Here is a 249,839-nt window from a genome sequence, read left to right as displayed (position 1 = left end):
AAACACATTACAATTTCATAAACACTGTTTTTTGCACGTATAAATAGTTAAAACACATTAGCTTAACAAAAAATGTCATCAACAATTAGTTGGCTATACAGAGAAATCACATAAAGGGAGAGACATACAAAGACATTTCTAATTGGTCATTAAATCTTTGCACATCTGAGAACTTTTATATCTTGTCTACAGGGTAGATTTGTTCTCTTGATTGTGCAGAAGTGGCGCCACTTCTGCACAATCAAGAGAACAAATCTACCCTGTAGACAAGATATAAAACGGGTCCAGGTTTAGATTTTGTGACTGTCAAGTTCTCAGATGTGCAAAAATTTTATTTCTGTATAGCCAACTGTTGGTGACATTTTTTTTTAAGCACTGGGTCTACTTTTACCAGTTAGATTTTTGTCAAGTGATGCCTGCATTTTTTTGCCTCTACTTATGGCAGGAATGACCAGAGCTGGAAAGACCAAAGTTTGTATTCCTTTGGAGATTTACTTCACAGAGATAGTCAAAGCATGATTAAGTGAAGAGGACTTCGTCATACTGATGAAAAGCCCAGGCTGTGCCTGAATATCTGAACTTCATCAGTCTGTTCATTCTGAGCTGAGCCATTGGATACTTCAATGGACAACTTTACTCAGAAAGATATGAGGCACAAGTAAGCATACAAAAGGTGTAGGAAGAACAGCAAAACGAATACATGTATTCATCATGAATACCAATGTAAAATGTCATGAAACAGTCAAGCAATCTGAAGGCGGGAAAATAGAATGTACGGCATGCTGGTAAATCGGCCTACTGGTTGTGTACGGATTCATTTCCCCCCGTGTTTCGCAGAGAAGTCTACTTTGTTGTTGTTACCTTGGCTGATATTTGAAATAATTATGAAAGGAAGCAGAAGAGGATCCTCCGACCTTGCTATGAAATACTCAACCTGCTGATAGACTAAGATTTCCAACCACAAAAACATGCCTCGCTAACTCCTTCCTCACTCCCTTCCTCCATCACGCCCAACGGTTGGGCCAATGACACCAGCGTCAACAAGCGCAAAGGGTATTTTCAAGCCCTCTGATGATCCTCGCAGACCAATGACTAGGTCAAATCCAGAATCCCCACCGGCTGCAAGGACCATCCACGTTGTCACTGGCGAACTATTTCTAAATATTCAAGCTTGTATTCTTTTCAGCTGTCAGAATTGTCAGTTTTGTGCCTTTTCTTATGTACCAAAAGACAAATACATTCCGGGTTGTTATTGTTCACTGGGTGTCTCCTTTTGTGAATCAGATTGACTTACAAGCCCTTGCAGTGCTATTCAGAACCACAGGGCGTATTTTAAGGATGTGCTGTTCTGTTTGAATTGATTTTGCAGTGGTCAGTTGAATTACTGCCACAAAACGTTTGAGCAAAACTCCACATCATCCAAAAGTAACGTGGTGCTTAATAACGCCTTGGTGTAAATTGGAACTAATTAGAACCACCCAAGGAGTTTACGTAGCCTGGCCCCTCCGCTCTAGGAAGGAGCAGCCTTTTGTGCACAGACCCCTCAAGAACCAACCCATTATCACCCTTATGGGGAGCTGTGGCAGCAGTGAGTGGCCCTCATCTTAGGTGGCACAGCCCTGGCATCTGATGAGTAGAGTGAACAGTTGATTTAACAGGGAGGAGCTCTGACAGAGATCCAGAAGCGAGAAGTTCTAGAAAGAATAACACAATTCAGCTGGACTTTAGCTGCCACATAGTGTGAAACTCCCCAGATGCAGCGGCTTGTGGACTGCATCTGCGGCCTATGACGAGTAAGAGCAATTCGGCTGCGGGTGGCACAGCATTCTAGGCGTCCACAGGCCACAGGAAGGCCTTGCAGTTTTTCCTGCCGTGGACGTTGCTTAATTCACTTTTTTTTTAAAAAATTGAAGAAATACTTATTCACCTTAAGCAGTGAAGCTTTATGTGTGGAACATAGTGGAGAGCAGTAACAAACAAACAGAACATGCATTGGCAAAACCAAACCGCCTGGCTTTAATGTGCTAGCACATGCAAACGCCATTTGTGAATGTATTTATTTATTTGCAGGTGTATATAGTGCGGACATGGCCCGAAGGTATCGGAGTGCTTTACAACACACGAGACACAGGGTTACAGTGGGTTACAGTAATAGTAGTTCAATGTGGACCTTTACATCAGTGAGTGGTACAAAAGTTACCACAAGAGACAGTTACAAAAGGGGAGCAGAGGACATACACAGTTACACAAAGTTAGATCATGGCGCAGTGGAGAAAGTAATTCATCCTGGTCGAGGGTGAATGAAACAAGATGTCTGTCAAATAGGAGGAGCTTGAGGTCATGTTTGAAGGTTGCTAGGCAGGTGGTTAGACTAGTGAGGGAGGCAGGGAGTTCCAGGAATTAGCACGATAGTCGGTCCTACTTGCAGTATTAGTAGGAGATAAAAATATATTATTTGATTTCCAGTACCCTGGGCCTCCCCCTGAAAACCGGTCGAATGTATTTGCTGATATTGTTGATAGGATGTATGACATCACAACACATGCTTTTACCACACATGCTTTTACAACGCAAGTATTACAACGCAAACCTTTACAACGCATAGAGCTTTGGGGTGCTGGATAGTGAATAGTTTAATTTACTATTCCAACTCCAGTCCCCGTGGACACTAGGGAAGATGTTGGATAGTAAATTAAATCTATTCCCTATCCTAGAGCGCCCCCCAGCGCAATGCGTTGTAATGGTTTGCGTTGTAATAGTTGCGTCGTAAAGGCACTGCCTGGTAAAAGTTGCGTTGTAAAGGATGTTCCCCGCAAATCCACACACCACATATTCATTGTGGCTCTATTTAGCCATTAGATGATATGATGGTACAGTCCTTACTGAAATATGTTTTTCTCGGATCGTAAATGGTTGAGAAGTGTGTAAAAAGCACGTTGGCGGTAGAAAGAATAATGGATTACAATGTTGCTCAAAACAATCAGCCCTAATGGACAACCTCACTACACTATAATGCGAGGTAGTGTTAGTGGCCTGAATATTTAGCAGAAGCCCCCTTTCTTCAACGGACACCACACGCTTACTAACCACAGCTCATTTTACTTTTATTTAGGAGATTTTACTGTTTGGTGGATCCCAGCAACTTTGGGATGACACATGGTGGCCCAACATTCTTGGTGCCCCCCCCCAAACCTACCCAGACAGCAAGGAACTTGGGAATCTACATCGACAATAAATTGTCAATGAATAACCACGTGATAACTATCTGTGGTAAAAGCTTTGCATTACTGAAAATGTTACGAAGAGTGTTCCCATGGATTCCTTTGGAATGTAGAAAGATCCTAGTACAGTCACTATTAATCAGTAGACTTGACTATGGGAATTCCCTTTTCGTTGGCATGGCAGATTACTTATTCTCTAAATTACAGCTTGTTCAGAATGCGGCAGCAAAAGCCGTCTGTAATAAAAGAAAATACGACTCTGCTACAAGCTGTCTGAGAGCATTACACTGGCTGCCAATGAGAGAAAGAGCCACATTTAAAATACTATGCCTCACCCACAAAGCATTGCACAAAACAGGTCCAACCATCCTAAAAAACAGAATCAACTTCTATGTTCCACTTAGAAATCTTCGCTCCCAATACACAGCAAGAGCAACAACCACTAGAATAAGGAAGGCTAGGATGGGAGGCCGCACCTTTTCACACTTGGCAGCTAATCTATGGAATAACTTACCGACAGATTTGAGACTCACAGACGACCATCTTGCCTTTAGGAAAAAACTCAAAACAACACTGTTCCCTAAGACCCAATAAACCACCATATCACCGACAACAACCACCAGTTACACGTACACTGTTAATTTTAGCGCCATGATATCCTTTCAGGATGAATGTCAGCGCTTTATAAGTACTTTTACCATTACCATTACCATTCAAGGAGTTTGAAAACCAATAGGAAACTCGTGATTTGGTGTTTTGCATTGGGAGTCCAAACTATGCTCTTTGCAGGGGATGAATCCAAACTATGCTCTTTGCAGGAAATCAGTCCAAACTATGCTCTTTGCAGGGGATGAGTCCAAACTATGCTCTTTGCAGGAAATGAGTCCAAACAATGCTCTTTGCAGAGAATGAGTTCAAACAATGCTCTTTGCAGGGAATGCGTCCAAACTATGCTCTTTGCAGGGGATGAGTCCAAACTATGCTCTTTGCAGGAAATTGGTCCAACTATGCTCTTTGCAGGGGATGAGTCCAAACTATGCTCTTTGCAGGGGATGAGTCCAAACTATGCTTTTTGCAGGGAATGAGTTCAAACAATGCTCTTTGCAAGGAACGAGTCCAAAATATGCTATTTGCAGGAAATGAGTCCAAACTATGCTCTTTGCATGGAATGAGTACAAACTATGCTCTTTGCAGGGGATGAGTCCAAACTATTCTCTTTGTAGGAAATTAGTCCAAACTATGCTCTTTGCAGGGGATGAGTCCAAACTATGCTCTTTGCAGGAAATGAGTCCAAACAATGCTCTTTGCAGAGAATGAGTTCAAACTATGCTCTTTGCAGGAAATGAGTCCAAACTATGCTATTTGCAGGAAATGAGTCCAAACAATGCTCTTTGCAGAGAATGAGTCCAAACTATGCTGTTTGCAGGAAATGAGTCCAAACTATGCTCTTTGCAGAGAATTAGTCCAAATTATGCTCTTTGCAGGGAATGAGTCCAACCTATGCTCTATGCAGGAAATGAGTCCAACCAATGCTCTTGGCAGAGAATGAGTTCAAACAGTGCTCTTTGCAGAGAATTAGTTCAAACTATGCTCTTTGCAGGGGATGAGTCCAAACTATGCTCTTTGCAGGAAATGAGTCCAAACAAGACTCTTTGCAGGGAATGAGTCCAAACTATGCTCTTTGCAGGAAATGAGTCCAAACTATGCTCTTTGCAGGGGATAAATCCAGATTATGCTCTTTTCAGGAAGTCCTAATCCTAAAAGCAAGGTTACATGGGAAAATAAGTGGAGAACTCGGCAGACTTTAGACTGAAGTTCAAATGGTGAGGTATTCCTGAAGCATGGCATACGCCAACTCTAGATCACAAGTGTTTTGAATACTGTTCCACAAGACAGAAACATGAAGGGAAGGGTGCTCATCCGTGCAAATCTGCAATGACACCTTAGTCGAAGTTTCCTGAACCAGAAGTTGTATTGGAATGTGCTTTGACAGACTCGAGTAGCTGAAAGTTATGAGGTTCAGCTTCTGGGGCAGCTAAGGTTCTATGTGGAAATAAACAACTGCTCCAAAGACAAGAAGAAAGGCCCGCGAGGTTCGGATGTTTCTCAAGGGACCTGTGTGCTGGGGTCAGTGTCAGCCACTCAGGCTATCAGCCTGAAGAATGGTGACCCGGGAGCTACTGAACGAGGCTGCATAGAGCTGCAGAAACCCTTGGTCCATCAGCAATATAGGGAGCTGTACAGGTTTGAAATCAAGAGGGACTTTGAACAGCACCAGGAATCCTGAGTAGTGTAGAGAACTCAGGACGTTTATAATCAATTCAGCCCCATCATGTGAGGGCCCGGGCCGACCACCCTATAGTTCATTGCAATTGGAAATATGGTTGCATGAAACTACTAAAGTACAAACTCAGGAGAACAATTATACTTGTGAAAAAGCATGGTATACAAACGAGGGATATTTCTGGTACGAAATCACGGCAGAGCTTTACAATCAGCAGGACTTGCTAATGGCTTAATTTAATTTCTATACAAATAAGAAAGGTTAAACGAATTCTAAAACAACTTCTAATGATGAACAACATTTTTGAGTTACGTCTAATCGTAGCAAACATCAATAAAACATATAAAATGTCACTTACAATTTTTTCACCTTCTTGGCAAAAGCAAACAGGATGTTGTTAAAGCAGGCTCTTTGCCGCGCTCTCTATGTAGATATAATCTGTTCTTCCGACCATTCGACGTCGGCAGTGTCTAACTGGCTCTGGGAGTTAGTTTGAATAAAGGGTTAGATAAAATAACACGAAGCCGGGTGGAAACCTCTTAATGTGGTGTCGTGGTCTTGGGACGCTGAAGCCGTTCGTCTCAGAATCAGAGAGAAGTCTGCCTGACTCCAATCTGTTTGACATTTGGTGCTCGCGTAGAATCACGTTTCATTTCATGCTCACTGGGTGACTGAGAAGTGGTGCCAGATTCAAGACGTGGATTAGCCTTCACGTCGGGGACCCACGGAGAGAAATTCAAACTAATCCATACTGTGAAGGAAAATTAAGGTTAATAAAATATCTTCATGGGAGATGGGGTCTCCATCCATTAGCAACATTTTTACTTGGGGCCCATTGGGGAAAGAGGGGGGGGGGGAAGAAAGCACCGACCCGAGACTCAAAGTAAGTGTGATAAAGGCCGCTTTATTGGAAGCAGGTGCATCCTACACAATAACATCCTTGGCCTGCGCCGCACAATCTAAACCTCATAAATATGTAATTTCCTGCCTCACCCCCACCCCCTCCCCTAACTGATTCCCACAATCCACAAACAGTAACAATTAGCATAACGTCAATTTGCCTCTCCACCTGGCTAAATACTTTATCGTGCTTGACCTACCCCCCGATCATCCAAACAGTTCTCCTACTCTTACCCCATATATTAGGAAGAACCGCCCCTACATACAGAATGCACCCCACACCTGCTCCAGCGACATGCGAAACCCCCCACCCCCTCCAAAAACCCCCTTTGTGCCCGAATACAAAACATTGTAAACAGCCTCGATAAAGCCCTGGCGCAATTCGCCACCGGGCGACACACGTGTCGGCTGTCTACGCTTTAATCCATACAACTAAAGAGCAAATTTCCACAAAGCCCGCACTCTTCCGATTCTATTCATACCAAAAGGGATTGAGCCTAATGACACCAAGATGTAACGTCTAAAACACTCATCACCCCTATCAAAACCCCTAGTTGCACCAGCCTCCAACAAAAACCCCAGCCCAAAATCTCCATAGCTCCCAAACTCCCCGTAAAGAGCGATGCCTGCCCGTGGGCACCCCCCCAAATCATGGCCCAGGGAGGGAGGGAGAAAAATTTTTTTTTTTATCCAACCACCACCCCCCCGCCCGGGTGCCGAGACACCTCACCTAAAATGGTGTCTCTGCCGCGTGGCCGGGCAGTTACCACAGCCCAACGGAAGCCGAAACCAAGCCCCGCCCCCCAGCCCAAAAGCTACTGAAACAACCCAGCTCTTCCCCGTGCGGCGCCATCTCTACCCCCCCCCCCTTTCCCCGGCCCCAAATTCCCCCGGGCGGGGCAGGCCTCCCTTCGGTCGGCCGCCCCCCCCAGGACCCCATTGTGGTACAGCTCCTGGCCTCGTTTGGCTTCTGTGGACAATTGTTGAGTTTTTGTTTCACCTTTTTACGTCGTAAAGCTGAAATTAATGATTAAGTTGTTGGAACACCATGCCATGAATCCACCATTGTTATGATCATCCAACCCTGATAAATAATCAAAGTTTGTGTGTTTAGGGGGATTGCATGTTTGTTCCAATCCAGAATTATTGTCACTATAAGCCTTGGCCTCCCATTGGAAAAAAAGAGAAAACATGGACATGGTGGTTAATAACAGGGTGTGCAATTTAACATGTCTTACACATATTCTCACCTCCATAGGTTATTTATTTGAACTCTTTTTAGTTATGTAATTAAACAATCAACAGGTATCAAATCTGCATGTGATGCGGCTGAATTTTGGCCATTTGTAAAAAAAAACTTGAGTTTAAACAGTGACATTTTCTTAAAAGGGTTTAGAAAATGTTCATTCTGATTGTATAAGCAAATATGTACAAATATTTACGTATCTGATAACAAGCTTCAAATGGATAAAGTGGATGGCATACAGCACTGTAGAAGATTTTGTACCTGGCCAGTTCCAGGCTGGTGACTCAACTAACAAGCTCAAGAGTCCTCCCCTGCAACGGCCATGCTGACCTGAGCCTGCCTGAGCTGGAGTGAGTCCCTGGTCCCCAAGAGGTGCCTCCCCCATTACTGAACACTTGTCTGGTACCAAAGTGTACGCCTCTGCAGGAAAAGGTGAAAATCCGGAAGATGCCGCCTATGATGAACGCCAGTGTTAAGGTACAGTGAGGCCGGTTCTTCACGCTACTGCGATTTCCAACGATGACCGGCAACACGAGAGCCACACTTCGTGTCACAGCAATGATAGCCTGTGGTGACCGCCAACGCAAAGCTACAACAGAAAACATCCGTGACGCCCGACCATCTCTTTGCACTTGAGCGACGACAGCCCACGATACCTGGCCTGCTCTTCACGCTACAAGAACAACGATCAGCAATGCTTTCCCTGCTCCACGTGGCCGCCTCCACCATGAACAGAACTCTTCGCGCTAGACTCAGAAGGTACCTCTTCAGCGGGACTAACCTAGTCCCTCTATCCAACCCATGCTCCAACATGGTAGACCTGAACATGTGACCTTCCACCGGTCTAGCATGACTAAATGACTTCAATTAGTGAATTGTGCTTTTAGGAGCTATTTTCTCAAATACATTTTAAAATTAAATATCTCCAGTTCTACTGATTTGATTTTTTATGTTCTGGTATCATTTTATTAATTACAATTCACTCCATTCTTCAAAAATGTTTGGGATTTTCCTTGTGTTGTGTTTTCTTCTTATTACTGTTTGTGTGCTGTATAAATACTCAGGGCCGGCGCTAGGCATGGGCAGCGTGGGCAGCTGCCCAGGGCCACACACTGGTGATGTTTCCTGTCGGTTCCCTGGCGATCCATTTCAAAGAAAGGTGTCACCTTTCTTTGAAATGGAGGGGCCCCCCTCCCTTGGCCTCTCAGGGATGGTATCTGGATACATAAGGGAGGGAGACGCTCCCTTCAATTGAAAGGAGACCCATTCACAGACACTGTGGGAGGCCCATTGTCCAGCATTTTGGTGCCCCCACAGTTTTAACTTTTAGCCCCCAAGCAATTCTCACACCTATCCGACTGAAGGTGTGAGAAATTCTTGTGGGCTTAAAGTTAAAACTGTGGGGGGCGACAAAATGCTGGACAATAGGCCTCCCACAGTGTCTGTGAATGGTCTCCTTGCAAGGGGCCACTTATCTACATTAGAGGGGCCTCGCACATTCCCTTTTAGCCCAGGGCCTCGCAAATCCTAGAACCGGCCCTGTAAATACTTAACATATTAACTAAGTTAAGTTTGACTGCTTTTGTGCCAAGCTACTAGAGTGTTAGGCACAGGTTAATTTAGTGACTTTTGTGGATCACTCTGACAAGGATTGTGATTGTTAAATCATTGGGCTACAACCCCCTAAAACTATAACCCAATCTCTTCCAATATAATTTCCTTTCTTTTAAAAATGACTTAGTTTATTAGACACTAGCACAGAAGAACGCAGAGTAGGGTTAAGGATTGTCTAATATTGCTGGCTTTGCTGAAAACAAATCATTTAAAGAAACTGTTGGAAAAAACCCTTGGATCTTGAATTCTAACTGCACTGCATACCTTTAATCTGCTTCCAAAGAGAACATGTTGCCTTAGAAATAAGTGCATCTATAGTTGTCAGAGATCTCTTTCTTCGGAGATCGAAACTCCGCAGAATTCAGTTGAAGCAACAACTGGACCACCTCCTGACATCCCCAACTCTGAATATAGCCAAAGAGTGTTAGGGTAATCAGGCGAGGGAAGGAGAGAAAGGGAACAGCGGGGAAAAGGATCCTGTAAAACAAATGACAACTACCATGATATAACAAATACCGGTATTCTACTCTCATATGATCTCGCTAATCGCTCCTCGGTACCTTGGTATCTAACAGAAATCCCATTTCTTCGTCATACACAGGGGAATCTCTCTCTCCATAAAAGGTATCTACAAGGCATAAAGTAACACATTAAAACACCTCTATAGACAACAGCTCTCTAGTTATATCACAACAGGCAGACCACATACATACCATTTCCGATAGAAAAACAATATACATCCAAATGAGAAAAAAAGAAGAAAACTAAAATGGCTGGGTATTATTCAGTGACTTAATCCCCAGAGCTGAAGAGGGTTCTTGTCAATTCTCAATAGTCACACTTTCAAAAGAACTGAGAGCTGTTGGACAATGGAAGGGGACTCCCTTCCTGAGCAATCTGGAGATTGGAATTGTGACTTGGGAAAAATGCATAATGAATCTGCAATAATAATTCACGAATCCCAGGAAACATTGTACATCCCTCATATTTTTAGGAGTTGGACATTCCTGCACCGCTTGTACTTTACGCTCAGCCATGTGTAGCCCTTAGGGACAGAGCATGACCCCTCGGAAATCCACTTCACGCACACCAAACTTGCATTTGCTCGGTTTACAGAATAAACAATGCTCCCTTAGTTTCTGCAGAACTAAGCTGACCTGTTCTAATGGTGGAAAGAATGAGAATGCCGTCTATGTAGACCAGCCCAAAGTGGTCCACGTATTTCTTAAGGGCATCGTTTAAGAAATACTGAAATGCCGCTAGGTCATTACAAAGCCCAAACCACATCACAGTATACTCTTATAACCCAAAACTTGTCTTAAAGGCCGTCTTCTACTCATCCCCTCACGAATGCACACCAAGTGAAAGGCCCCTCTCAAATCCAATCTGGTGTAAATCTTTGCCTCTCGTACCTGATCCAGCAGTACCGAGATGAGTGCCAAAGGGTATCTGCTGGTTATGGTGTTTTTATTCAGCATGCGATAATCTATACAAGCTCCCAGGTCACCATTCGCGTTAGCTATAAAGAAAAGCGGAGAAGCGGCTGGAAAACAGGAAGGCCTAATAAACCCTATTTCTAGGTAGTGATCAATATAGTCCCTCAAATGTCTGGTCTCTGGCTCCCACAATGCATACACTCTTCATGCAGGGATTGTTGCACCTTCTACCATATCTAATCGGCAATCATATTGCCGGTGTGGAGGCAGTTGTTCGGCTTGTGCTTCACTAAAGACGTCAGTAAACTGCTCATACTCTAAAGGTAACACAGTCTCCTTCTCAACAGCTGTAGCCACAAAAAACGGGTAAGTCAGCGCTGCTGCCTGCAAGAACGTGGTAGGAGCAAAATGATTCTGACACTCCTCCGATAGAAAACTAACTGATTTAGTCCTCCAGTCTATAGTGGGATTATGATGACATAACCAAGGCATCCCAAGTATTACCTCATACTGTGGTGCCTCGATGATTTCTGTGACAGGCCCTCTATATGCTGCCTGCTAGCATCTGTAACTGAAAGCCGTAGGGACTCGGTCTGATCCGTAATGAGACCCGACTTCACTGGAATGCCTTCTACTGCCAATACCACTTCCGGCGCCTCCCGAGGAACTCGATTCAAAGCAAGACTGGGTACCAACCCTCTATCAATAAAATTACCGGTGGCCACAGAATCCAACATTATCAATACCTGATGGATTTGCTGATTCCACATGAGACTCATAGGAGGCTCAATGTGGGAGTACTTGTCTTTTAAATTAGTGGTTGACCATTAAGGGAGTTTCAAGCCTTTGTCCGTATCTCCTTCTGCTCGTGTCTTGGATGGGGGACCTACCGCTGGGTGTGTGACTGAGACAGCCACTTTCTTAGGTCTATACCAAGCACCGGATGATTTGGGTTTGGATGGGTAATCCCTTACATAATGCCCCTTTTTTCAGCAGTACATGCAGAGGCCCTGTGTTCTTTGACTTTCCCTTTCTTCTCTCGCTACCGGGCCCTTATTTCCCCTATTTTTATGGGTTCTGCCCTGGCCTCATTACTCAACATATTCCTACCGGGGGTTTTATCGGACCTGACGTATACCCTGTCCATTTGTCTTTCTATGTCCCCCTCTTTCTGACTGTCTCGGGTCCCTCGGAAGCCTCTCAGGATCGGTTTGTTGCTCAAATGGGTCCACCTATTGACATCCTCGATTCCGACTTGCAATAATAGCACAGACGATTAAGGAGACCAGTCAGGGGAAGGAAAGGATGGGAACAGCAGGGAGGGAGACCTGTGGAGAAAAATGCTAGTTATAGAAACACTGCACTAAACATTTCTGGTACATTAACATAAGAAACGTACTAAGGTTGCTCTACCTGTGTGTACATGTAAAAGAAAATAACCAGCATCTGCAATAGATCTTTAGAAGGACGATCGGATAATTATCAAAGACCTTCCATTGGCTACAACATCTTCTATTGCTCAGGAGTGGCTTATACTCATAGCTTAGTCATAGAACTGCGGAATAGAAACATACTATTATACAACGTCTCAACCAATACCTCTAACCCAGAGACGCTCGTGTCTTTCAAGTCCTGTTACCCACCAATAATGATGCGTGCTTGAGCTTTGTAAGGGAGGAAGGGTAGATTAAAGTCAGGAACCTCTCACTGTCCCCCTGCTCGAAGACGAACAAAAGAACACACAACAGTCAACATACATATGACTGCGAGCAGTTTTAACCAAAGTAGTTTTCCCTTTGCAATGTTAGTATGCACACACCGTAACAACTGGTGTAGTAAGTACAATTCAAATAAATTGAGGTTTTATAATGGAGGATTATATACCACCTGGTATATCTGAAAAGCAAAATGCCTTGTGTATCTCATTTCTCCATGGCTCTTAGTTCTGAGCGTTAGACGAGCCTGAATCCAGAATCGGTTTCAACACCATTAATCACCACTAAGTCATTGAACAGAAAGTCTCCGAAAGCAGCAATTAGCCACCAAATGTTTTGGCTAAAACAAAATCGGAACAGTGGTGTCAACGTCACCCTTACCCCACTGGGTACTGCAAACTTCTGGATTCCTTCGTCCTGGCACTGCCAAAGTCTCACAGGATATTCTGCGGCGTTTCCTCCTTCCTCTCTGGCTTACTTAGCCTGCTGCAAGGTTTACCTGCGTCATTTTCTGTGCGTGCACACCGGGCCACACAGGCTCTTGGGAAGTGTAGGCGGTTTGCTCTAAGATGCACAGAAGTGACTGGGATTTCCTTTTCACCAGTCCTCCCGCAGTCTCTGAAATACCTTGACGACCCGCCTCCAGAACACCCCTCGTTGCAGCGTCTCTGAGGAGTGGACAGCGGTTGGTATTACCCGGTACGTGACATTGACATTCTGCTATCCAGCCTCAATCAAATCTGTGCATTTGCCAGGCTTAGGATCAATTTGTGCCAATACGTCTTTCATGTTGTCCCGCAACCCACGATAAAAAAGAGGCATCCTCTTTTCTTCTGGCAATGCGGCTTCAGCCACCAGCCAGTTTAAGGACGTGAGGTAGGTGATCAGATAGCTTGTCCTTTGTTTGAGGTCTAACAACTCACGATGTGCGCTGAAACTGGTGACTCGTCTGTTGAATACTCTATCAAATTAGGTTTGAAAGGCCGACCAATCCGAAAACACTGGGTTGTTATTCCTAACCAGAGGGACAGGCCATTCGTCTGCGTCACCCACCAAATATGATATAGCAAATGCTACTCTAGAGTGGTTATTTGGGAAGGATGCCGGCTTGCATGAAAAGTGCAGCATGATCTGAGTCAGGAACACCTGTATCTTCTGAGGATCACCAGCATTCTGTTCTGGACTAGCCAAAGGAATGGGAGGTGGAACTGTGATCTATATCTGGGAGGTAGAAGCTGAAACGTCAAATGGATTTCTAATTAACTTGTCTACCTTTTCTCTTAGAGCTGCGGTTTCTGCTTTGGAAGAGGCAAGCTCCTGTTGCAACAGCACCAGGGCCTGGAGAACGTCGTCCATGGACGCCATTGTTGATACAATTGGATCGGGAGGAGTTATATTTTCGTGGGTATCTAATTCTGTCAGAGATCTCTTTCTTCACAGATCGAAACTCCGCAGAATCCAGTTGAAGCAACAAAGGGTCCACCTCCTGACATCCCCAACTCTGAATATAGCCACAGAGTGTTAGGGCTATCAGGCGAGGGAAGAAGAATAAGGGAACAGCGGGGAAAGGGATCCTGTAAAACAAATGACAATCACCATGAAATAACAAACACCAGCATTTTACTCTCATATGACTTGGCTAATCACTCCTACGTACCTTGGTATCTGACAGAAATCCAATTTCTTCGTCATACACAGGAGAATCTCTCTCTCCATTAAAGGTATCTACAAGGCATAAAGTAACACATTAAAATACCTCTAAAGACAACATTTTCTAGTTATATCATGACAGGCAGACCACATACATACCATTTTCGATAGTGCATATAAAAGCAATATGCGTCCAAATGAGAAAAAATGAAGGAAACTAAAATGCCTGGGTATTATTCAGAGACTTAATCCCCAGAGCTGAAAATAGTTCTTGTCAATTCTCAATAGTCACACTTTCAAAAGAACTGAGAGCCGTTGGCTTCTTCTGCTTCAATCCCTTGCAGAAAAGTATTCCAGTATGCCTATTCCCCTATGTGCTACTGAGCATGACGTCCTGACATAATGAGCCCCACTGTTCCAGGGATGTAAAGGAAAATAAAATAAATGGAAACACACTGTAAGCACCCCAGTGTTCAGCAGCAAGATACGGTAAAGCGTGGTTACTCCTTCACCACTGCTTTTCGCTTTGAAGGGATGAAATAGAAACGGCAATGTGTGGTTAACCATTCACCACAGCATTCCGCTCTATACCAGAATAATGTTACCCCGCGTCCCTAGAGTAAAACAAAAAATGCCACAAAGGAAGAAGTAGAAACGGTAATGCGTGGTTAGCCTTTACCACTGCATGCGCTCTATAAGGGATTTGCCTAAACAACAAGGAAATGTGCAGGCGGGGAACGCCTGCCCGCCGCACCATTGAATAACCAGCAAAGCAAGAACTGAATCGGACTTACCAATTCAACTCACCCGGTCTGTGGGATGACGCCAACTGCATCAGGGGGAAACAAGAGCAGGAAACGCGCTTTCTACAGCGAGTATCTGGAAATAGGACAGAGCGGTACCCGGCAGCCATTAATCTCATGCGGCTGCGAGAGATGCTGAACCACAAAGGAATTAAGCGCACATGCGTGTTTGTTGACGTTCGTTATAAGGCCCCTCCTTCCGTAGGCTTTATGGGAGTTGTAGTCCGCTTCCAGATTGGTAGGCGCCACCCGCCTAGAATCCTGATAATATTATGTGTTCAATCTTCGTAATAACAGTATGTATGATTACTATAGTATTAGTAGGATAACACCTGAACAAGACTTTTGGAACATAAACACAATAAAAACATTCTTATATCTGAATGAGGAAGAGCAACTGAAAGCCTCTTTTGTCACCTATAGTAAGGAGAATTATTCAACCAATGTTTATTATAGGTTAGTACAGGAATACACACATGCCATGGGACTGTTATATATGTGCTCATTTACAGTTGTCTGCATCAGAAGAAGTCCCCTATTACCACATGCTATTTTCTTATGGAATGTAATGGAGTGTATTACTTATGCTTGTATATAGAAGAGAAAACTTAGAACATATTTATTCTAACTATGAATTAACACCTATTAGAGTACCGTTGATAGAAAGCATGAACTTACACTCACAAAGACAAGAAATGGACACAGCTGGCATTATTTCATGCTACATAGATATATAGATAGTGTTAAAGCTTATCAGAATTATTTAACCTAGTTTATGCGCCCGTTAGAGTAAATTATTAATATGGGATTAGAAGAAAGAAACACTAACGTGACACATAGTAAAGACAAACATGATGATGTTTAGAAAATTTTTAGAAGAAGGAAGAAGATGAATTTAGAAAGAAATTGAAATGGTTTATCCAAAATTAAGATTAGATAGCCAACATGAAGGGAAAGTTTGCGTTTACTGAAGAAGGACACCAAAAGTAACCAGACATTTGTGGATTAGTAGTTGTGAATACACATTTGAATTAATGGGAGTGACAAAGCAAATTTTTCAAACAAAAAAGAATCTCAGTTCCAGGAGTTTATTTTGTTTGTGGACAGAATGCTTATTTTTTCTTACTTACTGATTGGCAGGGTATTTGGTATTTAGGGTGATATTGCCTAAAAGGTACCATGTTACAAGTATAGTTGCATTAACAATAACTCCGGCACACAGTGGTGCGGAGAAGGGAGCTCAATTGGTAGGAGATATTTTTGGAGCAAATTTTGACCTGTAGGAGTCATTTTAAAGGACAAAAAGGTTAGAAAACTGTCAACTGCTGTCGACAAACTGGCAACAAGCGCTTCTGGAGCTTTGCTAGTAGTACACACTAAGCTGATTGCCAAATGTTCAATGATTTTGCAAGATCGTTTCGCATTAGAAATGTTACTTGCAGAAAAAGGCGGAGTTTGCAAGATGTTTATATTACCCCATTGCTGCTCCTATTGTAAAGGGCGAAGAGTGTTCTTTTTCCTCGACTTGCACAGAAACAGATGGTTGCTCTTTTCCCAACTCCTCCTCCAGGATACTCAGAGTCAGTTATACTAAAACTTGACCCTCAAGGACCCCAAAGGGGGAAAGGGGAAGGGATAAAATAATAAACAAAGAAGAGACTACTCTGGATCTGTTCTTTTCTGCTTCTTCTAACTCACCAGTAGCTCTGACGAGTCTTAGAAGTCCTAATGCACACAGTAAGAGATAGATTAGCTCCCTCCCTAAACCTCCTACACCTAATTTTTGTTAATAAACCCTTACCAAACAATCCAAAGACTATTGCTACTCTTCCTTCTTTTCTTCTCTTGTGTTTTCCTACTCTTGAACTCCTGAAGTTTAACCTGTAAGCATATTTAATAATTAAATTTTGTTTATTTGTATTATTTATTTTCTAATTATTATTTCACCTTTAACTATTCTTACTTCCTCATGTGAGCTCTCTGTTCTAGTGATGAGATAATCGTCTTTTGATTTAATTCCTTAGTTTGATGCTGTCTCTTGTTAAGTTAGGTTAATTATTTTCTTTATGTCTTTCAGGTTTTTTCCAGAACTTCTATTTACTAGTATCAGGGTAAGTATCTTTATCTCTATTTCTTCTTACTCCAAATTCTCTCAACTGCACAATTAATTCCCTCTATGTATTCTTCAAAAACCTCTCAATCATGCCTTCTTGTTTACTCATGCCCTGCTATCATTTATCTGCATCTCTCTCTCTCTATCTCTCGTAGGTAGATAGCTTTCACTTATCTGTATTTCTCTTTCTCTCTCTCTTTTCGTAGGTTTGTGCTGACAATTCGTCGTTCGAAAACTTCAACAGCTGCCGAGGTCCGGAGTCGGTAAGTCGACTTTCCGTTGCTCTTCTGTAACTCTAGGTTTCCAATAAATACTGCGGTAGGTATTTATTTTAGTAAATGACCGACTAGGATTCGACTTGATTTCTCTAAGAAAAAATGTTAGGCAAGCCTCAAAAATATCGAAGAGTGTCTCTCTCAGGTGAAGTGCGCATTAGCATTGGCACGCGCGCTTCCCCTAACGCTCAGCACCTGAAAGGAACACAACCACTAGATCGCCGACTTGTTTTCAGAGTCGGCGGCCATCTTAAGATTCTGCTTGTGTACCGCTGAACTCCTACAGCGGTTCCGAATTCCATTTTCTTGAGTGGCCAGTCAACTCCGTTTCTTATGGCACAAATGGACATGTCTTGCTTGGTCTTGAGAGGTCTGACACCTATAGACATGACAAAAGTAAGAAATTAGAGGAATTGTCAAAGAACATTTCAGATTTAAAGCCTGAACTAGAGGAGTTGGAAACTCATACAATTGGAAATTGGATTGAAACTGCAGGCGGAGATATCGTAAATGCTAAACATATACCAGTACTAGCTGTAGGGCTTTGCTTGATTTGGCTGTTTGCTTTAGTCAGAGGCTGTAGATATTACTTACACAAGAAGAGAGAAGGAGAAATGAATAAAGATTTGAAACGTTTGACATTCAATCACATCATGAACAATGATAGAGAAAGTCACTGAAATTTCAAAGTGTAAAAAAAAGAGAAACGATTCGACAGATGATGAGAGTGCCTTTTGTACAGACCATCACATTAATTAATTAATTAATTGTGGGTTTATATAGCGCTAGGATAGACTCCCGGAGGAGTATCTCCGCGCTTCGACCGCTGCGAAACCCTTCCTGGCTTCCCTGAGAGATGGTCCCTTAATGGGTATCTCCAGGGTGAGACCAGGCATCCCCGGCGGTCTGGTGGGGCCGTTAGTGCAGATGAGGCAAGCTTATGCCCAGAGTTGCCGAGTGTGATCGCTGATCAGAGTGGGCACCGAGGCGAGAGAATTATCGAGTCCGCTGACCCTGGTCCAGAAACCTGCCGCGTCGGGAATCGAACCCTGGTCCCGGGCCGTCCTCTGCTCTCGGGTCTGCCGCCTCTAACCGGTGAGCCACACTACTGCACATGTGAAACCAAGCTAGTGTGACGGTTCATAAACCATCAGATGGAGGACTAAAAGAGTCAATTACTTAGGATGAAAAATAAATTAACATAGTAAGCTAAATGTGCCATGCAGAGTAAAATTACGCTAAATTGACAGAGATTTCAAATAGCTAACTTGCACCAGGCAATCATTATTAATCATGTAACCCATAGTAAGGCAATGAAACAGTTTTTTGTTAACTAGAAAGGAACTTGCTATTGCTGAAATGTGCACAACGTGATTTAGAAGCTTGACCCTACAATGACATGTTTAGAGATGATTTCATAACTGCAGAACATTTCAGTTCAACAAAATGTATTAATTTATTAAGCAATATTTTATTCTTGAATGTCATGAACTTCCTACTTTCTTAGGTTTCATTCAAAGATTACATTTAATAATTTATGCATTTAAACAATAAAGATTGATTCATAGTGTAAAATAATGCATTACCTAACAATGATTTTGTCTTATAATTAGTAGGTCATTGTTCTCACAGTACAACAAATGTATATGTGGAAGGTCGATCTGTGTTTAAAGCCTATGGGAACTATGTCTTATGTTGTCAGAATCTCTTTGGGCAAGACTGTCTGCAGCTAACCATAAGATAGAAAGTTTACTCCGCATGTATTTCCGTGGGAACAGAGAAGCAGAACCTGCTTACCGAGGAATTCTATTACAGGACCGGAAGCTTTGGATTATGCTATTTCTTTCTTTACTGTATAAATCCAAGCAGACAACAAACATACAATTAGTATAAAAAATTACATTGTCCATGATGCTTTGCATCAGCCACGCCTCCGTAGCCCTCATTAGAGCCCTGGGAACAGTCTCGTCTTCCTCTTTCTTTGCTACTCACAGCAAGAGATAAGTACCCTGCACAATATTAATTAATTACCTGATTTGGTTATGACAGAACATTATGAGCGTCCTGTGCTTCATGTTTAATATCTAAATGCAAATGTCTTTGATTTTGGCTATGACAGCTTGTTTTTTTTTCCTTATTGAAAGTTTTGCCGATTTTGACTTGTAATACTGACATGTATGAGCGCGCTGCGCTTAGGAATTCATATTTAAATGTATACTGACATGTTACCAAATTTGTGATCCTTATTGTTCTCCGTGCAGACTGGTTTTGAATTTGAGGGAATTCAATCATTTCCTAGTCCACAATCACTTCAAAATGGAGGGAATCCACCTTTTGGCGGACTTATTACAGCAAGGGGATTGGCTAGTCAGACTAGATCTCAAAGATGCTTATCTGTCCATTCCCATTTTTCCTTCGCATCACCGTTTCCTTCAATTTCAATGGAACGGTCGGTGGTTCGAGTATTTGGCCCTTCCTTTCGTGCTTTCCTCGGCTCCCTGGTGCTTCACCAAGGTGATGAAGCCGGTGGCCGCGCACCTACGAAAACAGGGAGTGCGCTTGATAATTTACCTAGACGACATACTGATCATGGCTCACAGCCCAGAGTTAGTGTCTCAGCACCTACAGATGGCCATTTCACTGTTACAGAACCTAGGATTTGTAATCAACCATTCTAAACTGTCTCTCGTCCAGCCACAGTCAACGGAATTTCTGGGATTTGTAATAGATTCCCAGAAGGCTCAGTTGAGTCTTCCGAAATCAAAACTCAGGGACCTGAAGAAATACATTGTTTCACTTCTCAGCAAACAGGTGGTTTCGCTCCGGACGATCGCCAGAGTAGTGGGCTTATTGGCATTGTCCATTCAAGCGATCTTTCCAGGACCACTGCACTACAGGGCATTACAGAAGATACAACATCTTCAGAAGGGTCTGGCTTATAAGGACCTAGTTCCCCTTTCACAGGAGGTGAGGGACGAGATGCGATGGTGGCTGGACCACGTAGAAGCATGGAACGGAAGGGCCATTTTCGGCTCGCACCCCGCGGGGGTTATCGAATCCGACGCCAGCCGTTGGGGTTGGGGAGCGCGCTGCGCAGATGTTTCCACAGGCGGAAGGTGGTCTCCCCAGGAGCTAGTACTGCACATAAATTGTCTAGAACTACTTGCAGGGTTGTTCGCAATACGGACCCTGTCTCCCAAGCAGACCTCGTGTTGCATCCTACTTCGGATGGACAACGTGTCTGCGGTGCGGTACATAAACAAATTAGGAGGAACGAGATTGTCTCTGCTAGTGGAGATTGCCAAAGACTTCTGGCATTACTGCCTCAGTCGCCAGATTACAGTAATAGCGGAATACATACCGGGACAATCCAATGTCATAGCGGATTGGAACTCGAGACATCTCAAGGACTACAGCGATTGGAAATTACTGCCGAGTGCATTCCAATGGTTGTTGGACCTATGGGGTCCGTGTCAGATAGATTTGTTTGCATCCAGGCTGAACCGGCAACTTCCCAGCTTCTTCAATTGGAGGCCGGACCCAGCAGCAAAAGCGACGGATGCATTTCTCCAGGATTGGTCGGAAACAGTGAACTATAAATTCCCACCTTTCCTTCTCATTCCAAGAGTGGCTTCTCACATTCTCAAACAGGGGGCAGAAGTGATATTGGTGACGCCCCTGTGGAGATCGCAGCCTTGGTTTCCGGTATTGTTGGGGATGTGCTGCGATCTCCCCAGGATGCTCCCTTGGTCAGAATCTCTTCTCATGGGACCTCTCGGGGAGCAACACCCGCTGATTCTGTCGAGGCGGTTGTCGCTGATGGCATGGAGGCTTTCAGGCAACAGTGGGAGTTGCCTGGAGTTTCGGAAACAGCTTCAGACTTCATCAAACAGGCTTGGGCCCCGTCCACTAGAAAGCGGTACTTTTCAGCCTGGAAAGGCTGGATGGGTTGGTGAGTGGAACGGGACTTGGATCCCATGGGGGCAGGACTTTCCAATATCGTGAATTTCCTTTCAGAAAAGACAGCTGGCGGTTTGGCCTATAGATCAGTGAATAATTTCTGATCGGCCAGCTCTGCGGGGCATACCCAGATAGACTGGAAACCGGTTGGTATGCCCCTATGGTATGTAAACTTCTTAAGGGCTTCAGAGTAGCGAATCTTCCCAAACCCAAGTATTCTGGGTTATGGAATGTCTCTTTAGTCATTAGGCTCTTCGATAGTTGGGCTTCAAATGGTCTTCTCTAAAGAAAACAGTTGTTTGCAAAGTTAGCTATGCCTTTATGCTTGTAGACGCTCATCGGATGTGCGCGCGCTGGAGATTACAGGTAGAGTATTTACTCCGGAAGGAGTTTCTTTTACTATACAGGACGTACGAAAACTCTATCCAGGCATGTTGAATATAATGCTTTTCCAAGTAATGATAAACTATGTGTTGTCCTATGCTTAAAAACTTATGAGGAATGTACTCGTTCCTTGAGACCTGTGGGTTCCACCCAACTTTTGATTTCTGTGCAGAAACCGTTTAAACCAGTGTCCGCTGCGACAATTGCCAGATGGCTCAATTTCATCATGAAAGAAGCTGGTGTTGATATTCAAATGTTTGGCGCACACTCTGTCCGTGGTGGCATGGCATCATATCCTAGGAATCCTAGGCATCCTATATGCTAGGAGCTAATATCCAAGACATTATGCGTTGTGCTGATTGGTTGTCTGAGTCGACTTTCAAACAGTTTTATTATAAGCCGGTGGGAGATATCACATCTGTTGTTTTTCATAAAGCGTTAAACTAGCATAATCCGAAGCCTCCGGTCCTGTAATACAATAAAAAATTAGCTAGCATTCACGCCAAGAATTTTCAATTGTATTAAGGACACGGAGGCGAGGATTATCCTACCTGGCTGTGTTTCAATGTATTGCTCATGCCTACCCACCCTTTGTTAGGATACTGGATTCTAGTATTAAGCAGGAATTACGGGTTGTTCAGATTTGTTTTCCCTAGGTGCTGATAAGAAGGCTGAACAACGAGTTTCTTCCATTTGAAGAATTGCGATGGAACTGGGTTTCCGGTTAACTTCCATGTTGGATGATGTTCATCATATTGCTGGTTTAATGGACTTTTTTCTGCAAGTTCGAGCAAAGAAAGAGGAAGATGGGACTGTTCCCAGGGCTCTTATGAGGGCTAAGGAGGCGTGGCTGATGCAAAGGATCATGGACAATGTCGTTTTTTATACTAATTGTATGTTTATTGGCTGCTGTGATTTATACTGTAAAGAAAGAGATAGCATAGTCCTCGCCTCCGTGTCTTCAATAGAATTGAAAATTCTTGGGGCGAATGCTAGCTAATTTTTGATTCTGTCCCAGAATGGTTTTATGGAAGAAGAGGTCTGCTACAATGGTTCCAATAATTTTCTTGACTTTTATATTAGATCATGTTCCTAGGTAGTTTCAGTACTTTTCTTTGGTGGATTGTCCCAGACTCAGACCTTTGACAGTTGTGGCTATTGCTGTTACTGTTTTTCCTCTCTCCCTTACTTTGCTATTTTAAATTGACAGTTTGCTACTGCAACTGAATGCTGGTCTACTTGGATTTAATGAGACTCAGCTGAGTCTAATGATCTACTCTTTATGGTAGGTTCTGCTTCTCTAATTTGGCTCTGAAGCTTCAGGTTGCTTAGATTTTACTATTTTCCATAAAACTTGAAATCTTCATGGGTTCTTTCTTTAAATCTAAAGCTCTGATCTTGATTCTATAGAATAGGGAACGTATTACTTTATGAAACATGCTTAATGCAATTTTATAATAAGGATGTTTGGTCTAACCTTTCTTTTTAAACAGACTGATGGACTACCTAAATAAAGACCAAAAGTAAAGAAAAATACTTCACTAAGCTTTAAAATGACAATATAACTCTCATCATTGACTGGACTTAAACTGTGAATGAAAATAAGTTTGATGGGCGAGGAGCCAAGCCAGCAACCACGATGGCCGCCTGACTCCTCGGCTCCGCTGACCCGCCCGCTTTCTATCCGAAGCGCAGCGGATCCTGTTGTCTATCCTGCACAAAAGTTGGCGCTTCGGAACCGGGCTGGGCTTCCGACTCGGATGATGTGCTCCCCGTCGGTCAGCTCGCTGTGGATCCAGAGATTCGTCCTCGTCTTGCCCCACCGCGGCGTGTGAGGGACCGGGTCTTTGTTCTTCGGAGAGGCTGCCCCTGGATTCGGCAGCAGCGGACGCCTGCAGCGGGAGGGGCCGGCGGCTGGTGTGTTACTGTTGCAACAATTGCTACAGTTTGCCGCCCGGCCCTCCGCGCTTCCACGCTTACCCGAAGACTGTAGCAGGCGCTACATTGTATCCCTCACCCGTCTCAGGATCGGCGCTGGGTGACTTTTCTATCCTTTGGCGCTGCGGTAGACGCCATTTTACCGGGCGCCCTGCACCTCGGCTGGCAGTCCCTGGAGACTCGCATGAGGCACTCTTCACAACGTAAGCTGCTTATGGCAGGATCCGGGCAGCGGGAGATTACTTTGCAACGTAGCTTCGTGGTGACTGAGCCCATTGATCACACTATCGGCTTTGTCTTCGAGATGGGCTCTGGCGGACACTACAGAGGACGACAACATGGCGACGCCCTCCGGGTGCGAGACTCTGCTGCTGAGGAGCCCATTGTCCTTGCTGCTGTTTTAAATGCCCTGCACGACCTGCGATCATCTATGCGGGCGCACGCCCGAGACCTGGAAGACCGACTAGATGCTGTGTTGCCTGGTGAGCCCCCGGACGACTGTATTGCTTGCTGTTCCCTGCCGGACCTACTGCACCCGGTGGCCGGCGGTGGAGACCTGTGTATCCTGCCGTGTGTCGAGGCACGGAACACCCCGGACGACTCGGCTGCTGGGCCCCCCGCTCTGGAGGTGCTGGGAAGTGTGGCACTGGACCCTGCCCATCGGCTGGAGAGTTCTTGCTGGTCGACCTGCTTTGTGCCCACCTTGGGGTCCCCCGGAGGGCCCCCCTGCTCTGCCAGGAGATTGTTGCAATGGCCCTGGCCAGTCGGCCTTCAGGTACTGCTGCTGGGTTTCCACCTTTACTGTGTAGCTACTGACTGTTCGGCACTACGTGGGACAGATCTCTGCGAGGGGCTTTTGGCTTGGTGGTGGTCTCTACATCTGCGCCTCTCGTCCAAGATGGCCGCTGCCCGCCTGGACTTCATTGTTCGGCTGGATCGACGGGGACAAGGCTGACACTATCTTCATGTTTTGAATGTGGTCGGATGCTGACATGGTTGACGGAAAACTAGAACTGTTGGGGTGGTATATGCTAATACGGTGTCGGGTCGGGATCCGAGGAGGGATGGCCAAGGGTGAACCCGTTGATTGTATGTTTCCTTCACCTGGGCCCTCCCCCGGTCTTCTGTGACTTCTTTTCTCTCTTTTCTTCTCTTCTGCATTTCGGGTACTCCTTTTGGGGCGACAGACACTCTGCTAGGGGGGGGGTAGGCCGTAGCCTCTGCATGTGTGTAGGGTGGGGCGGGTATTCTTATGTTGAATTTTTGTTACTATGGGCCTTGGTTTTAATTCTCCTACTTCTACTCTTTCTCTCCTACTTTTTCTCGGGGTCTTTGGGTGGATCGTTATGGTGTGGGCGGTAACTGCCGACCGTAGTAATGCTTGCTTACAATTTCTCCTGTCCGGTCTTCTGCGGTCCATTGCTGAGCGGATATTGTTTGCCTGATATTGATGCTGATACTTGCCCACTTATGTCCTGGATGGTCTATTTTGCCTCAGATCCTTTCTAGCTTCTTTTATGGACATACTAAAAACTTTAAAATTAAACCTCACTTCTCCTGCTTCCCGGTGGCACATATGTCTCCAGTGTAACTCAGTTTTATCCTGCCTTGTGCTCCTATGTTACCAGGTCGCCCTTACAACTTGCTACTGCGCTTCAGATGCTGCCGAGGCCGGCCGGATGGTTGTAGGCCCGTACTTGTATGATTCTATTGTGCAATAAAGGTTTTAAAAAAAAAAATATATATATAAGTTTGATACAACTAACTTGCTCCTTGACTCTTAATACAAGTCTCCAAGGTCCATTAGTGAGAGAAGAAGGATTTATCCTGGAAAATAGTGCTTAAACCTGAGAGACAATACAAATGACAAAGATGTGGGCTCAGTCCGTGCTATCACTAAGAAACCTTATCATTATTAAGCGCATACATCTTACCTCTGGGAGTATTATAACATGTTGTTAAAGAAAACTGGAAAGTGGGCTTGACATTCAAATATTGAATAAGAACTGATTTGAATGTAGTCAAAACTTATTTTTATTAGATTTCATTCTTAAATACATAGAGTCCTGTAAAAAAATGCACATTTTAAAAACACTTTATTGATTTCTATTCTCTCTTGCAAGAGTAAACATCAGTACTCAATTCAAGCCGGTGATTTTCAGTGCTCGGCACCAGCACTTAATTGCAGCACCAGTGACAGTCCACCACATAGTGGCACTGTTTGTTTTACATAAACACAACAACAGTCTTTAAAAAGCCATTATATACAAATAATTAATAACATCTGCCGCTCACACCGTTATTATAGCTTTGGGTGTCCTGGAATAGTCTGATTTGTCACACTTCTTTGAAAACCTTTGTTGAGGATTTAACATATGTTGCAATTACAGTCTGTCAATGAGGCTTAGACAAAATCGCAATTCAGAACCGTTACATACACCTCGGAAGTAAGCATGATGACATCACCAGAGAACGTGATTGAAAGGAGTGGGTAACCCAATAAACCCTTGCGGGATTGGGCAGGCAATATGTTTAAAGAAAAGTTCCAGCAAGGGATTTTTTATAGAATTTTTTTTTTTAAAACAACAATATGGTACAGTCTATATTACTTAAGACTATTGGAACGAAACAATCAGCCACTGTTGTGACAATTAATTTTAATTTAAGACCTTGCAAAAGGCTACCACACTAGCCTAGAAAATTTCACCAAATATAATGGTAGGTCTATTCAACAAATGAAATTAGAAAAAGAAAAGGAAGAAGCAACACAAGGAATTATTTGTAAGAAACTTGTTATTTATCTCTTTAAATCAGATTCAAAATGTAAAAGGGTTCATGTTGAAAAAGAATGCACAAAACTCTTAAGTATAAGGAAACAGTAAAATCGATCCATCAATACATAAGAGAGAGTCTAGTCTGTAAATGGACAAGAAAACAACTTCTTTTAGAAATAAACAGAAAGTTTGATGCAGATGTAGACATAGACTTTGGTGTCGACGTTTCGGTCTCACACGTTTAATCCAAAGACCATCATCAGGACGATAAACTTTTAAATGCAGTATGAATGACCCCTAAAAGGTAATTAAATCATCAAATTAATAACATATACTTATTCAAGTGTTGCTAGTATCCTTTCAATCTATTTACATTACAAAAAGCATATGTAAAACTTGTAGCTTGACAGACTAGTCAGTGTGGTGACAAAGACTGGTGGCTTACATAATACAATTTAAGATAAAATATAAAATTCTATTTGGAAATGAACAATCAAACAACTTACTCATAGTACAAATTGAGAAAGCACAGAGGATATTTTGGAAGTACAGTATCACTTGTACCCTATGGAGAGCAAAAACAGATCTTTCTCATTTGTTCTAATGCATACTGACTGTTTTATTATTAATGCATGTTTGGGGATAGTTTTTACCTTAGGGATTCCACAAATGATCCCTTAGTTTATGATCCACGTATTGATTCAAATATGCAAGTCGATTCTTGGTTAAAGGTCCAACTGTGCTGCAATAGATAATTTATTTTTAGTGACACTTAACCTTTCATGTTGTTGTATGTCATCATTTTTATTTTCTAAAAATTGTTTATTTATTTCATGGCTAGCTCAATTAAATCTTGGATCCTACAGGGTTTTGAATAGCCTCTTGCAGACCTAGCTCCGCATGGAGTCCTGGTCTCTTTCTGAATCCTATTGTCGGTCCGTCTTAGTCTGGCCGGCTAGATGTTCAATGAACCTCTGTAATGATTTAGTCTATACAGATGGTTGAAAGGTTGCTCCTTTGTATTTCTAACTCTCCTGGATCACGTCCTTCACCTTCCGTTCGTGTCAATATCGATATATAAAGAGACCACGACTCCATGCGGAGCTAGGTCTGCAAGAGGCTGTCCCACATATATATACAGTCCTGATGAAGACCCGCCCCTGATGCGTGAAACACCGCATCGCCCCCCAGGGTCGACACGTCGACGCAATCCCCGCTTTTGGCGTGAACAAACTATTCAAAACCCTGTAGGATCCAAGATTGAATTGATGTACCTACAGGATTATTGTATATATATATAGTTGTTGATTCCAAAAAGTATAAAAAGTATATGAAGTAACACATTTTACTTGTTGTTTTTAGTGTGTATTATGCTTTAGCACAAAGTTTTTGTGCCATATATGTTTTAAATATTCGTTTTGGGACAGTGATTGAAGTAATTTGTCTTCACATGTGAAAGTATTTGAGTAAAAATTTGCTTTCATTTTTCTTTGTGGTCAGTGTGTTCGTTTGTGAATGTATTAGTACACCTGTCTTGATATCCTGGTTAGGAACGAGACCTGCAAAAGGAAACATTGAAATACTAAAGCAGTGTGTATTTTTGTCCAACAGAACCATTATTATTTTGTCTGTCTGCGACAGACATGGCACCTCCATTAGGCTCGTCGGGAGTGGGGCGGAAGGGGTGTCTTGACGTTGTAGGTAGATGAGAGGGCCCCAGATATCAGGTGGCTGGCTAGCAGCCGGCATTAGTTCCCAGAATTCCCCCAATAACATCTGACAGTGGGCAGAGTCCTCCAGCCAGTCCCGGATCTTGGGAGGAGGTCTCCGTCCCCAGTGCATGGACACCCTACGCCGGGCTAGAACTAAAAGCATGGCAAAGAGTTTGCGACTATGCACTCCTACTGCTTTCACCGGATATCATCCATCTGCAGACAGCAAGCTGGTGGTGTGGAAGGGGTGCTAATGAGTGACTATGCATTTTAGTGAGGTTACCACACTAAAATGCAGTAGCCCAACCCCTGATGCGTGGTACTTGTGAGGCCAGGTAAGGCTATATGTCCTTTTATTTAATACAGCTGTTATAAGCACGAAGGGCAGGCTCAGCTCCGACCACCAACTAATTTCTACCCGAACCTCGAGCTGGAATGCTAGCATGCCACAAGGAACACACGTTCTATACATTCCATAAAGAAACATGCACAAATATTGAATACCTTATACTAGGCATATAACCGTTGCCATCTGACCAGTTTTCTACCAGCATCACCGGTATTTTAATGTCCTAACAGGTACAAAAATAAGCAATATCCTAAAGCAAGTATTTTTAATCATTATGTGTACATACTTCACGGCAAATATAAATAGAAAGCACTTTTGAATGTGTTCTAGAGATGCGCTAATCCCGGTATTTTTTTTTATCTTGGAAAGGTGCGAAGCCTAGGTATGAGTCCGGTGGGTGGGTGAGTTGAGAGGTATGCACACTGCATTGGTATGCCCAGCCTGGCTCTTCTATTTACACCTTTCATGGTCCTCATTGCGTCCGCACAAGAGGAAGGTCTAGTTCAAATAATTCAAAAAAGCCGTCTTCCGCCTGAATAAATTAAGTTGACATGCGCACTTTACATAACTTTTTTATGTTAATAAAACAGCCGAAACAGTTTCAATCTGGAACGAATCGGTCAGAGGAAGCAGGTTACTCTCGCCCGGTAAGAATCTCAGCCAATCACAATGGAGCCCTTACCTACACACCCAGTCAGTGCAACGGAGATTCCTACGTAATTCTCTATTGCTTTTACTCACACGCATCCAATCGTCTCTTTGAGTTTGGCTTCAGAACTAATCTCCTCTGTTTACTGGCTAGCTGTCAGGCGGCCGGGTAACAGGTTAGGTTGTACTAGATAGCATGCACCGTACAACCAGTGATGTCATTGAGGGGGGTCATTGCTTTCAGCGAATGCAGCACCGTGACAGCAGTAGGCTATTCCTACCTAGGAGAGTTCATGTAAGCGTGATTCTGTTTATATTCTTATTGTCCTAAACATGTTTTTGATGCCCTTTCTGCAGTTATTTTAGCTTCTTAAATGTAAAGGATGTGGGCACAAAGTAATTTAATTTGCAAGATTAATTTAATTTTGCTAGCGCAGCTGCATAAGGCTGATAATTTACGAGCGGCGCCTGGCTTCACATGCAGTATTGAGATTTATATTCCAGGTTTCTGTTTTTTTTGTCTATGCTGTAAATTATACTTTTTTCAATCTTTTAAGGCAGCACATTCTTTTCGTTCGGCAGGCGCAGCTATTAATTTACTGGATGTCATGTGATACATTTAGCCATGTATAGGCGCTTTTTTCCCTTCCTAGTAAAGGCTTTGCATTGTGTAACTTCTAGTTTCGTTTTTCCACTAAGAACTATGGGTTTAGTGTTGGTGACTAAATATCACTGACTAAATCTGTCACATTTTAGCATTTAGGCAATGAACTCTGCCGTTTAGATTCCTTATCCTATATACGTTTTATATTACTACACAATACATAACAAAACATTGCTCATTCTTAGTGTGCCAGGTCAGATCAAACATGCTTTAGAACCATAGAAAAGCGAGGAGGAGCCAGCATACATAATATTACTTTATAATTTGGAATATGGAAATGCAAACCTGGTATTTAGTGCTGTAATTTTGCATTAAACATTTGCACAAAAGAAAGCAAAAAACGGAAGTGCTGAAAACAGATGCTCATGTTCTGGTTGGTCTTTGATCCCACACTAAAAATGTTGGTGGGATGGCCTTATTTTGAGCAAAATGCGAAATTTCTGATATTAACCAGTATTTCACCATTGTAACGGCGATTTCACCCAGGCCTACATTTGTTTCCATATAACGAGACACAACTTTGCCATACCTAGATTTTTTTTCTTCAAATATATATATATTTTTTTGCAGTTTTATATAGCGCAAACTCGACCCAAAGGTATTGGAGCGCTTTACAGAATCACACGATGTTGAACTGACACTGAGACTCAAAACTACTTCCACAGTTCCAAAGTTGGCAGCTCTGGCCGTAATGCAACCTTCTCACCCAATCATTGGCTTTAAGGTTATTGAGAGTCCCATGGGTTTAATTAAACTGAATTGAGTTATGTCATAGTGCACACCATAGATGCTTTACAGCGCCACCACATAAGGACACAAAATTGTGACACACTAGTACTCAAGAGAGACCATATTTTTTACTCCTGAGGTGTGTCCTATTGGTAGACGGACATTTTGTCTATGAGAAATTCTTGCACTAGAGCTGCCTGAGAAGTAGGTCTCACGTGAAAGAGCGCCATGCCTTACAACATAATCTCTTAGTCAAGTTGTTAAAGATTTTTCCCCATTGGTTATATGGACCTTCATTGGTTGAAGTGAAGCATTGAAAGGGAGAAGAAATCAGCAATATATTTCCAACTTGTGAAGCCAATGTGACTCCACAATAAGAATAACCAAATATAGTTAAGGGTTTTATTTTGGGTTGCCAATCGATCCAGTATGTATACAATCCAAAAGTAAGTTCAATAAGTGCAGCAATACAATAGATAAGCTGAAACATCTCAGTAGGTTAACCTCATCTATGCTAATGGTTTTCCCCTCCTGTGCTGAAAAACGCAAATACCAGTGTTACATGACGAGCTGGGCTCGTCATCAGCGTGCGAGGAGGCTACACCATGACGAGCCCAGCTCGTCATCAGCCTGGAAGGGGTTAAGACACAATAGAACGAGATACAGAAATGCGATAGCTACAATAATGCAAAAACAGGTTATCGGAAACGAGTTTTCCATAAACTTCCCTTCTCTCTTCTAAAAATAGAGCAAATATAGAGTCATCTACCAAGGCTCTCTAATTTGGAGCATAAGGTGTCAGCATGATCAGACTTCACTAGAAGTCTTGGGAAAAGGAAATAAATGTTTAGCATGAAGCTTCACACTTGCAAGAATAAGACAAGCAGAGAGGTCTGTACCTCTCGAAGTTTAAAGGGATTCTCAGTGTCGCCCAACTGTGAGAACACCAATATAAAATAACTTCATATTCAGAACCGTCCTTATCTCCTTTTCCACCACGGGAGTCAACCAAATTGTTGCTCGAGTGCATCTTCACCATCCCTACAGTTTCCCATTGCATTAAACTGGGACTGCAGTTCTCAACCTTGAACATCTTTCCATCCTGGTACATGATGAAGAAAAGTTCTCTTTCGACAATTAATTCTTCACATCCATTGCCAAGTTCTTCTTCTCTCCAGGCCTCTCTAACAGCAGTCTAATACAAACAATAAGCCTTTCTCCAGCTAATACATCTGCAAAGAAAGGGAGAATATGCTGGCAAAGCAAAATGTATTTCAATTGAGGCCTATACATTTAATATGCACTTCGAATACATGGTTATGCATGCTCACATGTAACTTAAATAAATTTGAAACGTGAAGAAACAGTACATGTTTACATATGCAAATATACCTTAAAGAATAAGTATAAAAACGTGAATAAAGAATACATACTTACATATTTAAAAGTTTAAACTGAACGCTTGGGCACCCAATTATAGTGCTGTAATCTCTAGAATAATTTCAGTCCATTATTGCAATTAAATTCTTCACACAAGAATTACCAGTAAGGTGTATAATAACAGTGAGAGGAGCACTTAATAAGTAATCAAAGGCACAACCTCATCCTTATTGTATTCAGAGTCCAAAACCTTTCTCATTCAGTCCATTGATTCAAGGGAAACTGGTATATGGTGTGCTCTACTTTTTTCTTGCATCTTCGAAAATGCTTTCTCAGCCAACCAACACGTTTATTCTTTACAACAGGACTCCATCAAGGATCCATATCTTCATGCACGCCTAAAAATATCAACTTCATTGTTTTCAATTATTCAATATTGTGTATTTATCCTCAAGTAGCAGTAAATCTACGCACCCACAAAGGAAACGGCAGGCAACAAAGCTTTGTTGAAATATGGAATAATATACCAATCTTCTTAAATCAATGGACTGAATGTGAAAGGACTAGATTTTGAACTCTGAATACAATAGTAGTGACATGGATTAAGTTGTGCCTTTGATTACCTATTGAGTGCTCCTCTCATTGTTATATGTGACTGTGGAATTGATGGAGGTTCAAAGGCGGTGGCACCTCGGAAGTGAGAGCACCATAGTTACGAATTTTGGAATAACTACCAATCAGCATGGTGGACTATAGCCATTACCATGTTTTTTTTTATAAATAAAAACCTAGGATTGGAGACACAGTGTTTTGTGACATATAGTCCATAGCATAGTAGGCATGCATTATAATTATCTCTGTGTTCCTTGTCCTTGTCATTATTACATGATGTGACTCCCACCTCCAGCGACAGGAAACAAACCCCACTCACCCTCTGCTGGGCAGCATAATAGGGTTTGTATTCATCACCGCTTCCTGTTTTGTTTCTTGGTTCAGAACCAGTATGAGGGAATGCTGAGTTTAGAGGTGGGTTCTAGTCTCCACTGTGTTTGATGGTATTTCTCAGTTGTGGGCTTGAAGTGAAATCTAAAACCCATACATGAGCACGGAGAAGGAGTAGAATTTGGAATTGATTGCCAGCTCTTTATTCTGGTAAGCGCTGAAAATGGTTTGCTTACTAATATATGTGCTTATAAATCCTTGGTATGCATTTGGCTTCCTGATGTAACCCGGCCCCTGTGATCTGGGATGGAAACTACTAGTATTTGGACGTGCACGATGACTGGTGGTTGGTCCTAATGCATGTGCTTTTTTGACCTCATAGAGTTTCTCTCGATGTAAGCACAGTCAGTGTGCAGATCACATGCTCTGATCTTAAATCTTCTGCACATACATGTGGTTTCATTTTCAGAGCTTCTTGTTTGGGTTATACTTTATGCTAATTTTGTGCCTATGGTAAGGTTTTTTCCGGGAGGTGTTGGTTTAGATTGGTAGATTGTGTTCTTCTGGTTTATGTTAAGTAGGACTCAGTTAGGCCTCGATTCCGTCAAGTTCAAAGTGTATGTCTATGTTACGTTTAGTATGTAGAAGGATGGAATGCTGATTAGTAAGATGGGGGATGCTGTGCTGAGAAGGAGAATTTTTTAATTTTGTAAATATTGAAGTTTGGTCAGGATTGGGGTGTGTCCGAATGGAAATCTAAAGAAAATACAGCCTCTGGTCCAACACAAGCCCTCATGACGTCGTGCAGGTGTGCGAAGCAGAAGAAAGTCAATACGGGTGTCTTCTGGTAGGAGGAGTGTTACTACTGGTATCTTCATCTTTGAAGTTTAGGAGTCAGTGGTATGTGCTGCGTAAACTTTTAAAGTTGCTGTTTGTGCATTTGGTGTGGTGCCCAACCCTGTGACTATCTGCGAGACGTGCGAGGAGCAAGGAATATTGGGGGCATTTTTTGAGCCTAACCTGTTAATGGAGGGAACACAGGCAACATTTAAAGTGTGGAATCGCAATCCCCAACCCATGCCCTGATCTGTGACGAAAGGTTGACTTGCAGGAACGTGCTTGTCATTTCTTGTAACCCAGACAACGGATGTGCTACTTGCAGAGCAGTTATGTGTGCAAGTGTACGTCACACGTGGCATTGCTGCCCTTGGCAACAGTAGAGGTGTGCAGCGTTATGTGCCGGCTGAGCTTGCTGAGCGTGGTGAAGTCATTGCGACAGTCAAATTTTTGGGTGCCATTTTGGATGAGGAAGCATTTGTGTATGCATCGGGTGATAGCTATGTTAAAATCGGAAGGGCTTACATGTTAGTGGCACTGGTGCAAACCAGAGATTTTCCTTGTGCATAGTGTCAGCGGGGAGCACCTGTGCAAAGGATTAATCGCGTTTTTGAGTGATACATAACTCAAGGGGTTTTTCAGATTGAATTGCTATGGCATCACAAAATATACCTGCGCCTCTAGCATTTTTAGAAAATCCTGGTCAACCCTTCATTTATTTATTTATTTAGTGTTTTATAGAGCGCACAGCTACCTCCGACGGAGGTGTCCCGGCGCTGAAGACCTTAGCTCAGAGGAGGGAATGGGGAAGGAATGAGAGTTTAGATCTGGGAGAAGAACCAGGTCTTTAATTTTTTTCGGAAAAGGGGTTCTGAGGAGGCGAATCTTAACTCTGTGGGTAACTGATACCCAGAGTTTAGAGGTGACAACGGCGAAGGCCCTTCCACCCGTGCGTGTGAGACGGAAACGGGGGGTTGTGATTAGGCGTAGATTGTTAGATCTGAGGTTACGCTGTGAATCAGAGAGTCTCAGTCTGCGTCGGAGGTATGCAGGACCACGGTCATTGAGGGCTCTGAAGGCCAGGGTCAGGGCTTTGAATTGTATACGCATTTTTATTGGGAGCCAGTGGAGTTTGATAAGGTGGGGGGAGATGGAGTGTCGAAAAGGAATATTGTTGATTAATCTGGCCGCTGCGTTCTGGACTCTCTGTAGCTGGTTGATGAGATAGGCGGGGGCCCCCAAATACAGGCTATTTGCGTAGTCCAGGTGGGAGGTTATCAGGGCATGGACTACTGTTTTCCGGGAGTCAAGTGGTAGGTAGGGAATGAATTTTTTTAACATGCGTAGCTTTCCAAAGCAGGCAGAGCTTACTTTACTGATTTGGGTTTTGCAGGAGAGAGCAGTGTCGAATTGAAATCCTAGGTTTCGGGCCGCTGGGACCGGCACAGGGGGAGGGTTTAGTTCGGATGGCCACCAGATATTGGGGGGTAGAGGAGATTTTTGATTAAAAAATAAGACTTCCGTCTTATCAGTGTTGAGTTTTAAATTGTTCTCGGCCATCCATGAGGCGATCTTTACCATGCAGTTGCGGAAGTTGTCAAATGATTTTTCATCATGGTCTTTAAAGGAGAACACCAGTTGTGTGTCGTCGGCGTAGAAAGTCACCTTGACTCCACATGATTCCACAATTTTTGCTAGAGGTTTAAGGTACACATTGAAGAGGAGAGGGCTCAGGGCAGAGCCCTGTGGGACTCCCCAGGTCAGTGGTTTTTTGTCAGAGAGAAACGATCCTAGCATCACTTGTTGGGTTCTGTTATTTAAAAAAGATTTTATCCACAGGAGGGGAGGGCCGCCAATCCCTGTCTCTTGTAGGCGAGTCATTAGTGTGTCGTGTGAGATGGTGTCGAATGCAGCAGACAGGTCGAGGAGTACCAACATGGCCTCCTCTCCCCTGTCCGTGCATTCTCTAATTGACTCAGAGAGTTCGAGTAGTGCAGACTCGGTACTAAAGTCCGGTCTGAAGCCTGACTGGGTGTCATGAAACAGGGAGTTAGATTCCAGATAGTCTGAAAGTTGGAGCTGGACTGCTTTCTCTAGTACTTTGGCGGGTTTGGGCAAAAGTGAAATCGGACGGTAGTTACTCAGACAAAGAGGGTCCATACCTACTTTCTTTTGGATAGGGATAAGTAGTGCATGTTTCCAGGCAGCAGGGACAACACTGGTGGAAAGGGAGGAATTCCAGATTTCGAGAAGAGAGTCGATAATTAAAGGAGCAATGTCATTCAGGATTGAGGCTGGAGCAGGGTCTAGAGGAGAGCCCGACTTGCAGTCCAGAAATAATTTCGTAGCTTGTTCCTTAGTAAGAGGTTGGAATGCTGTAAAGGCCAGATTATGATTCGTGTCGGGACTTTTAGTGATGACCTTACCATTTTGTTGGATGGTGGTTGCAATGTTGATAATTTTCTCTTCAAAGAAATTTGAGAGACTGTCGCATAGTGTTTGCGACAAGGGAATAGGGGCAGCGAGGGCATTGGGCTGTGTGAAGTCTTTGACTATGTTGAAGAGTGTCCTGGTGGAATTCTTAGCTTTGGCAATGGTATCAGAGAAGTACGTGCTCATGGAGTGGTGTTTGAGTTTGAGAAACTCTTTAAGGCCTTGTTTGTAGAGCGCCTTGGCTGCTGGGTCATAGCTCTGTCTCCAGAGTCGTTCAAGCTTCTTACACTTGCTTCTATGTGTCCTGAGTTCTTGTGTGAACCAAGGGGCAGAGGGTTTTTGCCTGTTGGAGGTGAGAGGACGCAATGGGGCTATTTTTTCTATTGCAGAAGTGAGGTCATTATTTAGTGTGCATACTGCGGTGTCTAGGTCATCCAGAAGAGGGCTGTGAGTCGTAGCATATATTTGTTCTAAGGCTGTAAGAGAGAGTTTGTGCCATTTTCTGCCATGAGTTCTTAAGGCGGAGTTGTGTTTAACAATTTGGGGTAGGGAAATCTGAAAAGGTACTAAGTAGTGGTCAGACCATGTCAGGGGTAAAGGGGGAAAGGTTGTAAGTTTCTCATGATTAGAGAAAATGAGGTCAAGAGTATGCCCAGCGACATGAGTAGGGCCAGATACCCTTTGTGATAGATTAAGATTTTGCATTGAGTCCAGGAGAAGGGCTGCGCGATTGCAGCTGCTGACGTCTACATGATGGTTGAAGTCTCCCAGAGCAATGAAGTCAGAGTGTTTGAGGGATAGATCTGCTGTAGTTGCCAATAGCTCTTGGATAGCAGATTGGGGAGAGTTAGGGGGAACATAGGCCAACATCCCCGAGGAGACGGCAGTGGAGGAGTCTATGATGGAGAAGTATAGAGCTTCTATAGGTTTGGCGTTAGTGATTTTCCTGGTGGTGATTTTTAAGTGATTCCTTAAAATTACTCCTATTCCCCCTCCTGGTTTGGAGCCTACGCGGCTGAATCCAGAGAATCTGTAGCCCGGTGGGATAGCTAGAGCGATGTCAGGGTTGGAACTGTCTTTAATCCAGGTCTCAGTTAGGAAAACTATGTCCCAGGGTGACGAGGATAGTAGCAGCCAGATGTCATTGGCGTGGCCTGGTAGTGAGCGGCAGTTTACTAGTCCCATGGAGTAAGTTTTGGAAGGGAGGGGGTTGGGGATGGTGTCGGCTGGTTTGCGTGGGCAGGTCCAGATGGGGTGGAGTGAGAAAGAGCAGTTAGGGCATTTATGTGAGAAGGGGGTGGGTAGGGGAAAGCAGCAAGGTGAGGGGGAAGAACAAGATGACTTACCAATGTCCATAAGTTGTGATTTGGACCAGGTAAGTGTCTGGGCGGCCGGAGAACTGGCAGCATGGCCGGCCCTAGGCACGGAGCTGGCGCGGACGTGGTGTGGGAAGATTGGAAGGATGCTTTTGAGACCTACTTGGAGGCCATTGGGGGAGACGTATATGTAGCAAAGAGGAAGTTGGCAATATTAAAACACTGCTTCGGGTGGAAGGAAGAAGGTTTTAAAAACTTTGCCCAGGCAGTCAGAAAAGGGTAGAATTGCAGATAGGGGGCCAGCCACCGAAGAAGCGGCTGTATATGCTATGCTTTGAATGTAGAAGAAAATAATGGTAAAAATGTGAGCATAGTGGATGAAAAAGTTATTTTCCCGAGCTCAAGTTCAAGAAGAATCTGTCGATCAATATGTGGCAACATTAAGGAGACTAGTTGACACTTGCAGCTTCAAGATCTCAGAGATGAGATTATAATAGATGAAATGATCAATAGAATATGCAGCACAAAGATTCAGGAAAATTGTTAGGGCTGAAGGACCCCACGCTTGACAAAACTATAGAGGTGGCAAAACATATGGAAAATATCTCTCAGTATGTGAAAGAATTGGGAGGGGTGGGAGCCAAAGGTAATAATAAGGCAGAAAATGTTAATGAGGTTTGTGTTGTGAAAAAGGTCATGCGGAAACCTAAAGTGGAACGCATGAAGAAGGTAAACACACAAGAGGGTGAGAAAGAAAAACGTTTCTTATGTGGTAGCACAAGACACATGGCTAAAGCAAGTAATATTACGGATGCCAATAGTAGATGCTTTAAATGTAAGAAGCCTGAGCATTTTTCGAGAGTTTGTAGAATGGCTGATACACACAGGTACAAGAGATCAGTTAATTGGGTGAACAAAGATGAACATTCACCCCAACGGGAAGAATCAAGTGAAAGTGATGATAATGATGTAGAGGTACGAGTGATATGTGAATCGGAGTCTGGGGAGAAATCTTGTGCCCCCCCCCCTCCCAAAAGTGTGTCATTAACATTAATAGGAAGGAGGTGCAATTGTGGGCAGATTCATGTTTCTTATTCACATTGATTGACAAATCCACATGGGAAGGATTAGATCTTGGGGAGTTATCTCCTGCAGATGTAGAAGCTGAGTGACACTGCAGGAATGAATGACCTGTCATAGGATACTTGGTGAAATAGTTAGGATTCCAAGACAGAGCAGCTCAAGGATAAGTGTATGTGTGGAGAAGGGAAGGTCCTTGTAAGGATGGAAAAAGCAGCGTGCATTGGGGTTGATATTAAATCCTAATAATCCTAAACAGGTGGTGTTGACGGTCCCACAAAGAGAGGATTATTGGGTCAGCATGTTTCCTTTTTTTTCTTTCAGAGAGGTAGTACACAAATATTTAAGACAATTGCTGATTAACTGTACAATATCAATTATTTCCATTAATATCATAATTAATTTCCTACTTTACAATAAAAAATCCAATAATAATAACAAATCAGAAATACAAACAAAATTTCATTATAGCCCAATTTCTAATATACTTGATATATTTACCCTACCCCGACCAACCATTTAGTTATTGGGGACCAGAGTTTCTTCCCCCACGGTTTAGCCTGACGACCCTTAGACTCATAGAGTGCCTGTTCCAGTTTATAAATGGTGAATAAGCGGGCCAGCCGCTCATGGAAAGTAGGGGGCTCCAAGTCCTTCCATCTAGTTGTGATTATAAGCCTGATAATCGTAACTGAAAAAAATACAACACCCATCTGCCCTTGGTCCAGCCCTAATCTGTTGCCATGCCCCTCTTCTACCTAAGGTCTTCTCCCAGAATTTATCCAATTCCCTTTTTAGCAGATCTAACTTAGGGCAACCATAAAACGTGTGTATCGCCTCAGCCTGTCCAACCCCACACCTGGGGCATTTATCATCCTCCTTTTTCCTCAATTAAATAGTTTAGCTGGGGTATAATATAAGTTAAAAATGGTCTTAAAGTGTTGGGCCTTTAAGTTGGCTGATAGAAGCCTTCTTTTGGCTAGCATCAATGACATGTCTATATCTATATCCTTATTCTCTAGTTGGCTGGCCCATTTCATCTCTGTTTTCTCCATGCCATCAGGGGCTTCCTCCCTATTATTACCATAGAAGTGCTTTATTTTTATAACCAGTTCCCCCTAGGATCTCAAATAGTGGGATCTTTGCCATTGAGATCACCTGCCTCAGTTTCCCAACAAAACCCTTAATGTGTTAAATACTGCCTGCCAGTGATTCCATACTCATTCTGTAAGTTGGGGAAGAGTTTTGGATGATTTACTGCCTCAATATCTCCCACTATCCTCAAGCCAAGTTGTTCCCATTGCTTGCCAAAAGCATCATAAAACTCTAGGGGAAAAAAGGACGACCGCCAAATGGGTGTATACCTTGTACATTTTTCAATACTCAAGTGTTTTTGGATTTTTCCCCAAGTTTTCCAGGCATTCTTGATCATTTTGAATCATACCCTTTTGAAGTAGCTGGGTTCGAGCTGGCGAAGCAACAGTGCTCTAGCACCATTCCCCAGTGCCAACTCATAAATTGTTGGTAGACCCTCAGCCCCTACAGCTCTATCTCTGCCATCCTTTTCTAAGAGGAGTATACTCATATATTGCAGTGATCTTTTGTATTTCTGCAGGGAATGAAACCATGCTGCCAGGGGGATACAAGACTGGCTATGACCCTCCGAAGGCGAATTGCAAGGATTGTAGACTAGATTAAGGCATCCGTATTAATTAAAGAGATGGGTCTATATGAAGTGGGAATATCGGGTGGCTTATCTTTCTTTGGGAAGATAACAATATTGGTACCCTTCCAAGACTCCGGCGAGCTTTCAGAGTATTGGACCCCCAAGAATAGATCAAGCAGCAAGGGAGCTAGCTCTATTTGAAAGATTTTAAAACATTCCACAGGTATCTTATCGGGGCCTATTGCCTTTCCCGAAGCCAGCTTCTGTATTGCTATTAGGTCCTCATCCAATAGCATTTCGGCCTCCAATTTGTCCCTCTCGACCCCACCCACTCTCCTACCCTCATCATTCTGAAATCTCGCCAGATGACTTCCCTGGGGGCCCTGGTCTTCCTCAGTGTATAGATCTTGATAGAATTTATGAAACACTGCAATTATATCAGCCAGATCTTTATATGTGACCCACCACTTATTATAGAAGATATCTGGCTCTTCGCTGCTTTTTTTCTTATCTTTGGTGCAAGATGTCTCCCTACTTTCTCTCCAAACTCATAGCTCTCAGGCCTGTGAGTCTGATACTCTGCTGCTGCTTTCTGGGAGTAATACGCGCCTATCACTGCTTTGGTAATATCTAGCTGCATTGTGGCCACGTCCCCCCTTCGCAATATCTTAGCAAGGTATTCTCTTTCCAAATCCTAAAGCCTTGCTCGCAGCTGCTTGCTCTTCAGCTCCTGTGGTTGTTTTTGGTGCGAGACAAAGCTAACCATCTCCCTCGTCAACCCAGCCTTGAACGCATCACAAACCATATTGTGGGAGGTACTATATCTATTTATATTTAGATATTCTATTATACACTTTTTAAAGTGTCCAATGAATTCCAGATCAACCAACAGCTTCCGATCAAATGTCCATTGGCGCTGCTGCGATTGCCTTTGCTGAATCTTTATTTCTAGAATCAAAGGATTATGATCCAACACTATTTTTGACAATATCTCTATCCCTGCCCCACCCAAAATCTGATTTGAGATAAAGAATTAGCCCAACTGAACATATTTTTGATGAGGGCAGGAAAAATAGGCATATCCCGGGTCCTGAGGAAACTGAGTCCCATACATGTATTAATCCATGACTTTTCATAAGTGATGATATGGCTTTATAAACTTTGCGCTTCCGTCCTTGATATCTGTTTACCCCAGGACTCCCAACTCCTAAGTGGATATTAAAAAATTCCCACACATGATCCGGGGGGTGAGCCAAGATGCAAGCTCTAATTCTAACTCCTCTAGTAACCTTGGCTAATCCTGATTTGAACCATAAACCATACCTAATGTTGTACCCAATTCTAGTTCTACCAAGCCCCATCTTCCCCTGGCATCAACCAGTCTTCGTTTAGCTGATCCTATTTTATTTTTGACTAAAATAGCCACCCCTCTAATGTTGGAGCTTCGAGAATAGCAAACCATAAAGAGTAGCCCTTTACCATTATTAAACCCATTTTATCCCATGATATATGCTTCTCTTGGAGACAAACAACATCTGTGGCGATAGATCTTATTATCTCCATGACTCTAGACCGCATGATCCTATCCTCTAGGCCCCCAAGGTTCACGGAACCGATAGTGATCCAGTCCGATACTGCTCTCATACCATCCGCAAAAGATTTTTTTATTGGGGGCGTGAGGGACTGAAAGGGGAACAAAAGCTGGGTGTCGTCAGCTATACTATATCATTATGAAAAGGTGAAGGAAAAAAAAAGATACTAATAAATGGTAGTAAGACACTCCCCCATCGGACAACATATAAAGCTTCCCAGATATCAAGATCCCATCCTGAGCTTTCCTGCTTTCATGCGATCTGATTTTAGCCTAAGCCATTAGGATGTTCTGCCTTCAGCCCTATCAGAAACTCTTTGTTTTTTATCTCTGACGTAAAAAACCTTGTTACGTCTTGCCAAACCACTTTTAATTTTGTCGGATTGTTTAGAAATGCATTGGCACCCTTATCCTGGAAGGGTTTGATTAGCTGTCACCAACTTCTCTCGATGGTGGCGTGACAAAAGTCCGGTCTGACGAAAAAGGAGACCTCCCTTACATTTCTCCTAGCTTCAGGTCTTGCTTTTTCAGTTATCACCTGCCTTTAAAAAAAATTGCCCGAACAAGACTAGGACGACCCTTGGTTTGGCCCCTTCCCTGACAGGATGTCTCAAAGTAAAAGGTGTCCTATGGACTCGCGGGACCTCTAGTTGCCAGCTCCAGACGGAGAGTTCCAGGAACACTTGCCGGAAATGATCTAACATATAGCCCCTAATGTCTGTCCCCTCCTCCCCTTCTGGGATTCCCACATGGTAAGGATTAGGTCTTGGGGAGTTATCTCCTGCAGATGTAGAAGCTGAGTGATACTGCGGGAAAAAATGATCGGCCATAGGATACTTGGTAAAGTAGTTAGGATTCCAAGACAGAACTGCTCAAGGATAAGTGTATGTGATGGAAAAGGGAAGGTCCTTGTTAGGATGAAAAGAGCAGCGTGCATTGGAGATGATATTAAATCCTAATCATCCTAAACAGTAAGGAGTTGGGGTGTTTGAAGAGGTTTGAGCACCGAAAAGGAATGGTCAAGAATATGTGATGATAATGGCAGAGAGGAGCATCAGTGCAAAAGGGAACCGAACTCCATCACAAAAAGGAGACCAAGAGTGATGGAGGATTATATTTGTGCCTAGGTAGGGGAACTAATGTAATATAATGTGCCATTATATTTGTGTTAAGGGAAGGAGATGGGTTATGTTAAGTATTTATGTTACCTGGCAACTTGATGCTGTTCTCTTGTGACATGATGTTTCCACTTCTGGAATCCAGAATCCGGAAAAAGTTTGGGAAGCTGTCAAGCAAACAGTTACTAAGATCAGGAATAGACCAGGGGCCATTTCTAGTAACTCAATAAATAAGACTCTTTGTCAATTTCTACAGCCTCCCGTCATCTTAAAAGGCTCTTGGTGCATATTCCGGTTTCATTATTTCTGCAGCATTCAGTCAAGCAGAGTCTATTGATGTTGTTCTCGCTGTTCTCAAATAAAGCTTTCCAATGCAGACATAGTAATGTTGTGTTTTCAAGGTTCTTCCGCTAGCTCACTCTACTGTGTTCATGCTTAATATTTTTTTGTTGTTCTTATAGCTGGTTTGTCTTTCCATGGGTGGATGACATTAGGTAGAGTGGTTAGAATCACTATTCATAGAGTGGGATAGTGCTTAGAAGGTAAAACTATGTCTGATTCTCAAAAAGTGTAACATTTTTCTCACAACGTGATGATGCTGTAGAAATTAATTATTTCCTATGCAAGAAAACTATATATGCACCCCAGAATTTAGAGATGAGACAGAGCTTTCCGATGCTATTAGGCTGCTGTCCATTTTCCAACTGATTTTGATGCTCACTTGGGACTCAACATTTTTCCTGATTTGCACATGGTTCTGTATTGTCCTATTTACTGAGAGCCTTCATGTTATTGATTCTTTGTGCATTTTCACCTCAAAATTCCTAGACCATACCTTTAAAAAATTTGTAATACATCTTTAACATTTCTTTCCCTGTTTAGGAACTCACTTATTGAGTCTGACCTCTGCTACTTGACTGTAATTTGATGTGCTGTAAGGTGCCTTTTTCCTGGGACACGGTGTCTCATGAAATTGAGGTTTACCACCTTATCCCATTTATCCACCTGTGGATATGCTGTAGTATTCTGGGGTGTACAATTTTAAGGTTTCCCCACACCCACAATACTTTGGCTTCTCTGTAAAAGAATAAGGAGGGCTCTGGGAATAAGGCATGTTTGGGGCATATTCTGCATCAGAATACAGGGACGATTCATTCACTCCTACTGATCAAAAGGGGGTGTATATTTCTAAAGATTTTCTACCAGAACTGTTGGATCATATCAAGTAAATCATGTGTTTCCCAACAGAGGAGTAATTTATTTTTGCTACAAGATTTGGGCCCATATGAATGCACTATTTTGACTGCTTGTAGCTGTTTTTTTTATATTAGTGTTTTGAAGGACATCAGTCAGTTATTGAAAGTTAAGCCATCCCGAAGTGGGTATGTAAATTGGGTGATATAATCAATCTGAATTTACTACTCGATTCCACACTGTGGATGTTTTTTACTTCCTGGTTGCCATTTTTGGTCGCGATTTTTAATGGGGTGCTTTAGTTGTTCATTGCATACAAAAGGCTGAGTATTTAAATTGACCTTCAATACTAATTGGTCTGAATGACTGGATGCATTCAGACATAAAAATTGTTCCTGAAATAGAGACTGATAGCGGGGTTTTCTATTTCCTAATACATTATCGATGATAGTAATGCACTGTTTCAAAACCTTTTAACTATTCGTTTTTTATTAGTTGGTTAAAACATACCCAGCAATTGTTGAAAGCTAAGCCGTCTAGAGGTGGTTAAATGAGTTTGAGACCTAATCAATCTGACTCTACTGGATTGAGTGCTATGTGACCAATTTTATTTACTGGTTGCCCTTTTTTCGGCCTGTGTCTTGATGAGAAGCTCTAGAATGGTTATTTAAATCGACCTCTGGGATGTCCATGCTGTGAGTCTGCTAGCAGTGTGCCATAGGCGTCCTGTCTGTGCCCATCCTTGACCGGGCAGAGACCTGTGGCCAGGAGCACAGTCTGTTGGCGGGGAAGAACATGAGTACATTATTTGCAATATTTTTCATATGAAGGGGTATGCGCATTGGCTAAGGCTAGTAGTGTTCCAGATCAGAATTGTGTTGACAGACTAAAGCAGTTGGAACTGTTAACATCTTATAATCTATCAAGCAAGCTTATATTTATCATTTAGGATGACACATGTAGAGTTAATAGCTGAACGTTCTGGGTGGACACCCAAGGCACACACCTTCAAAAAGATGCAAGGGTGTGTTGATTAATATGTAGTCAGCAGGTAGTGTTTGTAACAGTCAAATATATCTGAGATGATTGTGAAGAATTAACTAGATTTCATCTGCCTAACAGAGGCGTGGTTGAAAGCAGATTGTGTTGTAATATTGAATGATTTCTTTATCAGACAGTCTCTTTCTGCAGTGAGGAGAAACGTGGTGGAGATTTAGTTCTGATTGTGACACAATCTCCTAAATGTGACCAAGTAATGGCGGATATTCATTCAGAGCTAAAATTGGTAGAACTGAGACTGATGGACCCTTTGTGAACTACATGACACATAATTAACCCTTAACAGCTGTCCACAAGCTACCTTTGAACGTCTAGGTACACATTTAAGTTCATTACCATAATTGATTGTAAGATAATAGCAGTACATTTTGATGTTCCCACCAATGCGAACCAGGTAAATGTAGCATTTAGGAGGGCTTGTCCAGGAAAAATTTAGAGAAGTAGTGACTCTGTTCAATTTGAATTTAGTATAATGTATGCAGCAAACCGATGGCTTGATATTGTGTGGTTATAATAAATTATGCGTCATTAGCCAGTTTTTTCCACATTCCTGGACCTTACCATTTTATTATCCCACAGCAGATTCATCTTGGCTAGTTAGAAACTGGCGTGATCTAGAAATATCTGAACTAGCCGGAGAGACTTAATAACTAAAGGTACCGACAGTATTATAAGGAACCCAGACAGTTAATGGAGAAGTACAATGAACAATTGAGGGAGACTGTTAATAGCTTAGCCCCTTGTTAAAATGTCCAGAGCTGCCGAACTTGGAACTGGGAAACCAGGTTCGAGACTCACATCGGCCTAACATCCTGTGATTCTGGCCAAATCACTTAAATTCTCCAGGCTTGCCAAAAAAACACCAAAAAAGCAAACCATGAATGTGCCCCTGTGTGATCTAAATGATGCTAGTGTAGAGCACTCCAATACATTCGAGGCGAGTTAGCACCAAATAAAACTGCAAATATAAAACAATAAAACATATTAAAAAGCTTTAAAAGCTTCTAAAAGTATGTATTATTTAAACAGAATTCTCAGTGCACCAAAATCTACCAAGACAGTGTTCTAACAATTGACTGCTCAGTACGTAAAGGCAATCAATTCAGTGAATTCTTTAGACAAAGAATCTAGGCAATTAAGGAGCACCAGCAGTTGTTCTGGTGAGTTTTAAATTGGAAGTTGGTTTGGACACCAAACAAAAGAGCTTTGAACAATTCTCTGAACTAAAAGAGGAGGACTGACTGGCCCTCGGGTTCTGGGACCAATATACTGCCATCCAAACTGCATAAAAACCTCTTGGCAAAATCATGTTCAGTAGTCCAGACCATTTAAATGGATTTCTAAGTACTGGTATTTTAGCAAATTAATTAAAAAAAAGAACTGCCACTTTCTTCAATTAAAAAATCTTCTCTTGATCCAGGCAGTATAGGTATAAGCAAGTATAAGCCAGTGTCCCACTTTCCTTTTCTTGCTAAGTTCCTGACCATGTAGTATTTAATCATGTGTGCTTTTGTAGAGTTGCAGGTGCTGCTACACCCGATCAATCCGGATTCTGATGAATTTGTTGCACAGGCAATGTTATTATAGCAGTACTCGATGACTTATGCCAGTCTCGCGATTAGAGTAACTCTATGGTGCTGATCTCATTTTATTTGTTAGCTACATTTTATACCATAGACCACCATGTGCAGCTACAACGACTGGCTAGTCTCAGTGTCAGGGGCACTACTATAGACTGGCTTAAAAACGTTCTATCTGACATGACTGTTCAGGCTGAACTTGGCCTACACTTACCTGACACTAAAATCCTGCATTGTAGAGTACTTCGGAAGCAGCTGGTGCTTGTTGATCAGCTAAACTGCTCTTATGTAAGGCAACAATATGTATATTTTATTTGTGGTTTATGAAGATCCTAGCATAAGCACTGCTTCTTTGTGAAAACTCTTGCAGGGGTGTAACACAAGCCCCTGCATCCCAAGCGGTGTGGGTGGGGGCCCCAGCTGCAGGATAAAATCCAGAGCGGGAGCCCCTCCGTGTACATTGCAGGGGGCCCCCTTAAACTTTCAGTACGCCACTCACCGCTTGGCAATCTACAACACTGGGTGTCACACAACTGATTAAATTAAATGGAGAGAAATCAGAAATCGTCCTTCCTCTATGCAGATATTGGTGTGACATCATGCCTTTTTGTCCTCAATCAATGATATGAAAACATACTCACCATGCATAGCATACAGAATCTGGGGATGAAAATTGGCTAAAATTGGCTCAAGTACTTAAAAAGGAGGATCAAATAAATTCTGGTGAAGACTTTCATTTTTTCATTGACTGTACTGAAAAGCAATATCTTTTCAATTTACTGAGAATACAGATGTCAAAATGTCTGTGTCAGTGGGGCTGAACTATTGCAGGGTGATCTCTGTAAGTTTCCCTAAGAAATCTTTGAACAAATTGTAAGCATTCCACAATGCAGATGTACGATTGAGTCAAAGTCAAAGTCAAAAAGGCTTTATTTCGATAAAAAAATTATCATAAAAGAAACACATAAATCACAATACAACAATTTATAAAATCAGAAAAGCATATGTAAAACATTTTTACAAATTTACAAAGCAGTTCATTAAGCAATCAACTTTAAAAAAAAAGAATTAAGCAGTCAATTTTAGCCTTTTGATTCGGATGGACCAAGCCCATGATAAAAATTTGGCTAAGACACAAGCATAAGTGGCACGGCTATCAGACATTAATATCCTGATTGCAGTCACATGACTCTTGGTACCCAACTGCCGGCATAAGTTTTTGAGCCAAACCCTCCTTGGTATTACATACTCTCTGCACTCAAACATAAAATGTGCCAATGACTCTGGTTTAACTAAACACGCTGGGCAAAGCTCTGTGGTTTGTGCACGGGATTTCCAACTCGAAGTGAAGGAATAAAGTGGAAGGGTTCCTGCTCTAAATTTAAAGTATAAAGCCCTATCAAAGGGTTTTTCAATAGTGTCAAGATACACTTCCCATTTAGGTTGATCTTTAAACTTCAAAAAATCCTCCGTAAGTCTGCCCATAGTGGTACTAGTGTTTCTTTGTGTGGAGATCCAGTCCCACTAAAGTTTCTTGAGGGTTAACTTCGGGGGTGAAGTTCTATTTATCCACGCTTCATTTAGGCCCAGATTAACTAGCAGCGACTTCATGTCTCTTAACCATTTAATTTTGTGCCACCCTGGTAGTGACATAATTTCTGCAAGGCCTTGAGCATATTTGCTGAGTTCCTCCACACGCCACAGACGCGCCCATAGCAAAAGTGGACGAAATTTTGCGAGGTCATCAATTGGGCGACAGTCTAAGTCCAACATTAGCGGGACCGTGGGAGTTCCCTGCGGTAGAGACATAATCGCTCTACAAAATTTCATCTCGGATCTTGATAGAGCATCGGAAATGGATGACCCCCAGAGTTCGGCCCCATAGAGAGCAGAGCTGACACCCTTGGCCGAATAGATCTCTAGGACTGTAGCTATTGGTCTTATTATACAGGAGCATTGTTCTTTCAAAAGAGCTCCTGTTATTCTCTTATGGGTTAGGAGCATTTTGTCCAAGTGTGGTGTCCAATCCATTTTATGTGAAAGGCGTATCCCAAGATAGTCAAAAACTTCTACCCTCTCCAGGGGTTCAGCATTCAGGATAGGAGAGCGGACTGGTTTTTTGGGAGGATTCAGTACCAGATATCTTGTTTTACTTGTGTTGATTACCAGGCCTCGGTTAGCGCAGAAGGATTGAAAGTTATTTAGGAGCCTTTGGAGGCCTATTGGGGTTTTAGATATTAAAAGCGTATCATCCGCGAAGAGGAGGGTTGGTATACGTTCGCCAGCCAGAGATTGTTCATCTGAGGGATGTTTCCGAAGATGCTCAACCACCCCATTGATGTAAAGGGAGAAAAGGGTGGGAGCTAACACACATCGCTGGCGGACACCTCTCTCAACCGGGATACTATTAGTTTTTTCCCCCCCTGGGCCTCACCTAATCTGGGCGAAACTATTTTCGTGCAACCTAACAAGTAATACAAGCAAGTAGTGCGGCAACCCCATATCGGCCAATACGCTCCATAAGGTCTCCCTAGGTACAAGGTCAAAGGCACTCTTTAAATCGATAAACGCGAGATAAAGACTGCCCTTGCCTATGACCACAACTTTCCAATAGACCATCATGAGCCTAAAAGCTTGCTCGATTGTCCCAGTTCCCACTCTAAAGCCCGCCTGGTAGTCAGTAAGGATTTTGTTTTCTTCTACCCAATTTAAAATTCTTACCAGTAGAACCTTGCCGACTACTTTTTGGCTAATGTCTAGCAGGCTAATGGGCCTATAATTTGACGGGTCTTCTCTGGGGCCTTTTTTATAAATAGGGACCACCTCCGCCCCTTTCCACGAGGAGGGGACCGGGGCGCCCCTACAGATAGCGACGAGTAGGGAATGGATCAGTTTTCCCCACTTTAAAATATCTGATCTTAAGAGGTCACCAGGGATACCGTCCGGGCCAGCCGCTTTTTGGGGAATAATAGTGCCTATTGCATATTCGACCTCCTTAATGGTAAAGTCGAAATCGCTGGGCTGGATGTTCCAGATTGGAGGGAGCGATGATGGAGCCTCAACCCCCCCTTGAGGGTCGCTCGTCAGCGGTTGGTCAGCTTGGCGGGTGTAGAGCTTTGAGAAATGTTTAACCCACGCCTGGCTTGGGATATTACAAGTTATTAAATCACTATCAGGCCTATTACGAGCTCTAATGGTATCCCAAAAACATTTTGAATCTTTCTTAGAGCTAGCTTCTTTAAGGATAGACCAGTAGGCCTCTTCCCACTCCTTTTTTGCTAGCCCCAGTATTCTCTTATGCTCTTTCCTGGCTAACTGTATTTGGGGTTGAGATTAGCCCTTAACGGCCTCAATTAGCCGAGACTTAGCTTTCCTACAAGCTACTGTATACCAGTCATGCATTCCCTTGGTTTTATTCTGGGACATAATCTTCCCTGCATTACCCTTTACCCAAAAAAACTTCCCCTATAGTCTTGACAGCAGCTTCAAAAATGGGTGTTGCCCTGTCCGCTGCCGTGGCTAAATCAACGGTATCAAATTCTATTTGTGAGGCCACAAGTACCACCTCTATATTAGCAAGTTTGTCAGGGTTACTGGCAACTTTGTTCCACTTTAGGCGCCTTCCACAGGAGGAGACAGTGACCTTGTGCAAGCATTTGGAAGGTGCTGACAATGCTTCATTAGACCAGGGATTCGTGATAGTTAGGGAAAGCGAATTATGGTCGCTCTCAACAGTCGGTATGACTGTCATATCTTCAACCCTGCTCCAAAGCCCCAGGTCCAACAGGATATAGTCAATCCTCGAGGTGTGACCAACCCTGTTGAACGTTGGGGCGCCCATCCGGTCAGAAGGTGTACAGCCATTGGTGGCTCTTAGCCCAAACTCTAAAGTCAGTGCATTTAACTGCACTGCACTGCGGGTCCAGCGCTTAATCGGAGGGATGGAAAGTGAAGGGATGCCCCATCTACTGTCTTCTTCACCCAGGTCAGGGATGCCATCTAGGGGAAGTGGCTCATAGGTGCAATTAAAATCACCTGCTACTAGGGTATAATCAGCTTCTTTACAATCCATAAGTTGCACCTCAAGATCAGATATTACAGGTGAGGTGCACCCATTTTTTGTGCCTCTAGCATAAACATTGTAAAGAGCTAGAGTCGAACCTCTACAGGGATCGCATAGTAAAATGCCTAAAATGCCTGGATTATTTATCTGCTTAGATGTTGTTCGGCAGTTCAGGGAGATGCTTACCCAAGTAATAAGACCCCCCGATGGACGCCCCTTCCCATGTATGGGTCTCTCTGCTGGGACAAAAAAGGTAACAAACCCAACCCGGTGGAGTGGTTCTGTACTCCTGGTCTCTTGAAACATACAGATCTTATGTGCTTCAACCAGATCACTCCACTCAGGCAGACCCAATTTCCTATAAATGCCCTCAAGGTTCCAACTAAGGATTTTTATTTTATCCTTGGTGGTTTCTCCTCTAGTACCATCGATGTCTCTAAGGCTAAGGGATTCTATACATTCCCTCTCTAAAGCAGAAGATGGTGACTTAATCAGGCTAGTGGCTGCCGCTGTTGGAAAATTAGGGCATAACGGGTAAGACGTGACTGGAGAGCCCTCCTCCTCGCCCCTATTGGTGGCAAAATGCATGGGGGAAGCTTCATCAGAATTAAGTCAGTCTACCTCTTCCAACGCACTGAATCTATTCCAGTGGGCAAACTGAGATACAAAGGGGTCAAAAGGAGGAGGTGGACCTTGCCATGGTTGCTGCCACTGATGGGTAGTATGTTGTGGAGCATGTGTGTACCCTCTATTTATTGGGAAGCTGAATCGAGGGGGATATTGTCTTGGGGGCATGGGTAGAAAGTAGGACAAGGGAAGTGGGTGAATTTGAGTAGCCGGCCCACTACTAGGTGTATTACAAATAAAATTCACTACCCCTGTATCCCTAAAGTTGATAGTTATAACATCTCCTGCTATGATCTTAGTATTTCTACCCACCCAATCTCCTCTTCTAACTGCGTGTATTTCGCCACACATGTTAATGGGTAGTGGTTTGTGCAGGTGGAGCCACTGGGCACATTTATTTTTTAGTTCAACAAGGGTTTCTCTTCTACCCTCCTTCAGTGGTGGCACACCCGTCAGTACAACCACAAAGGGTGAGACTTCCGGCGGTAAGTTAATTGACTTAAAACGAGCCGGCCTTGTTTTTGGATCATAAGTCTTGTTTGGGGAAGTACACAAAACAAAGGGTGACAGTTATTTGGAGCGCACAGCGTGTATAAGCAAATTATCCAAAGTGTAACAAAGTGTAACAAGGTGCTCAAAGTGAACAAGAGTCTGTCACCAAGACTCTTAAAAGTGCCAAAAATTGGCTGGTCATAATACAATAATTCACCAAGCACTCAAAGCTGAAAGTCCATTAAAGAGTTCATAAAGTAAGTAAATCTTCTCAATTCTTGTCTTTATTCGGTCATCAAATTCAATGGAATCCTTGAACAGCAATACAGCCAACACGTGTTTCGTCTAGTCTTTGTGAGACAATTAGACTTCTTCAGGGCTGTAATTAATTACAATAGCCTATGTATTAAATTTGTAACATCAGCACTGTTAACATAGCATAAACAACTCAGAAACACATGGCTAAAGATTATAAGTAATTCATAAGGTAACCGAGCCGTGTCACATAGGAAAGACATAAGCAATAAAGGAAGACCCAAATGCCAAGTGTGAAATAATGAATCACCACAGCGTGACAGAATAATACGCCAAGTCGGCAGTCCAAAGTATGAAGCCCACTAAGGTTGAAAATCAATATGAAACGTAATGTAACGTACCAATAAGCGCATGACCAAATAATCAACAAACTTCCACACTGGTTCAGCTTTATCTGTCCAAAAAAAAAACACACATAATGCCCGATTCACAAGCCATTCTCTGGGGATACATGGTGATTGCAAACTAAGCAGTTAATATAGCAACTCACCAATATTGAAAAGTACGTCTCATGTAGCACGTCTTAGTATCATCAAAGTAATCCTTAATTTCAATAATGTAGTAGCCACTGTAAATAAACATAACAAAATATAATACCACCACTATCTATTGACTTGAACTAAGTTACAACATATAGCTTGTGTATTCTCCTTACCTATCAATATGTAGCTTGGCTCTGTCCAGTAATCAATATCCCACAAGGTATCTCCTTTGTTTCTTAGTATTGCCTGCCAAGTATAACCAAGTATACATTTAGACGTCTCAGTAATTATGTTACTTGTAGTAATGAAAAGCCCATTGCTATCATGCATATAAAGTTACCTGCTCGGAGAGTTCTCCAGTTCAGACATTCTTCCGTAATTCCGCGTGCTACGCGGGCGCCATCTTGTAATGGCTATTTATACTCGCCAAACAAGAGCGCCATATTGGAACAGTGTCCACGTATTACAACCAAATAGCGGTCTATAAATTCGTCTTAAAAGTAACTTAAACCTTGTATCTTATATTGGCATATTTAAATGTAAACCCGAAAGCATAAATACATATTTACGGGCCAATACTCGTAATCAACCATAGGAACCCGAAGGATCCACATCGGGTGTAGTAATAACAACACCATCTCGCTCTGCTGAAATAAATAAGTTTCTCTGATAATGATTCCCAAATTGTAACTAAATTCGAGAAAGAACGGAATAACCAAGCGCACAACAACAGTACTCATCTCCAAGCAGGAGTGCAAACGCGAGCGCCATTTTGTAACGGCTAGGGGTAATCCTACTAACCAGAGCTGACAAAGTATCCCAGTTATCATCAAAGTCAAAATTATCTACATAAAGGTAGAGTAACAGTCACAATAATCAAAACAGAGTATAGTGAAACAATCAATCTCATTACAGATGTTTTTAAACAGATTATGTACAACTCCCCAATCAGATCGCATAGACACCATTTACCCCATTGAATGGCTTGCTAAACGGTAACGTCCAATATATGAAACCAAGATCAGGGCAGATAGCCAAGAGGAAACAGTGGAGGGAGAAAAGAGGAATATAAAATTCAGTAAGCAAACTCAGGTACAGTGTAATATTCATAAACAAATCACAGATCATTTACATTAAGCACAGAAACAGCATTCACGGCAAGAAAGGAACTGAACAATTATCTGTCATCTCCTAGGAAGTATTCAAATTCATGATCTACATTCATCCCTAGCTCCACGGCTTTAAGTTTCATCAACCACATAACTTCTCTGCGCCGCAGAGCTAACTGTCTATTTCCACCCCTAGGTTCTCTCTTCACATGATCAATCCCATGGTAGGTGAACTCATGCTTTTCTTTATCTTGGTAGTTTCTGACCATATGTGAGGCTATAGGATAACGTGTATCCCCTGTCTTGAGAGCTCTAAAATGCTCCACTATCCTTTCCCTCAGTTTCCTGATAGTGCTCCCGACATAAATCTGCCCGCATGAGCAGGCAATAATGTAAACAACAAAAGTAGTATCACAATTGATGAAACAGTTGATACTGTACTCACCAGTATCATTGTAGTTGAAACTCTTAACTCTCGGTCTAGCCCATCTGCAAGAGCTACATCTCCCACACTTGTAAAAGCCAATTGATGTAGCAGTTAACCAATCAGGTTCCGTTTTACTCGTAGGGTAGCTTGGGCTAATACAATTAGACAGTGTATGTCCTTTCCTGAATGTCAATTCTGGTTTCTTTCCAATAACTGATGCAATATCTTGATCCATATTCAACAGATGCCAATGTCTATTCATGATACTATACAATTTAGCACTATCAGTACTATAATTGACAATCATTCTGATTCGTGTCTCTTTACTTGCATTATCATCAACTTTCTTACTGAGTGTATTGGCTCTCTTGAGTTTCCTTGCCCTTGATACCGCATCCTCAACAGTTTTTCTCTTGTAACCACGTTTAATGAACCTTGTAGACAGATCTGCGAGATTAGCTTCAAATTCAATATCCCTTGAGCAGTTACGCCTTGCCCTTACCATCTCACCATAGGGGATAGCTTTAATTTGACTGTAAGGATGACAACTAGTAGCATGTAACACTGAGTTACAGCTGGTAGGTTTTCTATACATTTTTGTACAAAGTTTTCCATCCTCAATAAAAAATTCAATATCTAGGAACATAATACTACGGGTATCATAGTGAGTAGTAAATTCCAAGTTAAACAAATTATCATTCAAATAATCAAAGAAGCCCTTCAATTCATCAATTGTGCCTGTCCAGATAAGCAGGCAATCGTCAATGTAACGCCCCCAATAGTGGATGTGTTGCATCCATTTGGTACCTGCTGGGCCCCAGATCCGCTCCGCCTCGAACCATCCCATAAAGAGGTTCGCAAAAGACGGAGCGAACCTGGAACCCATCGCAGTCCCAAGTCGTTGTCTGAACCATGTGTCATCAAATAGAAATACGTTGTTCTCTAGAACCATTTTCGTCATTTTGAGAATCATCTGATTGTGGTCATAAAACTCAGCCGCTCTGTTACTGAGGAAGAAATCCAGTGCATGAATTCCTAACTCGTGGTCTATGTTCGTGTAAAGTGATACGACGTCAAGCGTCACTAGTATCATCCTCTCATCCCATGTCACATCACACATTAAGTTTAGAACATGTTTCGTATCCTCGATAAACGAAGGAAGGTTCCTAACATATGACTGTAAAAAGGTATCGACATATTGTGAGAGGCGCTCGGTAGGCCCTCCGATCCCCGAAATAATGGGTCTATCTGGTGGTTGTGTTCTAGATTTATGAATCTTAGGAAGGGTGTACATACATGGTGCTTTGGGTGCCACAACTTTTAAATAGAGATACTCATCATAGTCCAACAATGTCAATTCGTACCATTCCTTCAGTTGATCATTGATAGTATTAGTAAGGGCCAGAATTGGATTGCCATGTAATTTCTCATAATATTTGGCATTATTGAGTTGAGAGTAAACCTCGTTTTTGTAATCTAGTGTGTTAAGTACCACCACGTTACCACCTTTATCGGCTTTCCGTATTGTAAGTTCTGAATTATTCATAAGCTCCTTAAGGGCCACCCTTTCACCAGGAGTAAGATTATCCCTGTATCTCATGTGCCTAGCAGAGCCTCCTGTATCAATAATTTTGTCAATCTCCACATTAACCGCTTTAAAAAACGCATCAATAGTACTACCGGGTGAAGTTTTAGGTGTCCATTTGGATTTTGCTTTTAAACCACTACCCTCACTGAGAAATCTATCCACTTCAAATTCATCAAGTAACTTATAAACAGTAACCGGGTCATCCTCTTTTTCTGTTAGTGAAAGTAATAGTTGAGTCTCTTTCAGTTCTTGAATGGTAATATTGCTCAATGGTTTAATTCTTGTGGGTTTATCTTTTTCTGGTACATTAGCAAAAAATTTCTTTAGTTTGAGTTTCCGCACAAACCTAAATAAATCGATTTTTGTACCATATCAATCATTCACAGTCATTGGACAAAAACCCATCCCTTTCCCAAGTAGACTTTTCATGTCATCAGACAATTCAAATGATGATAGGTTCACAACTTCAATATCATGTATATCAACATCATCACTTGTCATTAAGGTTTCCAAGATCTTAGTCTCATCCCTGTTCTTCCTCCCTGATCTCCTCCCGCCTCTACCACCTCTCCTGGTTTTAGTGCATTTAATTCCCGATTCCTTTCTATATCTCTGTTCCCACGGCGCAGTCTGCGCACTTCTACTAAAAAATTATCCTCTGATGTAGAAAGGGTTGAGATATCAGGAATATCTTCATTATCACTGCTGGAAATGTTACTAGTGCCAGCATCACTATCACTTGCGGGCGCGGTGTTACTCTTATTCTTATTAGTAGGTGTCTTGGTCATGAGATAGTCAAATTTTCTTGCAAAGGTATAAATACGGCCAGAGCGGTAATCTCGCTCGTCACGCTTAAGTTTTCTAGCTTTCCTTTGCTTGATCTCTGTCTGTAATACATTTAATTTCTCATCCAGTGTCAGGTAGTTTTTAATGGTAGACTCTGGAAGGTTCAACTCCTTAATCTCATCTTCAATCTTCTGTATCTCAACCAATAGCTTAGCTATTTTCCTGTCAGCATTCTCAATTAAAATATTGATAAGATTCCTACAACTATTGTTGAGTTCTTTTTCCCAGGTTGCATAAAGATCCGGTTCAAGGTCTTCATACGTAGGTATAATCTGGGATCTTAATCCACGGGGAATTCTATTAAGTTTAAGATACTGTCTAAGAGTTGCCGCATCCCACCACTTATTCAATTCTGTACGTTTAAGCAATTCAAGTTTCACAAATTTGGCTCTCAGGCCTTCCTTTTTAGTCTCCTTAACTGGTCCCATGGCAGCACCTATAGATCCGCCTGCCACTAAATTTTCAAATAACTGCTCTGCTTCTTTATCACGGTTCATTCTAGCTTAAGCGGCTGCTCCCAAACTAACAAAGCTACACAAAACAAAGGGTGACAGTTATTTGGAGCGCACAGCGTGTATAAGCAAATTATCCAAAGTGTAACAAAGTGTAACAAGGTGCTCAAAGTGAACAAGAGTCTGTCACCAAGACTCTTAAAAGTGCCAAAAATTGGCTGGTCATAATACAATAATTCACCAAGCACTCAAAGCTGAAAGTCCATTAAAGAGTTCATAAAGTAAGTAAATCTTCTCAATTCTTGTCTTTATTCGGTCATCAAATTCAATGGAATCCTTGAACAGCAATACAGCCAACACGTGTTTCGTCTAGTCTTTGTGAGACAATTAGACTTCTTCAGGGCTGTAATTAATTACAATAGCCTATGTATTAAATTTGTAACATCAGCACTGTTAACATAGCATAAACAACTCAGAAACACATGGCTAAAGATTATAAGTAATTGATAAGGTAACCGAGCCGTGTCACATAGGAAAGACATAAGCAATAAAGGAAGACCCAAATGCCAAGTGTGAAATAATGAATCACCACAGCGTGACAGAATAATACGCCAAGTCGGCAGTCCAAAGTATGAAGCCCACTAAGGTTGAAAATCAATATGAAACGTAATGTAACGTACCAATAAGCGCATGACCAAATAATCAACAAACTTCCACACTGGTTCAGCTTTATCTGTCCAAAAAAAACACACATAATGCCCGATTCACAAGCCATTCTCTGGGGATACATGGTGATTGCAAACTAAGCAGTTAATATAGCAACTCACCAATATTGAAAAGTACGTCTCATGTAGCACGTCTTAGTATCATCAAAGTAATCCTTAATTTCAATAATGTAGTAGCCACTGTAAATAAACATAACAAAATATAATACCACCACTATCTATTGACTTGAACTAAGTTACAACATATAGCTTGTGTATTCTCCTTACCTATCAATATGTAGCTTGGCTCTGTCCAGTAATCAATATCCCACAAGGTATCTCCTTTGTTTCTTAGTATTGCCTGCCAAGTATAACCAAGTATACATTTAGACGTCTCAGTAATTATGTTACTTGTAGTAATGAAAAGCCCATTGCTATCATGCATATAAAGTTACCTGCTCGGAGAGTTCTCCAGTTCAGACATTCTTCCGTAATTCCGCGTGCTACGCGGGCGCCATCTTGTAATGGCTATTTATACTCGCCAAACAAGAGCGCCATATTGGAACAGTGTCCACGTATTACAACCAAATAGCGGTCTATAAATTCGTCTTAAAAGTAACTTAAACCTTGTATCTTATATTGGCATATTTAAATGTAAACCCGAAAGCATAAATACATATTTACGGGCCAATACTCGTAATCAACCATAGGAACCCGAAGGATCCACATCGGGTGTAGTAATAACAACACCATCTCGCTCTGCTGAAATAAATAAGTTTCTCTGATAATGATTCCCAAATTGTAACTAAATTCGAGAAAGAACGGAATAACCAAGCGCACAACAACAGTACTCATCTCCAAGCAGGAGTGCAAACGCGAGCGCCATTTTGTAACGGCTAAGGGTAATCCTACTAACCCGAGCTGACAAAGTATCCCAGTTATCATCAAAGTCAAAATTATCTACATAAAGGTAGAGTAACAGTCACAATAATCAAAACAGAGTATAGTGAAACAATCAATCTCATTACAGATGTTTTTAAACAGATTATGTACAACTCCCCAATCAGATCGCATAGACACCATTTACCCCATTGAATGGCTTGCTAAACGGTAACGTCCAATATATGAAACCAAGATCAGGGCAGATAGCCAAGAGGAAACAGTGGAGGGAGAAAAGAGGAATATAAAATTCAGTAAGCAAACTCAGGTACAGTGTAATATTCATAAACAAATCACAGATCATTTACATTAAGCACAGAAACAGCATTCACGGCAAGAAAGGAACTGAACAATTATCTGTCATCTCCTAGGAAGTATTCAAATTCATGATCTACATTCATCCCTAGCTTCACGGCTTTAAGTTTCATCAACCACATAACTTCTCTGCGCCGCAGAGCTAACTGTCTATTTCCACCCCTAGGTTCTCTCTTCACATGATCAATCCCATGGTAGGTGAACTCATGCTTTTCTTTATCTTGGTAGTTTCTGACCATATGTGAGGCTATAGGATAACGTGTATCCCCTGTCTTGAGAGCTCTAAAATGCTCCACTATCCTTTCCCTCAGTTTCCTGATAGTGCTCCCGACATAAATCTGCCCGCATGAGCAGGCAATAATGTAAACAACAAAAGTAGTATCACAATTGATGAAACAGTTGATATTGTACTCACCAGTATCATTTTAGTTGAAACTCTTAACTCTCGGTCTAGCCCATCTGCAAGAGCTACATCTCCCACACTTGTAAAAGCCAATTGATGTAGCAGTTAACCAATCAGGTTCCGTTTTACTCGTAGGGTAGCTTGGGCTAATACAATTAGACAGTGTACGTCCTTTCCTGAATGTCAATTCTGGTTTCTTTCCAATAACTGATGCAATATCTTGATCCATATTCAACAGATGCCAATGTCTATTCATGATACTATACAATTTAGCACTATCAGTACTATAATTGACAATCATTCTGATTCGTGTCTCTTTACTTGCATTATCATCAACTTTCTTACTGAGTGTATTGGCTCTCTTGAGTTTCCTTGCCCTTGATACCGCATCCTCAACAGTTTTTCTCTTGTAACCACGTTTAATGAACCTTGTAGACAGATCTGCGAGATTAGCTTCAAATTCAATATCCCTTGAGCAGTTACGCCTTGCCCTTACCATCTCACCATAGGGGATAGCTTTAATTTGACTGTAAGGATGACAACTAGTAGCATGTAACACTGAGTTACAGCTGGTAGGTTTTCTATACATTTTTGTACAAAGTTTTCCATCCTCAATAAAAAATTCAATATCTAGGAACATAATACTACGGGTATCATAGTGAGTAGTAAATTCCAAGTTAAACAAATTATCATTCAAATAATCAAAGAAGCCCTTCAATTCATCAATTGTGCCTGTCCAGATAAGCAGGCAATCGTCAATGTAACGCCCCCAATAGTGGATGTGTTGCATCCATTTGGTACCTGCTGGGCCCCAGATCCGCTCCGCCTCGAACCATCCCATAAAGAGGTTCGCAAAAGACTTCTTGTTTGGGGAAGTAGTTGCTGTCAAATTGGTGGCTGAACTTTTAGAACCCTTAGCAGATTGATTAGGCACTTTTTTAGAACCGGAAGATGTTTGGGGCTTTGTAATAGGGTCTACACAGCTAGGAGTTGGTAAGGACGCAGCAGCTTTTCCCCCCTTTGAGACAAGTGGTGCGTTGCTGCTCCTGGTTTGTCGGGTAAAGTTTTAGCCTTTGCGGTGGGATCTTTTGGTAGGTTGCTATTGATGTTATTCACCAGGGGCGCTTCTTTTGTTTTCCCTTGTATCTGTGTGGACACATTTCCACTTGCCTTATTAGTCCATTTAGTGTTGATTAAATATGTTAGTCTATCAATTTTGGACATTAAGGGCTTGATTTGAGCCGTTATTGTAGCTTCAAGATATGATTTTAGATCTGCTACCATATTTTCAACCCAACAAGGTATGCCTGATGCTGAATTTGGGGCTGGTGACACAAGATTATGATTCCTGGTGTTAGTTTTAGGTTTTTTCTTGGTCTTAGGTATATTCCTTGGTTCTGGCAATACAGGAATGCCTCCTTCCCCTGATCCTTGAGGACATTTATCTATGGTAGACTCTGGCCTTTCGAGTGTTAGGCAAGCTTCAAGGTCTGGAGTGGCCTCTAGGTCAACAAATGATGAATCAGACTCTAATTGAGACACTGATAAGTCTACTGAGTTTGGTACTGTGAGTGTACCAGCAACAGAGTGAGGTAAAGGAAGGGAACGATTAGTTAAAATTTGCTGGGCAGGTGAGCTTGCAGTTGTTAAAGGGCCCAAGGACGAGCGTTTAGCGTTCATAAGGTCCAAAGATACTCTTCGTTCCAGTAAAGAAATACTATGATCAATTGTCTCGTTAACCCGGGAGATAAATTGATCTATAGGCCCAGTGATTTGGGCTACGGCCATCGCTGATTTAGTTTTACTTCTGGTTCTTCCAGGCATGACAGACATATATGGAGTCTTATGAGGTGACTATATAGACAATAAGAAGAACCAAGAGAGGTAGCCCGGTCCGGTCTGTACCGGGCACTAACGGGCAACAACGGGCCCGCCCTTGGCCCGGGCTTCGCCCCGGGCTGCGACCCGCGCGCGTCCCGCGTTGCGCGGTAATGCACTCACTTAAATTCCTGTTAGATGAGAGGGGGCGTGGCACTGGGAGGGGGCGCGGCTTGCGCGGGAAGAGGACACAGCTGTTGGTGTTGCTTGCTGGTCCTCGCAGTCCCGGGGCCGCGCCTCTCACCTCCTCTGCGGCCTTGATGAAAGACTCCTCCTCACGCTGGGCACTGGATAAGCAGAAAAGGGCTGGAGAACAAATAAGCTACTCCTGTAGCTCCGGTCAGAGTTCGAAATGGCAAAACCTCTGTGCGAGCGGCACCCGCGAAGCGGGGGCCGCGAGAGGTAAAGCGCGCTGTTTGAGGGGGCGTGGCACTGGGAGGGGGCGCGGCTCTCGCGGGAAGAGGACACAGCTGTTGGTGTTGCTTGCTGGTCCTCGCAGTCCCGGGGCCGCGCCTCTCACCTCCTCTGCGGCCTCTATGAAAGACTCCTCCTCACGCTGGCCACTGGATAAGCAGAAAAGGGCTGGAGAACAAATAGGCTACTCCTGTAGCTCCGGTCAGAGTTCGAAATGGCAAAACCTCTGTGCGAGCGGCTCCCGCGAAGCGGGGGCGCGAGAGGTAAAGAGCGCTGTTTGAGGGGGCATGGCACTGGCAGGGGGCGCGGCTCGCGCGGGAAGAGGACACAGCTGTTGGTGTTGCTTGCTGGTCCTCGCAGTCCCGGGGCCGCGCCTCTCACCTCCTCTGCGGCCTCGACGAAAGACTCCTCCTCACGCTGGGCACTGGATAAGCAGAAAAGGGCTGGAGAACAAATAGGCTACTCCTGTAGCTCCGGTCAGAGTTCGAAATGGCAAAACCTCTGTGCGAGCGGCACCCGCGATACGGGGGCCGCGAGAGGTAAAGAGCGCTGTTTGAGGGGGCGTGGCACTGGGAGGGGGCGCGGCTCGCGCGGGAAGAGGACACAGCTGTTGGTGTTGCTTGCTGGCCCTCGCAGTCCCGGGGCCGCGCCTCTCACCTCCTCTGCGGCCTCGATGAAAGACTCCTCCTCACCCTGGGCACTGGATAAGCAGAAAAGGGCTGGAGAACAAATAGGCTACTCCTGTAGCTCCGGTCAGAGTTCGAAATGGCAAAACCTCTGTGCGAGCGGCACCAGATGTGCGATTGATACTAAAGAACAAGAAATAATAATCCATCTCTCATGTGATATAGAAATTGTGTTTGGTGCCAGCCAAGAAAAGGGTAAGATTTACACCTCTTTCCTTGGTACATAAAGCTCTTTATGATGGAAGACTAAGAAATGTTCTTTTGATACATCGTACATTACTAAATCACCTTCACAAATATTCGATTCCAGCAGCAGCTCAATCTCTGGATATTTTTAGAGCAGCGATGAAATGCAGTGGTGGTTGGTTCTGGAGGACCTGAACCTCAGGGGTATAATACATCCTGATCCTCAAAAGTCTTGACTGCAGGCGCCAGTAATCTGGGTTGGAGAGCGACTCCGGGACACTTTCATTGCTAGGGAGGTGGTTCCCAGCTAGTCTTTCAGGTCATTGAACTGGAGAGCGCTTCCTGCAGTTCACCTTGATGTTCTCCACTTCGATCAACAGCGAAACATATTTTTAAAGTTCCGAGAACATGGTGACTATGTCTCACATAAACAAGCAAGGCAGAACTCATTTTAAATCAATCCTTGAATGAGGAAGTCTTGTTGGATGTTTGGGCAAAGAAATATCTTCTGTCGATTTCAGCAGTTGATATTAAGGGTTTGGGCATTTCAATGGTGGGTCAACTGAATAGAGTCTTCACAACATCCCAGGATCGTTTTCCAAAATTATTTGTTTGTTGGTTTGCAAGAAATCTGATACACAATTCTTGGATCTATTGGTTTCCAAGAGCCCCACTCTTCTGAGACTCTGCTGTCACTTCCTAGAACGTAAAACAAGTGAAGTACATGCACTTTTATTGAAATGGCTGAGGAACTCGTATATGCATTTCCACTGTTCCATTTGATTCTAAAGTAACTTCTAAAGATTCAGTAGGAGAGAGTGAAGTGATGGTGTTGGTTCCTGCAATGTGGTTCATGGTTCCCACTTAGGTCCATAACAGTTCTACCCCCATCTCTTCTGAACCCTTGCAGTCTTTCTGTCAGACTCACTGATGTTAAAGTTTAAATGTACAGATGAAGGGGATTCCATCCATTTGGGTGAATCAAGTCATGGTTCTAGTCTACCTTTGACTTGAAGGTCACATTTCACACTTTGGGCTAGCTTTCACTAGTGTTGTTTGACACATGCATTTCCATGTCTCTTGCACTTTGTGATATTCTGCCGTTCTTATTGGATGGGTTTCACAAAAATCTGTCTCCTTCTCCTCCCAAATCACAATGGTTCATAATCGAGGCATTTCTTGAATTTGACAGTTCCTTTCAGGAAGGTTATGTTTTAGCGGCAAACTTGTATAGATTATTTTTATTTCTAAACCTTTATCTTGCCCTTTGGGTGCTCCTTAAGATCTGCTTCTTCACTCTTTTTCTTTTCAACCTTTATTTTCAGCTGAATTAAAATGTGTGTCCTGTATGTTGGTGTGTTTGCTGGTTATTACCTCAGCAGCAGTGCAGGTTGAATGATGTTTCTGTAGTTCTCCATTTCTAAGGCTATTGAATAAGGGAGGGATTTTGTAACCTTATTTTCTCTTCTTGCCTAAAGTCAATTCTTATTTTCGTGTTTCTAAAGTAACCATTCTCCTTTTTTTTCCTTTCCTTTACCTGCTTCTGATGAAGAAAGATTGTTACATTCTCTAGAAGTTAAACACGCATTGTCTATTTATCTTTGCAGATCCAGCAAATACAGAAAATCGGACTATAATTTGTGGGCTAGCTGATCAAGGTAAAAATGCATCAAAAATGACTATAGGCAGATGGATAAGATGAGAGTGGGTAGAGTTATGCCAACATGCCTGCATTAGGTCAAGAATGGGCAGGCATCATTCCAGTGACATACTTTGTCACAATTGACACAGTATGTGTAGGATGAGCCACCATTATACAACGGATAGTAAGAATGTTGTTAATGGTATGGACAAAAAGTCAAAGAAGTGGCTGGAATAGCAAGACATATTTAGATACTGCCCACAATATGGCAAGAATGTAAATTACTAACCCAGTGCTACCAGTATGCTGTGCATCGACTCCCATATGTCAAATGTTCCCACGATATGTCAAGCGTGGCACCAATAAGCCAGATCCTCCATTATGCCAGGAAAAGCCTCATTATTCCTTTAATGTGCCCTGTAGGTCATGAATGCGAGGCATTAGGCAGGTGATGCCCACAAATAAGTCAACTGCACCCAAAATATTGCTGCATGACACTGGTGTTCCAGGGCCAGCATTAGAGGGTAAGGTAATAGACTAAGGCTTATGCCAGGGTCACTATTTAGCTAAGGCATGCCTCCCGCCGACACAAAAAATATTTTACTCACTGACGTGTGTGTGCTCACACACATGGGCATGTATTCATATAAACCCATGTACACATGATGACACAAAGGCTCATCACTCCCTCTGCCACCCTGTTTTAACCTCTCATTGGTCTGTGGTAGCACAGCCCCTTTGTTCTACACCTGGTTTTGTTTACCTCCCAAGGCCTGGAAAGCTCAGCAACGGGAACAAGCATAAACTATCACGATTAACAGCTTCAACTTGCCCAGCCCAGGTCTGTGTCTTTATTGCTCACGACTGAGACTGGCAGCAAGGCTCAGCCAATCAACAATAGGGGGAATAGCTTTACCTGTGTGAGGATTAATGCTTAGACCATCCCACGCTTAGATCAATTATTTGAACATGCATACTGCATGTGGAAGGATTAGTGCTCAGCTACCCTCCAGCTATATGCAGTGGTGCATTTCAGAGGCAGACATTAACTAACCTGAGGACTTCACTTCAGACGCTCAGCTCATTTACTATTCAGCAAGAGTGGTAGCTGGAAATAAGGGAACACTAACACCACTCCCTACGGAGCTACTCTCCATCAATACAGACACTGAAAAAATAACAACTTACAGCATCATTCTTGGTCCCTTTAGCCACAATAAAAGGCCTCGTAAACGTGCCTATGTCAGAGGAGCAAATGAAAAATCATGTAACTTCTATGTGAAGATCCACAGAAGAATAGTTACTATTTTAGCTCAACTAGAGGCAAACTCTTGTATGGGCATTTATCTAGTATATTAGTGCAAACCTCAAGATGATTTTGACTATGGTGATACAGAAGAATAGAAAAGAAGTTCTAATAAAGCTCAGCTCCAGTAGTGGCTCATAATGGTGTGAATGTTGATGAAGTGATAGAACATTGGTTCCTACAATAATCATGATAAATTAAGGGATCAAAAGTGAAAGAGTCATATAAACCCGACCCCGCTAGAATCACATAACGGTGAGACACTGAAGCCTGCACTCTGATTGCGGCCATACACCTTTTTTTGTATTAATTTAATACCTGTCTGGGGCCTGTTAGCAATGCAGCCGGACAAGACATTCGCTACATCACCAAACCTTGGTACTCTGCCTATGAGTCATGAAACTGCTTTCATATTGCCATCTGTGCATCTGCATATTACTCTGATGAGTTCAAGTCACAATAAGTTACGTTTGCCCTTGAGAAACTACTAAGAACATTGATGAGATGAATGATGCTAATGTGCCATTACAGGGACGATAATCCAATGGGCTACACACTTGTATGAAGATTGATGAAGCGAATGTGTGAAAAGTACTTGACTATGATATTCATCATGTATTTGCAAATGGGAAGAAACTGGATGCTAAAGTTAAGACCTTTCGAAGGCTCACAACCGTGTGAAATTTAAACATGCTTTCTGGGTGTGACCACATACAGTATTCTTTCTGCATCCAGTGGGTGCACTGCAATTTCTTTAATGTTTGGTGACTCCCTGGAAGACATGTTTCACTGCACAAATGGTCAAACAATCCATTATTTGCAGGGTATTGGGTCATTAAGTCTACGGTTGAGACTGTCACGCTATTTCGAAATCCTGCCTGTCTGATGGGGCTCCTTCTTCACGACACTGCAGATATGCCGACAGGCACCATGTTTAAAGCACCCTCTCAGCAAAGTTTTGGTTTAGGAAAAACAAACTGGGGAATTTGTTTTCTCACATCACAAAGCAAATGGCTCTGATGACCAGAGAATTTATTTCCTCAGTGTGGTAGCCATTCGGCATTTTCACTGTCTGTTTCTGTCCAGCCTGGTATGATCCACATGGGCAGGCAAAATTGTTGATGGCCACTGTGACCTGTGAGACTGCTGATGGACCTCCCTCCAGGTGAGAGGTTTATATTGGCCGAGCAGGCAAAGCTTCCACTGTGTAAACCTGGTGTTTCCAGTTCTGGGTCAGCAGAATGCAGGCTCAGTAGTAGTCGAGTATACAAAAATTAATGGCGCATTGTTGTAAAATGACATTTCATCATTTCATTTCATTTCGTGACATTGCATGTATACTTTACATTGCATGTACACTTTTGAATACTGTGTACTTACATTGTGTTCTTTCTTGTTCTGGAATGGAATGGCTGGATGTCTAGGGGTCTCGGAGTTACAGGTTTGGGTGTTGCTGCCTCCATCTTGGTTGTGCAGGACGTGTTTTCGGTCGTGGGCCCTTTTGTATGTCATTAAATACAAATTTGAAATTCCATCTCGAACCTGATTACTACATGCATCATAACAGAGGTTTTACTGCTTGTTTTTGTGTCAGTCCAATGTGTAATATTAATTAAGTCATTAAATAGAACTACAAATATAATGCATGGAATTTCGATAACTTATGGTCTTTGATCCTTAGTATGGAATGATTACCCTTTTGGAGCCATCCAAGTTAGGTCTTTTTTTAATCCTCCGCTCTCTGAATGTGCCATGTGTTTCCACTGGTTGCTATGGCAGCCCAGCTCGTAACTGGCATGTATTAGATGAAGCATCTGTGGAATATGTGAGACCGAGTGACTCACCGCTACAGCCATGTATACTGCATTTAAAGGAACCAATTCAAAGCTGAGTTTAGCTCTGAGTATTGGGTCAGGAATAAGAACCCTGTGGCAATGTTTTCGTGTAAACGTTTATTATTGTTTGGGTTGGAATAGCTGTAGAACATTGTACTCAGCGGTGGCTCACTCTGCATGAATTTTAGTAACATGAGTTCTGGAAATTCTGATTCAGAAATTATGAAACTTTTTAGAACTGGGGAAAAAAGCTGAATATAAAGTATACAGGAAAACGCCCTAGCAAAAAATATCTGTAGCTAGTAAAGAGTTGTCTTAAGACTCCGTGGCATCAAGGACATTTCTATCCAAGTCGTTTTTAGCGACCAACGCATCTCATGCTAGGAGCAGTACTTTTGATTTTCCAGTTATAAACATGGGCTTATAAGTCCCAGAATACAAATACATAACGCCTGGACTGAATAATGGAGCTGACTGAGTGCCTGTACGTGTAGGCATCTTTCATAGGTGCTTTCAAGTTATCTGCGTTGATTTGCAAGTGAAACATTACCACCCCAAGTTCTGTGTGTTCATGTAGGCGCAAGGGCTTGGGAGGGTAAGGGGGGGGCAAGCCACGCCGACACTGGCACTTTGCCTTACAAAACTAAAACCTCTCTATACATCAAAGTACTTGACCCCCTTTGTCTCCCTCCACCCCTCGATCCCCACATCATAAACTCCCACCCTGCAACAATAAAAAACCTTACTTTCAATCACAATAATATTATACAATCTTGCAATATAGCGTTTATAAATCCTAACCTCCCATGACCTAAAATCCTACCTGCCTTTATGCAACTGTAACTAACGAACCTTTAATGTAAACTTCCTGCCTATTTAACCTTTCCCTGCTCCTGTTCACAAACTCTCCAAACTTAACAATAAACTACAAAACTCCAGCCAAACTTGGCCAACTTTCAAATAACCCCGCAGGCACCTGTTCCAAGCGACTGATCTACAATATCTCAAACCCCTATGAACCTGTTCCAATAAAACGCACAACCGAAAAAACCCTGCCCTAACTGCCTCTCACAAATTCTCCCAAGAACAGGGAGGGAGGGCGGGGACAACAATTCCTCAACTACCGTTCTCCCAGCCACCAGGTCACCAAACCTAAAATGGTGGTTGGGAAAGAGCGGGGGACCCCTAAGTAGCTTGGGCTACTAATACAAAATTGGGATACTTTTGGGCTAGTCTCAAAGCAGCCCAAACGGCCTCAATATGGCCGCACCCTGCTGGCCCAACCCCCTCCCAATCTGCCCGGGGGGCAGACCTCACAGGCTCGGCTGCCCCCAAACCCCCATTGGGAAGCAAAGGGGGGGGGGGGCAAGCCACTCCGACAACCATTTTGTGTGTGGAAAAGGCCGCTTTATTGAAACAGGTGCATATCACAACTTTATTAACACTGGCACTAAACTAAAACCTCTCTATACATCAAAACACCTGACCCCCTTTGCCTCCCCCACCCCTACGATCCCTACATCATAAACCCCCACCCTCCAGCAATACAAAACATTACTTTCAATAACAATAATATTATACAATCTTACAATATAGCATTTATAAATCCTAACCTCCCATGACCTAAAATCCTACCTGCCTTTATGCAACTGTAACTAACAAACTTTTAACGTAAACTTCCTGCCTATTTAACCTTTCCCTGCTCCTGTTCACAAACTCCCCTAACTTAACAATAAACTACAAAACTCCAGCCAAACTTGGCCAACTTTCAAATAACCCCGCAAGCACCTGTTCCAAGCGACTGATCTACAATATCTCAAACCCCTATGAACCTGTTCCAATAAAACGCACAACCGAAAAAACCCTGCCCTAACTGCCTCTCACAAATTCTCCCAAGAACAGGGAGGGAGGGTGAGCACAACAATTCCTCAACTACCCTGCTCCCAGCCACCAGGTCACCAAACCTAAAATGGTGGTTGGCAAAGAGCGGGGGACCCCTAAGTAGCTTGGGCTACTAATACAAAATTGGGATACTTTTGGGCTAGTCCCAAAGCAGCCCAAACGGCCTCAAAATGGCCGCACCCTGCCGGCCCAACCCCCTCCCAATCTGCCCGGGGGGCAGACCTCACGGGCTCGGCTGCCCCCCAAACCGCCCTTGGGAAGGAAAGGGGGGGGCAAGCCACTCCGACAACCATTTTGTGTGTGGAAAAGGCCGCTTTATTGAAACAGGTGTATATCACAACTTTATTAACACTGGCACTTTGCCTTTCAAAACTAAAACCTCTCTATACATCAAAATACCTGACCCCCTTTGTCTCCCCCACCCCTACGATCCCCACATCATAAACCCCCACCCTCCAGCAATACAAAACATTACTTTCAATAACAATAATATTATACAATCTTACAATATAGCATTTATAAATCCTAACCTCCCATGACCTAAAATCCTACCTGCCTTTATGCAATTGTAACTAACACACCTTTAATGTAAACTTCCTGCCTATTTAAACTTTCCCTGCTCCTGTTCACAAACTCCCCAAACTTAACAATAAACTACAAAACTCCAGCCAAACTTGGCCAGCTTTCAAATAACCCTGCCACCCAGGAAAAAGCGGAGGAGTAGGTGGAAATGCCACCTCCCCCATTTTCCTGCACCCGCCTCCTAGCCCTGACTCCCTGTCCCCTAACCCCCCTACCTCATGACCCTAGCCTCCTAAACCCCTTCTAGAAAACTGACCTCTTCAACCCCTACGCACGCCCAGCATCCGGGCCAGGACTTCCCTCAATTCCAATAAATACAAGTCCATGCCCATCCTCGACAAATGGACCCCATCCCCCCCCAAAAAACTCTGGCGTGTCATACCTGATGTCTTTATGCCAAATCCTGGCAAAACATAAGTGGCGTCAAAACGATTACCTTCCTCCGGGCCATGTCCACGGCCCCCGGGTTCACGGCGCCCATCCAAACCCTACGCGGAACAAACTCCGTCCACACTACTGCGCACCATGACCACCGTCGCTTGATCTCCTCCAAGTCACGCTTCATGCACCTCACCAGTGCAAGGCTCGTCTCCTGAACCATATCATTCTCGCCTAAGTGGACGACCAGGACATCGGGGCACCTACCAGCAACCAACATCCTATTTAACACTTGCAAATGGTCCCTCCAGAGCATTCCCCCTTTTTCTTTCCAACAGACACTGAACAGATCTTTATTAAATCTGAGGTTCTCCCCGAAATAGCTGGAGCGGGCCTGAACCTGTGCCCACTTCACAAACGAATGGCCCACCATCCAAATGGACAGTTCCCTGGCGAGGGGACCCATCACCGAACCTGAAACGAGAAACATGACTAAACACAGGGAAAAACACAGAACCTCGCTACAATGGGCCGGGGGTGCTGCACACATAACGCTGATAACAGTCTGATGACCATCTGCTCAATCTCATAATGTCCTCTTTCCCCCAACCTCAATTGTGCACCTCTGAGGCTGCTCCAATCCTAAAGGAATGGGTCTCAAAGCATTTCCTGTCCAAACCCAAACAGGTCAAGGCCTTCCTTAACATAGCCAAGAGCTGCGATCCCGTCGCTGCCCACCCATCCGCATGTCTGAACACTAGCCCCACGTGTCTGAAGCCAAAGACCTCCATTTCACCCCCCACCTATAAGGGCTGGTCAAACCAGAATCGGACGCTTGTAGAGAAACCCAGCTACCCCCTCCCCGCTGATCCGTGTTCGACTTCCTCAGCGACAGGCAGACCCTGCCACCTCTGAGGTAAACCTCGTTCCACAACAATCCCTCTCCCCATTTCGAACCCAACAATTCCGAGACCCGAAAGCCCCCCACGAACATCCACAACATTAATGTGGAGAACAGGCAAAGTTCAGAGTCGCCCCTGCATACCCCCGGTAACACCAGCAACACTAGCTCCAGGAGGTCCCACGACAGTGGGTTCCTGATCCGAGTCAACCGCCCACACTCTCGGGCCCACCCTTCCAACATGCGCGAACCAAGTTCCCTGCAGAGGGCGCATAGCCCTACAGGAGCTTTCACATGATGGCAATCCCTGCTAATTTACCCGCTATTGTCACCCTCCTGAGCCCCTTCTCAAACAAAGACAAGATAAACCGTATTACATCTTCCTGCCGACCCTCCTGTGAATCCCGCCGCCTAGCACCTGAACCTAAAAACTCCTCCCAGGCCGCAGCGTAGGCCACCTTTGTCAAGGAACCTAGAACCAGCTGCAACATCCTGTGTGGCCTACGTACCACAAATGCAGCGGCATGCTGGTTGGGGTCTCGTCCGCATCCTTGGCTAGCCCACGGAATCTCCCCCACTGTGAAAGAGAAAAAGCATCGGCTATGTCATTGTCCACCCCTGGCACATGCACTGCGTGAAAAGTAATATCATGCCTCAAACAGCCCAGCACAAACACTTGTTGCAGCTTCAACACTTGCGCATCCCTCGCAGACTGCCTACTCACAACTTCTACTACCACCACGTCACCCATCTGTGGGCCAGCAATCCCCCCCACAATGATATCGCCACCACCAGCGGGACAAATTCCAGAAAAGCTATGCTACATCCTCCCCTGCCCACCCAGGGGGCCACTGCTCTGCGCACTATTTCCCTTGCCAATACAGCACAAATCCTTCACTACCTGCTTCGTCGGAAAAGATCTGTGCATCCCAGTCCATGTCGTCATCCCTCCTCATTGGAACTCCATCGAAGTTCTGCAAAAAGAACTGCCACATCCTCAAGTCCTCCCTCACCCCTGCTGACAGTCATACGTGATGATGCGGCAGCTTTCGTCCCGCTAGTGTTCTGCCCAGTCTCCTACAAAACGTCCTCTCCACTAGCACAACCCTACATGCAAAGTTCAGGTGACTCAACAGCACCTAGATTTCCGTCACTGTGACTTTGTGTCGTGCCAACATAACCACCAGCAGCCCTAACATTTGCTGTTTCTTGTCTAGAGGAAGGCGTGCCTCCATCGCCTCCGAGTCCAATTCAATTCCTAGAAATGACATTGCTGTTCAGGGCCCCAGCGTTTTTTCTGGTGCCAGCGGTACGCCCAATTCCCCCCTGATCTCTTGGAACTTGTCCAGCGCATCCTGCCAGTCCATGGAACCTGGGGTGCCCACAAAGAAAAAGTAATCCAGGTAGTACGTTACACCTTGGTGACCCGTCCGTTCCGTGAACAACCATTGCAGGAACGTACTAAAACTTTCAAAAAGTGTGCAGGGCATGGAGCAGCCCATCGGCAGTGCTCTGTCCACGTACCAGCAGCCGTCAAACTGTATCCCCAGCAGGTCCCAATTTTCTGGGTGGACTGGAAGCAGCTGAAAAGCCGACTTAATGGCGCACTTTGCCATCATCGCGTTGCGCCCGCGGCCACCACTGTGCCGTGGCTGCGTCAACTGATGAATATGACACGGAGGTCTCTCTTTCATCAATAAAGTCATTCACAGAGCCACCTTCGGGCCACGACAAATGCTGAATTAGGCGAAACTGCCCCGTCTCCTTTTTTGGCACCACGCCAATGGGTGACACTATCAAATTGTCCATAGGCCAATCCTCAAATGGTCCGACCATGCGGCCCTCACTAACTTCTTTGTTCAATTTATCCCGCACCACCTCGGGGTGCTCCTTTGCCGACTTCAGATTGTCAGATCAACGTCTCGTCCTTGGTCTGTCGTACCCCAGCCTAAATTCCTCTACAAGTCCCGCCCGCACACGTTCTGCAGCTCCAGCATCTGGATACCCCTGCAGAGCTGCGACCTACCGGTCCCTCTTAACCGGATTACGAGCCCTAGGGCCCAGGGCCATTATCCCCTCTCCCATCCGTGGGCTGTTGCTGGTTCCCAGCCCTAAACCCCCTGTCTGTCCCTGCTGCTGCCCCTGCTGCTGACTTTGACCTTCCCAGCATTTAACCAGGGCATGCCCACTCTTCCCGCAGTCCGAGCATTCATGCCGGAACGTGCAATATTCCTGTGTGCTCAACCCTTTATTATAATCCCAACAGGTCCCTTCGGCTCCTGACTGTGCTCTCCCCGCGTCCCCCCCTTGGGTGGGGCGGCCCTGAAAGGGCTGGTAAACTATGGGCAGCCCGCTGGCCGTAAAAATAGATTTCCCGGACCCTGCCAACCCTACTGTATGCTGCCACAGGTCCGTGTCCAGCTCGCCCCATTTCGCCTCAGGGTCCCACGCCATGCGGGCCCGAAACTCCTCGGCATATTGAGCCCAGGCAAATCTACCCCCAGTGATCTGGACCATTCTGATAACGTCCATGTACTTGAACATGGCCACTGACCGCTCCGGGACTTCTCGCAATATACTCTGGCGTAAATAAGAAACGCTGCCGTCCAGTTCTCTATGGTCAGAGGCACCTTCGGTCTTTTCTGTAGCTCATATTTCTCCACTTTCGACCCTTCTTTCGCCCTAACTTCCCTATGCAAGAGCTTCAGTATCTCCACGTACTCTCCCTTCCATATCCGCTCCTTAGTAACCAACATCAAATGAGCCCCCAAAGGCTTTGTGACGCCCATATATGGTAACCTTTTACTCTTCAACTCTTTACTTTCGAATTTGGACTCCCCAGCCTCCGCCTTTTTAGGCATGTCCCCTCCGGACCCTGTCTCCTCATAGCCCCCTGGCCCCTTACCAGGGTCATCTCCTGCCGCTGCGGGCCCCTTTCCGGTGCCATCCTGCACTTCTGACACCTTACCCGCGTCCCCCAAAGCCCCTGAACCGTGTCATTAGTTCCTACCCCCATGTCAGTCAACAGACATACCTTTGAGCAACCTACCCCCCATGTCCTCCGCCCCTCCCCCCACCCCCACCGATACCATCAAAGTGGCCGCCCTGGCTGCGCGTTTACCTGGATTCAAAGAAGTCACTCGACGCTCTCTTGACCTTCCTTCCGGGGGGGCCGACTTTTCCTCCCTGTGTGATGTCCGACCTGTGGGCTCCGCCTGGCGCCGTGACACCTGTAACACACTATGCACAACGTTACTCGCCCCCCCTCTCCCTCACCTTCCCTCAATCCCCCTTCCTCCAAACTGTTATCATCATATCCTACGCCATCATCTTTAGACCATCCAGCATATGCTAAACCACAATCTCTAGAACACTGAGCCCTCACGGCCGGCGTTGCCGACTGCACCCTCTTTCCAGTATTAACATCAACAAAATCAACTTTCACGTCGCTCCTCATCCGGCTGTGGTCCCCAGGCCATGGTGGCCCGGTGGGTGTTGGGGCCGACGAGCCCACATTGGGCCTACTTCTGCTGGCCTCGACGGGATCCCCCGCCGGTACCGGGCACGCTGCCCGAGGCTCAACCCTCCCTTCACCTTGGCGCCAGTGGGCCGTTCCCAGCCATGCCAAGTCTGGTGCCCTGCGAAGCTCTGCCTCCTGAAAAACAAATGGAAGGTCTGGTGTGCTGGGCCCCACTATCTTCCCTCTACCTGCCCCACTCCACCTCACCCCTGCCCCCAAAGTACTAGCTGCCCAGGCCCTACCACCACGCTTAGGTCAACCCCATCCCCTCCGTCCTCCCCGTCCCCCTCCTCCCCACTCCACATCAACCCTCCCGTCCCAGCCCACCCCGCGTCCGATGAGCCCTCGCCCTCTCCCCAACCCCCTTTGTCCGCCTCACCCCCTCTCCTCACCAACATTCCCCTCCCCCCACGCCCCAGGGAAGGATAAGCCTCTGCCCCCCAGGCCCCCATCTGCCCATCCACACCTTGTGCGTCCTTGACCCCCTCTGCCAAAGACTCAAACACATCTAAACCCTCCCAGTCCCTCTCACTGCCGTCTGAGTCCAGCAGCAGCAGGGTCATGCCCCTAACCTCCGCCTGCCAGTCCCCACTCCCCTTAGCCCTGTCCAGCTCACTTGCACCACCCCCCTCCTGGACCCCACTGAGATCCCTCCCACCCCATGCCCCCTGCCCTCCCCCCTTGAGCTCCCTCACTCCACCCTATATCCGCCTGCTTGGGCCCCAGGACCACAGCCCCAGAGCCCACACCACTCCCAGCCATCAGGCCCCCTCCACCTCCCCAAAACAGGCCTTCCGTGTGGTGGACTCCGTGCTCCCTGCCGCAGGGGCTGCTCTTTTTCCTCGCGGGTGGCCCTTGACATCCTGCGCCATGATCGGGGGTGGGCTTGCCCCTCTCCCCTTCTCAGAATCAACTCGCTCCCTGGAGGCCCCGCCGATACGGCCCTGGACTCCGCCTTCTCCCCAGCGCTCCTCACCCCGCCCTCCACATACCGGCGGCCGCTCCGGTAGGAAGGGTATCTCTGACTTTCCCGGTGGGGAGACGCAAGGAGCGCTCCCCCGCCCACCCCCACGCCTCCCCCTCACCCTTCCCTGCACCTCCCCCTCACCCTCCCCTGCACCCACAGGCCCCGACAATGGCCTCACCATGGCCGTGCTCCCGGCATCAGCGAGGCCCTGGGCCCTCACCTGTTTCTTCCGCGTTTTGCGGGGGCGAGCAGGCCACCACGACCCACCCGAGGGGGCCGATATCAGCATATCCATACGGCCAGCCTCGCTGAGAAGGCGAATGGCCTCAAGCACCCTATAGTCCTCTGCAGACATGACAGCTTTAAAGAGAAACTAAGTAAAACCTTACTCTAAATGCCACTGCAAACGCCAACCACCCCAGGCCTGGCAAAAATTTGTCAACTGCCGCGCTCCCAGCCACCAGGTCACCAAACCTAAAATCGTGGCTGTGAAAGCCCCGGGGACCCCTAAGTAGCTTGGCCTACTAATACAAAATTGGGCTACTTTTGGGGTAGTCCCAAAGCAGCCCAAACGGCCTCAAAATGGCCGCGCCCTGCTGGCCCCACCCCCTCCCAATCTGCCCGGGGGCAGACCTTGCGGGCTCAGCTGCCTCCCAAACCCCCCTTTTCAAAGCTGGGAAATAAAAAGTTGCAGGGCAGGGGGCGGATATCTATCCCTAAATAAGGGAAGGGGCTAAAATGTTACCTTTTTTTAGAGGGGAAAGTGGGGTTGCCTGAAAATGTTTTTTCCATTTTTAATAGACTGTGACTGTTAAGAGGGAGATGGTGGAATTGTTTCACCTACATGTCAGCTCTGTACAACATGCCATAGTAATTAGCACATTGCCTTTTTCTGTGCCTTGAGAAGGTTGAACCACAGGGCCTGGCATGCAGCTAGACCATACACCCACCCAGCAACAGTGCTTGGTCGCAGGACTTGCGCCCACTATGGGAAACTCTGCAGGGGCCCAAGAGTTTATATAGATAAAAACGCTTTTTAAAATGGTAGATTTGAATGCGCAGGAGATCATTAGGAACCCATCCACAAACAGGCTTGTGGTGTCTAGGTTAACATGGCCATTGCACTTAGGTGGCAGGATACCACAGGTTCTAGAATGGAATGTGGAGAGGAGCGAGGGTGGCAGTTGGAGGAGGACTGGAGGAGAGGGACGCCGTCCTCCATGCTCTAATTAAGATACTACTTACCTTAAGTCAAGTAGTCATCACTACAAGGCTCCAACATTCATCGCTCCTTCAGCCAGACTGAATCCTAATATTCTCATCACTAGGCAACAGATTATGCGTCCAGAATGCCACACCACCCCCCCCCAAAAAATATAAAACATTACCCAAAACAGACTTAGAAAATATGTACAACAAAATGACAGTATAAAACTATTACACCTTCAAAATGTCCCTGAATACCGAAAACAATAAATTAGATATAGTAATTTAAATATAACGTTCTTTTCCTCACATGCTGACCCCTTATCACACTCACACTGAGAACCTGGAATCTGCACACTCAAATCGGGGCGCGCAGGGTGATACTTGGCCGATCTGTCTAGATTCCAGATCCTATGAACACTTGTCTTGAACACCTTAATCACCCTCAAGGGTTGACTGACTTGGAAACTAGGCGTGATTGTCCGCCATTGGGAGCCTCGCGCTCCACACGGCAGGAGCCGCGTACAACCATAACCATGGCTCATTACCAAAACGTGCTTCGGCGCATGCTGGAGGGACCACCAAAGAAACAGAATCACTACAGATGTGTATAGTAGTGACTTATTCACTTCTATTTAGAATTGTATTTGTTTAGGATATTCATAACATTGTACTATGATATTACAACTATAGTGTGAAAACTCTTCTGGTATAAACATTACTCAAAGATCTCGAGACTATATCATTCTACAAACAGACTCTACATTGGAGGTATTTCTAGTATTATGTCTAAGGGACAGTCCTTTTAGATCGCCTTATGTCGTGTTTTTAGTGTGTGCAAACTGTGTGCGGTATGAATGCGGTATGTATGAAAGTGTGGGATCAGACATATCAATATATCCCTTATATCTTGGTGTTGTTCTTTCTGTTTCTGCATCTCCCTCCTTCTACTTTTGATCCATAGAACACTGTGCCCTGGGGATAATCTCTCTTTTTTTCGTAAATATATGACCCTAGGGGACTTGGAGTATAATCCCGCTAAAAAACCCTTACGCTCCCATTGTTTATTACGTAATTTGTTTTTACTGCATGCATTCCTATTCAACTCTGGTACGAGTATCCTTGAGGGCAGAGTGTCAAGTCGGTGCATGTAGGCAGCAGTGCTCCATGTTTTGAGTCCACACCTTTTACAAATCATTTTATTGAGTGACTGACGGCCCCATGTACTAAGCCTTACTTCAGTTCATGCACAAGCCAAGCCATGAAAAGGTTTGGCATGTATATCATACAGCATAATGTAAACATGGTAGACTCTTCTGTATTCCAAAAATGTGTATTTCTGTAACACGCAGAAGTGCTTCACTGTATTATATCAGTACATGGACCGACATTTATTAAAAGTGATAGTTTTCGAACATGAACTTAAAAAATGTTAATGGCGAGGGGGAGGAGCCAAACTCGACAACGAGATAGCCGCACGTTAGCTCGGCTCCGCCGCCCTACCTGCCTGAAATCTCTTATCCTGTCGACTATCCTGCCCAAAACGGACAACAACTTGTATGCAGTGCTTTGCAGTAACTTACCTTCCATCCCGGTGGGTCCGGTGTTCGGTGGATCCACAGCGGGGCCCTCCCGGACAGTGCGGCCTTCCCGGGGCTGAGACCGGGGCCTCGCCCTCAGCGAGTTGCCGGTGAGACGGTGTCGGCGGCGGCCTCGGGTGGAGGTCTGGGGCCGGCCGGAAGCTGCCGAAGTGCGAAGAGCCCGGAGGCACATGAACGCGCCTGGGACACTCGTCCGGTGCTCCAGAGGTGGTGTGCGGCAAGTCGTGGGGTGGGGACGCCGTGTCTGGTGGCTCCCCCCGTTGTTGCCGTCCGGCCGTACCGGGTTCCTTCACTTGGTGGCGAAGAAGGACTTTGTTGGAGCGGTGTCACCGGCGGGTCCCCCTCCCCTGTAGACATTATTTCAGTGCTGTGGGTCCAGTTTGTGCGCTTGAAGGGGGTCCCGCCGGGGTTCTGCAGTTGAGTTCACCCTTGGAGACGAATCCGGAGAGACGGCGTAATTGCTGCAAAATGGCGGCTGCCGCCATCTTCTGTGTATGGTCCCGGGACGCCGAGTTCTTGCCCTTGCACTCCTCCTGGGCCTATACTGGTGAGCTCAAACCCACGCTGGGCGAAGTCCTGCAAGCTTTGAGGTCCTGGAGGTCGACCTTGGTCCGGGATTCCTGCGTGCGGGGAGAAGTAATGGCCGCCATTCCTCCCAGGCCAGCGCTTGAGGACGCGGATGGGTCCGGTGCAGTCGTTGATTGTTCCCCGCTTCCTGGCTGGGGTGGCGATGGTCCTACCCATGAACGGGTGGAACCGCTGGAGTCCATTGACATTGGTATGTACGGCTGTTGTGAACAGTATCTGCATTGCCCGCGTGAGAGGGGGTCCCATTGGCTGTTTCCGTTGATACTCCAGCAATTTTTCCATGGCCTTTCTTCATTGTCATGTCCTGTGCCCACTGGATCGACGTACTTAGCTACGATGGCCAAGAAGGGACTAGGATGAACCCAGTTCATTTCGGAGGACTACTGATTGGTATATGGAGTTACGGACTGCCTTACATTGTGATACTTTTTTGATTCCTTCGTATTTACGTGTGGCCGAACACTTGCCAGTTTCGTTTTGGGTATTGCTCATAGCGTAAGTGGGCGGGGGGCCGGGGCCGTACCATTTGCTTCTGGTTCCTCTCCCCAGGCTCTTTCTTCTTTCTCCCTTCTTTTCCGTTTCTCTATATTCTCTTTTCTATATTTCGTGTTCACCATTAGGGCGACAGGCACGCTGCTGGGGGGGGGTAGGCCGTAGCCTTCTGCAGGGGTGCAGGGTGGGATGGGTGGAGTAGGGTCTATTAGGTAGTTCTTTGTTTCTATGGCTCTTTTGTATCGCTTCCTTGGGTCTCCACGACTCTTTGTAACCCCGTGGGGTGAGTTACAGTGAGGGGAGGAATATGTATTTTACGACGCATGATACTCTTGGCACTGTTTCTCCTGATTTGTCGCTCCGCCCCCAAGCACGTTCGCTATTTGTATTATTGCTCGCCATTATCATTGAGGGGCGGGTACAATAATGTGGAGTCCCCCTACTTCTTTCTTCTTGGGTTTTCTCGTTTTCTTATTTTTGGGGTTGGGATGTATAGTGATTGCAGCCTATTTGCTTCCCTGATGGGTTTTATTACTGCGGAATTGCTGTTCAGTTAATCTCTGGGTGCATGTGGTTGGGCGTGGACACGACCATTGAAGAACTACAAACGGACCAATGTTTTGCACGCTATGGACCTTTCTGACTACTGCTCTTCTATTGTACTGTAACGAAACAGTTGGATTATTCCCGCCATGTACTCCAAGTTGCTATCTATACGACCGATCCTTTCTTCTTTAAATATAAAAAATTAACCTCCTCTAATCCTGTGTTGAGTGGTTCTAGTTAGTTGATAATACTGACTTGCAGCGCTGGGTAATATCTTTTAACCACTCTGTGCCTTTAATTGATGATGGTGCTTTCCAGTTTTGCTCCGTGGCCGGCCTCCGGGTTGTAGGCCCGTATCTGTATGCATCCATTTTCTCGAATAAAGGTTTTCAAAAATTTAAAATAAAAAAAAAATGTTAATGGCTCGTACCCCAATGGCAGTGCTGTAAAAGAACTAATGGGCACACGTGGCCTAGGTTCTTATTATAAATGGAGCAACATTATGGTCTGTTAAATCGAACATAAGAGCTGTTTGTACAATGCCCATCCTGAACTCCAGTATTTAAAAGTGCTTTCATGTGATAATAAAGAGAAAGGAGGAACTGTGAAATAAAACGTTTGCCTAGGATCACACAATTTTGACAAGCAGTGAAGCCGATATTGGTTGCAGGTTATCTGGTTTCACACTTTAAATTCAGCCACCAGATCTATATATCTATCTCTCTCTTCTGATTACAACAAAGGCCACTGTTTTGTCCTTTATTCTTGGTGCATGAAGAGAAAAACAACACAGATATAGCCGACCCAACTTCGAAGCCAAGAATGCATTTATTTGGGGTGTGTGACACCACAAACATCCCTTCCCTTCCCTGATCCCCCGAAAAAGCCAAAGCTGTGCACATGGCACAATTCTGTTAACAACCTCTGCTGCCACTCCAGTAAGAAGAATCATCAACTATTCCTTAACTACAGGAATATTTCCAGAAGAACTCAAAAAGCCACACATACACCCTTTACTGAAGAAAACAAACTTGGACACGCTGAACCCTGACAACTACAGACCCATTCAAAATTGACCTTTCATAGGCAAACTGATGGAAAGAGCAGCGTTTGTCCAGATGTCACAATTCATTGAAGAGAATGCCATACTTTCAGACTTCCAAACAGGACTCCGTCCGGGAAGAGGCACTGAATCTGCCCTCCTTGCCATCTGGGATGACCTGAAAAATTCAGTAGACCACAACGGGGTTGCTGCGCTACTCCTATTGGACCTCTTGTCTGCCTTTGACACGGTTGACCATGACACTCTGAAACAAAGCCTTTAGGAAGCCGGCATAGAGGGAACTTCTCTAGACTGGATTGCGTCCTACCTTCGAAACAGAGCTAATGTCATCTATACCTCACCTTTCTTGTCCAAATCATACTCCACAAAAGCAGGGGCTCCTCAAGGCTCTATCATCTCGCCCCTGCTTTTCGACAGCTGCATGAAGTCATTACTGGTACTGATCAATGAATTTCACCTCACGTGCTATAACTATGCAGATGACACACAAATATCCTTCAACTGGAATGCCCCAAAGACAGTGGAAAAGCCCCAATTTTCAGTTGTCTCAGAGCCGTGGATCAGTGGATGACTTGGAGCCATCTCAAATGTAATGCTTCCAAAATGGAAATACTCACATGTGGCGATTGGAAACATTATGTCCCGCTTGCCGCCTGGCCTGATGAACTGGGATCACGGCCTAAAGTATTGAAGGAAGAAAGAAACCTTGGAATGACCATGGACTCCAAGCTGTCGGTGAATGCCCAAGTGGACAACGCTGTGATTAAGTTTTCCTCATTTGGGATTTCCACACAAGGTCCAAGCTACCATCTCCCCTGTTCTGTCCAAAAACGATTACGCCAATCACCTTTGACAATCAAGAAAAGACTACAACGGTTTCAGAATTTGGCTGCCAAACTACTCTTGCATATCAAACAGCGAGACCACATCTCACCTGCCTTGAAAGTCCTGCATTGGTTACCAGTTGCCAGAAGATCCATGTTCAAGCTACTTTGTATCACCCACAAAGCAATACATGGAATGGGACCGCTCTTCATCAGGAATAAAATCACCGAACTTCAACAAAGGAACCTCTGCTCTTAAGGGGCATCTCGCCTCAAAATCCCAAGATACAAGTGAAAAACCATTGGTGGCACATCCTTCTCTTTTCGAACAGCCAAACTATGGAACTCTTTACCCTCTAACATAAGATCCACCGACAAATACCTTATCTTCAGAAAACTACTCAAGAATTGGCTCTTCCCCACATATTTATAAACAACTAAGGGAGGTCCGTGGGAATATTTAATGACCACGCAAAGCTACATCCCAAACACAGACTAGAATACCAACCTAAAAAGTAGCAATGGGTCAGAAAAAGGGGTGTGTGTGTGTGTATCTAAACCATAAATGATGATCACTGGATGGCAAAATCTATAGCTGGGTCTTACAAAGTACTTCCAGAGATCCCATCAGACTTCCACCCTGTACCGCCCTACATCATTTGGGAACCATTGGGATGCACAAGGGAGATCAAATGCCCAGTGCCAGATCTGGCCAAACTCCACCAAATCTGCATTTGTTCCAAACAAACAGTGATGTAATCAATATTGGCTATCAGGGGGATGTATGAAAAAGCAGTGCTCAATATATTAAACCAAAAGTGAATAAAGTGCTCAATATAAAATGGAGTGAAAAGGAGGAAAATATGTTTAATGGACACCTCCTTTTTCTCAATGTTAAAACCAGTGCAAAAGTGTAGCCTTAACAAATAACTACACAGATGGTAAGACGGTCGACATGTTTCTGTAGACTTTTTGCGTGCCTATGGGTCACCTTGCTGCTTCTTCAGGACCTGTTATGCTACTGCTAGGTATAATGATGTGAATCAAATTATAAAGACAGTGTGATAGATGAAGTGAATATCACCTGAAAATCTCCTGTATTCAAGTTTCCGCAATTCATCAGATGGAAGGATACACATCCACATTAATAAAGAAAGAAATATACATGCCATTAGTGTAAATGTCATTTCAAAAAGCAACAGCTGGATTTATATGTCCAGTCAGAACATAAAACTGCAAAACATCATGAGACCTAATGTTAGTCTTACATGAGAGCTAAATGAGCTACATATCTCATCGTAATATGGACTGTGTGAACCACTAAGAACCAGTGATGATTTGGTACATTCTTAGTACACACACAATTACCAAAATGGAGTTTTGGAGAGCCTTATCAATTCAAGATAAACGATGTGAGGATAAATAGATCTTTAGTGCCCTCCACATTGACGATCATCATTGGCAACCGCCGCGCGAGTGACTAATACTACATTTCCCTACAGCCCTCCTTTTCACTCAATTTTATATTGAGCACTTTATTCACTTTTGGTTTGATATATTGAGCACTGTTTTTTCATACATCCCCCTGATATCCAATATTGATTACATCACTGTTTGTTTGGAACAAATGCAGATTTGGTGGAGTTTGGCCAGATCTGGCACTGGGCATTTGATCTCCCTTGTGCATCCTAATGGTTTCCAAATGATGTAGGGCGGTACAGGGTGGAAGTCTGATGGGATCTCTGAAAGTACTTTGTGAGACCCAGCTATAGATTTTGCCATCCAGTGATAATCATTTATGGTTTAGATACACACACACACCGCCCCTTTTTCTGACCCATTGCTACTTTTTAGGTTGGTCTTCCCCACATAAGCACCATACGCAACCAGAAATTTATAGTATATCCCTCTGTATATAAGCATTTAATTTCACTATAGATAAGTACCTATCTTTGTATAAACAAGTAGAATAATTTTTTTGTTAAAATAAAAATCATCTTTCTTATACATGTACCTGCTTCCATTGTGCATCTATGTACCTTCCATATACTTGGATCTGTGTGTCTGTTACTTTTCTCTTTAAAAAGCATATCAAATGCAGTTCCCTATTTCTCATCCTCTGCCTCTATCAATATCTTTAATCTACATATACTTACCTCCTTTATGCATCTATATACTTTCAATGTACTCATGGATGTATATATTTATCACTTTCTTATAATTTAGCATTTACAATGCACTACCCTATTTCTCAGCCTATACTTCTCTCAATATATCTTCTAGCTCTACTTTCTCACACATCTCAAACTTCCTACTACTACTCTTTCCAATGCACCACCCTATCTATCCCCCTATACATCTATCAGTATATCCTCTACATCAACTCTCTCATTTATCCCAAACCCCATACCACTACTATGATCCCCAAAATAACCCTTTCTAGACTCTCTCTTACTCTACCCCGCCTTGCATCATCTGACACCTCTTTTATTATACCGATCCCCCAAAACAAACCTTTCTAAACTCTTCCCTCTGACTCTTCCCCTCCAAAACCCCTTTTTACTCATCCAAAAGACTCCTCCTACTGATATGACCTAAAAAATAATTCTTCACTCTTCTATCCCTCCACTAACCATTTCAATCAAAATAACAGACTAACATGTTCACATCTCAAATTCCATATTCCACTATACTAATTCACCACTAATCCTTTATGGGTTCCAGAGTATCGTGCTACTGGCTAATAAAGCGTTTCAACACCCCATCAGGGTTACAAGCGCTATATAAATGCAAACATTTTTCCTTTTCTACCCCTCCCCAACCCGTCTCAATCCAAATAACTGACAAACATATCCACCACTCAAATTAATTTCACGTTTCACCATACTAATTCAACACTAATCCTTATGGGTTCCAGAGTAGCGTGCTACTCGCCAAAAAAAGCGCTTAAAAACCCCATCAGGGTTAGCAAGCGCTATATAAATACACACCTCTTTCCCTCTTCTATCCCACCAGCTACCCTTCTCTATCCAAATAACTTAATAAAATACCCACCACTCAAATTACTTCATATTTCACTATACTAATATTCAACACTAATCCTTTATGGGTTCCGGAGTAGCGTGCTACTCGCCAGAAAAGCCCTTCAACACCCATCAGGGGTAACAGGTGCTATATGAATGCAAACCTTTCTTCCCCTTCTATCCCTCCACTATCCTTCTCACTCCAAATAACTGACTAATATCCACCACTCAAATTACTTTCATATTTCACCATACTAATTCACCACTAATCCTTTATGGGTTTCCGGAGCAGCGTGCTTCGACACTCCATCAGGGGTAAAGAGCGCTAAATAAATACAAACCTTTTTCCTCTTCTATCCTTCTATCATTCGGAATCCAAATAACTGACTAACCTATCTACCACTTAAAATGTACTTGCATGTTTCACTATACTTATTCAACACTAACCCTCTATAGGTCCCGGAATACGGACTCGGGTTGTGATTTAAAAGGCTCTTGAATTTATTTTCTTTCTGGTGACACGTTTCGCCTGTCTCAGCAGGCTTTCTCTCACAACAAACTCCGCTACCATGTCAACATTTTAAAATCACCAGTCCCCTGATCACGTGGTCCGCTACTTCCATAATAATGGAAGACAGACTTTCTCACAGTTCGTGATTGCAGCAACCTGACATTTGTCAACGTGTCAATCCTAATTTTCAAACATCTTACATTCATGTTTTGCACTTATAATTAATTGTAAGGCTGATACATTAAGTGATAATAATTTAGGAGTGTCTCATTTCTCTTCTACGCAAACTGCAATCCATAAGAGAGATTTTTTTCCTTTTTTATACCTTTTTTATAGTTGGAATTTCTTGAAAGCTGGGTATTTTAGGCAAGTGCCTGATTCCTTCCACATCATTTGATTAAACGTTCGCATCATATAAATAATTAAAATGTGCATACATATTCTAAAAGAGTTTACAATTAAAAACAACATAGAAATACATATTAAAATCATATACATTTCATATATTTCCAAAATGTAAACCTCCAATAAGAATTGTGCGGCCGCTCAGTTAAAAAAAAGTGCTAGTGCTTCGTAAACCAATATCCCCATTCTTGAATGTAGTCCAGATGGGTATTACGTAAATAAAAAATTGCTCAATAATGGCTGTACTATCTTTCTATCAGAGATAGTGTATATAAAAAAGTGCAAGTGCTTCTTTCAAATTCCTATTCTGTAAAGTGCATTCAGATTTCAAATTAATACAGTACAAACGATCATAAAGTGCAAGTGCCTAACCAGTAATTAATCCATTATTTGACAACCATATTGTCATCTTGAACCCCTGGACTGTAAAATGAGATGCTTGTGCATTTTCAAATATAGTTTTAACAATGGCCTTCTTTCATACTTTAAAATGGCTCCGCCTTTTGAGAAATGAATCATTTGATTGCATCAGTATTCTGGCATATTGACATCCGTACTCCAAATACTGAACTCATATTTTATCTTTCTTACAATTCTTGTGCAATTTCCTTTCAAACGTCTAACCCATTTACCAGTCTCATTGTGGACATTGTAAGCTTGTTGTTAAAATGAGCCACCTGTGCTTGATACTAATAGTGGCCTAGGTGCACCTGCAAATCCTCATCTGTGTTTAATCTGATGGTATTCTGGTGTTGAGAAGCATTATGTATTTTGATTCTAACTGTCGCAATTTTCTCTCTCTATTTCCTCCTCTGCGTATTTTTGACACTTGTTCAACTGCATCAAAGATGAGATCTTCCAAATTACCCTTGTGGATCTCATTAATGTGGCGTGCCACAGGATATGTTTTATTATTGTTCTTCACTGCCCGTATATGTTGAAGAATGCGAACATGAACCAAGTGGATTGTGCTTCCTACATATAACTTTGGGCACGAGCACTGTAGGATGTAAACTGCACGGTTACTTCTGCAGGTCAGAAAACATCTAATTTTCCATGGTTTTGCCATGAACAGAGACATTACTGATTTAGCATTTTGGGCAATTGTACAGGCCCTACATTTTTGGCATTTATAAAAGCCTGAGTTCGCCCTCAGCCAAGTCTCTAGTTTTGTTATTTCTAGACTATTATCTACCAGCTCTTGTCTCATGGATTTAGCTATCTTAAAAGTCACCTGTGGTCTCCGTTTTACAACTGTACTGAGCATTGGATCACTTCTAATTAGGTGCCAGTACTCACTCACATAATCTCACCTTTGTGTGGTAGGCACTGTACCCAGTGATTGACCTTATTTCCTCATTGTCTTGTCTCTTTGTCTCTTCCATCCCTTCATTTGGTTTCAAAAGGACTTCTCCTTTGATGCTGCTGACCTTTTGCAAAGCTTTTGAAAGGACATGATCTGTGTAACCTCTTTCTTTAAATCTCCTAGTGAGGTCATTCTGAGCATTCTCTAATGCCTGCCCCTCACTGCAGTTCCATTTCATCCTGAGATGCTCAGCATAGAGGAGGCTCATTTTTAGTTGGGTGGGGTGGAAACTATCCACATGCAGATATATATGTCATTCCGGAATTATTTTCCCACAGTTTCCCTGGCTGCTTGTTATAGCGGTACGTGAGTGGGTGTGAAGCCTCCCTGCCAATGTTTTTTCTGCCAATAAACTGCACTATCGCTCACTAGTTATTGAGTGCATGGGACTCTTCCCTCAAAAATCAATTTCAAAATACTTTATTTAGACAATCAAGTCTATCAAAGTGCGGTAGTGCCAAATAGTATTAAAATAACGGTCGGTGCCACAATTTTTACAGAACTGATGACGCTTCGACAAATACACCATAAGTCTTCTAACAGGTTCCATCAATGGTGGTACTGTTAGTAATTTAAAATTAGATTCAATAAGTAACTAATAACTTAAAAAAATAATCTTCAGTTAAAATCTCGCCATGTAAAAGCATACTATTACTGTCCGGTCTGCTTAGATCAAAACCAGTACAAAGCAATTGCATATTTTTATTTGAAGGTAGTCTTTGGAAACGGCTGAAATTCAGGGTTCCTCTCCTTCTTTGTTTCGTACTTCTGGGTTGTTTCTTAGTAGCTTGTCTATATTCACCAGGAATTTTACAAGTTTAGTGATCACTTGCGGCTGTGCATTGTTCAATAGGAAGATAACGGCAGATGGTACTGTCCTTGACCCCTGCTTGGTCCACAGGTTCCGAAGCAGTCTTCCAGGTATATAGGGCATATGCCGAGCAAATAGGTTATTGATTCCTGGAATAGACCGCATAGTCAACATGTTTTCGACTCAGGTTTAACTGCCTATGGAGGATATAGATCTAATGACAAAAAAGAGCCCATCCGAAGCTGCAGGTATTTCGTTTTGTAATAGGAGGAGAATGGTTCCATAATATATTTTTGTGGACCCTTTCCTATCGTAACTGCTAAGGTCCAGGTGGGCATGATCTCGTTTAGCAAATGATCTTTGGTCAGATTCAAGAGATTTAATTTTTACTTTTCTATTCAGTGCTATTTTAAACTGAAGGTTTGGTAGTTTTAAATTAGACAGCTCTGTTGAGCCTGTTTGCACCAGTGCTCCAGAAAGGGCATATGACCACACGTTTAAGTGACGCGACATTGAGCCAGATGAGGTTTTTCAATGATCCTTGTTCTGCTGACCTTGTGGATTGCAGGTATTTTATTCTTCCCTGATAACCACAATGTACCTACTGGCATTTGCCAGTAGGTAGTTATAGTTAGGTCTGCTTTTCCATAGATGGAGCGTTTTTTGGTTTGCTAATACCTTTGACCCAGTTTGACGAACATTCAAAAAAATGTTCATCCACCTCGGCTGCTTCCTGGATTGTTTTAGTGTGATCCGTTCAGCAGGGGCCGGGAAAAAAGGGGAGTTCCCAAAATGTAAAATCTCCAAGCATTTTCGAGAGACTTCTTTAAGACAGGTTTTAGCATAAACTGCTGAATGGAATTATACCACATTTGGCAGGAAGCTAGCTCTTGGTCCACTGATTGGGCTTTTTGTAATTTGGGGTGAGTCCGTTCAGTAGTTTTTAAGGTATTAAGGGGCAAAAATAATTGTATATTTTGGCAGTTGGGTTTGTGAGAGACCCCTGAGCCTCCCGCGAGAGAGGTAAATCAAAAATGGAGGCCAGTGATTGGTCGAGAGGCCCATTTTTCCCGTGAGGCTTCAAGCTCTCCCGCGAGAGCAAGCGCTCTGATTGGCTGACTATTGGAATATTAGAAATGAAGCGACTGTTATTAATGTTTACAGTGAAAAATTGGTGATGTGTAAATGAAATAAAAAAGCAATATGAGAGAGCAGCAGATAGGAATGTTGTCCTCCTAGATTTAGAGAGGAGGTGTCTAAGGGATAACTACTGTGAAGATAATAAATTGTATATTGTTTTTGTGTACTTTTTACGATCTTGTTTGTGAAAAGGAGGAAGAAGTAGATGATGTTTGAATACACTCTTCTAGGCACACTTGTTACTGTATGAAGGAGTCTTATTGGAGATAGTGTTTATCAGACTCTACTATATACGCTCATTGGTTTGAGAAGAGTTGTGAGTAGAGTTAAGGCTCGTCCAACACTCGACTATGCACTCCCATCATCTGAGATAGAGGTCTCAAAAGAGATGCTAGCCCATTCATGCACCCTGCTACACACACCCGTTATCTGAGAGAGAGGTCTCAAAGGAGAGGCCAGTCCTTCTCCACACCCTATTAAGTACACCTATTTCTACAAAGAGAGATCTCAGCAGAGATGCCAGTCCCTCCACACACCCTAATTTGCACAACTGTCATCTGAGAGAGAGGCCTAGAAGGAGAAGGCAGTCCCTTCCCACACCCTACAACGTACACCCGTCATCTGAGAGGTCTGGAAGGAGAAACCGGTGCCTCTCCACACCCTACTATGCACACCCATCATTACAGAGAGGCCAGTCCCCTTACACACCCTACTATGCACACCCTTAATTGCGAAAGTAATTAAACCTCAAAAAAGATTGCTGGTGTCTTGCTATTAGAGTTGCAATGACTGAGCAAATAAACAACTATTGAATATTTTTTGTTTTATACTCGCACACATTTTACAAAGATTTTGCAAACTGTGAACCATATCTTGTTTTTTGCACAAATAAAGTTATTTTACTAATATAGTGTCATAACACAACATATATTATAAAATCATTCTACCATACATACTCTCACAAAAATAATTAATTTACTTTAAACAAAATCCTAGAAATTCACTGAAAAAACAAAGGTCAAAGTAATGTTATAGTTAGGTGTAATAAAGATATCTGTTCTCATTTTTTTTAAACTTAGAAATTCATTGAAACAAAATAAAGGTTAAAGTAAAATTATAGTTAGGGGAATTTGTCAGTGTGAACATTAACCATTTTTAAGTAAACAAAACACAGAAATTCACCAGTTATAGTTAGCATTGCTAACTATAGCTTGTGCCCCTGCCATACACTGTTTATGACCTCAAATAGGACATCACTCATTTCTATGGCTTTACATGTAGCATAGTTCACATTAACAATCAACCACAGATATATGGGAAACCCTCATTGTAGTATGGTGTTAAATCTGTATACAATTGTTCAGATAAAGCCACAATAGTGAATGCCAAATCCAATCCAAATTCCCTACTACAGACAGCTTTTTCTGTATCAAACCCCTGACATGTACCAAGACTACATTAAGAAATGAAGTTGATATCAGTAGAGAACTGAGTACTGTAAACAGTGCTTACTCTATAAAGAGAGTTTACTTTAAACCACACTGTTTGCAAGCACTGAAACTATACACCACACAAAATGAAAAAATATCTGAACGGTGCACACTCTTTGCAACAGCTGTCAAAAAAGACACTAGCACCTTCAGATCTTGATTATTTTTTGTGAATAAACATTCTACTACCTCCACTGTTAATACTATTGTGAAAACTTTACAGATAGTCCATCTTCTGAAGCAAAACAAGCATATGTGCATAGGTTAGTACCAGGTGCACACAGTCTTCTATGCAAAGTAGAAATTGTCATGCTTAGACAATTAACTTCAAGAACTCAAGGCAGCTTACAATACTTAGTATGTAGTACATAGAATCTTTGCCCTGCTGGAAACTTTTACTGCAGTACCAAAATACTTATGTGGAACACAAGTCAACTGTCACCTATACTCAGAGTTACTCTTGAATAGAAAAGATTTATAATGTGTTAAATATCTCTACACAGCCATGGTGTATTAGGAGGACATGCGTTTTCTAAGTACTTACACCCATTAGCTGGACCCAATCTGTACAAACTTTAGTGCAAATGTAAAATGGTAGCTATCTCCCACAATCTAAACTATAAAACAAACTAGCCCACTCAATGGATGATATCATCAGTGATGTAATCAATGATGTGATTTGAGATGTCATCATTGATGGTATAAATGATGTTGTAGAACGTCAAGACTGATGTCATATGTGAATCACAAGCAGCGGGGGCGCAAGTATAGTTAGTGTTAGCGCTGCTAACTATAACTGGTGAATTTCTGTGTTTTTTTAGTTCAAAACATTAATGTTCACACTAACAAATTCACCGATGACTTTACTTTACCCTTTGTTTTTTAGTGAATATATATATATATTGGGCCAGATTCAACTCATCCTCACATGACTACACAGCCCATTTAGAGCAATAGAGTTAAATGAGTACTTGTATTGGAGACTGTCCCATATAATTTGCACTTTATATTGGCTTTTAAGATAAAAATAATTCTAAAATGTATAGTTTTCCATTTTTAACAGGGCATGTACAATAAGTTAACCAGCTGTAAGTCAACAGAGAGAGAAAAGTGTGTTCATAGCTGGTTCAATCAATTGGGGTTTTACAGAGCCTCTGGTTTATATTATTTATGTGAATTTAAACCCAGTGTATGAATTCTGCCATTAAAATAATTTAAAATGTATTGCAGATATATATGTTTTAAGATGGCTGCCCCAACAAAGCATGTTTGGTCCCGAGATGCTAGAAGCCCATCAACTATGTTCATGACACCCCACCCGTCCAATAGCGATGTCACAGTATATAGCACAGGGCTGAAACACTTCTGTCGGTTTATAGTTTATCATGGCCACATCCAATAATAATAAAAAATGCATGAAGAAATCACCCCTGAGTGCGCAACGTTCCTGTGGGGAGTAAAACTAATGAAGTGCAAAACCATCTTCGTGAGCCATAAAACTTGCCACGCTAAAGAGCAGCTGCCTTGAGGGGGGGGGGAGAAACACACACTCCCCCCCCCCCGTAGCAGTTGTCTGTACTAAATCATGTATATGCGTTATGTAATTTTATTGCCAATTATATAGCGGTGAGCCCTTAGAATGAATGTGTTATAGCAGAAAAATTAAAAACATGTTCCACATTCCTGAGTCTCACAATAATGACATGGCCAAGCGCTCTGATACCTTCGGGTCTGGCTAGCGCTATATAAAACTCTTAAATAAATAATAAATCAAATTCATGGTAGGGAACCCTAGTATTACATATAGCTGTAAGGTAGCCCTATCTACCTCACCACTGACTTGTGAGGTGGCCTTTGACTTGTACAATGAAAAATATCTTTCCCAAGCAACTTTATGGACACAAATGCAAAAGTGACTATAAACGAGTGAATGAGATAAGGTACATTAAAATAATTGACAATCTTTAATAAAAATCAGTATAATGAACAAAAATATTTTAATGATATAAATGTATTGCAGATACAGCCTTTAGAGCTCTTAAGGGGAAAGGCCCTAAATACCTGAGTCACAGACTAAAACCAGTGCATTCCACTCTTAACCTCAGATCGAACCACCTTCACCTGCTGTCAACTCCCCGATTCCGTTTTGCGAGAAAGGGTGGTAGAGCCTTCACAGTGGCAGTATCCAAACTGTGGAATTCTCTGCCCACCAGCCTTAGGATGACCGACACTGAATCTCAGTTTAGGGGCAAACTGAAAACCTTTTTATTTTCAGCCCACTAAGTCAACAATATAAACAAGCTACTGCCACTCCCTCCTGCATTCCTCAGCGCCGGGACACCCCCGTTGGGGGTAGCTGTGCGCTCAACAAATGTCAAATAATAATAATAATAATAAACATTTCATCTGTTAAAAATACATAGGTGGCAAAGGGTAATTCTTTGACGCGCGTTTCAACACGAAAGGGGGTCTTCATCAGGAATAGCCAACCAAATCCTAAAGATTTCATTAAAACATGATTTTAAAGGAAGGAACTCATTCTTGTAATATCGTTACAGTCTAAAAATGTCTATTTATAAATTACATATACAGAGGCTTTGTTACTATCTATCTACAAATACTGAAACATGAATAAGCGGAGTGTGTATTTATGACAGTCAATTATCAATTCCTTCGGCCATTTGATTCATGAAGGATTCAACAGATCAAAGATTGTTTGCACGCTTATTATTATTCCAATGTATACAAAACATAATGAATGCTATACACGATATGGTATGGAGAATGATAGTTGTAAGAAGAGAAGAAAAGTCAGAAAAACTCTTTATATAGGTCTTGCTCTATTCTATCTGCTTATATCTAGAGCCCATCCCTTATGCTTTTTAAGAAAAACTGACTTTTATTTAAACGAGGCTTACTTGTGATTTATTTCACGTAATTAATGATGTGGACAATTTTTCACATCCAAGACCTTGGGACTTGATGGGGATGTCGCGTTTTAAGCACTCTGAATATAATATCTGGAATAGAGAAGACATAAGCTACCTTCTTACAGATGGATTAATATCAGTTATTTTATTAAAACAAACTCGTGGTCGAGACAACCTTTGACTTGTAAACAGGTGACAGCTGTCAAAAGAAGGCCTTTTCTGTGGCTAACAGTCTCTGCAGCTTTCTAGTAAACAAGATTTTTTAAGGACTTCTTTACCACCATAATTGTTAGAAACAGGACTGGGTATGCCTTTCTTTGGTCCAGATGATGACAGAGGGATGTGAGCTTCAGTCAATAATAATAATCCATTTATACAGCGCACAGCTGCTTCCTTTGAAGCTTCTAGCGCTAATAGCATGAAGGTCTTTAGATACTACAAAAGAGAATGGGTCACCATATACGTAATTAATCAAAAAAGAAAACTTTCATTTTTTTAAAGCTGGATTCAGAGAGAGCTATCCATAAAACTAGGGGGAGATTGTTCCAAAGTTTTCGATGGTAGATATGAAAAAGATCTGCCTCCTCTTCTGGCTTTAGGAACTTTAGGAACTTACTTCTGGCTTTATGGACTTTAGGGACTTGCAATGATCTGTGGTTCTTGGATCCGAGGGCTCTAGATTTATACTATGGTTTCAAGTCTGTTCCTTAAGTACAGAGGACCTTTCTGGGGGAAAGCTTTAAGGACAAGAGTTAGCACTTTAAATTGAGTATGTGTAGTCACTGGCAGCCTGTGCAAACGTTTCAAAGAAGGTTTTCTCAAAATCAGTCTTGCTGCTGCGTTCTGAATGATCTGAAGCTGGTGAACCAGATAGGCCAGGAAGCCCAAATACAGGCTATTAGCATAATCCAATATCGATGTAGATTTAAGTTTTTGAAAAACAAAGAGAGAAGGTGTTCTGAACTGGAGGTGCAAAAGAGAAGTTGGTATCAAATTTAATACCAACATTTCTTACTGTAGATACTTATTGGTTGAAATTTACTAAAATCATGAATTATGCTTATTAAAAATACAATTTCCTTGGCTGTTTTATAGATTTTATTTAGCCCGATTTATGTGAATTTTAATTTCACTGTGAAATGCCTTGTAATCGCATCTCTCATGTCCCACTGTGTTGTTAACAATTTCATTAGCACAAATGTGATAAAATTGTAAATAATCATTGAAGGCTGATATTGACCACTACTCCTAAACCACTGACATGTCCAAGCTGTATGAATTGAAAAGGAGTTAGATTATATACCAACGCTGGCCATTACCCTCACGCTGCACATTACATTGTCAGAATATAGCATAAAAATGAAAATTGCTGAAAGTGAATAGGAAACCATTGTTTTTAAATCCCTTTTTTTCTTAATGCCGATTTTATTTCGTAATTCGCCACAAAATTGTAGGAAATTTCTTGCAGATACCCTAATATTTTGAAGGTGGAAACTGATATCTACTGTCTGTTGTGTGTCTTGTCTAGCTTATAGAAGATGGAACAAGAGCTGCCCTTTGATATCAACATAAAAGAACCAAGATGGGACCAGAGCACCTTCAGAGGAAGGGCCAATCATTTCTTCATGGTGACTGATCCACGAAACATCCTTCTCTCCTCTGAAATCCTGGAAGATGCGAAGAAGATCGTTCATAATTACAGGTGCACTGCTCCATTTTGTTTAAAAATTCCTGTACAATTGTATACAGATTTAACACCATACTCAATTAGTGTTTCCCATATATCTGTAGTTGATTGTTAATGTGAACTATGCTACATGTAAATCCATAGCAATTTATTTTGCAATATGCAGCAGTGGTGTCATTGGAGATGTCATCAGTGATGTCATAAATGATTTCATAGACCATGTCATGAGTGATGTCGTGTGTGAGGTCATAAACAGTGTATGGCGAGACGCAAGCTATAGTAGCAGCTTCTACAACTGAATGTTCATCTTTTGGCCTTCACAGGCTGAAGGAGTTTTTTTTTCACTTTCAGAAGAACTATGCTGACAAAAATGCTCAAAGCAGATTCCGTGCTCGGCTGTAGACTGTTAGCTCTATTATTGTATCCCATGATAAGTTGACATATTCATAAGACATATAATAGTAACAGAGTAGCTGACATACACATTCAGAAGGGATGTTAATGTCATAAAACCTCTTAACTTTACTTAGGTTCGGACCCTATACCACCACAGATCTTCTGCCACATTTTACTCTATTGGGTGTTGTTTGCCCATGTAAACCAACAAAACATAGGCTTCTGGCAGGAACATAGAGACATGAAGCACTATTGAACTATGGCAAGAGCATGTGTAAGCTCTATGCTGTGTTCAGTTTGGAGGAACAGGAGGGTTCTCCACAGGAGAGAGTTGAAATTAGTTCCCTTTACCACTGCATTGATTTGTGAGCTGAAGACGAGGCCTGAGCTGACTATCATCCCCAGGTTTTTGAAGTGCTAGGAAGATGTGGGAGGGATACCCATATAAGTCAGCCAGTTGAAATGTGCTGGCTCTGAACTGAACCATCCTACGGTTTGGGCTTCAACCTTGGATCCGTTCAGACAAAGGTAACTTTTCTTCACCCTGTACTCTGCAATGCTTGAAAGTCTCTCAGTACTGTTCTCTAGGAAGGTGTGTATCTCAGTTTCATCAGCCTACAAATTGAGTTTTAGCTGATGGTGATCATTTAAAAAAGATGGAGTATTTAGATCCATATCCATATCCATATCCATATCCATACTAATATAATAAAGAGAGAACTCAAACCTTTGAGGCGGGTAATCTCAGGAACCACAGCACCAATCACAACACCCAATACAGCGATGGAAAGGGCAGTTGCAGCAGAAGGACATAGGCTATGCATATGTCCACCATATACATTACCTTATCCAAACATTAAAAAAAATATGCTTTTACCATTCATGCATATAAAATGTAATGCCATGTGTTATAAGGGCATTGCAGAGTCATTGTACTTTCGTAATGAAAGTATGCGGAGTGATGATATGCAGAAAGAAAGTTGCGGAATAATGGGTGTTTACCCTCCCCCGGTAAGTACATTTGTGGCACGGCGGCCCACATCTCTGGCAACATACTCATATTTTTTCACCACCCATTTGAAAAATGCACAGGTCTCTCTCATTGATGGCCAGCACCGACATACACTTTTAGGCACACCTCCCGCCACAAGTTCTAGAATTGCGAACTTTAGAGCTGGGGAGCTACGTTCTAATCTCGGCATCAGCTCAACATCCTGTGATTCCAGGCAAATCGCTTTGTCTCCCCATGCCTACCACAAATGAATGTGTTCTTCTGTAATGTAAATTGTGCTCATGCCATGTTGTCGAGTTTCCGCTATATAATATTGCAAGGAAAAATAAAGTAGGGAAACTCGAGTTCACACACTACTGATTGCGCACTCTTAAGTGCATCAGCAGTGCACTGTGAATCGGAGCGTTTCACAGGCCTGTCACAGATAAGAAATGTTACAAAACAATATACTACTGGCCGGCAGCAATTCATACTCGGACAACGTCGGGACGGGCTGCTAGTATATTTATAAAATAATAAATAGTAGTGAGGAAAGGGATGATCCCTGTGGAACTATGTACTATGGGAATATGAATCAGAAAATCATGTAAATATTTGTTGGCTGTGGTTGAGGAGAAAGAAGCCATACCAATCAAGGGGAAGAAGGGGGTCTCATCTAATGTCTACTAATGATATTTTTGTGTCTCAGAAAGACCCTGTTTCAGTCTGATGATCGCTGAAGATGATGCCCTGCTTCAGGTACTCTTGAGGTTGACCGGTGACTTCTCTCTCAAAGGCTTTAAATAAATAGGGTAGTTTATCAGTTGGCTGCTATCTGGACTGCACCAGCTCTACATTTGTTTTCTTAAGGATGGGGGTGATTTGGCGATTCATGAACTACAACACTGAGACAATAATTTGTGTTGACTATACCCATAACGTTAGATAAACAGAAAACGGAATAACTCGAATCCATGGAAAAGATTCTATAGTTTTGTGGTGAATTATGCGAGTCACATGGAATTCTAATCTTATGTAAAGTGTAAATGATAACGCAAACTCAGTCTTTTATTAAAAAAAATATAGAATATGGTCTCCAACAGGATAGCAGGATTTGGAGATACATCTCAGACAATCTCGAAGTAGGAAAGCGTTTTACAGAGTTCTGGTTAAATATGCACTGTTTACAAGCTATGTAACACATACAAAATAAACAATCATATGTATTGGCTTCTCTTTATTCAAGATAAACACTATGCTCGTAAAATCAGCTGTTAGGGATGGGAGGACCTCCTTCGTGAATGCAGCTGGGCAAGGTATTATTGGGTTGTTGGTGTTCCTGGCTTACGTGTCACTTCCTCTTCGAAGAGGAAGGTAAAGACGAATTAAAGAGGTGTGGAGGATAGGAGGGTTATCGTTGACTGATCAAACTTATTGATGATATATTTACAGATATTAGAATTTTTCTGATCAAAGAATTCTAGCAGACCATCATAATGTTGCTGGCATTGCCAGTGGAATTTTTCAATATTTTCAGTTTAGATAGTTCTTGAAATTTGTTAAAGATCTCCTTTTTTCGGTCCATATCCTCAACAATGTGTTTGGCAAGGCAAGTCATTTAATGTGCTTTTTACTGCCTTGTGGTCTTCCCTCTTCAGGGTTTTGCAGCCAAGCTTATCTGTTCTTGGTTCTGCCATTTCCTTTTCCTTTCAGCACAGTCACTGTTATACCACTTGTTACTTGATTTAATGTAAGCTGTTGGTGTGCCAGTTTATCAAGAGTACAGAACATCTTGTCATAGAGAGTAGATTCTCGATTATAGTCAATAGTAGGCCATTTAGCACCCTGGTCATATACCTGTTGTATGTAAGTATTATATTATCAATACATCTTCCTCACAAAGACTGCCTGTAGATTGATGGACTTCTGGTTGTATGTCTACTTTTAATTCCTGGATATGGACTCCTACTTTACTGCGGTAGAATCAAGTGATAAGCATTTGTTTGTTTTCCATTCAGTAGAGCCTCTACTTTCTTTCCCTTTGAGGTCTCATCAGCTTCATGTAATAAAACAAAAATCATTAATAAAAAAAGCAAAACTATTTATTGGGCTTTTAAGTGTTCATCCTTTTCCCTTCCCCACCTCATAGGCGCTGTAGTCTAGGGTTTTTCTTCTCTATCTCAACACAACTATCCCTCGCAGGGGGCTTAGTCTGTCTGCCCCGGAGGAACCTAGTAGACTTTCTTAAGTCTCTGGATGAATCATCTAGTGCACTTCTTGAATTTCACTCTCCGCGAGGACTTTAATAAATATATTGATAATGCTACAGATGGGGAAGCAACTCTTTCTGGAAAAGCTGTCATCCCTAAATTTGAGTCAGTTTGTTAATTGTCTGACTCATCGGGCTGGGCACTTTATTGACCCCATTTTTTCTAATAGGGAAGTAAGTTATAGATTGAAAAGTAAAAGCTATTCCACGTTCAGACCCCTCTCTAATCTATTTTACTTGGGACATGAATATGGCCCTCAAGGAATGAGATGCTCGAATCACACCTAGATAATACAGGGGTGGTTGAAGGCTATGGTAGCTGAAATGAAGTCATTGTGAAGGAGTTTGTTATTCCCTCTTGAGGGTGGTTACGGTTTTGGTGGGTGGTTTCCATCTTCTTGTGTTGTGTTGGTAAGTCACCTTGCGCTGCACGTCTTATATGTTTGTATGTGTGTAAGTCCCCTGCGCCTCATGTGTTGTCCTGTGTAAGTCGTTGAAGATGGGCTGAGCACCTAGGCAGGCTGCTCCGGGTGGGGCTGGTGAAGGAGCTGGTACATGACTGATCCTTGATTGATCCCACTTGACTTGGACTTAATAAAGAAGACTTAGAAACTTACAACATGGCTACCAGTCTTCATGTACAGAATACAACAGAGTTCGAAGCCCATATTAAGTAGATACATAGAGGATGATACTTTAGCCTCGAATACGTGGCTTCTAGAGGTGGTAAACAAGGTTGCCCCCACAGCATGTAGTGGATACCGAGATGTCTCCCTGTCTCTTGGTTTTCTTCAGAACTGACAGCAATAAGGACACTCTGTAAACATCTGGAAAGGCAGTGGGGATTGGATTATTCACCAAAGGGATAAGGAGATCTATAGGGTGGCAATGAAGCATTATCACAGAATGAAAAAATGCTTTCCACAGGTAATAGTCCTTGGGAAGTCTTTTTCCATCCTACCTCCCTCTCACAGCCTATTACAGCATTGGCTGCACTGAGTAAGGATCTCTCAAATTTGTTCAAGGAGAAGATTGTCAAAATTGTGACCAGTCTAAAACTAAACAAGGACCCACATGACATCAAGATCACATCTCCAGGAATCGTGCAGGAAAAGCTGTGCAAATTGTCTCTGAATCTACAAGAGTCCGAACAAGTCTTTCTGACGTGCAAGTCTGGCTCACCAGAGGATCCCTGTCCTCCCCAGATGCTGGCTACTGTAGTTCAATCCATTAACCCCATTTTTAATTATTCATTCCATCTTTCGATTGAATTAGCTAGAGATCCAAAGTGTTGGAAAGTAGCTAGCGTGATTCCTTCGTTAAAAAAGCCATTGGCTGACAGAATATGATTGGCCAATTTTAGGCCAATTTCGTTACTCCCTGCTAAGATGCTTTAAAAGCTAAATAATGCTTAGCTATCCTTTCAAAACAGCATAAACAGCTTCACCCTTTGCAATCTGGGTGTAGACCACGACACAGCATGGTGAGTGCACTGTTTGAAGTGGCACATTAAAATAAAGTGCCATTGGATCAGGGTAAACAGATCACTCTGGTTCTGTTGGATTTATCTACAGCATTCGATACTTTTTCCCACACCCTCCTGTCACAAAGTCTAGAGGACATTAGTGTGGGTGGCTTTGCTTTGGTGTGGTTCTGCTCATTTCTGGAGAATCTTGTCAAGCAGTTTGTCTGGCCCTATATTCCTTGGAACCTAAAACACTTGAATGCGGAATGCCTTAGGGCTGTGTTTTGGGCCTTACTCTTTTTAATATCTATATGGTTCCCCTGGCCTCATTAGTAGAATCATTTGTGTTCCATATATTATCTTACACAGATGAAACTCACTCAGACCCTTCTTTCAATGGACAAGGATACCCTACTGTCTTGCGAAACCTCTAAGAACGGTGGCAGCTAATTTTAAGTAGATGGGGCCCAGCAAGCTTCAGTGTAGCACTGGAAAAGCTGAAATCCTGCTGTTTAGATCTCCTGCGCGGAGTTGGGACCCAGAATGCTGGCCGAAATGGGCCAACACCCCCACACCCATCTCCTCTATCCCCTCCTCCCCCTCGCCCCCTTAACACCACTTTGGCGCAGAATCTAGGGGTTAAGTTTGATTCTAACCTCTCCATGTGCTCTCAGATCTCTAATGTTGTCTGATCATGCTTTGCCTTATTAAGATCATTAAAAATGTTTTTGAGACTGCTCTCTTTCCAAACACAGAGGGCAGTATCCATGCTGTAATTACGTCACACTGTCTAGAGCCCTCTGTTTGAAGACAACTTAATATCGGTGCCAAGGATCAGGCGAAAAAAGTGGGGAGGGGCATCATTCTCCTATCTTGCTGCTCAAGCATGGAACCACCTCTCGCTCCATTGCCGCAAGACCAGGGGGGAATATCTCTTTAGGGAACCTGTGAAAACTTGGCTATTTGATCGAGCCTTTTTAGGGCTTTACTTGGCAGTTGGGGTGAATAGGTATAATTTATTTAGCACCAGGACACTCCTATGAGTAGCTGTTGCACTTTATAAATTATTGTTTGACTGATTGATGTGCTGCTTCAACTATTGGCTTTCTACATGTTTTCCTGATCGCCTCTGCCTAAAAAGAAGTTCACCTCAGTGCTAGGGCTGGTGGGACAATACTTTACTTTGGCAATACTTTTATCTTTCTGCTCTTTATCATTTTTGTCTGTAGTCTTCCTTGTGTGTTTAAACTATGTGTTCATGGTACAGTAATTTAAACCGTTTTCTTTGAGATCATTTTTTATTTTAATTTTCCTTTGATATGCATTATAGCTTAAAATAGTTTTTATACCTAATCCAAACATATCTGCCATCTTGGAAGCACTTTTACTGTTCTGCTATTATAGTATATACAATAGTGAATATTTTTTCAAATGTTAACGTTTCATTGCACACATATGGAGGATAATTACGATGGCGGTGGACAAAGTCTGCCCGCCACCATAACAGAATACAGGACCGCCCGCCAGGGGAACTGCTGTCTCGCCGTGCAAATTAGGATGCGACCACAACCCTGGCGGTCGCATCCTCCATATAATGCATTGTGGCAGGCGTTGCTGTCAGCAGCACCCGCCACTATGCACAATATGCATGTGGTGCATTTGCATGCACAACGTGGCAGGCACCATGCGGTGCCTGCCACCTTGTGCATGCAAATGGAGGGGGGGATGGTACCCCCCCAAGTGCACCCCCACCTCCCCCAACCCCTGGGGTCACAAAACGGACCCTCAAAAGTAAACTCCGCCTGACTTTCCATGGCGTAGTCGCTGACATGAAAAGCCCTGCACCGCTGGGCATCCTAATATGGATGGCGGTGTCTTGCACAAAAACAAAAGAGGGTCCCTGAATTCAAAGAATACCAGGAGAGAAAGCAGGGAACACGGTAGAACAAGAACAAACCCCTCCTAGGTACCACATTATTATATAGGTAGTATATCCTTCATTGAATATATATCAACATTGTCCCACAGCAAAAATTATTTAGAAAACATTATTCTTTTTTATTTTCTGACATAAAAGATACAATCGTAACAAAGTAGTGTCATCAACATTCTCATTCTATATATACAGTTTTCCAAATTTACAGATTAGATACATACAGTAACCCTCCAAAAATCAGCAACTAAAGTATCATTCATTCATCTGATCACACCAAACCTCCTAACATTCATCCAAAATACCATGCACAACTAAACCATAGTGGAGCAAATAAGACGAAACATCACAGTAAAAAAAATACGCTGAACGAATTAAGCGAATACTCGACTAGCGGGACATCCGCAGGCGGAACACATGATGATATTATTTTGTTTGATTGAATTTCAAGATTGAGCCCCCTCTTGTCACCATATTTTGTTGATTGATTTCGCAATATTTAAGGAAGGTTACGTCAACCAAGAACTATACTTACTGCGCCCTGACGAAGGAACTGTGGACACGGTTCCTTTTCCGAAACGCGCGTCGGCGCCTTTTTTTGTTGCTATGTTGTGTGTGTAAATGTATGTATTTTTTTACTGTGATGTTTCGGCTTATTTGCTCCACTGTGGTTTAGTTGTGTATGGTAGTTTGGATGAATGTTAGGAGGTTGCAAACATCAAGAAATGACCATGCAGGATTGCTGAAGCAGGCTGATGCTCATAGAAACTGTCAGAGGACTAAACACTGAGTGCTTGTGGCATGGAAAGAATAATAGGACTAATCCACGGCTAAAGAAGCAGCCATCTTGGAACGATCAATTCCTATGCAACCCCCACAGAGCGTATCTACTACTCTCAACATCCAACACTCTAACCCACAGATCAGGTATACCATTCACGATAAATAACAGCAATTGCTAATGGAAAAGGATTCTGAGACACTACATACACTAGGATATAGCAAGATTAAGGAGCCCTGGACACTACCTCAAACTGGGACATAGTAAGACAAGGTAATCCGACCCTCACTAAAAGGTCCACTGAGGCCCTACCACATGGACGCATCACCTGGAATAAACAGGGTGGCTCTCAACCTCTCATACGCCCCAAATATTGATCCCCAGTCTCCTATCTGTTCCATAACTCTCATACCATAGGATGGAGCCTATGGGCCCTCACACCTATTCCATCAAATACCCCCCAGCCTCACAAAAAAGGCGGCCAAAAGCTTCAAACATCGTCTACTAAAATCGCACCCAGAAACCCCAATCTCCGACCCCTATTTTTCAAATAACACAGGACACATAACTAATAACATCATCTTCTACACCAAAAGGAGGGCACAATGGCAGAAAGCCTTTCTCGCCCTATTCTCAATTGCATCAATCAAAAAAAACGCATGCGATCTCACACTAACTATCACCCCCTCCTCATTCTATAACGCAACGGCTACAGTCACCATTTATCATAATGGGATTATCCTCATGCAGGCAGCAGACCATAACTTGAATCTACTGGACAACATCTTCCCTTGCATCAAAGCAAAGGTTGCTAGATCCTACTCCACTCCCCCCTCAAGCCATTCTCCGTACCCTCTGTCAGATTCCTCACCTGATGCCCCATTCCCCTTCCCCAACCCATCCACAAGCTCTACCACATCCACCTCGCCTTCCACTCGCATCACCTTGCCCCCAGATCTAACTCACAACCCCGTATTCCCCACTACCCCTACCCATCGCAGCAACCGTACCTTCACCTCGCCTATCACTCGCATCACCTTGCCCCCAGATCTCCCTCACAACCCCGCGTCCACCACCACCCCTACCCATCACCGCAAACACACCTTCACCCACCCCATCAAGGGCACCGCCCCAATCTTCCGCCAACACACTTACTCCAGATCCGCCCGCAGGACTATCTTCTCCCTTTCTCCACACCACTAATCCCAACATCCCCCTCCCATAGCTCATACCAACAACCCCTCACATCACCTCCTCACCTCCCCTTGCCGTAGTCCTCGCCACTCTACAAATATATTACACAAAAAATTAGATCCCACTAGATTACACAACAACACCCCTTCACTTCCACTCTCCACCCAGCCCTCCCCATGGACTCCCACACTGTAAAACCAACATGCGTCGAACCAGCACACATCTTGCCCCGGGTCAATACTCTAACAATATCGCCTCCTCATCTTAACACAGTGCAGGCTACCAACATGATAACTCCAACACCTGACCCTAGACTCGATGAGATACTTCTATCCCTTCAACAAATAAAAGAGGACATCCAAACGCTTCATGACCTAATCCGGCATCAACCCATTTCACTAACGAATCCAACGCAGCGGCAATGCTCTAGCCTGCCTCCTCAACTCCCCAAATTGAATACAGTTCCCTACCCCAATGCCTCATCCCGCCCGACTAGGACAAAGCAAGCCCTATCTACAAGTGAGCTCACTTCCCTACTTCATTCCTACGAACTCCCTTCCCTTCCCTCTATACCAGCACACACAGACGACACACAGACATGATCCCTAATCCAACCCAATACATCTAGAAGTGCAAGACACGCCCCCAGGGGTATTGACAAAAATAATCTCAACAGAATACCCATCTCCCAGGACCAGAACACCACCTTGAACAAGGCCCAGCTTAAATGTATCCTAGTAAATTGTAGATCGGCATCGCGTCATGCCGTCAAGATAGCTGACCTCATTATAACCAATGAACCTGACCTTATCATCCTGTTGGAAACCTGGTTAAACGACTCATCCTCACCCATCTTAGACATTTTAGTTCCCCCAAACTATTACATCACAAGGCTCGATCGACGTGATAAGCTAGGGGGTGGCATTGCCTGCATTCATAGGAAAAACCTCTCTGTGAACCGCTCTAGCTCCCCGGTATTCTCTTCATGTGAATACCTATGCCTTGACATCTCGAGCAGTAATAAACCAATATGCTCACTCCATTCTTTCTACCATCCTCCACGCAACAACCCTACCTTCATCGAGCACATCATGGAGATTTTAGCTACAAATATTGGTCAACAGATTATCCAGATCTTCCTTGGGGACTTCAACCTCCAATGGAATGATTTAAATGACCCAGAGGTCAATAGCCTCAAAGCTTTCCTGTCCGATCTCAACCTGTCTCAAATCTGTGATAGCCCCACCCTTGATAAGGGATCAACACTAGATCTAGTGATCTCCAAAGCAGACTCTATTCAGCTTGAATCGATTCTACCTTGCGACTGGTCCGACCATCACATAATCACTTTCCATATCAATGAAGTAGTGAAATTACTCTCTATCCAACCTAACAGAACAAAAATCTGGAGGAAAAACCTAGAGAACCTAAATCCTTCCACACTCGCAACCGCCAGCCACATCTTCACAACACCGCTGGATCGATTAGATAATGTACAGGACTTGACTGATCACTACTTCAATTCTATGAACATGGTACTCGACAACATAGCTCCCCTACAATTGAAAAGAGTCACCACAAAAGACTCAAATCCTTGATACGATGGTACACTAAATGAAGACAGAAGATCTCTGAGAGCAATTGAAAGACAATGGAGAGCCGCTCCATCCGCTGCCCACCTCAAACTTCTAAGGAGCACCAGAAACTCATATTACAGAAAGATTAGACGCTCAAAAGCTAACTTCATATGTAAACAATTACACCAAGCCAAGAATCGCCCCCAAAAACGTTTGATATAATCAAAACTCAATCTAAGGGGGTCTCCCACTTCCCCCAAGTTAGTCCAGAAACACTCCCTAACTGTGAGGAGTTGGCCACCTTTTTCACTACTAAGACTGAGAATTTAAAGACAGACCTGCGGAACGACCAACTATCTCATACCCACACACACACTATTACCACGTCGACTACACCAGTGATCCCGCCGGTCTGTTCTTCAAAGCTCGAACTCAAGAACAACGCATCCTGGACCACCTTCAACCTCTACAGCGAAGAAGCTATCTTGAATACGCTCATGGCTCTGAATCCCTCTAACCATTTCACAGACCCTCTTCCTGCTACCCACTTAAAGATCATCATGCCACAGCTAGTGCCCTTATGGACCAGGAATAAACACTTCTTTCGTGCAGGGAACTATACCCGACATCCTCAGAGCAGGTCAGGTAACCCCCATCCTAAAGAAAATTTCAGCTGACCCATCAGACTTGAACAACTATCGCCCCATATCCAACATTTCGACCCTGGCAAAACTGCTCGAAAAATGTGTCCACATACAGCTTAGCAACCATATTGACCACTTCAATCTGCTAGATCAATTCCAATCAGGCTTTCGATCTGGGCATAGTACAGAATCAGCCATGACCCACGTTATGGATGACGCTCTACAAATACTGGATCAAAATGGAGCCTGTTTGCTAATCCTACTTGACATATCCTCAGCCTTCGATACAGTCAAACACAGCAACCTGCTAGATCTCTTAAAACATAGAATGGGTTTATCTGGAACAGTGTTAAACTGGTTCACTACCTTCCTCCAAGACAGAACGCAAAGATTCAAGATCAAGCAATCTTTATCTAACCCCATCCCAGTCTCCTTGGGAGTACCCCAGGGATTTTCCCTCTCCCCTACACTCTTCAATCTGTTTATGGAACCACTCACTGAGCTTCTCATCTCCTCAAACATCCAATACCACATGTACGCCTGCAACACTCAGCTCTACATTAAGGTCAACTCTCTTGAAGACATCAAGTCCCTTAACTCAACCCTCCATAAAACACAGATCTGGCTGACAAATAACCATCTAATATTGATGAGTGCTTCCAATCACTTGGTTGCAACCCACTTTGGGGCACTCCTTTATATGATCAATAAAGTTTCACTAAATATCAAATAAAATGTTCTTTATCTCTTATTCATGAATTTTATTCATTCATTAATGTTCTTCAGTTTGGTTTTGTATGATCATATTTGACATGTGTTCTTCATTTTCATCTGTACTACATGAACGTGAGTATAGTCCCTTTCATTAGTAAATTGCATGTCTTCGCATTTCACATAACCAAAACGCACTTATAAAACACACAATGATGCATGAAATCACAACAAACCAATGTACCTAAATTGTTAAAGAAGTTCCTGGTATTACAATGCATTTTTCAATATTATTTTCATGGACTGTACTCCCTGATGAAGAGCTAACATAGCTCCAAATGCATTGGAGAACGGAGAACAATACTAAAATTATACTATGATGTGAAAATGTAACATGTAGTACAGATGAAAATGAAGAACAAATGTCAAATATGATCATACAAAACCAAACTGAAGAACATTAATGAATGAATAACATTCATAAATAAGAGACAAAGAACATTTTGTTTGAAATTTATTTAAACTTTATTGATCATAGAAAGGAGTGCCCCAAAGGGGGTTGCAACCAAGTGATTGGAAGCACTCATCAATATTAGTTCACAAGACGTTATACAGGACGTAAACGTCACCCCTGGGAGCAACCAAAAAATACATGAAATTATAGTTAAGAACTGGAAACCTTTACAAAAGGAAATAAGAAACATATTATTGTCTAAATAAATTGGTTGTACGCAGGCAATTAAGAAATAACCATCTAAAACTTAACACTCAAAAAACAGAATTCCTCCTCATTGCTACCCCCAAACAAACAGACACGATCCGAGAATGGATGCAGCACCTAACTGCACTTGATGTCCAACCTCGCATTATTGACTCTGCAAAATCTCTAGGAATAACTATTGACAATAATCTAAACATACAGAAACACATAAGCGCTGCAACTAAAGGAGCCCATTTCCAGATGAACACCCTGAGAAGACTAAAGCCATTCATACCCGCAAATGACTTTAAACAGGCAGTCCAAGATCTAGTAGTCCCCAGAGTGGATTATGGGAGTGTCGCTCTCTGCGGCCTGCCCAGATCAACAACCGCTCCGCTAAGAGCCTCAATCAATACTTCTGCCAGACTCATCACTGGCTCTAGAAGGAACTGCCACATTTCCCCCGACCTTCGTGCCCTCAACTGGTTACCTTTTGAGGCCAGAATACATTTGGAAATCACCTGTATGAATCACAAGGCACTGCACCAAAAAACACCATGATACCTTGCGGAGAAGCTAGTACTATCGGGGAGTAGCAGAACAACTAGGAGTTCTGATAATCTTCTACTTTTTTTTTTTTGGTTGTAAGACCTTTATTGCAGAAAGATGCAAATTAACACAGCGTGATGCCTACAACCTCGGAGGCCGGCCGCAATATACACGTATTTCAAACGTCGTGTCACAAGGTGATGCAATGGGATAGCCATCAACCGGGTTGCAGGTGTGCTACAAAGTTTGCATATATACGGGACGTATGCTGTACAACGCTGTTAGTGTCTCACAATTTTTTGAATAGTGAAAAAAAAATTTTCAATTTTCAATGGCATATATTTCTCAGCAATAGCAAAGAAAGGAGGCTAAAGTGGCCTAAACAAAAGAGGAAAAGAAATAAAACAAACTAGGAAGAATTACATCACTATACCACAGCATTCTCCCTCCCAACAACCGCATCATTACAACTTTAGTCTAGTCGCATTACAATCTATAAATCGTCCGTACTTTGTGCATCTCGCTCCAGTGAGTGTGTGTTAAGGTAAGTGCGTAAGTATGACCAATAATCTTTTGGGCGGGACCTGAGTGGAAGTTCTTCTTCATATGTCGTCAGTGTATCCTGACTGTAGACCAGGTCCTCGAGCCAACTCCGCATCTTTGGGCAGCGCTTACTGTTCCAGTGCTTCGAGACTCTACGTTTGGCCATCAGGAGGGCAATAACACAAAATTTCCGCTTTCTCGCCCTAATATGCGGTACCAGGCCCAGCAGACACACCTTTATTGTGCAGTCAATTTGCGTCTCCAGCATATCACTTAGTGTACTAGTAACCTGCATCCAATAGCCCGCAATTTTCAAACACTGCCACGCCAGGTGTATGAAATCAGCCCCTTCCTGCCTGCATCGCTTACATCTGGAATCTGCAGTCAAACCATACTTAAATAGCCTATGTGGTGTATAGTACATTTGATGCAAGTATTTATAATGTATGATTCTCAAATTTCCATTCAGGGTCAACATGGTAGTCAGCATGCACGTGGTTAACCACTCCTCTTCCGTTAAGGGGTCTGGTATGGCAGTGTTCCACTTGAGTCTCATGGTCTCAGTGCTACCTGCAATGTCGTCTTGTAATCTGGAGTATAGTTTGGACACTATGTTTTCTGCAGTGGGCGCAGTCAACATGAACTGCAGGGATGTTAGTTGCGGGGGCTCTGCAGGGTATGTTTGATAGTGTAGTTTCATTGCTTGCTGCAGTCTATAATACGTGAAGGTAAATAATAGTGTGGGGTTACTAATGTAGGTAAGCTCCGCTAGTTGCACATATGTCCCATTAACATATAGATCTCCAATTGTATCTATACCCGCCTGTTGGAGTAGATCCATCCCCACTTGTTCCTGGGTAACCGAGAGTGCCGGGTGGTGTGGTAGAGGTAGTGCCGGCGCATATAAGGGCAATTTACCTGCCTTCTTACCCATCAGCTGCCAGGCCTCGTTAGTTGTGTCGATTGTGTTTATATCCCGTTCATGTAGCCTAGGCCTTTTGTGTGGCAGTACAGCCTTTAGGGGTATCGGGAAGGCGTCTCCTGTCTCAACTGCAATGTGGGACATGAAGGGTATTTCGTGATACCAGTAGTGCGCAAATTGTGCTTGTGCACACAAATAGTATAGTAGAAAGTCAGGCACTTTGAATCCCCCCTGGGCGTACGGTAAGGTCATCGTCTATAAGCTTAATCGAGCTTGCTTGCCTGCCCACAGGAGATTAAGGACTAGTTTGTTTATATTTCGGAACACTTCAGCTGGTGGTTTAATTGGTATGTTGTTGAACAAATATAGTAGCTTCGGTAGTAGTACCATTTTGACTACGGCAGTTCTGTCTGCTAGTGAGAGGGGGAGTTTGTTCCAGCGAGCTACTTTGGCTTCCAGGGCAGTGATGACTCTACCATAGTTTGTGCGAATGACAAGCTCAGGATTCCTATGGAACCAGACCCCCAGGTAGCGTGTGGGTTCCTCCTGCCACTCTAGCGGATAGTTCAGTGCAAATGGGAGCGTACTGTCCGTCAAAGCTATTATAATGGACTTAGTCCAATTAATATGCAGTCCTGAGTATTGGCCAAATTTTATATATTCCCGCAACTAGGAGTTGAGGTGTTTTTCCGGATCTCTCACATATAACACCATATCATCTGCATAGAGAGAGATATGGAGAGGGCGTGCCGGGAATTGAAGGGCCGAATGGTGGTGATGTTGTCTAATTTTACACGCCAGAGGTTCTAAGATTAAGGCAAATAACATGAGAGATAGGGGGCACCCCTGTCTAGTACCTCGACAAATCTGGATGGGGTCAGAAACGTAGTTATTCACTTTTATGCGGGCCGTTAAGTTAGAGTACAGCATTGAGATCCACTGCATGAATAGGACAGGGAAGCCCATACGTATTAGCACTGCATGTAAGAAGGGCCATTCAATCGTGTCGAAGGCTTTGGCAGTGTCTAGAAGCACCGCCACCGCCTTGGTCTCTGGTGTCAGATAGTGTGCCAGTGCAAACAGTGTGCGTGTATTGTGTGTTGTGGACCGTTCTGGGATGAATCCCGATTAGTCTGGCCTCACCAATAGGGGCATCAGGGGTTTAAGCCGAGCTGCAAGGAGACTCGCAATGATTTTAGTGTCAACATTTATAAGCGATAGTGGTCTGTAAGAGTCGCAGCGATCATGGGCCAGATGTAGGTAAGTAACATTTACCGAATCTTAATTACCGAAAATTACCGAATTTTACCGATTCGGTAATTAAGATTCGGTAAATGTGAGGGGTTGGTATGTAGGGAATCCAGATGTTCCCTTTTACCGAATCGGTAAAATTCGGTATTTACCGATTCGGTAAATACCGAATCGGTAAAGCCTATTGATTCCTATGGGCTTCAAAGCCCATAGAAATCAATAGGCTTTACCGATTCGGTATTTACCGAATCGGTAAATACCGAATTTCACAAGGGTGCAGGTGGTGTCACTTTGACACCCCCTGGCACCCCCTAAACAGGATTGGGTGCCATGTGGCAGGCATACCTGCCCTAAGGGCAGGTCTGCCTGTCATATGGCACAGGTGTGCATGCACACATGTGCATGCACACCAGAATCGGTATTTTACCATCAAATAGTTTTTGATGGTAAAATACCGATTCTGTAATGCTTGTGGGACTCAGAAGAGTCCCACCTACATATCAATTTTACCGAATCGGAAAAAATACCGATTCGGTATTTTACAGAATCGGTAAATTTACCGATCGGTAAATTTACCGATTCTGTAAAATACAGGGCCCTACATCTCAAATTGCATTTACCGGTCGGTAACGGCCGAATTCGGCCGTTACCGACCGGTAAATGCCTACCTACATCTGGCCCCATGTTCTTTACCTGGTTTTGATATGGTGATCAGCATTGCTTCTCTTAGCGACGGGGGAAGTGTTTGCGCCTCATGTGCTGCACCGTATAGTCGCACAAGGTGTGGGGCAAGTAGGTCCGCAAATGTTTTATAAAATTCACCTGTGAACCCGTCAGGGCCAGGCGCCTTACCATTAGGGAGACTGTTAATGACAGCAGTGACTTCCTCCACTGTTACCGGCCGGGACAAATATTCCCTATGAGCGCCAGCTTGCCATGCTACCTCAATGTCTTCCATGTATTTTAGCATGGCCGTTGTGGACATAGTCATTTGTGACTCGTACAGGGTGCCGTATGTGGTCATAAATTCATCTAAAATATGCCGTATGTCGTGTGTGGGGGTGCCCTCGGAGTCTTTGATCGTATCAATATGCTGCGGTACATGTCCAGTGCAGATTTTCTGTGCCAGAGCTCTGCCCGGTATACCCGCCTCTCCATATGTTCGGGCCACTTTGCGTCTCGAAATGTATTTCAGTTCGTCCGCGGCGTATTGCTTGTATTCTGTTAAGACCAATTGAATTTCCCCTAGTATGGTGGAGTCACGGGTGTGTTCATAAGTGTGCTCTAATGTGCGTAATCTGTTCTCTCGACTATGTATTTGTTGTCTAATGTCTTTAAGTATGCCCGCCGTGGTGCTTATGCATGATCGTTACTTTGAATGCTTCCCATAGTAACCCTGGATCATCCGTGGTGGGAAGGTTATGGTCAAAGTATTCTACAATCGCTCTATGAATGGTGTCTGTGTATACTGTGTCTAGTAGTGCTCTGGCGTTAAACTTCCATGTAAACGGTGGTGGGACATAATATGGCAGTTCTAGTGACAGCAAAACAGGATTGTGGTCCGAAAGTGTGCGTGGTAGGTGCTTCAGGGAAGCAGTCCATAACGATATGTTGTTTGTTCCCAGCCAGTAGTCAATTCTTGACCAACTGTTGTACGCTGCAGCAACATGTGTGGCTTCAGTGTTAGCAGGGTGACGGACTCTCCACAGGTCGCTAAGATATAGATCCGCCATGGCGTCTTGCAGTGTTGCCCGTGCCTGTTTGTGTGGTTCGGTAGTGTTTGGCGATCGGTCAGTCCCGTCCCTCAGAGCAATGTTGAAATCTCCACCCCACAAAAGGTTTGTGACCTGTAAATCAGCGATGGTGTGCCATATCTTGTTGAAGAACTCAGGGTCATCTGTGTTCGGACCGTATGTGTTAATCAATGCCATGTGGTGGTTGCGGACAGTGCCTACCACTATTACGCTTCTACCTTCTGTGTCCTTTAGGACATTCGTGACCTTAAAGTGTACCCCTTTGCGTATGAGAATGCTGACTCCGCGTGAATAGGAGGAGTATTGCGAGTGGTGCGCTGATTCAGCCCATCTGGCCCCTATAGTGGTTACAGTGTTAGCTGCAATGTGCGTTTCTTGTAAGAACGCCACATCCACCCTCAACCGGTTGAAATAAGCAAATATATGACAAATCTTCTTAGGGTTGTTCAGACCCCTCACATTCCAGGTGATAAAATTTAGGCAAGTGGACCGAGACATATCAGTGGTCATCAGCGTAGTGGCATATTATGGTAGTTGAGCTATTCTGCTCCACCTTGTGATGCAGCATACAGACATTTACATAACAGTTAGTGAGCTGCAATAATGTCAGTGTTACGGAGCTTGCAATGCTTCTCAGGCCTAGTGATGCAAAAGGAACAGTTCCCAACCCCCCCCCCCCTCCTCCCCCCTCCCACTTCAGCATCCCAACTTTGCCGAAGCCATGTCCCCAACATAACCAAACACCGGAAATAACTTCGGTAGGGGAACACCCATTTGGGGGGTCCACTAGGTGCACACGTCTCCATCCACAGTGTGGGATAATCTTCTACTTAAACCACAATGCTTCTGCAAGAAAAAAACTTACAACCGTACCTTCTCAGGAATGGCCCCAAGGATTTGGAACACCTTACCCACAGAAACAAGACTGAATCCATCCGCTGCTTTCTTCGTAAAAGAAGTGAAAGCGATCCTCTTAGCTACAGTCACCTGATCTTTGTTATAAATACCGACTGATACGTGCTAGTCGATAACTTTTACCAGGAATGTATTTGCTTAAGTCATCGTATGCCTACGTATTTGTCAAATCACCTTTATGTGCCTTGTAAAGCGCTCTGATACCCGCAAGGGTCTTGTTCGTGCTATACAAAACTGTCAAAATAAAATAAATAAAAATATGTCAAAAAATAAAAAAGAATAAAGTTTTCTAAATAATTTTTGCTGTGGGACAATGTTGATATATATTCAATGAAGGACATACTAGCTATATATTAATGTGGTACCTAGGAGAGGTTTGCTCTTGTTCTGGCTGTGTCTTGCTGACATTGCTACCATATTGTAGCCCTTTTCTGCCTGGTCGCATATCTGACCTCCGGAAAACCGGCAGACGGTCTTTCCATCTGCCGTGTCCCCTCTGCCATCGTAATATGGCAGGGGAAATGGTAGGCGAGCGGTGGAAAATGGCGATCCGCCCGCCATACTAATGACCCCCTAAGTCTCCAACCGTCGGTGTCATATACTTTGCTTTAAAAAAACAACAAAAAAAAACGTATTTTGCCATATACTTACAATCAAAAAATTATTCGGGTTGCCAGACTTGTTTTTTCTGCCGCAGCTTTGGTTATAACTCTATGAAAAACTACTTGCATGTGGTTTGGTTAACTGTACTGAGAGGCAGAACTTCCTGTTGATGCCCCGAATGCTGAGATTTAATTCATTCTCTTGCAGTTTGTATTGCATCCACAACTTTATGAAGTCTGAGTGCCTTGGAAGATCAACTTGTAAATATTTCCTTTTATTTCCAAAATATGCCAATAAACGTTTTCGTCTACTACTTTGTGCAGCTGATGGTAGTCTCAATGTAAATGTTTCAATTATGTAGCATTACAGAACTTTTTGCCCATGCGACTATGTAAATCAGAGTTGCCCATCGTAGATCTGCTACAGCCAAATCCATGCCAGAGTTTCAGGAGTATTATTGAATTTGCAGATATTTCTATTTTCGAGCCGTTGTGTGTATTCATTTATTTAACTACTTACAGCGTTTTTATGTCCAAGCGCTTCACTAAGAAATTAAAATTGATACAAAAAATGTAATTAATTAATTACAGCTGAGAATCATTCTTCATTGTAGGATGACTTAGGGTATTCTTTTCTCCTTCCTCCCACAGTTACAGGTCATAAGTGAAAGAACTGAATTTACAGGAAGCATTTAACACTTGTATGCTGGTAAGGAGAAGGAACAAAAATCAAATGGAGCACAGGGGAACGTGGCGCAGTACGCAAGAGGGTACAGGGTACATATAAGGAAGAATTTAATAAAGAAATGAAAAAACATAGATATGATGGGCAAAAAATGGAGACATTTATAGGTGATGTATAAAAAACGAAAACCACATTGGCCAGAAACTGGTAACCAACGTAATTGATGGCAATGTGGAGTGATATGAGAACTAGGACATAAGGTATAAAGGTTTGGTCATTTGAAATATTTTCATATGAGTCATTAAAGTGTTCAAAAGACCAACGTACAAAGAAGAACAGCACTTAAGTGGTGGTAGGCCGTAGTTTGCAGAAGAACTTCCAAGGCATGGAAGGAAGGAAATTATTTGATTTTACAGATGATATATAGAGGATAGCGGTAGGTCTTTGACATTAAGGAGATTTGGGAGCAAGATCGAGGTTAGAGCTGACTCGATAGGACACCAGGGTTCATGGCAGTAGAGGAGAAAGGTGACTTGGCAGGATGAAGAGAAAACATGGGGAAGAAGAGTAAATTATATTTTTTTATTACTTTATTAGATTTTATATATAACAACTAGCAAAGCATGATTCGGAGGCATTACATATAGTCCTGAATATTAATTAAGCATTAATCATGTAGCCCAATTTACAGTAAAAACAACAACTACAAACATGTTTGTTCATTTTGCACCCACTCTCATTGCAAACCCGTAAAGTGGAGTAGAAGAATTAGCTGGAAAACATACCTTTTGTTTTATTTAGGTTAGTTTCAGACCATGGGAGGCCTTCCAGGATTCAAAGGCAGAAAGACAAGCCAACACTGCGTCCCGGAGGCAAGGCTGGACTAGCCATTTTGGCATTGTGATATTTACCTGGTGGGCTGCAGGCCAGGGGCTTGGTTACAGATCAGGATCATCTGCTACTGCTGAACCATGCCCTGGTAGCCCCATTCCAGTTGCGGCTTTTGCAGTGTAGCGCTGTAGTAAAGAATCACTACTCAAAGAGGGTTCTTAGCATAAATGTATTAGTCATAAGTAAACAGGTGCTCCCAGCTTGGCGGCAAGCTCTCACAACCAACATTCTAACTCGAGCTCCCGGAGGCAGAGCGGACTGTGCCAAGTGGGGAAGGGGAGAGGGGTGGGCAACGGGGAAGTCACGGCAAGTGAGGTTACAACAAGCGCTGACTTTAATTGTTTTGCAAGGACCGGTTTTGGTTGCCAGGACCAGAAGAGTAGGGAGTGCTGGGAAGAAGAAGCAGAGGTGTTCAGAAAGGCTACAAAGGAAATGTCAAGAGGAGGTAACTACGTTTTCAAGATATCTCACATATATATTGGGAAAGTCTGGCATGGTTTTGGCCCTCATGGACCGATGTTGGGCAATCCTGAAATAAATTAATATTTTCGTAAGAAATGGTTTCAAACCGGTAATACTTTTGTACCAGGTGGCAAATCAACGAGTTCCAATAGCTCAAAGCACCACCTTGTGTTGCTGTTTTGACTCCACCTGAACCTGCAACTCTGTTCATAGCAGCTTCACAGTCCTACAAAGAGAAGTAATACATTTGAGCAGAACTAATAGCACTTTCTTCTAATTTCAGAATGGGGATTCCGACGTCAGGTTTGACTGAGGACCAGCTCTGGCGTGCAAAATATATCTACGATTCAGCCTTCCACCCAGACACCGGGGAGAAGATGATCCTTGTGGGGCGCATGTCTGCCCAGGTGCCTATGAACATGACCATCACAGGCTGCATGCTGACCTTCTACAGGCAGGTCCACACCACTCTGAACCCCTGCCATACCACTGACACCACTTGAATATTCTGAAAACACCTGGCTGCATTCTGTGCTTCTCAGGGATTTGCAAAAGAATATGGATGTTTGATCTAGGGGTCCAAATTGCTTAATTACCCTAGATTACTTTTGATAAGTTCAATCCGATTTACTGATTGTACTGATGGTATTCCCTATCCATAACTTATGTTAAGTGCTCCCTACTGATATAGCAGATAATTGTGATTTTGTTTTAAAATATAGATGATCCGCAGTACTGATTTGTGGCCCTATTGACATAATAGCAAATCAATCGCTGTAGGTGCTCTTTTTAAGCATCTCACACCACTTCTCCATCTTACAGACCTCTTCAGTTTTAACATCTGTGAAGTTTTTGCTTTGAGTCTAAGGCTTTCTAGGTGTGGAAGTTTCCAAGATTTCTGCAGACCAACGCTAGACTTTCCAACGTTATGCTTCAAATTCCAGCACGATAGTTTTTACAATTAAACTTCCTTTGTAAAATGTCTCACTTCTTCATAACTACACACATGAAGCTACCTGTATTTGAGGTTTTACTATTGGGATCCTCAACTGCTGACCACCTAGCTCTATTTATTCCAAAACCAAGATGTGGCATACTTAACGAAATGTCTTTTTGTCTTATAATTGTTTTACAATTGATAATTATTTTGTGCTGCAGGACCAGCTAGAGGACTTGTTTATGCATTTGTTCTCTAAACGTCTGTTACCGTCACTATCCTTTTCCTCTGCAAAATGTCATTTTTTCTGCCGCTTTTATATCTTGTTTAGCGCTCCAAGCCGCAGTTTGATGAAAAAGGACTTGTGTGGCAGCATCCGGATCTGCCACTAGCTTTTACTTGGTACTCCTGTCTACTTACTTTCTCCCGATTAGTGGCCTTCTACAGGGATCTGGGTAGCTCACAGCCACAACAGCTATTTTGGCCAGAGGTGTGATTTGCTTTGTGCGTACACTGTGGCTGAAAAGTCTCCAGGATGTTGCGTGACACTTAATGTGACTTTTCTCATATAAAATATTTACTCAAATATAGAAGGCCAGTCCATAGACAAGACAGACAGTGATTTCCGATGAATCAACTTGATTTGATGCATTCTTTCAATGTCTGTCAGTCCAGATCCATACTTATTGCCGGAAACGTAAATTTTATTTATTGGCAAATTATATTCCAAAAATCAGAACGGTGAAAAGCGAAAAGCTAGAACCCTGTGAAGGCTGTGCTTTTTAAAAACTAAATTTGTGTCACAATAGCAACAATTTTCATTTATGTATCATTTCGGTAAAACATCGATTCACAGTTGGGAGCTGAGAAAGAGACGGAATAAGGGAGAAGAAGAAGAGAGTGTGGACCACTGTTTTTAAGCACATACTGAACAGAGCTTTGGGGTTAGTTCCTGTCCTACTCACACCTCGCTATATGGGGTACTGGGCATTAATACAACTCATATAGTCTGACTCTCAAGCGGGGAGAAGTCAGTTGCTGAGTCCTCTGCTCTACTTTGTCTTCTTTACTTTACATGTGGCCTCAAACTGTACATCGGGCTTTCCCTTATTTTCAACCCTTTGGTGGGCTGGATAACAAAGATGTGCATTTGTCTCTACTGTGTTCATTTCTTTTTTATTTATATATATATTTTGCTACTCCTGCCATTTCTTGCGGGGGTTGCATTATGAAATACAGTCATAAAAAAAGTAGTAATACGAAATATCACCCAAAAAATATTGAGGACACAAATATCGAATTTAAATACTTTTTAAAGGTTGTATGTAGAGTGCAAAGGTTTGGTTATAAAAATATAGAAGACCAAACAATTATCACAAAACGTGTGTATTTAAATTTAAATACTAAGCATTATATTAACTTTAAAAACTATATTAACTTAAAAAAAGAACATTTAAAAACTATACATATAATAAAATAATTAGAAAAACGTTTTATAACATGCGATCATAAAATACAGAAGTGTAAAAAAAATTTAAAAAAATAAAAAATTGCGAAATAAAAATGAATTAAAAAGAAATATTTTTAATTAAGAATAATCAAAACACTACTTATTAAAAAAGTAACAATGCATATAAAATTATTAACATTACAAAACTCAATTTAATACAAATTATATTGCTAAAAAATATGAACTTATATGATTAAAACAAATTAAAATATCTTTAAAATTAAATCATAAAAAATCAATCTTAAAAACTAAAAACATTATCTAATTTTAAGCTTCCCACTGAATTACCTTACAAATCAACAACCCATGAATATATAAATTCAAATAAAATACAGAAAAACCGTTAGAAGCATTGCCAGATCTAAAATAAGATAAACTATGCTAAAAATAAATACACACACTTAACATTAAAATAACTTATAACATAAAAACTAATAAAACACAACAAGATAATAAAAAATATTATATACAATTATATTTAAAACACAATACAAAGCCCCTTAATAAATGGCATTCTTGCCTGCAATTTATTGCCCTGTGATATTTTTGATGTCACAATATTTTTGAGACAATATGTGTGTCAATCGACATGGTCAGGTCTCAGTAATGATCCCTCCCATCGGTAGACCCATTTTTATTTTACTATTACCATGTGCCTATGTTTAGAGTATCCAAGATCGGCAAGGAGCCTCCCTGGCCATAAGCATGAAGCGTAACTACCCTTTAGAGCTCAAAGGACAGTTCACCATTTGCTACATATTTTGTGGATTTCAATGAAAAACATTGGTTCTAGTCCAATTGGAAACAAAATAATTAAATAGGTGCCACATATTTTGCCATACAATGAATGGCACACCCTCTGTAAAGGTTAAATAGTCTCTATTCAGTTGTTGATTGCTGTAACCAAGTGTCACTCTGCTACTAATAAGATTATATATTTGCGCAGGCAACATGAATGAGAGGTAAAATGACTACTAGAGCTGAAGCTGAGGGCGGGGTGAGCGCGGGCTGCCGTCGGCTGTTTGGCAGCATTGAACTCTGTCCTGAAAGCAGTATTGCTTTGGAAACACCAGCAATTTTACAGCGGCAGGAGCAAGAGCTTTGGAAGCATTTACAGCGTGAGATAAGTAATCTGGGTATTAATCTCAAGGAAGTCTCTAAAGCGGTAAGCCTTTTTTTTGGGGAACAGTGGCCCCTCATACAGTACTGGGATCTTTCTGGGAGGTTTCTGCAGCCACAGTTATTTGAATTAACTGGTGTATTTAAACATCCTGAGCAATTACAACTTCCACTACTCCGTATACAGTCAGCAGCGCTGAAGCTGAGGAGAGGGAGGCTGCTTAGAAGTCTGGGGCAGCCACACCACGCAGTGACTTCGGATAAAATCCTGCATAAACCCCCAGAACTTGCATCTAAACAGCTGCAAGTACAGCCATTTCATATTCCTGTACCTGCAGTATCTCCGGACCTGGAAGCTGTAGAGGGGGCAGACAAGGGGAGTTTAATTTCTTCTGACCCCTATATTACAACCTTGGCAGGACAAGGGGTGCCAATAAAAGTATCAGTCACTTCCGATACTATCCCAAAAATACAGGCCCCTCTCAGTAAGACTAAAGTTACCAACAAAAGAGGGCGGAAGAAGAAAATTGCTTTGTTAGATGATAAGGTTGAGATATCAGCTGTATCTAGTGGGTTGGGTGACTATACCCCCGCAGTTGAAAATAAAAAGTCCTCCTCTTACCTAAACACAGAGGTTAAAGGAAGAGGCACCAAATATGGTTTGAAGTCCAAAAATAAGACAAAATCTAAGACGCAGGAAAACAACAGATCTGAGAAAAAAGCTAAGATTACCCCTTCCCTACGATCCTACTTCAAAGTCATTCCCCAAATACTACATCTACCAGGGGATCACGCTATGTCAGCTGGCTCTGAAGTGGTAACCTCTCCCCAAATGGATAAGATGTCTCTGGCACAGGATTCTGACCTTATAGACGCAATAAAGGTTATGGATCAAAGAACAGAAGAAGGGGGTATAGAACATGAAGCTAGAGGTTTATGCCTACAAGATGGAGTAAGAGACGGAGATAACGAAGGAGGATCAGGCTCACAATCTTCGTTAGCCCGGGTGGAGGTGATATCAGGCCCCATATTACAAGACTCAGAAGATTTGTCTGATATTGAGGTACCTCTCGGCAGCTTTAATGAAGCCGGAGCCGGAGCAATTGGGGGAGATCTTCCCAATCAAATGAACTATTCTCTAGACTCCCTCACTGATCAAACCAAGTTTGCAGACAATGGTGACATAACGCCAGCTGCTATACTAGGTATGTTTTCAGCCCTCACGTTAGAAATAAGGAAGGGCTTTGCAGAGTCTTCAGCAAACTTAGCTGCGCATCAAGCAGAAATAAGAAGCTACTGCGAATCCCTAGAAAATAAAATTGAGGGACTTACTATAAGAACGGGAGTACTGGAGGAGACTACAGGAACACTCTCAATGTACTTGGACCAGGCTAAAGTAGACATTCAGAAGCTCTCCAGAGAGGAGCAAGCGCTCAGTGATAGGATGGAGACCTTGGAAAACAACGCGAGGAGGGGGAACCTACGAATCTTGAATGTGCCCGAAGGTTCAGAGGGCTCAGACTTAAAACAATATATAACAGGCTTGTTAAAAGAGTCCCTGAATTTAGACCTCTCTATGGAAGAAATAGCACTGGACATTCAAAGAATCCACAGGGATCCCTTTAGACAAAATCCCCAGAGATCCAAACCCCGTAAAATTCTTGTAAATTTTCACACATATGTTCTGAAAGAACGAATTCTTAATCTTGCTCTAAAGCAAAAATCGCTGGTTGCAAAGGGGGTTACTTTCCTAATAAGGTCTGATCTCTCAAGAATTACCCTGGAGAAGCAATGGGAGTTTGGGAGGCGCCTGGAAGCGTTCAGAGCAGCGGGTGCCTCAGCTCAATTAACATTCCCTGCTGGTATGAAAATAATGTATAATAATAAAATGACTAACATTAGAACAGTACAGGCAGCGGATGAATTACTAATGCAGATGGGAAGCAATAAGAAATCTTAGGACTCAGTCAATGTGTTAATGATTCACGGCCATCTCTCGATTTCTCTGAGTTCTTTGCATAAAATGTTATTTTTTTAAAAAAAAGGGAAAGGGGAGAAAAAAGAAAAAAAAAAATATGTATATATATATGTATATATATATGTATATGTGTATATATATATGTGTATATATATATATATATATGTATATAAATAAATAAATAGGGGAAAAAAGTGAAGAAGCAGAAGGGAAAAAAAGAACAAAAAAAAACACTTTCTCCCCTCGAGTTATCAATCAATATAATTATTTCAGAGTCACTATTAGTTAGGTCTAATTAACTTATATGTTTTGCAACTAAATGGGTGGGGTCTCTATCCGGGAGTTCATGGAGGGGCGCTATCAACCGGACATTGCACCGGTTAGATATCGCAAGGGTTTTCCAGGGAATGGGAGGGGGGAGGGGGGATGGCACATAGTTAGGGTAGGTGGTGGGGGGTGGAAAAAAAGTAAAAATGTCCTCAAAAAGCCAAGATATAATAGTCTTGATAGTAAAAATCCGAAATTACCACTTTATGTAACAAGCTTTAGACAAGTATGGGTTGGTCTAGCCTTATCTTTTTATCTCTCTCTTTTGTCCTTTTTGTTAAATATCTATGTTGAAGATGATTAACATAAAATATTTCTCATGGAACGTTAATGGCCTGCGCACCAAACCAAGGGCAAACAAAATTATGCAATATATACGAGATCTGGATGCGCAGGTCATTGTTCTGCAAGAGACTCATTTAACAAATCCTGAGTCGATTGATTTATTTAAAAGAAATAAGTGGATAGAATTTGTGGTTTCCACTACTCAGACAAGTAATATTAGAGGGGTATCTATAATCTTTAAAAAAGTAGCTAAAGCTAGGCTTATATCCCAGCAGGTCGACACAGGAGGAAGATGGGCCATAGCCTCCGTAGTAATAGCAGGATCTCAAACCACAATTCTAGGATACTACGGGCCGAATCAGGATGATCCTACGGTAATGGAGACTATGTTTTCACATTTACTCTCCTTTCCTGAGCCAACTATTATAGCAGGTGATTTTAATATCATCCTAAATCCAGCTTTGGACAAATCCCCTAATAGTCGATCCTTACCTTTGTCCAAGTCCAGGTCAGTGCTGCAATCTGCAATGAGAACCTACGGTTATGTAGACATATGGAGGGAAAGGTCTGGGGATCAGCAAGGAGTGTCTTTCCGAAACTATAAATATAAACACCAATCAAGGATCGACTTTATCTTGATTAGCCAACGGCTGGTTGAACAGGTGAAATCCATTGAATATTTACCTCTTCATCTTTCAGACCACTCTGCTGTACTAATGGACCTAACCTATGTAATGGAGAGATTGCCCTCCAGATGGTCCTTTGATCGTTCTCTTCTTTCTTCATCTGAAGACATATTATATCTGAAAAGAGAAGCACACTTTTTCTTTTCAATTAATAATGATTCAGCAGCAACAAGAATTGTCTGGGACTCGTTCAAAGCATCTTTAAGGGGTCTTATAACAACGAAAGTATCTCACAAAAGGAAGCAATATAAAGAACAAATCCTGTCTATAGAGGAAAGGATAATAAATCTCCAAGGTGTAATTGATAGTAATTCCGGGCTAGATGAATCCGTTATAAACAATTATAGGAAAGAAATGGCGACTTTGAAGGCCAATCTGGGATCAGTACTGAATCTTAGACTACAGCAGAGATGGGAAGCAAGTAAATTAGCCCATTTCGAGTATAGTGAAGGTGCTGGAAAAATGCTTGCATGGAAGTCTAAATCCGATCGGGTCAGGAACAATATTTCAAAAATCAAGGTAGGCAATGATTCCTTAACATCAGATACTGAAATTAGAAGGGCCTTTAAGGCTTTTTTTGAGTCTATCTATAAAGAGGATATTGTAACTCGATCTGAGGAGGTCGATGATTGGCTAAGCCATATTAACCTACCTAGACTTACACAGGCTCAGTCTCAAGCATTGGATGACTCTATCACGGAAGGTGAAGTTAGGGCCGCTATAAAAAAAAGCAAGAAGGGGAAGGCAGCGGGGCCTGACGGCTTACCAGCAGAGATCTACAGATTGTTAGAAGATGAGATTGCCCCGTTCCTTACTGAGATGTTTAATAAGATCCTCCTTGAAGGCCAGACTCCCCCTTCATCATGGGACAAAGCATCCATCACACTTATATTAAAACCTGGGAAGCCTAGAGACGCCTGCGAATCTTATAGGCCCATATCAATCCTGAATGTGGATTATAAAATTTTTACCATTATATTAGCCTCTAGATTAGCCTTGGTAGCCCCTGCAGTTCTACATGCAGATCAAAAAGGATTTGTCAAAGGCCGACAGCTCTATGAATTGACATACGAACTTATAGGGGCTATGGATATAGCAGTGACACATAGTTTACCCTTGACGGCCCTCACTCTGGATGCGACCAAGGCCTTCGACAGGGTTAATTGGGTGTACCTGTCGAGGGCCCTGGCTAAATTTGGAGTGGGGAGGAGATTTCGTCATACTGTAAGTCTATTGTATACCAATCCATCGGCTAGCCTATTGATTAATGGTGAATTGTCAGACCCCTTTAATATAACACGAGGGACGCGGCAGGGATGTCCGCTTTCCCCGCTTCTGTTCGACTTTTACATTGAACCTCTCGCACAGCAACTGAGAAGAGAGAATGCGATTGTCCCTTTTCATCATAGTGGCTGGGAAAAGAAGGTAGCATTATATGCTGATGACCTACTTGTTCTCACATCAGACGTAACAACTGCACTCCCGGTTATATTTGAAATTGCCAAGGGGTTCGGGAAATTATCAGGCTACCAGATCAACACATCAAAAACAGAGATGTTGGTCTGGAATGACAACCCTAGCTCCTTGGAAATACAGGAGAGCGAGTCGCTACGATATTTAGGCCTGAATATCACAAAAGATATCAATACCCTCGCCACAGTAAATATTACAGCAATCATTAAACAATGTAGAAAATTATTGCAAGCATGGTCGCACCTGCAATTATCCTTGATAGGGAGGGCTAATCTTGTGAAAATGGTCATTTTGCCTAAAATTTCTTTTCTTTTTAATACTATTCCCCTTTACTTTAACCAAACTCAAATAACCAAAATACAATCAGAAATCACCTCTTTCATTTGGAATAAAAAACTACTTAGAATAGCTTGGAAAAAGCTTAGACGGCGTTGGAAGAAGGGAGGAATAGCCGCACCAGATTTAAAATTATACTTGTGGGCTTTTCAGCTATCTCACATACGAATGCTTCTAAATAAACCTGCTGATTATGGGATAGGATTAATGTTTTCGGCAATGCTAAATGGGGAAGGCCTCAGTCAGACGGGATTTTTATTTAAATTCGGCAACCAGAAGTTCTTCAAGAAGATCAAGTTGAAGGTCCTGTATGGCTTGGCTAAAACCTGGTCTGAGCTAATTAAACCTATTAAACAGGGATACTACTGCGATAAAACACCACTTTGGGGGCTGCCGGATAGTCCAGCCTGGTTGGAAGATTCCTTAGCCAATCCCTTGAGAGAAGCAGGCCTCAAAGAATGGGGGGATCTCTTTTATGAGGGGGATCTGCTTTCGTGGGAGTATTTACAGAACAAAATAGGTCCAACCTTTTCAAGGTTTAAATACATACAAATCAGAAGTTGGACACAGACATATAACGATCCACAATCCAAATGCAACAAGTTTCCACTTGGAGGGCACAGCCAACTAATAACTAACCTGGTTGGTACCCCCCCAGCAAAACATGAGATTTCACAATGGTATAGACTCCTTCTAGATGAATCTGATGGGGAATTTGAGTTACCAACTCAACTTTGGGCCGATGTAATTTTGACTCAAGACGTACAAGAACTCTGGTCTACCTCATTCGAACTTTTAATAAATTTGGTGAAACCCTCATGGTTACGTAGAAACCATCTCTTTACCCTTCACAGGGCGTATTATTCCCCCCAAAGATTATCTAAATTTACCTCAGGAACCTCAGCGGCATGTGCAAGATGTGGTTTGATGGCAGCCTCAGATATCCATATGTTTTTTGAGTGTCCCCGTATAACACCTTATTGGGAGGCCATAGGTAAGACTCTCACGGCATCATTAGGTACCCCAATTAGTATAGATTTACCATTAGTGATCTTTGGAGTTCTGAGGACAACTAAAAACATAGCTAGAAACCTGGTCTTCTACACGATCCTTTTAGCAAGAAGAGAGATCTGTAGGAGATGGAAGGATTCCATCCCCCCTTCTCACGGGGACTGGCTGACATCAACGCTACAGACTGCACGCATAGATCTAGCCAGATCAGGAAACCAATGCAAAAGGACCTTTTGGCACTCGATTGTATGGTCTCAATAAAGATCCGGGTTTTTTTTTTTTTTTTTTTTTTTCCCCCTGGGTCCAATGATTATACTACTATGGTGCCAACTCAATCGTATCCGGTCATATCCCGGCCCTGGCCCAGCAGTAGGCCTCCCCACTGGTAGCCTAAAAGAATTTCAAGCTGAGACAGTTGCGGGATCTGTGGCTCTCCTCTCGAATGAAATGATTCCTTCCAGTTACTATACTGTGTAAACTTGTCTGATGCTTATTCTAAATGGCTTTCAAAAACCATGGTGGATATGAGGACCAAAAAAAAAAAAAAAAAAAAAAAAAAAAAATAATAATAAAATAATTAGAAAAACGTTTTATAACATGCGATCATAAAATACAGAAGTGTAAAAAAAATTTAAAAAAATAAAAAATTGCGAAATAAAAATGAATTAAAAAGAAATATTTTTAATTAAGAATAATCAAAACACTACTTATTAAAAAAGTAACAATGCATATAAAATTATTAACATTACAAAACTCAATTTAATACAAATTATATTGCTAAAAAATATGAACTTATATGATTAAAACAAATTAAAATATCTTTAAAATTAAATCATAAAAAATCAATCTTAAAAACTAAAAACATTATCTAATTTTAAGCTTCCCACTGAATTACCTTACAAATCAACAACCCATGAATATATAAATTCAAATAAAATACAGAAAAACCGTTAGAAGCATTGCCAGATCTAAAATAAGATAAACTATGCTAAAAATAAATACACACACTTAACATTAAAATAACTTATAACATAAAAACTAATAAAACACAACAAGATAATAAAAAATATTATATACAATTATATTTAAAACACAATACAAAGCCCCTTAATAAATGGCATTCTTGCCTGCAATTTATTGCCCTGTGATATTTTTGATGTCACAATATTTTTGAGACAATATGTGTGTCAATCGACATGGTCAGGTCTCAGTAATGATCCCTCCCATCGGTAGACCCATTTTTATTTTACTATTACCATGTGCCTATGTTTAGAGTATCCAAGATCGGCAAGGAGCCTCCCTGGCCATAAGCATGAAGCGTAACTACCCTTTAGAGCTCAAAGGACAGTTCACCATTTGCTACATATTTTGTGGATTTCAATGAAAAACATTGGTTCTAGTCCAATTGGAAACAAAATAATTAAATAGGTGCCACATATTTTGCCATACAATGAATGGCACACCCTCTGTAAAGGTTAAATAGTCTCTATTCAGTTGTTGATTGCTGTAACCAAGTGTCACTCTGCTACTAATAAGATTATATATTTGCGCAGGCAACATGAATGAGAGGTAAAATGACTACATACCGTAGCAATACTTCCACATATTGTGATGCTTTATGCTACACAATGTATCTTTTCTTGCCACATTATTTAGTCAACTGTCTCACATATTTTGTTCCTTATTTCAAGCATAATTACTGTGGCGTCTACTATGATCTTAGCTACTCCAGCAACATTTCCATATACTTAAAATGCATCAAACTGTAAAATGATAGATTTGGCATAGTAGGTATAAACTGTTCAAGCTGTTGAGTCATTTTCATGTTTAACTATATATTACAGTGAAACGATAGTGCTGAATTGCACTTCTTAACTATGTTCAGCACTTTGTAGAACATCGATATAAAACAGGGATACAAACTAGAGCTGCTCTGCTGCCTGTAAGTCAGCACATGGAATGCGCCATTCAGTATAACCACTTCCGTCCGTTTTCATCACTTGTCCAAGGCCGTGACGAGGTAGTTCCCTTGGCAGCCCACCCATATTTCCATGTTTTGAAGTAGTTCCATAAGATAGTTTCCCAGTTTGCTGCATGATATGCATCCTCATTCATTTATCGCTGGTTTTGTTGTGCTTAGATGCAAATAGTTGATAGATGTGTCAAATCTGACTATGGATTCAGGACTGTCAGAAATGTGGTTATTAATTTGGGTGGGGTACCTCTACCGATTTAATACATCTCTGGTTATTTAAAAACACAGCTCTGAGTGAATCTCTGCTCATGCCCTGGTAACAGTGGCACAAGCAGTACCAACAATGGTAAAGTAAACAAAGTAAACAACACAAAACAGAATAAAATACCCAAACTGATTTAGAATAATAGAAAAGCATATAATGAGCAAAAAGACACCAACAACTTCAAAATAGCATAAGGGAACTGGGGATATGAATTTTGAATTACGTTTATGGCAAATGTGCCAAAAGTAAACACGCAAAAAAGTAAAGTGTCAATAAGCCACTAATCATGGTTTATCAAGACTTAGGCGCAGATTCAGAAAGACCACAATGGGGCTGATGTTGGATACACAAAGCGGTTGATCCTGGTCAAAGGTTTTAACTTCAGACTTTGTCTCCGGCTACTAGGGAAAGATTATTCTGGTCAGTCCTGCTACCCCGAGGTCCTCAGTAGAGGCTTCTGGACACCAGGACTCTTCCAGCCAGGTCTCCCACAGGAGTCAGCTGGGCCTTATCTGAGGCAGGAATCCGTCCGCTTTATGTGTCCCTAAAGCAGGTAAACAGAAGGCCAACCTATTGATCCTTGGAGATCTATTTCCAGTCCCAGGTGCCAGTAGGATTCAGGTGACCTTGAGTTCTTGAGTGAGTCCTCTTCCTCCAGCAGGAGTCAGAAGTCAGGTGTCTCTTTCCAGCACGGCCATTTTCAGATGGGTCTTCCCACATGAAGGAATGTTCAGAGAAGTGATGGTTGAGGTGCCTGGTTTATACTGTGCACTAACCAGAGATTGGAGAAATTTTACCACCCAATACTAACTATTTTCTTAGAGTTCGCTCACCCGCTTTCGCTGTCTTTCCTCTCTGCCTTACTGTAAAATTACCCAGGTGCCTCTATTTCACAATATAGCTGCCACCAGGCAGGACTGTCTTCATCCCCTATGCAAGTCCACTGCTTAAATGACAGGGTCAACATTGTTTTCCCTCTTATTGTGACTGAAGGCAAGGTGTCAAGAGTCCTGTGAATGATTAGGAGAAGTCCTCTGTGGCATCTCCAAGTCAAAAGAGGTTGTGCTAAAGCTGCCCTTTGTTCTTTCTGCTCCCAGATAGCTGATCGGTACTAAGAGCTATGCCGACGTCCCGCCCCCGCACCGCCATACCTGTGTACGCACCGCCTGCCTTATTATGACTTTTTCAGTCACTGGCGGGTGGTTTTTTGGCGTTCTTACAGCAGTTCCAAAGAAATAGTCCCTGCAATGGGAACGTCAAAGGCAGTACCTGCACGTCATGGACTGTTGCAGTCCATGCCATGCAGGTAGTGGGGTGCATGCACACAAAGGGGCACAAAGTGTGCTCCCCTGCATGCACCCCATGGCCCAGAGGCAACAGGGGGTCCTGTATGGGCCATTTGTTTCCTCTCCAGCATGGTTTTGATGGAGGAGGATCCACCATGAAAACTGTGGGGGAAAGGAAACTCGCAATGTGCTGGGCAGAGCCGCGGCGATCCCGCCAAGCATATTGTGGTGCCTAGACCACTGCGTCACCGCCAGAGAGCTCTGATCACTGGCAGTTGCGGCGGTGAAATGTCAGTCCAACTGTCGTAATAGGGTGGTCTGACTGCTGGTGCAACGGTGGCTGGACCACCGCGCCACCTTGAGTCGGACCGCCAGACTCGTAATCAGGTGATATGTGATCCGAGGTTAACACCCATTAGCCCTTCCTGTGCACACAGACTGACAGTTCTCATCTGAGGCAGAGTTGTTAACTCCAAGGCCAAGGATGTGCAGTCTAGCGCTGGGTGTGTGAGTGGTGGCAGAACTGGTTTTAAGCCACTTTTAGCTCAGGCAGCCTAATGTACATTTTTATAAAGCTACTTTTCTGTTTAGGTTGTAAAAAAAAATCACGTTTAACAAAATTTTGAACGCTAAGTAGAAAATTACTTTAAAGCATGTTCTAGTCTTTTTATGAGTGGAGGAAGGGAATTAACATTTTAGTCACACTTAATCTCACTTAAGTTTATTCATTGACAGGTTTAGTAAGACCTACATGGTAAAATAGGTTTTGGGTTTCATTTCACTGTGAATTATACCCTTTGTTTTTTACATGTAAGCACCCTTCTGCGTGGCTAAGAAGGCACTGTTTAGGGGAGACTTATCACCATGTAAAATATACTTTTTCTACATGGAAAAGGCATTTTTCCCTGCCTTTTGTCACTGTAGTGCATTTAAACTGAAGCCCATGTAGAGCACTGTTGTGCTCCTAGAAGACATATTTTTACCATGTAAATACACACTGCTGCCCACATATGACATTTAACGTTCCATGTGGTAGGTGCACTTTTGGCAACCTTTCCAGTGGACTTAGAGGGAAGTTGAATAGATGAGTTGGGCAAAAATAATTGTACAACTATCATTTTGTGACCAGAGTACATACTCTGTGACTTGGCTTAGTAGGCTCTTGGATTTACCAATAAACTGTTTTGTGTGCCGACATGGATTACCTGAGCGTTCTCTTGGCACAGAGATTTTGGATTACACACAAATCCGGGTTCTGTTATTTTGAGATTTTTGCATGTAAAAGGCATGCACAAATGCTTATTCAATTCCATTTAAAATCAATAATTGAGCTGTTCCAAAATTGTTTATGCCCTTAATTCTCAGGTTTTGAGTTTCCAAATATAAATAAATCTTGATGGACATATTGGGTACAAAAAATAAGGTTGGTTGTACTATCTTTTATCTCCACAGAACAACTCCGGCTGTGGTATTTTGGCAGTGGGTGAACCAGTCTTTCAATGCGATTGTGAACTATACCAATAGGAGTGGAGATGCACCTTTAACAGTGCCGTAAGGATGTTCTTTGACTTGTCTTTGTGTGAATAAACTGTGTGTCTGGATTCTCGTGCATGAACTATGCCATCCAGCCTAGCCTAATCGAGCACCCATCTCAGGCAGGAAGTAGAGTTTGGCCATAAGGAAAAACACTGGCCAAGTAATACTTTCTGGATTTAATGTGCCAATGCATGTAAACAAGGGCATGCACAAATGCTGTTTTTATGTTTTGTATGCGTAAATGATTTTTAGAAGATCAAAACCTGCGCTGGTGGCCCAATTGCCCTATTGGGTTGGCCAATGTTGGTGAAACAAGTAGCAAAAATGATTCCTTTCTGTATAAAATGCATGTGAGAGATGAAGAAATGTGTGTATCAAACAGTGGGATGTTTGAGTTTGGTTTTCAATCGTCAAATAGTCCCTTATGCATTCCAATTGAGGCACTTTCTGGAAGGTGGACTGATGTGCCAAATAGCAATTTGTATGAGTTGAGCGAGTCATGTTCCACTGGGTTGAGCCAAATGCCTCTCTATATGCATTTTAAAGAATTGGTAATAATATGTCTTGCAGACATCTATGATGTCAAGTCAGACCAAAAAAGAGGAGGGCAACCTTGGTGATATCTCTGGCTTCTACCCAGAGTCTTGGTAGTTCGCTAAATTAAACTGGTAAACTACCACTGGGAGTTTTTACTGTGTGCATTTGTGACCAAGAAAGCTAAGGACCTTATTTTAATGTCAGTCGGACTGCCACCGACTGGAAGTCGGTGGCGGTCCGACCAACAGGCCATCAGTCTGACCGGTGGCGATCCGCCCTACAGGCTATTAGTCTGACCGCCGCATTACAGTGTAGGGGGTCAGATCGCAGCAATCTGAGGGTAAGCCCGTTGCATCCAACAGGATCATCTGATTCGACAGGATGGTGGTCCGAATCGCAATTCCGAATGGAGGCGCTGCCGAAGCAGGCACTGCCGTCAAGATTACTATTCCCATTTCCGACTGCTTTTTCCTGTTGGAAAGACCGACATAATGGGATTTTAGGGCCCTCAAACAGGGCCCCGTCCATCGTGGGCTACTGCAATGTGGTCCTGGGGGCACATGTTGTGCGCCCACGCATTTCCATGCATCATGTGCCATGAACCACATGGTGCATGACACTCAGTGCATGGATGTGCAGAAAGTGCTCTTTGACACAGAGACTTGTGCTGTTGTCCTTTTTCTGGGCTCCAGCACAAGCCTCTTTGTTAAAGAACACTTTCTGACTGCGAGCAGGGAGGTCCTAACGTAATTGGGCGATCGGACCACCGACTGGTTGTCGGACGGTCTCATGCCCACAGCGATATTGGCCAGCCGTCCGCCCGTCCGATATCCTGATGTGGCCCTAAATTCAGTAGTGGAGTTATGCTAACAGTTAGCATACTTCAACTATTGGTAGAGACATATTCACTCTCTGGAGTGTACTGAAAATGAGTTACACTTGGAGAAGGTGCTCTGAATCTGAAGAGCAGATGAGCTGGTAGGAAGGGTATTGCACTGGGTGTCAGAAAGAGGACAAGTGAACAGTTGACAATGAACCTATGCATGGTTCACTTCTACAAAAGACTGGGTTCAATATTGTTGTACATCAAGAGAGTTAGAAATGCTCAGCATGTCTGTGTGGATGTAACACTGGGTAGAGGGTGATCTCGTATTAAATCAAGAGCTTTTGGTTGGGCAGTACGATGGCGCCCATTATTATCTAGCATAGATTCCATACTGCACCCAAAACAACCCACATCTTGTAAACAGTGATAGGGCTGCTTTGCAGCTGATCACTGTTATACCAGGCTTCTCTGTTCTGTGAATAGGTGCATAACAATATGAGTTGGGAAGTGTGACTTTTGTTTTCTTTCTATTGCTTCTTTTACAGGCAACTAGGAACAGCGTATGTAAGTGCAACCACTGGTGCTGTGGTCACTGCACTCGGCCTGAAGTCCCTAACCCAGGTAAAGAAAATCTTTTTTAAGTTGTGCAAAATCTATATTTACATAGTGGTTAAGCTTCAGCTTTAGCTTAATAAATTATCATTGCACACAGTCTAGCGATTATTGAAGCTGCTTTTAGTTTACTTTAAAAGTTTCCAGTATTATTTTGTGGTTTCAATATTCACCCACTTCTGTTAGCCAGTGGTTCCATTTTGTAACCAGTTGCAGAGTGAAAAATGGAGAGAGCAGACACAACACCTTCACAACCCCTCCTGCAATACCTACAACCTCCAAGTCTGGGTCTTGCAGTAGCAGTTACAAGTATTCAGCAGTAAACAAAAAAGAGTAACAGTTGCTGGTAGTATTGTGTGTCTAATTCTCTAATTGTTTATTTGTGTGGGCGTTAAATAATCTGTCCTGTTGGCAGACTAGTTAGTTTAAGGGTTTCTCTGTAGCTGAGAAAGGTAGCATGGGCAGGACAACTCCTTAAAGCCAGAAGTATGGCTTTTGAAGATGGGAATCCAGTCTGTCGCAAAAGATGCCTCTCTATTATGTTGGGACAGAATCACTTTAACCGTTCCCCGGTGGTTCCATATTTGATTGTTCCATCCAGCACCTTCCCCCAGTGTTAAGCTTGTCGCAAGTATCTCCTGCTCCATCAATTCCCCCTTCTCAAATAAGGCAAGAGGACGTCTGCCAGTGGACTACCCAGAAGGAAGGTCTCCTGGTTTCTCAGTCTTAAACATGTCATCGACCCCCGAAGGACCCGCTTCAAAAACATTGGAGTTTTGGGCACTCTCACAATAAATGTAAAACCGTACTCTGCCCTACCATCCCCACACCCACCAGCATTAATACTTTTTCAGCTTGTCCCAAATGTGTAGTTTCAGTGGGAGTCATAGAACTAAGACATCAACTGCAAAGCTGCTTCTCTATGCTCTGCATTATCCTCTGATATGTGGCCTTACAATCCGGATCCATAGTGGTCTCCCCAAGTTCTGTTTCCAGAATAGTGCAGGCTGTCTGTTGACCTCCCTTTCAAGCAAGAACCTATAGAAGAATGAGACTAAACATTCTTTATGATCCCCAGGGATTAACCATTTTTGAAAGTGGCTCAAGACAAGAACAAGAATGGCCTCAGCTTTATAGGTGAGGTGCATAATTCAGTAACAAAGCTACAGGTATTGTCAACTATGATTCAGGGAGGCCAACTTCCCCTCTCACCTAATCAAAAGATTTAGTTAGCCTCTTCACAAAGAGATGCCAAACAGTGAGACAATACTTTTTCTTCCGTAAATTGAAGGCTTTGTCCTTATGACCTCTGTAAAATGGGGTTGGAGCCAATTAGAGTCATAGGAGACTGGAACTTTGTCATTCCTATCGCTACACTAAACTTGTCCCAGAAATCCATGGGCGCTTGCGTGATTAGACAGACTTAAGCATTTACTGATCTAGTTTTCCTTTCTAGCCACATAACCATCCACAAGGACACAGACCCAAGGATGTGGTCTTTGAAATATGAACGCTTTTTATGAAAGAACATCCATCAACTACAAATCGCAGTTGTGACTCTTAGCAATATTTCAGAACATGCAGAACTACCAACCCCTACTTTAATTGGGCCAGTGCTTGAGAAGCCTGCGAGCCAGTGTGGGCATCTTACTTCCCCAAATGTAATTATCAATACGTTGCTGTATATTGGCAAGCACCGCACTGGGAGATCTGGAGGGATTGCTTGAAAAGCAAGGAATCTTAGGCAACACCATTATTTTGACAGCTACAATATGTTGGTGAGCTACTGTCCCATTTTTTCAAATCATGGTGGATGTCTTGGATCAAGCAGATGTAGTTGTGCTGGAACCGCTTCATCAATAAAGCCATTAAACATATTCATAAATGGCGGGCACATCCATTTAATGGGCGGCATAGCTATTAATTTAGATTGTTGGTTTCTGGGGATAGTCTTGTTCAGGGACTCTGAATCAATAAAGTTGTCCTGGCATCTCGAAACCTTCTGATATTATGCCAACTTGTGATGTTAAGGGGCCAGTGATTGTGCCGGGTTCACCGGGGAATTGAAGATGTTATCTGTGTACAGCGCTAGCTTACAACCATCCCATCTGATCTGGATGCCCTGAATTGTTTAATTTTGTTGAATCCTGTGAGCCACAGGCTCATTAATAAGTACAAAAAGGATGAGCGATTAAAGACATTCTTGGGGTTCCCTGCCTGGTGGAGAAGATGGGATATTTCCTGCCATTGAGCCTAACTATAGTCCGCATAGAGTGGAAATTAGCTATTACCCAGAGGCAAAACTTTGGTACAAAACCCATTGCCCCTAAAAACATTCAGCAATACTCAAGTGACGTGCGCAAATGCCTTATAGGTATTGAGAAATGAGTGAATTTTTTTTACAAGAGCAAGGCACGTTCTTAATTAAGTAAAACACATTTTGTGTGTTATCCTCACCTGATACACGACCAGTTTAATCTGCATCAGTGCGATGTGGGTATTAAGCTGTTTAACTGTGTCATTAATATCCATGTGAAAATCTTAACAACAGTATTGAGCAGCAAAATCCATCTATAAGAGGCACAGATAGAAGGGTCCTTGCCTACCTTGGGGACAGTGCTTTATTTGTAAAAGAATAAGTGCTGCTGCCTAAAGCTCTGCTCAGAAATCCGTGTCTGGTGCAATAAAATGTTGGCTCGCAGAATTCCAAAGCTGCTTAGTCTTGAATTCACCTCATGCCCCTTTATTCGACTACCAGACTCTCCATGCTCCTTTATCTCACTGCTGAAGGTTCCTTCTTTTTTTCTTTTAATGACTTTTCTCCGTCTTCCTCTTCCTCCTTTTTTTCCTGTTTGTGTCTTTTTCCTTATCTTTCTCTATATAAATGTATGATGAAGAAAATTGTGTGCCGGGAGGCCCCACAGCAGCCTCCTGCTCAAATTAAGCACTGCTTGGGATTACTGAAAGCATAATCCCTGGCACAGAGTCCATGACCAAGAAGAGCTGTACAGGTTCACTAATACCAGGGTCATGCCACGCATCTACTTATAGAATAAAGGGGGAAAACCATCTGGCCCATGACATGTAGCCACTTTGGTCTCACAATGCTAGTGATACCCTCTACAATCTCAGTTGGTCTGTCCAGCTCTTCTGCTTGCTTTAGGGAATTCCCACTGTGCCTAGAAAGCGTGGGATCTGAGTGTGATCCGCAATCACCGATGTGTCCTTGTCCTCCACCTATTAAAGTTCTGATATCGCGGAACACCTGTTCATTACCCTGCTCTGTGGTAATGTTCTGCCTTTGATCATCTTTAAACACTTGGATTCGAGACAGCATTTTCACTTCATCTCTATGTTTGCACACAGCCTTATTCCTCCGCTCATAATGTTTTTGTTTGTTTTGGAGCCACGCATACTCAGCTTTGTCCATGTCTATGGCGTGGACTTGTCCAGTATCTCTCGACAATATCTGGGACAGTGTGAGTTTGGGTATCTTCTAGAGCTCTAAGCGTCTGTTGAGATTGGCGTGTAGTAGCTTTCTTTCTCTGCTACTGTGCGCCGAAGCAACATTCAAGGTATCTCTGAGGACTCCCTCAGTGCATCCCATCGAACTGCCTTACTAGTGTCACAAGCACCATTTTCTGTAAGGTAGGAATTTAGGGACCCCTGTTGCTCTACCAAGACCACCATGTCCACTCACAAAACATAATTTTATCTTCAGAAGCATTGACGATGAGAGCCATTTCACAAGCTCATGGTGACTGTAACGTGGGCATTATCGGAAAGATTGATGTGATCGCCTGACGAAGACTGAATATAGTGTGATGAGTCAGATCTCACCAGATAGTGATCTAATCCAGTTTAGAGTCTGTATGCCATGGAATAGAAAGTGTAAACAACTTCATGTGGATGTTGCGTACACCAGTTTGTACATTAGTACAAAATCCATCAAAATCGCCTTCAAGTTGATGCAACCAGTTCATCCAGGACGTGTGCTCATCTGCTTCTCTTTGTCGGCCGTCTCATTTAGCAAAGAAAAGGCTAATTTGATGGATTTTGTACTAATGTGGATTTCTGGAGAGATATGTTCTTCTGGAGGTTATTCTTAACTATTTTTACTGATACTTAGCGATGCCCCAGGTGCCTTAGACAAATGACATTGGTCCACGAGGAGACCCTACAATTGAGATTGGGTCGAAACGTTAATACCCCATTCCCTATTTACAGAATCTTATGGAGGGAATATATGAATTAATATGATCCTTCAACACTAACTGCCTTCCAAACTGCTAATAACCAGGGATATGTACAGTGTATTTTGTATCACTCTTGTATATATTTACCTGCACCAGCACTGCATCGTCTGCACTTTTCTATTGCAGCTTGCACCTTGTATGCACCTATCGTAAAAGAAGAACAATATAATTTCTACCAAGGAGAGAAGGGTTGGGTCTTCACTAATGTGTATATGATTATATATCAACATAACACTAATCATTGTACAATTCAAAGGAATACATTGAAGGTTGACTACAGGTATTCCCAGAATGAGTCACTTTTTTATATTATATTGAACTACCTTAGTCCCTGTGGCATATAGGGTTTATCCAAGTTGTGTTTATATATCAAATTAATAGCAAACATGTTTTATGTACACCATCTAAGCAGGCACATGTATGGCCCCAGTCTACTACAAACTCCAGAGCAAATTACATATGTTTGCTCATCTATTTATAAACCTCCCATTTTTTTGCATAGCACATAACAGCTCAACTTACATCTAATCCAAACCACATACTTAAACGTGTTATGAGCACATTTGTGAGATATGGTATATATGTATACATAACCAGTACCATAAACCTCTTTAATGCATGATATGCATGGAGGCAGATTAATAGCGGTACTTCTTTATATGGGAACCGGGGAAGAGACGTTTCAAGAGGCTATTCTGGGTGGTTGACAAACCTCTTCTTGTGAACTAGAACACCTCCATGGTTTTATCTCTGCAAATTGGGATGTGCACGCCCTCTCCTTGAACCTAGTGGTTTCCTGAACACCCAAGTATTTTGTGCTCTGACGGTGCTTTTCGATTCATAAAAAACGTTTCTGAGGATCCTGTTCAGTAGGTAAATTAATTGCAGGTTGTTTTGATTTAAATCATAATAATTTACTTAAGCTTATCATTTTGAGGCATTACAATCCCTGGTCCATGAGAAAGAAAGTGTATTTTATCACAACACATAGACCTTTTATTAGAAATTACCTTCTTGGAAAATGTGAGTACTCAATAACTTGTATATGTCTTTTATAGCCTAGATTTACATATATCTCAATTTTGTTGGAGAGTAAATAAAACCAAAACCTTCCATTGTAGAATAAACGATTTGATCTAGGTGGCACGATTATTCATTTTGGCAGATGGATTGGACTGTGCTCCAGACGTAGAGCAAGTAAGCTATCTTGGCATTTTATATTGTGTTATGTTGTAATGTTATTTTGCTAACATTGCTTTAGCACATTATCGCGATATTAAGAACCAGTGGCCTTCTCTGAAATCTGAGCACTTTTTTGACAGTTTGATCATCACAAACTTTGTAAATGGGCGAATGGACTGCATTCATATCTAAAGTCCATCTTGATGCACTTCAACAATCGCTGCATGCAGCCTGATTCATCATACTCCCGTTTTGCGAGCCCCTAATAGCGATTCATAGCGAATCGCTATTAAGGACTCGCAAAACGGGATTCATTTAGGAATATGCAAAAAAAATGCGATTCCTACTAATTCCTTATTTGCGATTAGCAAATTGCTAATCGCAAATAAGGAATAACTCCCCATTCATTCCTATGGGCCAAAAGGCCCATAGGAATGAATGGGGAGTATTCCTTATTTGCGATTAGCAATTAGCTAATCGCAAATAAGATAGCGATTGAAAGGGTGCCAGGGGTGTCCAAAGGACACCCTGTAGCACCCCTTAAATGCTAATATGAACAGGGGTTGCGCACACACATGTAAAAAGGACATGTGTGTGTGCAACATGCAACTCAGAAAAATGCTTTTAAAAGCATTTTTCTGATTTATCGCTATTTACCACGAGGTTTGACCTTGCGGTAAATAGCGGCTCGAAATTGCGATTTCGCAATTTTTAAATGGATGATGAATTGCATTTAAGGAATCTCAAATAGAGATTCCTTAAATGTAATCCATCGCAAATTTGCGAAAACGCAATTACCGATTTTTGCATTTGGGATGATGAATCCCAAATGCAAAAATCTCACTCGCAAAGGGCCAGATTCTCAGAATCTGGCCCTTTGCGAGCCGAATCGGGCTTCATGAATTAGGCTGATAGTGTCTACTTATCCCACAAATACAATGGTACACAAAGAGGGTAATGATACAACTGCATCATCTCATCTTATTTTTAGTCCATTCGCGTGCTACAAGCGCTATGAGACCTCTGCGGTGATATATGTGCTCTATAAATACCAAATACATACATACATACACATATGCTCAGTCAGAATGAACTATGCAGTTTCTCTCCGGGTCGATTTGCAAAGCTTCCAGGAGTATGTGTGACTAACAGCTGGAAAACATGCAGGTACCAGAAAACCCTCTGTGGTGAGATGATCAAAACATATTTTCATGTTTTTCTCACTAGATGTGGACACTTCATCTTTACATCCAGTGGAGAGATAAATTGTTTGCCAATTGTAACTGGACAAACAATTGGTTAACTAGAACAGATGCTTGGCAGATAAGGTAATCTCTTTATAGTCTATTCATGCCAAATTTTACCACCTACTCACGCTTATTCTCACCTTCGATTCATGTTTCATTAGCTCTCTGGTGTGGTTTCATTTATAACACTAAATTATGAATAATATTCCTCTCCTTCAATACTTGCGTCTTAAAAGACGTTGGTTGCACTCTGGAGGCACATGGCAGGATGCCTAACAATGACTGCTAAGAATATTTCTATACAAAACCAACAACCTCCTGAGATTGACCACTTGTGGGTTAGCTAAGCAAATCATAACTTGAGCACCTGCAATGCATAGCATAATTCGGACGTCAACTGCAATGCTCATGACAAGTGACCTCACAAGTTACTTTAATGACATCACTAGTGACATTGCATACCACTTTAACATTTGCGTTATCCAAAATGTCACTATGGAAGAATAATTTATTTATTTGAGTATTTCTTCTTTAATGTCCTTGGGTACGTATTGGTAAAAATCTTCGCAAGTCATGAGCGTTGCATCTGGGATTAATGGCCGGGACATAACTCCCCAATAATAGGCTGTTTTTTGGTTTTGAGTAACCATAACTTCAGTTCAGCTGTGAATTTTAGAAGAATTTCAGAGTTTAAAAAATAATATAGATTAGTGTTATGTTTCATGAGCAGAAAACCCAATAGTTACCTTTAGCATGGATTTTTTAAGTGATTTGTTTTGGTGATATGCTTTATATCTTTTTGTTGCATCCAGCACCCAGCTGAATGGGCTTACGGCCAACCACAGCTCTGTTTAGCTGCAAGGCGTGCCCAGCAGCAAGGCACTACGTGCGAGCATACATAAGGTATGCAGGAGTACCAACACTCTGCAGTGTCATGGATGGGAGTCATTGTAGCGCATAGATCCTTTCGTCGTCGCAAACGGTTTGGCCGCTGACTCTTGTAGGCACTCTCTGCGAGCAGTTGGTGCCGGAGCAAAACAGGAGGTGTAAGGCGAAAGGTTAGGGGGAAAACCATGCCAAGGATGCCAGGTCTAACACAATTCCATTGTCTCCCAGTGAATTATTGCACTTTAGGTCAGGCATCCCTTTGGATATTTGTCCACTGTGATTTCCCTCTTTAGAATTGGTCTACTGTCCTCCATCAATCTTGGCATATAAATACTAGCCGAGGTGACTCTTCAGCTGCTATTTTGTGTGAGCATTCCAATATGTATAGCTTTTAGAAGACTTTTTCTGGTAGGGGCCACCTATGGAAGAAACGCATTGTTGGTTCCTCTTCTGTGCAGGCGAGTTGAAGAAGCACTGATGTCACTGGTGACCTCCGCATAACCTCTGCAATGCTTCAGGCCAGAGGGGTGTGTCGTTCACGCGCGCAGCCCCATGGCACTTGGTTCTTGCACAAAGTGCTGGTCCTCACAGACCAGCCTGCTTGTCATTTGTGGGGGAGCGAAGTGCTGGTTCCACAGCTTCAAGTTCCTAGCTCGAGCAGAGTACCGGGCTGCCTTTCACGGAGCGGAGCGCTTACGGACTGCAGAACGGAGCAAAGGTTTTGAATTAATCATAGCACTCAATCTTTAGTATAAACAGCTGGCGATCAGGCACGCTTTCACAGAGCGAAGAACTTGTCACAGGCAAAACTGCTGGACTTATGAGGGAAAGAGTCACACAGCAGCAGTAACCCAGTGAAGCCTTTGATGCTTCTGAGACTTTGAAAACAGGGGGCAAGCCAAGATGCCCTTGTAGAGCTCTTTGGAGTCTCAGTCACAGTGGAGAGGTAGCAGGCAGCAGGCCAGCCCAGCAAGACAGGTAGCAAAGTGGCAGTCCCTCCTGTAGCTCAACAAGCAGCAAGCCAACACAGCATAAAAGTTAGCAGAGGGGCAGTCCCTCATGGAATTTCCATCAATCTCTCAGAGGCTGGAGATCCAGCTGTAGTCTTAGAATCACAGGTGTGTGGTCTGAGATTCCACTTTCTAAATTTGCACAATGTGAGAAGATTAGTTGGATTACTGGTTGAGGGGGTGAAACCCTACTCAAGCAGCAACCGCAATCCTTGTATGGGTGAAGGCACAAACAAACCCCAAATTAACTTGTACTAAGTCCTCTAGTAGTTTGGCACAGAGTGGCCAGACTTAACTTAGAGGCAATGTGTAAAGTATGTATGCACCACTTCAAAACACTATTAACATGACAATATAACACAAAAAGAATCCTACACTAAATTAGAAAAAATAGAGGAAATTTTAATTAATAAATAAATCTAGATCTGGTTGCGAAGAGATGCGGAGTTCGGTGTCGAGGATGTGTGTCAATTAGCAGAAGTGATGCGAGATCCAGACGAGGAGATGCATCGTGCAGCTGTAATCCAGGGAGCTGCTTTGGATGAGGTGATATCCTGGTGTGGAGATGTATCGCGTAGCAGCGCTTCTGATGGGCGATGTAAAGTCATTGCATCGGGGCAGTTCGTACAGCAGGCAGTTCATTGGTTCTGAGGGCGCTACATTGAGCAGCAAAAACAATGCACTGGTTCTGCAGGTGATGCGCAGCGCCATGGAGGAAATGCGTTGATTCATATGGATCCACAGATCAACTGGCAAACCATCTTTAGACTCACCTCCAAGGCTCCAGGACTGGGGTGGCACCACTTGGGAGGGCAGTACTCACAAATAACAGAGTCCAGGTATGGGGTTAAAGGTTGTTAGAAGCCTGTTCGGTCCCTGAGACTCTGGTAGGATGCCAAATAGTACAGAAAGGGGACCCCCTCTGGAAGTTACTTTCAGGTCAGGGAGTAGAGGGGAGAAGAAATACCAAGACAACTGAAAAAGCTCCCTCTTGACCTATAATTACTTATATCATGGGAGTTACCTCTCAAACACAGGGCATACACCAACAATGTCTACACAAAATGTGAATTTTTTCACATTTCATTTCATTTTATAGTAAAAAAGTCTTTTTTTCTTTATATCATATTTTTCAAATACAACAATTATAAAAATATATACATTCTGCAAAGAGGCTTCAGGGAAAATATTTTGCAACACAGTGAAGTTATAAATATATGTCCTTAATTCTTCAAATTCAAATAAAACACAACATCCATCCCATCACAAAAATAACAAAAAAAGTATCCTATAGCGTTGAATCTGTTGTCCAATTAATGACCAAAGTCATCTAGATTTGAAAGGAAGGAGAAGGGTCGACGCGTTTCGGTGGTAAAACAGCAGTAGGGACCACCTTCATCAGGACCAATCAGAGACAGTACGATATAGGATCTCTAAACCTGGGATGCGAATCTTTCTAAGACACGTGCGTGCATATGGAGATGCTCCTACTGGATTTCACACACTTTAGCACGATCTGGAGGTTTGTCGAGGTCCGCGGAGCCAGATTTATATTTCTTTTTATTAAAGTGGATAAGGCAGCTGAATGCTGTAGGGTATACAGGAGGGCAGAACGCAGCAGAAAACGACTTATTGCAATCTCTAAATTTGGCTTATTCTTCATTTAAGGTGTGGAGGGGACGCCACATTTTTAAGTGTTTTTTATAGTTGCAGTATAGATGTCACCTAGTCACCATAGTGCGGTGTCTCTTTGAAATGCAGATGCGTTTTGCAAGGTACGAAGGCCCTAGTCCCCATCACAAGCCGCCTCCGCCATCGTCTGCAGTTCGCTCCATCACTTAGAAAGATTCGCATCCCAGGTTTAGAGATCCTATATCGTACTGTCTCTGATTGGTCCTGATGAAGGTGGTCCCTACTGCTGTTTTACCACCGAAACGCTTCGACCCTTCTCCTTCCTTTCAAATCTAGATGACTTTGGTCATTAATTGGACAACAGATTCAACGCTATAGGATACTTTTTTTGTTATTTTTGTGATGGGATGGATGTTTAGGAAGTATGTATGTGTTGTATGTGTGGCTCTTTACCTGGTTGTGCACATTTAATTGATTTTGTGTTTTATATGAATTTGAAGAATTAAGGACATATATTTATAACTTCACTGTGTTGCTTAATATTTTCCCTGAAGCCTCTTTGCAGAATGTATATATTTTTATAATTGTTGTATTTGAAAACTATGATATAAAGAAAAGAAGACTTTTTTACTGTAAAATTAAATAAAATGAGAAAAAAATCATATTTTGTGTTGACATTGTTGGTGTATGCCCTGTGTTTGAGAGGTAACTCCCATGATATAAGTAATTATAGGTCAAGAGGGAGCTTTTTCAGTTGTCTGGTAGGATGCCAGCCAGCTAACCCTTGAAGTCACGTCCTGGGTTTAGAAATGCAGGTGCAGTCCTTTGCAACCAGGCAAGAGGGAAGCAGAGCAGAAGATAAGCAAAGTAGGTCAGCAATTCTTCAGGCCAGCAGTCCAGTAGTGTTCCAGTCCTTTCAGCAGCACAGCAGTCCTGCCTATCAGTCCACAGATTTAGAACTTACCTAAAAGTTGGGTCTAAGGGTCCAATATTTATACCTGGTGTCCATTTTGAAATGGAGGAAGCTTCTAGAGGTTCCCACCCCCCTGAGGTGTCAGGAATCCCCTTCCTCTGTCCTGACCCCAGCTTGTTTGGGGCCACAATAGAGCCTTGATAAAAACCTTTTGTAAAAGTGCTCAGGCAGAGCCTTTGAGATGTGCAATTGTGGTAGGTGATAGCTCCTCCCTTTAGTTAACTCGGAGTGGCCCATATTGCAAACACCCATCTTCTCTTTGTCAAGCTGTCTGGGACCAACAGACAAAGACCAACTGTCAGCAACAGCTAGTTATGTGACCCAGGATCAGGCTGCAGGCACCAGGTGCTTAGGAGAAGAAGATGCCAGCTTTCTAAAAGTAGCATTTTCAGAATTGTGATTAGAAATGTGACTTTACCATTAAAGAAGGCTTTTAAGTACAATTCTTTAGACACCAAACTTTACCTGTCTACATGCTCCCAATTGGGAGTTACAGCTTATTAAATGTAATAAGGTAACTCCAGTGTTCTCCTATGGGACAGGTAGGCCTTGCAGTAGTGTTTTTTTTTTAAATACACTGCATCTTGCCCTCTGGGCTGTTCAGGGCATGCACTTGGGGTGACATATATGTATTGAAAAGGAAGATTTGGGCCTGAAAAAAAGGTGTATTTTGCCTGTCCGGTATGGCAGTTTAAAACTACTGCCACAGGCTGCAATAGCAGGCCTGAAACATGTTTAAAGGGCGACTTAAGTGGGTGACACAATCAGTGCTGCAGGTCCACTAGTCGCATTTTACAGGTCCTACATACATGTAGTACCCCTTTACTAGGGACTTACAAGTAAATTAAATAGGCCAATTGGGGGTAATCCAATATTACCATGTTCAAAAACGAGAGCACAGGCACCTTAGCACTGATTAGATGTGGTAATTTGTGCAGGATCATACACACCACCTAAAACTTGTTCAGAAAATAGGAGGGTGAAGACAAAAAGTTTGGGGATGACCCTGCAGAAAGGGCCAACAATTGACATGACAGCATTTGTGACCAGAAAGTAACTGATTAATAAGAATCATGAGCACAGCACACATTAGATCTAGTGTTAGGTATATGCAGCAAGTCTTAAAGACAGTAGTCTGAAATACAATCTTTCAAGACGACTCTGTTATTAGTGTCACTTTCATGTATGGACCAGCTCTGTCTGGTCATGGGTCTAGTGCTGATCACATCTCAGAGGGAGCTAAAGTCTGTCAGCGACCTATAAATGCTTGAAAAGAATGAATCTTTGACCCAATTAAGAGCACAGACTGAGCCTATAATCAATTTTAATTATATCAGTGTAATTTAAATAATTTTGGGAATTTTGCTTTAGTTATTATTTATTTATTTATTTATTTATTTTTAAATGTAATCCTCATAAGTCTCTAAAACACCATTCCATTTGCACCCGTGAATGGAGGTACCATGCCCATCTGTGCATATGTTCTGGGAGCAGAGAAAGGGGGCAGAGAAGAGACATCGGCTTCAAAACCATTCCACCCTTGATTACATGAAGCACCGAACACCAACCTCCGCCCCCTCGCTATCACTCCATTGCATTCCCCCATGAGCCACAGCCCAGATCGGGAAGCACAAAAGGAGATGAACCGGGATAGCTAGACGAGGCATAGCAGGCATAATCATTGGATATCAAGATTTGTTTGTTGCTCACACCACTCCAAAACAGGAGACCAAAAATTGTGGTTCTTAAAAGCCTTGATATCCAGACTGGTCACATATTTAATAGAGGACAACCAATCAAAATACCTGGGAGGGATGTAGATATCCACTGCTTGCAGATTTCTCTGCGTGCCAACAGCATAGAATAAAAACAACTTTGCTTTGTTCCCTGTACTTCCTTCAGGGGAGTCGACACAACCAAAACAAAAAACTGCCATTACGCTTACCTTGATGTTGATGCCCTAAATTCTTGGACACATCATTCCAGAATGACTGGATCTCAGGACAATCCAAAAACATGTGCACATCGTCTTCTTTAGGAATGCCGCATTTGGGGCATACCACATCTCCCCTTCCTCCAAAATTAGATAACCTCTGGGGCGTCCAATAGGCTCTGTGAATGGAGAAGAGGTGATTTATTCTTAGGTGCGCAGATTTAACTGTTTTAAAAAGCATTGACATTGATACTTGCCACTTATTCTCCAGCGAGGAACCGGCAAGCATCTTCCCCATAACTCTGTTAGCAAGGTAAAGGCTCCATCCTCCAACTCGATCATCAGCCAGTAGATCGTCCTTGTAGTTTCTTAAGAGCTACGCTTTCAAAAGGAAGGGGGATGGTATCAAACAGAAAGGATAGCTTCGGAAGAATCATCATTTTTATCAGGTTAACTCGACCTAAGAGAGTAAGTTGGAGGTGTGCCCACATTTTTAGCAGCCCAGTAATCTCTCTCTTTACTTTCTCAAAATTTATTTTTGTTAATTTAGAAATATATCTTGCGAAATCTGAACTCCCAAATATCTCATTACTTCTTTTTTAACACCTGCCCCTGCATCTAGATTCCAAGACATGATTTTGGTCTTTCTTCTATGTATATCATATCCCGATACTTTCCCAAAATCCGTTGTTAGTAGATTAATACGATCTATAGTATTATGCAGATTAGTTGTGTAGATGAGGATATCATCTGCATAAAGGCCCAATTTCTTGTTCCAATCCTGGAATTGGAAAGGCACAATCTCAGAGTCTTCCCCAATCCTTCTAGCCAAAGGTTCTATGTACAAATTGAACAGTAGTGGCGACAAAGGACATCGCTGCCTCGTATCTCTACTGATAACAACGGGATCGATCAGGGAGCCATTAATAAGTAGTCTAGCTTTTGGCGACCTGTATATGGCCTCCAGCATTCTACAAGCCGGCTTTTATCAGCTGTAAGAACATTTGTTGTGGCTTGGCCTAGCCATGCTTTGAACTCATCTTGAGTGGGTTCTAGATCTTCTTGATAAACCCTACAGTAATGATTGTAAAAAAACTTGCTTGATCTCCTCATCCTCACTAATGAGAAGATCTGTACAGTCACATTTGACCTAGTTAATCCTATTCCTCTCCTGTTCCTTTTTGACTTTCCATGCCAGCAGCTTGCTACAGCCTTCACTGTATTTAAAATGGGCTAATTTGCTGGCCTCCCACTTTTTTCTTACCATATCATGTAGAATTGTGGACAATTTAGATTTTTCTCTTTGCATTTGTTGAAACAATTTCTCCCGGGCTTCCCCCTCCACCCCGGGGTCAGTTAGGTCTTTCTCTAAGATCAGTTACAGTTATTATTGAAAGTTTTTTTAATTCTGCCATTACGCCATGTAGTGTCATTTTGTGTGTTTGCTACGAACTTTTACAGCGAACACGTGGGAATAATGCGAACAGTAAGAATGTGAGTGGCTATTGTTCGCACCACACATTTTTCCTGCTATTGTTTTTTAACACAAAATGCATCCTTGTGTCAAAAATTGACAGAAGGACGTATTTCGTGCTAAAATGTAGCACTAAACCACAACTTTGTATTTGATCTAATTATGAGGTATTTTCTAAAAATTACATGTAATTACCCAAAAGCATATTACGCAAATTTCCCACAGACCCAGTTTTGAGCAGTGCCTTACTGTCTTTGCAAAGGTGTAACTACCTACTGCATCAGTCCATGTCTATATCAACCTATATCAACCTGAACGATAGTGACTTTGTGAACATTATGGCGACACCACAGTTTTTTAAGAGTGTTTAGGATTGGAAATACTTCTTTGCTGGTAGAGAATTGGGCTCTGCTGCTGCTAGCCTCTGATACCACCCAGCCCTCTGAGTTTCAATGATTCTGAAGAGGATAGATGTGTCTTTTGTATGATTTGGAAGGTAGGTAGGAAAGGATCTTTTTTTGTTTTATGAAGTTGATGGATTGAGGTGTCAACGTGGTCCGTGATAGACCTGAATCATACCTATGGTGATGCTTTTACTGCTATAATGTGCATATTGGATAGGGGAAGTGAGTTATGGACTATTTAGTATTTTTTGTATAGTTAGGGTGGTTGGCTTTATATACAGCCATGGGCATATATCTTACACCCTGTAATTTCGCTATTTCGATAGCCCCATAATACAACAGAGATAGGTCATAGTGGCACCTTAGCTTATGGGTCACATGGAGTAGTATGTCAACCTGTGATGGTATCAGTTGTTCGTATTTTCCAAAGTTACTACTGGGCCCTCGCCAAGTAGAAATTTGGCTGCATGTCGCCAGTCTGAAGGGATGGTTCAGTGATGAACAATTGCAAACCAATATGAGGAAACCCATCCTGGGGTTCACTGCAAGTCATTGCAGGGATGCTTCTCTTTTTCTGGATCCTCTTTCAGACCAGGTCACAAACCAGGTACCTCCTGTGAATCTGCTCGGAGATCACACCCCGCCTTGGCCTTAGCTGCTATGGTTGTGAAACCGTGCAGCATGCTTCTCAGCCTTCAGGGTCTCTAGCTGTCCCTTTCATTTCACCAAAGGGGCATTTATCTGGACCTCGCTATCCGTCTTTGGAGACTGTAGATTATGTGGCCATCTTTTCTAGGTGCTACAGAGTCAGTTAGGTCCTCAAAATCTCATAAACGGAGCAGCCATCTTAGCAGGCATCCGAGCCCCACCTCATTGGATGTTTTTTTCTATCCTGCTGCTGCTTAATTGGTTGTGATTGGTTTGCTTAACAATGGAGATCTGTAAGTCTACATTGAATCCACATCAGTAATGAATTTGGATAAATAAGAGTCACCAAGATGTGCTGCAAGTGCGGTTTGTGTGCTGGATGAGTAGCATTTTGATACTGGCTTGTTTAAAACCGAATTGATAACCATTGCAACCATAGGAACAGTAGCCATTGACAAGAACAGGACTTCCTAATATCCCATGAGTTATAAACTCATCACCATGAATCATTTAATGTCAAGGAAAAAATACTTCAAAATTGTCCTACAACTGCTCTGCAATCTCTACTGAACTATGGTTGGGCAGGTATAAAATGGTTTCATTTGGACGAACGTTCGGTAGGATGCCACAGGGTGACCACTGGTGTAATTTGTTCCCTGGATTTTGTAATAGAAGGGATTCTGTAATCCCTGTAGTCAAGTCAAATAACTTTATTTCGATTCCGTAAAGGAGTCATAAAAGTATACACTAATATAAAATACATAGATTGCCATAAAAACCACAATACATATTTGCATATTAAGGATTTACAATACATTAAAAATAACCATAATCATGTATATGGAAAGAACATAAAGTGCAAAGTTAATTTCATCAACAGGCCAACAGAAGAAACATTTGTGGATAGTTTACTTTGGGTAGAAGTCGTGTAAGTCCCAGACGGATATGGGGCCGTCTCCTTTTTGGGGTGGGTAGGATCGTAGAAGGGGGACAATGTTCCTATGTCTAAATTTTACTAGGACCAGATCCCCACTAATATCTTTGGTTAGAGACCCTAGCCAGCCCACCCTTCTAACACTCATGATACCTCCATCATGATTCGGTGCAAGTGGTCTGTTTTTGGAAAGCCAGAATATGACCTTGTTTAGAAGTTCCTGGCGGCTTTCAAATTTCCCATGGCAGGGTGCCGGTATTCCTGATAAAACAAGAACAAATGGGGCAGCTTCAGGGGGCAAGTGTATTGGTGCTGCTCTACATGGATCCGCTCTGGCAGCAGTATGTCTATTAAACCCAAGTTTAGGAGCAGCTTTGGTTATAACAGGTTTTTTAGGAAGCTGTGGAGAAGTTTGGGCGTGTTTGCTTAGGTTAATAGGCAGGGAACCTTTTGTGGTAGTGAATATGTCAGAACCATTCGGTATTGCCTTCTTGGGGATGGACGGAGAAATAGTTGTAGTATTTATCTCTTTTGTTATAGAGATAGCCGGAGGGGCTCTTTCCCCGGTAGATGGATCATTAGTAAGTGGTGGGAGGTTGGCTAAAATGATCCTCTCAATGCCCGTTATTCTATCACCCAGGGCATGATTTTTTCCTATCAGTGGTGATACGATAGAATTAAACAATAACTCTATCTTATACAGTAGAAGTACTTGGTCTACATAGGTCCCACTCTCCGCCGTGATTAAGGGGGGGTTGGTGACTGGTGATATAGGACCAGCACACAATTTTGGTGTGTTTAAATGATTTCCACTTTCAATCCTAATTGGGGAAAAAATGCTGTTGCTTTTAACAGGGGATGGGGATGCCACTGGGGCATACTTAGTGCCGCATAAAGAATGTATTTCCTCCCAAAAAGATCAATTCTGGGAACTAGCGGGGTTCAATGGGGGAGATTGCCTGATGTCTATCTGTTGTCGCGACTCGTTCACGTCTTCACAAAGAGTAGGTAGTGATCGATTGGTCACAGTGAAGTTCAGGGTCCCCTGGCCTGGGTCAAGTATTAGAGAAGATTTCTTATTGGACCCCTTACGTGCCATAGTGCAACCTCGTAAGAACCGCTTTCAGGTAAAAGATGCACTGACCAGGGAGTACTGAGGGTGTAGTTCAAGCAATGTACTACCTCTGGTTGAGATACCAAGGGGGGTGGCCCGTCCCGTCCTACTCGGTCCTATGAGGGCCTTAGAGGGCCCGCCCTTTGCCCGGGCTTATCCCCGCGCTTACACCCGCGCGCGTCCCGCGGGACTGGAACGATATGTGGATTATTAGGACAAAGAGGCGGGGCCGGCCGGGGAAGAGTACCAGCTGTTGATGATAAGAGAGAATGCTGGTACTCGCAGTCCCTGGCCGCCGCACCCGCCGATTCCCCACAGCAAGACAATGTCAGCAAGGAGGTCCCCCACAGAGGAGCAATGTCAGGAATAGCAATCCAGTTGGGCAGGTATTTTTCCTCTGGACCTTCCCCTGGTCCCTGTCACGGCAAGCCTCGAGCCGCGAGTCGGGGGCGGCAAGAGGTTATTGCAAAAGGCAGCAAGCTGGAGGCCACTAGAGGAGGGCAGTCCGCAAAAATAATACGTAAAGCCCACTCACCAACAAACTTCCTTTTCTTCCCGTACTTTGCCACAGGGGGGCAGGGATAAAGCAAAGCACCAAGGGGAGATGGGAGACGTAGTCCACTCTGCACCGCAGTCACCACACAACAGCTTTTATCATTACGAGCAAAAAGCTAGAAATCTCGAGAATCGGCGTCTGCAGAGAATAAGCAAATGTCTGATCCAAAACGCGCTGCAGTGTCAGTAGGGAAAACCAAGTCCCTTAGGGCGTGAAAAGCATGCTGCCATCATTGTGAGGAGGAACACCGTCTTCAGAATTGACAACTCAAGTCCGCACCCGTTGAGTCCGTCACTCGTTGGAGCCGCCAAATCTATCACCTCCTGCAAGAGCCCCCGCATCACAGGATCTCCCGTGATTGTCCCGTGAATGCCTCAAGGAGAAGTTCCACAACGGCCCGGCAACACAGAAGCCCGCCAGCGCAGCTGCAGCCACCCGCAGGTCTGTCCCTCGTTAGAGCCGCCGAATCTATCAGCATCGCAAGAACCCCCGCATTGCAGGGTGTCCCGAGAATGTCCCGTGAATGCCTTGAAGAAAAGCTCAACAACGGCCCAGCAACACAGATAGCCGCCAGTGCGGCTGCAGCCGCCCACAGGTAGACGCCATCGCACTCGTGGTGGGTGGAGGAGCTTCGATATGCCCGGCATTCCAAATTCACTTCATCTGACGCATTTCGATGCAGGGCACCATCTTCATCAAAGGCGTAATCCCTGTATAAATGCCTGTCTCTAGTTTTTTTATAATCGGTAACTTGTTACACACCCTGTCTCCGTTAGGAAGACAAGACGTCAGAACTTGACTATTATAAGTTATTACAGTCAAGTTCTAACGCCAGAGCCAGCAGCTGAGAAGATGAAAGGCAGGTCAGGTCACAGAGCATAACTGAAGTAGCTGTTCAAAGCAACCAAAAGAGAATGTTGCTTTTCTTTCTTCAGCTATATTTTTTTAGCCTACAATGACAAGCAGAGAGAACATGTTTATTTTTGATTAGGTAGTTAGAGAAAAGCTAGAATCTTTCTGCATGTGTATACACATTCCGAGCTATTGCAGCTTTTAATTTTGTTTCTTAAAACTGACATATTGAACTTTTTAAAATATCTGTTTGCAACAAATATCCAACAGGTTTTTGGTGTGTGACATTTTGCACTAGATGTTTTAATTTTCATGTTTCATGTTTGCAAACATGCTCTCACTTTCATATGAAAGAGTGACGGAAAATGGTTTAAATTGGTTTGTGGGAAAGGATATTGTGACCATATATGAGATAAAGAACCCCTGGCCGTACAGGATAAGGATATTGCTAGTCACCTCAGAGTTCCATAACCTTTTAATGGAACTTTGCCTTTGGCCTTGTTCCTCTATATCGTTATGGAACTCCTTGGTGACTCACATTATCCTTATAATGTACGATGGGGTACTTTATCCATTATAATACATGGTTCCACCATCACCTTTCCCACAAACCACTTAAAACCTTGGTATGTAGCTGTTTCATATGAAATCTTAGCTTCAGTTTCCTGTAGACCGTAACAGTGCTTAAGTGATTACAAATAAGGGGTGTTCAAAATTTACGTTTTGCTGTTGAAAATCTCACTTTTTTTTGCAATTTGTGAACTTGTAAAATTAGTTAACTTCACTTAACTTTGCTTGTGGATGAGCTTTTCACACAAAAATGGGGGTATTTTTCTTGCAAAAAACTGTTTGGCTGAAGTTTTTGCAGCCAACCAATTTTTCAGTGGTGCTGGACTGCAATTAAATGACCGTCCCCATGTGATTTGTTTGCAGTTAGTTTGCGTATAAGCTGTTTTTATTGGCTGACGGGCCAATTAGACTCATCACAGGGCACTATTCTGATTGTAGAAAGGGTCCGTGTGCTAGGGCCAGTCAATCAGAATCCCTGCAGGCATCCCAAATCTGCCTCGGCAGCAATTTCCCATCCAAGGATGTGCGGACAGCCCTAACATAGGCTCTTTTTCTGTGTTTAGGCAAACAGTTTGCACTTTTGGACTTAGTTCGGTCATGGGAAAGAACCATTACAATGCGGTCATTACAACGCGTTACCATTACAATGCGGTTGTAACTACGCAAATGCTGTTGCAACGCATGGCCATCACAATATACATTTTTACTATGCATATGCCTTTACAACACGTGCCTTGTTGTAACAGCCCTTGCGTTGTTACAACCGCATTGTAATGGCATGCATTGTAAAGCCATGCCTTGTGCTGTCATACAACCTTCGGTCATGGAGCTGTTTATGGCAGATTTTTCTCAAAGTTTTGCTCCATGGCCGAGCTAGAAAAAGTGTATTAAACTAGTTTCCCTTTTCGGTGATTTGTTCTATCCAAAGTTCGATATTTCACAGGCTTTTATTAAGGATATATTTTGTGAGGTTCACAGAGTTGTAAGAAATACTTTCCAGATTTTTTGTAGAGAAAAAGAAACCTAACCCATTCATCATTAAGTACTCTAGGGCAACATAAAATGAAGACCTAAAATGCTTTTAGTGATGCTCTAATTCTCCACCATGTTAGTTAATTTATATCAGAAGTCCATTTTTGAGAAGGGATGTTTTGAAGCTATCCATGTTTACCCTGGTTAAATCTGTTGTAATGATTAACATCCCATCCATCTTTCACTCATCTTTCCACCCATGCTTTCACCCTTCCTTCCACACTACCTTCTTTTCTCTGTTGCTTCCTTTCAACGTTTCTTCTTTTTCTCCTTTCTTCTTCCCTTTCATCTACCCGTCTTTCCCTTTCTTCCCTCATTACTTTTATATTGTTATCTATATTTGTCATGTACACTCTATTTGCCTGTCGAGCTCAATTATTTTCCCCATTTTCAGTCTCTTTCACTGCTCTTAGCTCATTTGGCAGTGCTTCCCCCACACTCTTTAGTCCCCTTCACCATGCTATTTTTGAGCAGCAGACGTGGGGGTGGGGGTTGGGGGGGGGGGGCATAAAGAACGAATCAATGTTTCAGTGACCCAGTAGCAACCCCTCCTGTGGCTGTAGCTGCTAAAGTAGGGGTTCGTGACACCACTGGTTTGAGGCCTTAACCAGCTGCGACATGTCAGATGAAGCTTTGTTTCAGGTCCCAAGTCTTGTTATGCCGCAAAGGCACCTAGTACACCCCCTGCGTGCACAAGGCGCATGAGGAGGGAGCGGGTCACGCCCATGCCTTCTCTTTTTCACATTCTTGGTTTCCAGTTTATAAAATGTGCGTTGCCTCAGTGCATGGTGCGCAGTTCACCGAGGTCGGAGGATCTACGTAGTATCACAATGGCCGCCGGGAGTCGCGTTGCACCCGCCCTGAAGGAGCAAGTGATTAATGTTGCATGCAGACTGTAGTGCGCCTTGTAACTCACCTGGAGACGAACAGCTTCCTGCTCGTGGCTTATCTCCTGATCTGAGCTTTTGTTTCATGTCCTCCTAGCGTTTGCCCTCGCTCATCGGCCGCTTCGTGCCCTTCGCCGCGGTGGCGGCTGCCAACTGCATCAACATCCCTTTGATGAGACAGAGGTAAGATGCTGCCTGCCTGCAGCTAAGGTTACTGCGTGGTTGAGTGACCTGCCTCCATCGAGGGTGCAAGAGCAACGTGTGTCTGTGTTTGATCAGTGAAATTGAGGCCTAAAGCGTGCCAGTGCTGTGGTGATGCTCAACAGTGAATGTGTGCTTTGATGGAACTATCCGCTTCTGGAGACTATAAAGGGTTAATGGAAGAGAGCTCCCCGTCAACAATCATATTGGAAATTATATTTCCCGACCAAGATCAGCCATTCATAGTGTAGATCATATTGTGTTTATTCCAGTTGGAAGCCTGTTGATGGGGAGTGTCTCCCTTTACAATTAGGCCAAAATCTGCATGTGTTTTCTTCTGAGTATTTTGCCCTGGTAAATTATGGCAGGTTTAGCCGCCGAGATCCACCAGCAGGAAGTTGCAGGAATTCGTTAAATGCTGCAAAACATATAATTCTGATTCCTGTGCAAATAGTTGTCTGTCAAGGATCAAAAGAAAAAATTGACCACTCATAATGAGGACCTAAGTCCGGTATCACTCTGCCCAGCACGGGCCCTATCAGCAAGAAATGCTGCTCAGGGACTTGTGGTAGACAGAAAATCTCACATGCACGAATGAAAAATCATATGACATCCTAGTAAGAGCGCCACACTTATTCAGTGTTAACTAAATTACTGCAGTGTGATGTATTTGTCTATGGTTCTAACACTTGAACTGTTTGTACTGTTTGCTTTTCTCCCACAGGACAGCCTAACATTCCATAGAACATGCTAGACGGAACATGCCACATGCATGCAACACAATGATATGTCAAGGCTACCAAGATCACCTTATTCCAAAATACACCGCAGTCAGTGCACAATAGCTCGGCCTTATGACACACATTCAGCAACCCGCATGCCATTACAACGTAAGTTGTTACAACAACTTGCTGTCGGGGTGTGCTGGAGTTTGGAATAGTATATTTTACTATTCCAACTCCAGTCTGTGCAACAGTAGGGAAGGTGCTGGAGTTAAATCCAACACCTTATACCCCCCTACAGCAAGCCATTTCATTGTAATGGCATGCAGGGTAAAAGCATGCATTGTAATGCATGCGTTGTAACGGTTGTTTCCCGACAGAACATGTAAGAAAGAGTTCCTGGGCCCGTATTATATATCAGTCGTACTGTTTATGTTTGCACCACTGCACACCTTTAAACAGGTGCGCCAGGCGCAAACCTGAACAATGCCCCTGACTAGGTAGAACGTAGTCCAGGGCACCCATGCCAGGAACTCGGGGGCTGGCCTGGCGGCAGTGTATTCAGTGTAATAGGGAGTGGCTGCTTTTTTTCATATTACACTGTGCAGGAGTCGCCCGTCTGCCCTTAAGAGAGGAGACCGAGATCCCCTGGCAGGAGGGCGCAGGGAGTGACTGCACCCACTTGCAGGGGTGTGCCTGGATGCGGTTCCTTAGAACACCCTTTGTCCCCTTCAGAGGGCTGCCCTCAGGGTCTACACTGAGAGCGCTCGACTTTTTGAACCTCCTGACGGCTTTTTGCCTCTGCGCCCCGGTCCATAATGTGGCGCGGGTGCAAAGCAGAGCTTCCCTCTTTTTCAGTGCCCACATGCTAAGGAGGGAATGATCTCTTGAAATAGCGCCGGCGCTACGAGTGCGCCAGCGCTACAGTATTACCCTCCTTCTACCATCCTAAACCTACCTTTTATTTGGAATGAGTGACCTGAGAGGGATACCATTTGTGAAATATTATTTAAACATCATTTTGTGGAGGTTCTTTCTCCTCTATTGACGAAGCTATTCTACCCTTCAATAAACATTTGCTTTTTCTCTCGATGTATCCATTTTCCTTGCTAATAATATATCACATATAAGTTACTATTTCAAAGTTATGTATTGTACTGTTTGATCCCCGGAGGAATGAGTGAATGAGCAAGGGTTGGTTCTCTTCCAGAGAGCTCAAATTTGGAATTCCAATCACAGACGAGAACGGCAACAGACTCGGAGAGTCCACTAAAGCTGCTCAGCAAGCCATCACCCAGGTGGTGGTCTCCCGCATCGGTATGGCTGCCCCTGCAATGGGTAAGTACTTCCAGCATCAGATAAAGCAACGCCTTTCAGTGCGCATGTGTTGCGCTATTCGGCAAATAAACCTGGAGAATGATCTCTGAAAATTTAAGGACAGGGTTTTCAAATGGTCATGTGAGTGAGTGAAGGTGGAGTGTGTGATCAGTGTCATAGCTTTACTTAGTTCATCTTCTTGCGAAAAAAAAACAACCACTTCTCCAAATTTTGAAAAATATCAAAAATAATTACAGCTGCATGTTAAATCTCCTAATTTCCGCTGCATAGGTTTCAGTCATATAGTTTCAGTCATTCGCTCGCCTTCGTCATAGGCAGAAACAGTCTAAAAAATCTCAGATTTCCCATTAATAAATTCATTAAATGATAATCTACATATATTTGTACTGCGCTGAGTCACTCTGCCCCCTGGTACTTTCTTACATTGACTTGTCTCCAGCAATTTGACGTGTTCCACCTTTAAGAGCGGCTAGTCTGTGTGAATGGTACCCAGGTCTGCACCCACAGTTGCAGAGACACATACACTGTGATAGCACGGGCCATGTAATTCTCTGAACCCGGTCCCTTTAATAAGATTTGACTGAATTGGGCTGCACAGTGGAGGTAGCACATTTTAAATGTATTAGTCATTTAGAGCCTTTGTTGGGACAGGGCTAAATGCAGGTATTTGCCTAATGAGTATACAGTCAGTGCTGCGTATTATGCAATATTTTGTCATGCTTAAGCTGATGATCAAAAACACTGCACCAGCGCAACCTTCATGACTTAATCCACTGCTAGGAACCTTGGGGAACGTGTATCATCCTATTTTGCATTCGCAAATGGTGCAAATCGCTAAATATGTTTGTTTGCGCTTGCAAAGTGGCCTTGCAAGATGTATGAAAGGCTTTGGCAATGCATGTTAGGTAGTCACAATTTTTGTGATTGCCTAAAATTGGGACTACAAATAAGTAATCACAATTTGTTATTCTCCAATCACATGTACCAAGCATTTTCTAAATGCTAGCTGCATTTAGGAAACGCTAATACCAACGAATCCAAGTTGATAATAACCACATTCAAGTTTTGAAAATGCACAAAAAATTCATTTTTCATAGTGCCATCAAGCGCACACATGCCCTTAGCTTAGGGCATGTTTGCGCTTTACACATGCACACTTTATTTTGGGGGGAAGGGAGGGAGGGGGTGCATGGTTTTGCATTACCCTTGGTTTTGCATTACCTAATTTGCGATTACCAATCAGGTAGTCGCAAATTAGCTAATGCAAGACCATTCGTACCTATGGGCCTTTAGGCCCTTCGAAACAAATGTAGTAGTATTACCTAATAGCGATTACCAATTTACCCAATCGCAATTTGGTCATTTTAAGAAATCGTGAAGTCTTTAGTGATTCCTTGCATACATCTCATTTTGCGATTACCAAATAATGATTCAATAAAAGTTGTTGTTTGGTAATCGCAAAATGCTATTTTGATACATGTGGCCCTATGTCCAGTGTGGAAAATTGCTCCTCTAGTATGGCAACGTGGACCGACACAGTTTTAGCTCTTTGTTGTAAATAAATAGACTTGGATCATACATAGTGGTGCTATATGATGTCCTGACTTAATTCAGTGTAAAGGACCCATTTACAAGCTAAATATTATTTTCTCAATTCACTGGTACCAGTACATTGTCTGACTATTTGGGGGTAACCCTAAATTTCCTCTTATACTTTTCATGGGTCAGCCCTCACTTTCTGTTTAGAGCCTCATTCACATGAGGATAACATTTGAATTGTTCTGCTTTCAGTCCCATCAAAGTGGTAGTACAATAAACATGTACTTACCAATTTAAAACAACACTCCAGTGCACATACTCAATCCGGCACAAGGTGCATGTACACTCTAAAACAATGAACAAGGAATTTACATAATCAGCGGCCTAGGTAGTTATCAGGTACGTAGGAATGCACACCATCAGTTTACTCCTACCGCTCACCCTCATGTCTCTTCTGCTGGGTGGACTCAGTGTTGATTTTCTGAAGCTTCGAAGACTACACACTTCATATATTCTGCATGAGAGTAAGGAAACCTTTTTTCTATAAGAACCATTTCAACACCCCAAAAAAAGGGGGAGAAAAAAAAAGAGAAAGTAGTGATTGGTTAAGGAAAGTCCCCTTTTTACAGCCGGCTCATTAATGAAAGTATTAGGGTTTTTTTCAGAACATTTGCACTTTATTGTATTATAGCAGATTTGTACTAGCTGTTTTTGTACTATTTTGCACTAGCACTTTAAAATTGCACATTATTGGATTTTATTACATTTCGCAGTTGCACTTTATTGCAGTTTTGCACTTTGTAGTGGTATTGTTTACCTAAAATTGCGGTTTTTGCACAAGGGCTGTCGAAAGTTCTAATAATGGAACCGGCTGTGTTTTTTCTCTTTTTAATCTTGATGAAAATGGTTTTTTTTTTTTTTTTTTGATTCTCCTTCTACTCTTTTTTATCTCTTGTTAATTGTCTAAAAGTTGTTTAAATGTTAAAAATTTGATGGGAAAGATGTCTGTTTTTCTTTTTTTGTACCAATGATTTCCTATTGCTATGTTCAATAAAAAATTAATAAAAAAAAAAAGAACCATTTCAACTGAAATGTCTTCTCAGACCTGAAACAATCACTTAGAATTCTTGTCCTCAGTTGCATTCTCCTGGCTGGTCGTAGCACTCTTGTCAAAGGACTGAATGTCTCTTCAGAGGAGTGAATAATCTGGCAGTCACTTTTAGTCTCATGGGTCTACTCTTCAAACCCTTAGGCCTTTTGAAGTTCGCGAGGCCCTACTTTGCCAGTTTCACTGCTTGCCAAGCCGAGAGAGCTTTCTTGTGAGTATCTCGCTGAGAGCTGGGTCGATATAGCCAGACAAGGAACGCAGCTCTTGATCCATTTGAACAAACGTAAGAGTTCTGATAGTCACGCAACACACAAGTAAGATCATGACGGATCTCCAAAAATGTACAAAGCCAACCTGTTAAACTAGTCCATAGAGTCCAGTTGTTCAGTGACAATCCAGTTTTCTTGTAGAATGTCCTAATCTCACTTTTCGCAGCACGTCTACAATGTAAGGGAAGTGGAGGGTGTGTCTTCTAGGATTTGTCCCCCTCTCATCATATGTTTTTCTTAAGGGGCCGCGAGTGCCTGATGATTGACAGTCACCATGGCAACCTCTTTTCATGCCAGGACTGCACGCGTTCTTACATTAATAGGCTGTGTGATGCGTCTGCACGTTGCCAAGGAGGGAAAATTGACACACACGAAGGTCCCAGCCTATCCAGAGCCACATGCCCACTTGGTCTCACTGACGGAAGATTCCACACCCATCTCAGCTGCCATGTAATTGACACTGTTTTAATTACTATACTAAGCAGTCCCTATTGCTTTAGTCGAACATGATCTGGTGATTTCTGTAAAGTGAGGCAAATGTAAGGATGAAGCAGGCTCGTGGATACTAGAATTGGGCATATCTGAAGTGGAACCACAGTACCATGACTTGGTATCTCTGTGGGGCACAATAGACAGAAATTGTGCAACACTTGAGGGAAAATCTCACTGTGTCACTGCATTTATTTTAACTCCTTGTGCCTCTAGTGCTGAATGGGCTTGCGTTGCGAAAAGGTGGTCTTTATATCCTAAGGGAATAGGAAGCCATACACAAGCTAACTATTTTTTTATGGCCAGATATTAACCTATTGAGAATTTTGAGTCTGCATTTTCATGATGGGTAAAGGTGGATTTTCTTTATTGCCCCCTTGTTATGCAGCCATGGTTCATCAGAAGACCTTTCTTATCTTAGATCCTACTGAGTTTACAGGTGGTGTAGCATTAAAGTGCCATAAATATCTATATCCGCATGGATACCTAAGGAGCCTAAACAGCATAGTCCCTGCCTGATCTGCCTTTGCCACTGATTTGCGGCTGTGCACAAGGAGTAGGATGGAATTGATCTCCTACATTTAATGAAACAGCCGCCATGTACGTCAAGCATCCCTTGATTTGATGGGTACCTATTTACACTTTTGATTTATCTCAGCCATCACTGATTTCTATGTGGCTTAAGTGGCCTTTATTACCAATTTCCTGTCAACTTCTGTTCTCAGAACCTAGCTTCGCCTCGAGTCACTCTTTGACTTACCTTTGTCTTTGACCATGTGCAGCACTTTCCTGCCTGTTGTCTACGTACACGCTTATCAGGTACCACATGCATACTTACACATGGATATTTTGAAATCTAGTGATACCCAAATAATGTATCAAATCTCTAAAAGCCATTTCTAAGCACGCATACCTTGTACAGGTAGGTGAACTGTTACACAGCTTTGGCCCTCTAGCAAACTGGATGGCGACTAACATCCATCTTTTAAGAGACTGACCTTAAATGCTACTCAAAGTCTGATGGCTTCATTGTGCGCCCAGGAGCTTAGGGCAGCCTCGGAAGTGATTTCTAGGCTTTAGCATTGAATACAGCATCAACCATGAATGATTAAGGAATTGAGTCTCAAAAAAAGGGCAGAATGATGCTTAAGTGCTTATTTTTGTAAGTCACATATGCTCGTGGAAACATACCAAGTTTATCTTGAGCACAAGTGACACTAACCCTGTTACTGCACATGGATCGCAGAGTGGAAAATGCATGGTTGTATGTTTAAAGAAAAGCGTGGACTACCACGTTATTTTTTTCTCTCTTTTTCCGGTAAATTTAATTTTCCATATGAAGGGTTCTCTTCCCGAATGCAGGAATAATGGCAATATATAGTGCAATTTGCCACATTCTTTGCAACACTTAAGGCCTACTTGAAGCAGGACTACATTTAGAAGCACAATGCATTTTTGAACAGGCTGTGCTATTATTTCTGTATATCCCCGAAGTCACACAGGAAATGCCACTTCCCGTGGAAGTCCCAATTTTCCCACCTTAAACCCACAATTGCAATTGCAGAAACTCCAGACATCCGGCGGGTTTCCTATAGTAACAAGTGCTGTGTATTTCCGGAAAATGTATACAATTCTGATATTGTGATTCACAGTCTGTCATTTGTGGAAAACATGGAATTAGTTGCATGGTTACATTTTACTTACCGTGGAAAGTATTTGTAGAAGGAGGACCTGAAATAGATGACTGTGTTGCTTGCTTCAAAGAAATTGCTTTCTCTAGTCTCAAGAAAGTCTTATTTGGGTCACGATGTGTTCATTAAAGCTGTTTGTGGCGTCTTCTCCCCAAGGATCCAGTTTCCCAGTTCCTTTGTGTTGGCAAGGGATGAGGTTTCTTAGTTGAAGTCTGAGGGGCTGTAACATAACTAATGGGGACAGCTCTTGAGCACGGTCTAACTGCAATGCCATTGTTGCTATTTAATAGACACACAGACTCCCAGAACCTTCAGAAAAATGTCTTTATTGGCGCATTTCAACTCTCAACGATTGAAGGGTCAAAAGCTATACCACTGTTAAAACAAAGTCAACATTTCATATTAAGCAACTCAAGGCAATTCTTCTTGGAGCAAAAACCACAAGATTGGACTATAACATATTTGTTTAAGATTTTACTCAGCAGTTGTACCTTTTTGATTGGCTAGGCTATAGAAAATGATCTATGAAAACAAAAGTACAAATGTAAAAAAATTATCAAAAATTACCTCATCATGCACATCGATTTCTTGCTTCATCATTTCAGGTAAGCTACTGTGCATCCCTCATAAGGTACAGTACAGTTGAGCACTTTTACCTGAATGTACAGATGATATCCGCAATTGTGTAACTGACAGAATCTGGTCTAATAACGTGACTCACTCGCCAAATTCAGCAAAAGTCTCACCGAGACTTGGCTCAACCAGACATTCGCACCCGACATAGCCACCCCCACATCCAACGAATACAAGATAATTCACTGTGACCAAATCACAGAACTAACAAGCATTTACAATGCAATGGTCTCGGCATTATTAAAGGTAGAGCTATTGGCATTGCTCATAACAATTCTTTTTCTTTTTAAATCATAAATAAATGGCATTGTCATTTACATTGCCAATAGCTTAATCGTTAAATAAATGGCATTGTCATTTACAATGCCAATAGCTTAATCGCTCGCAAATGCATGACCTATTGCATTTACACCCACACAGAGCCACACACACACAAAGCCACCCACACACACATACAGAGCCACCCACACAGAGCCACCCACACAGAGTCATTCACATAGAGTCACATACACAGAGCCACCCTCACACAGACGGAGCCACCCACACATAGAGCCACCTACAAAAAAAGCTATCCACACATAGAGCCACCTACAAAAAAAGCTATCCACACAGAGCCACACACACACACACACAGAGAGCCACACACACACACTCTGTGCACTGCCATGCTGTCAGGGATTCTGCAGCTTTACCTGCTGTGTACTGTCACATGCTATCAGGGGGTCTGCAAATGTACCTACAGGGTGCTACCACATGCTGTCAGGGATTCTGCAGCTTTACATTTTGTGTACTGTCACATGCAATCAGCGATTCTGCAGTTTTATCTACAGTGTGCTGTCACATGCTATCGGGGACTCTGCGGATTTACCTGCAATGTATTGCCGCATGCTGTCTGGAATTCTGCTGCTTCACCTGCCGTATAATGCCGCATGCATGCTGCCTGGGCCTCTGCAGCTTTACCTGCTGTGTACTGTCATATGCTGTCGGTGATTATGCGACTTTGACTGCTATGCACAGTAAAACATTGTCAGAAATTCTGCAGCTTTCTTTACGTGTTAAGCATTACCCAACACAGTCTTCACCTGCCGTTCTAGCTGATTGTTTTTACGGCTTTACGCGGCCACACGCTTGCAGATACGTGGACCTATATATGATATATGTGGCATAAAGTACCTTAACATAAGACGGACTTATGCTGCCATACAACAAGCTCACCCGCTGAGTTTAAAAGGTCTTTCGCATACTGCCTGCAGGTGAGCCTCATCTCATGGTTCATAAAGAGTCCCCGGACATAAACAGGAGAGGTCTCTTATGGGTTCTCTTATGCAGAACCATATGTCCCACCCTCCCCCTGAATAAACGGATCAAGCTGTGCAGAGACGCACCTGCAATAACCGACAGGGTGTACCCACCTCCCTCCACACTACACCGGATCTCTGCCAGCGCCACCTCACTGCAGTGCACGTCGAGCTCCGTGACGTCATAAATATGCGACGCCACCCAGGGACAGATATTTCCAGGTATGGATGGCCCAAGGCATGCCGGGAGCTGTAGTCCAGTTTTCCCTAAGCGTGACAGGTGTTGAAGTTAAAACGTCGGCGCCGTTGTCTTGGCAATCCTGAGCCGCTGTCCTGCAGAGCGGTGTGTTCACTCTCACATTCCTGCAAAGGGACGAAAGCCAAGAAATTATAAGTCCCCATGTGATTCTCCCAGGGAGCCAGCCACACCACTCGGACAACAACGGCCCTGTTCAGAGACGCCCGGCCTTAATCTCCCACACAACTCCCGAAATACACACCAGCGTTTCCAAAATCAGCGATATTCGAGGAAAACCAAAACAAACTTACCTCTCCTTCTCAGAGTCCACAGCGTCGGCTCGGGTGTCCCCGATCCGTGGGGCCGGATGCGAGCAGATGGATGCAAGGGCCGGACGCGGTCGAGCAGAAATGGCTGCCGCAAAGCTCCGAAATTTTCGGAATCGGGGGCGTGTTTTTTGGTGAGTGACGGATTACATCACAAATAGAAAGAACGCAAAAAACACGCCCCCGAATCCGAAAAAGACGGGCTTGAACCGAGTGACGCGCCTCTCCTCCAATGGGTGACCAGCATTTTCTAGGCCAGCCAATGGAGAAGAGGGGTGGGTTCCAAGCCCCCTCTAAGAAACATTAAATCTCGGGCTCTGCCCACTGCTACGCAGTGCAACGGTCTTCGAACTAAAAACCACCAAACAAAACTACAAGCATCTGGAAAGGATTTGGCGCTCTGGCAAAGAACGACCACTCCACCTTAAAACTGACACTCATTATCTACCACCAGGGGATGAAAGCAACGAAAAAGGAATGCCCTGGCCGCCCTCCTCAAAACCAGGTCTAAACACAGCAAAGAACTCTTCAAGACAGCCAAGGAGTTCTCCAACCCCTCAGCAACTAGAGACGTTCCTCAGTATGTGCAAAGTGGGCACTGGCCCCGGGCCTCTGCTTTTCAACATTGTTGGGGAGGGGATAGGGATTGTATTGCAAGACATTTAATTTTAGTGTTTAGTTGGGTCAACACTACTTGCATGAAGTGAATACTCTTGGTTTTAATGAATGCCTGTAAAGGCTTATTTGAATGTTGCCAAACAAGGTTGATTTCTGAGATTTGTGCACTGAAAATACCAGAACTGTGCTGCTATCATGCGGATGGACTTCTCACTGTTAATGTTTTTATTAAATTTAGTCTGTTTGACTAAATGTGCCTCACTCGATTGTAGAGTGTGATTGAAGTGCAACTTGGGAACAGCAACTGAAGATATTTTGGTTCAAATTTCCCCTCAAGCTTTGAAGATATAGGGAGAATTGTGAACTTTATTGCCTGTATAAACAGCCATCAATGCAGTTATTTGTGGGCCTGTGTGATGTGGGCAGATTTATTTAGATTGGAGTCTGGCTGTTTGGTTTTGTAGTTCTTGGAGTTTCAATAGCTTTTTCATCACAGCCCGGGCATCAACAATAGTTCAGTCTTAACAACACCAAGGCTCTAGTCAGTTCACTTTTTCTACCCATGGCTTTCAGAAAGATGTGTGTGTTACATATTCTGAGCTCAGCTGGTAGTCATTGAAGTCTGATCTGCAAATGTGTGAAAAAGCATGTATTTCTTGAAGGATTAAGACTGAGGTTTGAGGCACACTACATGGATACATGACTTGTTGGGAGCTCATGCAGATGCTCTACAATGTCAAAAATATGTGTGGAAATTGAATTTAGAAGTGTACATAAAAGATGTATATAAGGAGACCAGTAGGTGGACCTTGTCTGCCTGACTTGGTGTCTGTCAGCGCTTTATTAGATTAAGCGCAAGTGCCACTTGCCTGGAAATCAGCACTAGTTGTTCCTCTTTTAAGAAAAACATACCAGTGTAGACTCAAACTGTATTAACAATTTCCGTCCCATCTCCCTCCTGCCTCTTCCAGTCAAGATATTGGAAAAAGAGATACATCGAAAAATTTCAAAATGTTCACCTTCAATAGCCTCCTGGACAAAACCCTCTCTGGATTTCTCCTTTCTCACATCACTGAAACCGCCTTGTTCTTGGCGCTGGACGATCTTCACACCTTTCCAACGCAGGAACTTATTCAGTCCTAGTACTGTTGAACCTGTCTGGGACATTTGACTTGGTCGACCACCCTCTACTACCTGATCAGCCTCTGGAAGTTAGGGTTCAAGAGTGTGGCCATACTTGGATAAAATCCTACCTTCCATATCATTCTCAGGTAGTTATCATGCCCCCTTCTCAATTCAATTTCAAACTTGTTGTGTAGGGAGTTGATTGATTGATCCACCCTTTTGGACTACATCCCCTTGTAGTGTAGTTCCTATTTTCCCAATAGGCCCTGCGCATTGGAATAACATAAACAGTAGTATCGACGTAGAAGTGCGGATCTTCCAGGCCTCTACTGACTATGCTAAACTTAATTGGGTTTGTTACCAACTAGCTCAGAGGTCACTGGAAACTTTCTTCTCTGAATAGGAAGTGATCAGCTTCCCTGTTACAGACAAGAAGGGATTCAGTTTTCCAACAACCGTGCAACATGACAACTTTGCTCCTCAGATAAGAGTCAATCTCTAGGGTCGTGTGAAACAATAGACAGTTATTTTACTCAGTCAGTTGTTGTGCAGATTACTTTCACAATATGTAGAGAATATAGAGACGGGCGTTGTCAATAAAGGGTAACATTTATTGAACAGTCTTTCTTCTCATACAAGAGAAATGAATTGCCACAATTGCAAGACTGAGATGAGTATTGCGAAATAATACTGTAAAAGCTTTGATATGGTTTCTGAGCCATACAATGGTTTAAAATGAATAAAACATATGCACATTAGGCTAAAATACTCAACTGGTGCTTCTAACTACGCCTACCCCAGTGTACCTGACCTAAGCCTAATACTTGGGAGGGGAGTAAGTAAGTAGCTTTAAGTTAAGTTGGTTTTGCCAAGGTTTGCTTCAAGAATTCTCTCTAAGGGTTTAGTCAACACCATACCTCTGGAATAGAATGATGGAGGTCTGGTATCTCCTTCAGGGAACTCGATATCCCAGTCACCCGCAAGGGTAGACTAGAAACGCCGGAGCTGGATTTCTCTGCAGGAGAAAAGACAGCGTCTCTCTCAGCGCGTCGAGGAGGAGGAGGGGCAGCGTCCGTGGCAGCTTGCATCTGCTGGGCTCTTGCAGGGGACGGCTGTTCAGCTCCTAAGTTCACCACACCATCGTTCGCTAGTTAGCAGCGATAGCAGTAGCGATAGCAGCTATGGTATCATCAGCATAACAGCAGCTTCAGCTTCAGTGAAACAGCAGCAGCATCAGCGAAAACAGCAGCGTTTGCTTAAGGCAACGTTGGTAATATTTATACCTGAAAGGTGCCTTGTTTGACGTACGTTTTTGGACATAAGACGTCAATAAAGATGTCACTAGGAAGTGATCGTCTATCAGTGCTCATTAGAGTTCTATTACTAATCAAAACATAGCAAGCGGGGCTTTCCCAGGTTGCTGAGTTTTTATCTTGTTGAAGAACTCGGAGTGTTAATCTAGGAATCTTAGATAGTAACTTCTGCTATGTCATTGCACTAATTAGCTGCAAAGGAAGTGGCAGAGGAAGCGATTCTGAAATGTGGCTCTGTTCGTGTGAGGCCAGAGACGAGTTTCTGAATATTGCATTTGATCGGTTATGCCAATATAGGGGTACAAGGGGATTATAGCCGTATAGGGGCATAAGGTCACAGTATCGATCAGGGTCCTAGATTAGAACGCAACACCTTGAGATACACACATTATTTTTTCTCTCAGGAGACTCTTGAGGGTCGCCTAAATTCAGGGATTGTATGACACTTCACCAGGTGGATGTCCTGCATTTCTCTTAAAATCAATGCAGAAAAAACAGATGCTATGCTGATTGCTGTTCAGATGTCCCCTAATCCTGTCACGCTAAATCTTTGGTCCACAGACTTAGACGCTCAGCCCACCCCTGCCACCTCTGTGCACCAACTAGAATGCTTTATCGACCACAACCTCACATTCTCCACTCAAGTGAATAAATACTCTTTTACCTCTCCAAACCATCTCGTCCTGTGGTAGTCCAGTCCAGTCAACCATGCCCATCAGATGTGACTACTGCGATTCCCTTTCTTTACAAGCCCCAGACTATGTTCTCTAGCGACTTCAGAACATTGCTGCTAGAATTGCGCTGTCTCTTCCCAAACACTTATTTGCTACTGAGGCCCTAAACTCTGTCCATTGGCTTCCAATAAAAAAAAGTTCACAGCTTTTTGGTTAAGTCTTCAGAGCCACCCATAACCAGGTTCCCCTATATCTTCAGAGAACGTTCATCTTCTACAATCAGCCCCCCTCCTCATCAGGAGCCGTATGCAGTCCTCGGCCAGACCCCTCACCATGCCTCGATTCTACAGAACTAGATCAGGAGGCCAGGCCTTTCCTGTACCTGCAGCAAGACTCTGGGGCTCCCTCTCCCTTAAGCTTCGCTTAGAAACTCATCTTCCCCCATTTCGTAAGCTTCTGCAAACATAAGATAATCTCTATGCCTCTTGTCACACCGCCTCTCTGCTTCACCCAGTGCCAGGACATCATTGTTGGCGTTTGCGTGCCTTAAAAATCCCACACACAGCATGACACTATGGAGAATTTGGTGGTTCTAAATAGTAGGTTTGCACAGTAGTTCACAGTGTGACCAGAGGTTCAAGCAGCCCTCCATGAGGCCCTTGGCAATAAAATATTTCCCTGAGGCGTTAACCACAGTTACTGCCTTTCTGAACAGGATCTATGGTGATGTGTTGTTACTTTATTTGTTGTGTTTTACATTTCATAGAAACGTTCTAAAGAATTGTGTTATGTTTTTGGCCCATATGCCATTTTTCAATGAAGTCCATTCAGTTGCTCCTGTTAATTTGTGGCAGGGCAACCAATTACTCCCGATGGAGAGCAAAAGCAAGAGGCAAAAGAACACAGAAGGTCACCTTGCCTAATCCCTGCAGAATGAACCGCTTGACATTAAGCAACTAATCCCTTTGCCTTACATTTAGCTGGAAGGAACCTTTGAAGCGCTCCAGGTGGCATTGGACCACCTCTCTGCTATGAGGCTATCGAGTTCACTTTTTCGGTGTTTGCTTGCACTCTCGTTTCTCTGTGTGAGAGGCGTGCTGTAGGAACCGTAAATGCACTGTAAGCATAACCTGAAGAACTCATAATATATCATACCAGTGATCTAGCGGCTGCTACCGAAATCTTTCAAAAACCCAATTTTCATTTTCGAAATACAGTGCCACCTAGTCCACGAGAGCTGTGGAAATACACATTGACACCCCTCACCCTTTAGAAATAGGTGGAAATGGTTTACACTATTCCACTTCATTACAGCACAGCGTGCCTATGCTGTGACACCGCACAGTATTACGGCCAGATGTCAGCAGGAGGAATACATCGCTTTATTTCTGGTACCCTTGTTACTACTGGCTATTCCTTCTCTTGAACACAAAGCCACTACATGCTGTGCCAATATCACGTGCTGAAACTAGTACCGCCTCTGGGCATTACCGTATTACTACAGGGCTCTCGTCTTTTCTGGGTACCTGGATAAGTCTAGCTCCCTTAGTGAGACACACTTGAACTGTATATGTGTGATCGTATGGTACAAGCCTGTCTACAGAGAAGCGGAGTGCTGCACTGTGTCGAAGGCGCAAGACTTATACCACCGACAGAAGTAAATCGCCCTTATCTTTTTACAAAGGTGTAAATTGAAGCTTTAATATTTATTTTTACAGTGACTGAAGGTGTGAGGAGTTGTGATGCTCCAGTGATATAAGCAGTGACCTCCAGTTCTAGGGTTGTACTTAGACACTTGGAAACCGGAGTCCGCTGTGAAGCCATGATTTCTCAATTGTGGTGGGAGCTTGCAGGAGTATACATACATGCACACACAGAGACACACACACGTATGCACAATGCAATCGTTTGTCTAGGAGTGATCTGCACACAATAGGTGAGCCTGCCTTGACTCAAGGACTGACACTCATCCCTTGTACCACAAGAAATGGTTCACTCGTTTTGCTGACAGTCATGGAGTTGGGATCGCTAGTGGGTCAGATTCGTGGCATCAAGACCATCTTAAGATGCAGTATTAAGTCTCAGGTCATACATTTATAGTATCATGTACCCATAATCACGTGTGGAGTATTAGTTTGTCTAATTCCTGTGTAACATAATAAATACATTGCACCATCTCTTGAATCTATTTCTCCTGTCCAGTGGTGCTTGAACAATTTTTAGAGTGGGGGTGCTGCCAGTAATGTCATGAAGTCACAGAGACTGCGAAAAATCCAAGCGCCACACAAAAAATAGCAAATGTGCTTCACCCATTCAGTATGTATCCAATGGTGCATTTTGGAGACTGGTGTGGTAGCTACTGTCATTTACAGACAGCACATTTTCAATTGAAATGGACACTAAATTTGCTTAGACATGCATTTTTCACTGGTAAAACTATGTGGTGCTCAAAAGATAATGTGTGGAAATTTGGGTTTCAGCGAATACGTTTCATTTGTGCATCACCCGGTAAAGTGTCTTGAGCTGCGTTGATCCTATTAAAATCTTTGCTTCCTGCTTCCATCACAATTCAGAATTCCAAAAATGTGTTTCATTTATACTTTCCTAATTGCTGATATATTTTGAAAATGTGTGCATCATTTGTCGGTATTTAAATGTGGTGTGTTATGAAAAAACGGGCACCCCACAGCCTTTCCTTTCACTTGCTGTACTCCAGCAAGATTGTCACCCAGGCCGTTTTTACACAGTCCTCTCACTGTACAGTCAGAGAATTAAAAATAAATACCAGTTTCCCAATAAGCAGCAATTTGTCAGAAGACGCCGTCTGACGTTTGACCTTTGTCTTGGAACGCATAGCAAAAATGACAAAATAAACACAAATTTTAAAGACAACTTTATTGCTCATTCATCTTCTGAACTCCAGCAGGGTTATTTGTAGGGGGCTACGCACGCAAGCATCCCTACTTCCGGTACCTATGCCCCCGTGTTCTGTTTCAATGTATTTGCCTCCCTCACAATAATTTGACACCCTTGCTGCAAGGTCTTCACTAGGCAAGTAGAAGGCAGGAAGGTGTCAGTAGCGTTCTCGCCCAAACCTTTAATTTTGGCATTAATCATGAAAAACTTGACAAAGCTGTTTCGACATTTTCTTTTGTCCTTGAACACAAATTTCGCTAAATCTAGATTTTACACTTGGTTCTTCCCGCAGTATTAAAGTAAGGAGCGCTCCGGGTATCCTGGACTTAGTGTTACCATGGGAATGAGCCCAGGTGGAGTAGAGTAAGGTTGCTGGTGGGGCTGGGGCTGGGGCTGGAGCAGACCAGTACAGGCCCTGTGTGGGCAGCACGTGCCACCTCGTGCTGAGTCTGTTTCATCAGTGCTGAGGGTACCAGAGCAGGAACCTTGCAAGAGTAGGAACGCCCCAGCAGGGAAGGTACCACTCACTGAGCCAGCGGAATCGGTTATCTTTTTTGGAACCATTTCTGACATGCTGGTAATTCTTTGCAGATGTGGTTGTGAAGACGTGCCCACAACTGTGATGTCTGACTGGAAGTTCACGTTCCTGATTGTGCTGCTGGATTGGCTACAAAATGAATGTGAAAGCTTTTGAATTGACTTTGCTCCTTGCTTGGGACATATCTAGCGCCAAACATTGTTATGGTGGTCGGTGAATTCAGGTAACTAACAGGACAGGCTAGTGCATAAATAGTTTGAAAAGGAAGTGGCAACCCCAAAGGTTTTCATAGAAGTCTGTCACCCGCACGGCTGAATTCCAGGATTGTCGGACACCAGCGCTGCCTAATATTTCACTTCATTCCTCATTTCGCCACCACCCTATAGTTCCTGTTTTTGTATCTTACTTTTGCAGGCTCTTTGACTTAGTCCTTTTTTAATATCTTTAAAATCCTGCTTCTTTCTCCCTTTCCTACATTTCTCTCTCTCTCTCTTGCGCTGGGGCAATGTCTGTTGACAAAAATTCCCGGTCCCCAACTATAAATGCTGGGGCCAGCCACCTGCATAAACTAGGCTCGCGGTCGAGTGAGCTTGATGCAGAATAAGAGGTACAGGCTGCTGAACCCTTAATCTATCAGATTAACCCTCGGAGGAGTGAACAAACATCCAGGCACCTTTTCAGCATGACCTCTGGACTTACTTTAATGCTAGTATTGGTGACGCCCAAAATGGGCTTGAATAGGTCTCCATATGTGTTCTCGGACTTTGTGGAAGTGAAATGTCTTTCACTTTACGTTCATGGTGTTCTAGCTAGGAAGAAACGATAACAGACCTGTGTAGTAATGGCAGACTTTATGAGCTCTTAGAGGAACATTTCTGCAGTTGTTGAACCTATTTGTCCTTTTCTTTCTTTCCGTTTCAGCGATCCCGCCTGTCATCATGAATGCGCTGGAAAAGAGAGCTTTCATGAAGGTAACTCCTGCGTTTTGAATTCCTAGATTTTTTTCCTTTTTTCGTTTAAATCTCTTTTATTGATTTGAAAAAAGATGTAGAAATACAAAGAGGTGTCTCACTCATAACCAGCAGCCGTTGAGGATTAATATAAGGTGAGGGTAAATGAACGAACCAGAGTTGGGGGAGTGGAGGGGGAGCCTTGGGGGAAACGGCTGGAGGGGAGGGTAAGGTAGCTCGATAGAGCTAGCCGCTTAAATAATCAACCGTTTTAGGTGATTGGGGATCGTGAGAGTGTTCATGCGCACTTTCTCCTTCACTCCTGGTGGGTCTCTGTGGTCGTGAGTCAAAGTGTGCGAAGGTGTGCCGGACAGGTGAGCTCTCGGAAAGGAATTGTATGCATGGGCCCATGTCTTGTCAAATCGCGGGAGTTTGTGATCTGCCACTACCAACAGTTTTTTCATGCCTGGTAAGTACCATAGCTTTTGCAGCCAGTCGATATGCGAGGGTACAGTGTCTATGCCCCACTTGACCAAGAGGACTTGCTGAGCTGTGCATAGTGCTAGAGTTATCGCTTTCCCTGTCTGTGAACGCAGAGGGTATGTGTAGGCGTGAGGGAGCCGTAACAGGATGTAGCTGGGAAAGTTTGGGAGTGTCTGTGCTGTACATGTAATTAATATCGGCTGGTACCTTTGTCCAGTAGCGATGTAATTTGGGGCAGTGCCAAAGAAGGTGGGGTAAGATGCCTGGGTGGCCACATTTACCCAACAGATATCAGTAGCGCCATGTTTCTGTTTAGCCACACTAGCTGGAGTGTAGTACCCTTAGTGTGCCAGTTTGAAAAGTAGCTCTTTCCAGAAGCACTATGAGCAGAGGTGCGAACTCTGTGCAAAATATCAGACCATTCCTTGGAAATAAACATACATTCACATTCAACCTCCCATCTCTTCTGGGCTGGAGTTTTATAGGTGGTCGTAAGGGTATTTAAAAAGTTTTAGGTATCAGAGAGGAGGCTCTTTTCATTGCTGCGGGTAAAAAGCCATTTTTCCAATGGCGTAAGTGATCTGGTGGCATAGGGGCGTACGCTGGGCTGAGCTACCCAGTGTCATATGGCAACGCAGCTCCAGTACTCGCCATTTGACACACCATAATTGCTTTGGATTTGCGGAAAGTCCATAAGCTCATAGTAGTTAAAGACGTCCCCTATCCTTTTGCAGTTGGCGTCTTGCCCTGCAAGGTATGTTGTGCCCTGCACAATTGGGGGGAAGTCAGGGTGCTCCACAATGGGCGTTACTGGGGAGATGTGTGTGGAGAGTCCCTTTGCCAGCTTAACCTTATTTCGCCCGAACCACTGGAGAGACGCAGATTCCAGGCGCTAAATGTTTTTTAAGCCGCCAGGGGATTTTTCATATGTGAATCCTAGCGATGGTTTGGTCGATAAAGCACCTGTCTTTTTCGGTGAGTGTCCTGCTTCATTCCACCATGTATCTCAGCTGGGCTGCTTGGTAAAAGCAGATCACGTGAGAAATGCCAAGTCTACACTCGTTTAGTGGTATGTAGGTCTGCTTCTTAGCCATTTGTGCCATCTCAGATGTAAGTATTAATCAGTGTCTGGAGTTCCTCCATGATACCTGGGGGTCGGATATATAGAGTTTGCATAATGTAAAGAATCTTCGAGAGGAGTAACATCTTAATGGCTGCAATCCAACCCAACCATGAAATGGGGCTTCCCTTCCAAGGTTGTATGTCTGAGCAAGCTGTTGATAGCAGGGCTGCATAGCTGCATTCTGATGTCTTTTAAACCGCAGAGTAGATTTGAAGTCCCAGGAATGGGTTCCCCTGCGTGGCCCATGGGAACAGAAAGAGGCGCTCTAAATGAAGTTTAGCAGTATGAGCTGCCTGAATCTGAAAGACTTCTCTGGCGAAGTGCATGGCCAGCAGAATCTCTACCCCAACCTTTTTTCCTAATCCGGAGGAGAAATACTGTCAGTTAACCAGCGGGACCTCAAACGCTTTCAGACATCCTTGAAGAGATGGATATCCTGCAAGAGGCATTTGTCGCATTTGTACTCTCTGAGTGTTGTGAGTAGTGCTTTTGGCTTTGCAGAAGCATTGAGTCCACAGACTTTTATACTCAGGATCTTAACCATGGTACCTTAGAGGAAGTAGCGTTGGTCATGGAGTAGTGTAGGAGTTTGATTGTCATAGATCTCCTTGGTGTTTAAGCTTCAGCATTGTTGCTGTGGTGGGAGAAGGGTTTCATGGGCTAGCAGTCGAACAGAAAGGGGCTAGGCAATGAACAAAACAGGGTAACGCTATTGCTACCATTGTCAGAGCAACAACTGTGTAATGATCGTGGTTCACGTCACTGGCAGGTATCAATTATGAGGAGTACGACAATATAGAGGTGTGCCGTTGTCTCTGTGCCAACTTGTAGATGTGAAGGCATGGGCAGACCCACCTGGCCCCTTCTGGTGGATTTAAGAGGGGTGCGGTGACCACATCCATGGTGTAGTGGGCGGCATCCCTCAGCTTCTGTTAGTGTGAGCTAGCCAAAATCTTGATTCGGGAGGGTTCCCTATGCTGTAGGTGTAATGTGAACCGTTTCTTTCGGCTCTCTGCTGCCATAGGTTTACTAGTTTTATTTCTGTGGCTGTGGTGTCCATCTGCTGTTGAGGAGGTCAGGGAGCTTCCTCGCCCTGGTGCGCCAGCCTCCTCACCTGAGCGTGTCGCCAGACCCAAAATCATTTGGGCCTCCTCTACGGTGCGAATCGTGTGAGTCTCATTGTTCCAGACAAAGGTCAGTCTGAAGGGGTGTTCTCATTTATATCTGACTCCTTTTTCTCATAGGTAGGTGGTGACTGACTGGAGCCTAGATGACTCTGTAGCGTGATGGCAGACAAGTCCTGGTCCAGCCATATCCTTGTACCTTCAAACGCAATGTACTTCTTCTTCCTCACCACCGATATTATTGCTTCCTTCTGGCGATAATGGTGTACACATGTCCGTATGTCTTGCGGCGCTCCTGGGAATAATGATGGGCAACTTGCTCTGTGCATGCCATCCAGTGTGATTTCTTGCTGCTTGAGCTCAGGGAGGATATAGCGGAAAAGTGAATTACATACTCCTGTAAGTTGCCGAAAGCAGTCTGGAATGGAAATCCTTTGATCCTGATGCTGATCGTCGAGATCTGTTTTCCAGATCCTTCAGGCGCAGTTTCAGGTCTGTATTCCTGTCACACAGGTCAAGCAATTAATGTCTGTGGTCATAGAGTTCTTCCTCCCTAGCATCACTATTTTGTTCCAGGGTGTCTACCCGCTAGCCAAGCTTGCTGACATCTCTTTTGAGCTCTCTAATGTCTGTGGCTATTTCGTGTTTCAGGGCAGCTATGTCCAACCGCAGCATGCTAAAGAGGCTCTCCATGTAGGTGCATGTGATCGGGCCTCTCTGTCTGGGGCGTATTAATTTGGTGGATTGCGGAAAGTTGACGTGGAAGGTGAGTAATCATGCAGCTGATCCGTCTTCTTGGTGGAGGCCTTGGAGAGCATGTCCCTAAGCGTTGCATCTTTCCTCACGCGATGGGTCGTCATGAGGGATGTCTAGGCCTCTCTACAGATTGGTGAACTGCCGCACTGAGGAACTGAATGGAGGTGCAGAATCAAGCCCCCAAAAGCACCTGTGTGTTGGAGAGTTAGGTGATTTTAGTGCCACAAGATGGGTATTTGGGGTCCTCAGGAGCCAGTGGGATTGGCTGTTCCCAACAAGCTTCTCCTTAGGACAGTGGGGAGGCCATTATCACTTCTCTGCTTCCCCGTATATTAAGGCCCTCCAGTCACTATCAGCCTGTCAAGCCCCCCCCCCTCCACAGTAACCGAATTTCTAGTGGCCGTGATGCCCAAAACATGCTGCTCTGGTCAGGTACCTGACACCGTAGGGGCAGGACTATCAAACTCTGGTGCTGCTTGGAATTTCCCCACCTTGTGGTCTCCTGGGATCTTCATGTCCTGGGTCGGTCCTCCTCCAGGCTGGGCCGCCGTGCGTGGTGCTGCGCTATGCTGGGGCTCCTTAAGGCAGGTGGCACAGGGATACTACTTGAGTTTGCAGGGAATGCTTTTCTGGGCAGAGGCACGCTGTTACTGTTTCTGCCCGATGCCTCCGTGCAGGACTAGTTTGCTCAATGCTGCGGGCTGCACTGCAGCTGCCATCTTGTTTGTGCTTGCGACTCTGCTGAGTTATTGGTGGTTTCTTTGATGGATGTCGTCACCAAGGAGCTGCTCCAGCCTTCGGGGGTCTCCCTGGCATGGTCCTCTCGCCACAGGGAGTCAAAACATCAGGGACTTCGCCAGGTCCACCCGCAAGCTGACTTGGGCTTCGGAACTTCGCGACACGCCCCCCGATTAAAAAATTTTAAATTAGATTTTTTTTTTCTCCAAAACTTCTCATTTGAAAAATTCTCAAGGCAAACTATGCATCTAAGAGCAAAAGTGCTGTAGATTTCAAATAAAACATACCTCAGCAGGGCAGCATTTGGCATGTTGATGAGTCGTAAAAAGATTCCTTCGGATCACAAAGATTTGCATAATGGCCAATGAGTTGATATAACACCTCCCTTCGGTTTGGTGAAAAAGATTATTTCTGTAGGCTACGTATAACTACGTATTTCTTACCTTTAGAATATTCCCATGGCACTGGACTGGATCTGGAAATGTTCACAACAGTTCTCATGCATGCCGCTAGGTGCCTCTGGGTGGCTCTGCATTGACATTGCTCTTCTCCTGGATTGACTTAACGGAGCAGCATATAAGCATGCCCCTGCGTGGCAATATCAGTTGGTTTCTTTCTGTGCCTCCGCACACGAATCCGCAGCACCCCCCTCTTTCACTGGTTGACAAATTCCGTCCTACTTTTTCCAGTGTGTGAGGGAACAGTGTCGGTGGTGGACCCGCATGTTGCATGCCTCTGGTGTCCGGGTCAAAACATGACTCCATGTTGTTCACAGAAAGAGCCCTTATGCACTCAAATGTGATCCGGGACCATGAGGTGAAGCTGTATGTCACTCCGCATCGAAAGAAGTCACAGCTGCATGAACACCGCAAGAAGTCACGGATGTCGAATACGTTCCTGTTCCAAGTCACATCTACAGACTCGTTCCCCCTTCAAGGCCGGTAAGTCTGTGTGTAAGAAGAAGCATAAGAAGTGGAAGTGTCTCTGTCCCATCCCAGTACTGCCTGTCTAAGGAAAAATTGGCTGGGCATCAGGGCGTCAATCAATCCCTCTCTAGATCCCTGATTGTGAAACTGGTTCCATAACTGGTTCTGTTGCGCCCATATTTTCCCAGGCCATTGGTGACTCCGCTGCTGTTTGAGGGCTTTAAAGAAGCAATGCTTTGTATTATTTGGCACTCTTCAGGTTCCCTCTGGCAAGCCTTCAGGGCACAATGATCTGCAGGGGCCAGGTTACCAATGGTGGACCCGTCCTTGGCACTGGCTTCACCTTTCGAACCATTTGGGTTCTGCACCAACTCTCTTTCATTCCGGCTCCCAAGATCTGTACCGGTTTCTTCTCCACGGAGGCTGGTTCCAACATTACCGGAACAGGAGGTCGAACTGCTGCTGATTGTGGTGTCCGACCAAAGCCGAATATGCTTTTACTTAGACTGATTTCGCTTCTTGACTCCACTTCAGTGCACCCGATCCCCATTTGTTCTGACAGACAAGAGGCTTTTTTGGCTGAGATTCTTATCAACCTGATGATGAGGATGGATTGATAAGGATGTTTTACCCCCACACGATGATGATGCTCACGTTTACATGGATTTATAGGAGGCCATCGGGCCCAAGAACTCCCATGAAATGGGCCTAGTTTCAACTGTTGGACCCCCTATGAAGGAAAGTACTTCATTTGCTGTGCTATTTAGATGTGCAGCTAAGCTCCTTGACCTACAGCTGACATCTGTTGAAGTCAAAACAGATGTTCTCACTGAAGTTTCACGCTATGGGTCAGCCTCTTCTGAGCCTTTACTACCATTTATTGAAGTCCTTAAAGGTACCCTCCTGGGCACTTAGGGAAAACCTTGCTCTTGCTCTCCAGTGAACAAGCAGGTGGGCAGGCATTACAGACTGGTGCCAGGCAGCCCAGACTTTCTGATGCAGCACCCGACTCCTGAAAGTTTAGTGGTCCAAGCTTCCACCAGCATGTTGAATCTAAATGCATTTCCCCAAACTCCTCCTGGCACGGAGCCATAAAGGACTGAGGCATTTGGAAAATGGATGTTCTATCTACCAGTTTGGCTCTGAAATTGGTCAGTGCACCTTTCCTATTAGGCTGCTATACACACGTTCTTTAAGCCATGGCCAGAAGATACTGCTCGGGGTTCTGGGGGAGTTCCGGCCTTCTTTGGCCCAAACCATTCATGACAGCCTGTACTCAGCCAAATAGGTCTTCGAATTTGGCCTGGGCACTAGTGACTGCTTGGAGTGTGCGGTGGACACTAGGTGGTACTTCGCTGCCACATATCAATGAGATCCACTGGGTTTTCTAGAGACGTACAGACATCGTTAGTGGATACGCCTTTTGATGGGATTCTCCATATTAGCAAAAAGGCTGATTCTGCCCTTAAATACTTTAAAGAAAGACAAGCCACAATGTGTTATTTGGGTCTTTCAACTCCTACCCAACATTTTCGTCAACAAGTTTGACCCTTTCAAGGCTACCCCACAGGGCTGGCATATAGGCACCATCACAGCAGTCACTTCAGTCCTTTTGCAGACTGGGATCCAGGAGACCTTCTGAATGTTATGGAGCAACATTCCACTCAGCTCTCTGCCTTTGCCTCAGTAGCAGCCACCAAGCCGCATTAGCTTTCCCTTAGCGGCACAGAGCCACCCACTGGGAAGCAGGAAAAGACACTTTCTTCAAGGGTAGCAGATCATCTCATCCAACATAAGGGTCCTCCAAATCGTCCAACAGGGATTTGCACTACTATTCTTTCCGGACCCACCTCAGCTTCCTCCCACATCAGAGTGGCTTTTGGAAGAGTGCCTCTCCATCTTGCTACAAGAGATGCAGGCCGTATTGGCGAAAGGTATCATCGAGCATGTGCTGTCCTCGGAATAGGGACTGGATGCTCCTCCCACTACTTACTCGTCCCAAAGAGGAACAGAGGCCGTCGTCCTATTTTGTGTCTTCACCATCTGAATGTTTTCTTTTGAAAGGACAGATTAATAATGCTTACTTTGGCACAAGTTCTGTCTGCCCCAGATCCTGGCGAATGAATCGTTGCTTTGGACCAGCAGGGCACGTATTTTCATGTGCCTGTCCTGCAGTTCCTAAGATGCTACCTGTGGTTCAGGTTCGGCCACAAGCATTTCCATAATCCCCTTCGAGCTTACCAGCGCCCTTCGGGTGTTCACTAAAGTGGAAAGTGATGGTCGTGGTTTCTGCATATCTTCATAGGCTGGGGAATATCAGTTTTCCCCTACATTCATGACCGGAAACTGACAGGGGGTCTCTCCACTTCCAGATAGTGGTGAAGCTCCCAACATCGTTGGGGTTCTCAATGAGCAGAAGTCACACCTGACTCCTTTGCAGAGGCTCTCCTTTATTCCAGTCATTCTAGACACATTGCTGATCAGGGCCTTTCCTTTGCCACTGCACTCAACACCACTATGCACGGAGATTGTGCGGGAGCAGTTGAATGCATTTGATCTACCATCGGGGTTGGGGATGTCACCCTCGCATTTAGGTATCCCTCTACAAAGTCCCTCTATGCTGGGCGATGGAAAGCTGGTGTGGAGTCTGCCACATAGACCCCTTGCAAGCCAAAATGTCAGATGTGGTACAGTTTGTTTTGTCTCTAGCCCAGCAAGGCCTTGCAGTGGGCACAATAAAAGGTTATTTGTCTGCCCTTTTGGCCTTTTGTATTTACAGGACCAAGCAACTTTGTTTCATTCAACTGTTGTGATGCATATTTGTAAAGGTTTGACACACTTGTTCCCTTACAAACCATTTGTGTTACCAGAGGTAGGTCTTAATTTGATGTTCACATTCCTCATGTACACTCCCTTAGTGCCCATTCAGAGCTGTTCTCTGTACCTTGTGACTCTCAAAACCGCCTTTCTCATTGTGATCACTTCAGCTTGTTGAGTGAGTAAGCTCCAGGTACTCTCAATGTGACCACCCTACTCCACCTCTTTCTCACTCAAGCTGGTGTTGAGGACTAGGGCCAACCTTTTTGACAAAAGATGTGATGCTGTTTCACATTGGGCAATTCAATACCCTCCCATTGGTGTATTTCCCCCCTCATCCCTCGAAAGAAGAGGAGAGGCTCCATCGTTTAGACCTCAAAAATGGCTTAAGCTTTTACATAGATTGTACCAAAGACCATCTGGTGGATAATCAGCTCTTTGTGGGGTTCTCTGAGGCAAATAAAGGTAAGATAGTGGACAACAGGACTGTCATGGTATGTACTCCTCTACATTGAGGCCTGCTACACACTGCCCATGAAGCAGCCTCGAAGATCTGAGGGCTCATTCCAACCGAGTCAAAAAAGCTTCCACTGTGTTGGCATGTGGCGTGCCTGTTCTTGACAGCTGTCAGGCTGCGACGTGGGCGTTAGTCCACACGTTCACGAGGCATTGTTGCCTCGGGAGCAGGGTCTGACGGAAAGGGCATTTTGCCCATTTGGTCTTCCTGTACTTTCTGGTCTAAGTCCACTCCACATACTCTCCACCTTAGGAAGGTACTGCTTTCGTATCTATCCTAAATGTGAGGAATCTGAAGTTAGAGTATCCATCATAAGAACAAGCTACTTACCTTCAGTAATGCTATTTCTGTTTGAATACTTTATCTAACCGCAGATTGCGGACTGCTCTCCTGCCTCCCCATTCTGTGGGGAGACCTCTTTTTAACATCCTAAAAAGTCCCAATTTAGAGATCTGTACACTGGTATCTACAATTCTATTGTGCTCGACAACCGAGTAAGTGTAAGTAGTCAAGGAAGAAACTGAGGGTACCACGTAGGTGTGACACTTATAAGCATCTCTGCACCATCACTTCCAGGGTGGAACAAAGTCAAAGTGGTGCCACACTGTGCCTCCTAGCGGCACATGGCAGCACTGCTATGAACGTTTCCGGATTGAGTCTAGCACATGGGCAGTATTCTAAAGGTGAGGAATCTGCGGTTAGATAGTGTATCCACCAGAAAGAGATTTACCGAAAGTGGGTTGCTCGCTCTTTTAGTTTTTCCTGATAGCTAGCAGAAGGCTGTTGTCTCTTATATCTCTAGAGCGAGTTTTCCATGTTGAATGTAAATTTATTAAGTTTCTTAAGAAAGGCAGATTTAACCAAGTGGAAAATGGAGCACTTTAGAGTACAATCAAGAGAAATTACAAATAACAAGCAATAGTATGGAGTATTATAGATCCAATAACAGTGACAGTAGCTTGCATTCAAATGTAGGTCTGAATTGGCAACCACAATAGATAGTTAGCTGGGAGAGACAGGGTTCGAAAGTTGAGGTGTGGGTAAGCCAGTTCAGATTTTCAAGATTTTTTTTTATGCGATTAGTCATTACTTTTTGCTTTATTTATCCCTACTCATAAGATTCTTTCCCCTAAGACTCTTTGCCTCCCTTTTCCTTTTCTTTTAATATGCCCAGTGTGTCCCCTCACAATCCCAGAGCAGACAGAGATCACATAAGGCAATCTTAAATATATGTAACTCGCAACACCAGCCTCACAGCATGACACTCAAAAGCCAAAATAAAATCCAGCAAAGATCCCGACTTTCAGAACTTTTTTGCGAACTTTTTAACCGCTGTTTAACATGCATAGCCTACTTAAACTTATTTATTGGAGATAACCTAAAAAATTCAGAGATTAAGTGGTTTACTCATCTCACAGCACATGAACTACATACCAGCAACTGCACATAAAACACCAGCTGACCTGTAGAGCAGGTGTTTTCCCAAAAACACATGATTTGGACTTGTGTGACACAAGTGTGGTTTGTGTATAACCAGGGTCATCTTCCCCGTCAGCATATGCCACTACCAGCTGCTGCAGTCTGCACGCCAGAGTTGCTTGTAGAAGTTAGAGATGGAAAGCCATTAAACCCTTTCAGAACTGCTATTAGAGGCTATGTCCTGAGCTGGATCTTTCCTAACTTTCACCCTCTCAAACCCTAAATGCCGACACTTCCTACCCAGTTAGGTCTTACAGGTCTTACAGACATCTTACAACCTGCCTTTGGCTTAATATCCTCTGGCCTCAGACAAACTACAAGCTTCCATCTTCCACAGCGGGAGAGAGCAACTGACATCATGCTGATAAAGATGAAGTCAGGCCAACCAATAGGGAGAGGCAACAACCAATGAAAAACTCGAGTATGAAGACATCACAGACACTTGTTGACCTCATCATTTAAGAAGAATCTCCCATTTTATTCACATCCTTATTCAAAATTAATTCATTAATCCCTCTAAAGGGAGATTGGGCAAATCCTACCGTGGGTCACAGGTGTTCTCTTACTTTGTTGTGTAGTGCACTGCCACCACCCATGTGGGTCACTAAAACCTTAACAACTGGAATCCTTTTCCGTCATCAAGCCCATAGCTAAAATATTATGACTCAAACATTCCTCACGGACAAAACACCATTCACTAAAGGACAATTAAAGCTGAAGTTATTTTGAATCGGGTTAACAATGCCCATACAACCAACCATCCAATAAACAAACTTTATTCACGCACTTAACCCTACTTGCTTGATAAGACATATCTAATATGGTTAAAGCAGATTGCCCTTTTGTGTCCTATTGTTACATGATCAGGGTAACCAGCAGCTTCAAAGAAGTCACCCCACTAGACACTGAGATTGGCCACCAAGAGTAAGCATTGACAAGCCACTACCATCTGCAAACAGTTCAGCCTGTCTACTAGCAGGGCAAGACAGAATGTATGGATAGGTCCAGGGTCTGCTGGCCGCATGATCACCTGCTTTCCATCAAGGACCTCAAAACTCACCGTTCAGCCCATGCTGCAAATTCCGACTAGGGTACCTCCAGTCCATCGAGTAGCCCATAGTCCACAGTGGTTTGATATAAGTTTCATATGGCTCTTTCCCGGAAACAAACTTGCAAGCTAGGTAACTCAACCGAGTACTGTACCCTCATCTGTATTTTCTCTCACCTCCCTGGATAGGTCCCACATCATTGCACTGCACTCTGCTCAGGAGACCCGGGAGCTAACTCAGGATCTAATGCGGAGCCTAACCAGTCTGGATTGATAGTTCACTTACTGTATTTTCCCAACAACTCTAAGAGGGCTACAATAATCCTATGTGTCAGCTTTGTGGGAGAGTTCAGCCTCACTTTCCGCCCTACAAAGCAGCAGTCATGCTTCTCAAGGGTCTGTAGCGTCAGCTAGGGGGTCTCCCATTTCGCTGACTTTTTGTAAGCTAAACCGTCGTGGAAATTCTATTATGATATGCACGTTAATTACTATTTTCTTTATCTTTTATACTTAATATCGTTATTTTAGTATTGCATTTTAAACCACAACAGAGATTAATAATCCCCTGCTCTTATTTATTTCCCGATTTCATAATGTCTAATAAATGATGCGGTTCAGTTATGTGGGGATTTTCTACCGATCTGAATAGCTTGATGTCATTTTTTAATGTTCATAACATTTTTTGTTGTTGTAAATCAGAAGTTCCATTTCGGTAAAGAATTTAATAAATAAGTATTCCTTTTCTGTGGAGAAATTTGAAAGTGAGAGTATCGACCACCTTTCATGACAGGTGTCTGAGGGGTATGTCAGGGCCTCGTGATATGTTGGCATTATAAACATATGTGAAGACAATTTTCGCAGAACTTCTTAATGGCTTGAAGTGTCCCTTTCATAACCTGTAGCCTAATTTATTTCATACATTATTTTGTCCTGGAAAGATATGTTTTCCTGATAGATGACTGACCGGTTGTGTCTTTTGACGTCTTCGCTACTCTGTGCCCTCTTGCGTGTGTATGCGGCACACCAGGGAGGAGTCACAGTTGACTCTAACCCTGGGCCAGGGCCGCACCCATCCATCACGAACTACCACTTACATCTGTGTTTATGTGTTTGACAGCGTTACCCGTGGCTGAACGCTCCTCTGCAGGTCGGACTTGTTGGACTGTGGTGAGTAGCGTTGTGTACGTGTGATCAATGTTTTGTAACTTCCTCTTCGTTCATTCGAAGGCCTGAAGAAAGATACGCTGTTGAACTAGTTTTGCCAAGTTGCAAGAATGTTGTAGGGTCCGACCGTTGTGCAATTACAAAAATGTTTAGTTTTAAAATGTTTGAAGTAATGACAAGGTTTTTTCATGTGTATTTTTAGTTTTTAAAAGTATTTAACCAAAACCAGAATGCAAGGATCACATTTGTGCAGAAGGGTACAAAAAATTGAAAAAGCACTCTTAAATATTGCAAGAGTCTTCTTCCTTGTGTAAACACATCGCAACACTTTGAGGCAGTAAACAATGTTTTTCAAATTAATTTCTTTGGACTGTGGTAAAAGCAATTAAATTGACATTGCTGTATTAAAATAAATGTATGAATATTCTTTTCTTAGATCGTTCACTCCAAAAACTTGTTATAGCACCAATGAATCTGTTAAAGCATCATATGTGGTCTGCTTGAGCGGTTAGATACCTCCATCTTATAGATCTGCTTTATACCCATGTTTGGTATGGGGCCAGTTGGAGGCGCTGCATAGAGGAAGGACTTGTTTTGGTACCTGATTCTTGCCCCCTCTGCCATTACTTTCCTTTGACTGACATTCCGTAGATAGAATTCACCTGACCCAGCCCGCTTGCTTGCGTATGAGACTTATTCTGAGAGCTTGATTTAATGAGACCATGCAAGTCAGGTCTTCTACGGAAAGCCAGGGAATGCACTACCGGCTTCGAAAGGATATGATGCCCACCATGGCTTAATATAACGGACGAAGACATCACATGCTGCAATTTGTGCCAGGCTTAAGAGAGAAAAAACTGAATTCCAGCACTGGACACTAGTAAATAAATACAGGATCTGGGATTAATACCAGAAGGTTCACTGTAATGAGATCAGAAGTGGTTCATTTTTACAGAAACTAATATCTGAAATGTAAGCCCTGAAGAAGTCCTCAAAGGAGGACGAAACGCGTTGGCTACTATGGTGCATTGGAAGAAATGAAATTTAAACAGAGAAATAAATAAAGGAATTTGAATAACAAGAAGAATCGGTTTTGATTGTACATTGTACATATACTTTTCTTGTGTGCTGATCAAAATCTTATGTGCATAGAGGTAGGACTTGTTTTGGTACCTGATTCTTGCCTCCTCTGCCATTACTTTCCTTTGACTGACATTCCGTAGATAGAATTCACCTGACCCAGCATGCTTGCTTGCGTATGAGACTTATTCTGAGAGCTAGATTTAATGAGTCCATGCAAGTCAGGTCTTCTACGGGAAGCCAGGTTGTATTCTATTTCCCCTTCCCCTTCCTCTTCCTTTCAGTAATGCTTAGACCCTCATTTCGAGTAGCCTCCTAATTCCTATGGGGCTGGTAACAGATGTTACTGGTCCTGTTGGACTCGTTAGATCCACAGGAACCCTGCAGATCTCTTTACTTTCACCCAGAGACTTCAGCTGATAAAAACAGCCAAAACCTTCATGTAAAATTACCGGGGAATGAGGATTTACCAGGGGAACTGGACCTGGAATTACACACTCCCCCTGGTAAATCCGAATTTCAGTAGCGGATCCTTGAGTCCAACTTGTAATGAGCCAGATTTGCATACCTCACAAACTTACTTTTAACCCAGTATTATAAACTCCAGGGGTGGTAAATCGGACCCATTTTCCGAGCCAATCAAAATGAGGCCCTCCGCCATACAGCTGAGAGAGCTGGTAAATATGTCCCCTGATGACGGATTTTGTTCAATACTCTGGCAAGCACTTCATGTAAGAGAAATTTCTTACTGCCTGTTGCAGCCACAAACTATACTGTTGAATGCGTGCTAACTTGCAGAATCTCGGCACAACGGACTACGTCTGTGGAGTGAAACTAAATCCTATTACATAAACATCCCCTCCAAGAATCTTGATCAACCAAGGCTGTGTAAGATTTATCCTTGGCCAGCATGATCTGCATCTTACAGTCCTAGTGACTCCACTTCACTTTGAAGTGTTAATATAATGGAACCGAATTTATACAGGTCTTGTAAATAGGCTTTAAAAATCTGGTTGTCTGTAGCGTAAAAGGTTAAATGTTGCAAACAGAAAACTTAAATTGTAGAAAACTTAGATTGGTAAAAACAGTCCAAAAAGATCAACTATAATCCTAATCATTTAAATTGATTCACTTGTTTAGCTAATAGCTTGCACACTAATACATATTTCTAAATGCTGAAATATTTTTCTTAAATTGGCTAGTACAAGCATTTGATTACTAAAAAAGGATTTTCTTGTTTATTTTCAGCTTGGTGTTTGCAACTCCGCTTTGCTGTGCACTTTTCCCACAAAAAAGGTAAGGACAAATCTCAAAAGGACATTTTCATGATGTACACTAACTGAGGGTGTAGAGTTAAAAACACTACAGTACTCTGTAAGCCCCTGCATTTCTAGCTCCTGGACACTGGGGCATATCGTTTCTAAGTTGAGTGAGCCTAGACCTGCTGGGCCGCTAACTTCTTTGTTAATGTTTAGTGGGAGTTCTACATAGAACGAAAGGGTATTCAGTTCCTAGGAGAAACACCCAAAGGGCAAGTACAGAGAGATGAGAGGTATACAGATTCAACGGCGGCAGGGGTAGGTGACCAGGCGCAGTGTCGCTGAACTATAGGATAAATTATCCTAGAGGTGCCATAGCCCCGCCGGTACTGTTGAGGCAGGAGGAGAAATTCAACAGGATTATCCTTTCCTGTATTTAGGTAATTATCCTAATACTGACGTGGTAGATAGATAGTTATCACTAATCTGTGGTATAGATAGTTTCACATATTGGTCCTGATGAATTGCCGTCTGACCTCTCGGACATTATGGCAAGAAAGATGTTGACCACTACAGAGTAGAGCACTACAGTCTTGAACTATTAAATTCAAGATAGAAGCTGACACTCCATTTTTTAATCAGGTAGGAGCCACTCTATTAAAGCACATTTTGGACTACCAAACCTGTTTTAGATCACACCTTCACTTTATAACTTCTACACTCACTTAGGTCCCTCACCCACACCTCACCTATCGGCAAGGAACAAAAGATCTCCTCCAAAGAGCCCCATCATTGGGTGCCAGTCGGGCAGCGCCGACCTGACGAGGAACAGTCCCAATGATGAAGCATGACACCTAGCTGGCTGGGTGTGTGAGGGCCTTAGTTCCGTAAGGAGGATTTCCCCATTCCCTCTGCCTTCCGATTCACTTGCCTTGGAGTATAATCTGCTCCTTAGTGAATCGGTATACCTCTCATCTCTCTGTACTCGCCCTTTGGGTGTTTCTCCTAGGAACTGCATACCCTTTTGTTCTATGATAAACTTTGGGCAAGTATGCTGAACCTAAACAAAAGCCCTACCCCCCCCCCCCCCCCCCCCCCCCCCACCCCTTGTTGATATACCTAGTGGGGGTTCTAATCATCAGGAAACCGAAGCTGTTCCACTCAGCCATTCCTTCCAGTGAAAAATGATGCTAATTTCCACCATTAAGTGAGTGTTTTACAATTCTGATGTAACCGGTAAAAAACATAAATAGGGCTTTTGTTTGTCCCATTTGTATTATTTTTGGTTGTATGTCAGAACCACACAATCCCCAACCACGCATGCCTGAACAATGCGGTCTTGAAAATGACTGGGTCTTATCCATGCATGCTTTTACATACGTGCCTTTACAATAAATGACGTTGAAATGGCATAATTAGTAAAGGCATTTGCGTGGTTAAGGTTTTTCCCCACCCTGAGCCCTAAAACCCAGCCCACTTCACTGAGTATGACCTCGACCCCAGTCCTCAAAACGCCCCAACCCCCCTCCCTGAGTCCTAAAAGCAGACCACAGCCCTAAACACAAACCCCACTTCAGCCATAAAACACCCCAGCCTCCTGCCCTGAGCACTAAATACCAGCTCCCAGCTTTGAAAACGACCCTGAACCTCCTGCCCTAAGCCATAAAACCTGAACTTCAGCCCTAAAAAAAAACACCCCAGCGCCCCCGCACTAAAACCATCCCCATCCCTAAAAAGTCCCCTGACCCCCCCCCCCCCGTCCTGAAGCTCTAAAAAAAATCCCTGCAAACTACCCAGCCTCCTTGACCTGAGCCCTAAAGCTGGCCTCCCTGCGCTAGGAAGTACTGTGACCACTCGCCCTGAACCCTAAAACCGTCCCGACCCTAACACTCCCAGAAGACGTACTCACCAAGCCGTTCCTCGCTGGGAAGGTAGCCCCTCCAAGTGTGCAACACCTCCCACCCCGCCTATTTTCTCCGAGTCTAGAGCGCTAGCTACTCCTGACATCTAAAGCACGCATATGCATGGTAAAGTCATATGTGAGGGTTAGACATGCGTGGTTCTGCTTGCGATTTTTAGCCATGCTTATTTTAGGCTCCGTGGTTAGGGCAGTTTCCCATTAGTTTTACATGTTGTTGGCCCATTGGCGTTTTTTACCCTTTGTTTACTTTCTTGTTTTTCTTTTGCTTTTTTGTGTTTTGGCTGATAAGTGAGATGTTGCTTTCAGTCGAGGGAGATGTTTGCTTCTTAGCATATAGCTGTCTGATTCTTTGTTCTGTTATTCATTTCTGTTCGATACATTTGTTTAATGTTGTTCATCCACTGCTTTTCTGGTTGATTGGTTCCTTTACTTTTAATTATACTCCTCTGGTTTTTATCATTTGGCCCTTACTTTTTATATTTGTTTTACTAACATTTCTTTTCATTGGATGTGATCATTTCAGGCTCAGCTAATATAGACTAAACTGCTTCCCTGCTCTGGTTGTCACCGTCTACCTTGGGAATGGGCAAAAGCAATTTATTCCAGAAATGGCTGGGTTTTAAAGACGACTGTTCATTACAGGACAACATGTTAAGTTTGAGCCTTAGGTAACAGCGAAATCTAAAGATGGATACAGACTCTGCTTCCATCGTGAACAGATATATAGAATCACAGCAAGGTTTACTATTCAAAAAGTTGTCCCAAAGTTTTCCAGGTAATCCTGCTTGTCAGAACGCATACTTGCCCACTAGGATTCCTCTTCTGCGCATTGCATGACTACCTATTGCTGTCCAGAGCATCTCCTGTCGCAGTAACTCTGTGCTGTATGATCACACAGTGGATAGAGGGCAGAAACAGGACAGGATTGGTTGAAATGATAATAGTATAGAGCAGGTTACACACTGAGTGGGCTGTTCCATGTTCTGTTAGATGTGTGAATTAACCCCATATGATAGTAGGACTCCTGCGTCTGTCCAAGCATGCTGGGCTAGGATGAGCGTTTCTTACCTAGGCTGCCTAAGGGGCAGTGCCAGACCCTGTCCTCCAGCTGGTACATCATTAACAATAAAGGATCAGCGGCTGGCAGCCATCTTGGGGCTGAGAGCCGTTCCCTGCAGTCCGATTTCCAAGACCTCACAGATTGATCTAAAAAGTCTTATGGAATTGGCATTGGGTGGAGTTGGTTTGGTTAGACGGTCCTCTCCAAGCCAACATCCGCAGCGAGCTCTTTCTCTTAATGCATCTAAGGGTTAACTGACAGAAGAGGCTAACATCTGTGAGAAACCAGAGTGTATTGTTATTTCTTCTGAAAGTATTACTCTTTTTAAGGTTACACTCTTGGACAACCACCATTTCCCCAGACACCATGTAGGATTTCTAAGCTTTTTGGGTAATGCTAAAAAGAACAATTAAAGATAAAAAGCAAAGTATTTATTATAACATCAGGGACATCCATAAGCTATAGGTAATTCGTGTGACATCATTTTTCCGATTATAACTCCCAGCAGTGCATCCCTAGAGGCTGCAACCTTATGAAATGTGCACCAAATAATGATACATTATTTCCCACCGACTTTGTCATACATCATATCTATCTAGAAATTGAGAACTGGGGTATGAGGTTTAACCATGGTAATTCACAGCCTTGCCACAATAGAACATGAAGAGTAAAATGCCTAGAAGGCTCACCACACAAAGTGTAGATTTCCGGGGTCAGATGTGAAAACTATATGGAATTAAAAGAAGATTTAGGGCCTGATTTAAAGGAAGTCTGACGCGGGGGAGCTGCGGAAAAAAAGCAGGAGACCTGCCAGCTACCTAGGGTCTGCATGCCCCATTTGGAAGAGGGAGAACTACAGGCTTTCTTCCGAAGGACCCTCAAGCGGCTCTACCCATAGAAACCCTTCACCTTGGCCACCAGGTCACAGTTGACCTCCCCTCTTAAGAGTGAGGCAATTGGAGTGACCGTCACTGGATTTCACAGCCTGGGACCTCTATGCATGGCGGTCCTAGGCATGGAAAACATGCAATGGCCCTAATGCTCAGCTGAAAACTGCCTGTATACCAGGGCCCTTGATTGTTTTTTTAATTTGTTTTACTGGAATAAGCTCCCGCTTTGGGAGTTTGTTTCAGTAAAACAAAAAAGTATGCCATGCTGGGACAAAAAAATACACGTCCCACTAGTCAAACGGTACTGCCTTCAATGCATTTGCTGAGCCGACAGATGCACTGAAGAGGGTAGAGATCTCTGCCAGGCAGTGGGGAATTCTCAGTATGGAGGGCGCCCCTCCGCCTTGGCAAGCAGACTGGATGTCCACTAGACTCTAAATAACCCCCCTTAGTTCTCTGATCCTGATTTTCATGACACTTATCTTATGACTAAAGGCATAACATCAGAGGCATTGTTTTATCATTCCAAGCCGGAACATATTAATGCCTACACCTTTAAGAAGTAAACCACATTCTCTCCATAACACACTACTGAATAATTCAGTGCAAGAGGAAAAGTCCAACGCATGTTTTTATCAATATGTCTGACAACCATGTTGTTTTCTTTTTTTTTTCCTACCAATGAATTACTGATTCTCCGGGATGGAGCAACAGCCTTACCAAAAACAAAAATGTCAAATGAAACTGGCATTAAACATATGCTTTAAACCAGCCCGACAAAGCTCCAATTTAAAGTCTCTAGTTGAGGTTTATCTACGTGTTTCCTAAAGATATACAACACTTCTAGCATTCCAGTGATCCCTTCTAGCCCTGAGAAAGGAACATACTTGCCTAGGATCCTCTGATCACACAAGGACTCTAGAAATCCACCTTCGCACCAGCACAAACATTCAATCAATAAATCAATCAGAGTACTTGTAAAGCGCGCTACTTACCCGTGAGGGTCCCAGGGGGCTGAGGGGAGAGGGGGGTGCGGCTACTGCTCGAAGAGCCAGGTCTTGAGTTTTCTTCTGAAGGCAAGTAGGTCTTGGGTCTGTGGGTAGGGAGGGTGTTCCAAGTCTTGACGGCGAGTCAGGAGAAGGATCTGCTGCCGTAGGTCGTTCGTTGGATGCGGGGGACAGCGGCGAAGGCGAGGCTGGCGGAGCGGAGCTGGCGGGTGGGGGTGTGGAAGCTGAGTCTGCTGTTCAGGTAGGCTGGTCCGGTGTTGTGGAGTTCTTTGTGTGTGTGGGTTAGGAGTTTGAAGGTGATCCTCTTGTTGACGGGGAGCCAGTGTAGGTTTGTCAGTTGGGGGGGTGATGTGGCTGGGGACGTTGACGATCAGTCGGACGGAGGCGTTTTGGATGCTTTGCAGTTGTCATAGGTGTTTGGCTGGGATTCCTGCGTAGAGTGCGTTGCCATAGTCCAGTCTGCTGCTGACGAGGGCCTGTGTCACCGTTCTTCTTGTTTCGGTCGGGATCATTTCATCTCCATCTTGTAGAGGTGTGGAAAAAATGCCTTCACCCCTTACTGTGGAGTAGAAACAGAAAGTAGAATTTGGAGCTGATATAGGAGACCGTATAGTTAGTACCTGGTACTAAGCTTGGGATGAGCTTGAGCAGTTAGAATCAAACCATTAGGATAGCTCATTGAATGAAATTCTCACTGCCGAATCTGCATTTGGAACCAACTCAGATTTTCATTCTTCTAATATCAAAAAATTGAGTATCTAGTAAGTTGGTAATGGGCTGCTATTAAGAAACAAAAACAGCATCTGCAAATAACAATCATCATAGTCATTGTTTTGTTGTTGTTTTATTATTATCCTCAACATCGTCATCATCGGTGTATTCTTTCCCTGGAAACGACGTGATAGTCTAAAGCAAATATTCAAATCTCTAGGAGTAAAAAAAGACATTTTTAGTCTGAGCTATCATATCCGTCATCTATGTTCCTTTTCAGACCACTTCTGAAGAGGTTGCGTTCAAAGATTGTCTGCATTGTGGCCAAACTTGATGAATTATTTGACAGTTGTTAATAAGCCACATCATGCAATATCACTTTGGCGCCATACTAGTGGCATCAACGCCCCTTGTTTATGCAATGATAATGGAAAGTGGCTAAAATGTTACTGAAATGCCACTGAAATGATTACTTCATTCTGTCTAGCATTAAGGTGCACACATCCTCTAAGAGAAGTTTTCTGTACCCCTGAAAAATGCTAAAGTGAAGAGGAGGCAGAAGTGCATGTTGGGTTGGGCCTGGTAGCAGCCTGCTAACCAGCACGGATTCACACAGAAAGGTATCAAAATGGCTATTTTATATTTCCGCAGAGAAGCTTCCATCAGGATAATCTCAAGAGCCCAAAATATTAGTATAGAATGTCTCAGTTAATCACCTATCCAAGATTCTGTAATGGGAAAACCTAACTGAACTTTGAGGTCCAGCTGGATCTGAGACTGACCTAAAGGTAGTCAGTCAGCAAACTCTGCTGTGATGCAAGCACTCCTTATTGGTTGCATTTCAGTGACTGCTGTCTCCCAAGCGGCCTAATCAAATTGAAGGAACGTGAATTTCCAAATCTCCTTCCTCAGTGTTATGCATAGCCAACCTCTGGCATAAGCGTATATTGGCCCAAATACATAGCCATACTTTAGACTAGTGTGATATCTCAGCCTACATAAATTAAAAGGATAGATTATACCTTCTGTTTTTTTGGGGTAAAATTTGTAACTGTCCTTAGACTTGAGATTGATCACTGCATGGATGTCCTCTTGTCGTTTCTAAACTACTAAGCTGTATATATTCACATTCCTGTTGTGTGCCAACATCGTACGCAGCTGCACTGGCTGCCTATAAACGAGAGGATCTGGTTCAAATGTCTCACATTGGCCCACAGAGCCTGGTATTGGGTCGGCCCTATATATCTGCCCAATAGGCTCACTATGTATCATCCTACCAGATCTCTCAGCTCCTCTGGCACTGTGCTGGCAGTGGTGCCACGATTTAGGAGGAAGAGATGGCTTGCTGCCAGGGCTTGGAATGCTCTTCTCTTGGAAGTTTGAGGTAATGCTCAACTCTTCCTTGTATCTCAGGACTCTCAACACAGAGTTTCTCTTTCTGATAACTTCAGCTCGTTGTGTGAGCAACCTTCGGGCTCTTTGAGTCCAACTGCCCTGCACCACCTTTTTTCTGGACAAATTGATGTTACAGACCAGAGTAGCATTCCTGCCAAAGGTTGCAAATGCCTTTCATGTCGGACAATCCATTGCTATTTTGACATTTTGCTTCACCTCACCCCTTAAAAGAGGAAGGAAGTTTCCATTGTTGGGGCCCCAAAACAGCACTGAGCTTTTACTTCAATTGTACCAAGGAATATTGGGTGGAGATCAATTCTTTGTGGTTTTTCTCTGGGCCAAGAAAGGCAAGGGAGTGTAGAAGTGGATCACATTGCGATAGTCCCTGCCATTGTTCTTTGCCCAGCTTCACCCCTTGTAAAAGGAGGAAATCCTCCATTGACAGGACATTCTACTTCATATCATATTAAAGACCAACAAGTGGATGATCAGCTCTGGGGTAAATAAAGGTAAGGCTGTGCAACAAAGGACATTGTCATGATGGGCAGTCCTCTGCATTAAGTTAGGCTCTGCTTTGGCCAAAAGCAGCCTCCAGAAGGTCTGAGGGCTCATTCATAATAAGTAAATCTTTATTTGGATATAAAATATCCATAAAAGAGCACATCGAAAATACCAGCAACAATATAGATTATTATAAAAAGTAGCAAAACGTAAAAACAGTGAGTAGATAAAAACTTCCAAATTGCATTGGGGGACTTCAATAGCATACATATGTTAACCCCTTGCCTGCTGATGACGGAACCGCTCCGTCATCAGCTGCGGTGGCGCTGTGCTGATGACGGAGCGGTTCCGTCATGGCCCGCTCGGAGCACCTGCGTGGCGCGAATTCCGCGCCTGCGCTGAGTGTTCCATTGAGTGGGGCAGGCCATGACGGAACCGCTCCGTCATAAGCACAGCGGAACCGACGCTGGTGACGGAGCGGTCGGTCACCAGCATGCGGCCGCCCCGCCCCCTTAGCACTGCGGCGGAATAGCTGCCGCAGTGAAGGGGTAAAAAAGACATGATGCGCAAAACAACAATATCAACAATGGCATTTGAAGCATAAAGAGTTTGTGGCCCTAACCAATAGCAATATTATGCTAGTACATGCAGTCAAATGTTCAGCAATTAGCAGCCAGTTATGGTAAAGTGCAATCAGATATAAACAGTTTTAGCAGCGTAAAATAAAGTGCAATTTAGTATAGACTATTTCTGAGGGCTCATTCCTCCAGAGCCAAAGCTGTCACCACTGTGTTGGCACACGGAATATCTGTCCTGTTGATCTATCAGACTCCTACGTGGGCTTTAGTGCACACATTCATGAGTCACTATTATCTTCATAGTCACGCTCGTAGGCATGAGATTTCGCCTGTTCAGTCCAGCACCCCTTTTTTGGTCTGAGCCACTCCACTGACTCACCACCTTGGGAGGTCCTGCTTTGGTATCTTCTCAAGGTGAGGAATTTGCTGTTAAAGGTATCTAGTAGAAGAACAAGTTACTTACCTAAGGCAATGTTACCCAACTGGTACTTTGTTGCTCTGTTTCTCACTTAATGTGGCATTCTCCTCATTCATAAATTGTGATTTAATTAACTACAGCTCACATTTAGTACGAGTTTGTTTCATATTTTTGGCCCTCATCCCATCTGGTGATCCCTGCTCCATATTTCAAAATTGGATCCCCATCTTCTCTATGTTTTTTAATACAATAAGTTTGAGATATTTGTGACCTCATCCTGACAATACTCTGTTTTCTCTTAGTCCATGACAGTTTAGCTATATTATTTGCACGCAGTCATTAAGTTTCCTCTATCCTCTGTGATATTGCAACACAATAACTTTCAACATATCAATTAGGGATACTTGTAAAGCCCAAATGTAGGCAGCAAAACACAAAGAAGTAAATTCACATCACCATCTGAACAAATTTGTGTTAGTTTTTTGTTCTTGTAGAAATGTAAACCTGTGAATATAATATATCCAAACTGCATCTTTCCTTTGTTCACTAATTCACTCCGTTTCTGTCCCTGTGGAATCTGTTTGCAAGAGCACCTGCACATAGATTTTTATTTCAGTTGGCCTTTGGGCCTGCTCCATGTATCTGTGGTGCTTGGTGTGTATGGTTGTTTTTAAGTTTCTTGGTTAGAATAGACACAAGTAAGTGTCTTGCTCTGTGTGTATGTGTGCGTGTGTGTGGGTGTAGATAGTATACCAGATCCAAATCTATTGACTTTGTCAGTGCTTGTTAATCTTTGTACTTACCCTGCCATCGAGATTTCCGTGCTGATCAATCAACAAGAGACCAGACTGGGTTGGGGTGTGAGGTTATAGGGTTGAGGGTCATGAGTAGAAGATGCAGTGATTCAGTTGTGTGGGACCCATAGGGCTACAACACCTCCCAAATGGTACTCGGCGTGACTCTTTAAGCTTCTTCGACTCACTTGCTCAGTACAATCCAGATGCACTTGCTATGGAGACTTGTTCTGAATGTGCAGAACAGCTTGAAATGGGTAAGTTGAATCATAGTTCATTATCTGGATATAATTTCTAGCTCTTGCCTATAGACTGCTTTTAGTTTTTTGTTATCAAGGACTATTGTTTACATTCCAATACTTAGAGTGGACTTAATGTAGCACATTGCTTTCTGTAGTAGGGGATCTCTGTGTATAGTCATAATCTAGTGAGTAGTCCCGCCCATGTGCGTGGACCCCGGCAATCAAAAATAATCTCTTAAGTTGTCAAATCATGCAGAAACTGCAAAGACACTTAAGAGAGAATTTAAAGACAAATAATGCAGCCTACATCCACAAGCTACACTGTCCAGTACTTCAACTAGAAATTCCACCAAATAATACCACACACAACACAGCCTGCCCAGTTTCTACCATAGAGAAACTTGCCTCCACCAGTAAAAGACTCTGGAATGAAAGAGAGGAAGGCATGGGCAGATAAGCCCCATAGGCTGCCATTATGTGGCTTAAATAGGATACTGTGCCTTTAAGAGAACTTTCCAGAACTTTCTCCCAGTATCCCAGAATGCATAGCAGGTCCCTCTTACTTTCAGTTCTTTTTTCCGGCTCCTGCTAACAGGACCCTGGCATTGAGCTCTCCCTTTTTTCAAGGGTTTATTGGATTTTTGTCCCTTTTGTGGATAAAAGTGTTTGAGTTTATATTTCTTGGTGCTCCTCTTCTCTCCTGTGGGTTTGTTCAGGCTTTTTAGGGCTCTAAAATGCCTGGTCTCTTCGACAAATGCCCAGCATGTGGAAGGAAGATGGCCAAGAGTGATCCACACAACGTTTGCATCGTCTGACACACATGTCCCTGAAGACTGTGGCATCTGCCAGCAACTTTCAGCAAGGACCCTGAGGGACAGGCTGAAGATTAGGCTTCAAGGCCTTGAAGAGAGACGACTGCAGGTGGGTCTGGGCAGGCTGGGAAGGTTCCCTCTGCCTTTGCTGAGGCCTCTGGGGGGCTCCCCAGAGGCAGGAAGACCAGCAAACGGTCCCGGTCTCGACGACGACGTGTCGAGACGGCAACGAGGGATGACGACGGTGTGTTCCCCATCTCCCCGGGGCTCCGGGTCGAGACGGCGTGATGATTCGACGTCGAAGGGCCTGGATAGGCCGCCGTCGAAACCACCGTTGACGGCATCTTCATCGTCGACCTATCGACGCCGAAGAAGGAGCGACCGGCATCGGCGGTCGCCGTCGAGACGACGGTTGGCGTCGAGGGGATCCTCGACGTCGAAGACCTTTGAGAAGGAGGAGTCGACGCTCGTCGTCGAGAATGGAACGGTCGACCTCGCGGAGGCGGCGTTCGGCGTCAAGAAAGAAGAGGTCGACGTTGCGGAGGCGGCGATCGGCGTCGAGGAAGAGGAGGTCGACGTCGCGGAGGCGGCGTTCGACGCCAGAGTCGCGGAGGCGACGTTCAACGCCGGAAAAGCGGCGCTCGGCGTCGAGAAGGAAGAGATCGGCGTCTAGGAGTCGCTCCAACTCTCCTAAACGGCGCAAGAGGAGTTCTGGCGCCAGAAGTCAGGCTGGATCTAGTGGAGGACGCAAGAGAAAGCGATCGCCTGCTGCAGGGGCTGGGTCTTAGTCCCCTTCGTCGAAGGAGTCACCGGGCTCGGTGTACTCAGTGGTGTATACACCAACTCGGCCTAAGTCGCCCCCTCCCCCTGTACCTAAGGAGGACCCTCCTACCAACCCTCCACTTCCACCACGCCGACCACTACCACCGCATGGGCCTGCCCCTTGGTCGGTGATACCCCCGGTCCCTCCGCCGAGGTCGACGTCGCTGCCTCATCTGCCTACACCTCCTAAGGGGACCCCTAGACCTAGGCACCAGGAGGAACCGAGGAAGACGCCCCCAAGGAAACCGACGGAGCGTCCACGGGCCGGGAGATCTCGCTCTCGCTCTAGGAGGAAGGAGCGATCGCGCCACAGGTCGTCCACGCGGTCGAGACACCGCCATAGGATGCACAGATCTCGCTCTCGCACGAGGTCCTCTGGGACCAGGGACTACTCTGCGACCTTGTCAGGATCACCGGACACGAGGGTGTCGCCAATTGATGACCTGGTGGCGTTCCATGATGTCCTTTTGAGAGGCGCTGCCAAATTGGGCATATCTTTGACGGTGCCCACGCCTAAGACATCAGTCATTTTCGAGACACTGCACCAGAAACACCTGTCTCGTCCACTGCTGCCTCTGGTGCCGGGCCTGGAGGAACCAGCCATGGACCTTTTCCTCACCCCTGCAGTGACTAAGGCGGCCCCATCGAGATTGCTGAAAAAATACCGGGCTCCCAATTCGGACCCGGCCTTTCTAAGGGCGGAACCTCCTCCGGATTCTGTGATTGTGCAAACAACATGCCACCACCCCGTCATCCACGGTTCCCCCGGATAAAGAGTCTAGATGGATGGATTCAGCTGGAAGGAAAGTATGTGGAACATCGGCGACCTGAAGGCTGCGAGTGCCACGGCTTTGTTGGGACGCAACGACCGCGCCCTCTGGGACTCCCTCCAGCAGTTTGCGGAACACTTGCCTCGCGAGAAGCGGGAAGACTTCCAGGAAGTGCTAAACGAAGGGATGCTGGTAGCGAATCAGATTATCAGTGTTGCAGCAGACTCATCCCTATTAGCGGCACATGGTTTTTGCCATGGGGTTAACCAGCGACGTCACGCCTGGCTCCGCCTTACGTCATTAAAACCGGACGCACAGCAAAGGGTAGCCAACCTTCCATTTTCTGGCAAGACCCTTTTTGGGAAACATGCGGATGAAGAAATGGCCCGCATGAAGGCGGAGGCCGAAACGCTCACGGCTGTGGGCCTGGAGAAGCCCAAAGAAGCGAAGAAATCGTACCGCCCATTCCAACGGCGGTTCGGTGGGCAGGGCAGAGGACGTGGCCAACCTTCGGGACAGTCGCAGCAACATCAACAGTTCCGTAAGCCGTTCCAGAAACGCCCGAAGGGCAGAGGAGGCCAACAGTCGGCCCCAGCGACCAAAGGCCCGGCCGGGTCTAGACCCTGAGCACTTACTTCCCCCGGATCTGTTACCCACTCCGGTAGGGGGAAGCATTCAATTTTTTCTGGCAGAGTGGAGAAAAATTACTCAGGACAAGTGGGTGCTGAATATTGTTTGCAATGGATACAGTCTTCGGTTCACCAGCCCGCCTCCAGCAATTCCACCGGTCAGCTCGCAGTTTCAGCTGCGTGAGCTTCAGGCGGAGGCAGATATCCTGTTAAGGAAAAGGGCGATAGTAGACGTACCTCTGTCTCAGAGAGGAAGAGGTCTGTACTCCCGGTTCTTCCTGGTTCGCAAGAAGCACAAGAACGAGTTCATGCCGATTCTGGACTTGGGACAGGCAAATAGATGGATTTGCAGGGAAAAGTTTTGCATGCTGTCGTTGCATCAGATTTATCCTCAGTTGCAACAGGGAGACTGGCTATGTGCTATAGACCTACAGGATGCGTACTTCCATGTGCCCATTGCACACAAACACAGGAAGTTCCTGCGGTTCCAAGTCAGCGCCAATCATTATCAATACACAGTACTCCCATTCGGACTAAAGTCTGCGCTGAGAACATTCTCAAAGTGCATGGTGGTGGTAGCAGCACACCTACGGAAGAACAAGGTGTTTGTCTACCCGTACCTGGACAATTGGTTGATCAAGGCGTCCTCCTTCTCGGAAGCGCGAGCACACTTCCAGAAGACGTGCGTTCTCTTGAACAAGCTGGGGTTGCACACCAACATGTCCAAGTCTGTCCCGACTCCGGTCCAATGCATACAGTACTTGGGAGCCTCCATTAATACGCTGTCAGCAAGCGTGTCTCCTTCGGAAGAGCGACGATTATCACTCCTTCGGAAGGCTCAGGCTCTTATGACCACTCCATCTACAACAGTGAGGACGGTGTCTTCTCTACTGGGATCGATGGCCTCTTGTATCTTCCTGACGCCACACGAATGGCTGCACATGAGACCGCTGCAGGAGTGCTTGGAAGACCAGTGGGATCAGAGGAAAGGATCCTGGGACGACAAGATACGACTGTCTCTGCATGCTCTTCAGTCTCTGAAGTGGTGGTGTTCAGCGGAGAATCTCCTCAGAGGGGTTCCCTTCCACAAGGACATTCCCACACAGACTGTCGTGACGGATGCTTCTCTCCAGGAGTGGGGAGCGCACTCCGGAAACCTACAGTTTCAAGGAACGTGGTCCTCGATGGAGGCCACGTATCACATCAATTTCCTGGAACTCAGAGCTGTTCACTTGGCACTGAAGGCCTTTCTTCCGTCCTTTCAGACCAACTCTCTGCTTGTACAGACGGACAATACCACCACGATGTATTACCTCAACAAGCAGGGGGGCTCGAGATCACGCACTCTGTCGCAGGAGGCGCAGACGATATGGCACTGGCTTCTGGCCAGAGGACTGACGATAACGGCTACCCATCTGCCAGGTGTGCAGAATGTTCAGGGGGACGCACTGAGCAGACTGATTCAGGAAAACCACGAATGGGTCATAAACGACGAAGCACTAGGAGAAGTCTTCGCAAGGTGGGGAACTCCAGACGTAGATCTGTTCGCCACCGCCGAAAATAGCAAATGCCGAGACTTTGCCTCCAGGTACTACCAGCAAGGGACGCTGGGGAATGGGGAATGCGTTATGGATCAACTGCTCGAACAGCTTTCTGTACGCTTTTCCACCCATTCCCCTGATTCTGGCGGTGCTCATCAAGTTGGCCCGGTCCAGGGCTCGGATGATACTCATTGCCCCGGAATGGCCCAGACAGTGGTGGTTCACGGACCTGCTTCACCGGTCTCTCCTTCCTCACATTCGGCTGCCGTGCAGGCCGGACCTTCTCACGAAGTTCGGGGGACAGATGTTACACCCCAACCTCTCATCTTTGAGTTTGGCGGCATGGCTCCTGAGATAGTGCAATATGGCCATCTGAATCTGCCCCATGATTGCATGGACATACTGAAGGAGTCTAAGAGACCTTCCACTCGGACTTCCTATGCTTACAAGTGGAAGAGGTTCTGTATCTTGGGCCAGTCTAAGAACCATGACCCGACGACGTGCAAGGAAGATGTCATCCTTCCTTACCTTCTACATTTGGCGCAGTCTGGACTTAATGTTCATTCCATTATGGTTCATCTCGCTGCATTGACTGCCTACAGGAAAGGCCCTTTACAGACTTCCTTCTTCCAGATCCCTGTGATCGAAGATTTTCTGGAAGGCTTGAAGAAAGTATTCCCTCCTGTCAGGCTTCCTTCGCCTTCATGGGAACTGAATGTGGTGCTGTCCGGGTTGATGAAGGAGCCTTTTGAACCTATTCATAAGGCTTCGTCCCAGCACCTGTCCTGGAAGGCGGCGTTCCTCGTGGCCATTACATCGGCCCACAGGGTGAGTGAAATTCAGGCGTTGTGTTGTCAAGAACCTTATACTGTATTTCATGCTGCTAAGGTTGTTATACGTACTCACCCTAAATTTCTTCCCAAGGTTATTTCTGATTTTCATGTCAACCAGACCATAACTTTGCCTACGTTTTTTCAGAATCCTTCATCTCCAGCGGAAAGGTCTCTCCATTCCCTGGATGTTAGGAGGGTGTTGAAATTTTATCTGGATAAAACCAAAGATATTCGTAGGTCTGACCAGTTGTTTATCAATTATGGATCAGTCAGGACAGGACTAATCCGAAAAGCCAAGAAAGCAGCATTCAAGGATCGACTCGACAACAACGCTCACAACAGCAAGGAACTTTTCAACATCGTCAAGGAATTTTCCAATCCCTCGGCCAACTCCAACGACATCACCCCCTCTCAAACCCTATGCGACTCCCTAGCCTCTTTTTTCCACAACAAGATTGCAGACATCCACAACAGCTTTGACAACCAACCCGGAAACCAACCCACCCTACCTTCTGCTGTCCATCTCCCCCCCGTGAACACCCTTAACGACTGGAACCCAATCTCCACTGAGGACACCATCCGCTTGATGAACTCCATCCACTCAGGATCCCCCACAGACCCATGCCCTCACCACATCTTCAACAAAGCAGACTCCGTCATAGCACCGCACCTCCGAGACGTCATCAACTGCTCCTTCAACTCCGCTACCTTCCCAGAAGACTGGAAACACGCTGAACTCACCGCCCTTCTGAAAAAACCAACAGCGGACCCCACCGAACTCAAAAATTACCGCCCAATCTCGCTTCTTCCATTCCCGGCCAAAGTCATCGAGAAAGCCATCAACAACCAGCTCGCCGCCTTCCTCGAAGCCAACAAATCCCTCGACCCCTCACAATCTGGCTTCCGAGCAAAACACAGCACTGAGACCGCCCTCATCGCAGCAACAGATGACATTAGAACTCTACTGGACAATGGAGACACAGTCGCCCTCATCCTCCTCGACCTCTCTGCAGCCTTCGACACAGTCTGCCACAGCACCCTCCTACAACGCCTCAATAACATCGGAATCCAAGGAAAAGCACTTGAATGGATCACCTCATTCCTCACCGGAAGAACCCAGAGAGTCCGCCTTCCTCCATTCAAGTCCGAGGCCTCTGAAGTCATCTGCGGCGTACCTCAAGGATCCTCACTCAGTCCCACCCTCTTCAACGTATACATGAGCCCCCTCGCGGCCATCGCACGCCAACACAACCTCAACATCATCTCTTACGCGGACGACACTCAACTGATCCTCTCTCTCACCAATGACCCCAGCACCGCCAAAACTAGCCTGCACGAAGGAATGAAAGAAGTCGCCGAATGGATGAAACAAAGCCGTCTGAAACTGAACTCAGACAAAACAGAAGTCCTCATCCTAGGCACATCCCCCTCTGCTTGGGACGACTCCTGGTGGCCGGAAGCCCTCGGAAAAGCACCCATCCCGACAGACCACGCACGGAACCTTGCCGTCATCCTGGATTCCTCACTCTCAATGAACAAACAAGTCAACGCCGTATCCTCTTCCTGCTTCAACATTCTTCGCATGCTCAGAAAAACATTTCGCTGGATCCCCTCCGAAACAAGGAAAACAGTCACCCACGCTCTGGTCACGAGCCGACTGGACTACGGAAACACCCTCTACGCAGGTACCACCGCTAAACTCCAGAAGAAACTCCAACGAATCCAAAACGCCTCAGCCAGGCTCATATTAGACATCCCACGCAACGAACACATCTCTGGTCACCTTAAAGACCTCCACTGGCTACCCGTCAATAAGAGGATCACTTTCCGACTGCTCACCCACGCACACAAATCACTTTACGACATCGGACCAGATTGCCTCAACTCTCGACTGTCCTTCTACACCCCCTCCGGCCAACTACGTTCTTCCAACCAAGCCCTCGCCACTGTACCTCGCATCACCAAGACCACCATGGGAGGCAGATCCTTTTCATACCTGGCTGCTAAAACATGGAACTCACTCCCCGCCTACCTTCGCCTCACCCAGAACCACCTAGCTTTCAGAAAACAGCTTAAAACATGGATATTTGACAAATAATCCTCCTCCCCTTCCTAAGCGCCTTGAAACCCTCTGGGTATGTAGTGCGCTATACAAATTTTATGACTTGACTTGACTAAGCAGTCCATCTCTAGGTGGATTGTGTCCTGCATACAATTGTGTTACCAAAAAGCTAATAAGACCGTAGGAGGTAAGCCTAAGGCTCATTCCACCAGGGGCAAAGCTGCCACGACAGCCTTGCTCCGTAACGTGCCGATTGCTGAAATCTGCAAAGCAGCCACTTGGAAGTCGGTTCATACCTTTGCTAAGCATTACTGTCTGGACACTGATGCCAGGGCAGATGCTCGGGTTGGACAGGCTTCGCTGCGGAATTTGTTCGCACAATAGTGGTGATAATTTCTTTCTCCACTGCCGCTTTAGTGTGGGGATGGGCTTGCCATTCTATTCACTAGATTATGACTATACACAGAGATCCCCTACTACAGAAGGAGTAGTTTCTGTCCTGTAACTCCAGTTCTGTAGTAGGGGTATCTCTGTTATAGTCATAAGCGCCCGCCCTCCTCCCCGGTGGAGATAATTCTTCATGTAAGGAAGGCTACAGGTCTGGCGGCTACGCCTTCAAAAAGAACTGAAAGTAAGAGGGACCTGCTATGCATTCTGGGATACTGGGAGAAAGTTCTGGAAAATTCTCTTAAAGGCACAGTATCCTATTTAAGCCACATAATGGCAACCTATGGGGCTTGTCTGTCCATGCCTTCCTCTCTATCATTCCAGAGTCTTTTACTGGTGGAGGCAAGTTTCTCTATGGTAGAAACTGGGCAGGCTGTGTTGTGTGTGGTATTATTTGGTGGAATTTCTAGTTGAAGTACTGGACAGTGTAGCCTGTGGATATAGGCTGCATTATTTGTCTTTAAATTCTCTCTTAAGTGTCTTTGCAGTTTCTGCATGATTTGACAATTTAAGAGATTATTTTTGTTTGCCGGGGTCCACGCACTATTCACTAGATTATGACTATAACAGAGATACCCCTACTACAGAACTGGAGTTACAGGACAGAAACTACTCCTTCCATTGTTTGCCTTTCTTGTGAATCTCATTTGGTTCTTTTACAAAGTCTTTCGCTCCTCTTCCTGTGTTTGTGTATATCATGGATGATAACTTCTTTGCCATCCTTTTGATTGGATGTGTTGTATCCTTCCATGGCTCCACATTATGCATAGGAGTGCGTGTCTTTTCTTGCTTTTGTCTCCTCTCCTCTTTGTGCTGGTTCACCTTCACATGCCCGACTCACCCTCCACTGCTTTCACCATGTTACTTCCCCCTACCCTTCCCAGGCCAACTTGGCCTTTTTTTTCCATTAATCCCCCCATCACCGGTTCCTGCATTGCAAATCTGCTCCTCTCTGGTGAAAGCTGCTCAAAGGCAGTGTTCTGTTGCCCCCCCCCCCGCCCACCCCCCACACTCCTCTGTTGTCCCCAAGACATTCCTGTACAGTATTTTTATTTCAGGACCTGGCAGCTTCAGTTTGCTACTGTGCCACTCCTTTCAGTAACCACTTTTTGGACATCTTGGAACAGTACATTAAAATAAAGAAAGTGGTCACCCCGTTTTTAAGCATGTGTGCGGTCCTTAATGCCTTAGTGGAGAAGTGTGGATCAAATGGTTAGAGCGGCAGACCCTGATGCAGAGGTCTGGTCTGGGACCAGGGTTCAATTCCCGCCTCGTCGGGTCTTGGGCTCAATTTCCTCGGACCTGATCATTCTCACCTCGGTGCCTATTCTAATCATGGGTCCCACTCTGAAAATCTGGGCAATAGCTTGCTTAATCTCCACAACGGCCCCAACACGCTGGGATGCCGGGCTTCACCTTGGGGGTGCCCAGGAGTGGACATTCCACAGGGAAAAACCAGGAAGAGTTCCTAAGCGGTATACGGACAGCGCCGGGACACCTCCGTTGGAGGTAGCTGTGCGCTTTACAAATGGCATTTACATTCCATTTATGCCTCATGACAGATGCACTTTTATGCTTCATTATGCTTGAGACATCTGTTGGATATTTTTTTACAGATGCGATCTATCATTTGCGACAAGCATTTACTAAGCCAAAGCTAAGCCAGTCCTTTTCAAAGATACAATTTGTCAGCTTTGCCAATGTTTTTTTTAGTGTTATGTTTTATACACTTCTGAGGTGTACAGCATGGGGATCTTCTCCACTAGGTAGGCTTCTAGAAGGAATTTCTGGATTGACGACCCAACGTCCTTAAATCTTCCTTCTACTGGCCTTTCATGTTTGTCTGAAGTCCTGTACAATCTCTAAAGAGATCTTTTGGGCTGAAAACCAGCTCCTGTTGGAATATCATTTTGTTGCATTTGTCACTTCACCTATACCCATGCAAACAACTAGGCAGGAGGAAATAAGTATTGCCAAGCCATTCAGTCTCGGCCATGAAAGCCTTTGTCTTTGCCAGTGTTTTTAGATGTAGCCTAGATGAAAACATTTTGTTTTAGTTCTGTTAATCCCATTCAAGCATGCCCACCGTGGATGTAGGTGCATTCAAGGTGGCCATTTTTAAATGCAGTTTATTTGTACAAATCATGTTTAATGATTGCTGATGTGGATGCATGCACAGCTATAGCATCTATCTTTGAATGAGATTTGTAAAAATAAAATAAAGCCATTTAAAGAAGCCCGCTGTGCATCCTTGTACATGTACACGTGTGGGCTGCCCTGTTTAACTGGTCAAAAAAACTCATTTAACTGGGCTGCCCACCCATAAAACAGTGGGTGTTGGAAAACTAAAAGGTGAATGGGTGGGCAAGAGGGAGATGGCAGGGGATGAAGTAGGAAAGACGTTTTACAAATAAGGGATGGAGCTTAAAGATAGAGGGGTAGGGGGTAGATGGAAAATAGAGACACAGACAAAATAGTCCCTCGCGTAGACTGAAATGCAAGGTCTCATGTCAGCAGTGGAAGAATACATCAGTCATTCAAAGCACTCTGTGACCGAAATACTCCTTAACTTGACAACATCAAGAATAGGGAGGAAAGCCATCAGATCCGGAGGAGGGAAGTGAGATAGACAACAATGTCATCCAGTCTTACACAAGGGTCTGACAAGAGAATTAAGGAAAGGAAATTATGGCAAAAGTGGACAGAACAAATACAGTGGGACATTTACAAATGTAAGTAAAGAGATTGGAAGAAACTAAAATTGCCAAAGCAGACTAGAAAAGAGAGATATAAAAGTGAGACAGAAGAGGCAAATCAACACGAAAATAAGACAGTAGAAAATGTTCCAAGGGTGTTGCATCAAAGGACATATTACCTGCTGAATGGAGGAACATCTAGGCAAGAGAAAAATTATATACTGAATAGAAAATAGTTAAAAGAGAAATACATCAGCAATAATAAAAAGAACTGAAAAGGAGACACAGTAGACAAAAAAAGCCAGATCTTGAGAAGCCCGGTCGGGAAGTCGAGTAAACACAAAAGGAATGAATGCATAAAGAAAAGTAACCTTACCATGCTTTTTATGTTGTGGTTTAAAACCTAAGTGAGCTATCTAGACAATAATGTACCTATTGCAGAGTACTATGTTTATCTGCAGGTTGCTGTTTCCAGTCTTTGTGAAAAAGTTCAGTAGGTTAACATACAGGCTGCAGAGTATTTTGTAGCCTTCAAGTCACAGTTTCTAATCCCAGTCATCATACTGCAAACTTGCATCTACTGCAGAGAACTGATTGTGGCCTTCAAGTCGAAGACTGCAATCTGAGTAAGAAAGCTCAATGGGCCAATACATTGCTGGATAGTTTTGTGACAAACATACAGGTCCGATGCTCCATGTGAGTGTGTTCAAACTGAGGGTCGATGCAGCTACTGCAGGGTTTGTGTTACATTGTATGCCACAGGTTCCATTTGTAGTGAGATAGTTCCTCCCTTGTATTGCATTGAAACTTCATTATCATCAAACTCCTACAATTAAAAAGGCTTTTAAAACAATGATTTTTAATTGTGAGGCAAAATGCAACATTTGTTCCTAAAATGTACCAATGATGCGATAAAGACCTGCTCAGACTCAGACCACAGTGAATCCTGACCTTTCTCCAAATTTTGCCCATCTCCAGTGCTCTGTCTTAATCCCTCCCACTCTCCCAGAGACATCTGACTTAAATCTGAGGAAGCTACACATTATCAAATCTCTCTGTCATTTAATAAATGCTTACTTGTTGATTAATCAAGACACGTGCCTGTTGATATCATTACTCTGAGGTGCACTATTAACTCTTATGAAGAAGGGGTCAAGGTAGACGGTCTCCAAATCTTCTTAGGAAATGAACCCTGCATATTTCTTTCACTTCGAAGTACTGGATTTTGTTACCCTTGCATTTGATGCCTTTTCTGGGATGAAAGAATTTGACACGTTTTGAAAGGAGTTAATTTATATTTTGTTGTATTTTTGTATCCTTTACAGTTCTATGCGAGTCAGTCGACTGGAGCCAGAGATCAAAGCCCTAATTCAAGAAAAAAGCCCTAGCACTGAAATTGTGTACTTTAACAAAGGACTCTGAATTAAAGTGGGTGATGTCGTAACACCTGTTACCTCTAAAGATGCAAATGGCTAAGTCCGGGTCTGGGGAATGCTTCTTTGGTGGTATATATGTCTATTCTGAGCCGCCATAACGTTTTCAGGATTTTGGTTACATGTATTTTACTGTGCCAGTGAGTTGGTGCTGTCTACACTCCATTTTTCTTAACCATTCCAGCTTGACTTTGCTGGACCCTGTTGCTTTATTTCTCTTGTATCTCAGTTCTGTGAATTAGATGCGCTTTCTTTGGCTCCTGCCATGAAGTCGGTGTTTCTTTATGTTATGAATTTGTGTTCATAGTATAGAATATAGTTCTGTTTAGGTGAAGTTCTTAGAAGAAAAGCAAGGATTTCACCTATTCCCTAATGTTTTAGAAAGGAAGGGTGTAAAAACGTATTGAGGAAAATATTCATTAACATTATAATGTTCCCCTTAAAAGAAATAATTTAAGATTTAAATCAAATACTGCAAAAATCTACTTGAAAATAAATACTGGTAGACTAGTATTGTTCAACGATATGTATTAAGGTCAGCAGCCTTCTTTAGGATTTGGCTGATAGAGAACACTTTTATCAGGATGGGGAGCTCATTAGATCCCCCACTCTGACGGACTACCATCGGCCAAATTTAGTGATGACAACTGGTCCAGAGGTCATTTTTGACCATTGAAGGAAACGCAGTCACAGTTCCTTTCAAGGTGCAAAAAGTTTGGGGAACATTAGCTCACAAAACGTTTCCAGTGTTTTTGATTCTGAAAAGTAAAAAGCTAATATCCCTCACACGCTGGGAGTTTTTTCCCAGGGCTTATGAGTCATTATTTATTATTCTGTCCCTCTGTGCAAGGTTTTGGCTGGTGCTGAGGGACAGAAAAAAGGACATCACGGTCCACCCTAAATAGAGATGGGTGGTGTAATGCCATTTCTCCAACTGCCCCTGCTCTATTGATTGTTCTGTTGGAGGAAGCTTAGGGATCACTTGTCCATAAATTAATCAGGTAAACAGAGCACTCTGTTGCGTTTGTGACGCAGTCCTCTGTCTGCTAAACAATAAAATCAGACCCTATATCTCTGAATTGCTTGTCAGTTGCCTGCACAAGAAATGAGATTGTGACTTTAGCCTAGTTACTACTTTTCAAGTACCTACATAATTAGAACTATTAGCATGCCTACCTTTAATTGGCACACCATTGCCCAATATAAGCCGAGACAAATTATTTAATAGTCCTACATTTGAAAGTTCATTTTCAATTTAATGGCAGTAGTTTTGAAAGACATTTACAGAGCTTGAAAGCCTCCACTTCCCCTTAACCCTATTAAACTTGCTCTCTGAATACACAACAAAATGACCTCACCATTTCAAATCCATGACATTTGAACAAACAGATCCTAAAGAATAATGTGTTCCTATATTATACATTTATTATTCTCATGCTGTTAAAGGGCATTCAAAATAATAAATACATGTTTATAAACGTATTTCTTCATAAATCTACAAGCATTGGAGCAGTGTCTCTTCAAGAGCGGTCAAGCTATGAACTTTGACCATTCTTAAATCGCTATCAAGTTCCTATAATTGACTATGTCAATATAGGGCCTCTACTTATGTCGAGATCTTCAAAGCCAGCTCGTTGCGGCTTGTAGGTTTGTGATGGATATTTAAGAAGCATACATCTGTCTCATGAGAGCAGAGATATCTTAATGCAGAAGCAGTTTCAAGGATAATGTAAATTAATTTGAATTAGATCAGTTTGTCCAAAAACTCTTACAAAAGGTTTCCCCACTCCTTAGAATACTTTCTTCTTAAAGAGGCTAACATTATGTTTTATCTTCAAGCTCACACAAGGCATTACCGCATAGTTCTCTGGGTTCACTGGAGTTTCTCTTTGTACCTATGCAACAAGAACCGGATCCTCTCGTCAGACATTTCATTTGAGCATGTTTATGCATTATATGATTATCTACATTTAAGATGGCTTCAGAATAAAACAAGTCTCACATAGATATGTTAGTAGGCCCCAATTGCTTAGCATACACATTAGATATTAGGTGAGATGCTAGGAACAGAACATCTTGATCTACCAATGTTTTTGTCATTCTTTCTTTTCTGGTAATATGTTTTCACTCATTGCTCTACTTACTCGCTCCACACTACTTTACTACTCTTCTTTTTAAACTATATTTCCTTCTTTCTTTTCTTCATGCCTTTACCATTTTTCGTTATCATTAATTAGGTATGCGCACCATAATTCGTTCTTCACCATCATCTCCTTTCGGGTACTGGTTTCTTTCATACATTTGTTTTTATTACTTTCTTTCTGCTTAGCTGTCTTTTCAGTATTATTGTCTTAATATTTATACATATTTTTGCCAATGTACCCGTTAAAACAATCAAGTTAGAATATATACCACATTTATGATCTAATATAGCGCATATTAGTTCTACTGTATTAGGAAAGTGTTCTGAATGGCACTTGATAGCTTTAAGTATAACTTTGGGAACAACAGTACGTATTATTGTACAGAAAATAGTTGCATGTGTACAAATTTTAGCCTTTGAGCAGGACACTAACTAAATGTTTGCAATATTTCTGTGAAAGGTGTCCAAAACATGTAGATCACAGTTTTATTGTCATTTCTCACTCCGTACTGTTTCCTTCAAAACTGAATGTTTTGTAAAGAACCCAATGAGAGACATTGGCAACACTCCAGTATAACATGAACATGTTATAGCTAAACTCAGGAAGTTTATTGCACTCCATCTACGATCTTACATTAGGAAATGAATGTACAAATATTTATAAATATAACACTTCAAAGTATTTATAACAACTAATAGACAATCAGATGGGTTGGACAAATAAGGCAAAATAAGAGTTTGTCTGCCCAGTAAACAGACATGGTAACATGCTTTTGAAGTAATCATTTAAGAAAATTTCATAGCCATGAAACATGTTATAAATTGCTTTTGGGTGTAAAAAACAAATCCTCTCATGCACTCAACAATATTTTTGTGATGCCACCTCTGTTTCAAGAAACATACAACCTTGCATTTTACTTATGGCGAGCAAGCACAGCAAACTAGACAGTGTAGAGCTTACTGCATCTTTTTTGCTAAAAAAAAAAAAAGAAAAAAAAGTTTATGCTTTTTGAGTACAGATTGGGCTATAGCTACCACGTCTCTCAGAACAGTTAAGTATTATGTACTGGGAGTAGACCCAGTGGCCTAGTTTCATGCTAATTTAGAGCAGATGAAACTAGCCAGTAATTGACTACTTGTTTTGTATTTTAGAGGAATAGAAAATAAGTTGCAGATTTGTTTGGTTCACATTTTTAGTCCTGTCTTCCAATTTTGCAACAATCGCCCAATACTTGAATGGTTATTTTTTAATGAAGAAAACAACTGTGTAATGATGCGTTCCACAATCTGTAAAAACACATTTGAAAGAAATCACGGATTGCATACTATTACCTGAAATTGGTTGAATTGGAAAACATGAATTTCAAATATTTGTTTTTAAGAAACGTGCATCAAGAAAGTTTAAGGTGTCTTTGTATTTATGAAGGTTATTGTAGTTTATAGATGATGATGATAACTTATTGTTGTACTGCACTAAAATGTTGCACTGAAGTCCTCCCCCACTTATCGATATGCAGTGTACATTCATGAACCAAAATTCAATCTGATTTCAATAAAAACAACTCCAGTCCTCAAACACCGACTTCTGTTGACATCACAGTTTTGTTCAAATGTATGAATCCAGTTCTTCAACTACAGTGGAATTGCTGGTCGCTTAGGGTGGGTTTTTGTCAAGAACTGTCCAGTACAGTTACCAGTTACACTGGCTGTGTGTACTATATTATTTTCAAACTTATTGCTTCACAAACTTATAGCAGAAAAATCAACACATATATCCATATGTATTTATATATAAACTATACAGATTGTACAGATCGTGAAAGACTATCTTAATTAACATGTACCTTATTTTTGTAATTAAAGATTTGTGGAAGGATGAATATAACAACCATGGATCACAAAACCCTGATAGGCCAGAAATATGGCATTGCAGACTTGATGTTATTTTTATTTACCTGCTGCATTGAACACATCTTAAGCAACACTAATTTCACCAATTTAATCAACCAAATATTAAGGTCTGTGGGTGTGGTTACATTAGATTTATCTTTTTTACTTGAAATTACAAATGAAATTACATCAAGTCAATCCACTTTAGATCTTGACCCAGCATACTTTTTTGTCAGGACCTATGTTAAGAGCTTAAATATTTAAATTCAATTGAAAAATAAAGTAAAGAACAGCAGCAAGCCAACTTTTTTCCTAGAGGTATGCACAGCATTTTGGTTTGAGGGAGGGAAAAGTGAAAGAACCATAATCTTTGTGGCACCGCTGACAAAATGAGGATGAACTGGGTGTTCTAGAATCAATACTGTTTAAGAAAATAATCTACTCTGATATCTGTCACCGGACTCCTGGGATTTGGTATGCTCAGTTTAATGCACTCATAAATATATTCCTGCCTCTGCCAACTAATTAAACTCAGGAGCAAGGCAAATCATTAAATTGATATAACGATGGATGAAGTATCGGAGCCATTGAGTTAACTTCATTGTGCAGTGAGCTGATGGAACCTGTAACTTTGTTCATTTGTCTGGGTTTTTGGCTGTCCCCTGATTAAGCTCTCTGGGCTCCTCTACAGCGATATCATTTTGCCAGAAATTGTTGTTTAGCTTTTCAGTGTATACAAATCTAAATTGACATTTCTCATCCAGTCGTTTTATTCTTTGATATCTTAATGCGCTTGTGGAGTCCTGTCAAGGGCTGCTTGTCCTGGCTAATACCCCATCTGTAAACATTTTTGGACTAGAATATTTTTCTGGTATCTCACTTTTCTTCTGTCCAATTTGACTCCTCTCTTGGGAATTGCTAAGCACAATCCTATTTTGCTTTAATCTTCTCAGCACATTGTGGTCTCTTTGACCTCTTTTACTGATGGACTCCACCCTGATCTTACTGTTTTGTAGTAACTTTTTTTCCTGTGGCCAGTGAAAAACTAGACGTTATGAATAATATTATGATACTACTCAAATTTTGTTTTTTAATTCTAGTTAAATATTTTACTAGTGCATCATCAGAGCATGCACTTAATCAAACTGCTTGTATTTTGTCGTACTCTGTGCTTAGCGAGCTGATCAAGTAAAAAAACATACTGTACTGGCATCCCTATTTGGTTGTTTTTTTCCCCAGTTTAGAGTATACATCTTCCGTAAACAGTGCCTCCTGTTGTTCTGGTATGAACTATTGTGTTTGTATTTAGCATATAAAGCCAAGACTGCCAAAAATGTGTAATGAATTGCTTACTGTTCATATGTCCTGCTTCTTTACAGTATAGGTATTGTGAACTATACAGAAATAATGAAATGAGCCACACTCATTACTTGGAATCCTCTTCATAAGCCTGAAAGCAAGCTTCGTAGGTGCAAGTCACCTGTATTTTCGAAGATCCTGGAATTTGTCAACAAATTTGTACTAGAGGTGTACAACGTTTCTCTGTTGTAAAGTTCATATAGTTCTCACAGATACTATGATTACTACTTATATTTAGTAAAGTTGTCTCTGTTGTTTTTCACATTAATGTTTCTACCCCTTTTAAGTTGTTTTCAGAAAAAAAAGAATCTCCAACATCAATCCAATCTCAATGTTGCAAGCAAAACATTTCTAAAGATAACTTGCAAGAAAACAGTGCTTCTTTTTCAGCACCAGCTAGCACTCACAAGGAAATATTGTTATGTTATGTGGAATAACCGAGGAAAGTGGGCAACACTGACAGCTATGCAAAGGTCAGTATTTAGGATCTATTCACGACGCTGTTCACCTATTGAGAACTTTCCATATCACTAGTGTATATACTATGTGCATATCACACATTGTGGAGAAAGTCAATTTTTAAGCTTTTCTTCCTAAACCAGCCTTAAGTCTAGGATGCATCCCCAACATCAGCTGAACCCTGACCAGCAGCCTAATATGTTTCTTATTTGAATTCTTTAATTAGGTAAATGACGCGAAAGAGCCTTTCAACAGGCATTACAGGCTTGTGGGGGCCAGCAGCAGATTATTACTTGTTGTGGGTTCCTGCCCACCTCAAGGAATAATCTTAAAGTCACTAAATTAACCTGAGCTGAATCCCTTGGTAGCTATTACACAGAGCAGGCATGCTTAACTTAGGGTAGGTAATGTGAAATGTATTTTTGCAATACCAAAACAGTAATAAATTCAAAACAATAAAAAAAACGAATTAGTAAAATAGAGTAAAATGTTATAAAGAAAATGACAAAAATCAAATAAGGGGAGCAGGAGTTATTAATTTTTAAAGTATAATGTAGAAATAGTGCCAAAAAGCTCCAATGACAGTCAGTGATAAGCATGGGCGGAAAATCCGTTCCGCTCGCGGATTTTGCGGATTTTCGGTAAATTCGCAATCCGCGAACGCTCGCGAATTTACCGAAAATCCGCAAATTCGCACGCATCGGATTTTTTTTTCTTGCTGATACAATTTTGCGGCGTGCGGTGTAAGTTCGCAATTGCGAACATGTAGGTGCGGCGGGCAGCAACAATCTCGCACTCGCGAAATTACAAAAATTGCAATTCTGCACAAGAAATCTACTAGCAAGCAGCATAGACCTTCTGAAAATGATGATTTTTATCAGAATAACTCCTCAGGTTGACATTTGCCTGCACTTTTTTTGATTTGAGGCCTTTTGATTTTCTTTGGTAACTTTTGGATTAGAAATCAACTTTCTCATATAAGCTTGTTTGGGGCATTACAGTTGCTGTAATGCTGTTCTGCAGAAAAACAAGTTTTGCAAAAGTTAAAGCAGGTTCAAAAGTTCAAACTCATCATTAGTAACCATTCCCTGTAGAGCTTCCTGACAAGGGCCCCTCCAGAGTTCAGTTGCTAGTTGCAACAATTGTATGACCCTGCTCTGACCCTCACAGCAGGCTCATAGAGTAGCTACAAGTAGGCCACAAAGGTCCTGGAAAAAAAATTGCACTGCAACAGAAAGCAAATTACAGATAAGGAAGCAGGTGCCAGACTGGAATTTTAAAACAGTGACACATTAATAAATCAACCCCAAATTAATTCATGTCAGTTGAAGCAGGCAGGTGGGCTTGCTTTTCCCCCCATAATCTACAGTGATGATGAACCAGAGGGTGGCATTGATGTACCAGAGGGTGGCATGGGTGAAACAGAGGGTGGCAGGGGTGAAACAGAGGGTGCTGGGAACCTGTGATGATGAACCAGACGTAGAAACAACATAATCGTGACCGGTGCGAGCCGACATGTAAGTTCGCAATTGCGAACTGGTACAAAACCCTCGCGAACTGTCAGAAATCCTTGCGAACTGGCAGAAATCCTTGCGAACACAAAAAAAAAAAATCCGCGCGAATTCGCAGATTTTGCGGATTGCGAGTTCGCAAATTCGCAAAATTCGCGAACGCCAGATTCGCAAAATTCGCCCATGCTTAGTCAGTGACAGCAGCAGACCATGACTAGGCACAATTTGTGTTAGACAGCGTTGAGGTTTTGGGAGGTAGTGAGCCACCCATTTTTCATGCATTCCGTAACTCCTAAATTGGAGTCCCTAATGCTTGCTGACACCTTGGTGCAGCACTACTCTGATATTTTTCCAATAGGAGATATAGAATCCGATTTTAAGGATGTGGAGCTATTATTTGAGAAAGAACTTTGAGTGCTCAGCAACACTTTGAGCGCTTTGAGAACTTTGAGCACTCGGTGTGGGCGAAGTGGTTGAGGCAATATCAAGGAGCATTGGTGCATTCTTTAAGACTGGTGATAGAAGTCTGCCTAGTTGTGACATCCACTTTCCTTAATAGATTCAAGTGCAAAGATCCTAGGCTGGGTTATTTTGTCAAGACTGGATGCCTGAGCAAAAGAAAATAAGATCTTATCTGAAGTCAAGTTTGGTTTTCGCCCTGGGATCGGTAGGATTGAATGATGGCTAATCGTGTATCTTGTGATGTGGAAATACGTTCTAGCAAAGAAGTGGGACCTCCATTTACCATTTATGGACTTTCTGAGATCTTTTGATCTGGTAAACCGAACACATTTATGGGATATATTGGATCAGCTCGGGGTAGCAAAAGAATTGTTAATAATAAAACACCTCCACGCTGATACCCAAGTCTCAACCTGATATAGCACTTCTGACAAGTTCTCATCTGTTAGAACTTTTAGACGCTTTCGCTAAGGATGTATCAGGGCACCTTTCCTTTTTCTGCTATTATAAATATGAAGTAAACAAATACTTATTAGAACAAGCATTGGCATAGCCAGTAGGTCTCGCTTTTGGGACCTTCTAAGTAGGATATGCAGCACAATATCCTTGGTGCAGCAACATCAACTTGCTAAACACTTATAAGGTCCCAAAGGTGAGACCTATTGGCTATGACAATGCTTGGTGTAGTTGTGTGTGTGGTTGTGGTTGTGTGTGAGATTGTCTGTGTGTGGTTGTGTGTGTGATAGTGGTTGTGTGTGTGGTAATGGTTGTGTGTGTGGTTGTGTGTGCGGTTGTGGGTGTGGATGTGGTTGTGTATGTGTGCGGTTGTATGTGGTTGTGTGTGGTTGTGGTGTGTGTGTGATTGTGTGTGGATGTGTGTGTGTTGTGGTTGTTGGGTGTGTGGTGTGTGTGGTTGTGTGTGTGTGTGGGTGTATGTGTGTGTGTAGTTGTGTGTGGTGTGTGTGGTTGTATGTATGGTTGTGTGTAGGGTTGTGGTTGTGTGCATGGTTGTGTGTGGAAGATTGTGTGTGTGGGTGTGGTGGTGGGTGTGTTTGTGTGTGTGATTGTGTGTGGTTGTGTGTGTGTGTGTGGTTGTTATTGTGCGTGTGGGTGTGGTTGCGTGTGTGGTTGTGTGGGTGTGGTTGTGTGTGTGGTTGTGGTTTTGTGTGTGTGAGGGTGGGTGTGGTTGTTTGTGTGTGTGTGTGTGGTTGTGTGTGGTTGGCTGGTTATGTGTGGTTGTGTGTGTGTGGTTGTTGTGTGTGTGTAGGTAGTGAGCCACCCATTTTTCATGTATTCCGTAACTCCTAAGTTGGAGTCCCTAATGCTTGCGAACACCTTGGTGCAGCACTACTCTGATATTTTTCCAATAGGAGATATAGAATCCGATTTTAAGGATGTGGAGCTATTATTTGAGAAAGAACTTTGAGTGCTCAGCAACACTGAGCGCTTTGAGCGCTCAGTGTGGACGAAGTGGTTGAGGCAATATCAAGGAGCATTGGTGGAAAAGCCCTGGGGCCCAATGGAGTTCCCGTAGACATTTTTAAAACGAATATTCCCTTATGGGCCCCATTATTAATAAAACATATTTAAAGCTGCCTTAATAGGTCGGTTTGCAGATTCATGGAATAAAGTGATTATTGTACTATTCTTTAAGACTGGTGATAGAAGTCTGCCTAGTTGCTACATCCAATTTCCTTAATAGATTCAAGTGCAAAGATCCTAGGCTGTTTTTTTTTGTCAAAACTGGAAGCCTGGGCAAAAGAAAATAAGATCTTATCTGACATCAAGTTTGGTTTTCGCCCTGGGATCAGTAGGATTGAATGATGGCTAATCGTGTATCTTGTGATGGGGAAATATGTTCTAGCAAAGAAGTGGGACTTCCATTTAGCATTTATGGACTTTTCGAAAGCTTTTGATCTGGTAAACCGAACACATTTATGGGATATAATGGATCAGCTGGGGGTAGAAAAAGAATTGTTAATGATAAAACACCTCCACGCTGATACCTATGTTTCAACCTGATATAGCACTTCTGACAAGTTCTCATCTGTTAGAACATATAGACGCTTTCGCTAAGGATGTATCAAGGCACCTTTCCTTTTTCCGCTGTTATAAATATAAAGTAAACAAATACTTATTAGAACAAGCATTGGCATAGCCAATAGGTCTCACTTTTGGGACCTTCTAAGTATTATGTACCACAATATCCTTGGTGCAACCACATCAACTGGCTAAACACTTATAAGGTCCTAAAGGTGAGACCTATTGGCTATGACAACGCTTGGTGTGGTTGTGTGTGTGGTTGTGGTTGTGTGTGAGGTCTGTGTGTGGTTGTGTGTGTGATAGTGGTTGTGTGTGCGGTTTTGTGTGTGTGGTTGTGTGTGTGTGTGGTTGGGTGTGTGGTTGTGTGTGTGTGGTTCTATGTGTGTGTGTAGTTGTGTGTGGTTGTGTGTGTGGTTGTATGTATGGTTGTGTGTAGGGTTGTGGTTGTATGTGTGTGCATGGTTGTGTGTGGAAGGTTGTGTGTGGTTGTGTGTGTGTGGTATGTGTGGTTGTAGTTGGGTGCGGTTGTGTGTGTGTGTGGTTGTTATTGTGTGTGTGGTTGTGTGTGTGGTTTTGTGTGTGTGTGCGGTTGTGTGGGTGTGGTTGTGTGTGTGGTTGTGGTTGTGTGTGTGTGAGGGTGGGTGTGGTTGTGGTTTTGTGTGTGGTTGTGTGTGGTTGGCTGGTTGTGTGTGGTTGTATGTGTGGTTTTTTTGTGTGTGTGGAGGTAGTGAGCCACCCATTTTTCATGGATTCCGTAACTCCTAAGTTGGAGTCCCTAATGCTTGCTGACACCTTTGGTGCAGCACTACTCTGATATTTTTCCAATAGGAGATATAGAATCCGATTTTAAGGATGTGGAGCTATTATTTGAGAAAGAACTTTGAGTGCTCAGCAACACTTTGAGCGCTTTGAGAACTTTGAGCGCTCGGTGTGGGCGAAGTGGTTGAGGCAATATCAAGGAGCATTGGTGGAAAGGCCCTGGGGCCCGACGGAGCTCCCGTAGACATTTTTAAAATGAATATTCCCTTATGGGAACCCATTATTAACAAACATATTTAAAGCTGCCTTAATAGGTCGGTTAGCAGATTCATGGAATAAAGCGATTATTGTACCATTCTTTAAGACTGGTGATAGAAGTCTGCCTAGTTGTTACTTCCAATTTCCTTAATAGATTCAAGTGCTAAGATCCTAGGCTGGGTTATTTTGTCAAGATTTCTTTAATGTTCCTTAAGTCACAAAACAGTAATACTAAAAGCATCTCAAAATAAACTGTAGAGATGTTTCATAAATCACAGCTTTAATGTGGCTGAAAACCCTGCATTAACACATAAGGTTCCAAATGGAACTTCTACCCGTAATTAAAAGTCAGCCTTGGCTCAAGCTTAAACATAGTTTAGCTTAAACAAAATTTGCAAACAAATACAGTAAGCTGACAAACACAAGAAGGGAGTGCACATAATGAAAGTGAAACGGCTACAAGTTAGCGCGCGCCATACAAAGGCAGGAAGCGGACAAGGAGGGAGTGATAGAAGGGAGGGGGTAAGGGAGGGCCTTCACACACGCAATGAAAGAAGCCAAATGGCAGCTGTGCACATCACGCGCGCACTTGTGCGCGTGATAGCAAGCTGGTGGCCGGCAAAGTAGCACTTTTCTAAGCAGCTACTAAATGTCTCGCCAGTTCAGCGTATGCCCTGGTTCATGCGAGACCTAAAAAGGAATTGATGATGGAAAATTGCTATATCCCCATCTTATTATATGCTGATGATGCGGTCCTCATTTCAAGCACAACTAATTGCCTCCAAATTTTATTTAATTATTTTTTATCTTTTATATAAAGTCTGGATCTCAAAGTAAACTTCACTAAATCTTTTGTAATGATGTGTGGCACAGCTAAGACAAAAAATCGTAGGCTGGATCAAGTTGGGTGAGGCAGAACCAAGAATTTTAACTGCCTTGGATTCTATTTAATTGCTCTCTGACACGGGCACCTATGATAACATTAAAAAGTCAACAATTTAGTAAAATCAATGAAGCAGTGTCCAAATTTGCACACGCACTGTCAGAAACCAATTACTATTTATATTAGCACATCTATTCCTGTTGGGACATATAGGGCTGTCACTTGGGGCTCTTGTAATGCAGACATTCTGCAACACACAGAAAATAGTTTCATTTGCAGACTATTATTGTCCCCCACAAGAAGTACTGCATCCATTGTTAGCCACACAGAAGTAGGCTTAACCTATATAGAGGATGTGAATAGCCTAGCCCTGTAAGTTCTATGGATAAACTGCTGGGCCAAGCAGGTAGCAGGCTTTGTCAGAGAGATTTCTCATAGACTGCTTATCACTTGATAATTAGCATCTTATACCTTGCTTTGTATAAATTCAGAAAATGTTTTACCAACTGGGAGCTCCTGAAATGTATAATAACCTTAGGGAGATTGACTTGTGTTGTAAAGAAAAAGTCAAACACCACTTCCTAGAATACTGTATGGAGCTAAGAAGAAGGTGTGCGACAGCGATGTCAAGTATACTTGAATATTCAGCTATTTGTACAGCCACAGGGATGGTACCTTATCTATCAGTTATAACGCACCCCAGTCATTGTTTAGTTTTAACTCGTTTTAGATTGAGCACATTGCACTTTATGACAGCCTTTCCTATTCAGGGTACATTTTTTCGAACACTGCCACCATGCCCTTCTGGCAGCGTCTCCAGCCAAAGCACATGGCACCTTATGCTGTTTTGCACACTATGTCTAACACCACATTATTCCAATTTTTCTCCATGCTATATTAGACCATATAAGCTAGCATTGATATTTTTACAGAACTAGATACAGCAGATATCTGCCATACTGTCGCAAATTTTATAAAGAGTGCCATTGTTATAAGGAAAAGGTATGAATCAGGACTGTGAACTTTATAAGGCTCTATCTATTGAGATCTGTAAAAAATGGAATCTACTGAATTTTTGCACATACTATTTTATTATGACTATATTACGAAGATGGTTTAACCATGAGTGTACAAGAACAAATGGGGAATTGAAACTGGTGCTTAAACAAATACCTAGAGATCTACAAAAAATAAGTGTCGCCAGGAGAGACTATAAAAAGACGCTGGAAATGAGGAAAAGGGAAACCTGCGATGAGGCCTGGGAAAGTTTAAACCGGGCAGCTGAGCTGAAAGACCCAACTTCCTTTTGGAAGATAGTTAATCACCCATTTTTCATAGACAATAACGCAGTTAGGATGGATACCGTTATACCACCAGAAGATTGGGTGTCACATTTTAAGAGCATCTTTAACCCAGACGATATAAACTTCCTAGACTGAAAAAATACAAAATGCATCAAGGTCAACCCAGTTAATACCCCGTTAGTTACATCAGAGGAAGTGAAACTCGCTCTTCAGAAAAGTGCAAGTGGGAATGCAGCAGGCCCCGACGCGGTGCGGATAGATGTTTTTAAGCATGATTTGGATTTTTGGACACCGATACTAGTGATAGTTTTTAATGCCGCCCTGGGAAGAGCCTTGCCAACTACATGGGTTGAAAGCTTAATCGTACCCATATTTAAAAAATGGGACAGGGAAAAGGCAAATTGCTACCGCCCAATATCCCTTCTTGATTCCTCCTCTAAGATCATGGGTCGAATCATGTTAGAGAGGCTAGAAGACTGGGCCAGTGAAAACTACATCTTAACAGCGGCACAGTATGGCTTCAGAAGGGGAATTGGGACGGTGGAGCAATGTTTAAATTTAGATTTGTTAATAGGGAAGTATACGTTAGCCAAGGAAGGTACTCTTCATCTATGTTTTGTAGATTTGACCAGCCCCTTCGATTTAGTTAATCACCAAAAATTATAGCAAACTTTAAGAGGGCTTGGTGCTCCCCTAGAAATAATTCTTTTTTTATCCCATATCTACACCTATTTAACAACACGGGTACGGTATGGAAAATCCGGGGAATGCACGCCCAACTTTGCAGTAAAGCGTGGCATTAGACAGGGATGTGTATTGGCCCCCCGCTTATTTTATTTATACATAAACAATGTGGATCCGTTTTTACAAGAATCGGCTGCAGATGCCCCAAAAGTTGGAACACGTCCCACCCCCGTGTTATTATATGCGGATGATGCTGTCCTTATGTCTAGCACTGCAAATGGCTTACAATGCTTAATTGAACACTTCTCCCAATACATGACTAATATAGACCTACAGTTGAATTAAAAAAAAACATTTGTAATGTCATGTGGGGGAAAGAGACAAAAGTGCAGGCAGCACCACGTGGGTGGGATTCCAATAAGTAGAGCGCCGACATTTTCATATTTGGGGTTATTATTTTGTAATAACGGTATTTGGAATTCGCACATTGAATTATGTAAAATGAAGTTTTTAAAAACGAGTGAGGGAATTCTCAGGTTTGCAGCAAAACTTTGAATAAACCCCTACAAGAAATTTTAATTTTGCACAAAAGTAAATGTGTTACAGCAGTTAATTATGGAGCTGCCATATGGGGGAGAGCAACCACGACAATCCTTCAAACTAATGGAAACAAGTTCCTAAAAAAGACTGCTAGCAGTCCCCAGTGCGACCGCAAACATGATCGTTCGCAAAGAACTGTCCATCCCATATTTAGGTGATATTCTCAATATAGCTGCACTCACATTGTGGCATGGCTTATGGACAAAGAAAGAAACAACATTTTCAAAGGTTTTAATCGTTGGCTGTCTAGCACTAGATCAGTGTATGAAAATACCATGGTTGGGCACATTTCTAAACTTTTGATTAAATGTGAAATATGCATAGACGATCCCATAAGCATACAAGAATACAGCAAAGCGACCTGAAATTAAGATATCTTACAGTTATAGAACGTGATAGGGATAGGATGATTGAGCAAAAAGAAACAGTAGTAGCTTATTGTGAACACCCTTGTAAGAGCAGTACCCAGTTATATCTTATCTTGGTATGGAATGTCCAGCATCGTTTTTACTTGACTAGGCTAAGGTTGGGCACCTTACATTATTTAATTGTTTTCCCAAGAACAGAGAAGTGGCACAGAACCCTGCCCCCTTGTCCATGTGATGGCAAAACCGCCCAGTCTACTTTGCACTTTAATATTTTTTGCCCTTTTTATATGGATATTCGAAAAACTGTATTGAAACCTCTATTTTTTTTAAATATGCTTTTTAATTATAAGGATGAGTTTAATTTTTTATGCAGCTTGGATACAATGAAAATGATAAGCTCTGTAACCTGTTACATACAAAAATCAATCTGGAAAAGAAAAGAATATGCTCTTTTGGATGCTCTGTTGTATGAAAAATGTGATGAGTAATACCACTCTTTTCTTGACCGCATCCCTTCGCACTGAACGCATTTGCACTTTATTGGACGAATTAGTGGTAGATCGTACTTTTAGGAGTCTTTTGAAAATGGATTTTAATATTTCATTGTGTCATTTCCATGTACTCTAAATTTGCACATATTTTACTATAATCAATTTCCATATACAAGATATATTCAGAATGTATTTTTATTTTTTCTCTTTGATATATGTGTGTTAGTATGCTTTTATGGTGTTTGCCTTGTTGTCACCGAATAAAGCTGGTTTGACTTGACTATATTGATTGTTCTCATGATATGTATTAGACCGCCGGAACAAGTACTTTTAATCATGTAGTGCTATCATTTTATTTCTACTTTTTGTAGATATATGGGGGTTTTAGATGATTTTAGTGAAGTTGTGTACTATCGTGATTAGGCTCTTTTATGGCTGTTTTCAGATGACTAAAGATTGATATGACTTTACTTGACTTGAGGCTAACCACGATGGAGTGTGTGTCTGATACATTAACCAGATATGTCCTGGTCAAAGATTTTACCTCCTCATTTGGTGCTTTAAGACTGAGTCTACCACACAAGTACGCTTCTAACGCCCCACATGACCTCAGGGGAAGCAAACTCCCAGGATGTCAGGCAGAGCCCAAAAGCAGGGTCCAGCGGAGGTCCAGTTGCTACTGGTCAGCTGGGTACATCCAGAAAATGGCCTCTTGAAGCTTGTTGTCTTCCTGCAGCCATACAGGAGGTCATCAAACTGACCCTTGGAGTCTACTTCTTTGCCCTGGGACAAAGGGGGAGCAGGTCCAGTCCTTCGGGGATCCTTTCAAGACAGCAGATTGTGTCCTCTTCTGATCTCCTACAGGTCCAGAGAGTGTTCTGCATTGGATGCCTGGAGGTGCCACATTTATGCCTGGCACTAACTAGTGGGTGGGAATTACTTCTGGGCACGCCCTAACCAATGTGTTAAAAGTTCCAAGGGATGCCTATTTTTGCCATAATTCCTGTTGGCCTTACTTAAAAAAACTCCAATATACCATATGCCAGGGCATTTTCAAGAGGGCAAATTCCTTCGGCCACACTAAACTTGGTCTCTGGGAGCTTTAGGTGTGTGTTTATCAAGCAGGATTAGACACCATAGTGTCAAAAAGCAAGTCCCCACCCTGCATATTCTGTGGCGTTCAGAGGAGTTATCTGCTCATTCAGATCAGACAATTGTTTGCTCCTCTAAGGCATTTTTGCATTTTTTTCACATCTGTTCAAGGCTGAGCACAGGCTGAGAGCTGGCAGAGTCCTATGCTAAATAGCCTTCCGACAATTAAGGCAGGTAAAATATAACTCTCTAAAAGGTAATTTTCCATAATGTTTATTAAAAATCTGACTGCACCATTAAATTGGATTTCTAATAAATAGGTGTTTAATTATTTTTTGAGCTGGTCCCATTCCTGAAATACAATACTAGTATTTGAGAATGTATGACGTTACAACGCAGACATTTACAATGCATGCCTTTACAACGTAGTTTTTACATCGCAACATCCTTTACTACGCATTCTTTTACATCGCATACCATTACATCGCACTTTTAGAAAATACCTTTACAAAGCATTCCCTTACATCGCATTATATCATTACAACACATACCATTACATTGCATTTTAGGTAAGTGTTGGATAGTGTAGGGGTAATAATTACTATTTTAACTCCAGTGAGTGCAATAATAGGGTAAGTGTTTGGATAGTGTAGGGGTAACAATTACTATTCTAACTCTAGTGAGTGCAACAGTAGGGTAAGTGTTGGATAGTGTAGAGGTAAAAATTACTATCCTAACTCCAGTGAGTGCAACAGTAGGGTAAGTGTTGGATAGTGTAAGGGTACTATGCATTGTAATGGTACGTTGTAATGACTTGCGATGTAATGCCTGCGTTGTAATGACATGCATTGTAGTGACATGTGATGTAGTGGCTGCGTTGTAATGACATGCGATGTAATGACTGCATTGTAAAGGTAGTGCGATGTAATGACTGCGTTGTAAAGGTTGTTTCCCGTATTTGAATCTGTACTCTGGTTTTCTGCATAGGACAGCTGGGCCTTCCAACATGAAATTAGCTTTCAGGTCCTTTTCACTGTAGGGACACTGCAATATTAATGGTATGTATGTTCTGCTTTTAAATATCATGCACCCTAATTTGTGCGCTACAAAGTTCACATAGTGGAAGGCCTCAAGCCATGTTTACACTGCCACTATAGTGGATGGTACAGAAAGTACCGCTGTCCACTTGTGACCTTCCTAGTCCAGGCACAGGGTACATTTTGTAGTATATACTTGAGTTGTATAGGTAAGTTAAATATACCAATTAGAAGTATGACAATTTGATCATGCTTAAAGGAGGAGCAGAGGCACTGTACTACTGGTTAGCAGCGGTAAAGTTCACTGGGTTCAAATATCAGCTAAAATATAGGGTCCACCAATAGGCGAAAAATCTGGGGCGACTATGCAGAAAAGACAGATCAGATTTCCAACAGAGCTACATTTCGGTTAGATAGTATTCCTCAAAAACAAAAGATCACGTTTTGCCTTTCGTTAAAAAAATGTGTATTTCATTTATGCTTGCACGTTCTTTCTATGCCCCATCTATGAATACCGTTTAAAGTATAAATGACTGTACCTTCATTTTCCTGTTGCCTCAAATTACATAATTTTGCCAGAAACTGCAGGCTGAGCCTCTCTTCTGTTTACCTGAAAACAGGCCCTGCCACACACTGATCCTCCTGTTTGTGCTTCCCAGAGTAGGAGAGGGTGTTCTGCAAGGGAACAACAGGCAGTGGCAGTTGTATTGGAACAATTATTTGCCCTCAATGTTGCATCATTAAAGTCATAGAGATTTTGAAACATTCAAGCATCAGGCACAGAAACAGTGTAGGAAATTGAGCCACACCCATTCAAGAGAGGGATAATGATGTGGTATGTAGCTGGGGGTGCATTTTGGAGCACACTGTTGCAAATATTTACTGAAGCATCGTATGATAGAGCACTATAATTTACAGACAGCACGCTTTCCTTTGTAATGGATACTAGATTTGTACAGAAGTGCAGTTTTACTGATAAAGCAATATATCGCACAATGTTTGTGGAAATCGAGTTTCAAGTAAACTTTATCATTTGTTCATCACCAAATAATGTGTCTTGATTGTTTTGAAACTATTGCAATTTGTCTTTCCATCACGCTTCAGAATTGCAAATAAAGTGTGCTTCATTTGTGCTTTTCCTAAATATTTATACAGTTCATTTGCAGGTATTTAAATTGACTTTTTTAAAAAAAATATATTATATCCTACAGCCTTTCCTTTCTCACTCCCTGTACCCCAATAACATTGTCACATAGTTCACTTTCCGAAATCCTCTCACTTTGCTGTGAGAGAAACAAAAATAAGCACCAGTCTGAATGTTTAAAGAATATGCAGCAATTTGCCTGAAGACATAGCTTGACATTTAATCCTTGTTTTTAAACACAGAGCAAATGTGACAAGATGAAAAACAAATTTAAGCATCTTTATTGCTGATTCACCTGAACTCCAGCATGGTTATTTTTGGTTTGCTGCTGCCCCAACCCACCCGTCTGTTCTGGGTTCAAATACACTTTTCAGATTTTTTTTTTTTAAAAGGGCATGTCTCGTGATAAATTATGGCTAATGTAAGAATTAGCATATTAACTGTATTGCACCTGCACTCAAAAATGTCACGCATTAAAAGTCACATTAAGACATATATGAGAATAATTGACGTGCCTTACTTAAAAAAACTCCAATATACCATATGCCAGGGCATTTTCAAGAGGGCGAAATCCTTCGGCCACACTAAACTTGGTCTCTGCGAGCTTTAGGTGTGTGTTTGTCAAGCAGGATTAGACAGCATTGCGCAGCAGAGGCATTTGGCCAAGAGTGTTGAACATGCTCACTCTGTTTTACAGTATCTCCCTGGGACGTTTTATGGAGAGACAGTTTAGGATTTATGGTGATGCTGGAACTCAGGAGAACAGGCAGTGAGTCTTTTGAGAGCTGAAACTCAAAAATGTGTGAGACTACGTGGAAGGGAATGCCAAGGCTGATAGATATTTGAGGAAAGTGCACCTGCTCTTATTTTTCGAGGCATGTCACCCTGGCCTGAACTATTTCGAAGCAGTTTTAATCAGCAGTGTCTGCCCAAATAACACCTCAGCTACAAAACTTTGTTTAGTAGCTTGGCTTTGGGAAGATCACTTAACACCTTGGCTGCTAGGTGTTTTCCCCTCCTGTGCTGGAAAGTGTGACTTTGCTTTTAAGCAGCAGTGCTGAGGAACAATGCATGTCGGTTCACCAAATGCCAGTGGAAGAGACTTCACATGCCTTGTGGCCTCAAAACTATTTGTATTACTGCAGTCAAGTGTACACCTCGAAGAGAAAATGTATTTATTAAATCACAGGGAGAAGCACATAAAAGTGATTCAATAAACAGTATTTGTCATGTCCACGTGTATTAATTCATATGGACCATACATTGAATATAATAGTTATTGGCTTAATATGCTTCTTATTGTTATTCTTATAGTTAGTATTTTTCGGATTATGATCACGTATTAAGGCACTGTCACAACTGTAAAACACAGACCTAAAGGTTTTGCTTAAAACGTCATTGCTCATGTAATCGAAATAATCAAACATGGATCACGCTTAAAAATGTATGTATGTATGTATATGTATGTATGTATGTATGTACGTATATGTATAAACCGTTTTATAACGCGCTCCATTACTTGGGAGTATCCTGGCGCGATTGGGAAAAGCAGAGGAAAAACAGACGGAACTCAACTTATGTCACACTCCTAAACAAATGGGTTTTCAGATTTCTTTTGAACTGGGCAACACAGTGAGTGGAGCGCAGGTGAAAAGGGAGCGCATTCCAGGCACGAGCAGCGACTACAACTATGGACCGGCCCCCTAGTCTAGTTCACTTAAAGCGAGGGAGAGACATTTTAAACAGAGTGGATGATCTAAGAGCTCGAGTGGGGGCATAAAAAGTGAATCTCTTCTTCAGATAGGCAGGACCTTGGTCGTGGGTTGCTCTAAACGAGAGCACCAAAGATTTAAACAGGATGCGCTGGGATACAGGCAGCCAGTAAAGATTACACAAATCAGAGCGAACACTCTTCCATCTCGGAACGTTAAATAGGAGACGGGCAGCGGCGTTCTGAATGACTTGCAAGCGTTTAATCAACTAGGCTGGAATGCCGCTAAACAGGGCGTTCGCATAATCCAACCTTGCCAGGATGAGAGCACGAGCGACAGTCTCCTTAGCTTCTCTAGGGAGCAGTGGAAAGAATCTTCGTAGCATTCTCAGCGTGGCAAAGCATGTCCCAGATAGCTTCTTTATGTGGTCCTCAAATCTTAGGTCCTCCCCGAACCATATGCCAAGATTTTTCACGGGGCCTCCCATCACCTTCCCATCAAAATGTATACTTTTCTTTATTTAATTTTATGATGTATTCCATAGAGTATGCATTGTACTGCTGAATGTATTCAGTTTACAACATTTAAAGCGGCATTCCCTGGCTGGACTGCAGAAAGAACTGCTCTCCAGGATGCTGATCTTAACACTGCTTTTGCCATGTCTGAGGTCAGTGGTCACAAGGACAGCATCAGGAGCAGCCTCTACTTCTACTGATCCCACCCCTAAATGATTATCCTCTGGGGAAATGGGTGCACATGCCATGGAAAGAGTTTGGTCTGGGAGGAAAAGCTATTGACACAAATGTCCATTTCGTGCGTTTTCGCCACGCCTATCGCTGATCATGAAGAAGCAGCTGGTTTGGCCTTTACTAAAGCAGGAGTTTGAACTGTAAGGGAAGCTGTGGTGCTGACTGGCGATCCCCTGATTGGGCAGTGCTGTTAACAGTGCCTTCGAGCACGTATATTGAGGAATATGTATCTCTTCAAAAATACCCACACTTGAAATGAAAAGCCCAGTGAGCAGAATGTAAGCATCCTTTTAATAGAAACAAGGGGTATGGATAGATAGGTGTTTTTATAGTGTACTTATTATGATGTATATATCAAGATGCTTAGCATTCTATTTTGTGGACTTTTATGTGAGCCTACTGCTCCATAATATTTTTAATGTTTTATTTATTTGTATATGTTTAAAAGGTGCATTTACCGCATAACGAAATGTAATTTCCTAATAAACGTTTTTTCTTTACATGTTGCAGCACTTTATGCGTAAGAGCAAATCATCTTGCCAATACCAAGGCAAAATGGATGCTAAAGCAGTCCTACTTGCGTCTCTTTCAGGGCGGTCCTACGTGTGGAAGGCAACATCAAATCCAATAGGTCTGGCTTTAATTTACCCACACATGTAAACACAGGCATTGACAAACATTGCATGCATTTATGCTGTTTATCCGGTGAAAGCTAACCCTATTGCCATTTCCAAAGCTGGGAAAAGGTAGCTAAATAGGATTGCTGTTTGAATACAATGCATATATGGTAAATAATAGGGTGGGCGGAATTTGCATAGTTGCGCTATGCAAAGCTCCCCGAAACGGTAAAAAATCTCTACGAGCACGCAAAAGTTCCGCGAACACGCGGAATTGCTTGTTCCACCCATTCGCGATGCTTTTTTCCTGTTCGCGAATGCTATTTGCATGCTTGGGGTGAAATACCTCGCGAACACACATTTTGAAAGCGCTAACAAGGAAAAAATTCAATGAAGCCGCGGATCGCTGAATTTTTGGCAATTCCGCGTTCTCCGCGGAATTTGAAAGTACCCAAATTCCACGAGCGGAGCGGAATTTGCCGCCCAGGCCTAATAAATATTTGAAGGTTACAAACACTGATGATTGCGTGCACTTTTTAGATGTAAAATATTCCCTCATTTATTCCAATGGAAGCAATTCCTGGAAAGTGAAATGATACACGAAAGCGAGAAATACTCTTCTGGGAGGAACCTACGCTCTCTATATGTATTTTTTGTAAATAATTGGTACCAATAGGTCTTTCAAACAGCTGCGTTGTCAATCATGGCTAAAAATATAACCAAGAATAACAAATTCCATCACAGATGCTCCTCCCCCATCACCATGTAACTTTCCAGTGGCAATCATCCTGGACATAGGTCCGCAACAATGACAACTCCAATATAAGGTGGGTGGCATTTATGTGTAAAGTGAGATTACACGTGCAAGTTTAAAAACAATCATTGTCAAAGCCAATAGGTCACCCCTATGCGAGATCTATTGACTTTGCTAATGTTTTATTTAGACACATTCACAACAGCCCCAACTGCTGTGCAACATGACTTGAAGTCAAGAAAAAAGGGCTATGATGCAGCCAGTGTTGCCCGTATCACAGCTTATTTTTTAGGACATGTTGCACAGCAGCCAGTGCTGCTGTGCAATATGTTAAACAATAGCGGACAGGGAGGGTGGGAGCAGCAACAGCGAGAGAGTGGGGAAGCAAGGAAAAGCAATACCGGGAGGTGCAGGGGAGGGAGCAACAGACGTTTAGCATTTGATAAAATAAACACCAATTTTGGCAGCAGAGCATTCCGGAGAAGGAGTAAACTTTGTGGATCTATATAAAATAGGACTAAATATAGACTGGGGAGCATTTCTATATTTCCTACCAAGGCTGCTAACAGTTTAAACTTAAAATCAAAAGGAAAACTATGGAAAGCTAATTAATGGTAATTTAATAAAGTGCCACAAAAATGGAGCTAAAAGCGTAGCATTGAGCCGCAAAATGTCCTTGTCTAAGTCGCAGTATCCTGGAGGATCTGAATTCTGATTACTTATGATATATTATGGTCTTGCTTGTGTGCAGTCATAATTAGGTCGAGATTTCAAGCAGTACACATGCGCTGTTGCTTGGCAACTTAATGTATCTAAAAAAAAACCAGCAACTTAAAAAGGTCTTTTAGCCTGCCCATTACTTACTGTTCGTTGACATCAATATCACTCTTCTTTTCTGCCTTCTGATAGGGCAGCTCATGCGAGGCGTGGATGTATGTTGTTACCACGCATACTTTTACCACGCATACCATTAGCACACAATTTTCACAACGCAGGATACCTTACAACGCATACCTTTACAACGCATTACACTACAACGCAGCTACTATTACAATGCATACCATTACAACGTAAGTATAGGTAAGTATATACTTTTTGAAAATAATGTAATTAATAATTTTTTTATTAATTTAATTATTTAAATTAAATTTTATTAAAGAATTTGTTAATATATATCTAAAAAATACCCCTGAACCCCAAAACCCAAACCCAGCCCTGAACCCTAAAAATACCCCTGTACACCAAAACCCAAACCCAACCCTGAAACCTAAAAATACCCCTGTACCCCAAAACTCAAACCCAGCCCTGAACCCTAAAAATACCCCTGTACCCCAAAACCCAAACCCAACCCTGAAACCTAAAAATACCCCTGTACCCCAAAACCCAAACCCAACCCTGAAACCTAAAAATACCCCTGTACCCCAAAACCCAAACCCAACCCTGAAACCTAAAAATACCCCTGTACCCCAAAACCCAAACCCAACCCTGAAACCTAAAAATACCCCTGTACCCCAAAACCCAAACCCAGCCCTGTAACCTAAAAATACCCCTGTACCCCAAAACCCAAACCCAGACCCTGAAACCTAAAAATACCCCTGTACCCCAAAACCCAAACCCAATACCCCTAATAAATGTTTTTTTAAAAAGACAAACTTACCTATACTTACGTTGTAATGGTATGCGTTGTAATAGTATCTGCGTTGTAGTGTAATGCGTTGTAAAGGTATTCGTTGTAAAGGGTCCTGCGTTGTAATAGTTTCGTTGTAACAGTATTTCGTGCTAAAAGATGCGTGGTAACAGTTACATACCGCGAGGCGTTACTTCCTACGTGACCTACTTTTTTTATGTGGCGCATGGACCAACTACAAATTGGTTTGTCTTTAATTTGTGTCTGTCCCCTGCCCATGCTGCAATTGAGGTACTAGTTTTTCTTTTTCTTTTTATAATGCTAGAACTCGAAACGAGCCACAGGTATTGGAGTGCTTTACATGAGCACCAGTTACAATTATGCAAGCTCACGTTAAGTCGCACACATCATAGGTGGCAGAAATTTTTGTCAGTGTGTGTTCTGGCACACGGCTGGTAAACCTACTTTGTACATGTGAGTAGAACAATAATTTAATGCAAACAGCAGCTGTCAAGGGGATGGAGACTATATTTAATTTAAATTTATTTTTAATCAATTCTATGGAGCAATGTTAGCTGGAAGGAGGCTTCTTTTACGATGGACCCTGTCTTTTTGTAGCCCAAAGCCTACCAGACAGCTCAGCTGTCTGGTTTGCTAAGATATCTAAGGAAAATTTGGAAAGCTTCCCTGGAAATGCATTCCACCAATTGCTTATCATTGGCATTGTGGTTTGTAACTCACGTTTGCTTTCTTTCTGTTTGCTGGCTCCATTTGTTTTAGGCTGTCCAGCTCGAGTTTGTCCCTTACATTGCGCAAACCCTTTTTTTCTGTATTCTTCTACCAGTACTGGATTTCTGTAAACAGGCCTTAAATCTTGTTCTTATCTTGTCACATATGCTGTGCATTCAAATACATAGGTCAAATGTAAGGCACTATCTTCCAGGCAGCTTGGTATTTACTTTTCTTTCTCTGAATTCGAGAGTGAGAGGATTTAAGCTACACTCCTGATGATTACTGTGGGTATGCTCGAAGAAGACTGTACAATGTTGTATTGTTTTTTTTGGCATATAACAAAATATAAATGTCTGTAAATGAACTGTACAGACATTTCAGAATATATCAGTTTTAGAAAAGCACAAATGAACCACATTTTTGGGTAGTTCTGAAGTGTGGTGGAAACAAATATTTGAAAATGATCAAAACAAATCAATACTCTAGGTGATGACATATCCACAAATTATTGATTGTGCGCAGTAACATTGCATGTCTGTGGAACTGTATTTGTCATTTCAATTGAAAATGTATTGTTTTTAATGGCAACGCTCCACCACACCATGCATACTTCAATTTACCCCACCCAGTGCACTCTACTCTGCACAACTTCACACTACGCCACGCCGATCCACTCCATGCCACCCCACACAGCGTCATTGCACTCTACTATGCAGCACTCCACTCCTCTCTATTCTACACCACTCTATTCTGTGCCATTGCACTTTACGCCACAGTACTATACTATGGACACTGCACTCTTCCCCACTGCACTCTACACCACTCCACTCTGCACCACACCACTCTACACTCTACTCTGCAGAACCTCACTCTACGCCAGGGGTCTCCAACCTTTTCTGTAGTGAGAGCTAATTCTGCTCAAGGAAAGTCCTGCTGAGCTACTAGCATATTTTATCACTGTAAAATGCTGATGATATGTATTAATATTACACTGTGACAACCCTAAGCACAATTATCAGTAGTAACCACCCGCCAAATTCAGGTGAAGTTATCAGCAGAATGCTTGTAATCAAGTTAAATTCAAATCATCACATGCTGTGTGCCACAAAGGTTATTACGAAAGCAATAAGTCTCCCCAACTCAAATTGAATTATCATTCAGCTAACAACTGTAAATGTGTTTTAGAATTGCAATATTTTGTCGTCATTAGCATATTAGTTTTTGAAAATACACATATTTTTCTGTCAAAATCCCTTTCCACTTTGAGCAATCAAACTCAATTTTCCAGAAGAAAAACCTTTTCTGAAAAAGCATAATTTTTTCCTTTAAAAATCAAATTAGTTTTCATTGTTAGAAAACACACAGTCCCTAAACATCAGCTTTTAGTTTTCATTGAGTACCGATATGTAAAGATGCCTCTCATGGACAAATTATGCTTCAAATACCCAGGTATTGGAATCATAGGCCATGCTTCCTCACCATAACACTAAGAATGCCTGTGTTATGCCAATGAGGCCCACTATTAAACCAGGGCTACCGCTATTATAGCTATGGCACAATTATACCTTGAAGGGGCACAATTGCATCAGAGATAATACTCTTATGATGGAGACTAGCATACATATTTGGCAGTCATTGACGCTAGGAGTAGCTTTAAGGAATCAACACTGTTTATTTGGGAAGGACACTATGTCACACACCCACACAAAAATGAATGTGATGCTTTTAATTTTCTCTGCCCTGGATGCATAGTCTCTTCTCCTCAGCTCTTTGGTTGATCATGATCCCAACTAACATATTTTCACTCTAGTTCTTGCAGTCACACCCTTTGGTGGGTAAGCCCTGGTTACTTCTGCTACTATTCTTTGATGTCACACACAGTGCGACTGATCGAGCAGGGCGGATAACATGGCCAATCTCCTTCTTAGGCAGATTTAAAGTGGATAAAGATGGTTCATGTGGCAGACCCATAGGCCAACGCTGCAGTGTACACATGCTTCAATACCCTCCCCATACTCAGCAAGACCTTCAAATTGACCCACCCCCCGAATCCAGGAAGACCGTCACCAGCAGACTGGACTATGGGAATGCCCTCTATGCCGGAATCAACAAATCTCTCCACAAACTTCCGACTGTCCAGAACACCACAGCCAGACTCATCCTCAGCATCTCACGACAAGACCACATTACCCAGCATATACGAGCACTCCACTGGCTCCCCATTGAAAAAAGAGTGACCTTCAAGCCGCTCACACACACCTAAAAAAGCCCACCACAACACTGGACCCCAATACCTCAACAAAAAAATCTCCTTCTACACCCTCAAAAGAAACCTCCGCTCCGCAGACCAGGCCTTGGCCGAAATCCCCTGCATCCACATAACTAGAACAGGAGGCACACCCTTCTCCTACATCATGGCCAAGACCTGGAACAAACTCCCCCTTAGCATCAAATGAAGCCCCACACTGAAAGCATTCAGGAAGAGCCTCAAGATCTGGCTTTTCGAATGACCTGAGCTGCCCAAATCCCCCCCAGCACCTCGAGACCCTCACAGGTGAGTAGTGCGCACAATAAATCCCTGATTTATTGATTGCTAGGCCACCACAATGTGTGTTTGAGTGTTATCAACAGGCCCTGCAATTTGTTTGGCTGTCTGTAACTCTTAACCTCTTGGCTGCTAATGACAAGGGTAACTCGTCATGCACTTTTCATTGATTTCAATGGAAATTAGATGAATAGTAAAATATTGCCTTAGCAGCCAAGAGGTTAAGGGTAGTGAAATGAGCAGTGCTGCCTTCTTTGATATACACAGAATCTCTGAGATTGCCTTGGTTTAGCTTCACCTCTGAGAGCTACTTTGAGGGTGCTGGTGAGCTACCAGTAGCTCCCGAGCTACTGGTTGGAGACCCCTGCTCTACGCCAATATACTCTACTCTGTACCACTTCCCTAAAGCCAGTGCTCTCTATGCCAATTCACCCTATGGCACTCTTCTACTCTGCATCAGACACCACTCTACACTACTGTGCACCACTCCACTCTACTCTGAAGCAATCTACTTTATGCCACTCTATTTGGCACCACTCCAATCTGCATCACTGGACTCTTCGCCAAAGCACTCCACACCACTTTACCAACGCAAATGCACACTACGACAATCTACTCTGAGTCTGCATACCACTCTCTACACAACTATACTCTACTCTGCACCAGTGCACTGCACTTTATGCCACAGCACTCTACCCCATTGTACTCTACAGCACTGCACTCTACACCAGTCTGTTTTACTTTGCACCACTGTACTCTGCTCCACTGCTCTCTATGCCACTCTTCTCTGCTCCACTCTATGCCACTGCACTAAACACCGATCCACTCTACTATACACCACTGGACTCTAAGGCAGTCTACTCTGCATCACTGCACACTGCCACTGAACTCTGTGCCACTCTACTCTGTGACACTGCACTGTATACTGCATTCCTTAGGCAAGATAGACAATTAAAAACAGGAGGAGGAATTGCTATAATTCATCGTAGCCAGCTTAAGACTACGATTAGCCCTGTCCCACTCTCTGCATGTGAGGCACTGCAGTTCTCCGTTGCCTTGGGCCCCTCACAATGCTTCAAAGGTGTCCTCTTATACCGACCACCAGGCAGTAAAAGTCAATTTCTAGCCACCTTTGCTGAGACGATGGAATCTCTTGCCATCAACAACTCGTTTACCATCTTAGGTGATTTCAATTTTCCTTTAGAAAATATCATGAACAACAACACCAAAACCCTCATAGCTGACCTAGAATCCCTGGGCCTTATTCAGCGGGTCATAGGCAGTACGCATGAAGCAGGGCACACTCTAGATGGCCTATTTACCAATGATAATAACTTGCACATCACGGAGATCCTCCCCTTAGGATGGACAGACCACCATGCAGTAACATTCACTATTCCTTATAACTAACTACCACACACGGAACACAACACCCGCACCGTAAAGACTTTTAGATCGTGGAAAAACATTGATCATCAACAACTTCGAGAATTTTTGTCTGCTTCATAGATTGACCTCTCCCACAACCTTAACAACGCAGCCGAAGAATACTCAAAATGGCTCACTTTGGCCCTAAACAAACTAGCTCCAATTAAAACCACCTCTAAAAATCGCAGTACCCCATCGGCACCTTGGTTCACCGAGGCTCTGAGACAGCTGAGACAGCAATGCCGAAACAAAGAAAGACATTGGAGACAGGCATATGCTAGTGAAGAGAAGGAAAACGACAAGAGAGAATTGCCCCAATACAAATCTTTAATTCTACATGCTAAAAGCAGCTTCTATTCCTCCCAAATCGAGCAAGCCAAAAACTCTAATAAGGAACTCTACCAAGTGGTAGCCAAACTGTCACACTTGCCCCCCCAATCAACCCTCAAAGTGACCCAATTGTTCTGTAACAACCTGGCTACTTTTTTCTTTGATAAGGTAAACAACATAAACACCAATTTCTCAGAAAAAACCTACATCGACTCTCACCTTACTGCAGCCTCCATTGACCAACCCACTTTTCTACAATTTCATAACACCAACCCCACCCTAGTTGCCAAAACCATGAACACCATAAATAAGGATCAGCTAAAGATCCTTGTCCCACATCTATTCTCCTCCCTATCCCAGATGTCATTGCACTCCAACTTGTCAATATCCTCAACACCATGTTTAACACTGGAATATACCCGACAATCTGGAAGGACACTCTCCTTAAACCCCTGCTGAAAAAGCCTCACCTTGATGCAGATGATTCCAACAACTATCGACCGATAGCTAGCCTGCCATTCCCAGCCAAAATCGCCGAAAAATTGATGAACCTCCAAATCTCCCAATACATAGAACACTCCCTCCTAGATGACAGCCAATTCGGCTTCCGCAAACATCATAGCACCGAGACCGCACTCATCAAATCCACCGATGAGATAAGAATGGCCCTTGATCAAGGAGGAGCGGCAGTACTCATCCTGCTGGACCTCACCGCGGCCTTTGACACGGTCGATCATAACATCCTGATCGACTGTGTCAATGCCATAGGCATCCAAGCTAAGGCTAAAGACCTCCTGACATCTTTCCTGGCCCACCGTACCAAGACGGTCCAGCTAGGAACTTTTCTACCTGAACAAATGGCCTTACCTTGTGGTGTCCCTCAAGGCTCATCCCTCAGTCCAACACTATTTAACATCTATGTCACTGACCTGGCAAGGGTCATTAAGGACTGAGGGATGAGCCTAACATCATACGCGGACGATACCCAACTGGTCCTTACTATCAAAGAGAACGGAGACAAAATAGCGGCCAATTTTCAGCAAGGCATGCTGGCCATCAGCAATTGGATGTCAGTTAATTGCCTGAAATTGAACTCCAACAAAACCGAGGTCATGACATTCGGTAAGCTCACCCCTACCTGGCCAGATGCATGGTGGCCCACTAACCTAGGCCCTCCCCCTCTCCCAGTTACCAAGGTTAAAAACCTAGGAATACTCATAGATGATAAACTTACTTACCTTGCCCATGTTAACTCCATTGTCTCGTCATCTTTCTTCAAACTCAAAGCCATAAAAAAGATCCTCCCTTTTCTTCCCCCTAACTCTGGCAAAACTCTGGTTACCTCATTTGTCATGTCCTCAGTGGACTACTGTAATGGACTCCTGGTTAATGCCCAAAGCAAGGTAATCAAAAGGTTGCAGTCCACACTAAATGCCGCGGCCAGACTGCTTTCAGGTACCCCTAAATTCCAACCAATCGCCCACACCATCAAAAACTATCACTGTCTAGCAGTGAAAAACAGAATAAAGTTTAAAGCTCTCTGTATCGCCTACAAAGCCTCTCACAAACAGGGCCCACGATTTCTTCTCAACCCTTTCGCATTCCATATCCCCAAACGACCACTTCGCTCAATGAATGCATCTATCATGACAGTCCCTCGCACTAGAACTGTCGCCTGGGGCGACCGCAGTTTCCATGTATCAACAGCCAAACTTTGGAACTCCCTTGAACCCAACGTGAGGTCGGCCACCACTCTCACCATTTTCAGAAGAAAAATAAAGACATGGCTCTTCAACCAATAACTCTTTTCTCCTCCCTCCCTCATTCTGCTTCATCCACAGTGCCGAGACGCCCTCAGGCAATTGTTCGCGCTATGCAAGTCGCATAAATAAATAAATACTACAGCACTCTACTCTGCGACACTGCACTGTATACTACTGCACTCTACTCTGCACCACTCTACTCGCCAACACTGCAATCTCAGCCTCTGCACTCTATGCCAGTCCACTCTAAGCCACTCTAATCTACTAGCACCACTGCACTGTACAACAGTGCAGTCTACTCTGAAACAATCTACTCTAAGCCACTCTGTTACACTCTGTGCCATTTCAGTCTATGCCTTTTCACGCTAAGTCATTCCTCTCTACACCACTACATGCCCCTCTATTCTATGCCACTGTACTCAATGCCAATGCACTCTACACCACTTTACTCAAAACCAATACACTCTATGCCAATGTACTCCACACCATTGCCCTTTACGCCACTTCACTCTAGGCCACTCCACTCTATGATGCTACATTCTACGATACTCCACTCTATGACGCTTCACTCCATTAAACTCTACTCCACACTATACCCTACTCTACGACATTGCACTGTACTTCACTTTACTCTGCACCACTCTATGCCACTGCACTCTACTCTGCAACACTGCACTCTCCACCACTGAACTCTGTGCCACTCTACTCTGCACCACTCTACTCTGTGCCACTGCACTCTACTCTGCAGCATACTACTACAATCTATGCCAATACACTCTACGCCAATGCCCTTGATGCCAATGTACTCTAAGCCACTACATCCTGTGCCACTCTAATCTACTGTGCGCCCCTGCACTGTGTGACACTGCACTCTACGCCACTTCACTATGCCTCTCTACTCTTCAACACTCTGCTCTATGCCAGTGCTCTCTACCCTACTCTACTATGCACCACTGCGCTCTTCAGCACTGCACTCTACACCACTCCAGTCTAGCCCACTCCACTCTACTCTGCACAGCCCCACTCTATGCCACTCTACTCTGCAACTCTGCACTTTATTCCTCTGCACTGTACACCATTACTCTATGCCACTGCTATCTACCCTGCACCACTCCACACCTCTTCACCCTACTCTGAAACAATCTGCTCTATGCCACTCTACTCTGTGCCACTCCACTCTGTCACTGCTCTCAATGCCACTCTACTCTATGCTGCTCTACTCTTCTCTGCATCACTCTACACTACTGTGCTCCATACCACTGCGCTCTACCAAATTACACTCTACCCTGCGCCACTCCACTGTAAGCCACTTCAATCTACTCTGAAACAATCTACTCTATGCCACTTTGTGCCACTCCACATCACTGACTCTGTCACTGCATTCTATGCTGTGCCACTCTAAGCCACACTACTCCACACTGTGCCACTCTATTCTAAGCCACTGCACTCTACGCTACTCTTCTGTAAACCACTGCACTCCAAGCCAATGCAATCAACACCACTTTACTCAAAACTAATGCACTCTACGCCACTTCACTTTACGTCAATTACTCTGCACTACTGCACTCTACACCACTATACTCTGCAACACTCTATGCCACTGCACGCTATTGTACTCTACGCCACTGCACTCTATCTCACTGTATTCTGCTCTGCAACACTGCACTCTAAGGCACTGCACTCTATGACACTCCTCTGCAAGACTCCCTGCCTTTAAACTCAATGTGACTCTACTCTGCACCACTACACTCTTCGTCACTGACGCAGAGTCTGTTTTTTTACCCCAGGCCAATTCTGCCCACCCTTGAGGCATGAGACCCTGTTAAGCCCCCACCCGCTAGCATAAAAGGAATCTGTTAAATTGACCAAACTGTCCCAGCTGTTCTTTTTCTATGAAAAGGCCCCAAAATGTCTCTCTCATACAAATCTTCTCAGTGAGGCTCAGCTCCCCCGAAGCCCCCACTTCCTCGATCTGGACCTCTTCTCTTACACCCACGTAGATACCGCAAGAATAGCAATACCGCAAGAACAGGGAACTTCCCGAGCTAAAAGAGACATAACGCAATACCTGATGGTTGGGGCCACTTGCAATCTGTCATCTTTCATATTATTGTGTCTGTTGCTAGCCTTAATGTAACTAAGACATGCAACCAACAACTTCCTAAATGTTTCTCTTTCTTATAAAAGTTTCCCCAAAGTGACGGAAATCCTGGTCAATAGATGTGCAATTTCATTGTGATTCATGGTCAAACATCCTGTGACCTTTTGAGAAACGCCCTATAGCGTGGGTGACACTTCTGTGTTCTTAAAAATGTTCCAGACAAGACCAAAATGTGTCATGTCCTGTAGGGAAACCTGATAATGTCGTCATCCTCATGTCAATAGTTCATCAGTGAAAGAGTATAAAAATCTGTTCCTCAGACCATTCAGGAGACTACCTCGTGGCAGTGACCCGTTGGGTCACTGACGCCTGTGTGGCCTCCTTCAGCCCCTATCTAAGCATCTTTGGCTGAAGCTCTAATTGTTTCTGGCACTTTAAAATTGTCCTTCTCTCTCTCCTCTGCTTCGCCCTTATTCTAAAAAACATTATTGCAATTGCAAAGCAATAACGTTGTTCCTCCTACACTTAACAAGTGCATTAATAGCTTTGCAGTCAAGAGTAGGTTTCATTCCCTAAGCAATTTCAATTGTGCCGTTTCAATAATCCTGGCCCCTCACATTCTGGGTCTCTTTAAACTGTTTAACCTGCAGGATTTATTCTCTTCATGAAGACTTGTTTCAAGTTCTCTACATTATCATAGAATGTATTCTGTGTCTTTCTGAATTCTCTAGCTGATTTAAATGTGATTTCTAATGGATCCTCACTCAAGCTTGCCTTGTAGTTCTCATCAGAAAGGCTTGATTCTAGGCACTATGATTTCATAAAAAATGTACTCCATGTCTTTGAATCTCTGGCAGTTTTCCATTATGCATTTTTAGGAGTTACTCATTTCAGCTTACCTCGCAGCATTTTAGAAGCAAGCTCTATTTAGCATGTACTCCTGGAAGAGTGAAGCCAGGTTTTCTTTAAAAGTATTCACTAGAAATACGTTTTATTGAAATACATGTGTTTTGTGCAATAAAATGACACCTCAACTGTGATCTTTTGTCATCTCATATCATTGTTCCTTATTCCTCAGTGAAGTGTTGCGTCGATGACACATGCACACGGCTCATGACCACAGCAGGGTGGTTTGTGGGTTGTGACTCGTGACCACACCCCAGAGGGCTTCCATTCTCCCCTCAACAGCTGGCGCCCAACATAAAATCGTACTACGTACTGTTTGCAGAGGATCCGGTGCACATCCACAACAGGTCCCTGAGAGGTCCGGGCTCCGCTCCTTTGCGGCAGAGACCACAGGTAAGACAAGGTTTTTGTTTTTCCTTGAATCTGCTGGGTCTCTGCTGCCTGAGGGTGCGACTGACTCTTTTTGGACTGTCTCTGGCTGACACCTGTCCCCTGCAGCACTATCTCTAGTCACGATTTGAACCCTCTCTCTCTCTGTCTTTGCGAGGTCACGATTTGTCACTTTCTTGTCAGAGGCCAGTATAGGCTTTTCTGCTGCATATTGGTTCATAACTGTTGTGCCTTCAAGGTTGGTGGTTTTCCTGTTTTGCACTCTTGTTTGCCCTGCCGGTTCCGGTCCGGAGGGAATGATTATAGCGTCAATGGTTCTAGGTTTTTGATCCCTCGACAGTTAAAGTCTGTGCGCAGGGTGTCCCCCGGAGCCTCTGTGTCCGGGGTCGGAGGTAGAGTCTCCCCTTCTACAGTTCAAATCTGTGGGCAGGTTTATGATCCCTCTCCAGTTCAAGTCTGTGTGCAGGGTGTCCCCCGGAGCCTCTGTGTCCGGGGTCGGAGTTGAAGGCTCCCCTAGTTCTCCATTGTTGCATTATAGTTTGACGTGCAATTGCATTTTGTTCTTTGCCATGTTCTAGGTTGATAACACATTACTACTTTGCATATAGTATTTTCTTTTTATTATTTTTTTCTCTCAAAACTGTTTATTGCCTATTTACATAGCATTGTTGTGCTCTTCCTCTGTTCTGGTCTGTTCAGTTCTCATCTTCACACTTCCTTGTTGCCCATTCTTCTCTCCTGCGCCCTTCCTCTGCCACTTGTGCAGCTACGTTCTCATCCATGAGTGCTGCCTTCACGCCCTTCCATTGTTTACTTTCTTCTCCTTACGATCTATTTTAGCAAGGTTTGGGTGTCCATATCTTTTGTTCAGTTCCACTTTTAGTCTGCTTTACTGACTGGCTTTGTCAGTTGCTGCCTTGTTCTCTCGTTCCACGAAGGTACAGAAAGAGGAAGTCACTTGTGGTAATTTCAGATTCCCCCCTCCTTCCTCGCCCATTCTTGCGCACCATGGTGCTCCACCGTGTTTAGTGAGATTTAATATCTAGGTCCTTTTTACTGTGCTTTCAGTTTTTTATGATGCATCTTCATATGTTTTTGATTTGTCTTTCAAAGTTTTGTAATGGTTGATATTTGTTTTGTTCAATGTCATCTGTCCATTGCCTTGCTCTGTGTAAGTGGATGTGCTTTGAAGTTGCTTCTCTGTGCGTCCAGTGACGTAGCGCCTCAGTCCTAGTTGCACCTCCTCCCACAGTGTTTTTTGTCTATCATTAGCCAAGCAACTGATAGCCAAAAAGGGGGGACGAGTATCCAAGTATTCCTCCTAGCCCCTTGACTTCCTCATCACATCCTCTATATCCGAGATGTCCAACACCACCCCACATACTATCAATTGCTCTATCCATCTGGTTCATGACGTCCCTATCTCAGTCACCACTTTTAACACGGTAACAGACCTTGATAACAAGCGCCGAGAGAGCCTAGCCACCGCTTGGGAACTTCTGGGGTTCATCTTCACTCCAACACCCAGGTTCACATCTATACACTTTCCTTGACTGACATATTTGCTGCTACACATACATTATTCGGCCCATTATCTCCAGACACCATTTGCCCTGCCCTACTTTGGCCTGGCAACTCAGCCAACTCGTCTACCTCTGACGCCCTATCCACGTCCCACTCCACTCATTCGATCCATTCCGGTCTCTCAGACGGCTCAAACTCCATTGTCATCATTGATGGGGAAGACTCAGATTCATCAGATTCTACGCAGTCTGTTGTAAGTCCACCCATTCGTCACTACCAAGACAAATAGCCCCATGCGGACGCTTCAGGCAGAGAAAGGGACACTAGATCGATTCCCCAACTTTCCCAACATCTAGGGTAAAGATACAAGCAGGGCACACCCAAGCAAGCAAATAACATTTCTCCTCACAGGCTCACAGTGAACAACACAGATACTAGTGTCCCTATGAATAAGATACTGAGTTCTACTATATATAAGAATACCTACTGACTTTGACATATATTTTATCTTAAAATTGAAAATTGGGAAAGACTGCTAGTTCTATCAAGCTTTTGAACAAAATACCCATGTCAGTCTAAGATTGCCTATGCCAGTTGTGGTAGCCAGCTCCACTACCCTGGTTGCGCCGCTGCACAGGATCAAGAATTATAAGACGGTATATACCCCTGTGTCATTAAGGGTATAGGAGAGGGACCTATACACGATCTCAATTACAGCAACTAAGAAGGAAGAGTATAGGCAGAGAGTGTCACACCATAGACCCCCATTAAAAGATTATCTGCATTTATACATTTAACTGGGGGGGGGCGTTTAATATGGAATGCTTCTAGGTGGGCAATAAATAGCAGCTAAAGCTTCAATGACCCTAGCACCAAGGAAATAGTATGAGGAATAAGACTCCCAATGCTGCATGATTTATTAGTCAAAAATAAGATTTACATATATTGGCAAATTCAACAATTGTTCCTTCAAATATCGCCTTACGCGTTTTGAAAATACTCAATTTTTTTTCATCAAATACATGCTTTTCAACATTGATATACATACATTAATTCAACTAAGCACAAATAGGTTATAATTTCGTAAACTGAGCTACATACTAGAAAGCTACCAGTGGCTCAAGAGCTGCTGGTTGGAGAAGCTTGTTGCAATTACAAAGCAGTGGTGGTTGACATGAGCATGTAGTGTGTTTTTCATTGTAAATCACATTTTTAAGTCTTTCCATTGATTTAAAATATTATTATTTGCATTTGCATGAGTTTGATTTGCACTCCAGAAATGTGCCTTTAAATGCCAGGACTTCGCCAATGCTCATCATTGAATGTTGAAAAGGGTTCTTCTACCATATAAATGAGAGAGGTATTTTTCTCTATCATTTGTACATCTATTTTGCCATGGATTTGCAAAAGCACCCCCTCCAATTAGAATGCCTTGATTCATTGTCCCAGGACCGTGAAGTGTCACCCTTTCAGTGTATCTAAATGTACTTTGAAGTTGTAAATTCGTGCATGGTTAAAGTTTCCGCATTTGGGAATTTCTGAGTGATTTCTAATGTACCTTTAAATTGTCCTTCTAAAATAATAAGTTGCCATTTTAGCTGCACCTGTCATTCAGATAACGACAGTCACCAAATTTCCCCTTCATCAAGTCACTTTGTGGTTTCCTCTCTCGGGCCTGGCAGCGTCCGACGCCTTTTGATTTCTCTCTCCACATTGTAGAAAGTGCCCTCTGCTCTTCTCCTTTTTCAGCAGCTACCTCTCCTTCCCTCAGTTTACATGTAGAGTCTCTCTACCTCTCTTGCCTGGCTTATGGGCCTTTCTCAGCTCTTCTGCTCACAGTGACACCATAGGCTTTCACTCATGTGTAGCGAGATCTTATTTACGGGGTTACATCTCTCTTATGCACTGCAGTGAGAAGTGATCAGCAGGAACATCTGGGTACTTGCCAAGCACACCCACTGTAACTGAGTATATACTGTGTCTGGCTACTAAGTAGCTGCCTTCAAGGCTATTAATTACGTCTTTTGAGCACGGTTTTACATAGGCTCCCTTGTTTTAAGTCATTACACCCTGATTGAAGTTCATTCTGTACTTTGACTGCCACACCCCGCGCTTCTCACCTAAAAATTTCTGGCGCACTTGACCACTTGATAAAGGTTCCTCCCACTTGAATATTGAGTCAAGTGGTAGGAAGAGGGGGAGGAAGGATTTTGCAGGCATTAATTGACCACATCACACAGCAACCTTTTTTTATGTTTTCTGGTTGCTATTACACCCTAGACTTGGCCCAGTAGCAAATAATAGGCCAGCCACGCAAAAGAAAAAATGACATAATAATTTGAGGTCAAGGACTGTCATCCATGACCTCCCAGAGCCCAATGGTAGAAGATGTAATACAGAGTAAAATGCAGCTTTTCCCTTTGTATTTTTGAATCCTCATTCTATTCAACATGCCCCACAACATCTATATTGACAAAAATAGAGCAATGAACAAAGATTGTAAAAATGAGTAAAGTGCCTTGCTGGTAACATACAAAATATCTTCTTCCTTATTGAAAATAGATATTTACAAAATAATGTTATATGGCCCACAATGTTAAAAAGACAAAAAATGCCATCAATATAAGTAATAATAGTTTCCTGGCAGAAAAGAAAATACTTTCAGTTTCAAATGCATAAGAATATCTCCCTATTTAGATGACCAATTATAATTCAGAAAATACTTTTTCATTATAGACCTGATGAACGTCTATTGGCATCCATATTTCAATGTACAAAATGCAAAGGCCTACCTTGTCAGCTAGATTAACAATACTAAGATTAAACAAAATACTGCAGCCCTAAAATACTATGTACAGAATAATTCATTCTTACCTGCGTCTGAATTTCGCAGCAGCTAAGGCAGGCACAGGCTTATGGCCCGAATGCAGCACTAATGTGGTAGGGTGTCGGAAGAGAGCACTCACAGTTGATGTTTGCTATTACAAAATTAGGTTTTTGAAATTGTGGATGGCGTTTACACAATATGCATGACATACAGAGAACGTGAGTCTGTGGTTGACTTGATAGTCACAGGTTCATATGCAACTAGGTTTACTGATCTATCCAAGGTGGATGAAAGGAGTACAATTGAGTTGTAAGGAACAATAAGGATCTGGTATCTAGCGCCAAATTACAATTCTGGGTGAAGGTGTGCTTAAAAAAAAAAAATAATAATAAATAAATAAATAATAGTTTTTATTTTTAGGTTCTTCAAGGTTGCAGGAAATATTGTGTAATTTATAATGTGAGGTGAATGTACTAGAATGCTTTTTTAAGCAGTACATAAGCCAGGGACTACAATACTGGGGTGCATTGACAAAGCCAAGAGTGTAACAGATAATTTTGAGACCTACTGAATTTAACAACGCTTGTTTATTTTTATGTTGCAAAGAATTAGTACCTACCTTATTTCAGTAGTTTTAGTGAAATATTTTAGCATTTTGTTTTGTGAACATTTTATTTTGAAAGCAAAAAATTTATCAGTCTTGCTATGAAGCTTCTGCAAATATTTGCATCTAATTGGAGAACATCCTGTAAGCAATATGCATAGCGTCACATTGCTAAATATTGGAAATAAGTGTACAAATTTTTATACTCTAACCACTATCAGAAGTGCTGTCTGGGCTTAAATGGAAAGATATGTTTACCAATGATAATGCTTGTTCCCAAGGCCCGTCTTTTTCATTGTTTATCACTTGTAGGATGTGAGCAGACTGTTTTTCTAAATGCTGGTACTAAGGCTAAATTGGAAAAAAGGGTACTTCCACTACCCCAGGCCACCTTTTACCCACATGAAATGGAATTCTTCAACATAGCCCCCTATTGAAACTGCAAGTACGTGTTGGTACACCGATCCAAGACCTGCAATGTATAAATTATTGCCAAAATTCCTCCTGAAGGAGTTCATTCCACACTTTTAAGTGCCTATGCTGTTGTGTTCTGACAATTGACCACCGTTCATCTCACACATGATTGAGGGGTTGTGCAAGGGGCAAGGAGCTACACAAGAGACTACAATGTGCCTGTCATCAGCAAGCAGGGTGCAATGTTGAGAGAAAGAACTGAGTGTTGAAAGATCATATAAGGAAGATTTGTGCATCCACTGAACTGACCTGGATTGATGCACTTCCACTTGCTCTGTTGTCCATGAGTAGCACTGCAAAGACTAACATTGTTAGGTTCTGTAAGCCCTTCCTGAAGAAGGGACACCATACAACACTGCCTCTGGCCAGGTGACATCCTGGATCCACAGCTCCCATACCAAGAAAGGAGCATGGCCAGACAAAGGAGGGCAAGCTCAACCTGCACCAATAGTGTCATCTGAGGTACCCCACAGGTACAATGTTCACTCCAGCAGACCAGCAACAACAAAGTAGTATTAGAGGAGAGGCAGATCCCTGCTCGCCGCAGGCCAGGCCTCCTCCAGGAAATCACAACTCAACGGAGGCAGCTCCCTGCTACCCAGAGCAGGCCAGGCCTCTTGATACTATCATCCAAGGACCCCTACGTTCACTTCAAGTGCTAGTGACTGACTTTTTTGATCCATGGTTCTCATACAAAGAAAGCAGTGACTCCGCCCCAACAAGAAAACCTCCCCTGCTTCTCATCAAGGACAGCCTCATTACAACGTCCGTCCCATGAAAAAGTACAAAGTGGGGATGGTATCCCAAGCTCATCCTGATGGGTTGCAGGTGCTACACAGCAGAGAAGGGAAGAGTGTAAGTGGACCCCAACGATACATTACCTAAAGACGTCTGGAACTTCAAATGCCCCAACCCCTCAGTCTACAAGTTGTGACGAGATATCTTTTCCTTCTTCATCACTTTGTTTTCTTCATTTTTTGAAAGTGCCTAGGTAATAGAAGTGCTTGAAAACCTCTCAAATTACTTGAAGACAGGCACCAACGGTTAATTTTTCTGTTTCCAGGTATCATCTCTGAGGCTCTACATAATTACTCAGCAGACCTTTTTTTTAAAGACTTTATGGACAGCAGAAGATAAGACATTCTTCCAACTAGTCACACTAACCACACGTACCAACGATTAGAACAATGCCTCAAGACTTTCTGAACAATTAGGAAAAAAAAAATGACAATGTGTGCACAATGTGGGCTACTAGTAGCATTGAATACTATCACTGCCATTATAATGATTATAAATGTATCATGATCACAGTGCTTGCTATACCTCAGATACTGCTTAAATGACACAGGGTTATTGTACCAAACTGAATAAATAGCCATTGATAAAGATGGGACAAGGGGACAGTTGACAGGGCAGGATGTTATGTTT

General features: G+C 43.1%; 1 protein-coding gene across 2 annotated transcripts; it reads left to right on the top strand.

Moving 5' to 3' along the window:
* Positions 1–29,206: 29,206 nt before the first annotated feature.
* On the top strand, positions 29,207–212,560 carry SFXN3 (sideroflexin 3). Of its 2 annotated transcripts, none has more exons than XM_086922673.1 (12): positions 29,207–29,317; positions 64,145–64,195; positions 95,095–95,268; positions 116,772–116,942; positions 131,129–131,227; positions 133,121–133,196; positions 154,877–154,962; positions 156,913–157,040; positions 172,737–172,786; positions 184,894–184,943; positions 187,269–187,316; positions 208,734–212,560. In XM_086922673.1, the coding sequence occupies exons 3-12, from the start codon at positions 95,105–95,107 to the stop codon at positions 208,828–208,830; spliced, it is 969 nt and encodes a 322-aa protein (XP_086778799.1). In that variant the 5' UTR covers positions 29,207–29,317; positions 64,145–64,195; positions 95,095–95,104; the 3' UTR covers positions 208,831–212,560. The 2 variants fall into 2 exon arrangements, with proteins under 2 accessions (XP_086778799.1, XP_086778801.1); XM_086922675.1 differs by lacking the exon at positions 29,207–29,317 and adding an exon at positions 32,872–32,947.
* Positions 212,561–249,839: the final 37,279 nt, after the last annotated feature.

Source organism: Lissotriton vulgaris, chromosome 5 (genome assembly GCF_964263255.1).
Source record: "Lissotriton vulgaris chromosome 5, aLisVul1.2, whole genome shotgun sequence".
Classification (NCBI taxonomy): domain Eukaryota; kingdom Metazoa; phylum Chordata; class Amphibia; order Caudata; family Salamandridae; genus Lissotriton; species Lissotriton vulgaris.
The sequence above is the reverse complement of the archived record's forward strand: the minus strand, read 5'-3'. Positions and strand labels throughout refer to the sequence as shown.

Bases quoted from the DNA above. Each gene is read 5' to 3' on its own strand.
- SFXN3 (XM_086922673.1), top strand. From the start codon at position 95,105: ATGGAACAAGAGCTGCCCTTTGATATCAACATAAAAGAACCAAGATGG. The intron at 116,943-131,128 runs GCAGGTCCACAC...TTATCTCCACAG, and splicing joins TGCATGCTGACCTTCTACAG to AACAACTCCGGCTGTGGTAT. The intron at 154,963-156,912 runs GTAAGATGCTGC...GTTCTCTTCCAG, and splicing joins ATCCCTTTGATGAGACAGAG to AGAGCTCAAATTTGGAATTC.